This window comes from Bos taurus, chromosome 13, assembly GCF_002263795.3.
Source record: "Bos taurus isolate L1 Dominette 01449 registration number 42190680 breed Hereford chromosome 13, ARS-UCD2.0, whole genome shotgun sequence".
Classification (NCBI taxonomy): Eukaryota; Metazoa; Chordata; class Mammalia; order Artiodactyla; family Bovidae; genus Bos; species Bos taurus.
The window spans coordinates 18,087,522-18,321,012 of NC_037340.1; the positions used below are offsets into that span (position 1 = coordinate 18,087,522).

General features: G+C 43.5%; 3 protein-coding genes across 29 annotated transcripts; 1 reads left to right on the plus strand and 2 right to left on the minus strand.

Annotated features, from left to right (window-relative positions):
* Nucleotides 1-1,728: 1,728 nt before the first annotated feature.
* CCNY (cyclin Y) lies at nt 1,729-122,204 on the minus strand. 7 transcript variants are annotated; one of them, XM_025000802.2, is made up of 11 exons: nt 111,531-111,616; nt 110,908-111,056; nt 39,630-39,704; nt 35,980-36,014; nt 28,846-28,946; nt 15,253-15,288; nt 13,341-13,398; nt 13,129-13,248; nt 8,609-8,775; nt 5,017-5,179; nt 1,729-4,387 (listed from the first exon to the last, which is right to left on the minus strand). In XM_025000802.2, exons 2-11 carry the CDS (start codon nt 110,960-110,962, stop codon nt 4,271-4,273), a joined length of 927 nt encoding a protein of 308 aa, XP_024856570.1. In that variant the 5' UTR covers nt 110,963-111,056; nt 111,531-111,616; the 3' UTR covers nt 1,729-4,270.
* LOC107133032 (endogenous retrovirus group V member 1 Env polyprotein) lies at nt 117,047-119,592 on the plus strand. Its single transcript, XM_025001350.2, has one exon. The coding sequence runs from the start codon at nt 117,261-117,263 to the stop codon at nt 118,287-118,289; it is 1,029 nt and encodes a 342-aa protein (XP_024857118.1). The 5' UTR covers nt 117,047-117,260; the 3' UTR covers nt 118,290-119,592.
* A 16,403-nt stretch (nt 122,205-138,607) lies between the features above and the next one.
* On the minus strand, nt 138,608-205,414 carry CREM (cAMP responsive element modulator). 21 transcript variants are annotated; one of them, NM_001034710.3, is given in 10 exon segments: nt 138,965-139,355; nt 143,549-143,705; nt 147,500-147,535; nt 157,022-157,210; nt 165,446-165,588; nt 165,730-165,827; nt 168,896-169,042; nt 188,157-188,280; nt 193,418-193,517; nt 205,213-205,309. In NM_001034710.3, coding segments are annotated over 9 exon segments (1,083 nt in total). In that variant the 5' UTR covers nt 193,462-193,517; nt 205,213-205,309; the 3' UTR covers nt 138,965-139,210.
* Nucleotides 205,415-233,491: the final 28,077 nt, after the last annotated feature.

Below are 233,491 nucleotides of genomic sequence, written 5' to 3' on the forward strand. Positions count from 1 at the left end.
TTTGGAATGCCATTCTTTTTTAATCCCGTGTTCTATTTAAACAAAGCTCTTTAAGGAAATAAAGCTCTCTACCCAGACCGAGTCCCTAAAGGACACAGGCTTCTCCACAATTCTTGCTGCAAAGACCTACGATGGGCATTGTGGGCACCAGGACCACCCAGTCTGACCCACGGCCCAGACTCACAGCGATGCAGACAAAGGCCTCCGATGATACTTTCAAATCAGAGATGAACGTTTCTAATGGAAAATGACACAACTGACCTTGAGCAGCTCCAGACATGCAAACTTAGTGAGAAAACCTACCCGAAGTGGAAGGAAGCCGCTACCCCACTCTAGTCCGAGTCCAGCAGCTTGGTGGCCGCAAGCCCCTGCTCACCTCCCTACTGCGGACGGGGCCGCTGGCCCCTGCTCACCCCCCTACTGCGGACGGGGCCGCTGGCCCCTGCTCACCCCCCTACTGCGGACGGCGCCGCTGGCCCCTGCTCACCCCCCTACTGCGGACGGGGCCGCTGGCCCCTGCTCACCCCCCTACTGCGGACGGCGCCGCTGGCCCCTGCTCACCTCCCTACTGCGGACGGCGCCGCTGGCCCCTGCTCACCCCCCTACTGCGGACGGCGCCGCTGGCCCCTGCTCACCCCCCTACTGCGGACGGCGCCGCTGGCCCCTGCTCACCTCCCTACTGCGGACGGCGCCGCTGGCCCTGCGGGACGGTCTGTTCCCAGTGCAGTGGGGCTAGGAAGGCTTGGCGGTCAGGAAGCTCCAGTCATAAACCGAACACAGTTGTGTGCGGGGCCTTCCTTGTAATTCGCAGAGCTTAAAATAACGAGTCCCAAATTAATCCTTCAGTACCCTGTTCCTATTTTACTTGAGGGTATGTTCCCTACTTCTCTTTTTTTCATAAGGGCAGGGAAGGGCTCCTGTGGTTCAGAAGAGACCCGTGTTGCCACAGTCCACTCACTGGGAGTCTTGAGATGCTAATTCTAGTAAAGTCAAAGCGGATGGAGAAGATCCAGTCCTTCTGAGGATCACTTAACACCTACAGAACCCATAATACTCTCCACTGCTTTTCATCATGTAGAAAAGAACTGGTTCACTCAGCATCCTCAAAACCGGTTCAATTCTATCTCAATGTCATATTCAAAAAATGCAGCAGGAAGGCAAGCACTATTTGGTCTCTGTGTTTATTTAACACTTAATAAGTACCTACAATGAACCAGGAATTGTATCTTATTGTTTAAAAATGTCAAAGCTGTAAAATATGGCCCCAGGTGAGAGGTTACCAAAAGTAGCCTGGAAGGATCAAAATCACTTATGTAGCAAATTCTGCTCTGCAGCTCAGCCAAGCATCAAAACCCCTAGACCCAAAGGAAAGCCCAGGGCGGAGATGGTCTTGCCAAAGACCAAGAGGAGGAGCTTGGGGGGTGGTGCAGGTGGGCGACCCGGGAGAGGGGCCAGGTGACAGCCCCAGCGGGTGCATTTAAGGCACAGCAATGTCTGGCATCTTAGCAGGGCCTCCCATCTTGCGCTCCAGTTGGTTTTAAATCCGACTTTTTTGCCTCTCCCAGTTTAAAAGAAAAAACGTAAAACAAAAAGGGAAAATTCATTGGCATACTTATTCTCCCGAACGACTTTAAGTCAAATCTAAACTTAAAGGCAATAAATTGTGTGGTTTTCTTCACCCTTCATTAATGAAAACTGCCCGTTCAAAAACTACACTAAGACAATGTATTCCTAAATAGCAATCCGGCTTTAATTGTAGGGCATGAACCACCTTGCAAACAAATTACATCACGATGATTTATCAATAGGTACTGTACTGGGTGTTGTTGGGCTTTTTTTTTTTTTTTTTTTTGCAAACTTAGAACAAACCAGAGAATGTAATGTTTAAGTCTTCTTCATCATGTAGAAAAATAAACCCAACCTAAATTACCTTCATGTCAAGGGATCCATTCTGCAAAAGCAAAACTGAAATCTACACTTACAACAGAGTTTTAAAAATCCTCAGTGCAAGAAACATAACCAATTAATACAGATCAATGCTCAGGAATATGGAAAATTTTCCTATACAGAGGTAGAATCCAGTGCACAAGGCTAAAACAATATTCAATAGTCTAAGCAAGACTGAGTCAGGCTTTACGGAATCCACTGTAAGTCAGCAGACTGTAGGTACATACATACAATAAATAGACTATACAATTTTTTAAAGTACTTTAATAAACTCCACAAAATAATAGCAGATGCATGGAAATATTTACATAATTCAATTTTCAAATCTCTCATTCAAATAAAAGGGATAAAAATAAGATGTCTGCTTGAAAGGCAGCAAAACCTCTTTCCTGAAATGGATCGGTAAAGTAAGATACTCTACATGGGAGGAACTAATTTATTTGAGAGGTATTCATAGTCAGCTAAGAAAATATGTCCCTTTTTAAGCTATATAGTTTAGGGAATATAAAATGTTATTTTCTACATTTTTGGGGGGTCTCTATTTCATGTTCTAAATCCAAATCTTACTTGAAGAGAGCAGCTGATTTTGGAACCCATATGGAGTATACTGATACACAGTTACAATGGAAAGATAATTCACTTTCCATGTTCCACTTGTTTGCTTTTGAAAGTTTAAGCCAGAAAGAATCTAACAGTATTTCTGGCCCACACAGTTGGGTTTACACATGCTACAAACTTCAGGGCCATCTGAGTAGCACTGGCCTTTGTGTTCTTGGGCTGCTTGGCTGTTTCTGAGTCCCTCCCACTAACAAAGCATGTCTCCTCAGGGGCAGGCATGTCTGGGGAGCAGGTGTATGAGTTCAGGGCACAAGACAAATAACGTAAGATTCCAGAGTTTTCCAAGCTCACACAGGAGGGTGGTAAAACACAGATTTATCTACTGCCATTTGCCTCAAAGACCTGATGAAAGAAAAACTTAGAAACCTCTGTCATTGTGACCCGAGAAAATATGCAAACCCCAAAGCACTGTATGCTTCACTGACCCAGATTCTTAGACTTAACTGTGAGGTTCTGTCATTAACCCTTCAATTTTCCTTGCTACAAAAGCTCTCCATTTGGCCCATAAGGAAATGAAGAATAGTCAGAAATGAAAAAGGACGGTCATAATTAATGACATGTAAACCTTCACAGCTTTAGTTTCATATAACTTCACTAAGCACCCACAATGAAAATGCAAGTTGTTTTTTATTCAATCATTCTGTGAAAAATACCTCAGTAAATAGGAACATTTTGCCCTTCAGTGATCTTCCATGTGAATACCCACCCCACCCCCTTTTTTTTTAATTTTAGATTTTTAAAAAATTTTTATACAAATAGACTAACTTTGATTTGAAGTAAACATATAAAAGTTGAGAGGAATATTGCTTGCACAATGGACGTGGAAGTAGAGGAGGGGGGTGGGCGGGGCGAGGAAGGGGCTGCCCCTCGGGGCAGGCAGAGAGAGAGACCACCGCAGGATCAGAAGGCACAAGCACCCATGTGATCTAGAATGTTCCTGGGGGAGGAGCTGGGGGAAGGGAGTCGTCTGGTTCAGCACTACAGTCAAGCTGATTCCGCCACTGTGGAGAAAACCGGCTAGGATAAAGGTGCGCAGACACGGGACAAGTGCCCCCCTGGAGAGCAAGAAAGCTCAGAAGACAGCTCGCAGGAGTGGTGCAGAGAAACAGCCAGTGCTATTTATTTGGATGTCTGTGCCATGGTGGGTACAAACTATATTCTCTGCTCTGTGGGATCAAAACCAAAACAGAATAAAACAAACAAAAATCCCCCCCAAATCCCCGAGAAGCAGCAAGAAGGAATGCAAGAAGTCTTAACGGGACATACTGATCCGGGTGGGGTGGTGAACGCGGCGCGCGCCTTTAATGCGCATCCAACTTTGTCACCTATGCCGGGCTCTCCTATCAGGTTGGTTCGGCTACTGACCGACGGGGACTTAGGAACCAGGCCAAGCCGCTCCCTGCCTCTATGCGACTTCCCGTCCCTTCCCTGCCTCCTCCAGGGTTAGAGTCTTTTTCCTCCACGAAGGAAGCGCTGACCCGGGGCTGGGAAGGCGTGGACGGGATCCCATGGCACCGACTTCGCGTCCTCGGAGCCCTGCTGCGCGTGCGCGCAGCCCAGAGGCGCTCATCAAGGCAGCCTGGCGGAGCTATGAATTAAAAAGAAAAGGAGAGGGGAAACAAAACAAAACCACCCCACGTCTGTCTTTTCTCGAACTAAAGGAGAAACTGAGGGATGGCACGGCCTCCGGCAGGGACGCCCACGGTTAGGAGATGATGGCCGGGGACCACCTGGGCAGAGTCAGATTGTCAGCACTCGCTGACCGCTTCCTCGTGGGTCTTCTCAGGTCCTTGTACTTGTCCTCGCAGAGGCGGGAGATGGCCTGAAGGGCAGGAGAGAGACACTCAGATCAGCCCCGGGGCCGGCACCCTGCCCACACTCTCCATCCTTGCAGTGGGCCAGCACCATCCGCGACACTGAGGATGTGCGGGATGAAGGTGCTGAGGGCCCCGCACCTCCCCTGGAAGACGGCTCTGACCTGTGAGCCTTCTCCTCCCCACACCTGCAGCCGCCAAAGTCGGATGGGAAGAGGCCGGTGCAAGTGCAAAGCCGAGCTATACGTAAGACACAAGTGTCACACAGCTTCACAGTGACGGCCCTAAACCCAGGTCAAGACCAACAACAAGGCTGTGGAGAAAACAGCTTCAAAAAATGAAAAAAGCGGATTCAAACCTTTCTGGATTGCCAATCATAGGGTCATCTGGTATCTTTTCCCTTATAAAAGTGAATGCTGGTTTAAAACGGGTTTTAAAAAACTTATTTGATTTAAAAAACAGAATCAATGCACGTTAAATAAAAACCAGTACTGAGAAGGTTATTAAAAGTATGAGGTTGTACCAATGCAATCCAGGTCATCTGGTCCTTATTTTATGATGACCGGCAATGGCAGAACGAGCCTGAGCACAGAGCTCTGCCGCAGGAGTGTACCCGCGGGACGCTGGTGCCTCTTACCTCCAGCTTGTGGGCCCTCTCCCTGCTCAGGGGCTCCAAGGGGAAGCTCAGGTTGTTGGCTTCCGCCAGAGAACGAAGATCAAAATAATACTTGGCATAAACACTGGAAGGAACGTTGATGTTGAACTGGAGCAATTCAAGGAACTGTCGCTCTAGCTCGTTCCTGCAGAGTAAGACAGAAATGCACAGCTCAGCCGCTGTCCCCACCGCGGACAGCCCAGGCAGGCTGCCGGACACGGAGGCCACAAGACCGCACCCTCCAGGGAGAACAGCCATCTCACCGGCGGCCCGCTTGGACGCAGAGTTGCCATCTCACCACCAAACTGGTGATAAAAGCCAAGCCCATCTGACCCAGTGCCCAGAGGATGAGGCCTGATTAACTGGGATGATCAGCACCAGGAAGTGCTTCAGGGTGACCCCAACACTGAGACCAAGCACATGTGTGTGTGCACACACATACACATGCAGCGGGCTCTGGCCTCACCTCACCACATGAACCATCAGTTCAAACGGGGCAGAAGACACAGTTAGGAGCTGTCAAACAGAGTCCAGTGAGACTGGACGGCTGCCTAGAGGACAGGCCTCCGAGACCCAGAGGATCACCTTGCGGGGAGGGAAGGGTGGGGAAGCGATGAGCAGCTTCCTCAGGACCATGGGAGTGCAGGAAGGAGACCACCAGTCTCAGCATGCACCCACCCACCCCCCCAAACCCTAAGCCTAACCCATCACCTGCAGGGTCTGTGAGGACCCACAGCTGGGCCACCCATCTGATTTGACAGGTCTAGGTGGGCCCAAGAACATGCATCTCTAGTACGCTCCTGCTGCTGAGCCTTCCCTCCTGCCTTCCCTCCTGGATAACAGTGCCTGGTCCATAAAGGAGCCAATCCCCTTATAGCTGATGAAGGCTGGAACACATTGTATAACGCCCCCATTAGCAGGCCCACCTCTTGGTAGTCACTGCCGGGGGAAAAGCATCCTCAGGGACAGGTCTGTCTGTCAGCACTGGTCCTGGGCCAGATTCTCAGTTCTAGGCCACCCCCCGGGCAGCACCCTGGACTCACTTCTGTCCTTTAACACAGTCTCCCCTCCTCCTCTCCTCCGAGACAGAAACCGTGACATCTGACTGCAGCCTGGCCCCAGCACAGCACCTGACACACAGGTGGTGCTCAATAATTAGTTATTAATTATTGAATGGAGTGGACCAAGCGTAGCCTGGGTGGAGGGATCAGGGAAAGCTTCCTGGAAGTGACAGCTGAGCTAAGTCTGGGAGGCGGTAGTGGCTGGTTCCCTGACAGCAGCTCCTAGGCAAAAGATAACTGAGGAACCTCAGCAAGTTGTTATCGAAGGCCTGAGAGCTTTGGAGGGAAAGATCAAGACATCGAATTCAGTTCATCTAATCAGAAGGGCTGCTTCCATGCAGCTTTGAGGAAGAAGTTAAGCCCCAAATGTATATGTGATGTCAAAATTTACACTTCTAATGACTTTTATTTATGCCTGCTTTAAGTCAGACTTAGGAGATCATCCTGTGAAATAACAAGAATCCAGGTAAGATCTTAACAAGACTTGGGAGCTGCCTGTGGACACACTGCCACCTAGTGGCCAAGTGGTGACACTGCAGCTCCCATTCTCCAATGCCAGGAAGAAAAACCAGTGAGAGAGCCAGGAAGCTATTCCCACCCCAGATGGTATCTAGACACCACTGCCTTTTGTTGAGGGTATAACCAGGATTAAAGTCGAGAGGAATCTGGTTTCTAACAAGGCGGCAGTTTCCCCAGGTTCCTTAAGGGAAAAACAGCCATTCTGAATATTTATTTTTTTAATGTTTCTGTTTATGTTGTGGGGGAAATAAAGATTTTAGAATGGCTGTGTTTTCAAACTAGGGCAATATTTAGAAAATAAAAATAATTCCCCAAATTTGAATTTCCAAACAATAGCAGTACCTCCTCCAGGGATACCTGACAGCTTGTTACATGATAAATCATCAGAAAACTAAGTGATGCAGAGGGAATGGGCTTGATGGATTTGCTACTCTCAAGGGTGTGTGTGTGTGTGTGTGTGCATTTAGTTGCTCAGTCGTGTCTGACTCTGCATCCCCATCAACTTTAGCCCGCCTGGCTCCTTGTCTATGGGATTCTCCAGATAAGAATACTAGAGTGGGTTGCCATTTCCTTCTCCAGGGAATCTTCCCCAGGACATCGAACCTGAGTCTCTTTCGTCTCCTGCACTGGCAGGTGGATTCTTTACCATTAGCACCACCTGGGAAGCCTAATTACCAGTAAATAGTTCTGATGTAAAAATTTATAATAAATAAATTCAAGTGAATAAACCAAAACATTTCCGAAGTATTTGTTGCATTAGGTCATCACTGTAAAGAAACCCAGTTGATTGATGCCACTTAGCAACTTTAGAATGGGGCTCTACAATGAAAGAAAGTTGTTTTCATCACCTCATGGCCTATCGACTTTTCTAGAAAAATGAGCCCACTTTAAAGACCAGCTATTAAGGGGTAATCCCACTCCTCGGCACAGACTCCAAAGAACAGAGAGTAGGGCCTCAGGGAGGAATTTGCACACTGATGTTCACGTTTACAGCAGAGTTACTCACAGCAGCCAAAAGGTGGAAGGGACCAACTTACGGTCTGTATGACAATTCTCTTAATAACTGTTTTCAGCTTGAAATAAAATCAAGACTTAAAAAATTTTTTTAATTTTCTAATTCTTGCTATCAAAGACTTCATATTTTTCTTACTTTTTAAGGATAAAGAATGACAGGTGCAGGAAAGAGTCTTACTGGTCTGTAGTAGGAAAAGGCTCTGTGGCAAAAGATGCAAGAACATAAACAAGTGTCCCCAGGGCAGCAAAAAGAGGGGGGATGCCCAGCCAGCCAGCAACCGGAGGAAGGGGCAGGTAGGGTCCAGGGACATGGATGGGGTCTGGGACACAGTGGAACCTCCTCTAGCAAGAAGAGGCTGTCCGGCTTGAGGAAGCCAGACAAACAAGATGAGAAACACGTCAGTAAGAACTGGGTCAGCAGTGCAGAAGTTCATCCTGATTGTTTCCAAAGCAGCTCCTTTCGTCCTGACCCCACTTCCTGTACATCCAGCCCCAGGGACCCCAGGCTTCGGGCTGCAGGTGAACCCAGAACGGTGCCCTGAGAGAGGAGTGGCCCAACCGGGAAGCACAGGAGGACCCTGAGGGACAGAAAGTTCATGTGAAGCCAAGTGAACTTGCAACACGTGTCAAAAAGCAGTGATAATCTTCTTTCTGAAACTGAACAGAGGCAGGGAGCATTTTAGCCTGTCTGCTGCCTGTCGTCAGTCTGCAGTGAGTACAGAGTGGGGATGAACCCCACCGCAGACGGGGAGCAGAAAGGTAAAGGAAGGTTCCCTGGAACATGGTTTCAGAGACTAGATTCATAAGCCAGAAAGCTTGTCCCAGTACCCATCTGGGACCCACAGGATGAGACGCACAGGTTTTTGTAAATCCTATCCGCAACCGTGTCCTTGCTCAGCCAGCTCACAATAGATGCACAGCCACGGTCACTCACTCCTCCCCGTGCACGTCCACACGGGGGCGCCCCCGCCCACACTCACATGTCCTCCACCGTGATGTCCTTCAGGATCTGGCAGTAGTCCACGTTCCACACCGCCTGGTCATCCCACACCTTGGAGGCCAGCAGGATGGCCCCCAGAACAATCCGCTTCCAGTTGGCCGGACAGATGTCAATCTCTGCGTATGTGAGAAGCCGTTCGAGGTACACCTGGAAGACACGGCCACACCAGCACCCTTCAGCCCTAAGCCACAGACAGAGGGAGGGTCAAGGGCTCCCTCCCAAGCCCGGCAGCCAGTCTGTGCGGCCTGTGGTCTGTGAACGGGGGCCAAGGTGGAGAAGCCCAGGGAAGCTGACCAGGGCCAGCACCTTGTCTGCCTCTGCCACTCAAACAGGAGCTCTCTGCCTCTGAGATGAGGGCTGGCCCTCAGCTGTCTGCTGAGTCAGTAAACAGACAAGTGATGATGGTTCTTTTGCTTAAAACATTTCGTTCTGCTTCCAGTGCTTTACTAATGAAAAGTCAGTTCCTTCCATCTTAAAAAGCAGGATTTTTATGGATGATCTCAGATACCAAGTACTCCTCAGACCGGATGAGGGGCACAGTATGAAAGACAAAATAAAAATCATGAGAAAGAAATTACTAATATAATCACAAAGACAAAACAGCCATACCCAATGAGCTGCCAAGAGGCCCTAAGTTTTCTGAGAGGTGATGAAACGGGAAGCCATCATGTCCACCTTACTGCCCCACCCTGGTCCAGTGACCCAGCCCTGCCACCGTTGGCTGCGTCTCTCCCCAGGCAGGGCAGCTGCCCTCCTCCGGTCTCTCCCCCGAGGAAGCCAAGTCCCCTGAGGACCACCCCCGGGCCTCACTCCCACCATGTGCCCAGCACTCAGCACGCCGCTGGTTCAGGGAGCGGCCCCCACGTGCTGGCCTCAGGGACACAGGGCCCTGCAGGAAGGACGCTCTGGATGTGGAATGCGGCTACAGGAGAGCAGGTCTAGGGAGGCCTGAGTGGATGAGATGACCACAGCAATGGCATTCAGGAAGGAGCCGCGGTCAGAAGCAGGCGGGAAACTCAGGCCCTGGATTTAGAGACAGGTGCGGGGGGAATGGGGGGTCAGAGGAGACCACTCAGGGAAGAGCCAGTCCCCTCTGCGGTGCTCAGCACTAAACATCTGAGAGGCCTTCAGAGAGGCCTCTGGGGTCACGACACGTGCCTGCCAACCGTGCTCTATGGACCTTCAGGGGCGCTTCCAACGTCCCTCAGGGACAGAACAGCACTGGGCTATGACAACCACTGGTGAAGAAACGTGGGTCACTCAGCAGAGGTCAGTCATCTTTTCCATTGTACAGATTTTAGTTTTTAATGGCATTTATTACATCAAGGAGCAGGAAGAGTAAGCTAATGTTTTAGATCATTATTTTTGTGTGAAAACTGAAATCCTTCAGCGAGAGATCCAGGCCAGGCTGAGGGGAAATTTAATTAGACACCGACCTCAGGAGCCCAGACTACATGTATGTTACAAAGGTTGATGACTAACTCTTCTTATTCCACCAAGAAAAGAATTTTTTAAATGTGCCACAAAACTGTACTAGGAGCAGAAAACTGAGGCTGGATCTAACTCCAGATCTTTTGAAGCAATCATTATGGACACTCTTCAACCAGATCCCTAAGATGCTACTCCTTTATATAAATGAGCTATGTAAACCTTTCCAAGCTCCCCAATGAAATAGCTTCTCACTGACTCAGTACAAAAAGGTTACTCAATTTTGTTCTTACTTAACCACAGTAGATATATATTAATAGGTACACTAGGTAACATTTAAAATAATGTTTGGAAAAAAACAAGCCATCTACCACATCTGATATTCCACTAAGATGACCTGGAGAAATTAGATATGATAACACAGTCCATTACCGAGGGGAAGCAGATGTTATGTTTGGGGAGAAAGAATTCATAAAAGCACCACATAATAGCATGCAATTTGGAAGAATCTGCCAAGAAAGCTATATTCAAGGATCAGCTGTAATTTCTTTAGTAAACTCCCACTTGGCTATTTTAATTTTCTGCCAAGTAAAATAATATACGATTGATTTTTTCTGAACACCATTCCCTACACCATTGCTAATAGGACACTGCTGCTCAATTAAATTTTCAGATTTAACTTCCTAAGAAGGACCATCCTGAGTCTCTAGAAAATACAGGTTAGTGACCGCTTACAGAGCATTCAGGTGACTGTACAAAATAAAACTGTTGGAAGGCATGGCGTGGGGGAGGAGAAGAGGGAGAAAGTGCACAGTCATGGAGTCCGGGATGCACGGGACCACACTTCTGAGGATGCTGGGCTTCCCTGTACATCACTCAGAGCAGCCCCGGGGGGCAGGGAGAAAGTGCACACTCACGGACTCCAGGGTGCACGGGACCACACTTCTGAGGATGTTGGGCTTCCCTGTCCATCACTCAGAGCAGCCCTGCCCACACTTCTGAGGATGCTGGGCTTCCCTGTCCATCACTCAGAGCAGCCCCGCCCACACTTCTGAGGATGCTGGGTTTCCCCGTCCATCACTCAGAGCAGCCCCACCCACACTTCTGAGGATGCTGGGCTTCCCTGTCCATCACTCAGAGCAGCCCCGGTCGGTGCACTGTAGGCCCTCACCCACAGCTCAGCTGACTGGGCCTCCCGAGCGCTTCCTATTTGCTAATATTTGAGGTAGCTGGATTCCTCACTGGACTTTATCTGAACAGCACTTTTGACCTCGGTAGAAACCACTAATGTGCCCTAAAAAGGGGGGTCTCTGGGGTCAGAATGGATAGATTCCACAGGTGGCCTCTTCACCAGAGCACCGGCCTCCGAGAGGCACTTTGGGGCCAAGTGACAGCCCTCAGGGCTGCCGGGGGGGACCCAGCTGAGCTGGCATGCCTGGTGCTCCTGGACACACGCAGCAGCAAGTGGCTGAAGGCTCTGGAAGCGTCTCCCATAGGCAGCGGGGCAGAGCTAACTGTGGTCCTCCCTGCCTCCTCTGGGCAACGGGCCAGGCCACCAAGGGAAGGCCCAGGAGAAAGGCAGAGAGGGACGCAGCCCGCCAGCCCCAGCCCAGGCCTGCTGTGAAGGGTTGTTGTGAGCCTGGAATGACGGGTGGGACCATCACACGCCGGGCTCGATCGCAACACAGAGTTGGCTGCCTGGGCCAACCAAGCAGACCCCGGAGACTCAGTCTGCAGAGCTGTGCCTGTTGTGAGGGCCCCTGACGCTGCCCACCTGTCAGCTATAGCCAGAGACGCTCATCTCCTGCTAAGCCGCCAGCTGATGTCCCAGGACAAGGGAGGATTTCAGCAGCTCCCACAACTGACCCACTCCCACAGCACTCCCAAGACAAACTAACCACCCACGTCTGCTTGGAGACAGGGGAACAAACTACATGTTCTCAACAGAAGTCTCTGCAGAAACTATGTCTTTCACAGGACACAAAGCTTCTTCACGCTGATAAATCCAAACTGGAAGGTGCTACAGGGCAAAGTCAGGTCACCATTTTCTTCAGAACAGAAGGCAAAAAACCCCACCACATCTTGAAACAGGAGCTTCAATAAATCTTTCTTCAGGGCGTCAAATAAGTACTCATTATCTGATTTTCTTCCTCTTCTTCCCCCTTTGTCACAATCTCCCTTCATTAAAATGTCAACCCTGCTGCCTGGAGGGGGTTTTTTGAGGTCTTGACATCCTTTGGAGGAACAAAGCTGAGCCATAAATATGCTTCTCAGTCATGACCTCAGGGTTTATCAGCAGGCCACATCACCAGAGGAAGACTTGCTGGATGTCTGTTCACCTGTCAGGGGGCAAGTTCCACAAGAGAAGGAATTCACAAGCAAACCGGTCACTGTGCCATGAGCTGAGAACAAGGGGCTCTCAGTGTGGCGGAGATGTGGATGGTCCTTACACTCGTCGTCATACCACAGGGTCTCTTCTCAGGGAACTGCATGGGCCCACGGGACAGCCCACGCACTGGCAAGCCCGTTTCTTATCTGAGTGGTGCACAGTGGGAAAGGTCAGTGACAGCGGGCTCCGCTGTCAAAGCTGCTTCCCCAATGAGATCGGAGCTAAATCAACCGTCCCTAAGGTTTTAAGAATCTAAGGAAGGTTATAGGTTTTTAACTTGAGTCAATGTGCAGATTATGTCCACGCTGTCTCTGAATGTCTCATGAATGTCTCATCTTACAGACACGTATTTACACAAAAATCACAGAGGAGAAGGCAGCAATTACAGCAGTCCTCGCGACGTAGGGAACCAACACCAGAAACCTGGACATCAGTGAGGTGGCCCTGGTCCTTCTCAGCACTGTGGACCCTGCATGGGTCGTTTCAGCTTTCCTGCTTCTGAGTGTGATCTGACAAGGGGCTTTAGGTGGGACTGCGGAACAGACCGCATGCTCTCTTTTGGGAGATTCAGTTGCTATTCTGGATAAAAGACAACCCTGAGGTGGCGTTGGGGTTCCCAGGTCTGCAGTGGACACTCCCACCTGCACCCCACTCGATGGCCATGTCATCCTGCGGGCACTCACCAGGGTGACGATGGCACATTCTGCAGTCAGCTGAGCAGCACTGAACAGTGTCCGAACAAACCGGTAAATCTGCTTCTGCTCTGGGTTGTGTTTGTCATAATCTGGTGGCACTTCGGATTTCTGGGGAGGGAGACATTCTCCATGAGTAGCCCCCCCACAGGAGCCACAGAGACATGACTGGACCATACCCTGGGACCCAAGGGGAGGGTTACCGAAAGAGGGTGAAGGTTTTCATCGAAAATATCCAAGAGCATCCTTCCATCTGGGTCCCTGGGGAGGAAAGTAACAGAAAACGGAGTTTCCCTTCTGTAGCAGAGTGCCAGTCAAAATGAAAACAAAATGTATTTTGATTCAACTGTTATTTCAAGAAACAGAGGCAGTACTGTTAAGAGATGCTATTGATTATTCATGAATTATAATTTGCTTTTCTTGGGGACATTACTTAATCACCTTTGAATAGTCCATAAAATAAAGGTTATGAATCCCATTTAGTAAAGTAAAAATCAAAGATTTTCATTTCTTGAGTTTTCAAATGCACCAAATCTAAATTTCTTTAACATCTTATTTCTGAGCAAAGTTTGATGGATCTGTTTAAACTATCACTACGTTGTCAACACAAAAGAAGTCTGAGGGTGAGAATGAACACGCAGCGTGTCCTGGAGATTAGTCTGAAATTCTCACAGCATGCAGCTTAACCACTTCACTAATGAGGGGCCTCACGACTGTATTTTTAAAAAATAATTTAATGTATGTATTTATTTTTGGCCGTGCTGGGTCTTCGCTGAGGCATGGGCTTTTCTCTAGCTGCTGCGCAGGCTTCTCGTTGCGGAGCACAGGCTCTAGGCACGTGGCCGGCAGCAGTTACCGCACGTGTGCTCAGCGGTGGTGGCTCCTGGGCTCCATGGCACAGGCTCAGTAGTTGTGGTGCATGGGCTTAGCCGCGCTGCAGCACTCGAAATCGTCCTGAATCAGGGATCCAACTTGTGTCTCCTGCACTGGCAGGTGGATTCTTTACCACTGTGAGCCATCAGGAAAGCCCCACGACTCAATTTTGAAAAACAACAGGGGCCATGTAGAAAAGTGCACCTGGCTGTTACCAGCCGGTACCCACACAGACCCACTTAAAGGGGCGGCTCTCTCCGTGAACGCGGGCAGAGGGGGTGGTGGGCTCTGGGGGGGCCACGGCCATGTAGAAACGTGCACCTGGCTGTTACCAGCCGGTACCCACACAGACCCACTTAAAGGGGCGGCTCTCTCCGTGAACGCGGGCAGAGGGGGCGCTGGGCTCTGGGGGGGCCACGGCCATGTAAAAACGTGCACCTGGCTGTTACCAGCCAGTACCCACACAGACCCACTTAAAGGGGCGGCTCTCTCCATGAACGCGGGCAGAGGGGGCGCTGGGCTTGGGGGGGACCACACCCTGCTAGTGACGGCTCTGCTTCCACCTGACTTATGTCATTTGAGTGTTGCCTAAAAAATTTTCTTTGGAAACTGCTGCTTTGGTAACAGCAAGTAACGTTCCAATGTCAGTTAGGCTCGCGATTATCAGAAGCTGCAGATGTGCCTCTGCCATGCACCCCCATGGGACACACCAGTTTCTGCTCTATGACTTACTGTCTGCAAAAAGACGAAAGAGAGCTCGGCTGAACAGCTAACTTCTTATATGATTTTTCCATGATTCACTTCTAAAATTAACTGAACTATCTCCAGACTCCCATCAGAAAGGATTGCTACCACCTTAAAAGAGTTTACGACTAACTTTACAACAAAACTGTTTCTATGAACTTCTTTTTCATGTGAAAGCTGTGCACAGAAACTTGTTACAATATTTTATAAAAGACAGAATGTTTAAGTGAATGACACAGAAAATAAAGTCAAGAGGAGGCTGAATACTGTCAAGAAACTCTGTTCTCTTTTGCTGACTTCATTTGGTTTCCTCTGACTCAGAAGCAGTTCAGTACTTCTCTGGGAGGTGTGGGTAAACTGTGTTACCTTTACAGATTCTATGAAAGTGAGATAAGAATACAAAACTCAAAGGCTGAGGCAACTAGAACGCAATAGGAAAAATGTCATTGCAGATAAAATGTGATGTTTTCAGCACAAAATTAAACAAAATCCACATACCTGTTTTTGATGTGGTAATATATTGCGAGAGCTACACTGTAAAATAAAATGCAGGAGTTCAGTGTTTAATAAGCATATTCAAGATGTTGCATTTTCTCTGGCATTAGTCTGATCATAAGTATTTAGAACTTAAGTAAAACGATCCATCTGAACAGCCCCCATTTAATTCAGAATGCTAAGAATATGCACTCTTCAAAGTAAATCAATCAGATATTTATATCCAGCAGTTATTAAATCTTTTCCAGAAACACCAAAACTTTGTGATAGTCAGAAATAAATTTCTCTATCTGAAATTTTAAGCTTTCCTCACTGTATAATATAGTCATTATGCAAAAATTAAGTGATTAAATTAAACTCCTCTAGAGGTCTCCCAATTCAGCACCTGCTATTTTAGGCAATCAGTGGTTTCTTTATAACTGCCAGAAAAATGTGAATATTACCCACAGTGGTTTATCATTTTTTCTCTTAAAATCAATAACCTATTGGCAATCTGCCTAACTTATTCATTCATCTGCTGAAATGGTACTTACCTCTTATTTGTAATACCTTATAGTTTAATACCTTAAAATTTCATTTTACATTTTAAAAGAATTTAATGAAGACATTCCCATCCCCTGAATTTTCAAGTACTGTTTCTCTGATTATAAAATGAGATATATTCATATTGTAGAAATTTTTGGAAAATAAAGTATACAGAAAATAATTCCTCTGCCCAAAGATGATTACTACCAGCTTGAGATATAGAGACATCTATTCCTAGTTACCTATAAATTATGTGTGTAAGCAAGCAGGCTGGCATCCCACTTTCATCCTCATTAACAAGTTTCTTACCATTAAAATGTTACTCAAAAATACAACTTTAAATGGCCGACTATATTCCATATTCCACCATACTTTATTAACCATTTCCCTGTTCTTGAACATTTAAGTTGTTTATAGTATTTTGCAATTATGATTAACACCATAATATTCCCACAAATAAACATTTTGTGACCTATTTCCACAAAACATCCTGTAATTGGAAACAGGAGGTTTCTAAGGTTGTTAATAATCGTAAGGCTCCCCCAAACATACCTCCCAAAATCTTTGCAGAAAAGCTGTACCAGTGTACACTTCCTCACCAGTGTCTGTCTCACTTCACCTTCACCAACGCTCACCTTGAATGTTTTGAAAAAATGTTCTCCAGCTGGATAGAGTAAAAAGGGTAACTGCTTTCCTGAGTTTCTCTGATCACCTATCAAGTGGGCAGGGTTATTCAGGTTGAACTGCCCAATCTTTTTATTACTTCCTCCTTTGTAACCTGTCTAGATCCTTCCACAATTTTAAAATTTGAAGAGGCCAATTTTTTTTTTTTAAGCTTCTAAGAACATAGCTAACTGGCTGCATCAGATTGTGCTCTGGTCTCTGAGCCCAGGAACTGCCAGCCAGGGCCCCAACATGGAGCAAGCAGACTGAGCCCCAGACACCTCTTCTCACTCAGTGGTGCCCACTTAGAGCCCGGGCGTGCACACTGGACTCCAAAAGGCCCAGACATTCACCCACGACCTGACAACAGCTCATTTCACTCTGCCGAAAGAGAGCACGTTCTCCCAAATCTCTCTTTCCAGATCTATGAATTCAAGAGATTTTAGATAAGTGTGAAAAGTATTCCTGAGCAAGTGTAATATATTATAGTTCTCCTAAAATCCTAAAAAGCATCTAAGCTGATGAAGGAATTGTAATTGGGGTGAAGGGACTTCAAAAGTTTAAAAAATAATGGTACAGTTTTCCAAGTACCTTCCAAGTACCTAAAAAGCCCTGCCATGGGAAATAATAAATGTTACTGTTTCTATTTTATAAATGAGAAAATTCATGTAAAGATATCAGATGTCAGGATTTCTGACTTATATAATGGTTTTGTGCACTTTCATTCTATAATGCTGGCCTCTGGAAAAAAGGAAGAGATACTGTTTTATTCATTTAAAAGTCACGCTGTGATGATTAAATTGAATGTTTCATATGATTGGGTTTGGTAAAGTGATTACTTTAACTGCTTTAGGAAAAAATACGGTCCCTGTGCTCCCTGTGAGGAAACATGTCATAGGAAAAACATCACTGGACTGAAGTCAGACCAGCTGGGCTCAAAACCTGGCTCCTTCATCAGTTAAGAGTTCATCCACCCCTCAGAGCCTTCACTTCACATTCAGACAATTCAACCTGCATTGCAGAGTGGTTATTACAATCAAACGAAGTAAATAAAAGCATGATCTCAAATATAAAGTTCTCAAATGAAAGTTACTATTATTACTGCTGTTGTTGCCTAATGAATGATTCCATCTCTGGAGGTCTTCCAGCCTCTGTGGAGGGAAAGTCTCAGGGCCCCAGGTTACTACTATCTCCCGTATCTCTAGAACCCAAAGCCAGGTTGGACGTTATCATGACTCACACCCCCGTGAAACACAGGGATGCTCGGAAGGCCAATGTCCACTCAAGGTCAAACCCCGAAAGTGGGAAAACCAAGCTGAGGATGCACGTGTGGTCTAGCTCTACTGGCCAGTTCAGCAGGTCACGGTGAAAGCAGCAAGCAACTCTTGAGGGCAAAGCCTGGCCAGCTGGAAATGGAATCAACCCCAGGCTTCACTCCCAATGGCCAGCTTGGGAGGCCTGGCCAGTCTGCCACATCCTCAGAACTGGCGAGGTCTCCAAGGACAGGCCAACCAGAGGGCTAGAGCAACTGCCCTAGTTGCAGAACCAGGAGGAAAGGGGAGCCTGGAAGGAAAAGAAGCTATTTTCTTGCCCAGGAAAACAAACCCCATTTCTGACAGCTAGCACCACCCTTGCCTCACTTCTGACCTAGAGCTAGGTCAGAGGTGCCGGGTTCTGGAAGGTGTACGAAGCTGCTCTGATCCTGAGGCCAGGGGCCATGGATGGTGCTGCTGCTGCTGCTGCTGCTGCTGCTGCTAAGTCACTTCAGTCGTGTCGGACTCCATGCAACCCCATAGACGGCAGCCCACCAGGCTCCCCCGTCCCTGGGATTCTCCAGGCAAGAACACTGGAGTGGGTTGCCATTTCCTTCTCCAGTGCGTGAAAGTGAAAAGTGAAAGTGAAGTCGCTCAGTCGTCTCCGACTGTGTGCGACCCCATGGATTGTGTAGCCCACCAGGCTCCTCCATCCATGGCATTTTCCAGGCAAAAGTACTGGAGTAGGGTGCCACTGCCTTCTCTGATGGATGGTGTGGGCAGCTGCAAACAGCTCCTCACCACCTGCACCCATCCTCTGAGCACCAGCCCCATGCTTGTACACAACTGGGGGCCTGGGGTGGTTACAGGGGCACCAGGGTGGATGGCAAACTCTGAATTCATACCACAGCTATCAGCATTCAGGGGAAAAATCAAGTTCTCAGGGAAGATATCATGCCTGTGAAAAAAAAGGAACACAGAATTGTGTGCAAACCTGTCACACATCTGCTTCTTTGACCTTTCAACCCTCCACCCATTCCCTAACCAGAATGTGCAAATATGTTTGCTCTTTGGGCAATCCCCAATTTACACAAGAGTTTTCTTTTTTTTTTTTAATACGAATTTTATTTCACAGTACCTTTCAGTTCCTGGATTTCCAATTGGGTCTTTTTGTAATTTTATTCTTTTTTCTGGCTGCACCGACTAGGTATTGAACCCAGGCCACAGCCATGAAAAGCCCAGAATCCTGACCACTAGGCCACCAGGGAACTTCCCAGAGGGTTTTCTTCTAAAATTAGCTTACAAAGCACTTGTAAGAACCCAGAGCTTTTCTCAAAGGTCAAACGTGGTTAACAGAAGATGAGTTCAGCCCACAAATGCCCCTGCCCCGCTCTGCCCACAGGAAGCTGAATGACTGATTAGTGAGTTTGTATCAATTTTGACATCTTGGGGGAGGAGACCACAGGGGCCTTGGCAGGTGGCAAAATTTCAGAACAGGAGAGCATTCAGACGTCGCACACCCTGCCCTTCATGACATGCATTCCCCTTGTGCAGGCAAAGGCCCTGGCTGAAGTCTCCCAGGCCTGCTAACACCTCAAAATGACCATCACCAAGTCACGTGTGACATACAAGATTTACAGGGAAGGATTCTGATGGTATGTCTACAGTTAGGGTCCACCCTGCCAAGCTCTCAGATCCAAAATGGACATTTGTAAAAACAGGGCACGTTTTAAACAAATAAGCTATTGCCTGAAGGCATCTCAGATCTGGGTGGTGCCCAGGGAAGCCACAGCGTCCACACTGGACTCTTCCTCTGGACACTCAACCCTCACCACTGCCCTAGCTTTCCAGCTTCTCTTCTTTTTTTTTTTTTAACATTTATTTATTTTTTATTGAAGGATAATTGCTTTACAGAATTTTCCTGTTTTCTGTCAAACCTCAACATGAATCAGCCATAGGTATACATATATCCCCTCCCTTTTGAACCTCCCTCCCATCTCCCTCCCCATCCCACCCCTCTAGGATGATACAGAGCCCCTGTTTGAGTTTCCTGAGCCATACAGCAATTCCCATTGGCTATCTATTTTACATATGGTAATGTAAGTTTCCATGTTATTCTTTCCATACATACATTCTCTCCTCCCCTCTCCCCAAGTCCATAAGTCTGTTCTCTATGTTGGTTTCTCCACTGCTGCTCTGTAAGTAAATTCTTCAGTACCATTTTTCTAGATTCCATATATATGCGTTAAAATATGATATTTATCTTTCTCTGACTTACTTCACTCTTTAATAGGTTCTAGGTTCATCTACCTCATTGGAACTGACTCAAAGGCGTTCCTTCTTATAGCTGAGTAATGTTTCGTTGTGTATCTGTACCACATCTTCTTTATCTATTCATCTGTCAATGGACATCTAGGTTGCTCCCATGTTCTAGCTATTGTAAATAGTGTTGCAATGAATAATGGGATACATGTGTCTTTAAATTTTGGTTTCCTCAGGGTATATGCCGGGGTCATATGGTCGTTTTATTTCTAGTTTTTTAAGGAATCTCCATACCGTCTTCCATAGTGGCTGAATCAATTTACATTCCCACCAACAGTGCAAGAGGTTACCTTTTCTCCACACCCTTCTCCAGCATTTACTGTTTGTAGACTTTTTACTGATGGCTATTCTGACCGGTGTGAGGTGATATCTTATTGTAGTTTTGATTTGCATTTCTCTAATAAAGAGTGATGTTGAGCATCTTTTCATGTTTGTTAGCCATCTATATGTCTTCTTTGGAGAAATGTCTGTTTAGGTCTTTTTCCCACTTTTTGATTGGGTTGTTTGTTTTTCTGGTATTGAGTTATATGAGCTGCTTATATATTTCATAAAGCAATCTTTTGTCAGTTGTTTCATTTGCTATTATTTTCTTCAGACAACATTCTGAGGGTTGTCTTTTCAGCCTGCTTAGTGTTTCCTTTGCTGTGCAAAAGCTTTTAAGTTTAGTCAGGTCCCACTTGTTTACTTTTGCTTTTATTTCTATTACTCTAGGAGGTGGGTCACATAGGATCTTGCTTTGATTTATGTCATCTAGTGTTCTGCCTATGTTTTCATCTAAGGGTTTTTATAGTTCTGGTCTTGTATTTAGGTCTTTAATACATTTTGAGTTTATCTTTGTGTATGGTGTTAGGAAGTGTTTTAATTTCATTCTTTTACACGTAGTTCTCCAGTTTTTCCAGCACCATTTACTGAAGAGGCTGTCTTTGCCCCATTGTATATTCTCGCCTCCTTAGTGAAAAATAAAGTACCCATAGGTGCATGGGTTTATTTCTGGGCTTTCTATCTTGTTCCACTGGTGTATATTTCTGTTTTTGTGCCAGTACCATACTGTCTTGATGACTGAAGCTTTGTAGTATAATCTGAAGTCAGGAAGGTTGAGTCCTCCAGCTCCATTCTTCTTTCTCAAGACTACTTTGGCTATTTGGGGTCTTTTGTGTTTCCATATGAATTGTGAAATCTTTTGTTCTAGTTGTGTGAAAAATGTCATTGGTAATTTGATAGGGGTCAGAGTGAATCTGTAGACTGCGTTTGGTAGTATAGTCATTTTCACAGTATTGATTCTTCCTACCCAGGAACATGGAATATCTCGCCATCTGTTTAATGTCATCTTTGATTTATTTCATTAGTGTCTTATAATTTTTTGTGTACAGTTCTTTTGTCTCCTTCAGTTCAGTTGCTCAGTTGTGTCTGACTCCTTGTGACCCCATGGACTGCAGCATGCCAGGCCTCCCTGTCCATCACCAACTCCTGGAGTTTACTCAAACTCATGTCCATTGAATCGGTGATGCCATCCAACCATCTCATCCTCTGTCATCCCCTTCTCCTCCTGCCTTCAATCCTTCCCAGCATCAGGGTCTTTTCAAATGAGTTGGTTCTTTGCATCAGATGGCCAAAGTATCGGAGCTTCAGCTTCAACATCAGTCCTTCCAATGAATATTCAGGACTGATTGATTTCCTTTAGGATGGACTGGTTGGATCTCCTTGCAGTCCAAGGGACTCTTAAGAGTCTTCTCCAACACAACAGTTCAAAAGCATCCATTCATCAGCGCTCAGCTTTCTTCACAGTCTAACTCTCACATCCATATGTGATGACAGGAAAAACCATAGCCTTGACTGCTGCTGCTGCTGCAAAGTCACTTCAGTCGTGTCCGACTCTGTGTGACCCCACAGACGGCAGCCCACCAGGCTCCCCCGTCCCTGGGATTCTCCAGGCAAGAACACTGGAGTGGGCTGCCATTTCCTTCTCCAATGCATGAAAGGACTGGATGGACCTTTGTTGGCAAAGTAATGTCTCAGCTTTTTAATATGCTGTCTAGGTTGGTCATAACTTTCCTTCCAAGGAGTAAGCATCTTTTAATTTCATGGCTGCAATCACCATCTGCAGTGATTCTGGAGCCCCAAAAAATAAACTCTGCCACTGTTTCATTGTTTCCCCAACTATTTGCCATGAAGTGATGGGACCGGATGCCATGATCTTAGTTTTCTGAATGTTGAGCTTTAAGCCAACTTTTTCACTCCTCTTTGACTTCATCAAGAGGCTCTTTAGTTCTTCGTTTTCTGTGGTAAGGATGGTGTCATCTGCATATCTGAGGTTATTGATATTTCTCCGGGCAATCTTGATTCCAGCTTGTGCTTCTTCCAGCCCAGCGTGTCTCATGATGTGCTCTGCATATAAGTTAAATAAGCAGGGTGACAATATACAGCCTTCATGTACTCCTTTTCCTATTTGGAACCAGTCTGTTGTTCCATGTCCAGTTCTAACTGTTGCTTCCTGACCTGCATACAGATTTCTCTGTATGCAGAGGCAGGTCAGGTGGTCTGGTATTCCCATCTCTTTCAGAATTTTCAACAGTTTGTTGTGATCCACACAGTCAAAGGCTTTGGCACAGTCAATAAAGCAGAAATAGATGTTTTTCTGGAACTCTCTCACTTTTTCAGTGATCCAACAGATGTTGGCAATTTGATCTCTGGTTCTTCTGCCTTTTCTAAAACCAGCTTGAATATCTGGAAGTTCACAGTTCACGTATTGCTGAAGCCTGGCTTGGAGAATTTTGAGCATGACTTTACTAGCATGTGAGATGAGTGCAATTGTGCAGCAGTTTGAGCATTCTTTGGCATTGCCTTTCTTTGGGATTAGAATGAAAACTGACCTTTTCCAGTCCTGTGGCCACTGCTGAGTTTTCCAAGTTTGCTGGCATATTGAGTGCAGCACTTTACAGCATCATCTTTTAGGATTTGAAGTAGCTTAACTGGAATTCCATCACCTCCACTAGCTTTGGTCATAGTGATGCTTCCTAAGGCCCACTTGACTTCACATTCCAGGATGTCTGGCTCTAGGTGAGTGAGTGATCACACCATCATGATAATCTGGGTCTTGAAGATCTTTTTAGTATAGTTCTTCTGTGTATTCTCGCCACCTCTTCTTAGTATCTTCTGCTTCTGTTAGGTCCATACCATTTTGTCCTTTTGTCCTTTGCATGAACTGTTCCCTTGGTATCTCTAATATTCTTGAAGAGATCTCTAGTCTTTCCCGTTCTATTGTTTTTCTCTATTTCCTTGCATTGATCACTGAGGAAAGCTTTCTTATCTCTCCTTGCTATTCCTTGGAACTCTGCATTCAAGTGGGTATATCTTTACTTTCCTCCTCTGCTTTTCGCTTCTCTTCTTTTCACATCTATTTGTAAGGCCTCCTCAGACAACCATTTTGCCTGTTTGCATTTCTTTTTCTTGGGGGTGGTATTGATCAATGCCTCCTGTACAATATCAAGAACCTCCGTCCATAGTTCATCAGGCACTCTATCAGATCTAATCCCTTTAATCTATTTGTCACTTCCACTGTATAATTGTAAGGGATTTGATTTAGGTCATACCTGAATGGTCTAGTGGTTTTCCTTACTTTCTTCAATTTAAGTCTGAATTTGGCAATAAGGTTTTCTGTGTTGTCTTTATCTCGTTTTGGTTATCAGGGTGATGGTGGCCTTGTAGAATAAGTTTGGAAGTATTCCTTCCTCTGCAATTTTTTGAAAGAATTTTAGAAGGATAGGCATTAGCTCTTCTCTAAATGTTTGAAAGAATTCTCCTGTGAAGCCATCTGGTCCTAGGCTTTTGTTTTTGGGGAGACTTTTGATCACAGCTTCAATTTCAGTGCTTATAATTGGGTTGTTCATAATTTCTATTTCTTCCTGGAAGATTAAACTTTTCTAAGAATCTGTCCATTTCTTCCAGGCTATCCATTTTATTGCCATATAGTTGTTCACAATAGTCTCTTATCTTATAATCCTTTGTATTTTTGCATTGTCTGTTGTAATCTCTTTTTTCATTTCTAATTTTGTTGATTTGATTCTCCTCTTTTCTTGATGAGTCTGGCTAAAGGTTTGTCAAGTTTATCTTCTTAAAAGAACCAGATTTTAGTTTTATTAATCTTTACTATTCTTTCATTTTTTTTTCATTTATCTCTGCTCGGATCTTTATGATTGCTCTCCTTCTACTAATTTTGGGGGGGTTTTGTTCTTCTTTTTCCAGTTGTTTTAGGTGTAAAGTTAGGTTGTCTATTCGAGGTTTCTCTTGTTTCTTGATGTAGGATTGTATTACTATAAACTTCCCTCTTAGAACTGCTTTTGCTGCACGCCATAGGTTTTGAGTTGTCATGTTTTCATTGTTGTTTCTAGAAATTTTTTGATTTTCCTTTTGATTTCTTCAGTCACCTGTTGGTTATTTAGAAACATAGTGTTTAATCTCCATGTGTTTGTGTTTCTTACAGTTTTTTTTCTTATAATTGATATCTAGTCTCATAGCGTTGTGCTCAGAGAAGATGCTTGATACAATTTCAATTTTCTTAAATTTACTGAGGTTTGATTTGTGACCCAAGATGTGGTCTATCCTGGAGAATGTTCCATGTGCACTTGAGAAGGTGTATTCTTCTGCATTTAATGTCCTGAAGATATCAATGAGACCCATCTCATCTAATGTATCATTTAAGACTTGTGTTTCCTTATTAGTTTTCTGTTTTGATGATCTGTCCAATGGTATGAGTGGGGTCTCCTACTATTATTGTGTTACTGTCAATTTCTCCTTTTATGTCTGTTAGCGTTTGTCTTCGGAGACGGCAATGGCACCCCACTCCAGTATTCCTGCCTGGAAAATCCCATGGATGGAGGAGCTTGGTAGGCTGTAGTTCATGGGGTCTCTAAGAGTTGGACACGACTGAGCAACTTCACTTTCACTTTTCACTTTCCTGCATTGGAGAAGGAAGTAGCAACCCACTCCAGTGTTCTTGTCTGGAGAGTCCCAGGGACAGGGGAGCCTGGTGGGCTGCCGTTTATGGGGTCGCACAGAGTCAGACACGACTGAAGTGACAGCAGCAGCAGTGTTTGTCTTATGTATTGAGGTGCTCCTATGTTGGGTGCATAGATATTTACAATTGTTATGTCGTCCTCTTAGATTGATCCCCTGATCATTATGTAGTGTCCTTCCTTATCTCTTCTGATATTCTTTATTTTCAGGTCTATTTTGTCTGATATGAGGATTGCTACTCCAGCTTTCTTTTCCTTCCCATTTGCATGGAATATATTTTGCCATCCTCTCACTTTCAGTCTATATGTGTCCTGGGGTCTGAAGTGGGTTTCTTGTAGACAGCATATATATGGGTCTTGTTTTTGTATACATTCAGCCAGTCTGTGTCTTTTGGTTGGAGCATTTAATCCATTTACATTTAAAGTAATAATTGATATATATGTTCCTATTGCCATTTTCTTAATTGTTTGGGGTTGATTTTGAAGATCTTGTTCCTTCTCTTGCATTTCTTGACTATATAAGTCCCTTTAACATTTGTTGTAAAGCTGGTTTCATGGTATGAGTTCTCTTAACTTTTGCTTGTCTAAAAAGCTTTTTATTTCTCCATCAATTTTGAATGAGATCCTTGCCGGGTACAGTAATCTTGGTTGTAGATTTTTCCCTTTCAGTACTTTAAATATATCCTGCCATTCCCTTCTGGCCTGCAGAGTTTCTGCTGAAAGATCAGCTGTTAAACGTATGGTGTTTCCCTTGTATGTTACTTGTTGCTTTTCCCTTGCTGCTTTTAATATTGTTTAGTCTTTGTTAGTTTGATTAGTATGTGTCTTAGCATGTTTCTCCTTGGGTTTATCCTGTATGGGACTCTCTGTGCCTCTTGGACTTGATGTGACAATTTCCTTTTCCATGTTGGGGAAATTTCAACTATAATCTCTTCAAAATTTTTCTCATAGCCTTCCTTTTTCTCTTCTTCTTCTGGGACCCCTATAATTCGAATGTTTGTGCGTTTGCTATTGTCTCAGAGGTCTCTGAGACTATCCTAAGTTCTTTTCATTCTTTTTACTTTATTTGCTCTCCAGAAGTTATTTCCACCATTTTATCTTCCAGCTCACTGATTTGTTCTGCTTCAGATTCCTTCCAGAGTATTTTTAATTTCAGTAATTGTGTTGTCTCTGTGTGTTTATTCTTTAATTCTTCTAGGTCTTTGTTAATTGATTCTTGCATTTTGCCCAGTTTGATTTCAAGGTTTTTGATCATCTTTACTATCATTATTCTGAATTCTTTTTCGGGTAGTTTGCCTATTTCCTCTTCATTTATTTGGACTTCTGTGTTTCTAATTTGGTCCTTCATTTGTATAGTATTTCTGTGCCTTTTCATTATTTTTTTTTTTTAAACTTATAGTGTTTGAGGTCTCATTTTCCCTGGCTTCAAGGTTGAATTCTTTCTTCCTTTTGGTTTCTGCCCTCCTAAGGCTGGTCCAATGGTTTGTGTAAGCTTTGTATAGGGTGAGATTTGTGATGAGTTTTTTGTTTGTTTTTCACTCAGCCTTGATGGGCAAGGCTGAGTGAGGTGATAATCCTGTCTGCTGATCACTGAGTTTGTATTTTTGTTTTGTTTGTTGTTTAGATGGGGCGTCCTGCAAAGGGTGCTACTGGTGGTTGCATGATGCTGGATCCTGTATTCAAGTGGTTTCCTTTGTGTGAGTTCTCACTATTTGATACTCCCTAGGGTTAGTTCTCTGGTAGTCGAGGGTCTTAGAGTCAGTGCTCCCACTCTAAAGGCTCAGGGCTTGACCTCTTCATGTCCTTCTTCATCAGAGTCCTTGAGTAGTTTCATTGCTTGTTTCAACAAGAAGAAAACCCACCAACAGGGAACTATGAGCACCTCAGTAAGAGGGTGTTAGAGTGTAGAGCACAGGGAACTGCACCTAGTGCTCTCTGGTGACCACTTTAGGCATGTAGTCAACATCACAACATCACAGTGATGAGACAAACGGATACCATAGACCAGTTGTCAGTGTTTACAACGAGAGACCAAGTCGATGTGATGTTTTCTAGAAGAGTCCAGCATCTGTGGTAGTTCTTAAAACAGGTTAAGTTTTCATTTTTTTTGCAGATACAAGTCACGACCTGATGAGACTGAGGGTGTCAGGTTGGACGTTCCACCCTTTGCGTGGGAGACCCTTTTCTTTGTCTTGGTATTAACCATAGGTGACACCTTCGAGAGAATTGGAAGGCAGAGGTCCACAGATGTCTGGGGTCCTCAGCTTTGGCTACCCATGAAACCCTCCTGGAGGGGCTGACAATCCAGATCCTGGATGTGTGGGGCCAGACACATCTCATGGAGCCCTTAAGCCCCTGCGGGGGCCTTGCAGGTGCAGTATGGCTAAAACTGCTGATGCACAAACCACACACACGACTTTGGAGCTGGCACCTCTCAGACTCAATACTGAAGTATCCAACTGTCACCCAGATATCCTGCTGGGCCCCCGACTGTCTGTGTCACAATCAGGGGCAGTGTGAAGTCATCCCTGGAGGAAGTTCTGAGCAACAGAGTCGGAGGCCCAGGAAACCGACTGGCCCCGAAAACGGGTCTCAGACCCCAGGGAGGCTGAGCTCCAGGGCTGGAGTGGGTGCTAGCTACCAGGTCTCCAGGCTCCCACCCCCCAGCACCTCTCGTTCCTGGCATGAAGCTCCCAGGGCAGAGTGGCTTGACCAAGGGCCTAACAGGGGTGAGGGCACACATGGTCCCCTAGCTGTGAGTGTCCACCATGGGGTGATGCCCACTGGTCACCACCACACCCTCCATCACCAATGGAACAAAGGAAGAAGCTACATTCCCATTTAGGTCTTAGAGACATGCAACTCACCCAACTCTCCAGGTGGGCCCACCTCCCACCTTCCCCCTGGAGGGGACACTGTCCACAGAAGACTATCCCAGTCTCCACTGCCCAGCAGGCCTAACTCACTGTCACATATGGGCATGTGCAGGAAAGGGTTTCTAGACCTGAAGGCCTGGCCCAATGGAACAGAAAGCATCTTATTTAGAAAGCAAACACTCACTGCACACGATGGCACAGAGAGCTGTTAAACATGGATTCTCCTTAAATGAGTACAGAGGCAAAATATCCCAGGTTTTTCACAGTGAAGCCTAGACTAGATCCCGAGCAAGTGGGTCTCTATAACCTCAGTCAAGGCTTCCTACTACAATGCTGGGGGGCACACTTCAGGGAAAACCAGTGCTCCAACCCTCCCATTTCCCACTTTAAAATAAGGGAGCTGAAGCCCAAAGGTCAAGATTTTAATCCAAAGACTCCCCTTCCTCCCTTAAACCCCACTTTACAGCAGAAGCCCAAAGTGAAGGGTCTTCACTCCCACCCTCCCCGCTGGGGAGGGAGCCAAGGTCAGAAGCCTGCTGTCCTTGCTCCAGACAAGCACCCTTCCACGGTGCCAGGCCTGCTCTCTACTGCAGCCCCAAGTCAAAGTGGGACCCATCACATTCTGACAGTAAAATTCAAGCAGAGTTAGGCTGGGATGGAGTCCATACAAAGTGGGAAGGTAGAAAGCATCCACAAAAACAAAACTATGCTTAACTTACAATTTCAAGTCATTGAAAATTTTGGTCTTTTTTGTAAATAGTAATATACATAAATATTTTGAACATCTCTACATTTTAACTCCCCAAATCACATTTTTAAAAGACTCCCTGAGTATCAATGTCCTCCCCCTACCCAATCCTACCACTCACAGATCCCACAACCAGTTAGCCAGCAGGTTAAGGAACAGAAAAGACATTCAGTTAAGGAAAAAATGTGTATACCCACCATTTAATTGTATACTTGAGGTTTGGTTGACTGACTGTGCTATCATCTAGGAAAATAGTCGAGCAGGAGCTGTATTTCCTCGCTATTTGTCCTGGAGGATGCTACAAAAACAATGGCAACAAGACAAGAACAATTAAAAAGGGGCTCAAAATTCTTCCAAGGAACATCATCCCCTTCACCTTGAGACCAGCCTATAGAGGAAAAGTGTCTTACCGAGAAATGTTAATACTACCAGCAAGTACAGCACAAAACTCACTTTCTTCCTACCATGGAATTCCATGTTCTTCCATATAAAAAAGTCACCACCACCACTCCCGGTCCCAAACCTCCATCAGCTCAGCACACTCCCAAAATCGAGCATCAAAGGGTGTGCTGCAGAGTCCATAAAAATCACTGAGAAACAAGAAGCATGCACTCTTCTCACCAGCAGAAGCCCATGCTTCGGGGGCAACCCCGTGTGAGGTGCCAGAATCAAGACAGGAGTCCACAGAACCCATTTTTTCCTACCCCTGAGGTACAGTCGATTTGGGGACCATGGAAGAGACAGCCACTGTTAATTTAGAATCTCCTACTCCTGAATTGAAGACAATTTCAGGAGGTGAAGATGTAAAGAAAAAAATACTCCTTCTTTAAGGGGAAAATACATTTTAAAGGTGCAAGTTATCTGATGCTTTTGAAAATATGACCAGTGGATGAGTTTCAGGTGGGTGCCTGTGGCAGCTGTGCACCTGGTTCTCTCAGGCTGTGTAAATTTTGAGCTCTTTGGAAAACTTTAGAACTGAGAACTATAGTTTTAGAACTATATTCTAAAACATACTGCTAAGGAAAAAGAATTTAAATTATACGCAGCTGACATCTAACTGAATAGTAAGTAGATTTCTGGCAATTATGTGGGCAATGTGATTAGTAGATATCAATCTGGATCATTCTTGCTCAAAGTATGCTAAAAAAAAAAAAAAATCATCCAAACGAGTTTCGACTGGCCTGGTGCTATGTTGACAATCAAAAGTTGTCATTTTCAGCAACCAAAACAATTAATTCCTTAAGGATAATAACACTGCCCTAACTCACCTGCCCACCCCCAGGGAAGCCCTTAGTACCCATGGTTTATGAACATGAAGGGAGCCTTAAAGCTCATCAGAGACCAAATGCCCTGTTTAACATTTACTTCTTATTTAGTAAGGTTTCCCGTGTAATAGGGCTTCCCTGGTGGGCTCAGACGGTAAAGCTTCCGCCCGAAATGCGGGAGACCCGGGTTCGTTTCCTGGGTTGGGAAGATCCCCTGGAGAAGGAAATGGCAATCCACTCCAGCATTCTTGCCTGGAAAATCCCATGGACTGAGAAGCCTCATAGGCTACAGTCCATGGGGTTGCAAAGAGTCGGACACGACTGAGCGACTTCACTTTCCCGTGTAATAAGGGCTTCCCTTGTGGCTCAGCTGGTAAACAATCCATCTGCAATGCAAGAGACCTGGGTTCAATCCCTGGGTTGGGAAGATCCCCTAGAGAAGGGAACGGCTACCTACTCCAGTATTCTGGCCTGGAGAATTCCATGGACTGTATAGTCCATGGGGTGCAAAAAGTCAGACACAACTAAGGGACTTTCACTTTCACATGTGATAAAATTACAGAAATATGCAACAGCCTGAGAAACAGAAGACAGTGTTATAAACAATCTCCCCTCTTGCTGATCATCACTCCTTGGGGCATACAGTTCCTAAAATCCCCACCAGAGGGCACTGCACCACTGAATCACTACAACCCTCTGGAGCACTGCTTTTGCGAAGGGCATGTGGGTCAGGAGGAAATAACCAGAGTCAGGGAATTCAAAAGATAAGGCTTGTTCTTGGCCAATGTGTTTAGGCACACATTGTTCTGTGCCTGTGTAAGATAATACGCACAGTCGTGTCTGACTCTTTGTGATTCCATGGACTGTAGTCCGCCAAGTCCTCTGGTCCATGGGATTTTCCAGGCAAGAGTACTGGAGTAGGTTGCCATTCCCTTCTCCAGGGGATCTTTCCTTCCCAGGGATCGAACCTGGGTCTCCTGCATTGCAGGCAGATTCTTCACCAACTGAGCTACTAGGGAAGCCCTGTGTAAGATAAGGACACCAAAAAGCCTGTCAAGTTCAAGTTTCTTGAGTGCAATTTTAACATGGCATTTTTCACGTCTATCAGATTAATCACAACAGTTTCATTAAGACAAGCCAGAGACATTAAAAACCATTTTGATCTCTTTTGTAGGTCAGGTAGCAATCACACTTAAGTCACAGACAAAAACTTGCAATCTAATAATAGATTATTAACGTGTGGCAAGTTTTAAAGAAAATTCTTATGAAATTTTCCCTACCAATGGAAAATCTACTATAAACAGAAACCTCAACAGATATACTTAACTCAAAAATTCAGTAATTAGTTGATATATTAAAGGATCTTTAGAGATACAAGAGAATTATTATTTAGGAATAATCACAACAGTGAGGCAAAGGACAGCAATGACTGACTTCTATTTATGAGGTTTCCACTGTTTCCTCTGACACAAATTTCCTAAGATGAAAACATGATGGGCACAGCCAAGAGTAAGTGGTTTCCCTAAGAAAACATGAGCACTAGACTTAAGGAGAGGAGGTCAGTGATATACCAGGTCACAGAGTGGGCACTTCCTCATCCTCCTTTCAGGAGTAGCAGTACCCTTTGGGTTCACAGGGTTAACTGGAAACCAGCATCCCCAGGGGCCGGTCCTGGCCTGAGGATCCCCCAGCTGTTAGTCTGAGCCCTCTATCACTAAGGGCTGGTGTGCCAAAGGGGGATGCCAACTTAGCTTTCTGACTCTTTGCAACCCCATGGACTGTAGCCCACCAGGCTCCTCTGTCCATGGAATTCTCCAGGCAAGAATACTGGAGTGGGTAGCCATTCCCTTCTCCAGGGGGTCTTCCCGACCCAGGGATGGAACCTGGGTCTCCTACAGTGCAGGCAGATTCGTTACCATCTAAGCCATCGGGGAAGCCCCCTTCAAACTATTTAGTAATTTCTAAATTGAATAGAACTCCTTGGCATTGTTATAATGGGGTTATGTATGAAACCTTATTTGGGCATTAAGTCATTTGCTGGATAGAAGGGCTACAAGGTTCACAGAATGTATACTTCTCTTGATCTGACATCCACCCCCCACCCCCCCCCCCAAAAAAAAAAGCTGAGAGAACAAGGATCCCTCCACAGAAAGGCTCCTGAGCTCAGTCAGGGCAGCGCCCCTGCCTGGTTCCTGGTTTGAGCTCTTTTGTGTGGCAGAGGCAGGCAGGGACTGTGCTCAATAAATTTGTGTTCTATTAGGAGCAAAGCTCCCAAAGAGACAAAAGCAAAGTTTACAATTTTTAAAATTTCAATTCCTGGATCACATTCACTTCATTCCTTAAGTTCTATGGCTTAATACTTATGAAAAAACTATATCCGTACTCAAAATACCAGAAAGACTTTGATCAGTTTTGCTACTGAACTTGGAAAAGTAACAAAATTTACTTACAAATCTAATGAGCAATAACAAAAATAACATCAACATACTCAGATGGTGCTAAAATCACCTTCTGTTCAGTCCACTAGGTAAACAGGCGGACCAGGAGTCATTCTACGAGATCAGACAACTATGACTTCAAGACTTTTTCAAGGTCCCCCTGTATCAGCTGGTAGATTTAGGGCTTGAACAAAATTCTTTTGGCTCCAAGTCCAGCTACAAATGTGGCTCCTGCTAAACTGATAAAGAACGCTCTATATTCCTTCACAAAGTTTTTACAGCTACCACCTGTCTCAATATTAAGACAAATAACTGTGATTATTTTGCCGAGGGTAAAGAAGGCTGGCCATTCAACTCCTGACTCACTCTGTTTTAATTTTTTCTTTAACTTAGAATGATCAATTCCCTTCAGGTACGCTGTCATCAAGGGGAGGAGAATGTCATGGAAAAATTAGGCTAAAGCAAAAGATCTGCGTTTTCCTTAAGTTTCAGGAGAGAGATTCCAGATTCTCAGCCACTGACAATGCCACCCACAATTTATAATCAGAGACTACCGCATTTTAATTAAAAGATTCATTAAAACAGCTAGCTCAAACTTCAGCAAATTTTAAGCTGCTGCTGCTGCTGCTAAGTCGCTTCAGTCGTGTCCAACTGTGTGCGACCCCATAGACAGCAGCCCACCAGGCTCCCCCGTCCCTGGGATTCTCCAGGCAAGAACACTGGAGTGGGTTGCCATTTCCTTCTCCCATGCATGAAAGTGAAAAGTGAAAGTGAAGTCGCTCAGTCGTGTCCGACTCTTAGCGACCCCATGGACTGTAGCCCACCAGGCTCCTCCATCCATGGGATTTTCCAGGCAAGAGTACTGGAGTGGGGTGCTACGAACTTTAAATAAAGCCCTTTACACAATCTTTACTAAAATACCTAAGTGTCTCTATTATAATGTATTAAATTTTCCTCTAACTGTTGATCTGATAATTACATCTAAAACATAGCGCTGATTAGAATATTAATCTTTATAATTTGCCCTGGTTTAACTTACTGTTAAAACTCCCCCAAAGGGTTTATCCTCAAATAGCTTCAAGATTTAAAACCTATAATAATTCTTTTAGAAGAAGCTCCTTTTACTTTGTAAGTCTCTCTTGGCAGTTCTCAGCCAGTGAGCAGTGCCCTCTTTACCAGCCAGGGGTTCCTTCTTTTGGCCCCTTCCCTGGAGGCTGTATCCAAAGTCAGCTTCCATCACTTGCTAGACTGTGTTACTGTCCTGGAGCCAGAAAAGGCCTTGTTTCTCTCCACCTGGTGGAAGCTATTTCCCTGTTGTGACCATCACCCCTCACCTTTCCTCACACGGCTGACCTACGTCCACTGCTTTTTCTTAAATAGCAGCCTCTTTACTGTCTTAGCAGCATGTACTAATAAGCAGGTTCTTCAGAAACTTGAAGGGTAAATTAAGAAACAACATCCCTCACAATAAAGCAAATAAAAAACACAACGGATTTTATAAACAAGGGCAAATAATAATGGTCATTCCAGAGTTCAACAAAAGAAACTACAAATGTTAGTTGGGGCCCCGATTCAGAAAACAGTGTTCTCTGTCTTCAGATGAAAAGCTAAACAACTTGTGTCCGGGTGGCGCTTGGTATGACCGTCTGAGGACTGAATGGCCCGGGCCAGCCCCCTGGGCCCCAGGCTGGCTCTACTGCTCGGATGGCTGACTCTTTGTGCCTCACTTTCCCCACATGGAAGGCTGGAGTGACACGCAGTTCTTCCTGGGCAGAGTTACCCAGCACATTAGACTACAGAACAGCGTCTGGCACAAACACGGTATAAAACGTGCACCAGACTGTACTGACGATTACTATTACCACTTCCCGTCTCCTTATTGCCCTAACTTATGACACTCGAGGGTCTCAAAACTTGAAAAGCACAGCTGGTTTATTAGCCTAATTGAACCTGCAGGTCCTTCCACTCCAATTCTACTTCAGTTGGTTGAAACAGCACATTCCAGTGGCTTCTCCCAGCGTGCGCAGAGCTGAGATGCCACTGTGCAATGTGGTCTGGAGGGCACGCTGTTAGCCGGGCATCTGTTACGTAGCACAGAGATTTCTTCTATCGGCACGAGCACATCTGAGCACATTCCAACAACTGTGCTTCCGCTCTTGGTGTCGGGGGGCAAGAGGGCTGGCAGGGGTGAGAGGACACGCTGGGTCAGGGGCACAGCGCAGGGCAGGTGCCAGGATGGTGCGCCGCAGAGCGTGAGGCCGTGGGGCACAGGGGAGATGTGGGGCGTGCAGCTGGCACAAGGGCAGGCCTCCCCTCCAGCCACTTGAATGGGGCTGCAGTGACCAGCAGAGGTGGTCTACAGGCTCCTGGGCAGACGTGCTGACTGGGGGGCAGTGTTCCAGTGCCCCTGGCATGTGAAGAGGCGGGAGTGAGACTTACAGAATGGGGTCAAACCTCTCATCTCTCCAGGTCCAGGCAGACACAGCTTTCAAAAAAATCAAAAAGGGCATAGCAGTTTTCCACATATTTTCCTTAAGACACAGATCGTAATTTCACAGATGCTTCACACTGCTGTGGCAGAACTGGAGAGGGCCAGGAAAAGGCCGTGAATTGCTGTAAGAATCTGATAAAAACTACAGGGCGTCTCTCCAACCCTGAGACCACTGCCTACGAAGGACTCACCAACCTCCTATGGGCCGAGTGTGGAGCCCTTTGGGTGCAAAGGTCCGGCTATGAGTTTCCTTTCAACTGCATTTTGCCCAGATTTTCAAAGAGCAGAAGAGGCAATACTATGGCTTTAAGTCTGTTTAGCACAAAGCTCCAGTGCCTAGTACTTCAAGATCTACAAATACTTAAATGCAGACAGTTTAGAAATCCTGAGAAAAAACCCTGAGAAATCAAACACATAATTCTCGTTTTGGATATGAGAATTGATGGCATATACTTATTTGGTAACACACCTGCTTCATCAAGAGGCCTAAGTTTAGAGGATTAGGATGTGTGGCCATAGTTCTGGTGGCTGGGCACCACAGTCCTGGGGGGGCAGCTTGAGATCACCCCCGGGCAGGGTGGAGGGAGGCTGGCTGCACCCACTGATTAAAGGAGAAAAGATCAAATATCTTTATGCCTGGCCAGCAGGGCAGGGAGATGCTGCTCAGAATGGCTGAAAGACTAGAGCTGGGTTTTTTTTTAATTCATTTTAAAATTCAAGTGTTGTTAAGTTCATCCTTTCTTAGAGCATCGAAGGAAAATGCAGACTCTACTGCACCTATAAACAACAAGGGGGAAGAAAACATGTGTTTGCTTATTCAAATGGGACCGAGTTAGGAGACAGTCACTCGGGGGAAGGGAGGCAGGAAAGGACCTGTGGGATCTGCTGCCACCCTGTCCACGCACACCAATCCGGGAGCAGCAGCAGCCCGGGGCTTCAGGTCACACAATGGCCCTGGCGATAAATGCCAAGCCGTGCCCGTCCAGCCACAGGCCAAACAGAGCCTGAGTGCCCTGCAGCCTTCTTCACACTCTTCCACGTGCAGACAAGATTCACGGGCCACTTCCCCACTGCACACACAGTGTGGTGGTCTCTGGACAGTTATTATGAAGAACACAGGGGAACAGCTCCACTTACATGGTTAATGAAGAGACTCTTGCGCTTTTCTCTCACTGTGAAAACAAAAGATGCAACAGAAACGTTACACGCCTGCGTGCGAACCCCTGGCAGGTTGCTGAGGATGGGCCTCTGTGTCAAGGTCCGTCCTTCCACCAACCAACATATCCAGCTGCTTGATTATGACTTAAGAAATGTGACCTGCTCACATGCAGATGTGACCTCTGCTAAGAGAGCAGAACATGAAACCACGTACATCACAGCACCCAACAAAACCACTGCACCATAGTTAACTGAGTGGTAACGGCTTCCCAACTAAAGAAAACAGTAACTAGTAAAGTTCATAAAATTCTGCATGCGTCCACTAATTAAGATGGTCAACAAAAAGCAGGACTATTTATTTCTAACCAAAACAGACCCATAAAGGTCCATACTACTAGGGTGAAATAAGACACGACATAGTGACTAGACAACAAATGATAACAATACTATCCATAACTGGATTGAAATACAGAACACTGGACGTCGGAAGCATCACTGGAAACCAGTTACTCTCCGCGCTGGTGCTGGGGGCCTCCCAGAGCATCCTGCCCCGCAGGGAGGCCGAGCAAACTCACAACAAAAGCACCCCTTTTCAGAGGCTGTTCTCACGCTGCTGGCTGTGTGGCAGGGTCAGCACCCCACCTTCGTTTCCCAGACCTCAGTGTTTCTCAAAATGGGGGCCTCTCAACCTCAAAGATGTAGAAGGGGGAGATAGGGAACCCAGAGGAGATTTTTAACAACCTAGTATCACTGAGTTTTGCATTTTCTTTCCTGAAAACTCCCTTTTGAGAGTATATAGAGTGAGAGTTCAGTCAGGATGATCCCCTGGAGAAGGGATAGGCTACCCACTCCAGTATCCTGGAGCTCCCCTGGTGGCTCAGACGGTAAAGAATCCGCCTGCAATGCATGAGACCCAGGTTCGATCCCTGGGTCAGGAAGATTCCCGGGAGAAGGGAATGGCAACCCACTCCAGTATTCTTGTCTGGGAAATCCCATGGACAGATGAGCCTGGTGGGCTACAGTCCATGGGGTCACAAAGAGTCAGACACGACTGAATGACTGTGCACAGCACAGAGTAATAGTTGGACCATAAAGGAGGCTGAGTGCTAAAGAGGTGATACTTTCAAACTGTGGTGCTGGAGAAGACTTCTGAGAGTCGCTTGGACTGCAAGGAGATCAAACCAGTCCATCCTAGGGGAAATCAACTCTGAACATTCATTGGAAGGACTGATGCTGAAGCTGGAGTGCCAACACTTTGGCCACCTGATGTGAAGAGCTTACTCACTAGACAAGACCCTGATGCTGGTAAAGACTGAAGGCAGGAGGAGGACGACAGAGGATGAGAAGGTTGGATGGCATCACTAACTCAATGGTCATGAGTTTGAGCAAACTTGGGGAGACAGTGAAGGACAGCAAAGCCTAGCACGCTGCAGTCCATGGGCGTCGCAGAGTCGGACGGGACTTAGTGACTGAACAACAACACAGTAATCAATCAACACAGTTAACAAGCAGGTCACTGGAGAGGACAGAGATATATTTAAACCAAAAGGAACATCAGCTGAAAGGAAAAGCGCAGGTGAGGCTCTTTGACTGAGTGTGGATGTGAGGTCCTTGTCTGGGAGGTGCTGTGCCTGGCGTGGAGAAGAGACCCGCGGCTGCTCCAGAGGGCATGCAGATGCTGCAGACCCCTTGTCCACTTTCTGCAGGCTCCTGAGTGTGTCAGGTCAGCCCGGGTGCCACCAAATGGCAAGAGCACTGGACACGAGTGACAGTCATTCACAGGCTTTAGGGTGTACTTTCCAGAAACTCCTTACTTTTAAGGAGCTCCCACAACCAGGTGAGAAACTCTTAGAATTAAGTGGATTCTAATTCCTGTCAACAGAACTGAAGGAGAATAAGACTGAACTGCAGCGATTAGGAGGGATTCTGGATGATAAATCCCTTGGAGATTCTGACACATACACCAAGTAGCGTAGAACCTATGGATTCTTCAGTGTTTCACTGCAACACATCCCCTGAGTGGGGATGGTGGGAGGAAGAGCCTAGCGGGCAAGCGGAGGGAAAGAGGAGGAGGAGGAGGTACAGGAGTGTTCGCTCCGCAACCTGGGAGACAGGACACCGCACAGAGATGGGTGTCGGTTCCTCTTCCTTGTTTTTAACCTGTGAGACTCAGGTAGATCCTCTACACTCAAAGGGAAGACCCAGCATTTGAGGAATGAAGGAAAAACAGAAGGACGAGAGTTGCCAACACACCAGTGATCGGTGGAGGAGGGGAGGGTGAGAGGGAAGGGGTAGATGCGCGCCCCTGACGCACACCCGGGGATCCTGTGAGGTCGGAGGACCCTGCCATCCGTTTCCCCATGACAACCAAGCCACGTGTCATCCACTTAAGAGGCTCTAATGCCATTCCATGTGAATCTAGGTAAAAAGCTTCTGGCTGATGTTGGTCTGTGCCCTGAATTCACAGGAAGCGAGAACCGAATCTGAAAGTGTGCCAGCTTCGTGCGACTTGTTTTCACAGTACTGTATTAAGTGCAAAGACCTGCTTTTGACTCTCATTTTTCATTGTCCCAAACCTTCACCCCACCAGCACTTTCCTGCCTGGCAATAACCTCCCCTCTCCATGGGCTCCCACTTCACCAGGTGAAGAAAAAAATGTCCTGCTTAGCTTCCACCCAAAACATTCAAAACTTATCTCACAAGTATTTGATGCCTACAGTGGTTTCTTCTTATACACTTAAAAAAAAAAAAAATGCACCAAATTCTCTCAGATCTCATCACTGGCCTGCTTAAATCAAGATCACCAATATTATATCAGCATTATGCTACATCAAAGTTGTCACCTAGCCATAACTGAGGAGTTATCAGTTCTTAAAATGAACTGTCTTAAGTATGTTTGATTACTTTTCTAGTCAACTTAGGATCTCCTCAAAATGAGAGCTTAGCAATTTGACAAGAGTCACGGCTAGAACCCCCAGGACCTCAGCACTGTCAGTACAGCATCATATAACAGATTCCTCCACTGCTCTTTTCTGCAGGAACAGGCTGTGTCCACTGTATTGTGTCTTTTATCTCTCCTTTGTAGCCAAGAGCCAGGGAACAGTGACATAAGTCAAGGGCTGGAAAGAGGGGAAAATCCCCCAGAAGAAATTCCACGCCACAGAACAAGCAGCTGAACACAAGTATGACAGAAGGAAAACATCTACCCCTAGTGTACAGGTCAATCTGGCTCTCAAATGACACAACTGAGATAATGGTGTTTTTATTTAGAGTTGTATTATGATTTCTTTTTATATACTATCCAATACTTCTGATCTTTAGAGAATTTATGCAAATAATAAATTTTTAAAGGAAAGTCTCTGATTCTCAGGGTACAAACTGCCTTGAACTATCCCAACTGATTGGCAAAATGAGGACAGTTGCTTCAAATAGTAAATTCTAAAAATATGACTTACTATAGAGAAACCCCAAAGGGTAACCACCCAAACATCCTTCGTGGTCACTAAGGATGACCACTAGGATTCTATCTTTATCCTGAGAATCACAGTGACTGGAAAATCAAGACAGGCTAGTTACCAGCATAAGTCTTACAAAAAAAAAAAGAAAGAAAGAAAGAAGAAAGAACCTACCGTCTGTTTGAGATTTACTGAGGAATATCGTGCTGGCCCGAGGATGGTCTGAGGGATTGAATTCCATGTTCAAATCTTTAAAGAAAGAAAAAGAAGATATATGAAAACCCACCAGATAACTAAAGGGCATCAAGATTTTCAATTTTTTAAACCTTAGATTACTAAGACATTCAAGGATTCCGGAAGAAACCAACAGTTACTGTGTTAATAGATTTTTCCAGGTTCCACTTTGAACACTTGACTATTCAGAAACTTGATAAAGTCATACATTAAAAATTAGACACCTGGCTGGAGATCTATTAGCCGAAAACTCCATTTTCTTTGTAAAAGTCTGTTCTGCACCAGTATAACTACAAAATAGCAGGACAACGTCCTAACACGTAACTAAGGAGAGGTACGTGCTAAAACTGACTCATCTAAATCCACAGTTAATTGAGTGGTATTTCCTCGTTAAATGTGATCAAAATAGGATATATCTCAGCCAAATTGGTATCTACACACTCTGCTTAATTAAGACGGTTATTTTCTGAAAAGGCAAAATTAATTCTTTAGAGCAAAAGCTCACATTGCCCATCTGTGGGCATAATCGGGGCCACAGATGTGTTTTGTCTGATTCATTCATTTTCTTTCTTTTTTAATAAATTTGAACCCATGCATAATTTCTGTATTTCAAACACATATCACAAAGGGAAAAAAACTTATTTCCAGCTTCTCTTGAGAAATCAGATCATTTAGCAACACCAGGACCCACCCCAATGGTAGCAACTGGCAGGACCTAAGACCCCAGTGCCCAGTCCTCACCCTCTGCCCCACCACCCACTCCTTGGGGCCGTTCCTCAGTTCCTCCCGGCTACTGGCATATGCCTTTGTAATCCTGCCTTAGAACAGTCTCCAAGGGCTACAGGCTTGTCCAGTATAAACAATCAGAATCCCATCACAGGGGAGTTTTTTCAATTAAAAAAAAAAATTCCATACGGAAAGAATGGTTAAGCAAAACAAAAGAATAAAGATACAGAAGAGAAGAGAGAGGACCAAAATTAATGGAAACTCAGAATGGTCTTCAAATCAGCTTCTAACATCACAGTGAAAACTTCTGAGTTCCATCATTTCAATAAATTTGCAAAGAAATCTAATCAACACCAACAAAAAACACAAAGTATCTTATCCTTAGCTTTAATAGCTCATCTAGTCAAAGATAAAAGCAAAGAAAAAACAAGGATGGTCACACGTTGTTGCTGTTGTTGTTGTTGGGGGCATCCAGGGCCCTTGCAAAGTAGCTCGCTGGGCTCAGGGCAGCCTCAGCTCTGGAGGGTGTTGGCGTGTCTGTGCTTGTGAGTTTTCTCTGGAGCCTGCCTTGAGGGAGAGAATGACTGTGTCTCAGCCTGAAGTGCCACCTGCATTAAGGTGTAGCAGCTCATGACCTGGTGAAAGGTGGGCATTTGTGACTTGCTGGTGGAAAGAAAGAGAATCAGATCAGGAGAGCCCTCATGGTGCCTGTGGCTCATGTTGGCTGGGGCCCTGACTCCTTGTTTGTTTTTGTGTTCTATCGCTTCATTTTAAAAATACATATTGTATTTATTATTTATTTATTGGGTTGCCTCAGATCTCAGCTGTGGCAGGTGGGATCAAGTTCCCTGACCAGTGATCCAACCTGGGGAGCACAGAGTCTTGGCCCCTGGACCACCAGGGAAGTTGCTCTTTGCTCATTTTAACTTGAGGATCATATCCCCTGAGGAGATAAGTATCTACCTGCCAATCAGGAGAGAACATAGGGGAAATGGCTTCAGAGTCCATTCAGAGTGGCAGGTTAAAGCCTAGGGCTTGCTCTAAGCCAGTGGTCCCCAACCTTTTTGGCACCAGGGACCAGCTTTGTGGAAGATAGTTTTTCTACAGATTTGGGTGGGGAGGATGGTTTTGGGGTGATCCAAGTGCATTACTTTTATTGTGCACTTTATTATTCTTTGTTGTTGTTCAGCTACTAAGTCATGTCTGACTCTTTGTGACCCCATGCACTACAGCATGCCAGGCTTCCCTGTCCTTCACCATCGCCCAAAGTGTGTCCAAATTCAAGTCCATTGCATCGGTGATGCCATCCAGCCTTCTCATCCTCTGATGCCCTCTCCTCCTCCTACCCTCAATCTTTCCCAGCATCAGTGATTTTTCCAATAAGTCAGCTGTTCACATTAGGTGACCAAAATACAAGAGCTTCAGCTACAGCATCAGTCCTTCCAATGAGTATTCAGGGTTGATTTCCTTAAGATTGACTGGTTTGATCTCCTTGCTGTCCAAGGGACTCTCAGGAGTCTTCTCCAGCACCACAGTTGGAAGGCATCACTACTTTGGCTCTGTGCCTTGTACCCTGGAGGCAACACCTGATGGCTGTCACAGAGACCCCTTTGAGGTGACTGCCTCAGAGAGAAAAGGCAACTTTAGGAGATGTCGAGTCCCTGGAGTTGACTTCAACCCAATGCTTCTTTATGATGATGATACTTATTAAGCTTTCCAGGTGGCTCAGCAGTAAAGAATCCAATGAGGAGACGCAGATTCAATCCCTAGATTGGGAAGATCCCCTGGAGAAGGAAATGGCTGCCCACTCCAGTATTCTTGCCTGGGAAATCCCAGGGACAGAGGAGCCTGGCAGGCTACAGTCCACAGGATCACAAAGAGTCAGACATGACTGAGCACCTCACACTAATAGAACATTATAAGAGTCTACAGCCAGACTTTCAGGTGAAAACAGAAATACTTGGTCACAATGCTTTCAGTCCACGTTTAGGCCGAGTACAAGGCATGACAGGATCCCTTTATTCAGAACTGAAAAGAAACTGACAGAATTTAATACAGCAATGCTGTGAGCCTTCCATGTCTGTGGGAACTGCACCTGTGGGTTCAATCAACCTTTGGTCAAAAATAATGCATTTGCCACACATGGGCATCTATTTAAATAACATTCGTATTGCATATCTACAACTCTGTATATAAAATTTACATAGCATTAGGTATTACAAGTAACCTAGAGATGACTTAAGGTGTACAGGGAGATGTGGTAGGTTATATGCAAATCCATGCCATTTTATATGAGGGACTTGGGCATCCACGGATTTTGGAACCAATCCCTGGTGGTTACTGAGGAATGACTATATTCTCCCATGCCACGTAGCCTAGTTTTTTTCTATCCTTTCCACAGATGTCATAGCCTTGTTCATCTCAGCTTTTAAACTAGCATCAATGCTATAAGGATCCCTGTGATGGTGCCTAAGAGAAGTGAGAGTCATAATCCATGACTGACGGTCTGGAAAACCAGAAAAAGAAAAACACGACGGTGCAGCAAGGCCTAAACAGTGCTGGGTCTAATTAGGATAGATGAGGAGACATAAAAGACGAGCTGCAAAAACCAGAAACTTTCACCTCCCACCCACTTTCTCCACACTGCCTGGCCTCAGGTTGGTGGTGTTCCAGTGACTCATCCAAGAGATGAGCTTGACAGCACCAGTGAGTAGAGGCCGAAGGACTCAAGGACCCTCTGAGCACTTGGTAGTGTTTTAAGACCAACTGTGGTCAGCTAACCACCCCAACCCAACCTCAGATGACTCCATCAGGTCTGTTTCCTATCTTTAGACAAATGTATTTGACATGATCATAATCTTAAACTTCTAATTTCAATTTTAGGTTGTCACATTGCTAACTGTGATTAGGATCTGCAAAGCAATGATGGAAAATCAACAAATAAAGCCTGTTAATTTTAAATCAGTTTGGTTTACTTTTATTTTTAGTCACTACTGACCCACTGCCTGAAGATCAGCGACTCTCTCCATTCATTAGTGCTCCATTCATCAGAACCTGACCCCATTGGTTTGCTCCATTGGTTGCCACCGGGCCAGCCCCAATCCCTGCATCCCGCATCAGCACCCCTATTTATAAACCCTGCTGCTGTTGCTGTGGCAGCAAACTGCTGCTACCACAATTCCGACTGATTCCAAAGCCATCTTTTGTACCCCCGCTGACTTCATGGTTTTTTTTCACAATTATTCTAATGCGCTCACATTTGGTCATTTTCTGTTCTCACTCTCCTGGGGGCACACCTATGCATGGTGGGCCTCCAGCCTAGGTCTGTGCACACATCTGACTCACACTCATGTGCTCTGTCTCTCCATCCACCTCCTTCCAAACTGCCTATCTCTCAGTCTCCTACTCACTCTTGTTCTCTTCCTGTATCTGTCTCCTCTTTCCCTCCCGCACCCTCTCTCCAGTTTCACCACTGCCCCTTTCAAATATTTTTTGTTAAGATGAATCAAAGGAGAGAAAAGATCCTAATGTTTAAGGCTAAACAGAGACTGTTCTGCCAATACAGCAACTAGATAACCTATAAGCTCTCACACTACAAGCACCTAGAAATCTGAGATAAAATACAAGACATGAATTTAAAAGCCTAGATAGTGAGGCAAGGGAAATGGCTTGAGCCTCTAACCGAAGAGTGGAGTGGAGTCTTCTGGCAGAGTAAAGGCTGTCTGGCTATGTGCCCTGGGTCTCGGGTTTCAACCAAGGTGACCACATGTCTTGGTTCACACCGATTATTCTGGCACAACAGCCAATTCTATCCTCTTTACTTATAATGTCCTGATTAGGAAGTTAGCTTATTTTAGAAAGAAAAACACCAATACAGTATACTAACGCATATATATGGAATTTAGAAAGATGGTAACAATAACCCTGTGTATGAGACAGCAAAAGAGACACTGATGTATAGATCAGTCTTACGGACTCTGTGGGAGAGGGAGAGGGTGGGGAGATTTGGGAGAATGGCATTGAAACATGTATAATATCATGTACGAAACGAGTCGCCAGTCCAGGTTCGATGCACAATACTGGATGCTTGGGGCTGGTGCACTGGGACGACCCAGAGGGAGGGTATGGGGAGGGAGGAGGGAGGAGGGTTCAGGATGGGGAACACAGGTATACCTGTGGCGGATTCATTTCGATATTTGGCAAAACTAATACAATATTGTAAAGTTTAATAGTAAAGTAAAATTAAAAAAAAAAAAGGAAGTTAGCTTATTTTAATGTCCTGCAGGGTAGGATATAAGCCAGTATAGGGGATACAAGTTAGAACAGATGCTTGTATATGTGTCTGAAACCCTCAAAGAGATACAACTGCAACAAAAACTGAATTAGAAAACAAAGTTATCTATAAACCCAAATGAAAAAGGAGCTGGGCCTCAGAAGGGGAAACATCTCCCAAGGCCCCCTCCCCTGCCCACAGTGACTGGTACCCACTGGTCTGTCCGAATCTCCAGCATGGTTCTGGAGTTCCACTCTACTCTGCACATATAGTCCAGGGAACCCTGTGACAAGACTTTTACACCAAATTGGTCACATGCCAGTGAGACCCCTGTGTGCCTGGCAGAAGTAACTGCAAACCACTGCCTCTCTGAGCCCCTCCAAAGACAGGCTCCCCATCCCAAATGACATGACTCAGAGGAAATGATCCACTAGAAGTGAGAATCAAGAGACACAACAAATGATGAGACTAGAACCTGGATAACAGAGCTGGTGAGAGACGGCAAAATAAGCACGGGCTGAGGTACTTAAAGTCCGGGAGAGAAAAAGATTAAAATGTACAACTGAAAATGACAAGACTGAATTCTGGCTTCTCCTCGGCCACGTGAGCAAATCACTTAAAGATGATGGTGACACTCTGACAGGCCACCAGACCCTGTGATGATCAGAGACACTGCTGCTTAAAGCTAGTGGGATTCGGGGGCCCCGTGGAAAAGCTGAGTGGGGCCCTCAGCCCCACAGATCAGCACTGAGGACAGAGACCACATGTACAAAGTCCAAATGCTCAACAATAATCAACAAACAAGCTGAATAATGGAAATACATAAGAGAATGATCAAGTGAAGCAGCTCTTCTCAGCTTTTCTTTTTTTTTCTTTAAAGAAAAACTGGCAAGAACCAACCATTAACTCACATGTAGATTAATTCAAAGAGAAAGAACCCCCAGCAACCAGCCTCTCCTGAGGCCTGAATCAATGCTATTACCAAACAGGAAAACCACCACTTGGAACACTGATATTTTAATATCAGGCAAATAACTAGGTCTAGTATGGGCAATATTGGTAAAATTGGCCATTGCAGACAACTAAAAAGTGTCTGAAGTGACACACTGAAAGTCAGCAGAGACACTTGAGTCCCAATTATTACTTTATTCAATGGTCAATAAATATTTACTCAGAATCAACTTGATGCAGGCGTTGCATGCAAGAAATACAAAGTGAAAATCCCGTGGCCCCAGGAATGCTGAGGCCTGGAGGCAGGGAAGCAGTCAGGGCGGGGCGGTGCCACAGAACCCAGGAGAGAGCTGAGGCTGCTGTGAATTGAGTCACACTGCACGCTGAGTGAGGGGAGAGGGATGTGGGGGTGCTGGGGATAAAAACAAACGCACCAAGAACACTCAGTCCACAAAAAGATTCACCTCTGATTTTAGAGGCAGGTGGGACTGAGTAGCATCCGGGACAAATGAAGTCAGTGATACTGAGATTTCCCAATAACAGATCCGACAGTATTTCCACTTTCAAACACAAAACCACCAAAAGGCACAGGTGCCGTAAGGAACACAGAGCACAAGCAAGAGGTGGCAAGAGACTCTCTGATCAATTGTCAGCGAGCGATCCGAAGCATTCCCCAGGCACCCCACACATGCAAATGAGGGCCACATCTACAGCAGCAGCAGAAAGCGCTAGAAACAGAGACTATGGTTATATAAATCAGGAATTATCTGAAAGCACTTTAAAGAGAGGAAATAAACCAAAGAAAAAATGAAAATAAGATTACAAAAGGATATCACGTCAAAGACAGGAAAACAGAAGATATAACTCGGGGCAAGTGCAGTGTAACCTATGTGTGAGGAGAGCTGTTGGGTGAGAGACACCAGAATGTGGGCACCGAGGTGCAACGCCCCAGAACCGTCTGAGGGGAAGAAAGACCTGGCTCCTACTCAACGCCAACAACACGGGAATAAATGACAGGAAAGGAACCAGTCTGCCTCTCTTACAGCAATTCTATTCCACAGACTCTGAAGACTGTTCTGTCAGTTCCAATATGTCAGCCGAGAGCACGTCTACAATTCCAAGAGGTCAAACTCACTCTGCAAATGAGATCATCACCCTTCAGTATAGACCTGATCTATATCTTATATTCTAAGAAGAAAGTTAAATTCAGAATTCACCTCCTACTTCAGTCTATAACTTCAACCTGCCAATTCTGGAGAAATACATAGAAGGGAATACTGTGGCCCTCTGAGAGTCCTACTTGACTCAGACACAAGGAAATGGGATGCATAACTAATAATAAAACCTGAGAGGCAACTGCCAGGGCCGAGCCGTTCTGTATTTAATGGGGTCTGTCGAGCTTCAGAGGGAAAGAAAACAGGCAGCCAGCCGGACAAGACGTGCATTCAGAGGAGCCACACCGGAAGATCAAAGTAAATAAATGTGCCTCCGAACCTGCCATCACAGACCTGCTGCTCGGTTCACCAGCACCGAACTGAAACAATCACATTTCGTTTTTGAAGCTGAGTCAGCACCAAGTCCAGCAGGAGAGAAGCGCGGTGCAGGCTCTGCTGTCCCATCTGAGGGCTCAGCACTGGGCGCGCCAGGCTCCAGTTCCAGCGGCATCGAGGCGCCGCCAGGTTTGGTGAAAATGCATTTTTTTGTCCTCCCTGCACAACCATCTGGCCAACGGTGGATGCAACTGAACAACTCTCAGCACACATGAGTGCAAGCACACACGCCAGCACACGTGACACCCCTCAGTCCTCTGCAAAACCGGAGACACTGAGACAGGGAGGACAGGCAGCCAAGTGCCCAGCCAGCTACTAAAACAGCCATTGCGACGGCAGAAGAAAACAAAGGCACATTTGACTGGGGCAGGTCACTTGGGGTCCCTGGTTTGTTAGCCTAGTAAACAGTGTTCGACCAGTACGCCAGAACCAGGGGCTCAGCACCCGTCCTGTTCCTCTCCTGTCTAGATCTGGTGAGAGATCAGGCACCAAGCCTGCTCGTGTCCCCAGGCCCGAGCGGGACAGCCAGGGTGTCGGGCATCTTCTCTGTGCTGGCAGCATGGTGGCGACCTCAGGGGGAGCAGAATAGGAGCAGGCCCTCTGGTAGGTTTCTTGTGACGGAGAAGAGGAGGGGGGAAGGCCACATTTATTACATTTTTCCTACCACAATCTTCCAGGTTTGGTGAAAATGGATTTTTAAGGCAAAATTTTTCTCAGCATTCCAAGAAATCCATGATCAACCACATACCCTGGTGACTATGTTCAAAATAGGAAATGTCACTTGTTTGCATGATACAATGAACTGCCCTTTGAGAAGAGGAAAACACTAGCAGGGATTAGCTTTGATTTTCTTCCATAATTAGAATGTCCTAGAGCATTCACTGAAAGGTCATCCTGCCATGGTTACCGCGCCCAATGGAAGGGGACAGTTCCAGCGACATCAGGCCCTCGGAAACCCTCGGGTACTATGGTCACTGCATCATGCTTCTTGGGAGTCGGACTGGTGAGAGGTTCTGAGTCACTGACAGCCTCCTCCTCAAAGCACCCAGCGGCCACCTCTGATCCAAGCAGGGATCATACTGCTTCATGGGAGTTTGTGAACAGAAAACACAGATTTGGACAGGTCACAATCGAAAAATTGATAAGGGCCACAAGTACATCAGTAAAACGCCAATATTATTATTACTAGAGAGCATGCACAACTGCAAAAAGCTTTAAATATACCAGATCTTCTTTTACCTGATTAAACTCTTTTAAAAAGTCTAGTCACTGGAGAGAGAAAAAGTAATTAAAAAGAATTAAAATAAGCTACGCCTGCTCAATTTAGACATCCAACGAGTAGCTTTTGCTAGTTACATTAAATATTAGTATTACGTACTTTCTCACATTGTAATTTCAGACTGCAATCTGAAACTATGAGTCATTCATTTAGTTTTGGGACTCTATCCTAGTGATATGATCTCACATGCAGACAAGGCTTTAATAAGCCCAAAGATGTTCATTACTGCATTATTTATAATAGGAAAAACAAAATTATAAATAATCTAAATGTTCACTAATAAGAGACTGAATAAAGCAGGTGGCAAATTTACAACATTTAAATTTGTAGCTATTACAAATAATAAGTGTTTATAAAATGCATAATGCGTTTATAATTGGGGAAATGCTTCTATATATCATGCTAAATGAAAATGAAAATAAAAAATTTGTACACAGTGTCACCACAATTATATGTCACCCAGGTTTGGATTTTATTGCTTTGGTGGTAGTGGTTTTAAGTAAATCTAGCTTTTAAAAGTACTAAAAGAAACTACACAAAAAAATGTTCACAGTACTTCTTTTGTATAAGGCAAGCATAGGAACTTTTTCTCTTTTCATTTTCTTTCTACTTTATTTTTTTAATTGAAAGATAACTGTTTTACAGAATTATGCTATTTGCTGTCAAACATCAACGAGAATCAGCCCAAGGTACACCCATATCCCCTCCCTCCCAAACCCCTCTCCCATCTCCCTCCCCATCCCACCCCTCTAGGTTGATACAGAGCCCCTGTTTGAATTCCCTGAGTCATACAGCAAATTCCCATTGGCTATCTATTTTACATAGGGTAAAGTAAGTTTCCATGTTACTCTCTCCAGACATCCCACTCTCTCCTCACCTCTCCCCGCGTCCCTAAGTCTGTTCTCTATGTCTGTATCTCCACTGCTGCCCTGCAAATAAATTCATCAGTACCATCTTTGTAGATTCCATATATATGCATTAGTATACGATATTTATATTTCTCTTTCTGACTCACTTTGCTCTGTAAATAGGCTCTAGGTTTGTCCACCTCATTAAAAGGGTGTGGAAAAAAGGGAACCTTCTTGCATTGCTGGTGGGAAAGTAAACTGATACAGCCACTATGGAAGACGGTATGGAGATTCCATTAAAAACTAGGAATAAAACCACCGTACGACCCAGCAACCCCACTCCTAGGCATATACCCTGAGGAAGCCAAAATTGAAAAAGACACATGTATACCATTGTTCATTGCAGGACTATTTACAATAGCTAGAACATGGAAGCAACCTAGATGTCCATCGACAGATGAATGGATAAAGAAACTGTGGTACATATACACAATGGAATATTAGTCATAAAAAAGAACACATTTGAGTCTTTTTTAAAAAAAAAAAAAAAGCTTTTCTATATGTTCCAGTTTTTCTCTGTGGACATATTTTGCACATTCAAAATGAAGAGAAAGTTAGAGCTGCCCTTTATATCATGCTACAGAGCGTTAAATCTTACCATTAAATTTTCAGCATCAACAAAGACAAAAAAATTTACTCTAAAATGGTGGAAACTTCCATAGTCACTTAGATGAAAAACAAAGAGTTGGTAGTAATTTCATATATTAGATGGGAAGTTAAACATTACAAATTAAACAAGGTTAAATTTATTTACTGCTGAACAGGAATATTGTTTCATTCCAGATAAGCAAGGTTATGATTGGTTTAAAGACCAATACCACTGTTGAGCTGATATAAACTAAAAGGCTATTTTGATATCTGAATAGGAGGTGTGCATGAAAAGTGTGCATGTCATTTCTTATTTCAGCAGCATTTAACCTAAAGGTATATGCAGAGATGGGGCTTCTCCTGTCGCTCAGCTGGTAGCTCAGCTGGTAAAGAATCCACCTACAAGGCAGGGGACCCTGGTTCGATTCCTGGGTTGGGAAGATCCCCTGGAGGAAGGCTAGGCTACCCACTCCAGTATTCTTGCTTGGAGAATCCCCCAGGAGCCTGGTGGGCTACAGTCCATGGGTTTGCAAAGAGTCAGACATGACTGAGCAACTAAGCACATATGCAGAGACAAAGTCTCACAGAAGAGTGGGAAGCCAAGCAGAGCACCCAGGGGCACCCTGAGTAGCTCAGTGCCCCAAAGAAATCCCAGGATAGACCTACACATTTGGGCTAAAAGCTTATTAATTGTTTCCTGCCTGTTACTTCCTTATCCAATTATCTGTGGTCCCAAATCACAGACACAGCACAAATAGCCAACTTTGGCTAAAAAGACTGAGCAAAACCAGTGAACAGAAATCACATGAAGCCTGCCAACGCCCCAGCGTCAGACACACTATTTCTGGCATTTCATGGTAGACACACTACATTTGGATTATTATTTATAAAGCTTTTAAGCTACTGAAACAACACTGCTACTAAATAGCAGTGTTAGATATCTTAGAAATTAAAATTTTATATTACTTCCAGTCTTGCCATATTTTTTCTTTTTTTAGGATTCAGAGTTAATTTTGGGGGGGCCACACCATGCAGCTCCCACCAGGGATCGAACCTGGGCCATGGCAATGAAAGTGCCGAGTCCAAACCACTAGACCACCAGGGAACACCCTTGTCATATTTCTTAAGAAACATGAATGTACAGTGTTAGAAATAACTGAGATGTAGACAACGATGATGATGGTGATCAATCATCGTCACCACCATCTTCGTTATCATCATCACCATCTCAGGCCCAGAGTGCTGGCTTTTATCCTCTGCTTTTAAATATAAATGAAAACCAACCTGCTTCTTCCCCTCTAACCAGCAGAGCAGGGAATCATAAACAGCCCTGGGGAAACATCATGGGCAGGGGGGTGGGGGTGGGTGGTCATCAGCTTCACAGATCCCACAAGGGGCAGAGCAAGGACAGAAGGCTGTCTCTCCTCACCACCAAACAAAGATCCTGGCAAAGAGGGGAAGCTGCTCGAGAAAGACGATCTGACACAATTTTATGATAATTCCTGTTTCTGAGTTTTGTGTTCCAAATATATACTATCTGTGGCAAATATACACCACCCATTTTCACTCAAAGCAGGGAAGGAAAGGGAATGACTTCCTGCACACAAACATGGTCCAGAGGGCAGCAGATTTAGGACAGTTAAGTACTATTTAAACGAACTAAAATCTTCTGTATTTGGAGGGGATGGAACAAACTCACATTTTCCACTGGGCGTATATATTTGTCCAATGTTGAAGGGGACAATGCTTTAGAGATTGATTTGACACGTAAGTATTTTGAAGGGAAGACTTTTGAACCTCACTAATCTATCTCATGCCAAAGAATGCTCAAACTACCGCACAATTGCACTCATCTCACATGCTAGTAAAGTCATGCTCAAAATTCTCCAAGCCAGGCTTCAGCAATACGTGAACCGTGAACTTCCAGATGTTCAAGCTGGTTTTCGAAAAGGCAGAGGAACCAGAGATCAAATTGCCAACATCCACTGGATCATGGAAAAAGCAAGAGAGTTCCAGAAAAACATCTATTTCTGCTTTACTGACTATGCCAAAGCCTTTGACTGTGTGGATCACGCTAAACTGGGGAACATTCTGAAAGAGATGGGAATACCAGACGACCTGACCCGCCTCTTGAGAAACCTATACGGAGGTCAGGAAGCAACAGTCAGGACTGGACATGGAACAACAGACTGCTTCCAAATGGGAAAAGGAGTACGTCAAGGCTGGATATTGTCACCCTGCTTATTTAACTTATATGCAGAGTACATCATGAGAAACGCTGGGCTGGAAGAAGCACAAGCTGGAATCAAGATTGCCTGGAGAAATATCAATAACCTCAGACAGGCAGATGACACCACCCTTATGGCAGAAAGTGAAGAGGAACTAAAAAGCCGCTTGATGAAAGTGAAAATGGAGAGTGAAAAAGTTGGCTTAAAGCTCAACATTCAGAAAACGAAGATCATGGCATCCGGTCTCATCAATTCATAGGAGATAGATGGGGACAGTGGAAACAGTGTCAGACTTTATTTTGGGGGGCTCCAAAATCACTGCAGATGGTGACTTCAGCCATGAAATTAAAAGACGCTTACTCCTTGGAAGGAAAGTTATGACCAACCTAGATAGCATATTCAAAAGCAGAGACATTACTTTGCCAACAAAGGTCCGTCTAGTCAAGGCTATGGTTTTTCCTGTGGTCATGTATGGATATGAGAGTTGGACTGTGAAGAAGGCTGAGCACTGAAGAATTGATGCTTTTGAACTGTGATGTTAGGGAAGACTCTTGAGAGTCCCTTGGACTGCAAGGAGATCCAACCAGTCCATTCTGAAGATCAGCCCTGGGATTTCTTTGGAAGGAATGATGCTAAAGCTGAAACTCCAGTACTGTGGCCACCTCATGCGAAGAGTTGACTCATTGGAAAAGACTCTGATGCTGGGAGGGATTGGGGGCAGGAGGAGAAGGGGATGACAGAGGATGAGATGGCTGGATGGCATCACCGACTCGACGGACGTGAGTCTGAGTGAACTCCGGGAGTTGGTGATGGACAGGGAGGCCTGGCGTGCTGCGATTCACGGGGTCACAAAGAGTCGGACACGACTGAGTGACTGAACTGAACTGAATCTATCACACTTCTCAATTAATAAAATTAATAAATAACACAGTGTTACACTGTGGAATCAAACATTTACTATTTTTTGAAAAAGGTCCAAATAGCCATCATGTTCCTCTACCTTTTCTGCTGATTGGTTACCAGTCAAGAAAAATCAATATCTAAAAGAATATTTTTTATTTCAGAACTTTATAATATAGTCCAAGTCCCACACTTTGGAGGAGTGGCTTAAGCCTCCCATCAGACAAATAACCATAAAATATTTTAGGAGATGGTAGGGTGTCCTAATTATTTTCCAACAGAGTGTCTCAAAAGCCTTTTCTTATGAGAGTAAAGGGTATTAAACAGATTATATAACAAATGTGAGAGTTCTTAAAACATGAACTATTTAGAAGTAAAAGTACCTAATGTCTGCAACTTATTTTCATATGGTTCAGGAAAAAAAAAGTATGTAAGAAAGAAAAAATAATAAAGCGATTGTGGCAAAATGTTAACTACATTTTGTGGTAACGTTAGTACTATTCCAACTTTTCTGTAAGTCTGAAACTGTTTACAAATAAAACATGAAGGAACATGTATCAGCAGGTTTAGTACACAAAAGAAGAGTTACTTAGGTTATGAACTCTTTCCTACAGACTCTCTACCTTTCCTCATTTCTGGTTCTCATCCAACCCTCCCTAGTCAGACTTGTAGGAAGGCAGGCTCTCTCGCCCCACTCCCGGCTCCAAGCCAACTCCAAACACGGCTTCTGTTTCTTCTCACCTGAATCCTTTCTCACCAAAGTCATCAATGACTCTCATTCCCAACACACTAGCTCTAAGCAGACTCCAGCTTTTCTGGTAGAGATGTGACTCCAACTACTGCTCTGCTGTTGTCTCTCCACGAAATTTTCTTCCTCTGACTCTTAAGACTTCCCTTAGACTTCAAATACAATGTACTTTTTGCCCAACTCCTGTCAATTCCCAGTGCTCTGCCCTGGGAAGGATCCTGAGGCTCCACTGTAAACCCACGCAGGGCAACGGGCCCTGAATTCACAGTTTGCCAAAGTGCAACCTCAGCACGTGACCTTACACAACAGGGGCGACACCGATGCGCTCTGCTGGGCACGTAACTGGTCATTTAGTGCTGGTCATGGAGACAAGCTGACCTTTCCAGCCCTTGGGTTATGCCCAGGGACACTTTTCATATTGCTTTACTCAGACTTTTAAACTGTTGTTTAAAACCTTTCTCTATAACTGTTTCACTGTTTAAATTTTTTTCTATCTAAAACTATAAATGGAAACTTTCCCTTTCATAGATTTTCTTATAAGGTTGGGTATTCTCAGTATCTTCAACTCTGAAGCCAAGTTTATTTCCTGAGAAAGACATTTTCTTTCTCTTCTAATTTTACAGTGAGTCATTAACCAAAATTAACTTTATATAAAAGGCATCTCCACTGTCAAATGAGACACAACAGATAAACTCTTACCAAATGTATAAGAATAACCTCCTGCTTTTTCCATTTAATAGTCTAATTTCTGGGTACAGTCTATTTATAGACCATGAAGATAAAGAAAACAAGCAGCGCACATACGGCTGATGCGCAGAAGCAGCACTCTATGAAACCACCCAGGGCCACACACACACAACATCTGGGAAAGCTCTGGCTCTTCCTGTCACCGTCCCTTCCACAGTGAAAGTCATTTCAAACAAGACTGTTGCTGCTTCTACGCTGACAATAGTCTAAAAGCCAACTTGTTCCACACTCACAATGGCGCCTTTCTGTGAGACGGTGGAACGGGCTGTGTTCTGAAGGAGGGGGCCCGACACCTGTCGGAGCTGAAGAACCCGCAGCCCAGCCCAGCCCAGCCCATGACGCGCTCCACAGGACTGCCGGGAGCACAGAGCCATCTTTCAAAGCATGGAACATTACACAACAGTGCTCTTCTCAGATTGTTGTATAATTGCAGCACTTGGGACTCAGAATTAAGTTCCTATATTATATTTCTACTGCTACATTTTATGTCCCTTTAGTATGAGGAGAACTTTTATGAAGTTGACATTTTGGGAAACTTTACACTTCAAGCAATTTCAGCCTGATCTGTAAAACATGACTTTCCTTAATAAAAAAAAAAAAGGCGGGGGGGGGGGGGGGGGGGGGAGAGGGGGATTTCCCTTCTTGTCATGAACATTTATCATCTTTTCTTTTCTACTACAGGCCTTGTTGTTATTGAACTGCTAAGTCGTGTCCAACTCTTTGGGACCCCATGGACTGCAGTTCACCAGGCTCCTCTGTCCATGGGATTCTTCAGGCAAGAATACTGGAGTGGGTTGCCACCCTCTTCTCCAAGGAATCCTCCTGACCCAGGGATTGAACCTGAGTCTTCCCCTTGGCAGGTGGATTCTTTACCACTGGGTCACCAGGAAAGCCCATATTATAAGCCTAATCTCAAGTAAATAATCTAATGCATGTTATTCATTTCAGTCTGGCTTCTTAAGAGACTCTGCCTTTAAATTTCCAGCAAACGGGGTCTTGTCAGGGAGGTGCTAATAATATAGCATGAACTCTGGATTAGCAACCACAATACTCTAACTGGAGAAATAGCACAGCTTTCTGCAATGTCTCAGGCCACAGCTATACAACAGAAATAAGAGCACCCATCCTTAAAAAACATCATAGAAGCACAAGCCAAAATGATGTGTAAAAAGAGATGTTTTGACTCAGCGACACTATGAGCAAATGCAGACATGGTTCAGCTGAGTTGGATGACTTCTGTGGGTAGCATCACTAAACACGCTGTGAACAAGCAAACAAGTGTTGTGTCATGTCTACCGCAAGTGCAGCTCACTAGAGACTGGTCCCAGTGTGCTTCAGTGTGTGTCAAAAGCCCCCAGTCAGACACCCCAAAGAAGCTTCTGGGAGTGTTGGAGAAACAGCCGTAGGAGGCATGGGAAACAAGAAGGGTCTGCAGCAGGGGGACCTGCTCATGTGCAGCTTGTCTGCGGCTGTTTCTGCAGCTCTTTGGCGGAGCTGAGTAGGTGAGACGCAGACCATGTGGCCTTTTCAGAAACGTCAGCTGACCTCTGGTCTAAAGCTAAGGAAAAAGACCAAGGCTGGAAATACATGTGAGGGAATCTCTGGATAGGGGCATAGAGGTGTCACTCCCCAGGAGAACAAGAATGTCTAAGTCAACTGACGGTTAAGTAGTGGGTAGGACAAGGAAGCTTCTAGACCAGTCCCACCTGGTCCTTACTCTTGATCCCCCGACAGCATACACTCTGCTAAGTAAAAAGTACATGTGCAAAAGTACATGTGTTAGTTCTCGTAAACAAGTGACAAGACACACCACAAAAAACAAAGAATTATTATGCTTAGCTTTTTGAAAATGGTGGTTTCTTTTTATCCATGTAAGGAATACAGGGACGTACCATTTATTCAAGTCTCTTACCCTTCAATGTTAATTATCAGTATCTCAAAAAAAAGTCAAACACTCTTAAGTGTTTGAAAGGCATTTATATAACCCAAATTATGCTTCAAAAGATGCATGCACTCTGCTGACACGAGAACCTGCTCTGCCCCACCAACCTGCCTTCCTCTGCCCACTGTTGCACCACCACAGACACAGAGTGGGTTGAGCAGGTTATGCACGGTACAAGTTAACAGTCTTAATGTAGTTAGTTAAAGCAACCCTATAAACATGGTCTTTTAATTCCTATCTTACAAATGAAAACTGAGGCTGGTGCGTGCGTGCTAAGTCGTTTCAGTCATGTCTGACTCTTTGCGACCCTATGGACCGTGGCCCGCCAGGCTCCTCTGGTCCATGGGATTCTCCAGGCAAGAATACTGGAGTGGGCTGCGATATCCTCCTCCAGGGGATCTTCCCAATCCAGACATCTAACCTGCGCCACTTACATCTCCAGCACTGGCAGGCAGGTTCTTTATCATGAGCATAACCTGGGAAGCCCAAACTGAGGCTGAGAGAGAACTAAATAACTGCCCTAGTGTCTCAAAGCTATAAACTGGCAGACCCGATACCCAAACCTAGCTCACCTGACCCCACAGTCTATAAAGCATTTTCATCTCCTGCAGATGTAAATCGTATGTGAACTCAGCACACCAGGGAAACATAAAGCTACTTCCCTGTAGAGCTGCCCCTAGGGAGCAGTGGATAAGGACAGCTGCCCCAGATTCTTTCTCTCCATAGCCTAAGACAATCCAGGGAAATGCAATCGTAGTCAGGAGCGGAGCTGGCAGTTTCCTCAGTCCACGTTGCCAATCCCTAAATCTGCCTCTGCAAAGGCCAGGCGAATGCTGCTTCATTGAGGCTCTGGCTACCCGCTACCCTATGGCAGATTCCATTCCCCTCCAGGAGACACTCGTGTTCATTTCAACAGTCAACTGTCCTTATTTGGATTGAAGAAAAGGACAGAAGGTCCAGATGCATTCAAAACGCTCTCCTCCAGGGTTCCCTGAGTTTGCGGAAGCACCGCGCAGTGGCTCAAACCAGTGGTTCCCTCCCCTCATGCATCCAGCACGTGCTGCCAATGTCAACACCTTAACCTTATCTCCATGACCTCTCTCTCACCTGCACAACTCCCCACTACATCGCCTCTCTAGGTTGTTCTTGTCTATTCTCCAACCCTGACAAGTGTTCCACCCGCCCTCCCTCTCTTCTCACACCCCATCACTGGCTTCTCACTGCTCAATGTAAACACAGAGAGGATTGCCACAGCCTGCTTGCTGTGTTTCACGCTTCCGGGCCCACCCTCCACCACCCCCCTCCCTCTCATGCTCCTGTTCTGGCCACGTGGGTTTCCTGCAGCTGCTGTGGCGGGCAGCGATCCACACGCTTACCTCTCCACTCAAAAGTCCTCGCATCACCACTGGTCCCTGCCGAGCCCTAGGGTCTCAGACGCGCCCCGGCCCCGTGGTGCAGCTTCTCCCTGCAGGCTCTCCTGAACGCCCCCAGCATCCATCGTAGAGCGCCACCTCTCCCTCCTGACTGTCAACCACTGGCAGCAGTGGCGACATCTGCTTTGCTCACCATTTTAACCCAAAGCTCGGCATAGATTAAGAACATAATAGACAGCTGTCAGATAAATAAAAGCCAACATATAATCAGAACGTGCTGATACACGCCCAGAAAGAACGAGCCGATTTACACTCTCACAGGGTGTGAAAGTGACTTTCCCCACCTTCGTCACCAGGTACTAGGGAAGTTTCCATGTCCTGGCTAAGTGGTAGCTGCCAGGCCCAGGAGGGGCAGTGGTGAAGGACACAGCAGCGTGTGGCGCCCTCACAGCTGGCATCCATCAGCGCTTGGCTGGTTGCTGCTTCTTAAATCTCAATGAAGGATGTAATTTGAGACTGGGTTTCAGCCTCTTTTACGAAGACCTCTGACAGACTCCCGCTGACACTACACATATTTGCTCCTGGCAAATCCAAGACACTGATCTCTACTCCCTTGCAATCTATGTTCTTTATTTACACATATGCTTCCATGGGTTGTAACAAATTTATCTCATATATATACATGGAGAATGTATGTACCAGTAAGTATTAAAATATTCACACAGATACACATATTCATTAACATTTATGGAACACTTATTATGTGCCAGGCACAATAACAAAGGTTTTAGATGCATTATTTCAGTTACTTACTAGAAGGCTTTCAAGAACATTCTATGATCATATCCATTTTAAAATGAGGAAACTGAAGGTTAGAAGGCTGTATAGCTGGCCCAAGGCTACATAAAGAAGGATGAGCCCCGAAGAACTGATGTTTTTGAACTGTGGTGCTGGAGGAGACTCTTGAGAGTTCCCTGGACAGCAAGGAGATCAAACCAGTCAATGCTAAAGGAAATCAACCCTTAATATTGGAAGAACTGATGCTGAAGCTGAAGCTCCAATACTTTGGGCATCTGATGTGAAGAGCCGACTTATGGGAAAAGATCCTGAAGCTGGGAAAGACTGAAGGCCGGAGGAGAATGGGGCGACAGAGGAAGAGACAGTTGGATGGCATCACTGATTCAATGGACATGAGTTTCCTGAAGCTGGGAAAGACTGAAGGCCGGAGGAGAAGGGGGCGACAGAGGAAGAGACAGTTGGATGGCATCACTGATTCAATGGACATGAGTTTGAGCAAACTCTGGGAGATAGTGAAGGACAGGGAAGCCAGGTGTGCTGCAGTCCATGGGGTCGCAGAGAGTCGGACACGACTGAGTGACTGAACAACCACAGGGGAGAGGCAGAGCAGGCGTCTGTCTGCTCCAGACCCGCCATCCCTTCCCCCAAGCTCCCTAGGCTTCTGCCAAACTACAGCTAACCAGCAGGAGCTTGGAAAGAAAAACGTTTTGGCTTTTTTAAGAGAAGAAAATACCACCCTTAGCTTAATGAGTCTTTCCATGCCACGGCAGGCCCTGACCACACACAGAGCTACAACAGTGGGTTTATTCGGAGATCCATCTCCCCCACAGAATGGATTCTCAGGCCAGATGGAAGCACATACAATCACACGCATCAGAGAAAGGCGGGGAAACTACCAAGGGTAATACCACTTACTTAGTACATTTCTTAAAACTGGCTCTTTTGATTCCACCCTTGCTGGCCTGGATGGAAAACTACAACATGCCCTTAGGAAGCATATATTTTAACTACAGAGAAAATGACCACGTCCCTCCCTGGAAGAACACCCATGACGTACAAACCCTGAGAACAGCAATGCCAGGGCCCTCCGCTCGCACTGCTGCTCCTCACCCACCTTTTTTCTTGTCCACTTTTTAAAAATAAACTTTATGGAGGTGATCTACAGGGAATTAAACATACACCCATTTTGAATGTACATCTCAGGGCGTTTTGACAAATTTATACACTGTATGACCACCATCACAGTCAAGACACAGAGTATTTTTGTAACTTCAGATCTGCTCCTGTGCCCCTTCCCAGAACGCACCCTACCCACAGCAGGCCCTGATCCCTGGTCACTCACAGTGACCTGGAGGCGTCTTCTCTAGACTTGCACACAAACAGGTGCACGGAGTATGACCCTTGCCCACCCCTGACTTAAATCTTCTCCACAGTGCACTGTTTCATACATCCTGTATTTACTGAATTCCAGCTGTGCTGTCTGATGCTCTGTTCAATGAGACACAGTGTGGAGAGGCAAGTTCATGCCACACTGACGCACCCAGAAGTGTGCATGCAAGCAGCTGAGCCCCGGCACAGTGCCCTACCTCTCAGCACCCCAGGCAGGCTCAAGGCATGGAGCCTGGGAAGCCCTGGTTTCCTGTGAACCCCAGGAAGAGTCTCCTGTGACTCTGGCTGCTGCAAAATGAGCCCCTGGCTCACAGCAGGTCCTCAGGCTCTCTGGAATTGTGTTCAGCATCACTTCTGTTTCATCTTATGCTTCCATCACAGTTTTCCTTTTTCTTTCCTTCCCTTTTAAACTTATAGTATTTTCCTGCGTGTGTAGGTGTCACAGACAAGGTGGAGCTGGTTCCCTGACTGGACGTGAGGGCAGGACTGGGAGAGACAGGTAACCACCTCCTTTTCCCTCGAAGGAGAGATCCTCTCCTCCCACTGATCCATCCCAAGCAATCATGCTCACCTGGCTTCAGGTGAGACTCACCTGGGAAGTTCACAAAATACTGATGCCTGGATCAAATCCCTTATGATTATACAGTGGAAGTGAGAAATAGATTTAAGGAATTAGATCTGACAGACAAAGAGCCTGATGAACTATGGACAGAGGTTCGTGACATTGTACAGGAGACAGGGATCAAGACCATCAAGACCATCAGAGCCTGATGAACTATGGATGGAGGTTCGTGACATTGTACAGGAGACAGGGATCAAGACCATCCCCCAAGAAATGCAAAAAAGCAAAATAGCTGTCTGAGGAGGCCTTACAAATAGTTGTGAAAAGAAGAGAAGCTAAAAGCAAAGGAGAAAAGGAAAGATATAAGCATCTGAATGCAGAGTTCCGAAGAATAGCAAGGAGAGATAAGAAAGCCTTCTTCAGCAATCAATGCAAAGAAATAGAGGAAAACAACAGAATGGGAAAGACTAGAGATGTCTTCAAGAAAATTAGAGATACCAAAGGAACATTTCATGCAAAGATGGGCTCAATAAAGGACAGAAACGGTATGGACCTAACAGAAGCAGAAGATATTAAGAAGAGGTGGCAAGAATACAAAGAACTGTACAAAAAAGATCTTCACGACCAAGTTAATCATGATGGTGTGATCACTCACCTAGAGCCAGACATCCTGGAATGTGAAGTCAAGTGGGCCTTAGAAAGCTAGTGGAGGTGATGGCATTCCAGTCGAGCTATTTAAAATCCTGAAAGACGATCCTGTCAAAGTGCTGCACTCAATATGCCAGCAAACTTGGAAATCTCAGCAGTGGCCACAGGACTGGAAAAGGTCCATTTTCATTCCAATCCCAAAGAAAGGCAATGCCAAAGAATGCTCAAATTACTCCACAATTGCACTCATTTCACACGCTAGTTAAGTAATGCTCAAAATTCTCCAAGCCAGGCTTCAGCAGTATGTGAACCGTGAACTTCCAGATGTTCAAGCTGGTTTTCGAAAAGGCAGAGGAACCAGAGATCAAATTGCCAACATCCACTGGATCTTCGAAAAAGCAAGAGAGTTCCAGAAAAACATCTATTTCTGCTTTATTAACTATGCCAAAGCCTTTGACTGTGTGGATCACAATAAACTGTGGTAAATTCTGAAAGAGATGGGAATACCAGACGACCTGACCCGCCTCTTGAGAAACCTATCTGCAGGTCAGAAAGCAACAATTAGAACTGGACATGGAACAACAGACTGGTTCCAAATGGGAAAAGGAGTACGTCAAGGCTGGATATTGTCACCCTGCTTATTTAACTTCTATGCAGAGGACATCATGAGAAACGCTGGGCTGGAAGAAGCACAAGCTGGAATCAAGATTGCCTGGAGAAATATCAATAACCTCAGACAGGCAGATGACACCACCCTTATGGCAGAAAGTGAAGAGGAACTAAAGAGCCTCTTGATGAAAGTGAAAGAGAAGAGTGAAAAAGTTGGCTTAAAGCTCAACATTCAGAAAACGAAGATCATGGCATCTGGTCCCATCACTTGATGGGAAATAGATGAGGAAACAGTGGAAACAGTGTCAGACTTTATTTTGGGGGGCTCCAAAATCACTGCAGATGGTGATGGCAGCCATTAAATGAAAAGACGCTTACTCCTTGGAAGGAAAGTTATGACCAACCTAGATAGCATATTCAAAAGCAGAGACATTACTTTGCCAACAAAGGTCCGTCTAGTCAAAGCTATGGTTTTTCCACTGGTGATGTCTGGATGTGAGAGTTGGACTGTGAAGAAGGCTGAGTGCCGAAGAATTGATGCTTTTGAACTGTGGTGTTGGAGAAGACTCTTGAGAGTCCCTTAAACTGCAAGGAGATCCAAGCAGTCCATCCTAAAGGAGATCAGTCCTGGGTGTTCATTGGAAGGACTGATGCTGAAGCTGAAACTCCAATACTTTAGCCACCTCATGCGAAGAGTTGATTCATTGGAAAAAGACTCTGATGCTGGGAGGGATTGGGGGCAGGAGGAGAAGGGGATGACAGAGGATGAGATGGTTGGATGGCATCACCGACTCGATGGACATGAGTTTGAGTAAACTCCAGGAGTTGGTGATGGAAAGGGAGGCCTGGCATGCTGCGATTCATGGGGTCGCAAAGAGTCGGACATGACTGAGTGACTGAACTGATACCTCGATCCACCCCAATAGCTCCTAATTCCACAGGTCTGGGATGGGCTCAGGCCAGGCGTATCTCAGAGTTGGTTGGGGAGACCGCGGGGTAGCCGGAGGGAGGGGTGGGGTCCTGGACCAACCTCCCTCCGGCAGCATGCCACCCCCAGCCCCCCACTACGAAAAAGACCCATAAGGCACCCGAGTTCTTCACTCCAAGGCTTTAATGCCTTAGTCCATCCAGGTACCAACTACGTCCCTGACAAAATTCATGTTGCGTGTCCTGGTGTGCAGCTTGAGCAGTGGATTTCTGTGATGCTTAATAAATCTGTGATAGGGGTCACTGCATTTAATTACTAACATAAAGCCCAAGATATTAAAGGGATCTTTTTTCTGCTCTGCTCAAGACACCAATATACTTTTTAAGAGTGCACAATGGATCTTAGAAATGGTTTCTTCCACTGTGGCTACATCTGTCTGGGTCGAGACAGGAAGCCTCAGGGGCACAATGGCTTCTCCTCATTACAAATTCGATCGAACAGTAATGAAGGGACCACAAAGCCTATTGTGACACACAGACGGGTAGAAATCTGACTTCTTCCTCAGAACAAAATATCGAAGTCTTTTCTGTCAGAGTGCTTGTCCACGTAGAAATGATAATTCAGCATACTCTAATACTCTACCAGGGTGGAAGGGTTGCTAGAAAGATTTCTGGCCTCAATTTAACATTTTATTTTTGAGACAAAGAGTTCCAGGGAGATGGATATTGTCTTTAAAAGTCAGTGAAACCACTGGTTCAGCATCACAGAATTTCCAGGTAACTGACACTGTATTATACCATGCTGTTAAAGAAATTCTAAGAGTGTTTTAAAAATGTACTGCATACCCTCCTGCCTTCCTAATCAGAGTATCTGAGACCGCATCTTGCCTGTTCTCAATGCCTGCCCCAAGTCATCTATCAGGATAAATCCTCAGGGACAACACTTGAAGAGGCTACTGAGGATGCTGGGGTCTTTGCACCAATGTGGAGTTTGACTTGGGGTGTTTTTTGAGGTCTTGGTTTATTTCTCTATAGTTCTGCTGTCTCCTTCCTCACTATCATACCTTCCTAATAACTTGCTTCCAACTGGGAAAGCAGGCAACACAGCATGTCTGTAGAGAAGATTTCAGAGCAAAGGCTTAAGTGCTGCTCACTGTGTGTGCAAGTGTGTAAGAATGGGTGTGGGTGTGTGCGCACGGGTGTGTGCTGGGGTAGTGGAGCGGGGAGGAGGAAACAGGGTTTTAACTGAATGAAAGAAAAAAAGTGATGTCGCTCAGTCGTGTCCGACTCTTTGCAATCCGATGGACTACAGCCTATCAGGCTCCTCCGTCCATGGGATTTTCCAGGCAAGAGTACTGGAGTGGGTTGTCATTTCCTTCTCCAGAGGTCCTTCAATAAATAGTTACTATGAATAATGCTGTGATGAACGCCCGAAAGGTGGTAGTCGCTCAGTCATATCCAACTCTGAGACTCCATGGATTTTAGCCAGCCATGCTCCTCTGTCCGTGGGACTTCCTAGGCAAGAATATTGGAGTGGGTCGCCACTTCTTTCTCCAGGGGATCTACCAGACCCAGGGACTGAACCCAGGTCTCCTGCATTGCAGGCGAATTCTTTACCATCTGAGCCACCAGGGAAGCCCAGATGAACACCCTAGACCTTTGCAAATGCATACTAGTAATAAATGCCTTTAAATGGAAATTTCTTGGTCATAGGGTTCAAGTAAATTTAAACAGATATTGCCCAGTCACCTTCCCAACAGGTGTGACAATTCACAGAACTTTTAATCTCATACCAATGCAATCATCGCTAGGCCTTTCCAAGGTCCCTGCCCCTAATAGGAGAAAACAGTAAAGAGTAAGTCAAATACATGGGAACTGCGATCCCAAAGCCCATGCTACTTGGAAGGAGCCCCTCTTACAGCAGTGCTTTCCTGCTGACTCAGCAGTAAAGAATCTGCCTGCCAATGCAGGAGACAAGAGTTCGATCCCTGGGTTGGGAAAATCCCTTGGAGAAGAAAATGATAACCCACTCTAGTATCCCTGCCTGGGAAATCCCATGGAGAGAGGAGCCTGGCAGGCTACAGTCCATGGGGTCACAAAGAGTCGGGCATGACTGAGTGACTGAACCACCACCACCACCACCTTTCGGGGCAGCCTGCCATCTCCGGAGAAGAGGACTGCCATACCTTCTCAGGGCCCAGGCTGCACACCTGGCTGTGTATGTGACTGTACACATGTGGAGTGAAAGCAGGGCACTCACGTCACACCTGGAACACAGCATACAGCATCAGGACTTCTGCAGAACCAGAGAAAACCCCGGCCAGTTTATGGTGTTGAGAAGAAACCACAGTTCTACTTGTTTTAGAACCAATCCTGTACCTGACGTTTTTACTTGCACTTTCCAAGCTCATGTAGCTGGAGGACAATGCAGATTAGACATTTCTCTAGACTGTGCCTGAGAGCAGATTATATTCTCAGCAAAGGGAATTTCTACAATCACACAAGGCATGAGTTTCAAAGCATGAATTCTATAAACTATACATGTCTCCTCAGACACATGGTGGAACACCCACCTTCGTTCTCAACACTGGACAGCTGCAGAGCCAGCCTCTGCTCACGCCCCTTGAACACAAGGTCCAGTGTCACTGACAGCAGACAACCCTTTCTGAGAAGATGCTGTGAACCTCAGATGAGAGAATGTGTGAGGCAACACTCTGTAAGCCACTAAGCACTGCAGAAACGCAAAGGGTTATTTACCACAATCAGAAGAACTAACATCTGAGAGCGTACAGTGGGCTCTGCATGCATTAACTCGTCCCACCCTCACAGCTGCTCTGAAGGAGGGGCTCCTACCCGCGCTGGGCAGCTCGGGACGTGGAGAAGCCCAGGCAGTCTGACTGCAGGGCCCGTCCTTGCTCTCTGCTCTGCCCCCTTGTTCTGGGCACATTACTGCCCCGGTTTCCTCATCTCCATACTGAAGGGGGACTTGGGGGCCATCTGAAGGGCTCTTTTCCAACCAGCACGTTCCACTGCGTGAATTCTGTTAGGTGACCAGAAAAGCAACCTTTGGATACGTGCAGCCTCGCTGGAGTTTCGAAACAGCAAAAATGTGAGAATTTTCAAAGGAGGACGTCTGTCAAAGAGGTCTGCTGTTTTTAATCATTTGCCTGATCTGGCCACGGCAGGAATTTCTGCCCAAGGAATTCAAGCAGGCCGAAGTTCTTGGATAGAAGGTTTCCTTGCAGGATCTCCAAGAGGTCTCAGGTGTCGAAACCAAACTGACGCATCTGCCGCCGTCCAGCACATGGGGGAGAAAGCTTCTTCCCAAAACAAGAGTTTCTACCAAAATAACCCACTGCTGCAGTCAACCCCTCAGTATGCACGTCCCCTTCCCCAAAAGCCTCTTTCAGTAGAAAATGATTAAATAAATGAAAGAAGACTATCTATAGAAAACCGAACTGAATTAAAGGCAAGCATCATGCTGACGAAGCAGCACCCAAGGAGGGCCTGTCTTATTTTAGGAGACTGAGGGAGATGGGGGTTTGGTGGCTCAAAATAGAGGTTCATAAATCAAGGGGGTTTTCCTCCCCATTAATTCGAGCACTAAACTGTGGATGACTTAGTGCCATCTAACAACATTTGGAGTCAGTTTCAAAGGCTGCAATTAGATGAAAGCAGAGACTATTTTATTGTGCTTTTAGAGAAAATTTTTATAAGGGCCTTTACCCTAGCTATAGACATTAAATGAGTCAATATTTTTTAAGAGAGAAAGTAAATGGGAAAAAAGTATGCAAAATATAAATCAGTATCTTCAGACTTAACTATATGTGAAAAGTTCTCTCCTATCCCTTCAGCTCTTAACTGGAAAAAACAACAACAAAAAAAGCCTTTTTGTCCCAAACTGAATGTAAACTGCAAAGTCTTTTCTGGGTCCCATCCATCATAAACCTGAACTAACTGCAAACATTGAACTAGCGTCTTTCTCAAGTTAGTAACAGTTCACCGCTTTTTCATAAAGGACATAATATCTACCATTTTCTGAATATCTAGTATTGTGCCAGGAACCTTGCTACTTACTCACATTTAATCTTCCCAAATGCTCGTGAGTTAGAGGAGGAAACAGATCAGGGAGGTTAGGAACCTTGTCCGAAGTTACACAATTAGGTGAGTGTTGGAGCCAGGACCCCAGATCTAATCCAAAGCCCAAGGCTGTTTTCAAAACACCACACCCGCCTGTGTTACAGGGTGGCTGAGGACGTAAGAATGAGCTGACCCATCTGGGACCACTGGGCCAGATGGAAAGAAGATTTCAGAGAATGGAGGAACCAAGACCTGCAAGCAGAATAAAGCAGTGGTATGAGATCTGGCCACAGAGACAGAGGTCTAAGTTCAAATCCCGCTTCCCCGACTTAGCAGTCTTGACAACCCGGGGCAGTGACCTACCTTCTTTGCGCCTCTGTCGCCCCACCTGCAAAGCAGGGATAATGCACCTGGTAGTGATGAGGAATGGGGTAAATGTGCCCCAAACTGAGAACCATGTCTGGCTACAGCGAGCACTGAGCTAGGGCTGCTGCTGTGAAGGGAGATGTCTGGAGGCAGGGTTACCCCACGGACAAGGACAGAGCACAGAAGAGAAGACAGAGCAGACAGGAAGACACAGCTCCTGCAGGATGACGAGCAACTGTGCTCAGGGACACAGCGTGGGCTGCCCAGACCCAGCGGTAAGGGTCACTCAGACTCTCGGAGAACGGGGTCCAGCCGGGAAGACACGGCAGCATCTGTGTAAGGCTAGCAGGGTGGTTTTGGAGGAAAACAAAGCCACGGGGGCATGAAACTGAGTCTCTGACATGAAGAGCTTGACTCTCTGAAATACCAAGGGAGTCAAAAGCCCTTGGCTGCAGGCTGCAGACAGGACACCGAAGGCACACTAGCAAGTTCTGGGCCGTCAAGGTCGGGGGCCAGAATCAGAGGGGAGGGCTCCTGGGCAGGGCTGCACGGCACCGGCCCTGCAAACCTGAGCAACGGGAGACAAGCGTCGGGATCTACTGAAGTAGAGGGACAGCAGCATGAAGCCCCACACTGTCTGCCCAGTAACTCCCAGAGAAGTCAAAGTAAAGACATGTCCGTGAAGCCAGGACTGCCAACCTAAAGAAGAAATGCCCTCTCCTTACACTTGGCCTTCCAAAGATCACCCGAGCAGGGCACAGGCATGGGCTCCTGGACACCTGTGTGGCTGCTCCATGTCCTCAGCCAGGTTCCCTGGGTCCCGTACCCAAGGCCCAGCCCCCGAGCCGAGCAGGCCTCAGCACAGCCTGACTTAGATGACAGGCCTGTCAACCCAGCTGGCTGCGCTATTAAGAAATAAATGGAAACAGGCACATTTACATTTGATGAAGACAGGCTCAGATTTGGCTTAAAATGCTACAGGGTATGACTCTGAATTAGTAACACAATGACACATTTTTCACCGTGGTCGGCCAAGTTAGATTTTGAAATGAGAATTCAGACTCATTTTCATACAGACTCCAACAAATTAATACTGAAATAGTTAAGAATTATTCTCCACTCACACTCAGCCTAGGCAAGCACCTGCTTTTGCAGCATGGCAGCTAGTTGTCTCATTTTAGAGTTGACTTAGCATTCAGTTTCTGTTTTTTAGGTGAGACTTTGTTTTTACTTTCAAATGAGATTTTGAGGTAAAGTAGTGATTTTCCTTATGATTCGATTATCAGGGACCAGATAGGCTATCCTGGGTCCCACACTCCACTCCCTAGGGCCTCCACCCGCAGGTATGGGTCTTTACCTCATTCCAGTCGCACTCCACACATTTTAATCTTTTTTTAACCTCAAATTGAAGATACGCTGGAGGAGTAGGTGTAAACTCACCAAAAAGCTACCTGTGCCAAGTCAGAGGCATAAAAATATCATCACAACAGCTTCACATCTTCTTGAGAAATAACAGGCCACCAGTGAGAAAGACCCAGAATATTCAGGCGGACCCAGATTCCCAAGCTAGCTCCCTCCTCCCCATTAGGAAGGACCACTGGGGCCAGATCCCAGCAGCCCACTCCACCGTACACAAGGCGAACAATACCAGAACCTTCTCGCCCAGAGCAGGACATGCATCACTCAGGCACGGCTCTACACACTCCCACACACAGACAAAAGATGAAGCAGGATGCACATTTCTCTAGGGAGTAAAGTGGTTCAAAGGAAATTTTCTGCAATTTATATACATGACAACACTCCCACTATTTTAGCTAGGAAAGAGAGACAGTACAGGAAGAATCAGGCGAGTACAGGCCTAGGACCTCAACTAAGAAAAAAGAGAAGATTAGGAACAGGGGGCACCAAACTTTTCCTACAGAGAAAAACTGAATAAGGAAGAAATCATTTGCAGGACCAAATAATGACAGCCATATTTCTTATTTCTTTTAATTAGAAAATTTATCTAGGAATTGATAATCAGTCAACCTACGTCCTACGTTCAGAAGAGTGAAGATGACCACGATGATGGGAAAGTATCAAAACCGAAAACACCATGTATACACCTATAATTCACATATATATGAAATCCACACACACATAGGAATGACTAAGGATCAAAGTACAGCGAGTGCTGTGTCTATGGGGACCTAGTTTTGGACAGTCTCCAATTGAGCTACTCAATCAGTCTCTCGACCTCCAATTTATCACCTGATACACACTGCAAAGAAAGGGAAAGGACCAATGCACCCCAGCTCCCTTTATGTCTCCACGGATACCACCCAGGTGCACGCCTGAGGCACACCTGCATTCATTATTTCATGAGGTTTCCAGTGAAACCTCAGGTCCATCATGGATGACTCTGCCAGTGTTCCAACATCTCCGAAACATTTCTCCGTGCCATTGCTTTGCTTAATTTTTTAAAGACTTACAGGACAAAGTCCAACTTATTTAGCATGAAATCACTTTCAAGGTGCCTCACAATTAACCTCAATCTACCTTTTATTAACTTTCCTTCGAGAATTCCCAAGTAATAGAAATAACACAACAGAGCACTGGAGGTATGCTGAGTTTGTAGTGATTTGTCACACCGCAATAAACAACACAGAAGGGACAGGTGAAAAAGGGAGAACTTGGACTGAAAGATCGGGAACTTGAGAGGTCAAGTTCACCGCCACTGGCTCCACATCTCCCCAAGAAAGCGGGGTGAGGGTGGAGGGGTGCCTCTGTCCTGAGCGTCACATCTCCCCATGTCTACTCTCATTCTCAGCCCAGCTCTGCCCGGCTGAGCAAGCAGAGCAAGGGGAAGCAGGAGAGAACCGGACTGCTTGTTTCGTGTCATCTTCCATGCAGGGAGCCTGTCTCTAGGATGGTCGTGCTCAAGGCATAAGACCATTTTCACTGTTCTGTCTCTAGCTTTTGTGAAAGCCTCTGCTTATTTTGGGTTTTGACACTGTTCTGAAAAGTCAGTGCCTCTCCTGTATCTACGGTTATCTCTTTCTAAGGGAACAGGTCAAGGCTGATTTTTTTGGTTCCTTTGTGTTTCCGTACCATCCAAGACGTATGTAAGAATCACAGACAACTTCATCACACGGGGGCAGAGTATCTCTTATCTGTAACATTTTAGTATTAATTTCAATTTTATTTTAACATGACTTCTTCAAGGTGTTCCCTATACTGTGTCTTTATTCCCTAGGAATCATCTATGCTGTGCTGTGCTTAGTCGCTCAGTTGTGTTCAACTCTTTGCAACCCCATGAACTGTAGCCTGCCAGGCTCCATGGGGATTCTTCAGGCAAGAATACTGGAGTAGGTTGCCGTGCCCTCCTCCAGGGGATCTTCCTGACCCAGGGATTGAACTGGGGTATCCTGCATTGCAGGCAGATTCTTTACCAGCTGAGCTACCAGGGAAGCCCAGGAATCATCTGTACGTCTGTTTAAATTAAAGCAATTTCTCTTTGCACTTTAGAATTACAGTACATTTTCTGTTCCCGGCTGTTTCTCTTCTCTTCTCACTCTGGCCCAGCCTCTGGAGGGCAGGAGACCAGCTGGTCCTCTGTTCACAGCAGCCGTTACCTTCCGGCTGCTGGCAGTGACTTCAGTGACTCTCGGAGCGTGTGGCCTGGCCACCCTGGATACAGCTGCCCCGCTTCAGATGCCCGGACAGCAGCTGCAGCCAGGCCCCCTCAGCCAGCGGGCTCTCCCAGCACAGGAGCTCCAGAAAAGGCAGCAAGGGCGCTGGAGCCATCACTGCAGTGCCCCGGGGACACCACAGCTGTGGGGCTTGGGGGTCACCATGGCAGGTGCGGGGCTTGCCCCCACGAAGGCACCTGGCTACACAGCATCACGGCTCCCGACCTGCACTTGGGCTAGAAGCCTGGCGACTCCTGGTCACAATACACAGCCAGGCAAGTCCGTGAGGGAAAGACAGTCCTCTCAACACAGTTTGCTTCTCATAATGAGCTACGATGTAGGGTCACTGATTTCTGCTTTCATCTCTGTGCCTGGGTTCAGGGAAAAGAATAATTATTTTTTGTTTTTCTCCTGGAAAATAAGAACAAGTTGTTAAGCAGGGTGGCGGATGGCAAGAACATAAGCTGAGCCATTCACGATGAAACAATACAGTTTGCTGGCCTGTGTTCATCAATTTCTCATGTCAGGTCCTGAATTTTCACTTATTTTGAGAAAAAACACTTCAGAGACAGAAAAGCAGGTGCCACTCCCTCCCCCTCCCCTGCAAAAAATTTAGAATCGTGCTGGCTTCTGGCAAAACAAATTTCTGCTATAGCTGTCTGAGGAGAGGACTGGCAGGCAATCGTTCAATCCAGGAGCGTGGAGCTGGAAGGGGAAGTACTCTGTGGTCCTCCGGTAGCACCAGGGTTTCGTTATCACCTCCCAGGCAATGAGGGGGTCACAGAGGAACACGCCGCAACCCCCTCGGGAGTACATGCTCTTCTTCACAGGCCTGCCCTCAGCCCTGCTTCCACTCCTCTCTCCACAGCTGCGATGGAGCAATCACAGGGCAGCCGGGGGCCAGGGATGCGAAGAGGCACATGCCTCTCACAACAGAACCCCCCCAGACACGAACCCCCCAAACACAAGAACCGCCCACAGGGGCCTGCCAGCCCCGCACCTTCCCTGCCAGTCCCGCGTGCCCTTCAGAGCACAGCTCACTGCAGTCCGTTTTCTAGAAAGTACACGTGCAAAAGTCTCTTTTCTTCACCATTTTCTCCTTGTCCCAAAAGAAAGTGCCGATTAAAAACAACAGATCACTGCCACAGCATGCCTACTAAAAGAAAACACAATAGTCTGGAAATCCATGCAGAGGTTGCCACAGCAACAGTTCCACAGCCCAACTCGCAGCATCCAGCTTTCAGTGCCTCCATGCTGCAAAGATTCCCAGGGCAGGGAGGGCTCCCTTGTTCTGTGATCGGAATTCTCTCCACTGAAAACACTGTTTGGGCACCCACTGCACCATTCATACTCCTGCTCCCAGTCATCTAACCCACAGCTGATGACTCTGGAGACATCTCCTGATAGTTCTTTCAGCTGGAGGACTGGGAGATGTCAGCCAGGAAAATCTCTTTCAGTTCTTAGAACAGAAAACATACTTTCTCAATAAGGCTTATTCTTAACCAAGCACACAAGGTTACTTCAAGTAATCCAATCAAGCTGGCAACTATAAGGCTCCAGACTCTGATGCCAAGTGCCCCCCTCCCTCCAAGAGACCCACTGAAGTGCCCTGAACGTGCATTCCCAAAGCAGGAGGATGGGGTGAGAAGGTAACTGTTCAGCTTCTCCTCCCAGAATAAAACCCCAGCACCGTACCAGGGAGATTCTGAATAAAATGACTATTCATTGCATGACAAGGATGACTTATTAGTGTCTCACAAAGGCTACCAGACTTCCTCTGCAAAACTACCCACATCAAATACATGTTGCTGGAAGGGAATCCAAATAGAAAGGAAAGTTATCCACGTGGCTGGAATCAGGCGAGAGAGAGTATCCAAGAGGCGCTGGTGAGCGAGTCTCTGGTTGCACGTGTTTTCTGAGAGCCCCTATAAATAGGAGAACACATGCCTGGCCTGCTGTCCCAATAAAGCCCGATCTTCAGCCAAGGCTACCATTTACTGAGAGCAGCCAGACCCCAGGCTCCTGATAAGCATAATCTCATCTTGTCCTTACAACCACCGCGTGGGGTGGGGGGCACCACTGGGGTGGTGGTGGTGGTGAAGGGGGAAGGTACAGCTATCATTCCCACTTTAAAGATGACAAAACTGAAAACCAGGGCGACCTGCCTGAAGCACACGTCTAGTAAGTGATGGAGTCTGTGCTCTCTCTACTCCACTACCGCTTTCTCGAGGGGGTACTGTGTTACCAGCGAGCTCCTCAGACACTTGGCCTCAGTCCCCACACTGAGCAGGGAAGGCCCTGGCCCCCTTCAGTGTCACCTGAGCAGTTCCACCTGTACCCATTTTCTGTATCTTCAGGATGTAAGAGAACATTAACAACAACAACAACAACAAAAAAAAACAGGAGTTCTCAGTGCTTCAAAAAATAAACAGCAGTTTGAAAACCACTTTCCTTTGCCATAGTGCCAACTACATGGGCCCTGAGGGGCTGAGACGTATTTGGCAGGTATGCTGGGCAAGTGACACGGGGGGAGGAAGGGGCGTGTGCTGGAAACAGAAATGAGGTGGAACGTGAGGGCCAGGAAGTTCCAGAGGACCTGGAGCAGGACAGAGGTGAAGGAGCCTCTAGGGGTGACAACCATCCACACCAAAACCAAATGTGCAGGTCACTCTCAAAGCAATAACGTTTAATACAAACTTCAGAGAGCCTGCTGTTCTGGCATAGCCAGTTCTGATTTAAAAACTCAAATACCAAGACAAATGAAACAGATGTGTAACTCTATTTTAAGATCAACTGAATGTGTGCCAATCTTGCAAAAGAAAGTGAGCTTTCTCAGCATTCCTGCTCCTGGGGCAGTCTCACTAGGTATTCTGGGCAAGTTTTGGGGGGTGTTACTCTATCCAAGGTGTGCCTCCTACAAATTAATCACTAAAAAGGTGGCACAAAGGGCATTCAGACAAAGTCAAAATTAATGGACAAGAATTTATCTATACTCACCTGTAATATAAAGAAAGATCAAATCATGCTTTTTTGCTAACTTATATGATACATTTAATACAAAAATAATCTGAAGTCCTCACAGTTTTACAATATTATCCTTAAGAGCAAGGCAATAATGAATGTGTGGTTTGAGATTTTCCACTTTCCATGATTTATTACAAAGCGATACTCAGTTTAGCAAAGAGCAGTCTTCAAATAGACAAGCAGTAATTCATTTTGCACAGTTGGTTTCACACTCATGACCAGCATCAGATGATGCGTTCCTGAGACATGGCTACAATAATGAATTCTACTGCACAGGTAGGTTGTCTGAGCCTTACACTCAATGGTTTTCCAGAAGTCAAGAGACAAAGGGGTTTTGAATTCTTACTGCTTTGCTATAAAAGTTACAATTCTCTAGCTATTATGTTTGTTCTTAAAATCTGGGCCAGGGTGGGGTGGGGGTGTTGAAACAGTTCTGTTTAGCTTGGCAAACACTTACTGAGCACCCTATATTGAGTGCCAGGTGCTGTGGAAATGCTGGGAATTCAAAGGTGATACAGACAACGTGGTGGCCCTAGAGGAGTCTGGGAAATTTAGTAGGAATGAAATATATGTAAACAGAGAACTTCCATACGACTTAGTACAGATCAGGGTACTATGGAAATACAGAAAGCAGAAAAAGCCTGTGGTGGGTAGAATAATGGCTCCAGAGATGTCCACACCCTAACACAGGAACCTATAAACACGGAGAACAGAAGACATGCAATGAGAGAAGCAAGTCAAGAGATGTGAGGCTGCTGTCTCTGAAGACAGAGGGGACCACAAGCCAAGGGATGCAGCTGGAGAAGGCAGGGAGAGAGGGAGCTCTCAGAGCCGCACACAGGGCTGCATGATGTCAGCCTGGTGATGCATGCGCACTTCTGAACCAGAGATAATAAATATGTCTGTAGCATTTCAAACCACTAAGTGTGCAGTAATTTAAGGTAGCAACAGAAAGTTAATCAAGAGCCCTTCAGTGGGAAGATACTATTTACATGTGAACGAGAACACTCACTCTTACTTCATCAGCTTCATCAGCCAGGCTCAGCAAGGAGAGAGAGGCTGTTCAACCTTGACGTTCCACCCAGAAGCACAAATGGTCAAGCTCCACAGTTCATGCTGCTACAGTAGGTCTCCGGGGCCTGCTCTTGAAACACCCTTCACTCGTTCACCAGCCAGAGAACTGTCATTTGGGAGACAAACTACTTGACAAATTACAAGGCCACAACCATTGGGCTGGCACCACCACTCTGAACATGTGCATGCCACGCATCTGACGCAGGTCTTCTGAGGTGCTTGCTAGCTGAGTCTACTTTGCAGCAGCCTTGGTCAACAGAGACTATGCTGCTGCTGCTGCTAAGTTGCTTCAGTCGTGTCCGACTCTGTGCGACCCCATAGACGGCAGCCCACCTGACTCCCCCGTCCCTGGGGTTCTCCAGGCAAGAACACCTTCTCCAATGCATAAAAGTGAAAAGTGAAAGTGAAGTCGCTCAGCCATGTCCGACTCTTATCGATCCCATGGACTGCAGCCTACCAGGTTCCTCCGTCCATGGGATTTTCCAGGCAAGAGTACTGGAGTGAGGTGCCATTGCCTTCTCCGAACAGATACTACAAATGTTGCTTATTATGGAGCACAGTATTTAAATGTGATGCCACAAAAAGCTACAGAATCAGGGGCCACAGAGTCTGCTTCTCTGAAACTGCTCTGTGAAGGAAACAGGACCCAAGTCTCCTGCCAGGCTGGACGTGAATGTGGACAAGCACAAGGCGACAGCTTCCCCTGGGTCCCAGCCTGGAGTGTGTGTGTGCCTCAAGATGACTCTGGGGAGCACGGTCTCAGGAGGACCGAGGCCAAAGAGGAAGGGCCATGCCTCAGCGGGTATTTTCAGGAAAGTCAGGCTTCAGTATGAAATCCCATAGCTGTCCAGAATCCATCAACGATCTGTGACTTAAAAATTATTCTGTGGATGCTGGCAGCAAGTTGCATTCAATGTGCTGTATATTAACCACTAAATTTATTACACTGTCCAAAATTTTGTCTTAGTTTTTTGCACTTAGAATACTTCCCATAGTAAATTTTTAAAAACAAGTGAACTGTGTGAATACAGTCCTTTTAAGAATATGTGCATCCTCCCCTCCGCTCATGTCTAGAGTTCTTTCTTTTTCCTGATCTCCTCATAGCTTCTCAGAGGTACCACCCAGTGTCCAACTTTGCATACGTGGTCAGCAGGCTGATTAAAGCTGCTTCCCATCCCACCACCCTGTCCCACATCTGCACCAGATGGGACACTGAGCAGATAGCAATGCAAATTATCCTATTAAAGGCTCAGCAGAGGGCTATACGAAAGATGTCTGCTTTACTCTAAACGATGAGCTTCCCTAGTAGCTCAGACGGTAAAAGCATCCTCCTGCAATGCAGGAGACCTGGGTTCAATCACTGGGTCAGCAAGATCCCATGGAGAAGGAAATGGCAACCCACTCCAGTATTCTTGCCTGGAAAATTCCATGAACAGAGGAGCCTGGCAGGCTACAGTCCATGGGGTTGCAAAGAATTGGACACGACTGAGTGACTAACACACACACATTACTCTAAACCACGGTTTTCCAAACTCACTGACAAAGGATCTTTTCCGCCCTTAAAAGGACTATTCCCCAAATTTGCTTGATCTTAAGACTCACCGAGGACCACTGTTGAAACTGAGGATTCCCATCACATGACTACAACCCTGGTCCCTTCTTCTAACCTCTGAGTCTTCGAGGGGAGGATTTTGTCATGTAACAAGCAACCCAGATGGCTTATCATCAGACCAGTTCAGGAAAAGACTGACAAGCCAGCATTTGGCCAGAAACACTGCTTCCTGTTCAAATGTTTCTAAGTGATTTCCAGTTCAATTTCCTAATTTAAAGGCAAGATCTTGGGAACTTCCTGGGGATCCAATGGTTACAACTTGGCTCAGTGGCCTGGGTTCAACCCCTGATCAGGGGACTGAGATCCCACAAGCTGCACAGTGCAGCCCAAAATGAATAAGTATCTAAGGCTGGATCCTAAGCATCATCACCCGTGGACAGCACCTAGCATGCAGAGTGGAGCGTTTCTACTGCACCTGAGCCTTCACAGCAACAGGTTTCCATCCTACATGTCTCCCCACCAAATTAACCATCATTGTTATTTATGCCACCCAAAATTGGCCTCTTCAAGGTATCATTTTCCACAGTTTGCCACAAAATCACTATGAGAAAAGCACTAATTCTTTCCCATTTCAAGGAAATGAAACAGGCTAGGGAATTTTACTTTATTTGCCCTAAGTCAAAGTTTCTCAGCACCGTGGACGTTCTGGGCAGACAGTTCTTTGCCGTGGGGGTGGAGAGGCTGCTTCGTGCCCTGGAGGATGCTGAGCTGCATAACCCGCCTCTACACACAAGATGCCAAGGTCAGATCCCCTCCAGCTGTGACCATGAATGTCCAGTCCTCACCACACACCCCTGGGCACACAATCAGGTAGGGACCACTGCCCTGAGTGATGCTCCAGGTCAGAGCAGAGGTCTCCACCAGCCCACCACCTGGGCGGGAGCAGCCTTGATGCCATCCTTTTCGGCTCCATCCAGCTGGCCCTGTAGGAGCCCTCAGTGCTCGGCCTCACAGGCTGCAGGCCCGGGAGAAGTTCGCAGAGGGACAGAGTGAGATAAAGGTACAGCGCGTGCCCGCAGTGATTTCTGGCACAGACTCCTCCCGCAGTGGAGTCCTGAGTCTTTCTTCCTGTCCTGCCAAAGGCTCAGAAAAAGAATTCTGCCTGCCAGGATATACCTCGTGTATTCAACAGCCAGGAAGGACCATTTTTAAAAACACCCCCTTCATATGAAAACACTACTTTCAGTAATAATTATGTAAAAATCAACTATTTTCATGATTTGTTCTTCAGTATCAGAACCACCCATTTTAAAATAATACATTTCAACTTTATTGACATTAAGCAAATTTAGTAAAACAGTTCATGTATGACCTAAAATTTGAACTTACCAAAGAAAAAATATTACACCTCCAGATCTGCTTTAATTTTTAAACAGAAATAAAAACTCCACATGGTCACACAGAATGACAGAATTACTCAATAATACCACTATTGTTCACTTCAAATCTACTGTTTAAATACAGAAATACATAGTACCACAGGGGTTAAGTAGGGGAAGAAGGTCTGAAGCAAGCTGGAACAATTCCAAACTCTTGAAAATCTCTCGAAATGAATGCACATAGCTGAGTCCCTCACCACATGTTAGCAGCTAACTGTATAATTAGCAGTCTCTGATTTAACTTTCATGCAGTCTACGATGTCTACTAAAGGCTAAGTAATCAAAAAGTACTCGTTTGAGGCTTACACATATATTGTTAAAACTCAAGTTACCATAGCAATTATGCAGAACACACACCAACAAATTTTTGCTGGAGGAGTATGCCATCACTGACATTCACAATTACATGCACAATTCTAGACTTTAGGATTTTGCAGACAAACTTTTGGATGGTTTTATTAAACTGTATCAGAAAAGCTAAGAAGCGTTCCCAAGCAGTGCAGTTGAGAGAGTCCACACACAGGCTGCCAAGGCTAGCTGCTGCTGTGTGACCCTGGGTAAGTTACTTCCTATCTCTGGGCCTGTCAGTTTTCTCATCATCAAGATGGAAATAAATAATACCTGCCCCATGGGGCTGTTGTAAGGTAATAAAAGCAGAGTTAAGTGCTCTAGACATAACGGGCAGCTGTACCCAGGAAATACCTTGAAATTACTGAATCTGGGGGATGAATCTATAGGGATACATCATACTATTCCATTTCGGCATCCTACACATACTCGCCTCAATAACTGGATGTCGGACTGACTCCAGGCTTTCATTACAAAATACAAACCCAAATGGGACCAGCACTTTCAGATCCAAGCCCCCGATGACCCAAGACTGGTGCCTGAATCTTCCTGTTCTTCATAGACCAGAGCACAGCAAAGGACACAATGATGGGGGCTGTTGCTGGAGGAAGGAAATACCCCCTCAAAAGACTGACTGAGCTGAAGGCAATACTACACCACAAATGACTCTAAGCCTTTCTGGGGGTGAGCTGGGAAGAAAGCTGGGGACCCCTTTTAGCACTCGCAGGACTTTCAAACCAAGGAAGCCCTCAGTCAAGCTCACCCTTGAAACACAAAACCATGCCATGTCCTTCCCCTGCTCTCCTAAGACACCCCTCAGTATGCCTGAGAGCCCGCTCGGTGCTCCCCATAAAGCTTCAGATATGACAACACGCCCTGTGTGTGTGTGGCTTCGTGAGCCCCTGACCTCTGAACCAAGCTCAAGCAGGAGCCACCCTACTCCCACATGTCTCCAGGTGCTCCTTCCAACTTTGGCCCGTCTTTTCCATGGTCGCCACTCGGTATGCCAACTCTGTGGTCACAAACCTACAGGCGTCCACAGGAACAGAAGGCCTGAGGACCAGGGCCCACTCCACCCTCGACTACCTAAGAGTTGTGACTGGCAGGTGTGAGTCTCACTTTCACATTTATAAAACATGGCTGGCCATCCTGCCTGCCCTTTGATGATGCTGAGGAGCAGAAGGGGTGGATGGCACGCTGCAAGCTGCGGTGCTACACACTCAGTGGCTCCCCGAGGTGATGACCCCCCCCGCCCCAGCACCTGCTCTGCTCTCTGCCCTCCTCCGCTCCCTTGGGCTCTGCTCTAAAGGCTTAGATCACTGAACACAAACAACAAAACCCCCAGCTCTCCTCCTACCCGAGCAGTAACGGAGGACTTCCAGGGAGTCATCCATGTAAACAGGCTAACACCAGGCACAATCTCTCATACTGCCAAACACTGAATATCACACGTCTTATCACAGCCCCCAAGGCCAACAGCAGGGGTTCCCTCTTAACTTCTGAGCCCCTTGGAGGAAGGGAGTATGTTGATCACACCACAGAGACTCACTGAAAAAGAAAAGCCACTTCTCCCACTGACGACAACTGGTAATAAGGAAGAGCTCAGAAGTCAAGCAGATGTCGATTTTGAAAAATCTAAATATAACAAGTCACCTCCAGGTTAATTATCCAAGTTTCAGTGTTAGGATAAAGAATACCAAAACCTCTTTAAGGCAATGGCTCCCATACTCAGAAACTTTTCGTCATCAAATTGAAAACAAAAACAAGAAACAAAACAAACAAAAACTGCTCAAAGTGCTGAGAAAGCAGGTCTTAATGCAGAAATGGATCCAGGTGGAACTCAGCCTCCTGTGGCCCCGCTGCCCCCTCCCTGCAGTGGCACGGGCGTTCCCCGTGCACGTCCAAATGGACACTGGGGCCAATTCCTCCAAAGGGGTGACGGCTGGAAATCACACGTCTATCGCCTGCCTGAAACATCTTCTTAAGCTCAAACATCACCACAGAGACTCCCGAGATGGATGTCTCAGCCAAACGTCAAATATCAAAATCTGCAATTATCTGGTACCCTTGGGGAAAACATCACTCACCATCAAAGTTATCAAGAAAGCACCAAAAGATGAACTACTTGTCCCGGAAAGCAGCCTCCTTCCCTTCTGCATCCGGCACAGCAGGCAGCTGCTGAACGCGACCTCCTCCAATACCAACCCGCAGGAGTTCATGCGCTAATCCCAGGTTCATCAGTGCCCTGCTCTCTCTGGGGCACTGTGCCCAACACTGGAGATGGAGCGATGAGAGCCTAGATCAAAGAAGATAGAGCTATGAAGAATTATAACATGAGACCACAGTAGTTGATGTATACACTTAACATCTACTATGTGCTACTCCAACGGACCTCAAAATGGGATCCCTGCAAAGAAGAAAATCCTGCCTTTTGCTACAGCACAGACACACCACAAGGGCATTATGCTATCTTTATTGTATCTCAGAAACTCTGAAGAGTGGCTTTTGAATCCACCTCTCCAAGTCTGTGCTGCAACAGGTGCTCAGAGAGGGGCACAAGCACAGCGCTGTCTGCCTGCTGGTGCCTGTCACGGGCCATCTTTTATGGGAATCCAAGAAGTACAGCAGATGAGAGAAGAGAGACACTTGGGATGAAAGTGAAGGAGAGACGAGTGTGGAGAGGTGGACAGGAACCCAGAAAGCGAAGAGAGACCAGCCCCACACTTGGTATTGAACACAAGGTCATCACTGGGGACTGGCTTCTTCCACTCAGCCCAGTACTCTGGAGATGCCCCCAGGGAGCTACATGTCTAGGTGGTATGTTTCTTCTGATTGTTGTGTAGAGTTCCATGGAGTACTCACTGACCTGTTTAAGGACATCTGTGTGGTCTCTGGTTTCTAACTATTCCAAATAAAGTTGCTGCAAACGCTGGGAGGGCAGATAGGGATGGGTGGAGTGAGGAAGGAAGGGGCTCGGACCTACCCATGCTCTTTCCCTGGAGCTTGTCAATGTCCTTTCTTACAATGGGAACCCTCATCGTAACCCTTATTTCTTATCTGTCGAATGACAAACATCAGAGTACCTGCTCAGCACCACTTCATCACAAGTACTGACAATACGCTTTTGTCTCCTTTGCATTCTGGTTTTAACAATCCAAATCTCTTCTGTGGGCAATGACTTCATTTCCCCCACCCTTTCTGTCAGGGTTCACTTTGGCATATTTACCTATTTTCCAGAGATCCACGTGTTAGACCTCCAGTTAGACCTCTAGTATGCTATGAATATAAACTGTTTCAGAATGCCCATCTTAAAAACCAAAAAACACTTCACAAAGGTCAAGGATGCATCAGCATTCAGTGAGACACTTCCCACTGGCTCATTTGTGAACCACCACCCCATTTGCACCTGCAAAACATCTCAACACAATCTCTTGGTTGGAAGTGTCATTTGTCACCAGCCTCCATGTCAGGAGACAGATTTTCAGCACTAAAAATTAATGTGCACTCATTTATCATGAAGATGGATGAGAGATAAAACCTGGTGTGACTGGCTATGGAGAGGAACAGAATACTCTTAAAATATTTATATTGGTTTATCGAGTTCTCATAGAGCAAGCTTCTTTTCCTTTCTCTGTTAGGAAACATTTGTATTCCTACTGAGAAAATGGAAGGATCAGCTACCCACAACCATGTCAAATACATCAAAAATTTATAGGAAAAAACGAACCCTGTGGTAGTATTTCTTCTCTGGTTTCATAAGCGATATGGTATGTACACTTTATACAGCTGCCCTACTATACATCTAAGCCTCAGCATTTGTTCTGAAAAGGAGAGGGCCAAAAACCAAATCATTTCAACACGCCCAGAGTTCTGTGGGCAAAGGAAAAACAGAGCAACTTCAATGGGGAAACTAACTTTCCATAAATGCCATAAATGTTATAAATGTCGAATTGTGTGATACTCCTAAATAGCTGCCAATCAAATCTTTTTTAAAAAGTACAAATTGATGCTATTGACTGCAGTGTACACTGCTTTCCCAGAATAAATATGCGCTTCCTTCTATGCAATCACCAGCAGAGACAAATTAAACCGCTATTAGCATAGGACGCTCTAGGAAACAAGGGAGCACAGTCATGAAGAACATCCACCGGCTCTTTATGACATGTGTCACCCGATGCGCACAGACACAGGAAAGGAGGTTCAGAAGGGCAGAATCGCGCACGCCTTCCCCCGCCATCCTGATGAGGAGCAGGGGGCTCCCTCACCCACTCTCCTCTACCTCGTCATCCCCGCCCCCCGAGGCGCAGCCAGATGTTGTTGGGGTGTAGACTACTGAGTACTTAGTGTGTGCCAGGCCTGGGCCCCACATTGCTAAAAGGTCAGCTGCATGATCCCCACTTTGTAGGTTAATAAGGTGACAGGATGTAACCACCCCAAACCACACCAAGGGAGAAGCAGAGCCTGGATTCAAACTGAAGTCAGCCCAGTTAGGGCTTGTCCTCTGATACTGACATGCATGTTCTCACTACATTTTATTAACATTAAAATTATTCCTGGATTTAAAAATCCTTTCAGTCACAACCTAGCAGAGGAAATAAAAGCATGACTAAAAATAACCATAGTTTTAAGGAATGAGTTTCCATTCTCTATGGAGTGAGATCTACAGTTAACTGACCCACAGCACAGTGGAGGAAAGGGAGCAGGAAAGGCTGATTCCGGCCAAGGCCTGAGCCTGTGTGAGTGAAGGCACGTCGGCAAACAGCCGGGTGTGTTAGGGGAACAACACTCGCAACAGAGAGGCTGGGCAGGCAGACAGGCAATGGCCTGGCCACCACAGAAGTCGCCCGGGCTCACGCCAGCAACAGGGAATCACCTAAGCTTTGTGAAGAGAAAAGGATGACACAAGACAGACCTTTGCCAGACTAATCTGTGCAGGCTCACCTCAGGCTGCCCCAAGTGGGCGGCTAACAGAGAGACTCCTCTCCTCCCAACAGCAAAAGGGACAGAGCTGGACGGAGTGCCTCCGCCTGCCTCGCGCCCTTCTCCTCCTTCCTGACTGCCCCAGGGGAACCCGGTCCCTTCCCCCATCCTCCACGACAGCTCTTTATTCTGAATCTTCTCCTCTATACCAGCTCCACCTTCTGAGCCTTCAATACACCTAAGAATCTGCCATTTGGGGAAAAAAAAAATAAAACCTGTCTTTTCATTTTTAAATCTCACAAAAGTGTGTGTGGTCTGGCTCCTCCCTGCTGCAATTTAACCTCTGTTCCTGTTGAAGCGCTTTCAGAGCACACCAGACTGTCATCATTCACTCATTAAATGCAATGGAACTCCCTCAGTCTTCGCCCACTTGCCTGAACATGCAATACTCTCAATTATCCTCTTTACCTGGAAATTCTTTCTTCCCTGGACTTACTGGCTGCCTCTCCTGGTTCCTGTCTCAACTCTGACCACCCTTTTCCACTTGACTTCTGAACCGGAGCTGTAGCCCCACGTCGCGTTCTGGGCCCACAGCCTATGCCAGGAGAACACTTCCACCACCTCGGCCCTGTCCTGACCCTGCTCAGCATGAGCCCTACATTTAAAACTGGGGAGGATGAAAAAGCCGATCCCAGCTGGTACAGACTTGCACTGAGGAGGGACGGACTCAGTCAAAGCAGTGTTCACACATCAGCCTGGCAGGTAGGCGAAGATGGGTCTTGACCACAGAGGAGGAGGCCAAGGAGGCCACCGAGTCCAGCCTTAGGAGATGAGGGCAGGAGCGAGTGTGGCAACAGAAAGGAAGGTCTCACCAGTCAACATCACTAACTCAGCACCGTGTTCCTCCTGCTTCCCCCTGTTGCTGTTACCAACACCATCCATATACAGTCCCTGCTGAGCAGGCTAGGCAGGGAGGAAGGGAAAGAAATCCAGCCTTTTTTAAAAAAACCTCACAGCACAAAAAGTGAAATAAGCTACCTAAGAGGCAATCAACGAGGAAAAGAGTCTAAGAGTTTCTTCCAAGATGAGACCAGAAACAGGTGAGCAGAAGAAGAAAAGCAGTGACATGACCTGGCCAAGTCTCCGGATGATCAGCAATGGAAACAGAGCAGAAGATCGCTGTTTATGGGCAATGTAACTCGCTAAGTCAGAACAACGTTCAATTCAGGCTTCATAACCAGAACACCTACCTCCAGGCACACAGCAAATACATGTCAATGCCCAGAGAATATGGCCTGGGTGACAGACAGGATTCACCTCCCCTCTTTGAGCATATGCCCTCACCAGTGAAATCATGGGGATGCTGTGAGTCTTGGAGGAGCTAAGGCTTTAGGACAAATCACCTGGGCAATTTCCTAAAAACACATATTCTGCAACTCCATTCCTGCAAATTCTGATTTAGAAATCTGTATTTTCAAACAGCCACCCAGGGAATTCTGATCCAGAATAATGTACAGTCACCCTTTTCAATATTCTCAAAAGTGGTCTGCCAAGTCTACAGCAACACAGGGCAGAATTCAAATACGCTTTATATTTGGCCACCTCTAATCTAATGAAGATATTGATTTCTCTGGGGTCCAACTGACGAAATACACACAAATGGGAAGTAGAAAAATACTCCATTACACACTATTAGGCTTAATCTCAGAAATATATTTCAACTGCAAATTTTTATATACATTTAGCTCACCTAAGTTGGTTCAGTCCAGTGAGAAAAATGCTATGAAAATCTCGAGCAAGATAAATTTAATAGAGGATGGCCTGATGGAGCAGTTTTCTCAAAGGGTATATAAAGCTATAAAACAAAGAATGCTGCCCGCATTCCAGTTCCACCTACAGTATATCACGAAAGGAATTCAGGGCAAAGATCAGGAATGAGGCACTTCAAGCTTCACACAGGTATTTTTAGGAGAAAATGTCATGAACCCAGTTCCTGGCATCTTCCCATACTTAGAAAAACACTAATATCATTAACTGAGATATCTGTTCCTCGTGACGAGCAGCAACCTTCTACCAAGAGGTGTGCCTGATCACATGTTGCTGTCTGTTGTTTAGTCTCTGAGTCCTGCCCAATTCTTTGTGACCCCACGGACTGTAGCCCACCAGGCTCCTCTGTCCCTGGGATTCTCCAGGCAAGAATCCTGGAGTAGGCTGACATTTCCTCCTCCAGGGGATCTTCTTGACCCAGGGATCAAACCCACGTCTCCTGCATTGGCAGGGGATTTTTTACCACTGAGCCACTAGGGAAGCCCTAATTACACATATTACCCTTCACCAGAATCACACACATGATTCTGTCTGTGGAGCAGTTCCTCAGAGCTATCTGAGAGGCTGTCTCCCAGGCTGAAGTCCTTAGTAAAACCACCGCCGTCCCCAAATCAAACTGAAACTCACAGCTCTAACATTGTGCTTTTTTTCCAAGTCAACAAAGCCAAGAATTTATTCTTTTAATTTACATTTTCATAATTATTTCCCATAAAGAACTGACTGGAATTTGTTCTGTGTTTTCTGACAGCAAGAATCCAAGTTTTCAGGGATTACAGAAATGGTTCTGTTTAGGACTTGCCAGAGATCACAACCTCCCTGAACTCTGCTGAGCCTTTCATCCTCAGCTTGGCAAATGTGATTAACAACAACTTTACCCCTGAAACCAAACAATGTTCATACCCTAACAGTTTAGCTGATGCCTCTGGTGGGATGAGATACAGTGCTAATGAGTCCAAGGTCACGGGCAGGACCTCTGTCAAGATTAATCTGTCCTGCTCTGTCCCTCTATCCGCTGACACCCGCAGGGGGACATCAGTTCCCACAGTCACCAGCACCTTCGTTAAGATAATCTTAACTAATCTTGTCCATGACACAGTGCAAGGCCATTTGTACCTGATGATGAATTAGTCCAGAACGCTATTTGTATGTCTGGCACTGAACCACTTCTACAAAGCAAGCTGGGCGGTGTCCATGATGTCAGACCAGCAGGAAGTTCCACAGGATAAAAGGCAGGCTACTGCTGCTCTTTCCTACACACGAGAAAGTGGCAAACACCAAAGAGTTTCTCAATAGAATGATAAGTTCTCAGAATTCAGTAGTGGAAAGTACACTGGCCTGGAGTCTGGAGAGCTGCTTGCCCAGCCCACTGAGCAGACTTTTAGCATCCTTGTGAGTTGGGACAACTCTGAGCCTTAGTTAAGGAGATAGTAAGATGTTCTGTGAGGCCCCTCTGAGGATCTAAAATCTAGGATTTTATGACTCTTTACTCCAAACATCATCTGTAATCCCACTGGGAAGGGCCTGTGCAGGGCAGTGAGTGCCCCAGGGTAGCCCCCGATCTCTGGGCAGGGGTACAGATGGCTCCATGGCAAATTGGGAATGGTCTCACCCATACAGACTATGCCTCTGACAGCCTACGAGAGGATATGATGATGACCACATTTGTGAACAGAACAAGCACATATATTATCTATGAATGCTTGATACAGGTGAAAAGAAGCAAAAGAGTATAAGATGGGGGCTTCCTGGTGGTCCAGTGGATAGACTCTGTGTTCCCACTGCAGAGGGCTCAGGTTCGATCCCTGGGCCTGAACCAAAAAAAAAAAAAAAAAAAAGAAGTATAAGACAATTTTATATAAGAAAACTCAGAACAAAGAAAAGCTTATCAATGCAATTTTAAAAGCTTTCTTTTTTTCCTTTTTGCAAATTAGGAAAAGACTATGATTTTTCCATTTTTTGTGGCAGCGCAGTTTCTGCAAATGAAAGACACTAGGACATGGCCTACAGATGGATCCTAAAGATGAAGGTTAAGCACCTGAAGCCCAGAAAACTCACAGGACTCGCCCAAGGCCATGCAGCTAAGAGCGGCTGGGTGAACATTAGGGCAGGTCTCCTGATTTCTGGCTGCAGAGCTGCTTCCCAATGGAGCAGCTCTCACCTTGGTTGTAAGGCCCCCCAGGCAAGACTGTGCAGCCTCTAACCTTTCTTACTTTTAAGAGTTTCCTTAGCACATGCACCTAAATCACTCTTCTGATAATTTTACCCATTTCCCTGTGCTGATTATAAAAGAAAAAAAAAAGCTAGTGGCCTTCCATCTAGGTAGTAACCAAACTCTTTAAACCAGCACCTACACTCTGAAGCTTTACAGAGGAGTGGGAAGGCAGAACTTGTGTGTGTAACTATTCTCTGTACCCCATTACTCAGGAGACTAGGCAGAATGAGAAGTCCCCAAGAGTAGGTTTTATCTTCAACTTCTGGTCATTCAGACACGCCTTGTTCTAGTTTGTTCCTTGTTCCTAGTTGTTCTAGGAAAATCAGTTTCAAACCACAGACTTGTGAAAAAAATATAGGCCCAGAGGTGCCGTGATGACCCTGCCCACCTCCACCATTCGGCTCTGAGGGGAAGGTGCCCTCTCACAAACCACATGACTCCCCCAGAAGAGGCTGCCCGCCCACCCGGGAAACCAGCCTCTTGGAGAGCAGCATTCTAGAGATGCCGGACTAGCTGGTTCCAAGGTATAATGGTCAGCACTTGGGACTCAGAATCCAGAGATGCCTAACCTGTCCCAAGTTTTCTGGTGTTTGTCTTATTCTATTAAGATTCATGACATTTGAGCCCATGTCATTTCACAAGAAACAACCTTTACCTAGTAATATAATTAATAACAATTAGTATTTGTTGACTCCTTACTTTGTACCAAACAAAGCAAGTGATCTTGATTCTTTTTTTTCCCATGCGAGCCCCAAACACTTTCTGAGGTAGGTATTTTTATTATCCCATTTAGCAGAAGAGGAAAATGAGGCTGAGGGACATGAAGTAACAGGCCCAGATAATCACAGCAGGTGCTCCATGAATGTTAACCCATTTGCCTCTTTCACTTTCTTTCGATCTAATAAAGCCTTCTTGTTTTGTGACTTTTCCTTGTATATCTTATCTCCCACATCACTCTGCTCTCCGATAAGCAAGGGCTGTTATTCCCACCCACATACAGTCCGTTAAAGAAAAAGCTTTCCACCATCCATTCTAAAGTTCAGAGATTTCATCTCTGTGCTAGTGATCCTGCATTTCCCCAGGTTTAATTCTAGCAGAGGTCAGTTCTTACCACAATTTTAAAATTATCACTTTTTCTAAAATGCAGGCAAATAAGCACATGTCATCAGGGAAATGTAAATTAAAATGAGAGACCACCACAGTCCTATAAGAATGGCCCAAATCTGAACACCAACACCACCAAATGCTGGTGAGACGTGGAGCATCAAGGACTCTCATTCATTACTGGTGGGGATGCAAAATGGTACAACTACTGCAGAAGAGGGTTTGGCAATTTCCTACAAAACTAAAGGTACAACTACATGACATTCTGGAGGAGGAACTATGGCAACAGTAAAAAAGATCAGTGGTTGCCAGGAGCTGGGAGGAGGGAGGGATGAACAGGTGGAGCAGAGAGGATTTTCAGGGCAGTGAGGATACCATGTATGATACTATAATGATGGATCCGTGTCATTATATATTTGTCCAAACCCAAAGAATGTACAGCACCAAGAGCGAACCTTAACGTAAACATGAATGGTGGGTGATAACGAGTAGGTCCAGCAACTATAACAAGCCCCATTCTGGGAGGGGACGTTGGCAGTGGGGCAGACTCTGCAGCTGTGGGGGAAGGACATGTATGAGAAACTGCTCTGCTTTCCTCTCAATTTTGCAGTGAACCTTAACTGCTCTTTTAAAAGTTGTCTTTAAAAATAAGAATGAGCCAGGCTACTTCCTTTCAACAAGTCTCTGAACTTGAGGCCTTTTTCAAAAGGAAGATAAGACAGAATCGTGAAAGAAAACGGTCCCCTTTTGTCCCAAATGTCAAATAACACCTGTTTTCAGCACTGGACTGGCGGCACTGACCTGACCTGTCTCAGCTAACTTGGTCCAGAGAGAGACATGCCAGCCATGAACGCGGCATCACCGCTCAGCCGGGGCTTCCATCCTGGGGCAGCAGCGCCGAGGAGAGAGAGCTGAAGGATCCAGGCCCACTGCTGTCCAGGAAACGGCTTCTCTACGGGGATACCCGACAGGCAGCGAGAGCCATGGCAAAAGCTCCCCATAGACCCACCAGACGAGCCCCAACCCTGCTCCCCAGGAGGTGCCGCTGAGCCACCACCCTGAGGTCAACCAGAAAGCCAAGTATCTAACACGACACCATGTTCAGGGTCATGGCATCTCTGCCCTGAACACGGTAGAAAGAAGAGACGAAGATTCAGGCAAGTGCAGATGTCACCTCAAAGCCGCCTTTATTTCAACACATGACACCTAAAATGTGTCTCACTCAGATGAACCTTCCACAAATGCCAGTTTACAGAGTAAACTGGCCCAGCCTTGAGGGACAGGGATGACAGCAGGGGCACTTTGGCAATAAATACCAAACCAACCTAATATACCCAAGCTTTGACTATGAAACTGTAATCCTAGGAATTTCCTGAGGAACAAAGTGAAGATGTATCCCCTTCCAAAGTGAATGTACATAATTAATCTCCTAAGAATTGCATGTAACATAAAAATTGTAATATTTTAAAAGAATAAATAGGTGCCAAGTAAATGATGACAGTGCCATAAAATAGAACACTACAACAGTGATTAACAACAATGAGTGTTATGTTTACTGACCTGGGAAAAAAGTTTGTGAAAAAATAATTATATTTTAAAATGGTACCCAAGGGGAATTCCCTGGAGGTCCAGTGGTTAGGACTCTACACTTTCACTGCTAGGCCCAGGTTCAATCCTTGGTCAGGAAACTAAGATCCCACAAGACATGTGGCATGTGATCCCCTCCCAAAAAAGATAGGTACCCAAAAGGTGACTTTCACTAAGGTACCCCTAAAGCAACAGAAGAGAGTCAACATGGTAACATCATTGCTATGTGCTTTAATGGAGATTTTATATCAAAAATGGAGAACTGAATGTCTGTGTCTTTTCTTTTATACTTAAATTGGCATTCAAAGTGGACCACTTAATGAACGAGCACTTGCAGCCACTAGCTACATTTCTTTTCTTTTCTAGCTGAGTATCAAATTTATGTTACTCTTGCTTTCAAATGTCCCACAGAGAAGAAGATAACCTATCTTATTTATACTCCAGAAACCTCACCAGCTCAACAAACATTACTCAGTAAGTGTGAGATAGAACTGACTTTAAGGTATGAAACTCAATGATAAAAATCTTTCACATGCACTTGGAATTTTCCACCTTCCAAAGCACTAATGTTCAAAGTTCAACATGTTACAAAACACATTTGTTTAAATTGACTGATTGTTAAACATATGCTAATTGGCTAGCTTCAAAAGCATAAACAAGGTAGTCTTGAACTTAAATGAGCACTAGAAGAACTCAAAACATCCACATTTTGACAGCTAGTGCCCAATTCTAACTAGGGACGGTTCCCCAAATCAGATTTATACAGCCTTTGCTTTGGCAAAGACCTCAATCTGTAAAAGAAGGTGGCTTTAAAAAAAAAAAAAAAAAAAGTGGCTTTTAGAAGTTCAAAAGTTGTAACAGTTAACAGGCAAATCTGTAAAGAAACCAGTTTAGAAAAAACACAATCAGATGGAAAAAATGAAGTATAAAAACATACAATTCACAGAGGTGAAATGTCTAATAAGCACATCAATGTAGGTAATGTTCCTTTTAAAGCTGACTTTCACATAAGAATTCAGAACTCTTCAGAAGTATGCTGTCTCTTGATATTTTATACCACTATGAACACAAATTCAAAGATCATCCTAATGTGTGGAAGAAAGGAAACCCTTGGACACTGTTGATGGGAATGTAAATTGGTGCAGCCACTATGAGAAACAGTATGGAGGTTCCTCGAAAAATTAAAAATAGAACTACCACATGATCCAGCAATTCTACCTCTAGGTACATATCCAGAGAAAACAAAAACACTATGTCTATCTGCACCTCCATATTCACAGCAGTATTATTTACAATAGCTAAGACAAGGAAACAATCTGTGTGTCCATCAACAGACGAGTGGATAAAGAAGATGGGGCATACTAATAAAACAGAGTGTTAGCCATAAAGAATGAACTCTTGCCATTTGTGACAACATGGATGGACCCGAGGGGATTCTGCTAAGTGAAATGAGTCAGAGAAAGGCAAATACCATAGGATTTCACTTATGCATGTGTGTTCAGTCATGTCTGACTCTTTGTGACTCCATGGACTGTAGCCCTCCAGACAACTCTGACCATAGAATTTTCCAGGCAAGAATACTGGAGTGGGTTGCCATTTCCCACTCCAGGGGACCTTCCCTACCCAGGGATTGAACCCGAATCTCTCATGACTCCAGCAATGGCAGGCGGATTCTTTGTCAACTGCGCCACCTGGGAAGGCGGACACATAAAGCAAAAAAAAAACAACGAACACAAACAACAAAACAGAAACAGACTCATAAAGAGAATAAACAAGTGATTGCCAGAAGAGAGGGGCGTGGGGTGATGAGTGAAATAGGTGAGAGAGCTTAAGAAATACAAACTTTCAGTTATAAGTCGTAAGGATGTAATGTACAGCAAAGAAAATATACTCAATATTATTTTAATAACTTTGAATGCTAATAGATGGTAACTAAACTTATTGCAGTGATTGTTTTGTAATGTATAGAAATACTGAATCATTATGTTGCACACCTGAAAGTAATATAATATTGTAAACCAATTATATTTTAATACTCAATATTCTACAATGGTCTATATGGAAAAAGAATCTAAAAGAAGAGTGGATTTAAAGTATTTAACAGACTCATTTTGCTGTACACCTCAAACTAATACAATACTGTCAATCTATTATACCCCGATAAATTTTGTTTTAATAAAATTAAAAAATCATCCTAATGGTACTTCTGACCATTCCACCACATCGTATTTTTAAATTAGTTAAACGCATAACATTATATTGAATCAACTTAAAAACTATGTCTGGGGGTCAGAAAGCAATCTTTTGGTATATTTAATTACAAGTGAGACAAACAGGACATAAAAGTCAACTTTGTATCATGCTAGCTTGAATACCTTAAAGGAATAATCAAAAGAACCTTTAGTTAAATCTGAATACTTGAATTTCACCCCTACTTGCCTCTTCTCTTGTTTTGAATTATGGGCGAAGGGCTACAGGACCCGAAGTTCCATGAGAAATGAGATCAAAGGATTCCAAACCACCAAGAGCTGCTATAAACACACACCTTCATCAAGTGAAATGACTATAAATCTTGATCCGTTCATCATCCCTTTGATACCAATCTGAGGACAAGAACATTCAGATCTTAGAAAATTACATTCTTAACAGGAATATATGAAAATGAACTGTGAAAACTGATTATCACTGAACACTGAGAGAGACTGTATGAAACCTGTCTCTGCCCCAAAGCTTGCCCCCTCCTTCCTCAAAGCCAACTCCTCCTCTCCTGCAGTTTCCACTCACTAGCGCAGCATCCTCCCATCTCCAAGGACCCAGGGGCAGCTCTGAATCGTCACTCAGGCACTAAACTCCAAGACTGCTCCATTCATTCTCAACAAAGCTGGTCGAGTGAGCGATGCAGGTGTTCTAATGGACTCAGTCTGCATGGAGCTGGGGGTTGTGGCAGGAGGGCACTTCCACAACTTTCAAGACCACTATCCCACCTCAGACTTTCCACGTGAACCCATGGGCTCCAGTCATTTCCTATTAGCAACTTCTCTGGCTCCACAGCTCCAACATACTCATCTTCCTGAACGACTCTGACCAGCTGAGCCTGCTGCCCAAAACCAGATGCTCCTGAACAATGGCATTCAGGACAGCCTGACCTGGCGTTCTCAAACAAATGCCACTCATGAGTTTAGACTGGATCTAAAGAGTAGAGTAGACAGGAAAAAAAAAAAGCCCCAAGAACAGCCTGATACATATGAGAGCCAATCACAGAACAGATGTGTAGCCAGGTGGATCAGGACTGGGGGAAGTGGAACAACCAAGTAAGCGATAATCAGAGGTCCCATGACTATCTCCATGTGGCGATATCAACCGTATTGCAAAGTGAAAAAGTGCAGAAGGATGGCTCCGCCGCGATGCCCCAGCGACCCTGCACTCATCTACACAGTCCCGGAGGCAGAACCGCAGCTGACCTGTCCTGGAGGAACACCTTGTGCCCATCCCGGGACATGAGAGGAGGGGGCCTAAGCAGTGCCTGGAGCCTGCCTTAGTCTGCTCTGGTTGCAGATACAAACAGCCTGGATGGCTTGTAAACACCAGAAACTGGTTTCTCACAGTTCTGGTGTCTGGAAGTCCAAGGATGGGGTGCCAGCACGGTGGGGTGAGGGCCCTCTTCGGGAGTGCAGACTTCTGACTGTACCCTCTCCTAGTAGAAGGGGCAAGGGAGCGCACTGAAATCTCTTTCATGAGGTGCTAGTCCAACTCATGAGGGCTCCACCCTCACAACTTAAGCACTCCCAAAGGCCCCAGTTGAATACAAACACAATGGGAGTGAGGATTCCAATATATGAATTCTGGGGAACATACACTCTCAGACACAGCAGAGGCCACTTCTCACCGGCTGCCCCTGCTCTCTGGCAGCTGCCATGAGACAGCTCTCTCTGTCCCCGGGGTTCTGGTGAAGTGGGGGCCTTCTGCACACCTCGCTCTGCCCCGAGCAGACGTCCAGAACATAAACCCACTGACGTGTGGCTTCATGGCAGCAGGGTTCTGCGAGTCACACAATCATGGGTCCCTTTTATTTCAGTGCACCCCTGCTGGTGTGCGGGACAAGGATTATGCGACACCGGCTCCTTTGTCTATATAAGTAATCAACCATCTAAATCTGAAGGTGACTGGCCATATATTTATAGTCAAAGGTCAGGCCCTGGCCTTGCCTTGTCCTGTGTGTGTGAGCAGGTAAAGAGGACTGTTCATTACCAAAGTCCAACTTTCTGATCTCACTCATTCTTCAGCGCAGTCTCATCTTCCTCCACTCAACCATCCATCCCAGGGAGCAGAGCCGGCAACTGTCTTCAATTTTTTCAGCTCCAGATAGAAGGCTTCACACACTGGCTTGTGTGCGCGCTCAACTGTGTCTGACTCTGAGAATTCATGGACTGTAGTCCGCCAGGCTCCTCAGTCCATCGGATTTTTCCAGACAAGGATACTGGAGTAGGTTGCCATTTCTTCCTCCAGGGGATCTTTCCAACCCAGGGATCGAACCCACATCTCCTGTGTCTCCTGCACTGGCAGGCAGATTCTTTACCACTGAGCCACTGGCAGTACTCAATAAACACTGTCAACATCTCACTGAACTCTCTACTCTGTGAGCTACCAGCAGATAAGCTGCCTCTCTTTGATTTCTCAGGCCCAGCAAGCAAAATTGTGTGAGTTTACAAGCGACTGGCTTCTAGTCACATTCTCAGGCAAAATGATTGGCTACTGATGTTACTGTGATGTTCTGGAAAGGAAAATATTGCATCTGTATTTCTTAAGGGGGAAAGCTTTTTCCAAACTAAGAGAAAAATTACTTCTAAAAGGCAAATAACCTGCTGGAAATTAAGGAAGTGTTCAAGGAATGAGGAAGACATAGCAAAATGACACAGCTTGTAAAGAAACAGTCTGCAGTTTGAAGAGGCTTCCACCAACCAAATCTGGGACAACTTGAGCAACAACAACGACAAAAGAAGAAGACAAGGGTACTGCAACTCACTGAATAAAAAAAGAATCTATGACTCCACACTGGCAAATATATAAGTGAGAAGGAAGAGCTCACTCCAACAATAGATGCCTACCCCAAACATGGAAGGGGCTAAGTCACCAATGGACACTGCAGCTCGCAGAAAAAAAACTCATCAGAAACAGAGTGTCAACACAGTCTCAATCTCCCCACAAATCACTTATTACTATTAACTACAGCTAGAGTGCTGAAGAAACCTGGATGACATCATCCCTTAACCAAGGGTGAATGAAGTCAACATCAGCAGCACTAGGATGAACAAGACACATGTGCCCCTGGGTGTGATGTGCCAGTCAAAGCAGGCTAATACATAGTGAATACTTAAGCCTGTACATCTTAGGTGCTCTGTTGGTTAAAAATTGAAACTGGCAGAATGATTTCTGGGAATGCTAAGCCCTCACAGGTCCCTGGGTGGGGGAGCTGGCACCGGTGGGTACCCAGAGGGTATTTGGAGTGTTTCAGGGTCCACTGATTTCTGCAAGGTTTGCTGGCTGGTGCTCCTCTGGAAAAGTCTCCTCGCTCTATTTACTCTAATATATTCCTCATACAATACTCCATTACTGCAGTTGGTGTGTGTGTGTGTTTGGTCACTCAGTCATGACTCCTGGCGACCCCATGAACTGTAACTCTCCAGGCTCCTCTGTCCATGGGATTTTCCTAGCAAGAATACTAGAGTGGGTTGCCATCCCCTCCTCCAGGGGATCTTCCCAACCCAGGGATTGAACCTGGCTCTCCTGCATTGAAGGCAGATTCTTTACCACTGAGCCACTGGGGAACCCCTTTTGCAGATATAGATTTGGTAATAATGCTGCTATTTCCTGTTAGAATCTAGAAAAAGCCCTGCTGCTACTACTGGGGCCATTCAAATCAAACTCTGAGAAAACTCAAAACCCACCAACCAACTTGTCTACAAAGCCAAAAAAAAAAAAAAACACCAAAAAACCTCTGGGAGAGGCTTTCAGTTCCCATCTTACAATAAAAATTTTTTTACAGCTAAGTCAAAGTGTACGTAATTTTAAAATGTTGTGAAAGTAAGTAAACAAGCATGCAAAAATGTGGATAAGAACCTTCTGTGCATTTTTATAATTTATTGAAATCAATTAAAGCCCAAAACATAGTGTTATGAAGACACTTAAGTGGGCAGTTTTAGAACAGAACAAAAATGCTTATTTCAATTCAAGTTACATAAACTCCTAAAAAAAAAATCTAAGATAGGAAAGCTGACAGATGTTCACAGTCTAAGAACATTTTTTTTAAGTGGATAAACCTGGAATTTATAAGGGGCAAGCTCAGAAAGAGTGAGAAAGAGAAACAGTAATTTTAGTAACCAATAGATTTTCCAGCTTTCAAATTAACAAAAGCCTCAAAGAAATTTTTAATTTGTTTCTTAATAGAGATAACCATGCTTTTCTGCTAAGGTCCCTCTTTTCAAAACTATTTGCAAACTTATCCTTAGCTTGAGTTTTACCCAAATCAATTTATTTTAGGTCTACTAGGGAATTTCTTTTCCTACTAAGAAAAACTGAAATATGGATTAAAAAAATATACCTATCTGAAAAAATTATTTCCAAATGCCCTTCTCTGAAATGTGCTTCCCCCAACCATTCACCAGCCCCTGCATCCTCATCCTTTTATCTGTTTCCACAACTACAGAGATAATGCTTCTATAGTCATGTCCAGATTCTCATCTCGACCTTCACACACCATAGCTGACTGCACGCCTTTCACAGGGGAGCCACCCCATTAATTGGGCTGAGTGAATGCAGTCCTTTCTCCTGGGAAGCCAGAACACTGAGATCCTAGTCAGTCGGTGGGGGTCTTAGAACTGAGGGAGGGAAGGAGGAAGGAAGGAAAGAAGAAATTTTATAGAGAATAAAATTTGACACAAAAGTAAATCTGAGACATGGAGAAGGATAAGACCAACTAAGCTTGACAAGAAAATTTGATAGTAAAATACTGAAGAGAAAGGCACACCTGTCCCAACAGGGAGTCCAACTCCCAACTCCAGTTCCCTGTGAGACTCAGGGTGCTCCTGGCCTCGCTTTCCATGAAATATCCTCCCATACTTGCAACAGCTCTTCCCTCTCGCACTCCCCACCCACCTTGCTCTCATGGTCTCAGTGGACTTCTGTTACATACAAGCAAGAGAATCTGGTCTAACGTTCATGGTAAGCCGCCTCCAATACAGCCCCCCAAATACCTCCAGAGATTCGCACTCCTGTGGATCACAGGCTCCTTGGGTGTGGGCCAGCCTTGAGCAATGATGAAATGCCATTTTTAACTTAGGTACAGAAAGGCTGTGGCTTTTACCCTAGGGGTCTCTCTTGCCCTCCCAGACCACTGGTTCCAGGGAAGGCAGCTGCCAGTGTGAACTGCCCTGGAGAGGCCCGCAAGGCAAGGAAATGATATCTACAGCCAGCACCTGAGGCCCAGGGAAGAGATTCGATTCCCCTGGTTGAGCCCTAAGAGGATGGAGGCCCCAGCTGACAGCTGGAGTACAATGCCACCAGAGGCCCTGGGCTAAGCTAGGTCTGAGTCCCGACCCACAGACACTGAGGATAATGAATGCTGTTGTTACTAAACTTGAGGGTAGCTTGTTACACAGCCTGATGACTAACACAATTCTCTAAGACACAACTCTCAATCAGACTAACATCATGTAAAGAAGGAATATTAAGATGGGTCAAGATTCATCTCCTCCGGGGAAATCTTTAACCTGGTGGCGAGAACCAGGGTGAAAGGCTCTGACCCCGTCAGGAGACAGCTCCCGCCTGCACACCACCCAGCAGGAATCGTGGAGTGCTGGGGAGGAGCAGCCCTCCCAGCAAGCCTAGAGGCCTAGAGCTCAAGGATCTCGGTGGTCCCTGATGGTACAAACATCCTGTGATTCTATGAAGGTTAACTTCAACAAGCTCAACAAAAACAGTTCTCAAGACATTATTCTGTCTTCCACATTACAACTTTGAGTCATCATTTTCCAGAATCCAGAGTATGTGCAAAATACACAAGACACTGCTCCCCAATGAATATCCATCCATTAGGAAATCTTTTAGAACAAACATCCCCCTAACAAGCATAATCCATTAAATGAGATGTCTGGGGACTAAGCCACCAAGTCCAACATCATCTACTGACTTCACACCATCCCGTGACCAATTCGTGTGCGATCTTTCTAAAGCAGTTTCCCTGCCCACTTCCTGCCTCTTCCCCACTCCCACTCCTCTTCCCTCGCCACCCAGGATGCCTTGCCAAAGCATCCCCTGACCACATCCCCTCACCACCCAGGTCAGAGGTCACCACTAGCCTCCCTTCTACCTCAGCATAAGGTACTGCAATCATTTATCTGCATACCTGTCTCCCTTAAAGGATCATCAGGTCCTTAAAGGCCAAGTCTGAGCTACACTGTTCTTTGTAGCCAGGGCTACAATGTAGCCAGTAGCCAGGGCTCTGAGCTGGCACCACGAATTCCCCGGTAAGTGGACCAGACATCTCTCAGCCAACACGTGCTACTGAATTCCACGTTCTCTCCAATTCTGTGGCTGAAGAGAACACATTCTAGAAATACTTTCTCACAAGGAATTTACCACTTGCTAGACATATTAGTTTAAGAGAGAAAGAAGCTCCCTGACTTCTCAACATTAGCATTTTGCTCACATGGCCTGCTTTGTCTATAGAGAGAATTCCAAACTGTCACCACAGTGCTGAACTCTGGGGAAAAAAAAAAAAAGATTTGTGACCAGCTTTGTGATGGGATCGCTGATCCCATTATCAACAGTAACAATCATTTCAAATAAAAATGGTACCAAAAGTTGTGTATTCTAGGTAGACTTTAGGGAAATGAAGACTAAAATGCCACACACCAAGTGTCTTCTAATAATACCTGAAAATTAGGTAAATTACCTGCACCCCAGGGAGCAAACCAAACAACATGGCCAACACAGATCTCAGTGACAGCGCCCAGCTGGCTGCTATGTTAAACCACCAACAGGTAAAAGGAAAAATAGTCCCACGAACTGTTGGGCTGTAGACACTTGCTAGGCACACTGCTCTTTACCGAGGGAACAGGATGAAAGTTCATACTGGACACCCCTTTATATCCTGGTCACCCCTTTATATCCTGGTCACCTGCTCACTGAAAGAGTCTTGTGAGGGCACCTAATAAGAAGCTCTTCTGGTCATACTGCCCCACGGTTTTGTTTATATGCCAAAAATAAAAATACTTAAAATCCTCTATAACCACAATCTTCTGTCTCAGAGTTCCCACACATTGCTAAGCACCACTCTGTAAGTGGTGCAGGATGCGTTTTGCTGCTTCTTCTTGTGCAAAGAGACTCGATAGCCGGCCTGCTCGTGAAAGGAGCTTCAAGAACTATGACACACTTCGCCTGGGAAAGGCTAGACCTTCCCTTCCTGAGAGATCTCTTATTTCATGCACACAGGCATGTGCTGGGCTTAGTTAAACTTAGGAGTCACTCTGAAAACAATACTGAAGGTCACTTTGGGGGACTTTAGAATACAGAAAGAACTGAGAGAAAATGACCAAGCTCTGGCTGCTTCCGAGGCTCATCTCTGCATCACGTCCAGATGTGTTCTCCAAACAGTGCTGCTAAATGGCACACTGCGTGTGCGCAGAGAGGCAGCCCCAGACGCAGTCCCAGCCTCAAGGCCTCGGTCTTCCCATCTTTCTGCTGGGATCCTTTTCAATCCTGCAGTCAAGGTCCAGGCAGCCGGCTTCCCTCCTAGCTCTGTAACAAGGGTGCTGACCACCATCCCTCTAACCAGCAGCTGCACCCTGACCACAAGGATGCTTCCTAACCAGTGATCTGTGCTATGTGGGCACTGACCATACACCTTCAACCCCCAGGCTCTGGGAGGACACCTCTAACGTCAGGAACCAATACATACATACAGACACATACTTCGTTTGTATCTTTATAAGGACTTTTACAATGGAGGGACTGACAGCTTGGGTTCAAATATTCATATAAGCAAGGTTTAATTGTCAGGAATACAGCATCACCATATTTTAGGGGGTTTTCTTCACCTAGGCAAGCTACAAATCAAGACCTCAATTTCTAAACTTCCACCTCAAGAAACCCAAACTCCACTTCCTCATTCCAGCAGTGGTGTGCTTGGGTAAAGAAACTTCCTGAAATCAAATGACTTAAGTGGGTTCATCTCTCAACTTTTTTCCTTCAGAGTGTAACAGTGCAACAGAGATCCACGCCCTGAGGGTTCCCCCTCAAGTTTTCCACTGAGCATGACCTGAACACCAGACCCTGAATCAAACACCCACCCAGTTCACCCAGATTGTCCAGCTGCAGAGATGAGATTTGATAAGGTCCACAAAAATACAAAACTGCACTGAGCACTCAAACCAAGCCAGAATGAAGCAGAAAACACAGATCAGAGCTTTACCAACTTGAACAATCTTTACATTTCTCTTCAAAACAGAGTCTCAGAGGAGAGTCCACTGTAAGTATTGATAAAATATGAAAAACCCACACAAAAAACTAGCTGATTTTGAAGTTGAAGTAAAAAATAAAACTGCTGGCTAAAAGAAGAAAAATGTACCACGCCTCTCAGTATATTGCATTAAAAAGGGAAAAAAGAAGTAAAAAAGGAAAAGGCACAGAGAAGAAAAACACATGACCTTTAATCTGAGTAAAGGAATCACACACCATTCAGTGCACCCAGAATGCCACGGCACCATCAGAGTCAAAGGCACAGATTTCTGTCCATAGCACCACAAGGAGCCCCAGCTCAGAGCCTGGGCCAGTTCCACAGAGTCCACATGAGTGCAGAAAGCAGTCCTGTGAGGGAACAGTGGCATGGTCCACACGGTGCCCCAGGAGGCCCGCACTGCAGCCTCTGGTGTGCACAGAACCACCACCATGTCAGTTTCTCTGTCACTTTGACTCGCGGAGCCTGGCAGCTCAGTGGTTCTCAAAAGGGACAGAGGGGAGCTGCCCTCTGGGGAAATGAGATTTAGCAAAGTCTGGAGACATGTCTGACTGTCCTGAGCAGTGGGTAGAGGAAGGGGCGCTGCTAAGCATGCTACCATGGACAGGCAGCAGCAGCACCACCACCAAGGAAGGATCCTGCCCAAAATGTCAATGACGCCAAGGCTGAGAGACCCAGTGGGCCTTCGCTGAGGACGCCTGCTTTACTGAACGTGACCCTGATCTTCACCCCAAGAGGCCAGGCTCCATAAATATCCCCTCACACATGAATACAGCTCATCAAGACAGAAACCCATTTATGAAAATCAGCTTGAGGTCCTTCTTGGCTGGATCTCAGCACTACGTTCCGGACCCAGAAGGCGGGGGACAGCACTCACCCGGTGCCCCGGCTACCACCCTTCTGCATCCAATGTGAAGACACAGATCGAGCCTGAGGCCCCTGGGGGCTGGGTGGCCAGGACGAGGGTGACTCAGCCTGGCCTCAGTGGCTGGGGCCCACGCTTATTCGTTCCGCCCTCTCTTGTCCTCACACTCTGTCCACAGCTCCTTCTGTCCTTACCTCTGAGCCATCACAGCACCATTTTATCCCAGACACAGGAATAACTTTTGTTTTCAAAAAACCCGACTCTAGATTCCACAAGGGCTCCTCCCAGAACATTCTTGGTTAAATGAGAGAAGACAATGTGGTCCAGCCATCCAGTCTCCTGGTTCCACGCCAGAAGCCCACAGGGTCCCAGTAGACCATCCCCACCAACTGAAAACCACGGCCACACTCGCCATCCAGCCCCAGCCATTCTCAAAGGCTCAGAGACACCCAATGTGACCCAGGAGCAAAGCCACTGACTACTCCTGGGCCACCGTGGGGGCTGTGCTTGTCTGGGGGTCTTGTGCTAGGTCTCCTCCCCCATTCTCGAGGCCACTGCAGCTCCTTCACACACACTCTGCTCACATCCTGCACTCCCATCACCCAGGGGCCAGTGACAGCTGCAAAGCCTGCAACAAAGCCACACCACTCTCGCTGCAAAGGAGCAGGCCCTGCAGCCGGGCCAGGGCTCCGAACAACCAGCCTCTGGGAAGAGAGCGGCGTGCAAAGCAAGGACAGGTCCTCTCCTCCTCCAGTTCCGGGCTGTGTGGTTAAAACCTAAACTCACACTTCTGAAGGCCAGCTCTGCTATGCTTCCTCCAGATGTCTGACAAAATGCAAGAAACAGAAAATTAGACATTAGATTTATCTTAAGAGTCAAATGTATGTTAACATTACAGTGAATGAACGAGTCCCCATTGCAGCTTGCAGAAGACAGAAGGCATTCTCCAACACTGCAGAAACTCTGCTTACTAATGCCTTTCAAGCAAAGGAGTAACAAGGACTATACATTAAAATAACCACCCATCACTTACAGCTTGAGGGGAAAAAAGATTGTCTGCATAAAACTGGCAAAAGCAATGTTAACTGTAAATGAAGGTACTGCTTGATTGTTTTGGGAATTCAAAATTTTTGAAGCTGAATTCAAACACAGCATCATGACTTCGACTCTTGTCCTAGATTTTGGCAGGACGCATGGGGAGCCCTAAAACCTGGACTGACAAGCAACTCTACAAAATCTAGATCCACATCTAAAAACAAGAGCGTGTTTAAAAGACAATGACGATTACACTTAACAGAACAGCTGTCATCAACTGGTATCCTGAGTCAGAGGTTCATTAATGGATAAAATTCTAAGTGTGGAGCAAAGTCTTCTCTTGAAGTACAGGCCTCTCAACCTATCAATCCATGCGCCAATTCCCCAGGTTAATGGTCAGTTTGCAGAGTGAGACAAGATTCCCCAAATATAATCAGAATATTTTTCATAGCTTTTCTTTCCCCACCAAGGAGCAGAATCACCCAGCCACAAGAAAGAACTTGCTTTCAGAATGTTTCAAGCGCTACACTCATGGCTATACTACATATCAACCAACTCCCATGCAGAGTGTTTCCTATTCACCCTCCTCAGAGTCACAAGGTCTATAATCAGAGGCATCCAAAATAGAAGTGACTTGCATTTCACCATCCAACGAAGATTTCTGCAAAGCTCATGGAGCACACTGGCAACGATGTGACTGCAGTGGCTAACAATTATCTTTAGTGTACTCCAGCTGTATTCCTCTCGGTACCAGGAGCCAGCTGACATGTCTGTGGAGGCTGGTACATCTCTGCTGGGCACGGCACTCATTTGTCACACCCAATGAGCTCCCACTATACAGCCCGAGTAGGGGACAAAGACCGCAGAAAATGACCCAGAAATTAAAATCACACGTGCCAGGTGATGTATCTATAGAATAATGAAACCAGGTTGAATTTTTTTTTTTAATCCAAGCAGTATAACCAAGGGAGACTAGACACTTAGCCCAGAGGTGTCGCCATTGCTGGAACATTTTAGAACTTCCTTTTTGGACTCTTTTCAGTCCAACTTTTGATCCATATGAAAAAACAAATAATGAAAACAAAAATCTCTTTACAGAGTCTAAACCAATGTATAGAATGTTAGTATTCTGACAAAGGTGAAGAATAAAGGATTTCAAGGCTTTCCACTCCAGTATTTACATGTTAAGTAACCTCCCAGCAAAGCAGCAGAGAAGCCAGCACGCTGCTGATTGGGATCAACCGTCCCTGAGATGACCTCTCTTCTAAGAGCCACCAACTGACTTTCTAGGCAGAATCTTGCCAACTGAGGAGCCTGCCAAGTTGTCTGCTGTTGGGCCGACCACTCAATTTTAACTTCAGCACATCCCTCTCTCCAAGCTGGCAGAGAGCAACAGAAGCCTCAAAAAGAAGCCAAGGAAGGGACCACAGGTCTCCTCTGACCTCTGCAGCTGTAGAGCCAGCGGGTCAGACTTTTCCGTGAAAGAAATGGACACAAACCATCCCCCAAATTTACTCAGGGCTGCCTGTGCTTATTTTTCAGCCCATCAACTCCTATTTAGTTAGAGCAGTACTTTAATAATATAAAACATCTGTATGCAGGCCTCTAAACCTTATTCTTTGAAGAATTTTTTTGTTTTTTAAATCTCTGGCCTCACCCTCTCTGTCAGGGCACAAGCTGATGTTCCAAGGATGAGAGTGGATGCCGGCTGGGTGGGCCCGGCACCCACGGGAGAATTGCCTCAAACACTCATCCCACCCTCTCTGAGCGGCATTATGGTGTGACTGTACAGAGATGCAACCTAGAAGGGCAATAAATGCCAAGAAGAGGAGGATTTGCAGTCCAAATTCTACTGCCAGCAAGTATCCACTCAAGTCACAGAGTTCTATTTAACCTCATCCCACCCAGCTCTCAAATTCCACTTATCTTTCCAGGACTGCCTTGAACCCTCGATGTGTGTGCAAGACAAGCCCTCTGGCTTCTGGCTTCTCTGGCTACAGCGAGTTCACACACAGGCTCCTGTAGCTCTTACCACCCACTGCATATTTAATTCAAGAAAATCAACCTGAATGCTACGTTCATTATGACATATATCCATCTAGCACCTCTGGTTTATTAACCATCTTAGTCTAATTTCAGGTTCCTTGGGTCACATGTCAAGGCAGTATGTTTAAGCAGAGATCCAGTGAGGCTCAGTAGGACAGACGATCCATAGCCAAGGCGGGGTCATGGCCAGACTTCAGACTCCTGACTTCTGGGCTCTTCACCCTCCACCCACTTCACATAGCCAGAGGCATATTTTGAAAAATATTCAGGGAAGAGCCCTCCCTCTTCTTCGGGAAAGGTAGGACAGGCTAACAGTGAGTCTCAGAGCACACAGAGGAAACGATCTCCTACCCAAGACTTGCAGCCACAAACTCAACATTTCACAATGATGCAAAGGCTGCAGAGAGTGAGCTCTCTCTTTCCTTCTAGCTCTCTGCTGAAAACGATGCTGAAAGCATGAGAGGCCCTGACATCAACTGCTGGTGCCATGCACTAACCCTGGGCGCCCAGATGTTGAATCATTAAGGGATTTGTACTTTGAAGTATGACAAGTGTAACACTGTCAATAGCTCTCTTTTGAAAAATACCAAACACTGCTTCCTTACAGACAAGTCCAACACTATACACTTGGAGCTACATCTCTGACCCTGCATGATTAAAACAGGATTTCAAAACTGCTCACGTGGCTTGTCTCCCATATTTTTCCTTTTGGTTCTGCCCTTTCCTGGGTAGGAATGGATTTCATCTTTGTGTTATTAAGTTTCATCTAGCCAGAAATGTGAAAGCAATTCATCTAAAGATGATAGAGACAATCAGCTTTGTAGAAGAGGGTGAGAAAATCTATTCAATACTATTTCACAAAATTATTTAATATGCACTCCTCTCAAAAAGAAGCAGAAAAGTAAAACTCCTCATCACAAATACTGCTAGCCAAAAGTGCACAGGCAACAACTTAATCTCCAAAAACAAGGCAAGTGTGGGCCAGGCACAGACAACCCCCCACCTCAAACTAGCAGTCACAGCGCAGCTGAGGTGGGATCCTCTACCAAGTGAGGACAGGCTGGACTCCAACTCTGCCACTAACCAGCTGCGGAAACACGAGCAAATATCTTAACCTTTAAGACTCGATTACCTCTCCTGGAAAATGAAGACAAAGACATGAAGAGATTCACTGCCCTTGTCCAGGATCTGCAAGACCAGGGTAAGAGACTGCACCTTTCCAAGATTCAGTTTCCTCATGCATAGCATGAGGGGATGGGAGCAAAAGACCCCCTACTCTAAATCAGAGAGGAAAATTAAGTGAGCCGGGCGGTGGTCAGGGAGCCACCCATATGCAGTCAGCCCACACTTGGTCAGAGCATCTTCACAACCTTGCAGGCAGCACTGCTAATAAATTTTAGTTTGTAAGCAAAGTCTACAGGCATAGTTTTGCCCATCAAGCTGGAAAGGTTAAAGTGGGTTAAAGCCTGAGAAAAAGAATGCGTAAGAGATGAATTTCCATAGGCTGCAGACAGCGTGGAAATGGACTGCAGGAGTCCAAGCTAATATGCCCCAACAGGCACTGCGGTCCCTGGAGTTTAAACACTGGACTTTGCTGTGCACCTCCCGTGCCCGAGATGAGCCCTTCAGATATCAGTGCTGTACAGCCCAGAACACACTTCACATTAAATACATGAAAATCACCGTGAGTGGCTATGTCCCTAATCAAAAATGTTTATATAGTACTTTTTGGTGTGTTAAGCATTTGAGACTCTTTTTGATCCTCAAAGACGTGAGACAGCTAAAGTCATTCATCTAAAAAGACAAGGAAAGAAGACTGAACAGTATCATGTTGTTAAAAAGATTGCCACTAGCCACGGTTTCCTTTCAGTTTCGTTTGGGTGTTTTTTCTTTCGCTATATGCTTTGAAATCTTTCTTAAGTTTCATTTTCAGGACATGACCCTATCTGCTTACTTCTCAGGTAGAAACGCACACCAACCAAAAAGTTTCCTATCCCAATCTGCTTTCATTACTGCAAGTCTTACACATTCTCTACTTCCTCTCAATAAACACACACGCTGATGCTCTGACTAATGTCCTTCAGTGGGTAGCGTCACTCGTTCATTCAATAAATAGAGCATGTCTGCAAGGTATCAGACAACCCAGTATTGTAAGCATGTGGGTTACATCAATGACTAAAGAGTTCTAGAACTTACATGCTAAAGTAAGTAGAAATAATTATGGTTACAGTTGTATATATGTACAAAAAGGGGCTTCGCAAGCGGTGCAGTGGTAAAAGTCTATATACAATGCACTATAGCTGACATGCAATAAAGAAAAATGGTGGTGCACAGAAGGCATGTTAGGTTTGCTGATGGGATGACAAGAGGGGTGTCTGGGAAGGATTCACTGAAAAGTGAGGCCTGAATTGAGACTGAACGTGGTGAGGAAGCTAGCCAAGAGCACACATGGAGTAGAGAACTCCAGGCAGAGTGACAGAGGTCCTGGGGCAACTGCATGTCTGATGTGTTCAAGAAACAGCACTGAAGGGGCCAGTGTGGCTGCAAAGAGCAAGTGACTGAGGCAGGTAGGAAGACTGCAAAGGACCCTGGGGTCCCCTGGAAGGCCTGCGTTGTCAAATTCACTGTAAGGCTTTTATTCTATGTGACAGAAGGAGTCACTGCAGTTTTCTGAGCAGAGGAGTGATGTGTTAAAGTTCTCAGAAGGATCTCAGTGCAGCAGCAGTGCTGAAAACAGACTGCGGTGGGTAAGCCTGGAGAGAGGCAGGGAGACCAGTCGGGCTCATTACATGGCAACAGCAGGAGAGGTTTTAAAGTGGTCGGATTCTGCACCAGGTCTTGGTTGTGGCACATGGAACCTTTGATCTTCATTGTTGTATGTGGGATCTGGTTCCCTGGCGACTGATCAAACCTGATCCCTTGCACTGGGAGTCTTAGCCACTGGACCACTAGGGGAATCCCTCTGGATGTGCTTTGAAGGCAGAGAGTCATGCCTTCCTAGCAGATCGAACAGGAGATGAGGAAGTGATAGGGTGGTCCAGGATGACAGCTAGTCCCTGGATGAAGTGGCTCTCAATCATTTTAAGATTTCAGTTTGTCAACCCAAACTGACATGCCAGGTGCAGGTATTATAATTATCCTGATTTATTTGGCCTCACTGAATTTTAAATTCTCTTTAGTCTGTTCCTCCTCTTCTTCCATAAAAAATGATCCAATCAGTTAAGACCAGTTGTTACAGATGGAAGAAGAGAAACCACAGACATGACCCAGTGACCCACAGCCTACCCAAAGCGGCAACCCCAGCCTAGTTATTATCTGATGGCTAGTCAAGCAATACTGGAAAGTTTCCACTCGTAATTTAATGGCTCCATGGCTTTGGGCAAGTCATTTCTCCTCTCTGCCTTGTATCTGGTCGTAAAGTAAGGATGATATTGTCCCCAGGGTTACTGTGACTAAATGTTACTAAATGAATGAATTACTAAATGAAATAAATGTTACTGTCACTAAATGTGACTAAATGTTACTAAATGAATGAGCTGATGTCAAGCAACATGTAAGTGCTGTACTTTATTATCACTGTTGCTAAGTGTTTTTGTTACTTCTTAATCTCAAATAACTTTATCAAAAGTAGCATCTATTTCAGTTCAGTCCCTCAGTCCGGCTGACTCTTTGCCACCCCATGAACTGCAGCACACCAGGCCTCCCTGTCCATCACCAACTCCTGGAGTTCACCCAAACTCATGTCCATCGAGTCAGTGATGCCATCCAGCCATCTCATCCTCTGTCGTCCCCTTCTCCTCCTGCCCCCAAACCCTCCCAGCATCAGAGTCTTTTCCAATGAGTCAACTCTTTGCATGAGGTGGCCAAAGTATTGGAGTTTCAGCTTTAGCATCAGTCCTTCTAAAGAACACCCAGGAGTGATCTCCTTTAGAGTGGACTGTTTGATCTCCTTGCAGTCCAAGGGACTCTCAAACATTTACTTAGTGACATTTATTTCATTTAGTAACTCATTCTCTTACCTAATGAGTCTAACATAAATTTCTAAGACAGGAATAACCTAACATTGGGTGTCAACTGCTCAATCATGTTCGACTCTTTGCAACCCCATGGACTGTCCTCTAGGCTCCTCTGTCCATGGGATTCTCCAGGCAAGAATACTGGAGTGGGTAGCCATTCCCTCCTACAGGGGATAGCGTACACTAAAAATAAAAGGAGACAAGTTCCCTTTGGGCATCATAGAAGCCTAATACAATCACTGAAATTCTACGGACAAACATAACCTGCCGTATTTGGGTGTGGAAAATATGAACCTAGTATCCTTGGTGCTCTAAAGAAACTAACCTAACCAAGCTCTATGAATTTCTCTGACTCTTCCAAGTCTAACTATCTGGAAGGTCTTTCAGGACAGAAGAAATACGGTACTTAGGCACTTCAGCTTTTGTTATGTACTAAAATTAAGAACTCTTGAGACACAGTTTTTAAAAGTTTAATCGTCTAACAATCAGAAGTTAAAATACAAATATATATACACACACCTATACACTACAACTTAAATCTATTCTCTTCTGCCAGCTTCTGACACAATGAGTTCCCATGGAAAATGCGTCCGAACAACAATGACAATTCCAAGACTCATCCCAGCCAGTGATTTTCAAACCAGCAGCAACTCAGAATCACCTGGAGAGCTTTACGCATACTCATGCCAAAGCCCAGTCCTAGATTTCTGGTCTAACTGAAATCATTGAGAACAGCTGAATAGGTAAATACTACAAGTATTATTGACTGAATGTGGTAGACAGAGAGAACACTATTTAAATAGTGAACGAGGACTTCTAGGTTTAAATTAGCATCATAACCAGTGGGTTCTGGGGCGAGAAGACATTACAGCCCAGATGAGAAATCCTCTTAACCTGCTCTGCTAGTCTCTCAAACCAAAGCTCCAAAAGAAGAACTAATGATCTTCCAAATGTTTCCTCAAAAACAAATGATGACCAAAACTTAAGACTCCTTCCAAATGAAAGAACACACAACATCATTCTACATTTTTCTGGCAAAATCCTTCTACACCTTATTGCCAAATAGCTGATTACAGTTACTTTTATTTTCCCCTTTCCTTATTATAGTCATAACAGCACGCAGCCTGGGTCTAAGAAACGTGAGTCTTCCTTTTCTTTGTATTACTTTAATCCATTATTTAAAACAATGTCTCTACCCAATATTAGGGCACAACACAAGGGAGAAGTTATTTCCAATGTTCCAACAATGTATATGAGTAACGATATTCTACAACAAAGTCATTCATTCCTTTATAATACCAGTTATTCAGTCTTTATTACATTCTGGACACTTCTTTCAGGTGCTTGGGACCACAGACGTGATCAGGACAAGTGGGACTTAATATCTTTCTGCTGTGCATGTGTGCTAAGTCGCGTCATTCATGTCCCACTCTTTTCGATCCCATGGACGACAGCCCACTATGTTCCTCTGTCCATGGGATTTCCCAGGCAAGAATACTGGAGTCAGTTGTCATTTCCTTCTCCAGGGGATCTTCCCCACCCAGGGATTCTTTACCACCGAGCTACCAGGGAGGGCTTCCCAGGTGGCGCTGCTGCTGCTAAGTCACTTCAGTCGTGTCCAACTCTGTGCGACCCCATAGACAGCAGGTAAAGAACCCGACTGCCAATGCAGGAGACTCAAGAAATGCAGGTTTGCGCCCTGGGTCAGGAAAATCCCCGGGAGAAGGAAATGGTAACCCACTCCAAATATTCTTGCCTGGACAATCCCATGGACAGAGGAGCCTGGCTGGCTACACTCCATGGGGTCAAAAAGAGTCAGCCAGGACTGAAGCGACTTAGCACCCATGCACCCAGACCACCAGGGAAGCCCAGGCTAACATAATGGAAGTTAAAATAACACCATTAGAAATGTCATACTGAACCCTAACTTACTGTCTACTATAAACCAGATATTAGTCTCTCTTTACATAGGGTACCCATTTAATAAAGTTGTTCTAAATAGATGAATTTACTATTTACAAGAAATTAAATGACGCCAAACAATGAAAAAATTCTTCCCCGTGGCAGAGTTTAAATTTGGCTTTGCATACTAGATGGAATGCGCCATTCTAAAAGTGACAAGAATGAATTATGACAGAGTTGTGCCAATTCATTCACACAAGAAATTTTTTTCAAATTAGTTCAACCACATCAACTGTGAAAAGAATCCGTGGTTTAAAAAAAGTCAAGATTTCATAAAAATATATTTCCAATTTCAAATTTTTTTAAGTTGAAAATTACATAAATTGTTTGATGCATAAACTACCCATTTATTAGATACTAAATCACATAAGCTTATTGATAAAACAGTACTAATAAAATACTGTAAGACCAATAAAATAAACAATCATTACTAGGAGCAGCGATCAGTCTTTTAACTTCCTTTACAAATCCTAGTCCAGAAGTCATTGAAATCACTCAGAAATTCACAGGACTGTAATTCAACCTCAAGCAAAAACAAGAGGACTTATTCCAAAGCTGTCTGCAAATCACTGCGACAATACTGTAAAGAAAAAAAAATGTTAAAGAATTCAGGTGACGTTATTTGACTGCAATCTCTCAACATTCCCCCACCCAAAATCCTTTTGCGAGAGGGCTGTGGGGGGTTTTTTTTTGTTTTTTTAAAGAAATGGGGTCACGGCCAGCAAGTGGGCTCAATTCGCGAGTTTCCGGGGAGCCGGCCCAGGCGTTCAGTCCTCGGCCGTGCCCAGGGTCCCCATCTCCTTCGCCTCTCGGGATACAAACAGGCTCACCCTTTCGCGCGCAACTCGACAGGCAGCTCCGCCGGACAGACAGCCGGAGCCCGGCCTGGACCCCGCCCCGGCCCGCTCTTCGGGGCGAAGACCCCGGTCCGCTCGCGGTAACCGGTCGAGAGCAACGGCCGCCGGGCGGGGCGCGGGGCGCGGGGTGCGGGGCGCGCGCGCAGGAGGCTCGGGGCGTCGGAGGAATCAGAGGGACCCCCGCCCGCCCGCCTCACCGTCGATGTTCTCCCGGTCGCTGATGTGCTGCAGGTTGCAGCCCGTGTCCTCGCGGCTCAGGTCGGCGTCGGGCCGGCAGGACTCCAGCCGCGAGTGGGCATTCCTGCGGAGCTTGGGGCTGGACGACACGCAGCACGAGGCGGTGTTCCCCATGGCTGGCGCCCCGGCCCCGGCGCGGCCCCGGGTCAGCAGCGGCGGCGGCGGCGCGGCCTCGCCATGGGCGGCCCGGCTCCCCTCGCCCGGCCCGGCGGCCTGTCCGCGGCGGAGGAGCGCCCGCGCCCGCGCGACTGCGGCCGCCCGGCCCGGCTCACCCCGCCGCCGCCATGGCGGGCGCCGCACAACCGCCTCCGCTTCCCGATCGGCCCGGCTCTGCGCCGGCGGCCGCAAGCGGTTCCGGTTCAGGGGGCGCGGCCGTTCGGGATGCGGAGACGCGGGGGCGAAAGCAGGCGGCGGGGACGCGAGAGGCCGTGGGCGACGGGAACGCGGGCGGCGGGAACGCGGGCGGCGGGGAGGCGCGGCGCTGGGCCCGGGCGTGGGCGGCCCGGGGGACGCTGGGGCCCGGCCCCGCCCTCCGCGCCCTCCGCGCCCTCCGCGCCCCCCGGCGCCCCGCCCACCCGCGGGCCCGGTCCCGCCCCGCGCCCCGCCCACCCGCGGGCCGCCCCGCCCACCCGGCCTCGCCCCGCCCACCCGGCCTCGCCCCGCCCACCCGGCCTCGCCCCGCCCTCTGCCCTGGAAGCGGATGCGGAGGAGGGGGCGGCCTTCCGCCCGCTCGCGCCGGCGGTGCAGTGGTGTCGCGAGGAACCGGCGCAGGGAAGAGAGGTGCGTGCGGCGCCTGGGCCACTGGCAGCGGCGGATGGGAGTCGGGGTGGAGGGTGGGAATTTTTTTTTTTTTCTCCTTTAAACTCTCAGAGGTCAGAGTTAATGGGCAGGGTTGGGGCGCTCTCCCGTCCTCAGCCGCCCGTCGTCAGCCCAGAATGTACCTTGGGCCGGGGCCGCGCCGCGCTCTCAGCAGGTTTATCGTCAGGTGCGCCAGGCTCTCCTGTTCACCCCACCACGCAGTCGGCTGTGGGTGCGAGAACTTTGCAGGGTGGTCCCCATCCTGCCACACACACACAAACTGCCGGGTGGTCCGCATACACACACACACACACACACTCTGCAGGGTGGTCCCCATCTTGCCACACACACACAAACTGCCGGGTGGTCCGCATACACACACACACACACACACACACACACACACACACACACACACTCTGCAGGGTGGTCCCCATCTTGCCACACACACACAAACTGCCGGGTGGTCCGCATCCACACACACACACACACACACACACACACACCCACACCCACACTGCAGGGTGGTCCCCATCCTCACACACACACACACTGCAGGGTGGTCCCCATCCTCACACACACACACACACACACACACACACACACTGCAGGGTGGTCCCCTCGCCTCTCGGAAGGACAAAATAAGGCAGCTGAAACAACCCATCCCCCCCTTTCCAAATGGCCGGGGAAGGCATCCTGAGACCGGGGACAGAATGCTTTAGCGGGTGGAACCTGGCGTGACCCCATTCTCCATACAAGGAAACTGAGGCCCAGAAACACGACGTGTCCACGCAGGTGCTAACTGGTAACAAAAGGGAGCAAATGCTCGGCATCCGCAATGTGTACAGCTTGCCAGAGGCACTGTAAACATGGTATTGTCTAATTCTGGACGAGTTTATTCTTTTTTAAACTTGTGCTTTCCCTTCTGTCTTTTTGTTACTCCGTATTTTAAAAGCTCCATGTCTGAAGTGTATTGTTGCCGTTTATTGGAATAAGTGGTCGGTGTCCTTGTTCTGACTTGCCCGGCTGTGCTGTCCCCAGCCCACCCGCGTCTCTAACGCGACTGTACTAACTGGGGATTAATGGGCGGCCAAACGTAAAATGATTTACACCCCCTCCCCTTTACCTGTGAGTTTGCAGCTGGTGTCATCTCATCTCTCATTCTTTTTTGTATATGCCTGAGTGGCCTCGTCCCCGCCTCAGAAGAAATTTGCTAAATAAACTGGGAGTTAGTATACTCTTAGAACCAGGTAAGAGCCAAGAAGACAGAAAATCAGAACAGAGAATGCATTTGTTAGTAGCCCCAGATGCCCCACCCATTAGTCATGAAAATATTCCCCAAGAAATTAGGGAACAGGTGGATCCTGTGGTTTGGAACTATATCTGTTCCAGAAAAGGCAAAGCTTGTTCCCTGGATGGAGATAGAGGTCAAGCCTGTGGGAAGATACCCCTGGTAGAGGCACTATCTTTTAAAGCCTGAGACCTTGTCAGGGAGGAGGGGTCGCAGATCAAACTGCTGCTTTGCTCACCAAATTCCTAAAACACAGGCCCACTGACCCCAGTCAGTCCTATTACAGCACTCGAATTCTCCCATCCAAAAAGCCTCACAGGGATATGTTTTGGCCCCGGTTTGTACAAGACTTATGGGTCATCCACCCCATTCACCCGTTAGTGCCAAACCCATACATACACCCAACTCACCTAAATGCCAGGGGTGCTCAGTACTTCTCTCTCCTAGACCTCAAGGATGCATGTTCTTTGTCCCCCTTCATCCAGACTCTCACACCTTTCTGCCTTTGAATGGAGGGAACTTGATACCCTGGAAGCACTTGGACAGTGCTTCCCTGGGGCTTTCTCTAGAGCCCCCATCTCTTTGGAAATGCATTAGCAAAAGAACTGATGGAACTGGGCCTGTAATGTGGAAGGCTGTGTTCCAGTATGTTGATGACCTATTAATTGTTGTTCAGTCACTAAATCATGTCCGACTCTTTGTGTCCCCATGGACTGCAGCACACCAGGCTCCCTGTCCTTCACTGTCTCCCAGAGTTTGCTGAAACTCATGTCTGACCATTAATAAGTTGTGAGATAAGGCAAGATTCAGATCAGAATACTGTTAAGGTCCCAAGTTTCCTGGCAGAAAGGGGATATAAAGTCTCCTCAACAAAGCCTGATCTTTTACAACAGGTTCAATGTTTAGGGTTTGTTTTGACCCCCTGGCCATAGATCAGAAAACAGCAGTTCGTGCATTACCACCTCCAGCCACAGAGAGACAACTCCGAGGCTTTCTCGGAATGTCTGGGTTCTGCCGTATCTGGATTCCAAGCATGGCCTTATGTATGAAGCTCTGAAGGGAGAAAGGGAACCCTTTCAGTGGAGTAGGGAGCACCAATAGCACTTTGAGACTCAAGACTGAGTTGAGCAAAACACCAGCACTGGGGCTTCCAAATTTAGACAAACCCTTCACCCTATCCATGAGAGGGCAGGGATAGCACTAGGAGTCCTGACCCCAAAATTGGGAGCAGATCAACGGCCAGTGGCTTACTTCTCAGAACAGTTCTACTCAGTAGCCTTGGGATGCCCCAGCTGCCTTCAGGCGTTAGCAGCATGGCCCTACTGGTCAGTGAGGCTTGCAAGCTCACCCTGGGACAACATCTAGATAAATTAACCCTTCATCAGGTGCAATCTGTGTTAGAAGCCAAAGGATACCATTGGTGAACCAGAGGGAGGTTAGCAAAATACCAGGTTCTTCTAATGGATGCCCCTGATATTACTTTAAAGGTGTGCCAAGCCTTAAACCCAGCACTTCTCCCAGCTATTGAAAATGGAAATTTATTGCATCAGTGTACAGAGACAGTAAAACAAACTTATTCTGTCAGATCCAGTCTTCTGGATGAACCTCATGACAACCCTGAGGCTGAACGGTTCATTGACAGGAGTAGTTTATAGAGATGGGAATCCAAATGGCAGGCTGCTATAGTTAGGGCTTCCCTGGTGGCTCAGATGGTAAAGAATCCACCTGCAATACTGGAGACCTGGGTTCAATCCCTGGGTTGGGAAGATCCCCTGGAGGAAGGCAAGACAACCCACTCTAGTATTCTTGCCTAGATATCCCCATGGACAGAGGAGCCTGGCAGGCTACAGTCCATGTGGTCGTCATGGGTCGGACACGACTTTGAGACTAAGCACAGCACACATAGTTAGCTTATATAAAATCAGCGAAGCCAAGGCCCCACCACCCAGACTTCAGCCCAGAAAAATATTTTTACTGATTCTAAATATGGATTCCATATGATATGTACATGCTCATGCTGCCATTTGGAGAGAGACAGGAATGTTAACTGCTAGAGATTCTGCCATCAAACATGAAGATTTAATCTTAGCTCTTTTAGAAGCAGTGCAGTTCCTGACCCAGGCGCCAGTAATTCCCTGTAAGGGCCTTCGGAAGGACAGGTCTTTTATAACCCAAAGAAAGAACAAAGCTGAGCAAGTCCCTAAACACACAGTGCAGGTGCAGAGCATCACCAAATCATGGCCCTAGTGATTGTCTCCCCACCCTGAATGGCCTGCCTTCCCCAGTATTCCCCACAGGAACAAGAGGATGCTGAAAAATGGAGCTATAAGAAGGCTGGAACAAGCTGGTATAGAAAGGATGACAACTTTCTTATCCCTGGAGCCTAACAATGAAGGTTCATTAGGGTTCATATGATGCCACCACCTATGGGAGGAGTGCACTATGGGACTTGATACTAAGGACTTTTTCAGGAAAGGGGCTTAAAGGAACAATAAAACAAGTGACCCTTGTTTGTGATTTGTATCCCCGTAATAATCTGCAAGGCCATGCAATCCCTGGTTCGTTACTCAAGCCAGTTCAACACCAATGGATAGACCTGGGGGAAGACTGGCAATTGAACTTCACCCAGATCCCCCCACAGTCAGGATAAAAGTATCTTCCTGTGTCCATCAATACTTTTGCAGGATGGTTGGAAGTCTTCCCCATTCAATCTGAAAAGGCCACTGAAGTCTGTGAGTCTTTCTTAAAGGAGACAGACAGTTGCTTGGTTTAGACTTCTAAAATCCCTCCAGAGCCATAATGGGCCCTCCTTCATAGCAAAGGAAGGCCTAACGAACACCTTGGGGATTAGCTATAATCTACACACCTCTTGGCACCTCCAATCTTCAGGAAAAAGTAGGGGAAAATGAACCATACGTTAAAGAAAACCTTAACAAAACTTTGCCAAGAGACTCATGAGCCCTGGTTCCTCTTGCACTCCTTGGGGTACACATTGCTTGGGGTACACACAGGGTATCCTGAAGTTTAGCCTATTTGACATGACCTAGCAGAGGCCCGCCCTTACCACTGGTGTGAGGAATTGAGCCAGTGCCTACAAATGTACTGTTAACCTGGAACAGGATCACGAAGCAGCCTTGGCTAGTGCCAACAAGGCACCACCAGCGCCCACTAGGGATACAACAGAGGGGCAGCTTCTTTATGACTTAAGTTTGGGGACCAAGTTCTTAAAACTTGGAAGGAGGGAATCCCCTGAAGATCAGCTACCAAAATGGAAGGGCCTCTAAGGAGTAACTTTAGCTACCCTCACTGCCAGTGAACTACAAGGAATACCTAGTTAGTTACATTTAACTAGATTAAATCTCTTGCCTCCAAAAACCCCACAGGCTACAACGGAAGAACACACCTGTGAGCCAGTTGAAGACCTGAGATTCTTATGCAGAAGAAAAGCACCACCAACTGATGAGTAAAAAGTGATGCATTAGGCTGGACTTCTGGTTGCTAATTTTGTCATTGCATTTTCGGTCACATATTCCTGGTTTGCTCAGCCACCCCCCCCCAGATAAGCAGTTTTGGACCCTCAGAGCCTAGAAGACCAGAACCAATGACAGGATGGGAAACATGGACTCTTCTCCTGGCCCTTCTCCTAAGGAGGGGTTGGGGACAAAACAACGAGGAGAGGGGAACCTGGAGAGAGAACTCAGTCGTCAACTTCTCCAGCATTTTGGCCTCAGGAAATAATCTCTCCAGTTGTTGGACCTGTCATCCCCACCCACAAGAGGGGATTCCTCAGCTCCAAATTGTGCCGGTAGATGAGGATGTCAATCTCACCCTGACTTCTGAACCGGTTAGGAACACACTGCTTCTAATAGTGGATCTTGAAGATCACGAGGAAATGGGGTGTGTAGAGCTTACAGACCCTTGGAACCAAACGGGTCTCTGGATCAAGCGGCCCTTTCTCTGCACAGGGCAAGGAAAACCCTGTTGCCCCTGCCAGACAGATGCCTGCCTTATTGATGCAGGAAGCTCACTGTCTATTTATCCAATGTCATTTTCCACGTTAAGCTCCTCCTGCACCCCTAACCAGACTCACTGGTGTGTGGACTCATCTCTGCTCTCCCCAGGCACCCAGCCCAACACATCTTGTACGCATTGGAGAGGAACAGCAGCCCCGGCCTGGAGGCTCACCTATCAGACCCCCTCTGCTTTCAGTGATGAGGAGGAAATAGAGGAAAACTCAGAACTAGATGGGGGACTGCTAGAAGGAGGGCCTTTGTCCCCCAGGTGCAGTAATGCCCCTCGTTGGGGTGCCCTTTTACGTCGATGGTTTAATTCTACTTCACCCCGCCAAGCTTGTACCCCTGCCGGATATCTATTCCTCTGTGGTCCACCGCAGAATAAACTACCCTTTGAAGGGAGCCCAAATTCCTCCTTCTCCTGGCCTCTCCGAGCAATGGCCTACCCATGCTTAGACAATGTTCACTTCCGAGGAGAATGCACTTTGGGCCGATTGGGCGCTAAAGGACAAAGCACCACTGCATATAATAATGCCACCTCTCAAAACAGACATAACTGGGCACTCAGACTAGTCCTGGCAGGAATTTGGGCGGCCATAGGTCTGGCTGCCCCTTGAGGGGTTTTGCCTATCACGAAACAATCTTAAACCTCACACAGGCCATAGAAAACCTGGTCTCAAAAAACGGTGATGGGAATTCCCCGGTGGTCCAGTGGTCAGGACTCCATGCTTTCACTGCCAAGGGTGCAGGTTCAGTCCCTGGTCAGGGAGCGAAGATCCTGCAAGATATGCCTGGTGCAGCCAAAAAAACAACTGGTGATGCCTTTAAGGCGTCTCCAAGAGTCCCCAGATCCTTAGCCAATGTTGTGTTTGACAATAACCCTGGATCATCTTCTGGATGAACAAGGGGGTGTCTATGCAGTGATTAACAAAACTTGTAGAACATGCATCAACAACTCAGCGGAAGTTGAAGTAAATACTCAGGAAATTCATGAACAAGTTAAATGGCTATGTGGGTTCAGCTACCCCACTGCCCAAACTATATGGGACTCAGTCAAAGGCTTCATCGTGTTACATTCCTTGGTTCTTGCCTCTCCTGGGCCCTCTAGTGGTAGTAGTTCTTTTGCTATTATTCAGAGCCTGCCTGTTTAATCTTTAGTTAGATTTGTGTCTTCCATGCTTCAACAGTTCCAAGTGAGGCTCCTGATGGCCCAAGGATTTAAACCCATTCCTAGAAGGTGACCCTGGTCCCTGTAGGTCTTTGGAACAGTCAGCGAGGGACTTCTGCACCTCTCAGCTAGGCTAGGGTCTCGGCAGGAAGAAGCTCCAGTAGAAGAGACATTCGGCTCCTTGACCCTTAAGAACAAAGGGTGTAGAACCCCTCAAAGGAAAATGAGATCAGCTGGGATCTTGGGTCATCTGCCAGGACACTTGCCCCTGGACAGCGCCTCCTTGAACAACAGGAAGCTGGCATCCGTAGACTGACCAAGGGGTGAAGCTTCCTTAAACAACATGGTGCTGAAGGCGATAAGTTAACTGCAAGTGATTAAAAACAACCTCCCGCCTATGCAGTAGGCCGATGTTGACCACTACACACCCTTCCCAGTGGCGGTAGTCGGCAAGTCTGCCATTTTGAAGTGCTAATGCAGAAAGCAAAAAACTGCACAATTTATTCATATGGCACTGCCAAGGAGGAGGGACAGACCATCTGAGCCATGCCCCCTGCCTGGACTGCAGATCCATTCTCACCGTCACCCCATGTAAAGACCCAGGGAGCTCTTTGTGAAGGAGCAGATAGGCAAGGACACCTGATCCTTGCCTTTCTTCCCTTGTGCTGCAGTGTGAGCTGCCAAAAAACCTTGTCAGAAATTCTCATCTGGTCTCATGTCAATGTCTGTTGATTAAAGAGTTCAAGGGCCCAGGTCAGTAGTACTGGGAAAATGAGTGACAGCAAAGTGCTAATGCCAAGATGAGGAAGGAAAGTTCTAAAGAACTGCAGTCACATAGAGGTGTGGAGGTAGCAACAGGATGAAATGACTTCTCTTTATTAAGGCAGTTCCGACCCTTTTGCTTCCCAGGCAAGTTTGACTGGAATGTAACTGCAAGTCAGTGAATATTCAGATTTTCAGGGCTGCGGTGCATGGTTACTGTGTGATCTGTTCCAGTTGCTGTTTTGTGATGTGGGTGCTGTGTGAAAGGAAGCATGCAGTCATTCGACCCTATGTGTGCGGCATGTCCACGCAGACACATGAACTTTTTATTTAATCATAACAGTTAACAGATTTATATTAGTGATGTGGGCTGAAGGGCTTACAAGGAGACACAGAATGGCACATAGGAGACAGCATGACTTCTGCAAGCTTTCCGTGCTGAAGGGTCATTGGCAGAAGAGAATGGCATTGTCAACTGAGAACACCATCTGGGGGAGGGCGCAGACATGACCAGGGGGCAAGGCAGCCACAGGCTGTTGCCCAGTGATGGATGGCTGCTGGTCTACAGCGACTTTTGTGCACTACCCGCCCCCATCCCACCTCTTCCTCTAATGTTCCTGCCATATTCCCCTTAGCAATGTGTCTGCAGGGCTTATTCAGAATATGACTTTGGGTCCGCAGGCCTGGAAAGGAAAGATAAGTACGAAGGCCTCATCAGTAATTTTCCAGAGTGCCAACCCCCTCCCACCAAAACATCACACGCACATGAAAATCCTCAAGGCAAAAATGACTCCTGCTTGATACCTGGTGAGGGTTCCAGGAAAGGCCACAGAAGCAGTGTGATGCCAAGATGATGATGAAAGGCATCTCTTACTGAACACCTGGTGCATGCTAAGTTGGTTGTTTATATATATGTATATATACATATATATGTAAAACCAAGCCTATGCTTTTATTCTCCATTTTACAGAGAAATGGTGCCAATATGATGGTGAAAGGTGTCATTTATTGAACTCCTGCTGGATTCTAAGTTTTTTTGTTTGTTTTTACTACCAAGCCTATGCTTCTATCCTCCATTTTACAAATAAAGACACTAATTCTGATCATTAAATCTGTGGAAGGTCACACTACTGAGAAATGGCCAAAGTGGGGATCTTGTCTGCAAGATCACCCTCCTGCCCCACCTCCAGGAATCACTGAACAGGAGCTCAGGAAAGCAGATTGGAATAACGAGAGAGGATTCTGCAGATGTTTTGAGTGGAAAAGAGACACATTCTAGTGAGCCTTGCTTCTCTCCTTTCCTCTTTTTGAAGTGGTTTGGGAGTGACTGCTTAGGATTAGTTCTAGACTTGAAGAGAGGGGAGCCTTGTTATTTCTGTGGAACTCAGCCCTCCCAACCAAAGGCAGCAAGGTTGAGAAGCGTTATTCAGGAAAAACCCATGCCTTTAGCCCAGCATCTCCTGTGATGTAGCCCTTGGAAGTCTGAATGCAGGGGCACTTTCTCACATGGATCTGGCCCAGGCGTGGGGCTGGAGGGGGCGAGGGGAGGTAAGCAGTGCAGCCTGAGACCCTGTCCTTGAACACTCAGCCTTCTTAGAAAGCTTCCAGCTGGATCAGCTAACCCCACCCTGCTCTCAGCATACAGAAGTACTTGGGAATTTTTTTTTCCTTCATCTCCATAATCACTTTTGAAGGTTTTGGTTGTTGTAGAGAAGTAAATATGAAACTTGGGGGGATGGCTTATTACTGCTCTTCAAACTTTTTAACTACAGAAGCTGGATATTTTTAAGCAGAATTTTTAAGGGAATCACAGTATTGAAAACATGAGCAATATCACTGTCAGCTCAAACAATTTATAAATATCTGCTTATATAAAGAAACCACCTCAACTGAATCAGGGAGCCATAATTACACAAACCAGTCATTTGCACAACTCCCTGAATCACCTCCTAGAAGACACAAAACACTGAGCCAAGTTAACCCAGGACGTGGACCTTTGTTCAAAAGAAGGAAAATGGCCCCAAGCTCAGGCTAAATACCTGCTCCGAGTGTGTGTGCTCCACCCACCCGGTGGCCCATTTCCATGGCAGCCGCTGGCGTTTGTAAGGCCGCTGTGGGGTAACCAAGACTCTTTGTTGTGCCACCAGTGCTCTTCTGTCACTTTATTTTCCAGTGACCCCTCCCTCTCCAAAACAGGCCCCTGGAAAATCTACAGGGGAAGTATTGACTCTGATAGCAACTTGACCTGGACCAAGGTAAAATGCTTCATTTATCCGTAGAACATAGCTCCAAGGTTATTTTCTCTACCATTGAGGTGAGTTAGGAAGTAAGGGAGCCCACTCCACCTTGCGATTAATTGTAAGTATACATCCTAAACTGCACTTGTTTGCAGAACATTCTAGAATACTTTAATGCCTTGAACTGTTTGTAATCAACGAGTGGTAACTTAGGTTTAAAGATACAACTAGTGAATAAGGGAACTTAGAGTTGAAAAAGAAAATGTGGCCAAGATTCATTCCCTACCAATCCAGTTAATTTTTTAAAAGCCTTAAATAACATAAGCAATCTCAGTAGTCTTACATTTGAGTGATTTTCTGAAATATTCACTGAAGTGTCAGATGTACATGCAAAAGCCATTGCTTCATTGCCTGTAAAACAGATGAATACCTTCACCTAGATAGAAATCAGGGAGAAGGCAGTGGCACCCCACTCCAGTACTCTTGCCTGGAAAATCCCATGGATGGAGCAGCATGGTAGGCTGCAGTCCATGGGGTCGCTAGGAGTCGGACACGACTGAGCGACTTCACTTTCACTTTCCATTTTCATGCATTGGAGAAGGAAATGGTGACCCACTCCAGTGTTCTTGCCTGGAGAATCCCATGGACAGAGAAGCCTAGTAGGCTGCAGTCCATGGGGTTGCACAGAGTCGGAAACAACTGAAGCGACTTAGTAGTAGATAGAAATCATCAGTCCAGCCAAGGATTATTGGCTAGTATGGAATCTGTACTGAATAGAAGTCTCAGTGCCAGCCACCAAAAATCTAGTGTCTCTAAAAAAGACTTTTCAAAAACCAAGTCACCTTAGTTTCAGGCCACCTCCTAACATTGCTGAGGAAACCAGGGTACTAACCTGCAAGTTTGAGTTTGCTACCCTCCAGGCTTCACAGCCCACATAGTGGGCAGTGTCTTAGAAACAAAAAGCTTTTTTTTTATTAGAAACAAAAGCTTTTTCTAGGAAGGAGAAGATGTTTAGCACTGGAAAATAACAGGACCAAGGCTCACCTGGTGGCAGAAAGCTCCAGGGCAGGGAGTTCCAGTCCCAGTTCAGCTCCTGACATGATGTGACTGAAGAGACGTCGGGCTCACCGCCCAGTTTCCTCACCGTGACCCTAAAATGACAACACAGCCGACTTCACAAAGGGGCCAGGATGTGGGGCAAACAAAGGACAGCAGCACTTTCCCCATTTCAAGATGGGAAAACATTAAAAAAAAATGGGCACGCACAACCTCATTATGTGAGATGTCCCCACACGCCTCTGCCGTTTTAACTATCAGGGCACCGTGTTCAGTCATGTCCAACTGTGCGAGTCCGTGGACTATAGCCCGCCAGGCTCCTCTGCCCGTGGAATTTTCCAGGCAAGAATACTGGAGTGGGTTGCCATTTCCTACTCCAGGGGATCTTCCCAACCCGGGGTCAAACCCGCATCTCCTACATCACCTGCTTTGGCAGGTGGGTTCTTTTACCACTGTGCCACCTGGAAGCCCATTAACCATCAGTGACTTATGTAGTCTCAGTCACAATACCTTCTGTTCGGGTTACTCTGGATTCCCTAATCTTGACTTTGATCTCTGATGGTGAGCCCTGAGTAAGCTTTCCAACAACCATTTCATCTGCCTCCCAGCTCACCGTGCATCTCCAGGACCCCAGGCCTGGCTTGCCCGGGATAAAGGGCACACCTCTCTGACCACCCCCTCTTCCCACGTGCAGCCCACACACTGTAATAATGTCCCTTGTGTATCATAACTAGGTCATGACCCTTCTCAGGCCGTATGTCACCTCCTCACTTCTCTCAGACTCCTAGTGCTCTGTACATAAGACAGTTCAATATACACCCCCAAATGGTAATTATCTGTTAGACCTGTTGTTCTCCAATGGTTTGGAGAATGTTTTCCCAACTCAACGGATTAGTGCTTTCCTTAATTAATAAACATTTCACTACCATACAAACACGGTTACCTGAAAATATCATTCTGGCATAGTGTATGTCCTTATTACATCATGGTTTAAGTTTGAAAAGGCCCCTGTATGATCATTATACATGGAAACAGCAATGTCTCACTGATGTGGCATTATAGGAAGAGGTCCAGACCATTTAAGTAAACTCCTGGGTAAATGAAAAGACCTCCTTAAAGGACCCTTGGAAAAGTTTCACCATTTTTGATAGCACTCTTCGTTTCAGAAATAATATAACCAGACGTTTCAGTACTTACATATTTATCAGTGGCTGTTTTCTAAAATGTGTATAGATGTCTGCCTCCTTGTGAATGGGAAATCAGACATAATTTAAGGTTTTCATTACATTCCAAAGCATCGTTAAGTATACATTATTGAATATTGTAATAATCCAAAGTGCTAGTTTTGCTTCTTAGAATTCTTGTTTCTCAGCCACATGACACTATTATTTCACCTGCTGGTCCCTTCTAATTCACTGCTTCTGATCTACTCCACAGGCTTCCCAGGTGGCTCAGTGGTAGAGAATCCACCTGCCAGTGCAGGAGATATGGGTTTAATCCCTGGGTCAAGGAGATCCCCGGAGGAGGAATGGCAACCCACTCAGTATTCTTGCCCCAGAATCCCATGCACAGAGGAGCCTGGCAGGCTATAGTTCAGAGGGTCGCAAAAGAGTCAGACACAACTAAGTGACCAAATAAGCAATCTACTCCAGACCAGCACACCAGGAAATCAAACTTAGGAGTAAGAAACGTGTTTGTGCACTGCTGGTAGGAATGTAAACTGGTGCAGCTGCTATATAAACTAGTATGGTGGTGGTGGTTTAGTCGCTAAGTTGTGTCCGACTCTTGCAACCTCATGGGCTGTAGCCTGCCAGGCTCCTCTGTCCATGGGATTCTCCAAGCAAGGATACTGGAGTGGGTTGCCATTTTCTTCTCCAGAGGAATTCCCCCAACATAAAAATAAAATTATTGTGTGATTCAGCAATCCCACTTCTGAGTGTACTCCCCCCAAAAATTTGAAGGCAGGGTTTCAAAAAGATTTTTGTACATTCCTGTTCACAGCAGCAGCATCTACAGTAGCCAAAAGGTGGAAGCAACCTAAGGGTCCATCGACAAATGAGTGGATAAACAAAATGTGGTGTGGAAAATGGAATATTTTCCAGCCTTACAAAGGCTGAATTTCCCCTTGAGAATCCCTATGTTGTCCTGGGCCTGGTGAGTTTACTTCCCTCTCAGGCTTTCCCTGCCAGGCCATGACCTCTGCATGTCATGACTGACAGCTCACCCTGGTCCCTCCCTCTCTCAGTTCCTAGGAGGGTCAAAAGAAGAGAAAGGAAATTGAGTAGGGGGAGATGGGGTACAAGGGAAAACCATCTTGAGGGGACTAGCAGGGGAGACCTAACAGCCCCTCATCCCCTCTTTTGTGCTAGGCAGTGGGCACATGAACAGGTATATATTATGACCCAATCTTACAAATGAGGGAAATTGAGGCCTGTTTCCAAAAGGTGAAATTAAGAGAAATAAGGGCACTGCTGTGAGTTCATTATTCTCAGATTAAATCTTCGCTAATTTTTCTCAGGGAGCAGCAGGTGGAGGGGGGGGCTGTTAAAAAAAGGAAGAAAGGAAATTCTGACATATGCTATATATGAACCAACCTGGACATTGTGCCAAGTGAAATAAGCCAGTCACAAAAAGACACATATTTTAAGATTCCACTTATATATGTGAGGCACCTGGGAAATCAAATCATAGATAAAGTGGAAGCACAGAGTCCTAACCTTAGGACCACCAGGAATTCACATTATGATTAAAATTTTAATTTTTATCTCTCATCAACATCTGAGTGTATCTGCTTAGTTTTTTTTTTTTCTGTTACAGATTAAGGAATGGAATGGGAGAGACTGAATGTACAGAAACCCAATGGCCAGACCATCAGAGCAATAGGTTGACCCATGACCTGCAGCCACCTACCCCAGAGACCAACCGCTTATCCATAGTAACCAGCCCAAGAAGCCAGCCTCCTTGAAATCAAACTTAGAGGAAGCAAGATTGCTGTCTCTAGCAACAAGCCAGGAAGCTAAATAGTAACTTCTGTAACAATTGGCCTCAGATGGCTAGGGCTTGATGAATAACGGACACACCTTCCTAATTTTGCCCCTGCTTCCAACTTAAAGCCAGCCAGAGGGAGTCAAATCTGACCCCCAACCAATCACGTAAGATCCCTGGTTCTAGGTTATCCACCCTCAGCTGCCCCCTGCCACCAGCCTCTGGTCAGGCACACCTGAAACCTCCCTTTCTCCATCTTACAAAGTTTTCCCAACTCCTTGCCCACCTTTGAGTCTCCACCGAAACACCAGTGACGGTGGCTGGCCCCCTTACTATTGCAAACTCAGAATAATGGCGTTTGCTTTTCTCATTTTGTTCGTTTCTCTTTCTGCAGATGTATAGTTTCTGCTGTGTAATGGCAAAACACTATTCAACTTTCTGCAACACTTAACTACCAAAACATAACTGTTACAACCCCAGTTTCCTAGCAAGTTCTTTATTACAGTGCTGAAATTTTTAACAGTGGGTAGTCATTTGGAAAAATTCTTTTAGAACAATTATTTTGCCACTTAGACTCTTCTATAATACTTCAGCCACTGAGAAACAGAGAACATCTGTTTGTTCTAGTGTTTGTGGATGGCTGGAGTGGCCCCAACAGATGACCTCCAAATAGCAGGGATATTTGTCCATCTCACTTGAAAATGTACATGTGTTAACTGAGTCCAAGCTTGTACTGCTCACTGCATGACAGACCAGTACGTCAAGAGATGAGTTGTTGGGGCGAGGAATAGCAACTTTAAGAGGAAAGCCAGAAGCCTGAAAAAAATAACGGATGTGTTCCAAATAAGCAGCTTGTCTGGAGTTAGCATTCAGGCTTCTTTTATACTAACAAGGGAGAGAGTAAAGTCAGACATTTCCTGTTTCCGGTCAGCCTTTGGAGGGGATGTGTTAATTTCTTTCTCCCTGAAGTCATTCACAGATGGGTCTGGTTAGGATGCTTCCTGGGAGCTAAACAAAGGTATTTTAGCATAATGCTCATTACCTGGGAGGCAGGGTTCCCAGAGATGGGCCATTATGTATGATTTAGGTTTATAGGCAATATCCCTTTAGTGATTAACTTGTAATAAAATTAAAGGTAGGATGTATTTCTGTTTGCTTGGATCTGAATAACTACTGGCTAAACATCAGGTGTTAGAAAGTACTTGATAAAGCTGGCTTCACTGTCATGCTGAAAAATCATAATGGATATTACTTTTTAATTAGGTGATGTCCTTCTCTCCCTGTACCTCCATGTACATGACCTCCCTATGCCCTGTTGGTAGCATCTATTTGTCTCAGGCAGAATTACGATTCTTCTAGAATACAAAGAAAAACATGTTTGTGCAGTCTAGCCTTTGCTATCGAGAATTTTTAAGATCACAAACTTGCAAATCAGGCTTTCAAAAGAGACAGGACTTTCTAAATTCCAAATGCTCTTTGTATTTCCAGGGGCAAACCCAGGCTGGCTGGTACATTATTACAAGAGCTTGATTTTTAACACTAATGATCTTGTGGGGAAATGCAAGGGTAAAACAGAAGTTTACTTTAAACCAGAGTGCCAGGGAGTCCCTTGAAACAGGAAAGGAAAATAGAAAAATCCCATCTCTTCCAGGTCTGGGGAGAGGAAGCAACAGCAAAATGAGTTGGTTCGCCCTCTAGTCAGAGGACTGCCGGGAAGGTAACATCCCACTGGTGGAGAGAATGGAGCTTGGCGATTTCCTACACTGTTTTCCTGGTATTTGATTCTGATTTGCAGTTTTAGGTTCAGTGCATTACATCGTCAGTCTTAGGGCTTGTTACCTGGGTATTTCCTGTGACTTTGTACCTTCTCCCTTCTCCTCCCCATCTCCATTCAAGGCAAATGGGAAATGTTTAACGCAAAGCATACTCTTGTTGAAAAGCATATGTTGTCTGATACCTTTTTTAGACATTGGATACGTTAATTATGTTATTTTGAGGAAGTTAAAAACCCATCTCTTTCAGAACAGTGATTCTCAAATAGGGTTCATTTTGACATGCCATTGAGACTAAGCAGACCCGGGGATGGGCTGTTATTTCTGTTTAACAATTTGGCTCCATCTAGTGGACTGCAAGGAGATCCAACCAGTCCATTCTAAAGGAGAGCAGTCCTGGGTGTTCTTTGGAAGGACTGATGCTAAAGCTGAAACTCCAGTACTTTGGCCACCTCATGTGAAGAGTTGACTCATTGGAAAAGACTCTGATGCTGGGAGGGATTGGGGGCAGGAGGAGAAGGGGACGACAGAGGATGAGATGGCTGGATGGCATCACTGACTCAACGGACGTGAGTCTGAGTGAACTCTGGGAGTTGGTGATGGACAGGGAGGGCTGGTGTGCTGCGATTCATGGGGTCGCAAAGAGTCGGACACGACTAAGCGACTGAACTAAACTGAACTGAGTGGTCAGTTTTGGAATTTTCATAGGCTCTCATCTGTTCTTTAATAATAATATGCAGTAGTGTGTGCTTTCCTGTCTTGACTCTGCAATCCCATGGACTGTAGCCCGCCGGATCCTCTGTCCATGGGATTTCCCAGGCAAGAATACTGGCGTGGGTTGCCATTTCCTCCTCCAGAGGATCATCCCGACCCAGGGATCAAACCCGTCTCTTGTGTCCCCTGCACTGGCAGGCTGATTCTTTAGCACTCGTGCCACCTTTAAAACTCCTCTTCAAACATAGTCATTTTTCCTAGGACGGTTTGTGGGGGTGGATAACTGACTAAGAGAATATATGCATTTTTAGCAAATACGACAGTCATGTTTTGAAGAATGACTAAGGTTTTTTTTCAAGTGGATAAGGAATCTTTTCCATTTTAAACCTTTTGTTTTATATTGAAGTACAGCCACTCAACAATGTTGTGGTGGTTTCGGGTGCACAGCAAAGGGCCTCGGCCACACACACACATGCTATCTATTCTCCCCTAGACTTCCCTTCTATCCAGACTGCCACATAACATTTTTTGAAGAATGACTAAGGTTTGTATATATGGTTGGCAGGTTTAGCAAATAAAAATACAGGGTACTCAATACAATTTAAATTTCAGATTAAAAATAATTTTAGTATAAAATTTAGTAAAATTTTTTTAGTATAAGTATGCTCCAAATACATTAATCTGGCAATTTATGTGTTTCTATCATATTTTGCATCTCATTTGACAAATGAGAATTCTAAGGATCAAAGGCTCAAAAAAATAGTAAGTATTTTTCCCATTTTACTATGGCCTGTCCTTTTTTCTTTAGAAATTTTCCTCTAAGTTTCCAGAAGAAATCAGATCAGAGTCTGATCAGATAACACTTCAGTTTAAGCTCCAAGTATCCTGAGACATCTTTGTTTTAACTTGACCAGGTGAAATGATCACTATGCAAGTTCCCAGGGGACCCTCAACCTCTCCCTGAAGCTTCCCTACCTGGCCCCTGGGGCTCACCTGTGGGTTCCAGTCATTTGTGAGGACACAGCTACTACATGAGGGCAATCTTTATAATGAAACTCAGCCCAACGATAGGCTGCCTCAGGTTCTCTCCTGCAACTCCAGACTGTCATCGTAAAATACATGGGGACTTCCCTGGTGGTCCAATGATTAAAACTCTGTGCTTCCACTTTCCACAGCAAGGGGCATGGGTTTGGTCCCTGGTCAGGGAACTAAGATCCAAGAAAGTGTGTGATGCAGCCAAAAAAAAAAAAATTATCTCCTGGTTTTGATGAAATCCCAAATTACAAATGATATCTTCAGTTCAGTTCAGTCGCTCAGTCATGTCCAACTCTTTGCGACCCCATGAATCGCAGCACGCCAGGCCTCCCTGTCTATCACCAACTCCCGGAGTTCACCCAGACCCACGTCCATCGAGTCAGTGATGCTATCCAGCCATCTCATCCTCTGTTGTCCCCTTCTCCTCCTGCCCCCAATCCCTCCCAGCATCAGAGTCCTTTCCAATGAGTCAACTCTTCGCATGAGGTGGCCAAAGTACTGGAGTTTCAGCTTCAGGATCATTCCCTCCAAAGAAATCCCAGGGCTGATCTCCTTCAGAATGGACTGGTTAGATCTCCTTGCAGTCCAAGGGACTCTCAAGAGTCTTCTCCAACACCACAGTTCAAAAGCATCAATTCTTTGGTGCTCAGCTTTCTTCACAGTCCACCTCTCACATCCATACATGACCACTGGAAAAACCATAGCCTTGACTAGACAGACCTTTGTTGGCAAAGTAATGTCTCTGCTTTTGAATATGCTATCTAGGTTGGTCATAACTTTCCTTCCAAGGAGTAAGCGTCTTTTAATTTCATGACTGCAGTCACCATCTGCAGTGATTTTGGAGCCCCAAAAAATAAAGTCTGACACTGTTTCCCCATCTATTTCCCATGAAGTGATGGGACCAGATGCCATGATCTTCGTTTTCTGAATGTTGAGCTTTAAGCTGACTTTTTCACTCTCCACTTTCACTTTCATCAAGAGGCTTTTTAGTTCCTCTTCACTTTCTGCCATAAGGGTGGTGTCATCTGCATATCTGAGGTTATTGAGATTTCTCCCGGCAATCTTGATTCCAGTTAGTGCTTCTTCCAGCCCAGCATTTCTCATGATGTACTCTGCATAGAAGTTAAATAAGCAGGGTGACAATATCCAGCCTTGATATACTCCTTTTCCTATTTGGAACCAGTCTGTTGTTCCATGTCCAGTTCTAACTGTTGCTTCCTGACCTGCATATAGGTTTCTCAAGAGGAAGGTCAGATAGTCTGGTATTCCCATCTCTTTCAGAATTTTCCACAGTTTATTGTGATCCACACAGTCAAAGGCTTTGGCACAGTCAATAAAGCAGAAATAGATGTTTTTCTGGAACTCTCTTGCTTTTCGAAGATCCAGCAGATGTTGGCAATTTGATCTCTGGTTCCTCTGCCTTTTCTAAAACCAGCTTGAACATCTGGAATTTCACAGTTCACATATTGCTGAAGCATGGCTTGGAGAATTTTGAGCATTACTTTGCTAGCGTGTGAGATGAGTGCAATTGTGCGGTAGTTTGAGCATTCTTTGGCATTGCCTTTCTTTGGGATTGGAATGAAAACGGACCTTTTCCAGTCCTGTGGCCACTGCTGAGTTTTCCAAATTTGCTGGCATATTGAGTGCAGCACTTTCACAGCATCATCTTTCAGGATTTGAAATAGCTCAACTGGAATTCCATCACCTCCACTAGCTTTCTTCGTAGTGATGCTTTCTAAGGCCTACTTGACTTCACATTCCAGGATGTCTGGCTCTAGGTGAGTGATCACACCATCATGATTATCTGGGTCGTGAAGATCTTTTTTGTACAGTTCTTCTGTGTATTCTTGCCACCTCTTCTTAATATCTTCTGCTTCTGTTAGGTGCATACCATTTCTGTCCTTTATCGAGCCCATCTTTTCATGAAAAGTTTCCTTGGTATCTCTAATTTTCTTGAAGAGATCTCTAGTCTTCCCCATTCTGTTGTTTTCCTCTATTTCTTTGCACTGATCGCTGAGGAAGGCTTTCTTATCTCTTCTTGCTATTCTTTGGAACTCTGTATTCAGATGCTTATATCTTTCCTTTTCTCCTTTACTTTTCGCTTCTCTTCTTTTCACAGCTATTTTTAAGGCCTCCTCAGACAGCCATTTTGATTTTTGGATTTCTTACCATTCTTTATATCACAGGAAGCAAAATAAAAGCAAGTTAGTTCACTATAAATGGGCATGAACCATCTTAGTGGAGTGGTGGCAATGCTCTAACTTCTAGATTGTGGTGATGATTACACAGCTAAAAGTCACTGAACTGTACACTTGAACTAGATGAATTGCAGCATGTGAATTATATCTCAATAAAGTTACTCCCACACGCCAAATTCATTGCAGTACACTATATGACCACAGAGTGTCAGCCAAGACAAACATGAAGGATTTTCCCATAAACCTATCTCCAAAGATCTCCATCAAACCTATCTCCATCACCAACCACGCTGACTGTGGCTGCCTCTCACCACAGAAATTCCTGTGTCCTGGGCCTCAGGGGTTTGAAGTTACCAAGCACCAAAGTCAGGTAGCAGGAATAAGGAAATTTTTTCAAATATTTGCTTATGCACATCTACAGTGATCATAGCTATCAAATCATTTAACTGATGATATTTGCTGAAGCTGAAACTATACCTGATATGAAGAACTGACTCATTGGTAAATACCCTGATGCTGGGAAAGATTAAAGGCAGGAGGAGAAGGGAACAACAGAAGATGAGATGGTTGGATGGCATCACCGACTCAATGGACATGAGTTTGAGCAAGCTCCAGGGGTTGGTGAAGGACAGGGAAGCCTGGTGTGCTGAAATCCATGGGATTGCAAAAAGTCGGACATGACTGAGCAACTGAACTGAACTGATATGCAAGTAAAAAAAAAACAAAAAACCCTCACACCACAATAATCTTCAATAAGAAAACTAGAAATTTAGTCCTATTGGAAATATTCAGTTCAGTTCAGTTGCTCAGTCGTGTCCAACTCTTTGCGACCCCAGCACACCAGGCCTCCATGTCCATCACCAACTCCTGGAGTTCACTCAGACTCATGTCCATCAAGTCAGTGATGCCATCCAGCCATCTCATCCTCTGTCGTCCCCTTCCCCTCCTGCCCCCAATCCCTCCCAGCATCAGAGTCTTTTCCAATGAGTCAACTCTTCGCATGAGGTGGCCAAAGTACTGGAGTTTCAGCTTTAGCATCATTCCTTCCAAATATTAAAGTCCTTTAAAACTGGTTTTGGACTAGTTATATGTTCTGTTATATAAACTTTAATTTGTATAGTTATTATACATTAAAACTGTAAATTTAAAAGAATTTTTAAAATGTCCATCTAATTATATAAAAATAATAAAACTATTAAAATAACAAATTTGATTTAAAAAATCAGATAAAATAATCAATAAAACTTTTCAAATAACTAGTTAACATGGAGAGAAATCTTCTAAAAGGAGTATAGTCTCTCTTATTTATGACTAATTTAGTCCTTTGAAGAAGTAAAATCAATAAGTCGGGTTATGGGAAGGTAAATCTTCTAAGGCATTGAAAACCACAGTGGTTTCTGGGCTGGCAATACTTCCTTTTACTCAGTGCAGCCATGTTAAGATTGAGCAAGGCAGAGACTTGTGAGCTGGAAAATTTTCAGTCACATTTTGAGCATATTCATAAATAACTGTAAGTAAAGTAACATTTGTCTAAATAAAGTCTTCAGGTGTCAAAATCTTAACCTACATGATCCGGATCAAAGTAGACACCCCTTCCTTCATTAAGGCCAGTTTCAGTCTAAGGGCATTTTGCTCATGAATTCTGTACCACGTCAGAGATGGATGGATCCAGCAAGGTCCAGCAGCCTCCCACTGTTTCACGGGTCACAACGGCAAATGGTTTCTCAGAAAACTATGCTTTCACCAAAAGCTGGTAAAAAATCCAGTTTATAAAAAAAGAGAGGCATTGTGGTAATGGAGTTAAGAGTTCTGAGTATTTCTAATCTCACCATTCCCAGTAACTATCAACATTTAAATAAGTCAACCTGAAATCTGGTTTCCTTGTCTATAAAATGAAAGCAGTAAGTTACACCTTTATCACCTCTTTTTAGCTTGGGGATTCTATTCCAATGTGTAAGTCTGCAGCTTTGATATCCCAACATCTAATCCTCAATCTGTAGTACCATTTTCTCCTGACTGGCTTCATGGATTTTAAACACCAGAGAGAAATGGATGCATGCTCTCAGACGGATAACCAGCAAGGGCCTCCTGTCTAGCACAGGGAACTCGGCTCAGTGTTGTATGGCAGCCTGGATGGGAGGGGAGTTTGGGGGAGAGTGGATACATGTCCATGTATGGCTGAGTCCCTTTGCTGTGCACATGAAGCTATCACAACAATGTTAATTGGCTACATTCCAATATAAAAGAAAAGGTTTTAAAAAGAAATGGATGCATGCTCTTGTTCATTACAACAGGAAGGGTTCAGGCGTTCTTAAGTCTACCCAGTGGGGCCACAGAGTGTCTCCAGCCACCACCCACCTGGCCAGCACGCATGCCCTCCGGCCACCTTCTTGCTTTGGGTCCTGGCTCCCTTGCTCGCTGCCAGGTTTGCTCTCGGCCCTGAGCTCTAGCAGTTGTGTGACCTTGGGCAAGTCACTTACCCTCTCCAAGTCTACTTCCTCGTCTGCAAGATGGGGGTGATGGTAAAAGCACCAATACTGATGAGAATTAGGTGCGATAAGCCCGTGTGGCATGCAGTTTGGTGCTGGGCACAGGGACAGCACTCAGTGAATGGCAGCCATTGCTTTGGATAACAGCTGTGTGGTTGGAGCCTCCACAGGACTCGGGATGTAACAGAAGAGTCCATGAAGTGCCAGTGTTGCCACGGGCCCTGACCCTCTCTCCTTCCAGACCCTTTCTCACTTGTAGCGATGAACATCCTGCCTGACCCCGCAGGTCTCTTTCCAGAAACCTCTCATCACAGTCCTGAATACGGCACAGCGACCTAAGGAAACAGGAGGCATCATCCATGAATCTCTTTCCCAAAAAAGAAACTGGTGACGGGAGCCAGGGATGGGAAGCAGACTTTGCACTCTACACCTTTGTATCCTTTGAATTTTCAACCTCAAATATGTCTTACCTATATTAAAAACTAAAGTTGATTTCTGAAAAGTAAAAGGATACAATTTATTTTTTAAAGGTGACACCTTCCCTCCGGACAGTCGGGGAGCTGAAAGTCGAGCCTCACAGGCTTCCTCATCCCCCGCCCCAGACCTCAGGGTTGTGGGCAGAAGCCATGGGGGCACAGAGGGGAGGAGAAAGGGTGTTAAGTTCAGACTCTGACTCTTTCTGCACAAAGATCCAAGGAATTCATAGATTCGGAGCAAGGCTTTATCTCCAAATCTGATCAATGGCCCAGGAAAGGTAAAGATCTGGATTAAAAGCAAGAACATGGACTCCCTGGTGGTTCAGTGGTTAAGACTCCACATTCCCAAAGCAAGAGTCACTGGTTCAATCCCTGGTCGGGGAACTAAGATCCCTCGGCCAAACAATAAAAAAAAAAGTAAAAACAAATGGTAATGAAGTGTGTGCAGTGCAACCCACACTGAGCTTTGGTACTATTTACAAACAAGCAGACATTTTTTTTTTTAATAAGGAAATCTGAAAAAACAAAAACCTCTATCTTCCTGAAAACTAAGACTGGCTTAGAAATAAGAAGGGTTGCATTTTATTTAAGCACATACAACCTACTGTAACAGAATGCAAGGTTACTTTTGTTTTATTAGTTTTCCATCTTTGATGAGCTTCCCTCGTGGCTCAGATGGTGAAAGCATCTGCTTGCAATGCGGGAGACCTGGGTTCAATCCCTGGGTGAGGAAGATCTCCTGGAGAAGGAAATGGCAACCCACTCCAGTACTCTTGCCTGGAAAATTCCATGGATGGAGGAGCCTCATAGGCTACAGTCCATGGGGTCGCAAAGAGTTGGACTGAGCGATTTTACATCTTTGATGGAATTATGTGTGAAGAGACTTATCTTAAATCTCGTCATAAGTCATCACACAGTATCCTGTGGCAAAATAAATCTTTGAAGTACAAACACTGTGTTAACAATGGTTTGTGTTTTAAAAAAATACATTTGTAATTCTTGTAATTCTGAAATGTAGGAATATGAAATGTGCTTAGGAGAAAATGGATTTATAGAGAAGCTTACCCACAAAGCATAAAGATTAAACTGTGCCATGCTTGAGTAGCTGGCGTGGGGTTGGGTGTCTCTAGGACCACCTCAGATGCGGCACCTCAGATCTGGCACCTCAGCTGCCGAGAAGCTTGTGAAGTGCTGATAACTCAGCAGGGCTGGCTGAGTCTCAGGGGCAGCCTGTGCCGCACATGTGCCCAAATCACGCCATGATTTTTGGTTGAGGACTAGAGAAGCAGTGTGTTGGTCTCAAGAGTCCTCATACTTTAAAAATGTACTTTAGGCACAAAGGCACAGCCTTACTGGACATAAGAAGAGCTGATGAAGGAAGCAGAGAGGCGAGGCTGCTGATACAAATGGTGCTACTTCGGGTAAGTGCAGAGCTCCTGGCCACACACCCAGCAATGTCCTCCCTCTATGCTTCCATTTTGAGCAATTTCAAGTCACAAGCCACCTAGTTAAATCTGACAAGGTGGTGTAATCCTCCAACCTAGGGTCAATAATTTCTATTTCAAATAGTCCAGGTGCAGAAACTCTTAGGATTAAAAGAATAAAGTCACAGACACAGTGACAGTTCTGGATTCCATGCAGCACTGCTGCATGAGACAAACGATGTTCACACAGCTTCCAACTTACCTCTGGCTCCATCTACCAGGAGGCTGCAGGCAGTATCTGCTAATGCTGGGTGGAGAGCTAGCACATTGTGCTAATCTAGCAGCAAAAGATGAGGTTCCAAGGTACAAATCAGATAAGCCAGAATCTGGGGAAGTCCTGTGCGACTCCAGCCTCAAGTCCCACCAAGGTCCCCAACCCCTGGCCAGCTGCAGCCTCACACATCACCAATACGGGAGACCCCATTAGCTGCCCACACCTGGCTCTTCTGGAATCCAGTTCTATTCAACACCAATTGGCCATATGCTTCACAGAAGCTGGCCGCCCTCCCAGCCCCAGAGGTTGCATCCTCACTAGGAATCCAAAGCTTTTAACTCCACTCTCCAGGCCAGTGAGCAGCTGCGGAAGGGGGTGACGAGCGTCTGGCAGGTGAGACTCAGCTGGTGAGACCTGCAGAAGGTCTTCTGTGCAGGTTTTCTTTGCTCTGAAGACAGGACAACCAGAAGAGGTGCTGCCGGCTGCCCTCTGGTGCTTGTATCCAGGCAACGATACCAGGATTGGGAGGCTAGCCTATACAGGGAGCTGATGAGCGTGAGGCCGTGTTGAGCCACTGAATCTCCCACTGAATCTCTGGGCCTGGTGTCTCATGAGATGATAACATTTCCTCATGTTTAAACTACTGGGGAAAAGGGGGGGGGGCATTGGCTATCTGGGGGTCCCAAGTAGTCAGATGCAATCTCCTTCCCCTGAAATGACAGAGTGGGGTACACATGTATACGCACAGCTGCTGTCGAACCAAATGGACTCCCCCTCCATGAGTCCTAATTTCACCTCCTCCATCTCCTTGACTCTTCTCCTAGGAGGGGGTCTGCTCCGTACCCCATCTAGATACACACATCCTCACCGCTGCATTTCCAGTCACTCCCAAGTCTGCCTCCTTCAGGAAGACCCCGTCTGGCTCCGCCCACATCTGCCTCCCCTTCTGACCTACTGCATCTCCTGCATCCACTTGTTTACGCCCTGTCTGCCAATCCCTGGGTCACCCCCTCAGTGTCCACACTTCTGAACATACATCTCATTTACACAGACTCTGAGCAACTGAATGAAAGGTTGAGTGATGGAGTGAATGGTAACTGCATGAGTACCAAGCACCCTTCTCCTTCACTTGAAACCTGGGGTTTTCCTTTTCTCTTTTCTTTCTTATCTTCCTTCCTCATCTTACTTCTCTGTAGAATGAAAGACAAACATTGAGATAAAAGAGATTCAGAGCTCAGGCTCTGTTGGGTGGATTAAGTATTTCTAGAGAAAGCCGAAAACGGTGCACCTGGCCTCCTGGGAGTTACAGATAAGGGATGATGACGTGGGGTGGCACTAAGATGCCACACAGCGGCCTCCTATCTTGCACCCCACACTGCACACAGAAGCCAGCTCCACTGCTGAAACTGGGGGAGGGGCAGCCTTCACAGGTCGGGAGTTACAGCAGAAACTAAGCTGAGTCCAGCCCACAGGAGGCCTTCAGCAGATGTCCCATGAGTGAGTGAGGTGACAGAGTATCTTGCGGTCAGGGCTTTGGGCTTACACGTCTTCGAGGTTTTTTATTATAAAAGTAGGATGAGATGTGACTACCAGTAATAACCCATTCGACGTAATGAACTTCATCTGAAAGTGCTGACTCAAAAGTATTTGATCTAACAAGTAGCTATCTCAAAGTGAAAAATAAACTCTTGAGTTGTCTTAGATTTTCCTTTCAAATTCCTATGGTGGGACTTCCCTGGTGGTCCAGTGGTTAAGAATCTGCCTTGCAATGCAAGGGGCTTGGATGGGATCCCTGATTGGGGAACTGAGATCCCACAGTCTGTGGGGCAACTTAGCCCATTTGCTACAACTAGAGAGTCCATGAAGCAGCAAAACATCCGGTGTGTCGCAACTAAGCCCTGACGCAGCCAAACAAAGAAATATTTTAAAAAAACAACAAAAAACCAAACCCTCCCATGGTTGTTAGCCACAACTCACAATAGAGGGTCACCAGCAGGAGATTTCCAGACCATGTGCAGAGAGGCCTAGTCCATCACACCAGCTGAATCTCTCAGAGCTACTCCGCTGTATACAGCTAAGCCCTGGGGCTGGGTTTCTGAGACGATGGCAGAAAGAACACATGGCAGAAAACACGGCCCACTGTGGAAATGGGCAGTGGAGCCCGTGAAGGTCTGCAAATACAATTTGAACTTGTAACTCGGCACAGGTATTAAAATATGTGTCACCTTTCATCACCTTAAGAGCAAACCAACACTAAAAGCTTCTGCAAGATCTTTTATATTACACCGTAGAGTAAAAACTGTAGTCAATGTTCGGATAGTTGAAAGAGCACAAACACTACAAAGTGTAACCAACATGGTTCTATTAAAAACTGTTGTCAACTCTGGCATTCAAGGACAGCAATACAATATTTTCTTTACAAAGCAACCAATATAAAAATCTGCAAATGCCATAAATTCATTTATAGGCTATTATTTTCACATAAGCATGTCACTCGATTCTTTCCATTCCTTCTTTCTTTCCATTCTCTCCTGAGGTATTTTTTTGTGGTTTATTTTTATTGTACTGCTGGATGCATTTATCTTTGATCACCCTTTCCTAAAATGATTTTTAAAGATCTGCAAAAAGTTTTTATTGCATAGGACACTATTCATGACACCGAGATTGGGAACTGCAAATATGTGGCATTGGAACAAGTCTTAGAAATACTGCATTTTAAGAATCTGTTACAGACTTTTTTTTACAGTTTGTCTCTTTTAAGAAAAAACTGAAGTTACAGCTAAGAGTTAACTACGTACAGTGAAGCAGTTTGGGAATGTTAGAGATTAGAAAATACGCTGAATGATACAAAGGAGGAAAAAAAAGCCGTAATTCTTGCTGGCTATATATTGTATTGCCTTCAAAAGCAACTGTACAGGTTGTAATCAGTTCATAGTTAAATATTTCTACTAATCTGTTTTGGGAGAGCAAATGTCTTTCAAGGTTTCCAGTTCCTCTATAAGCTTCTTGTTTTGAACTTCCAGCACCGCGACTCGACTCTCCAGACACTTGACATATTCTTTCTTTCGACGTCGACATTCTTTAGCAGCTTCCCTGAAAGAAAATAGAAAGCAAAAGGGCAAACAAAACATTTTTTCGCATGCACGCTACTGACAAGGAGGCTGAAGGAGGCTTGGGAAGTGTGATCATGGTTGCATTCCCCATCCTGGGACAAGAGGTCTCGTTCAATTTCAAACACTAAAGCCAAACTGGGTTCTCAAGGGTCACCGGGGTCCCTTCCACAAGTCATTCCACATGGCAATTAGTAGCATGGCTGCACCTCCTGCCTTGATTAGAGTTCAGAGCAAACAAGGTCCGAGTCAAAGACAGTTACTCTGCTTTATGGCAATAAAGATCTTTGAGGGCCTTGAGTTCCTCAATGAGGGTCTTGTTTTGGTTTTCAAGCACAGCCACGCGGTTTTCAAGACACTTGACATATTCTTTCTTCTTCCTGCGACACTCCCGGGCAGCTTCCCTGGAACCAACACAAGGCAAGTGACAAGGGGAACAATCTCTCAGCGCAGTCCAGAGCGGCCCCCCGGGCTCAACCACCAGGCGGTCCTCGGTCAGGTATGGAGAGAGCCACACGACAGCTGTGACCAAGCACGTGCCTGGGCATGTGGTCACCCTCAGCCAGCAGGAGCGATGGCAGAGCGACAACAACTGGCCCGGCATCTGTGGTACCAGGTGTTTCCTTAGGGCACATGGCCCATGGTCACAGGGACCAGAGAGGTTTTCAGTAACCAAAATGATAGGAACACATCCCCACATGAATTTCTACCAAAAAAAAAAAATTACAGATCTGTTCAATTCTCTTAACTATCTTTGTCCACCAAAAGCTACATGTTCCATCACGAGTTAACTTGGATCAAAAATGATTAAAAAAATTAATCCTCAGCAACCTTAAACCTCAGTATGGGAGGTTATTATTCTTCAAGACTAAATCTCAGTTAAGACAAGATCAACTGGGACGGCAAGCAATAATTTATTGGCTGGAAAAACAACACAGATAAGAATAACAGGTCATGCACATTCTCATAAACCAAAATTAAAGGGACTCAGCTTTTGAAAATTAAAGGAGAGAAGACAGGGTACAGAATACAACCCTCAGTAATTCAGACAACTTAAACCTGGACATGTGAGAATGCCATGACAGAAATCATGGAAAGGACATGAGACATACCTCTGCAAACCAGGACTGCAAGCAGTGCAGACACGCCCAGAGGAAGGCCAGACCAGCAGCCAAAGCAACACACACAGATGAATCCACGAGCCGAGTCAGCTACTTTCACGCGTAACCCCACCAAAAAACAATGGACACAGCCAGCATTTTCTCTCCTCCTCTTTTTTTTTCAAGGAGGGAGAAGGTGGCAACCACATCATTTAACTCCTCTGCAGAAGATACCCTTTGATCACAGCTTTATTTTGGAGCATTCCTTTGAGAAGAACTGCCTTTCGGGTACTCATTGTATCAAAAAGCCTACGTTGAAACAGATAATTCAAATATATAAACAAAAGTTGTGTCGAATGTCTAATTACCAACTACGGTAATGCCAGTTACCTCTGCTGCAATCCTGAACTAGGATTGACATATGCAACACACTTGGCCGATTCTGTTTTATGTTTGGGGATAGTTGATGCTCACTAACAACTGGTTATCTGTGTTTTCTCTGTGGGAATTAAGGGTCAGCAGAAGAGAGACCTTGAAATCCCAATGAACTGCAGGAAAAGATCAAGCCTTACTGCCTAGCTGGGAACAATGCCGTCACCCTGTGAATTTAAGATGTTCTCAGACTTCTCAACCAGTTAACAGAAAAATTAAGTGTAAAAGTGAGCCCAATCTGATAAACACAGATTAAGTTAATCTAAATGATTCACATGGCAAAGTCAAGAGTAACTCCAATCACACTTGGCAGTTTGGGAGCATAATTCAACTCTTTCACAAAGAAATGAAAATATATTTCTGAATACCAAGCTTTTCATGATTAAATCATCATATGGAATTCTAGATCTGGAAGGAAGATAGTCATTTTATAAAACAAGTTACCATGAAAGGAAATTTTAAATATTGAAGAGCAGTGTCGTGGGATGTCTAATTTTTCAAGTTTTATTTACCAAGGTCAACTATTTCTAGTGAAATGTCCATACTTCGTGTTTCATGTGTCTGCCTGCATGTTACCAGAGTCAAAATGTTCTAGGCACAGGACTATTTCTAGTGAAATATTCATACTTCACGTTTTGTGCGTCTGCATGCATGTTACCAGAGTCAAATGTTCTAGGCACAAAGCTCTGGATGGTCATACCAGTAGGTGGTACATTCCTAAGTTGTCTCAGCTACGGAAAACACCTGTTTCTTCTATTAATAGTTAGCTCAGCTTTCAGGTCTTGCATTTGTCTGAAGATACCCTTGGCGTGGAGAAGAAATACACAGCAAAGAGGAAACGCTGACAAGCTTGTTAAAAAAATAAAAACCGTCGTGGGATTGGTAGAAATACAATTAAGTATCTATTATGAATGCCAGCCAAAGAATTTAGTCTTTTTAGAGAGAGAATGTGTAACAGGTCTTTTACATGAATAAGTCAGTCCTACGTGTCTCTACATGGTGGGGCTATGGGTAATTTTAATTCTTTCTGTAAGGCCATACAACTAAATGTGCAGCTGACACCAAGGTCTCTTGCAGGTGACCTCAGTGTTAGTGCTGTGTGGGCTCTGGGTAAAGACAACCTGAACGCACTTCCAGGTTCTGGGCAGTTTGGGCTGTGTGATTTTAGCCAGCTTGTTACCTGACCTCTCTGAACCTCAGCTACTCATCTGTAAAGTAAGGAGAATGTGTATGTGTGTATGCTCAGTCATGTCTGACTCTTTGCAACCCCATGGACTGTAGCCCACTAGGCTCCTCTGTCCATGGGATCTCCCAGGCATGAATACTGGAGTGGGTAACCATTCTCTTCTCAGAGTATCTTCCCGACCCAGGGATCGAACCTAGGTCTCCTGCATTGCAGGCAGATTCTTTATGGTCTGAGCCACCAGGGAAGCCCATGAAAAGTAAGGAGAATAACTAGACCTATTCTCATGTGAAAGCTGTGTGCCTGCGAGTTAAAGAAATGGTAAAAACAAGCATTGAAAACTTGCTCAAAGCATTTGTCATCTGCTTTTCTCTTGTCCTGCTCTGAAACTGAAATCTCAAAGCTAAAATAGACCCTTCTCAGAATTCCTCGCACCTAGAGACTGTCTCAGTTATTTCAAGCCCAGAAAATATGCAAGAACATGTGAGAAAATGAGAGAGGGAACTAGAAGTATATGTACTACAGGAGGTATCTCTACGTGGTGGGGCTGTGGGTAATTTTAATTCTTCCTCTTGCTTTGTCCCTGCACTCAGCGAGAATTTTTCAGAATAGACTGTACTTTGGTATAATAGAGAAAAAACGAAGTTACAAAATGGATAGAAAACTACATGTAAAAGACTTAGAAAATTCTGAACTCATACTCAAATTTATTTTGCTCATAAAGAAGCTTTTTTTTTTTTTTTTTTTTTTTACAGGATCTTTAACAAGTCAGAGGGGTGGGATGGGGTGGGATGGGGTGGGAGGTGGGAAGAAGGTTCAAGAGGAACGGGACATATGTATGCGTATGGCTGATTCATGCTGATGTATGGCAGAAACCAACACAATCTTGTAAAACAATTATTCTCCAATTAAAAAATAAATAAAAAACAAGTCAGGCAATCGTTTTATTTCAGTCTTTTTGTATAAAGTATAGAAGTACTTCATTATCATCATCGAACCATTTTCTAAGGTTTTCATTGTATCTGAATGTCTTATTTCATAATAATGATAATTATATTGACCATACTAATTGACAAATTAAATAATGATAATTTTTTAAAATATTGATTATTTTAATTTTTATTGAGTATAGTTGCTAAGAAGCTTAAAATTACTTATCACCTATTTCACAAAGTAAATACCAAGTATAAAATGAATCTTTATTTGTAATAAAGTCCTTCTGTTGTCATTAAAAAAATTTAATGTTTCATTTAGATATTACCCTACAACACAGGGGGATGTACCTCGGCTGATGAAAGAGTTTCACGGCTGGAACTCTGATTAGAAAACTTACCTATGAGCACAAGCAGAGCAGGAGTCTACACAGAATGCCACAAAACATGTAACATGGGAGAAATAGCTGAGGACTGTAGGAAATGACAGGTCCCCTACATGGCCGCAGTCCCTGATGGGACGCCTTACCTGTTTTTCATTAGCCTCAGCTCCCGTTTGCGTGTCGCTTCCTCTGCTAGCTGCTGGGGACTGTGCAGGCTTCCAGGGGAGGCAGCCATCACCACTCCCTGTGGCAAAGCAGTAGTCGGAGCTCGGATCTGGTAAGTCGGCATGTCGCCAGTGGCAGCTGCAAGGAAACAAAATGGCACAAGTCATAAACAATTTCCCACTTGATATATTTTATATAAAGTTTACCTGGAAATAACCACCTTCTTTTTACAAGTTGTGAGAGGTGATCTTGCTAATGTTTAAGATGACTGTTCAGGGCATTATAGAAATCTTAGGTATGAAAGATCTCATGAGCATTTGGAACAATGATACTCAGGATGGTCTATACATTTAATAGAAAAATGCCCTAACACTTTTTAGAAAGTTTTTTTTTTTTAAATCAAAGGCTAAAGTAGGGAGACTTTTGAATTAATAGTTCATTTAGCCTAAAATCAGTGGTGTGCTGATACATATTTAACCGCAAGCTCTCCAGGAGGGAAAAAAAGCCCTGGTCTGTAGTGTTTATCGAATCCCAGGATGTGAACACTTTCACCATGGCCAGTTTCAAGCTACCAGTGTGACTTCACTAGATGTAGAGGAGGAAAGACATACTACAGTAAGGGGCACACCATGGAGACAAAACAGATATAAATAACCTCAAGATCATGGATATAATTATTAGAAAGGATGAGTTTTAAGTGTTTATTAATGTAATTTATTTGTTAAGTTTATGTGTATTATCAATACATCTAATTTTTACTGATAACTGTTTTTGCAGTCAGTTCATAAAAATCCTGAAAATGTAATCATCAGTACCAGCAAACCAGTGGGAGCTGCTCCTTGCACATCACTGCAAGAATGTTATTTAAGCAGAACATCTGTATCCTCTGAATAGCCCAGTGAAGAGATTTTCCCATAGCCTACATCACACCTGAAACAGTTCCTGAAAATCTTTAAGTGCAAGTGTTATTAACAGATGATGACTAACTGGGCTGCTGGAAGGAAAATACTCGCTTACTGTATTTTCCGCTTAAAAACAAGAACAAAATAAGAAACAGGAAAGCTCTACTTAAAACTGGTTTCTCTGCAGAATAATAATTTTTGTCTTTCCTAGGTTCCTTGGAATAATAACACATTTCTAAGCAATCATTTTTTAAAAACACATTTTCTAATTATAATATAATCATAGCTAAGTGATAAATTTAAATATTTAGTATTCAGACTGAATACTAAAAGTCCTCAAAGTGTCCTGATTTCAAAGTTTGTCTATCCACTGCCATAAACACAGCTTCCTAGAAAGGACAGATGGATTTAAGTCATGAAACATTTTTTTACCACCAACTTTTCAACTTTGAGAATGAATGATCCATAGTTAATCTGACATTCATTTTGATGAGATATTGCAAAATGCATGCTCTCTCTAAGTTAAATGCAAGAAAGGTTTAAAAAGTTATCAAATTCTATAAAAATTGGTCTGAACCTAGTGCCAATCAAAATATGAAAGGCATCATCACTATGTGTCATTGAAATGTATTATACCCATTGAGTAAGAAACAAAACTTTACCCGAAAGGGAGACAAAGACTTTCTCACTAAAGTGGAATATTATTACTGAAAATAGCCAACCAGTTTAAAAGGTTCATCAAAAATGATCTATGTGCTTCTTTTGGATATATACCAGGGTTTTTTTTCCCTCTAGGGCTTGAGAATTAAGTGAAAGAATAAAAATATGGCTTTGAGTGAAGATAACAAGATCTTTGTAAAATTAACAAAACCACTTATAAATTTCTCCCTTCTGTATATAGTTTAATAAACAATCATGATAAACAGGAACTGTGATAGATATAACAATCAGTAGCAAAATTCAATATTAGTAAACTTGGGAAAAATCCTAAATTTATTTTTGTGACTATTTAAAACACTGTATACACAGATGTCTTATTATATGTCGCAGAAAATTTTGAAATATTTTGAAATTATTTAAGAAGATATTTAAAAAAATCAGTTGTAAACTGTTAACTTCCTTAAGATTTTTAAGAAAAACTTCAAATCATATTGCCAGGGGAACTAGAACGGTGCACAGAACACCACAGTGGTCTCCTTTCTCTGTACTCACATCAGGGGAAGGTGGTTGAGGGTTAATAAAGGTTAAACAATAGAACAGCTGGAGGCGACAGAGGCTTTCTAAAATTGGAACAATGGCCTGTGACGAATGAGAAGTTCTTGTGTCGTCCCTGTGCTGACATTTGCAGGCGGCAAGGATGCAGACCTTGGTCTAGGGTTGCTCTGGCCAAACACTGCTCACAAAGAGTGCAATAAAAATTAGCAGCAAGGCCCAGAGGGGTTCAGGATGCTTGCTCTAGTTTTGTATATATCTGCTATTTTTGGTACTGTAAGTTAGAGCAGACTGGTTATGTGATATACAAAAGTTAAAGAGCATCCATTTTTTAAAAAAGGAAAAGGAGTAGGGGGAGGAATATTTTGCAGGTGAAAAAATAAAGTTCATTCACTGGTCTTAAAGCCAGAAATGTTTCTAAACTTGTGCCTGTTTCCAAAAGCTGAAACTACCCTCCAAGGGCCAAACTTGGCACCGTGAAGAAGAGCGGCACTTTTTAAAGAAGTATTCTTAAAACATTTTGAGCAACAGCTCTGGAAAAAATACAGCTATAAAATGATATCTTGGAAAGGAATGTTGTATTTGGATGTATCAGTTGTAGATTATTCGCTAACAAAACTAAGTTTTATTATACTTTTTCAGACCTAGAATATATTCATTCTATCTCCTTCAACAAAAAATCACCCTGCAGTGCATTAGTTCAAGCCACAGATAGGAATTAATGTAAATTAGTAAGAATTAGCATCAATTCCTATAATATCCCCAATAATTTATGTGATGGTGCTATTCTAATGTCTAATGGTTACTGAATAAGGATCAAAGATGAATTCCATATATTGAAAATATGATCTTATTAGTAAGCATGTTAGTAAGATATGGGCAAAGAGAATCTTTTGTTTTAAGGAAATTCAAATGTCAAAAAGTTTTGTTTTTGAAACAAGTTATCAAAAAGTTTTTGTCTTAGCTTTACTTTTCAGCGAAGTGATTCAGTGGTAATAAAGCAGGTCAGATGTTGAGGATCACAGTTCAAAGAAACCTATTAGATTCTTCGGTGTCACACTCTGATCCATGGATTCTTACAAAGGCCAATTCCTATTCCTTCTAACTACTAAAAGTGCCCAAATTATTTTTCATTCCAGAATTTCACTGTACACATTATTTCTGAAAATAAGTAGACCATGTGTGGGGGCTTTAACCTCATGATCAACGAAAAACAAGGAAAAGATATTGATACACTAATTTTATTCTAAGGCTGCAAACTTTAAAGACAAGTCAGGGACATCTTTTTTACCTTGGTATCCCCTAGAATCTAGCTCGGTCTTTGATACTGTAAGTGCCTAGTGAGTTTACATGTGTACCACACGGAGTAAAATGTAAACTTCCTGGGGTTTTGCAAAAGTCCACTGTCATTTAGAATGTCTAACATAAGCAATATTAATTATAAGACCATAATGAGCTATTGTTATTATAGCTAAGTCTTTAACACTAAGCCATGGAAAGCCCGATAAGGTGCCATGTGTTGATTCAGACTTCTTGATAAAAGGCACTATTTCTTCAGTCTTCCCTTAGGTAGTGGTCATCTAACCTGGCATTTTAGAAGGAGAGAAGTTCTATTTATAGTGCGATTCCAACCATCTAACTCCTGACATGAAAAAAAGAAATGTTTAGGTTTAGTATCAATATTTCATGAGAAAGAAAATTCCTAGAACTCTCACTTCTGGTCAGTAACTTCATACCTCTCTTCGCAAGCTTTAAACACGGTACAGCAGAAAAAGCATGGGGCTTGGAGTTGGGGTTCTAGTCAGCTCTGCCACTTACCAGCCATGTGACTTGGGGCAAGTTCAGTTTCCTCATCTGTAAAATGGGGATACATGGTCTCATTTAATACTCACAATAAACCCTGTAATGTATGTCAAAGTGTCTAGCACAGTGCCTGGCACATGGTAGGTTTTCAGCAAATGTTAGTTCCCTTCCTCTTCCCTTCCTTAAGTTCTGAAAGACAATATTCCAGATTATGCTTATACTGTATATTAGTTCAAAGGCATATAACAACCATAAATATATTTCCCCCTGGAGTTTCCCTTCTAACAAACCTGGGTAATAGAAATGGTTGAAATGTGTGGCTCTTATTCCTTATTGTGCTTTTTAAAAAATATGCCTCTTAAAAAACTTATAAAATTTCTACTATAAAAATTTATACTATATATTCTATCCCCTTAGAGAATAAATTATTAAGCAATAATAGAAAACATCCTTCTTAAGGTGTATAGTCATTTAAAAGAGAACCTCAAAGGTGGAGAATCACAAATAAACAGATGGTACAATCTTATCAGCCTAGTGATGAGAAAACTGTCGAAGATGCTTGTTTATTTCTAACAAAGAAAAGAGGAAACCCAGCCAAATGCCTAGCTTGATAACTTCCAGAGTGAAACGATTTACCAACACCCCTATTGATGGTGATATCATTTGCTTATTTATTGAGTTCTCTGAGCACATTAACTGAATAAAGATCTCTTTTTCTACACAGAGCTCCTACCTTCATGTGTCACGTTGCTCTATGTGCCCAATCCCAAACACACTGGAGAAATGCAAGCAATGGAGGTGACTTAGCAGTCATACTGGTTAGCACGGGTTGCTTGCCCTGGCTCCAGCAAAGCAACAGCATCCTCATTTTCCTTTTCTGGTCCTCTTCCTCCCTGCCACCACACCAGGACTCAAAATGTCCAGACCAGGCGTGTCCTCGCCTGCTGTCTCACACCACCCAAAACCTCCCCTCCTCCACTGCCCCCCACTTTTCCCAGGTAAATGAAGTCCTATGTAAATGTAACTAAATACTGAACACTTTCAAATTTGTTATAATTCCTGTAACACATAGACCCCATAGAATTGAGCCAGTACTATTTTTCATTAAGTTATCCATAAGGGACCTTCCTGAATTGTTTATTAAGTAAAATTCTTCAAGTGAAAAAAAAAGTCCATGTAAAAGATGAAATTATGAATATTAAAATTTAAAGTTCTATACAATAGCAAATATATACTCTATCATCCTAGGAGAGTAAGAATAAATATTCTAGAAAAAAACAACATGATATGGTGTGAACAGGACCCAACAAGGAGTCTGAAAATCCAAAAGAGTTCATCGCTTGCTAACTCTGTGAGCTAGAAGGGCTTCACCCACTCTCATCCCTGTTCAGTTAGATGCAAATAAGGGTAACATCATCCGCAGTCAGTACCTCAATGACAAAGCATGGAAAGTGCTTCTCCTCTCACCTATCTAAACATGGTTTCCTCAGTGGGGACTTTCCCGATCCCTTAACCCTGTTAGCTGCTTCTTGTGGTCTCTCATGCTCTGCCAGCTTTCTTATAGCACTCGCCACATTTGTATTTATTTGTAACAGTAACTTACAGATTGTTTTTAAGTTTACATAAATGCAAAGTATCATCATAATTATTTTATTAGGCAACATATTCATATAGGCATATAAAACTGGGCAAAGTGAAACAAGCATCCAAAATTGTATTTCATTAAAATGTTTTTTCAAAAATAGTGGGAAAATAACACAATGGCAATTTCTATATACTTTCCATGCAGTTACAGCCTGATCCAAAACATTTTTTCATGTGAAAATCTCCAAACAAAAACCTTTTCCAGCAGCCCCTTTTCACAAAGGTGAAATATATCCTTATTCTCATGCATCAAATATTAATTAAGATACTATTTTCCAAATTTGAATAAGTTGTAACTTTTTAACAATTCAGAAATCCAGGCTGAATACCATGACAAAAACTATTTCTGATAAAAATTTAAAGTATAACCAACAGAATCAATCATATAATTCTATAAACCATGGATATTCACTCTCACATTCAATTCCATGATCCTCCTAAAACCTTTTCCAGGCCAATCATTATTCTGGAGCCTGATTCTGGTCTAGATAAGCTTTTCAAACTATAAGTTGTAGACCATAAGTAATTCATTAGTTTCATGGGTCAAGAATGGCATTAAAAAAAAGAATACACAAGTATATCACAGAGCGTAAGCACTATTTTTGAAACTGTTTTATATAAAGGTACTTGTTTTATATAAACACACACACACACAAAGTCTACTGCAGCATGATGTCAAATGTGCATCATGGTCAAACCGGGTGGGGATGATCCCCTGGAGAAAGGAACAGCAACCCACTCCAGTATTCTTGCCTGGAGAATCCCATGGACAGAGAAGCTTGGTGTTTACAGTAACCCTGTCTTAAGAATTTCGGCTGCAAGTTTAGTATGGGTCTGGCACTCAACTGCAAGTCACTGAATCACAAGCATTACCTGTAACTGAGAGCATCAACCCCGGGAAGAAGTGAAGGCGGGGGTGGGGTAGGTGGGGGGCGGCCAATCAAAGACTTGCACTCCCCGGGCCAAGCACGAGCGGGCGCTCGGTCCCCAGGCACCTGCGCAGGCTGCTTGGCCCCGCCGGGCACACACTTACCTGCGGCGCAACGTGATGGCAAGGCTCACGGGACCTGCTGGGAGCTAAGGGCGCCGTCGGGGAGGGTGGCCGCCCCCACCTGCGCGCGGCCGAGCGGAAAGAACTGAGTCAATTACGGCGTGACTCGGACTGACGTCAGCGTGCAGCTCGCCTGCAGTTTAACTTTCCACTCCCCGCTGCACCGATTCCAGGAAATGTAATGACGTAGGCCCTCTGAACCCGGTGAGCTGAGCAGCAGACCGTTTTCCACAGGACGGAAGGAACGGCAGGCTCACCAACACCCTTGACGCACTGGGTTCCTTATTCTGTTTTGCAGCTACATTTGAACACAGCGTGAAAAAAATCGGAAGCTGACTTTGACTTTTTTTTTTTTAACAACTTGAACAGAATGTGTGTTTCACTCGCAGCTGCATTGGATCTGCAACAGGTTGCAGATGAATCAACAGCTTATTTTAGTAGAGCAAATGGAGAGAGAGAGAGGGGCGTGGGGTGGGGGCTGGGGGGCGGCGGATTACCGCTTTGGCTAAGGAAGCAGCTCAGTACTGAGGAAAGAAGCAACTACACTCGGATGCCTTCACAGGGTGCCGAGCAGATACGGTTACAGATTAGAAGAAACATCTTACTTCTCAGCTACTAGAAAGTTGATACTTTGGGAAACACTTAAGAGGTCCCTAAATAATTTTTCTAAACTTTAAAAACAATTCTGCGGAATGTAAACCCCTCTTTAAAATTCTTACCTGTTTCATCCCCAGTTACAGCCATGATGGGCTTCTGCATACAGCACCGCCTGGCTTCCCCTACCGCGGGTCCACATAAAGTGTTCCAAACCAGCAAGCTCGTGCGGTGTGAGTAGGAGTACTGACATCACAATGACATCACTAGCCTATCACTGCCATCAATTTGCTTTGTCACACACGAGCTCACTGAAACCAAACCCTATTAAAACCCTTCCTGTAATAAATCATCTCAGTGTTCTAGTTCCTCATTTTACATAAAAATCGAGTTGGGCTCTGGCAAAAAAAAAAAAAAAACAACCATTTTATTAGCATTAAAAGTTACCTGGTTGTTTTTTATGGGGCTACTTTTAATTATTGTTATGTCCAATGTTTCTAAGTAAGCAAAGTAGGCATAAACCTTAAATATTTTTCTTAACTCATAGATAAAAAGCACTTAACAGATTAAAAAAAAAATTGACAATCAGCCCAGAAAAATGCTGTGAAATACACAGAAGTGTATTTCGTTGACGCTTCTAAACTCACCAGGTAAGGAATACCCAGCCACCTTAGTTGACTTAATAAATTTTTATTTGCTACAATACCATAAAATCCAGCTGTTCCTAGGATGACAGAGAATTTGCTAATTTCACTTGAAGGAAATGCATACTGAAATTTTAAAAATTCACTCTGCCAAAAGTATTATATAAATTCCTCCAGAAAAATTAGATTGAATCATATGAATTAGCTGATAATTAACCTTTTTGGCCCATAAAATAGCAATTTCATGTGGCTCAATCTAATATGCTATTTTGCTCAATTAAAATCCCTTGAAAAGAATTTTGTGGCTTATAAAGCTCATAAATAAATCACAATTACTATTCATACATTTAAAAAAATACATCCAGTTTTATTTGGATCACTTAGTAAAGGTTCAGCATATGAAGAGCTGGATCATTGCTGGAAATTTAACAATTACAAAGTTAGACAAAAGACTGGCACATGTTCAACAGAAAAACAGACTACAGCCCTGGGGAAGAAAATCATCTACATCTCTCCTGCACAAAAATAAGTGATCTGTCACTGATCTTCTACCCTTATCAGTGGGCTTACAAAGTCCATTCCCTGTAGGACTAGGATTCAATTCAATGTTACCTCAGTGAAAGGGTATTCATTCCACTACCTCCTTCTTGCTTTATTCAATGAAGTACTTCTAGTAAGGCAGAGACTTCACATTCAGACACTTGGGAGGCAAAACATGATGAAGGATCCATGGTTCTAGTAATTTTCCGAAGCACATAAACTAAAGACATCCTGACGAAGTAAGAAAGTCTGGAGACCAATGGAGAGTCCATGAGGGACTCTTTTCCATCCCAGCCATGACTGAGGGCTTGGGTTCAGGACTGTTGATCAACTTTTATTTCAAATTTGAGAAAGTTCACATTGATTTTAATCTCAACATATCTTTAAATTGGCACTTGGTTGCTCAAACCTATCTGTGTAAAAAAAAAGTGTGTGTGGGGGGTACATCCCTGGTGGTCCAGTGGCTAAGACTCCCAATACAGGGGGCTTAGGTTTGATCCCTGGTCAGGGAACTAGATCCTGCATGCCGCAGCTAAGACTCAGAGGAGCCAAGTAAATAAATAGAAATATATTTTTTAAAAAGAGTAGAGGAAGGAAAGGAAGAAGAGGGGTTGGTTACTTGGCTGACTACTGCTATTGGTACAGTTTTAATAAATCCCCTGGACTAGATAAACTTGGTTAATCAGCACATGGAACTAGTTAGTAACATTTTTACAGAGAGAGACTATTTCACTTTCGTTCAATAAATGGTTATCGAACATTACACGTCAGGGGTCCCAGCAGCCAAATGTAGAAGGTTGAGGAAGGCTGCCTAGGAAAGTGTTTCTCAGCATGAAGTGATGGGGGAAGTGCTCCTGTCAGGGTGAACGGCTTGAGGTGAGGCCCCTAGCGGGGAGAGGGCACATGGCACAGGACAGGAAAGGAAAGGAACTCTGCACAGAAGAGGGACAAGTGTAGGGAGAAGTCCAGTGAGGAAGGAAAGCCTGGATCAAGCAGAGGCTTGGGCTTTGTCAGGGACTCTGACTCTAACAAGTAACAGGGTTACTTGTAACACAAGGGTTTTGAGCAGAAGAGGTTGACGTGCTTACACACTTGAAAATTTTACAAACACTACTCTGAACTGCAGAAGGGAGAGCAGAATGGGAAAGAGGAAATGCTGGAGACACAGACTTTTGTTCCTAAGAAACATTAGTAGCTCCCAAAATCACTGGGAAGGATGAGTAAAGGGAGCCTAGCTAAACTTTCAGGAGCAATCCAAAACACCAGGTCAACAAGGGAGCTGCTGCTTCTGGCATGAGGAAGAAAATCAGGGTGCTGCTCCATAGCCGCCAGCTTCAGGGCAGCCACTGGGCAGTGGCCAGGGATCGCCAAGGTCCGGAAAGAGGACTGTGTCAGTGGATGTGGGGAGGAATGAAGAGATGGGCTCTTTAGCAAGGAGGAGGGATGAAGACGGGGCGAGAGAGTGACAGGTGACACCCAGGATTCCGCATGAAGTAACAGGATGGACAGTTACTGAATGAAATAGGGTAACAAGGGGAGGTGGGGTGGGAAAAATTAATGTGGGGTTTTGGACTTTAGGCACCAAGAGATGTGAGCCAGGAGCAGGGATGAGGTAATCCGGAGAGAGCACTCAAGCCAGGCGGAAGAGGGCCCAGGATGCAGCCTGAGCACCACCACAACCACCAGCACCTGGGAGCTGGGCGGAGGGGACCGGAAGAGGGGCAGGGCTACCCAGGAAGTGAAAGAAGCAGAGGTCAGCAGTGCTAAATACTGCAGAGGGAGGGGGTCATCGAGATGACGCCAAAGACAATAAAACTAGTACTATTCCTATCTAACTCAAGCAAAGTAAAAAAGTACAGGTAATCAGCATAATTACAGGACCATAGGTGTAGCTTATTCAGATGATCCAGAATGCCTTTGTATTATTATTAAATTTTCATCTAAACGGTTTAGAAATAAAAGTATGAAACACTGCCAGACCCCTGGGATCTAGAAAGCTGTTTAAGAAGTAGTCATTTATAAACTTCTGTTGTATAGGAACACTTTGCATTCAAAAGCATTATGTGGCATACTGTGGGAAAAAAAAAAAAGATGAGGACAGAGACTCACAGGGAAACTGCTGTGACCTTTCAAGGGGCTGACAGGGTGGAAGGTGGACAGAGAGTAAGACAAGAACGCCCACAGACCCTGCTATGTTTAAGGAAGAAGTAGAACCCCTGGCCACCATTATTTTTCAGATGAAGAAGGAGAAGATAAAAGTAAAGGCAAGGAGAAAGAACAAGAGGAAAATTTATTTTTATCTTATTTGTGTTTGATATAAACATTCATGTAGGATCACAGGGAGATTCACCAAGAGTCAGAATATTATTAGCAGTAGAAGTAATTAGAGTTTTAGCAAGGTTCATAGATAAAAGATAAACTTAAAAAAAAAAAACACAATTATTTCTCTATACCAGCAACCAGAAAATGTAACAAAGAGCTACCACTCTTAATAACAAAAACAAAAACCCAACCCCACCAAGTATTTTAAGAATTGAACACTGTTCAGAGTATGAGAGGACCCCGCCCCCATGGAGAAAATTTTAAACTGTTACAAGAAGTTAAGATCTGAATAAGTTATGCTCTGTTTGGTGGGAATATAAATTGGTGCAGCCACTATGGAGAACACTATGGAGGGTCCTCAAAAAATGAAGAATCAAACTACCCTATGATCCAGCAATCCTACTTCTGGGTATTTATCTGAAGAAAATAAAAATACTATCTCAAAAAGATATCTACACCCTCATGTTCACTGCAGCAATAATTACAATAGCCAAAACATGGAAACAATCTAAGTGTCTATCGACAGATAAATAATTAAATAAGATGTGGTATATGTGTATATATATATATTTTTTTTTTCAGTCAACTGTAAAAAAGAAGGAAATTCTGCCATTTGTGATAGCACAGATGGACCCTGAGAAGAGCATTATGCTAAGTAAAATCAGTCAGACAGAGAAAGACAAATGCTGGATGATACCACTTATATGTGAAATTTAAACAAACAAAACTCAGACTCAAAGACAAAGAGAGCAGACTGGTGGATGCCAAAGGTGGGGCATGGGGGAGAGCAAAAAAGGGTGAAGGGGATGTCAAAAGGTACAAATTCTAGTTATAAAATAAGTCCCAGGAATGTAAAGTACAAATTGGTGACTAGAGTTACTAACATTGTGTTGTATGTTTGGAAGGTACTAAGAGTAAGTCTTAAAGGTCCTCAGCACACACACACACAAAAGTCTGTAACTATACACGGTTAAGTATGTTATAATAAATAGCCTTAACATAGCGATCACTAGCTGTGACTGTACAAATGTAGGATCATTATCTTGTATACCTGAAATTAACAAAAATGTTATGTGTCAGGTATACCTCAATAAAAAAAAAGACTTCAGTTCTCCCTAAGTCAATTGATAAATTAAGTGTAATCTCATCATTGGTTTTCTTAATGTATTATACTATTAATATTTAGAAATTCAACCTTATTCCCAATGCATATGAGAGAACTATAGTTCACAAAAGCAAAAATAGCACTACAAACAGAAAGTTAAAAAGACAAAAAAGGGGTGCTTGTTCTGTGACAACAAAAGCAGTGTAGTGCTGGCATGCAGCAGCGAGAGTGCTGAGACATTTCACGACTGCACAAGGCCTACTTGCTGCACAGTTAAGACGGCGCGTAACTGGCTGCGTATGCGGAGAGAAAAAAATAAAAACAGGTTTTCACCCAACGCTACACACAGAGGTGGATCACAGGTAGATTAACAACGTAATGTGAAAGGTACCATAAAGCTGACAGAATCAATGCAGAAAAATATCCTTTGTGACTTATTGAAGAAAAAGACTTGTTAACACACCCCCCCCCTAAATATAAGACTTATGTGTGTATTATTGATGCACAACACAAAACATTTTAAAAAAACTCTCCTTCTTAAAGTAGCAAGTTTTCAGTAGATTTTCCATATTAAAAAAAGATAAAAGGAAAAGAAATGAGAGCATTCTTTATGATTTTTCATTTAGGTATAAAGGATTTATGAGTATCAGATAAATAGAATGGGTGCTTTAATTTTATATTTAAAAGAAAACATTAAAGCACTGGGTAAATACTACTGATTTTTTTAACTCCATAAATATCACCAGTTTAGCTTTTCATACACTTTTATTATACTCCATACAGTGCCCCAAATACTTCAGAGTAAATCTAAATTATCAAAAGACTCATCGATTGTAATCTTCTGTTTTCTATACTTGCAAAACTTTCAAACTAAAAGAACTGATGTTACTCCCCACCCTTAAAATTAGTGCAAATAGACCAAGGGGAGTTTTTTGAAAGTTGCATTGAACACATTATAGTTATTTGAGCACAACTGAATGAAATAAAAAATACTGTATACTCAATTTTCATTGAAATCTTAGGTTACCCTAAAAACTTAAGGGTATATATCACATACCCTTAAGTGAATGAAGAGTGCATTAAGAATACCCTTAATGAAGAGTGCTTCATTTCACTCCTCTTAGCTTTAACGAGAGAGAGAATAGGTACCTCAGAATTCAAATGTACTAAAAATGCTCGAAAGAAAGCACAAAATCAGCATTTGTTTTTGAAATAAGATGTCTAGAAAGTAGGCTTGAGTGTAACAACCGGGGAAAAACCCAAATTCAGTGCATTGTGGACTGAATACTTAAGTCTTCCTAAGACTAGGTACTAAAAACATATTCGGTACATTTCTAATACCCAGAGGAAGAATATTTACTTAAAAACTTCATGTTTCCAACTTCTTTTTTTCCACTGTTACTCTGAATTTAACTTTAGAGCCAATAAAATCTGCTAAAAATTGAAAACTGTATAGTTTATTTAACTTTTGGTTTAGTATGCTAAAATACTTCTCCAAGCCTTTTTAAGTCCTCTCTACCCCCACTCCCTCCCCAAATCTACATCCTGTATGTTTCAGAGAACTATGAAATCACCACCAAATGGCGTGCTCTAGTAACCCACAGGTATTCTAAATGTATTAGATGAATGACATATACCTTGAACCACCACCTGGCTGCCTGGGACAAAGAACTGCTGTGTGCCATCTGCTGACTGTGCTGCGTACTGCACAATTGTAGCACCTGGTGGAGGAGCTCCTGAATTTGTCATTGTTAATGCCTGCAGTCCCTGAACACCATCAGATCCTGGGTTAGAAATCTGGATTGTTCCACCTTGGGCTATAGCAACTTAACAGAAAAAGAAAAGAAGTATTAGAGAATTTCAAGATTTGTTCTTAACAACTCCATATTGGAAGAATATATACTCTGGACCTATATATGACCAAAGCTTCTCATTCTTAAATTACCCTTAATTCTCTATGCTAGATTGATCAAGGGACCCTCCTTCATAGGACTACACACTGGAAAAGCTCAAAACACTTGAAAATGTCTTATATTCAGAATTGCCTGAAATACACAGAACTCAAGGAGTTCTTCCTCCTCCCTGGCACCCATATATATATATATATATAGTATTTAAGAGGAAGAATGGAGATGCTGGCAGGGATAAAGTCCAGGTTTTGACTTTCTCCTTTCTTTCTCATATATTATTAGTTATAAACAACATTCTTCTAAGATTTAAGAAATGGTCAGTTAAATTCCATCAAGCATCATAATTACAATAAAGTTGTACCTTCAGCTAACTACTTGTCTAATTTATCATCAAAAGTACCTTTTAATGGAATATATATTTAATATATAGCTTTAAAGCCTATATGTATTTATTAAAATATATGTGTAATTATATATTTAATAAAACATATGTGTGTGTATATACATTTAGACATGAGGTTTTAAAGTGCAAGTCTATAAAACTGTAACTTTTTACCATTTTGATTATGTCAGGAGAATCCTGAGATATAAAATGCTAAGTCGGAAAGAACCTTAAAAGGTAACTGTATGGAAAGAATTTGTGCTACAGTATTTACCTCTACAAAATATCTTAAATAACTGTAGCTATGGCAAAAGATATGAGGTAGACTTCCCTTAAATATAGAGGCTTACCAACCATGTTTAAAAGCTGACATATTAACAGAAAGTTTCAAAAGAATAACTGATCAAATGTTATGTTTTAAAATTTTACTCTAATAGACAAAGAAGTACTATTGAAAATATCTGAGAGCTCTATATACTTTAATATAAAGATGACTCCGTGTTTTAGTTTAGACACTAGAGGTTAAGTGGAACAAGGGCTAGTCTTTAAAAAAAAAAAAAATCACATATAAACCAGCTAACTAGACTTTACAATGAAGATAGAAGTTAACACATAATCAGAGTAACATGACCCTTATAATTTAATGTAAGTGCCCTTCAGGAATGCTGTGGTAGTGTCTAAGGTAGATTCTGAATATTTCAGAGTCATTTTCTAACTCTGTTATGGCATCTAAGCAAAGGTGACAATCTGATCGGATAAACCTGTCAGAACTATTAGAAACAATAACCACCACCACCACCACCACATCTTCAGTTCTTTGACCTAAAGTTCTAGGGCCAACATAGAAAGATGAGTTAACATTTTTAAAAAAGATTTCAACACAGAGGCACTATCTGGTTTTAGCTCACTGGCAGGCTACCACAAGATTGATAGAAACTGAAGAATCAGTTACCAAAATGTCAATAGTTGAGAAACTCTGAAGCAATCTCACTTTATTTGTCTCGTTCATCTACAGCATTATATTTTGTACACATTTTCAAAACAACATTTCACCATGACTGTCCAAAGATTTCAAGGGTCTCAGGACTCACTCTTAATAATAAAAGGGTTTGAGAGAAATCTAAAAAAGAAGAGATATCGCCTCCTTGGATCTTCATGGCTGGACATGAATGAATGTCATATGTTGTTATATATTTGAGTGCATATTTTCAGTTGATAGTTGGATGTCAAAGAAACAGTGCTTTATAAAGAACAGGCATGGGCAGTGTACCCACCATGTTAAGAAGCACAGAGCCTAGCACACAGCACGCACTCAATAAATATGATTGATGAGTGAATGGCTATCATTTCCTCAAGACAGGACAGATTAAAAACTTAAGCCACATGTGAGTGTCGAAGAGTTAAAGTATGGTTTCAAATTGTAATTATAGAACTTAATTTTCCATATTGACAATATTATCAAGCTTTTCAACTAGTAACAGATCTGAGTTGTTACTTCCAAGGATAAGAACCATGAAATAGGTAGATAAAGATCCTTTCTTTCTTCTTTATACTTCCTTTTTTTTACTCTTTTAGTTTTCAATGTTTTCCCAATAGATCTAACCAAATTTCTTTGCTTTCACGCTGTGAAAAACTGAATCTGTTCTTATCATTTTATTTTTCTGATCATCATATAATTAGACATGAAAAACAAAAAGACAAGGAGGCACACAGAAGCTGGCTCTAGAGAGAAAATGTTTCTACTGATGAGTCTTGTCCTTTAGCCTTTTATTTTTTTATATCAAAGGCACTCTTGAGTTTGGCATAAGCAAATGACAGAGGGCTTTCCCATTTAAAAATATTATCTCTCAACTGACAATATCCCCAATGCTGAAAGATTTCTCAGTGCTTCAGGATACCAGAAATAGGCTTTGTGAGCATGTGTGTTTATATTCAAAAGATGTGAGGAGGATACTTTTTAGGTTACAGAAATTTTCAAGGATAGCATAAGATGTTTTCAATAAACACATCAATATAAATTAAGTAGTAGGAAAAACAAAAATGAAATTAACTGAGTGAGTTTAGTCATATCTTAGCTAATTATTAACTTTATAAACTTATGGAAATTTTTTAGTGAACATAAAAGGTAAAAGAATTTTGTGTCAGTTATTTGCCCTACCCGCTTATTCCAAACTTTTTTTTGTGGGGGGGTGGGGAGGTCTGGAGTATTTTAAAACCAATCTCAGACATCAGGTCTGGCAAATCATTTTAAAATAAAATCACTGGCCCATATCAAGGCCATTAGGAACCAATGAAAATAAAATAGCTTTGTATTTCCTACTGATTCCTAGGTCCTTGGGGACCTAGGTTTTACTGATGCTCTTTTGGACTGAAAGGGCTGCCCTGGTGGCTCAGACAGTAAAGAATCCACTTGCAATGCAGGAGACTTAGGTTTGATCCCTGGGTCAGGAAGATCCCCTGGAGAAGGGAATGGCTACCCATTAAGTATTCTTGCCTGGAGAATTCCATGAACAGAGCAGCCTGGTGGGCATGCAACTGTGGCATAAAAACTTATACTTATGGCCACTTTATTGTTCGTAATGGAGAGCCTACACGGGCCTGTGTATAGTGGTTAGGATGCAAGCAGAGGTAAAGTAGTGTGTTATTTTAGGCCACTTAACACATGTACACTTATTTTCCTCTTCTAAGTAAGCCTTAATAACATTACGATTTGATGAAATAATCTCAACTGAAGGAAAACCGAATGGTTAGATTCCATGATCAGTTAAATTCTGCGTCACTGTCCTTTCTGAGCTGACTCAAGCCTGATGTATACTACCCACTTATAGTCGTGGCGGCAGAGGTTAAGCTCTGGTGTTCCAGTTGCTCTGGGATACGCCTAACTTTCTGTCCCCTAAAGTCTCAGGTGAACTTCACCCCATAATTAAGTAGGTCACTCTACTCTACACCCACAGACTGAATGTTGAACACACTGACCTTACATTAAAAAAAAAAAGTTTGTCTACAGAGAGTTTAATTCATTAGTTAAGAAGTGTTTTTCCACTAAGTCAGTTTTAGTGGTTACACTGATGTCTTCATATACATTCTGACATAGCCATGATATTTAGTTTCAAATCAGAATTAACAAGTATGGTCTCCCTAACTCCAACTTACCATATCCCATGGTAACCAGGATGATACCATACCAACTAGTCTAGGCAATGAATTCTTTAAAAATTCTTGGTATAAAAAACTGTTTAAAAAAATCTGCTACTTCTACTATTCACTGCCATGGCACACTTCTTTTCTTAGAGGAAGTAGTATCACTGAAGCAAGGAAAACACTACTTATAGGATGAAAATTCAAGAACTTTGGTAAAAAAAATTTAATTAAAAAATAAAATTTTAAAGGCGTATATAATCAATAAAGGAGGAAGAGAAAAATAAGGATGGAAACTGAAAAAAAAATTCATGACCAAATGAGGAAGAAGCAAAATTTAAGATTTCATCTGACCTCTTTTCACATGATACATCTTTTTAAATCTAAATCTGTATATATGAGCTAATTCAAACTACAGGATCTTCCTTATAGCTCAGACGGTAAAGAATCTGCCTGCAATGAAGAAGACCCAGGTTTGATCCCTGGGTCGGAAAGATCCTCTGGAGAAGGGAATGGCAACCCACTCCAGTATTCTTGCCTGGAGAATCCCATGGACAGAGGAGTCTGGCGAGCCAGTCCATGGGGTCGCAAAGAGTCGGACACAACCAAGCAACTAACACTACCACTACTACTATATATGAGCTAATTCAAACACATAAACATGTAAATGTTTAATTACTTACAATTTACAATTTAAAACCATCTTTATTCCAACTGCATTGAAAGGATTCATAAATAAAACCTCATTGAATGAACTTTAAAAAGGAATAGCCAAAAAAAAAGAAAGAACAGGCCTTATTCCAGTGAATTCTCAGAATGAAATTCAAAAAGTGAGCACAACACAGAAACTGTGAGTACCTGAAAGACTAAAACAGCTGGGTGCTACAAGAACAGCAACACCAAAGTTAAAGAACCAGATTTACACTAAGCAGATACCATCCAAAGTCTGCTTTGCAACGTACCTTGGGAGCACAGAAGCAAAGTCATTCCTAACAGTAATAAATGCAACTGCATTTACTTTGGAATGCACAAGCCGATCATGCCAATTCCTCTATGAAGAAATGGAATGGGTGTTTATTCATTCGAGCTTCCTGAGAATTCTGAATTCTTCAAGCAGGCCACAAAGGTCACAGAAACCTTTCTTCATAATGGTGGATTCAGGATGGACTTACTTACCGTTAGCATACAGATGAGTTAATAGAGACTCACTCTAACAAGATTCCTAGGAAAACAAAGTAGGAGCAAGAAAAGAGACAGAGATATTTAGGAAAAAATAATCTGAAGTCTTGGATGATAGCCCTTAACTGGTAAGGGAAGAAGTAGGGTTAGCTCGACAATGGATTAAAAAAAAAAATTGTCTTTAGAGAAAATTTAATGAAGAAACTTCAAACATTTAAATTTCTTTACCTGCAACAGCACAAATAGAATAACCACAACTTCTGTTCATGAATTCATTCCCACTCAATGCATGTCACGCAGCAAGTAACATTCTTTGCTAATTCTAAGACAGTCTGAACCACCATTGTTCAGAAATAGGCTCTTGAGACAAATCACAGTTTCTTTGACCAGAATGACTTAATTGGCATACAGCAAACCTGTGACTAACATCAGTACTTCCAGTAAAGTTTCGAAAGTGTAGCTCACTTTCTTGCTGTTGCAATAATGAATCCCTGCCTATTTTAAGTTATTTTCCCTACTCCTGGAAATAGCCTATTCTACCTTTCACTTCTTGCTTTTGTCATTTAAAAAATAAGGTGAAATAATAAGGCCAACTTCTATAAATATCTCACTTTCAACTACTAAAAATGCAACTGCTTGTATATGAGAAAACTTAAGCACACTTCATTTTTTTATTTTTTATTTTATTTCCTCAACTTTTACACTTCCTTTGTTTTTAACACCAACGAACTCACTGTATCAAATTAAAATAAATAATTAGTATAATAAATAATAATTATAATTTATATATAATAATTTTTGAAGTTTTTTTATCCATGGATAAAAGTTGAAGAAAGAATTAAACTCTTTTTATAATAAAAGTTTATAAAACAATCTCAAAACTAGGTACATATAAATACACAGAAAAATCTCCAGAAATTCTAGTAAAATAAACTCTAATCTAAAAACCAAAGGACACCAGTAACTCTATTTCTAGATATTTAAGAACATTTAATCATTAATTTCTGTTAAGCTACTGCTAGTAAGAAATGGTTGAGGAAAATGGATCTTGTATAAATATACATTTAAAGCAAGGTCTTCTAAAGAAAAACTTAAATATTAGTATTCACTTGTCAAATGAAAGAATTATCAACATAAACAAGTGTCACTAAGTATCTAAGAAATTCGTTTTTAACATAGGCAATATCCCTTTTTTGAGAACCGATAAAATGGCAGTTTTTAACCTGCAGACAACACATATTGGACAAACACAACTTTTTATTAAAATAACTGCCAGGATCATACTGTATGGGTCCAAATTAAGAAAACTAAGTAACAAACTGTCCATGACATCTTATGGAGAAACTATATGGTAAACAGTAAATAAATATGCCTGAACTTCTATGCTAAGGAAAAAAAAAATTGTCCATGACTTCTAATGTGGCAAATAAATATATACCCTAATTTCTAAACATTTGATTTTCTAGTTCTCAACCAGAACCCTGACTCCACTCCCCCACACCCACATACTCCACACACAAGGTAGTGACAGCAATACTGAAGCCCAGCTCTGAGCGCACGCTAAGAGCACAAGAAATGCTGCTGGAGAGGACAGTTTAATGACTGAGTGAGACACTGCCACAGCTGGCTTACCTTTCTCTGTTTCATGTCAAAAGCAGTATGTCTCTTCTGACATGCAGAGTCAAAAGATTTTACCCCCACAGGTAAAATCTGTTGTCTCCTTTTGTTCTCACATTAACCCTGAGCTTGGAAATTAAGTGTTAGTCACACTTCAAAGACTAAAAACCTGAGATGTGAAATTATACCAGGCAGTGACTGGCAGGACCATGTACCACCACCTTCCCCATATCATCGCCAGCCTCAACATCCTCTCAACCCAACATGTTCTCACAACTCCAAATTCTCAGCTAATAATCTAGGCAAATTCACCCACAGCACCCTTGCCATGTCACTTAGAAACAGATCAATTACTGAGCAGAGTCAAGATATGTCAGAGAGATTTGTAAGATGCCAGCATCTTAATCACCCTTCAAACTTTAAGATATCTTAGCATAATTTCAGCAGTAATTTCCAACATTTTCCCTGTCAAGACACAAAAGAGACATGATAAGATGGTAACAGCCCACTGCTCAAGGCCAGAGCTGACTAGCTAGGAGGTTTCAGCATCTCCAAGCCCCACCCAGTCACACTGGTTCTAAATTCCCACCATCTACTCCCATGGGTCAGACAGAAAAAGGCACATAAATCAGAGAAGTGATAAAAGAGAAATGAAGGGGAAAACCTCAAGGTCTAATTCTTACAGACCGTGGAGAGTTCTCTTTTCCTGACATTGACTTTGGACATGTCCAATCAGCGCTCTGTACAGGATGTGGACAAATTATATTATAGCCCAGTTCTGCCTAGATTCAGGGTAGGAGTTACCCAAAGAACCAGAATCACCAAAGCAGAATTTGCTTAATACTGCAGATCTACCACCACTAAAAGAAAAAAACTCATGACTGTGTAAGGCTTTCCCACAGATTACAGCAGCCAGGTCTTAAGTTAAGACTTGAGATTTTTTTGTAGGTATTATTACTTTTTAAAGGGAAAACAGAAAATATATCTAAAATATTAACACTGTACTTGGATCAACACAGTCATTAACATCACACATATTTCTGTACCTAACTAGCTTTTTTTAAAAAACTTTTTTCCTGCCCTTTTCTCCCTTTTCCTCCCCACTTTTCCTTCTTTTTTTACTAAAGTATTTTTTATATCAAATGTTCTTGATTTAGGGAAAGACTAGTGCTTTAACTGGAGCACAAAGCACAGAACTAACAGCCCATTAAAATGCACAAGACTAAATTTGAATGTATCTGTTTATTTACAGCTTTTGGTGCTTAAAATTTCAAATAAAATGATCTGTCCAATTGCATTAGTTTAAAAAATAAGTCATTTTTCCATTCTCTTCTAGAAAAAGCTGCAGCACAAATCAACACAGTAGAGAGTAGTGAAAACAGAATTACATTTAAAACATAGTTTAGAAAACATAAGCACCTCTTTTAGATTAGTAAGTATAAGATGTAATTGTTGGTGACAAAGGTCAAGAACGAAATACAGACATTTATATCTTATTGTGTTCACATGCATCATAGAGACAAAAACAGTAAGTTTTAAGTGTTTACTAGATGTGAATACAAACATATAAATTAGAAAAACCTTCCCTTTATTTTGACCCCAAAGTTTTCTTCATTTAGTAAACAAATTTTTTTTGTTATTTTTCAAAAGTATACGACAACTGTCAGTACAAATCTCTCACTTCTTTAACATGTACTTTTCACACTGTGATACACAATTTAGGTATTATGATGCAGTTTTTAAATGGAACAGTTTAGTGCCAAAACCCAAGCTGCTTCAGGGAAACAAGAGCCTGAAAACTAGCACTACGTCATATGGAATCGCCGCATACATACTGTATTGCCCCGTGCTAGTCTGATATATGCTAGTCGGCACTGCCATAGCAGCGATGTTAGGTGGTGTTCCCTCTTCCTCTGATTTTTCTTCTTCAATCTTGGGTACACCAGGCACATCAGAGGAAAGTTCATTCAGTATTTTTCTAAAATATAATTCAACAATACAAAGAATTAAGATACATGAGTGAGATTTAAAACAGAAAAGCTATCACAGGAGAATCTGAGCTATCTTTATTTCTCCCTTTTTGGAAAAACTTTTCATGACTGTAGGAAACTTAACTTACCTGTAAGAGGGTCTTCGTGAAAGGATTTCTCTACGTTTATGAGAATCAATTACACCTTCTGATTCTGCAGACTCATCTGTTTCTGCAATGGTTGCTACCTATAACACAAGAATTCCTGAGATGCATCATAAAACCCATGGTATCTCCTTCATTCACAACCCGGTGTCTGAAGGGGCTCTGCGTGCAGCACAAAGCCGGCACTGCCAACAGAGCTCACTGAGCCAGGCTAGCCGTGCTCACAACCTGGCTCAGGACAGGAAGTGCAGACACTGACACTTGGCTGTAAACCAGCCTGTCTGCCAAGGATGACACAGACGACATGTGCTACAGAAACGCACAGTGCCAGACAGGCTTCAGGAAAACACTGAATGTAAGACACACAAGGCCTAAGCCCCAGCCCTGAAAATGTCTCACAAATCCAGCAGAGGGTGAGCTAGCAAGTGACAGAGGAGCAAACACCACTGCTGACTTAGGCTGGGTCTTCAAATTACACATTAGATAGACCCAGAGAAGAAAGAATATTAAGTAGGTAAACACTTGTGTTAACAAGCCTGGTTAAAGTTATGATTTATATTACAACAAGTAGGTTGGGCTTGATGTCAGTAGGTCTTGTCAAAATAAGGAATTACTCCTTAAAAGAAAGAGCAGTTTTAAATACAATTTCATTTTTTGAAGGAATAGTATAATAACATGAGTATTAAAGAAAGGAAACTAAAATAATAAATCTCTCCACAACATGACTGTTCTCAATATATTCAGCCATCTATCACAGGTTCTGAGTTTACAAAACTACCTATTAATATCATCTATCATCTAGTTCTGAGCTTACAAAACTCCTCCAATGAATATGATAAGGACATGGGATTTGATCTGGGTATAATCAAAAAATCATATTAAAATACCAACAATGTAAGCAGGAACATATACTTCCCAAGGTACATGGATGTGCATGTATGTTTGCCCACACGTATGATCATGCATCTTTGGTCACGGATGCCTTATACATAAGCACACTCAGGCATGAAGAGAATCTTTAGAGAAACTATTGTTGCAGTCAGACAACCACACATCATCACCAACTATTTATCACTTTCCATTGGGCTTTCACACATCTCTTGTATAATCATAACCACCCCTTTGTGTAAGGTAGGCTATTACTGTAGAAAGTGAAAACTGAAGTTCATCACTCACCAGGTTGGAATTCTAAGACAAGATCCACAGGCCCCTACCTCTATAAAGATAATTAAGTCACCCATTTAACAAAATCCAAAACAGCCTATTGAAAATGAGATAATACTCTCTCTTCCAGTGCCACCAAGGTTAAAGCTAAGTAGAAATATCTGCATCCTAATAAAAGTCACAAAAAGGAGAGTGGAAAGTCTTGTTTTATAATCAGAGTCAGAAAGAGTCAGAAGCTCCTAGAATTAAGGTCCTCACAAGAAAGGAAAAAAAAAAAAAGACACTACTGAGAATCACTCAAACTTTTGAACAACTCGGAAGAGACATCTGTGCCACAAAAATAAACAGACTTTTATTGCACATGGATTTATTACTTCAAGTATCATGGTGCAACCCTTATCCTTATTTTGCAACAAACTGGATTCAAATACACAGGAAAAGGACAAGACCAATTAAGTATAAGCAACTACATTTTCTTCACAGATCTTTTTGTCATCAGATAGGTTCAAATAATTTCAATATTTAAAGGATAAAGACAAACTGATCTTAAAAAGGAACAGAAATAAATTTAGTAAAAGAGAAAAGTATGCTTTAAAAATGCATACTTAATAATTTATATCTGTTGATGCAAAAAAGAATGTTTTTGCTTAAGAAATGTTAAGAATTTATGACCAACTTTGGTGACAATAAATAACAAAACACATCTCTGGATTACAACCGCAACACTAACCACATCTAAAAAAAACAAGGTTTAATCTGATGTATAAATGCAACAGCAATTAACAATGATATCATGGCACACATACTGAATGAACAATAAATCTAAATTTCTACACTTTACTGTGAGTATTGGTGAAAAGTGTTAGTACTAGAATATTTACATTACAATGTTTATCAGACATCTCCAAAGAAGCCTCAAAGTACTTTTAAGCATTTTTGGAGAGCTTTGCTAAATGAATCTCAGTTTGAGCAAAGAGAAACCTTATTTAAAGGAGACTGACTGGGCCTGCAAATTAGGAGCTGACAACGAAACTGCAGCCCGAGTCAATCTCTGTATCCAACAGGGCACCAAGCACTTCACAAAGAAAAAGGAATCTGCCTGCAATGTGGGAGACCTGGGTTCAAAGCCTGGGGTGGGAAGATCCCCTGGAGAAGGGAACAGCTACCCACTCCAGTATTCTGGCCTGAATTCATGGATAGAGGAGCCTGGTGTGCTACAGTCCATGGGGTAGCAAAGAGTCAGACATGACTGAGGGACTTTCAAAAAAAAAAACTTCTACAGGAATAAAAAGGAAATTCTTACAAATGTTTAATAACAAGAGTTGAGCATCACTCTTTTCCATGCCCACCAGTTCAACCACTTAGAATTTATCCTAAAGAAATTTTTAGGCAAATGCACAAATATAGCTTATGCACATATATTTAGATAAACACAGGATGTGTATAAATAACATTTCTCAAGGTATTAAAAACTTAAAAATACTTTAAAATATGGAAATTGTTACGTTATATTGAATTATATTAAAATAATTTATATTGGGTCATCTATGACTAAAAAAAGACACTACATATAATTGGTAACATTACTACATTATACTTTGGTAATAATATAGTACATATAAATAATAGAATATTAGCATGCCATTAAAATATGTTTATGTATGCACATAGAAAACATATATGGAAGACTTTCAACCAAATGTTAACAGTACTTATATCTGAGTGCTGAGATTATTTTTACTTTCTTCTTTTCTGTATTTTATAATTTTTCTCTCAATGAACATAGGCAAATGTGCAATTTCAAATTAAATAAAGAAGCCAGTGTTGACATAACAAAAAGAAATTACCACCATACTAATAGATTGCTCCTTATGTGGTTAAAAAAAAAAAGAGAGAGAGCATCAAATCTACAGGAAAAAAAAATGATAAATGAATTAGTAAAAAGCTCAAGAAAGTCAAAGAGAAGTCATTGAGGAAGGAGGCTAACCTGAACAGTTTGTATTTGTGGTGACTGAATAACGGATGGCTGTGGTGTCTGAATTACTCCCTGGACATGGACGGTCTGGCCGGAAGGTAACTGTACTAGAGTTACAGCTGGGGAGCCTCTTCCGGTGCTGGATCCAGCTACAGAAACCTGCAAAAAACAGCATCATTGAGGATTAAGGCTGAACGTTTTTTTTTTCTCCCACTGTTACAATCTGCCTATTTTCCCTGCTTTTAAGAAATGACCAGCAAGCCAAGGTACTCACCATTAGGAGATGGTTACTGTGCTGGAATAGTCATTCTCTGATGTGACAGATATTAAAGAACCCATGCGTCTCACTTTCAGTTCCCATGCTTCAGTGGCTAAGAATGTTCCAAGCACAAAGTTCTAAAGCAGTTAAACTACCTCACTACGACCTCAAGACTAACAGTGAAGCCTTCTTTAGGCCAGAGTATAAACCACTCTCTCTAACTTAAGAGCAATCGGAGACAGAACTTAAATATGGTAAATTATTTTTTCAATAAGTGCAACTTCTGACATGTGATATTAGAGTATTACTCCAGATACAAGCTAATGCCTTGTCTCTATAATGATGAAAATTGCAGTTACTTTTATGCCCCAATAGTCATAAAAAAAGGCATAGGTCAAAGAAATCCCAGGACCTCTCAGGCCCTTAGCATCTCCAAACCAGAGAAAGTTCATTCCCTGGAGACTGTGTGGTCCTTGCACACTCCCCTCCCCACAGCTTGAGCATGCAGAACCATCACTTGGATTGCACAGAAAGGAGATACAGCTGTTTCCCACCACCTTGGGTGCTTGCAACAAAGAGCCCTGCCAGCAAAACACATTAAAACCTGTTTTGTTTTGTTCACTTCTCTGGACTCAAAACCTGCCAAGTTTCTAATTGGTAAACAACTCAGTCCTAAGAGCCAGCATAATCTTACAAACTCTGCCTCACTTTACTAAGTTTCACTATTGATTATGACTTCCTTGGAACAGACAGAGACTTTGGACGTGAAAGAACCTGCTAGTTTCTATCATGAGCGGTGGCAGACCACAGAATCTAAAAAAAATTTTGAAGAAAGCCTCTGTGGGCCCTCAATTGAAGGAAAACCAATCATTTCCAACCAACTTACACAAATACTTTTAAAGAATTACTAAGAACCAGGTTTATAACAAATAATCAGATGTGTTTACATCATTCCCTTGGAAGGCAAACTTCTTTGGCAACCTAGAAGTAAAGTCTTCTATCCATGCAAGAGAACCTACATGGAGAGCACTGAACTAGGTGCACCGGGGTGGAAAGCAGAATTGGTAAAACCAACACCTCAGAAACAACAGCACACACACAGTAGAGGACTAATTGCTCCATTGTCCAGGTCATGAAAACCACAGGAGTACAAAACAGACAGATCAGCAGGAGTCTGAACAAGCGGAGGTGTTGTGTAGAAGCTGCCCCTTGAGCCGGGCCTCATTATGGTCTGCATAACAGCTGGACAGAAAAGTGAGAAACCGGGGCAGAGACCACCGATATGGAGCCCCATGGGCAAATTCAGCCCATCTGCCCTTGGAGTGTTATTGCCAACTTTAGATTTCAGGGGAAAGAAAAAGGGCATCCCATAATGGAGCCCTCAGATTTAACATCCAGAAGTTTAAAAGCCACTAGATTTATTCTACAAATGTTCCCTGCATGAACTATATAAAGGGATCCTTCTCTTTGTGAACCAGTTGCCCTCCCCCCCAAAAAGGTATTCCTCTGCCAAATGACTAAGGCTCAGACTTTTTAGTCTCAGGACACCTTTACTGAAAATGACTGATGACCTCAGTTTTGTTTATGTTATATCCAGCAGGATCCTGTAAATGTACAGCCAGCTCCTGGGAAGGGAAAATGCTATGGGTAACTTTTGCAGATTTCTGTAATGAAAATACTCCTACTATGCAGATTTTAAGTTGCCAATGGGTGACACTGAAGACAAAGCTGGAAAAAGATGTGTGCGACTGGCTATGACAAGCCTCTCAGCTCTTATATATATAAGCTGTTATATGTTTTTATATATATAATATTGATATTTACTAAATAGAAATTAAAACAGAAAATTTTAAAAATACTTAGTAATTAATTTAAAAACAATAATTCTATCATATGCTAACATAAATAGCATTTTCTGAAGACTGTTTTCAAAGACATAATAATTAGTGACAAGAATGTCAATGTTTTACATTTTTACAAATTCTTTTAATGTCTGGTTTAACTTAAAACAAGCTGGATTTTCATACCTATTTCTGCACTGAATCTATTGTAATAAGTTATTTTAATTGGTATATGAATATGCCTTATACAGATATATGATTAGAAAAGGTGGAGTGTATCAATAGCTTTTTCATAAAAATGTGGGTATTCTTCTGGATACTACCCCAAAACTCAGCTAGTGGTTGTTTTTCTCAAAGGTTAGTGGCCACGTGGAATCTGAAAACTTAGTTACGTTAAAATCGATTGATCTGGGACTTCCCTGGGGGTCCAATGGCTAACACAACGCACTCCCAGTGCAGGGAACCCAGGTTCAATCCCTGGTCAGGGAACTGGATCCCACACACTGCAACTAAAGATCCTGCGTGCTACAACTAAGACCTGATGCAGCCGAATAAATAAATGCTAAAAAAAAAAAAAAAATCTATTGCTCTGTCTTATACTTCAGATGGTTCTTTAGCCAGGCATGATTTTGTAATGTCATGTAGTAGCTACTTGGAAAATACTGAGTTATTGAATTAAGTAGATCTCCCAAATGCTGATAAATTTCATGATACTCTATCAGAAAACTACATTCATTAAAATCAAGATCAACATCATCAGAAAACTATAAAATATTGGCATGTTATCAAGCTCAAAATGGCAGATGAAGAATTTCCACAATTTGAAACTTCTGCTAAAAGCCTGAATTTTATCATCAGCAATAAACACTGTTAACGTTTTCCTTGATGTGACAAGCTTACTTCATTTGCGTTTGAGAAAAGTTTTCAAATACTCAAGTTTGAACAGACATAGATATAATTTAGTTACTTGCCACTGCTTTAAGAAAAATTATATCCTGTGGCAGGGGCGGGTGTGTGTGTGTGTGTGCATGCAGCTAGTTCATCTTGTCCCTCAGACAATAACTTTTTTTTTTTCTCAAAATCACCACTGCTCTTCAGTAAGTGGCAGAAATGCTTTCAATGAATGTTCCACTTCCAGAACACAGAATATTAAAACAACATGTACTTGAGGGTCAAGATTTAATATAATTGGTAATGTTTACTGCTTCATCAGGGACCATCTTAAGTGGAACAGACTTTTTTTAAAAAACTGCAAGTGAATGCAGTGAAGACTGTAATGACCACTAACAAAGTTTGGCACCACTTACGTGACTGGGATGAGGCACCAACACTTTTAAACCCCCACTGTTTTTGTGCCATCAGGGCAAATGCCAATCCGGAGGAAAAAAAAAATACATCTTAGTATTATTATGAAAATAGGTTTGTCCTCCAAAACCTCCAGGCATGATTGTGTAACATCATGTAGTAGTTATTTGGAAAATACTGGGTCCTTGGAGTCTCCTCCAGGGTTCCCTGAATCACACTTTGAAAACTGCTGCTCTGTCCTCATGCAGCCTCTGGGCCCTGCTCACAGCTCAAAGCGCAGAGTGCTGAAACAGGCTGCAATTTTAGCTCCACCACAGCAGGATGGTCAAAATCACCACCCACAGTAATTTTGATAGAACATTCATATGTCAGAGACTGAGCAAAACAGAAGGTACATTATACCCAAGAGCATCACCAGTATTCCTACAGATGAGACCTGTGGCTTGAGATGCAGTTAGTGCTACACACACTTTCATGGAAATGACCTGCTGGAGAAAAATTAGATATTCTGGAGAACAACTCAAGAAAGATTCATGGGGGTTTTGATAAGTATAAATCATGCTTAGAGTAACTCTAAATGTTTTTCAAGTGTAATTTTCAGGACTTTACATTATTAAACAATGCTGCATCAAAATGGCTTAGTGAGAAGAAACTCTGCTATAGAAAACAGAGCTATACCTACTAGAACAGAACTCAATTCCCAGAATTCTGGAGATGAGTTACATGAATCTGTATCTGCAGTGAAAACTCAATGTCCAAACTCTGGGCAGTGAAGGTCATGTGTGCATGCGCTCAGTTGTATCCAACTCTTTGTGACCTCATGGACTGTAATCCACCAGACTCCTCTATCCTAGAATTCTCTAGGCAAGAATACTGGAGTCAGTTGCCATTTCCTCCTCCAGGGGATCTTCCCAAACCAGGGTTCGAACCCAAGTCTCCTGTGTCTCCTGCATTGCAGGTGGAGTCTTTGCCCATTGAGGCACCTGGGAAGCCCCATTTTTCTTATAAACATCATATATTCATTCCAAGAATTTTTAATAAGTCAATCTCACAGAAACAAGTCATACTTAAAAATTAACTCATTCTTTTGTTCCCTCAACAAATGTTGGAAGCCTGCCTTGTGGACCAGTCTAGACAGCAGAGATAAGGCAGTAAACAAGAAAAGTCTGCTCTCCTAAATCAGGAGATAGAAAACAGATGAAGAGACTAAAACATAATTTGGGAGAGGTACCAAATTCTTAAAAGAAAAATAAAGAAGGGGAACTAGTGAGGTGGGCTTCCCTGGTGTCTCAGGGATAAAGAATCCACCTGCCAATGCAGGAGACATGAGTTTGATTCCTGGGTCAGGAAGATCCCCGGGAGAAGGAAATGGCAACCTACTCCGGTATTCTTGCCTGGGAAAATCCCACAGACAGAGGAAACTGGTGGGCTACAGTCCATGGGGAATTGGACACAACTAAGAGACTAATCAACAACAGCTAATGAGGTAGAGGGAGGATGGAAGGAAGCTACATTAAGGTATACCTTCTGTGGGAAGCTTCTCAGAGGAGGGAACTTCTGTGCAAAAAAAAAAGTCTAAAAGAAAAGTAGGAAAGAAGGTCAAGGGAGGATCTATCAATACACTTATCACATTCCATCAATCAAGCAGGCAACTGCCCAAAAAACAAACACATAAAATGGGTGTGTTTTATATTTTATAATTTTACACCTCTATTTATGAGGCTCTAAAAAGTGTAAAAATGAACTCATGCCAGACAGTTTACCTTTTTTTCCAGATCCCCTGAAGAATAATCCTCTTCTATAGGATGCCTGAAACATAGATTATGCTGAGGCCACCACATCCACCAAAAACCCCACTAGAGACAGGAATTAACGTGATGAAATAAATGAAGATGATGCAGTTGACAGCCTAACTTGGCTTTGCAATTAAAAAAAAATCTAATAATGACACTTATAACTGGTAAAACCTCACAATGTTGTCACACAGCATTTGATTAGCACCTAGTGGACTGGCACCAATGTGTAGCTAGGTTCCCTTATGATGGGGTTTATGAGGTCACAGTGCAGCTGAACGTGTCACACAGTCACTGAGCCCGCATTCCAGACAGTTAATAAAGGATGAGAAGAGGTGAATGCATGGTCTAGCAGACTTCACTATCAATTCTGCTGCCTGAAAAATCAAATCTATACATTATCTATTTTAATTCCAAGGACTCCAATGAAAACCCAGTAACACCCTATGGGAGAAGCTGGAAAAATATCTTGATTTCTGTGTATTAAGACAAGATTCTCAAAAAGAGTCTGTTGATTCTACAGCGAAAAAAGAAGTATTTAAAGAATAAGGCTGAAAACAGGCAAATAATATTATAAATACTTTAAAATAGACATAAACTATTTCACTTCACTTTTTAAAAAGTTGTACTTAGGGACTCCCCTGGTGGTGCAGTGGCTAAGACTCCATGCTCCCAATGTAGGGGGCTCAGGTTTGATCTCTGGTCAGGGAACTAAATCTCACATGCCACTACTAAGACCTGGTGCAGCCAAATAAATAAATAAATAAAAATGTTTTTAAAAGTTGTTTTTAATCACATTAAATGAAGACAAACACAACATGAAAAATACAGAATTGGTATCACTGTAGTGTCTTTACTGTTTTTCTTTCCCATATTGAGGTTCTGGTTTTTTTAAACAATGTGACTAACAAATTGCAAAAATCAATGGAGTTAAATTTTACCTTGTAAATATCAACTGAAAGCACTGATAACAGAGTTGGACACATGAGACTGATATTTTTATATCTATGTTAAAATTATAAGGAGAACTACAACATGATCTTTGAATCCTTTCTGTGTATAGGGAATAAACAAAAACTATCTAAAATTTATAATCTGAATTTAAAAAGGAAGTAATTCGAAATGGCCAAATATGTCTCTCTTAAAAAATTCCCCTTTTGAAAGCAAAGCAAATATCAGAATCAAGTCATTCTTAATTATATAGTCTATTCTGATAATACTTCCAATAAACAGTGGTGATCACTGTGGCGACTGGTGATGACAAAATTAGGGTTTCTTTATGCTTTGAAAAACAACGCTCTAGCGGACTTTTTTCTCTAGCTGATCCTTATCATTTCCTATTAACAGTACTTGGAGCATCATTTTATATTCTAATATGATATGTGTTTTACTTATATAAAGACTGACTATGAACATGATCTTTAGGGAAGTCAAAATTCTTTTAGCTCTAGACTTTTAAAAATCAATCTTATATATTGATTTCAATAAGACTGAAACTAAAACTGATCATAATTTTCTAGCCAACTCCATTATAAAGTAATAAATGCACGTGGTGAAGTAGGTTGCTATGAGATCCTGAGCCCAAAATGACATTTACCCAACAGATGGCTTATATGGGCAAACAGTGGATATTAAAACTACTCTTAACAATGATATAGATTAGATTCATTTTAATACTGAGGAAGAAATGTACATGCCAAAAGCCTGAAGCTACAGAATGAATGCCTAAAACCACTTACCTTTATTTCTGACCAGTATCAACTTATTGGGATCTTCTCTCATAGCTCAGTGGGTAAAGAATCTGCCTGAAAGGCAGGAGACCTGGGTTCGATTCCTGGATCAGGAAGATCCCTTGGAGAAGGAAATGGCAATCCACTCCAGTATTCTTGCCTGGAGAATTCCATGGACAGAGGAGCCTGGCAGGCTATAGTCCATGAGGGTGCAAGAATCGGAAACGACTTAGCAACCAAACTACCACCACAGTCTCAACTCATAGGAATGCCTATGAAGGAAACTTCAATTCACTTGAACTATTCTACATTAATTTTTCTACCAATCATTTGGTATATAAGCCCTAAAGATTACTGACTTAACAAAAACAACTTTAAAAAACAGTAATAATAAACAAAATGTGGTGTGTACATACAGAGAGGAAGGAATTCCTATCACATACAATACAGATAAACCTTCAGGACATTATGTGAAGTGTAATAAGCCAATCACAAAAAGACAAGGAAAAGAAATGCAAAAAGTCAAAATGGTTGTCTGAGGAGGCCTTAGAAACAGCTGTGCAAGAAGAGAAGTGAAAGGTAAGGAGAAAAGGAAAGACAGGCCCATGTGAAGGCAGAGTTCCAAAGAACAGCAAGGAGATAAGAAAGCCTTCCTCAGTGATCAGTGCAAAGAAATAGAGGAAAACAATAGAATGGGAAAGTCTAGATATCTCGTCAAGAAAATTAGAGATACCAAGGGAACATTTCATGCAAAGATGGGCTCAATAAAGGACAGAAATGGTATGGATCTAACAGAAGCAGAAGATACTAAGAGGTGGCAAGAATACATAGAAGAACTATACAAAAAAGATCTTCATGATCCAGATAATCACGATGGTGTGATCACCAACCTAGAGCCAGACATCCTGGAATGTGAAGTCAATTGGGCCTTAGGAAGCATCACTATGAACAAAGCTAGCGAAGGTGATGGAATTCCAGTTGAGCTATTTCAAATCCTAAAAGATGATGCTATGAAAGTGCTGCACTCAATATGCCAGCAAATTTGGAAAACTCAGCAGTGGCCACAGGACTGGAAAAGGTCCGTTTTCATTCCAATCCCAAAGAAAGGCAATGCCAAAGAATGCTCAAACTACCGCACAATTGCACTCATCTCGCATGCTAGTAAAGTAATGCTCAAAATTCTCCAAGCCAGGCTTCAACAGAATGTGAATCACGAACTGTTCCAGACGTTCAAGCTGGATTTAGAAAAGGCAGAGGAACCAGAGATCAAATTGCCAACATCCGTTGGATCATCAAAAAAGCAAGAGAGTTCCAGAAAAATATCCATTTCTGCTTTATTGACTATGCCAAAGTGTCCGACTGTGTGGACCACAACAAACTCTGGAAAATTCTTAAAGAGATGGGAATACCAGACTATCTGACCTTCCTCTTGAGAAATCTGTATGCAGGTCAGGAAGCAACAGTTAGAACTGGACATGGAACAATACACCGGTTCCAAATAGGGGAAGGAGTACATCAAGGCTGTATATTGTCACCCTGCTTATTTAACTTATATGCAGAGTACATCATCAGAAATGCTGGGCTGGAGGAAGCACAAGATGGAATCAAGATTGCCAGGAGAAATGTCAATAACCTCAGATGTGCAGATGACACAACCCTTACGGCAGAAAGTGAAGAAGAAGTGAAAGAGGAGAGTGAAAAAGTTGGCGTAAATCTCAACATTCAGAAAACTAAGATTGTGGCATCCAGTCCCACCACTTCATGGCAAATAGATGGGGAAACAGTGGAAGCAGTGACAGACTTTATTTTTGGGGGGGCTCCAGAATCACTGCAGATGATGACTGCAGCCATGAAATTAAAAGATGCTTACTCCTTGGAAGTAAAGTTATGACCAACCTAGACAGCATATTAAAAAGCAGAGACATTACTTTACCAGCAAAGATCTGTCTAGTCAAAGCTATGGTTTTTCGAGTAGTCATGTATGGATGTGAGAGTTGGACTATCAAGAAAGCTGAGTGCTAAAGAATTGATGCTTTTGAACTGTGGTGTTGGAGAAGACTCTTGAGAGTCCCTTGGATTGCAAGGAGATCCAACCAGTCCATCCTAAAGGAGATCAGTCCTGAATATTCACTGGAAGGACTGATGCTGAAGCTGAAACTCCATTACTTTGGCCACCTGATATGAAGAGCTGACTTATTTGAAAATACCCTGATGCTGGGAAAGATTGAGGGCAGGGGGAGAAGGGAATGACAGAGGATGAGATGGTTGGATGGCATCACCAACTCAATGGACATGAGTTTGGTTGAACTCCGGGAGTTGGTGATGGACAGGGAGGCCTGGCGTGCTGCAGTCCACAAGGTTGCAAAGAGTCGGACGACTGAGTGAACTGAACTGAAAAGACAAATGTTGATGATTCCTCTTATATGAGGTATCCAAAAGTAGGCAAATTCATAGAAACCAAACATAGAATGGTAGTTACAGGAGGTTGGGGGGGTGTGTAAAAAGGAGTTGTTGTTTAATAGGTACACAGTGTTAGATCTGCAAGATGAAAAAGATCTGGAGATCTGTGTCACAACAATGCGAGTACATTACAGCAAACACTACTGAACTATAAACTTGAACTTAAGACTGAGGATTTTATGTCTTTTCTTTAACCATATACAAAAATAGCAATAACGAATTGCCCCACATTTGCTGTAGATGATAATTAGCTGGCTCATTGCCAAGAAGATAATCAATCTGTTGATTTTACCAAAGGCAATGAGACTGACTTCCCCATCATTTTATAAAACATAATTCTAAAGCTGTGGGCGCTCTCGTGCTCCTGACCCCAGAGTTACTGCTTAATAGTTAGATTGGTTATTGGTGCCAGGATTTATATGGACCAGTTACTAATACATCAAAATGGATAAAGTTTAAATCTTCTACGCTCTTCATTTACCCAAGACCAGAAGCTGAACTGGGACATAAACATGAAACTATCTTGAAAGTGAAAAGTGTTAGTTGCTCATTCTGTTGTCCAACTCTTCGACCCCATGGACTGTAGCCTGCTAGGCTCTTCTGTCAATAGAATTCTCCAGGAAAGAATACTGGAGTGGGTAGCCATTCCCTTCTCCAGGGGATCTTCTTGACTCAGAGACTGAACTTGGGTTTCCTGCACAGGAGGCAGATTCTTTACCATCTGAGCCACCAGGGAAGCCCCAAAATACTGGAGTGGGTAGCCTATCCCTTCTCCAGTGGAACTTCCCAACCCAGGAATCAAACCAGGGTCTCCTGAATTGTAGGCGGGTTCTTTACCAGCTAAGCCACCAGGGAAGCCCCATAGTAACTATATGTAGCATACAATTATGATTACTCTTTGCTGATCATGCATGTTCCCAGGTAATGTCCTCTGAAATAATCTGGTTCAACACTGAGTACCTATGTATTATCACAGAAGTAATAGAAATATTTAATGCTATCTAAAGCCAGGTTTCCTGGGCTCTGCCTTTTACTAGCTATGTGACTTGTGACAAGTTACTCAGCCTCTCTGTACCAAATTTTCCTCAACTGCAAAAGATAATGAAAACAGTACCTTTCTACAGAGTTGTTGTGAGAACTGAGCTATGTGTAAAACACTTAATTCAAACTGAATATTGGTGTAAGTTAGGGCTCTTTTTCCTTATACCAAGTACAAAGCAGGAAATAAGCCCCTAGAAAAGGTAAAACTAGAAAGTTCTGAGGAACTGGGAGGCCAACTTATACTGGCAGTACCTATCATGGTAACATATCTGATATCAAATAAATTACCATTAGTTTTCAAAAGGTATTTAAAAAGAGGTCTACTGCTGTATAGAACTTACCTACTTAAAGGCAAGTGCTTTTCCTGAACTATTTCTGCTTGCACTATTTTCACCTGATATTGTCTTTACTTAGCATTGGGTTTTGCCGTAAAACCTGAACAAACTTTTTTGGCCAACCCCGTATTTTTGACCTCACAAGCAGGCTTTTCTCTCCTACGCCTTTTTGGAGAACCACACGTCGTACCTCTGGGGGTGGGGGAAGGCTCAGAAAGCTCACAATTCTGAAGATCATTACTAAGATGCTGTCATCACAATTAATCAATGAGTGAAAATTTCCCAAAGCCTCTGTGCTTCCCAGTGTAATTCCTTTAATAGTTTGGGGCTTACAGAGGTTGTAGCAGCAAAAACTGAAGTGAGGCAAAGTAAACAAACTGAATCTTACTCAAGGAAGAAACTATAAAAATTAACATTTCTAATATTAAAAAATTTCAGTGTCTAGTCTATTTTTGTTTTTGCTGTTCTTTTATTGTGGTAAAAAAATACATAATATAAAATTAATCATCTTAACCACTTTTAAGTGTACTGTTCATCATATTCATACTTTTGTAAAAGATCTCCAGAACATTTTTATCCTTCAAATCGGAATCTATAGCCCTTTATCAACAGCACCTCCTGTATTCCCTCCCCACAACCTACTCGTTAACTAGGAAAAATCAGAGAAAGCGTAAAAAAAGTAACTGTTTATACTCAGTTATTTTTCCATTACTGTTAGTGACAAACTACCTGCTACTAAAACTAAGACTTGAGCATCAAAAAGTACCTAAAATCATTACAAATGACAGAATATCTCTAACCATCTCTTAAACACTAAAACAGATTTGTATTTTTTTTTCTGATTATAAGAAGTGAAAAAACAAAATCTTATTCTGAAATTTGACTTTGCTTTATACCTGCTGAAATTATCTTTGAAACATCAATTTTCTTATTTTTAAAAAAATATTTATTTGGCTGCATCAGGTCTTAGTTGTGTGGCACATGAGCTAAGTTGCTCCTCGGTCTGTGGGATCTTAGTTCCCTGACCAGGGATCAAATCTGCATCCCCTAAACTAGAAAGTGGATTCTTAATCACTGGGGCACCAGGGAAGTTCCTGAAACATCAATTTTCATTCAAAGCAAAGTATTATCACATGTAATACACTGGGATGAAAATACAGAGTGCGTTTTAAAGCCAAAAATTAACCTTTAAAGAAGCAGAAGGTGAAGAAGAACTAAAGAGCCTCTTGATGAAAGTGAAATAGGAAAGTGAAAAAGTTGGCTTAAAGCTCAACATTCAGAAAACTAAGATCATGGCATACTGTCCCATCAGTTCATGGCAAATAGATGGGGAAACAATGGAAACAGTGGCAGACTTTATTTTTTGGGGCTCCAAAATCACTGCAGATGATGATTGCAGCCATGAAATTAAAAGACATTTACTCCTTGGAAGGAAAGTTATGACCAACCTAGACAGCATATTAAAAAAGCAGAGACATTACTTTGTTGACAAAGGTCCATCTAGTCAAGGCTATGTTTTTTCCAGTGGTCATGTATGGATGTGAGAGTTGGACTATAAAGAAAGCTGAGTGCCAAAGAACTGATGCTTTTGAACTGTGGTGTTGGAGAAGACTCTTGAGAGTCCCTTGGACTGCAAGGAGCTCCAACCAGTCCATCCTAAAGGAGATCAGTCCTGACTGTTCATTGGAAGGAATGATGTTGAAGCTGAAAGTCCAATACTTTGGCCACCTGATGCAAAGAGCTGACTCATTTGAAAAGACCCTGATGCTGGGAAAGATTGAGGGCAGGAAGAGAAGGGGACAACAGAGGATGAGATGGTTGGTTGGCATCACCGACTCAATTGACATGAGTTTGGTTGGACTCCAGGAGTTGGTGATGGACAAGGAAGCCTGGTGTGCTGCAGTTCATGGGGTTGCAAAGAGTCAGACATGAACTGAGCAACTGAACTTAACTGAAAGAAATATACTAGCAAAATATACTAGCTATTATTATTAGGAAAGAAGGGGGCGACAGAGGATGAGATGGTTGGATGGCATCACCAACTCAATGGACAAGAATTTGAGCAAACTCTGGGAGATACTGGAGGACAGGGAAGCCTGGCATGCTTCAGTCCCTGGGGTTGCAAAGAGTCAGACCTGACTTAGAGACTGAACAACAATACAACTAGCTATTATATACAAAGTTATCAAAATATGAGTACAGATTATATAAAAAATTATTATTCAAATCAAACAAAATGGTCACTAATATTAATAGTTCACAAATTATTTTTACTTATGTCCCTTAAACCCTAAATTACCTTCAAGAATGAGTTACATGTCAAAGTAGTATATTTTCTTGAATTAGTTAAGAAACAATGAAGATTTAGCATTTACTGAAAAAAAAAATCAGTGTTCTATTTTCTCCTCCTAATTTATGTTAATTTTTAGAGCTAAATGAATACAAGTATTATGATCAAAAAAATTAAATTATGGCACTTAAAAATAACCAGGAGAAAGAATACATAAAATTAAAGAGCAATAGAAAGAAAGTCAACAATAAAATGAAACTTTTTATTTTACAATCTTAAGAGGAATATTTCCTCCAGTAAGAGCCTCTCAAGTCACGGAATCAGCTTCAGTTCAGTTCAGTCGCTCAGTCGTGTCCGACTCTGCGACCCCATGAATTGCAGCACGCCAGGCCTCCCTGTCCATTACCAACTCCTGGAGTTCACCCAGACTCACGTCCATCGAGTCGGTGATGCCATCCAGCCATCTCATCCTCTGTTGTCCCCTTCTCCTCCTGCCCCCAATCCCTCCCAGCATCAGAGTCTTTTCCAATGAGTCAACTCTTCGCATGAGGTGGCCAAAGTACTGGAGTTTCAGCTTTAGCATCATTCCTTCCAAAGAAATCCTAGGGCTGATCTCCTTCAGAATGCACTGGTTGGATCTCCTTGCAAGTCCAAGGGACTCTCAAGAGTCTTCTCCAACACCACAGTTCAAAAGCATCAATTCTTCGGCACTCAGCTTTCTTCACAGTCCAACTCTCACATCCATACATGACCACTGGAAAAACCATAGCCTTGACTAGACGGACCTTTGTTGGCAAAGTAATGTCTCTGCTTTTCAATATGCTATATAGGTTGGTCATAACTTTTCTTCCAAGGAGTAAGCATCTTTTAATTTCATCATACTGAGGTTTAAAAAATAAGATTCAATTAAACACTGAGCTTGAGCTAGATGTACTCAGCCAATAATAAATATAACAAATCAACCTAACATGATGCAAATCATCATATACAAATATGATGTTGCTGGCCAATTAGCAATAACAAACATTGCTTGTTTTGTTTTCTGACAGCTATTCATATTATTCCTGGTCCTACTTAGGACAGAGGAGATAGACTTTAGGCACAGCTGGCAAAACAATGAGAAATGCCATCCCAATTTTCCACCAGTTTGAAAAAGCAAACATGTAAGTCATACACTGAAACCTATCCCTTGTTAAATCAATCGTTCCTACTCCAATCCCTCACTGCAAGCCAGGCCTGCTTTTCTCTAAGGCGCTTCTTTAGCACGCCGTTGGCATCTACAGCAGACAAGATAAGGAAGGAATGAGCAGACTGCAATCCCTGAACACTCCCTAGTGGCTTCCTCTGCTCCACAGAGTCCTCTTGCTCCAAAACTACAGAGGGTGTCAGAAAGGTGGAATTTTATATTAGAACTAAGTCTCTCAAGGCACTATGCTGACCTTGATGCTCTCGAGTTTCCTTCCAGCTCTATGATCCCTGTGGTTCTGCTCCTTGCATCTTTCCTTCCTAATCTTTGCTGAAACTTTGAGAATTGGTCATTTACACAGCAGAGTTATTGAGCCTTCGGAGTCAGGCCTTGGGCTGCACCAGGAGCTGTAAGGCATGAAACCCCAGACAGCACACCCTCTCCCAGAGCTCCATCCGGGTTCCCTCACTCAGCCAAGAGCTTCGTGGCAGCATTATCAATTCCCAAGAGACATGGGATAAAGAAAGGGCAGGGGGCCATCACTGCTGCTTTCAGAGCATATTACACATTGTGAGATAAATGGGAAAACATGAGTATGGTGAGCATATTATGCCAAGGAATTATGCTCAATTTTATTAGGTATGATCATGACATGTGGTTATTTTAGACAATATGTATAAGTGTTGCATACCCAGAAGAAAGGAGGAATGAGATGACGTGATGTCTGAGATCTGTAGAGCTGCTTAAAATTCTTCCACAAAAAGGGAAAAAGAAAAATTTTTTTAATATAAATTTTGTAGCAAGTGCTACAAAATCTTAATTTTAGGTTTCTATAAATGTCAGTCTTATTCTACTCTTACATATGTCTAAAATCTTTCATCACAAAAGAAATGATAAGTTCCCATTACCCATTTAAGGATTATATTACTTCCAAAGGCTGTATGTTTAACTTTTAAGACTACCTGTATATACAGTAATTTTGCTTGTCACTATTTTGGCTTTGGGAAAGGGTTTTCTCCTGGCTTGGTGATATAAAATAGACTCTCTTAATTTATCACCAACAGTTTTTCCAGGGGGAGAGGAGAGTAGACTCTAGTCTTATATACGTATCAACATATACACTTAGACAAGACTCCAGCTTCAATTAAAAAAAAAAATCAACATAAAAAGTAATTCAAAGCAAGAAAACACACAAATCACAGTACTCAAACCTCAACGATCTTCCATGCCAGCCGCTAGCCCTTGGGTACTGTTACCACATGACCTCTATTTGCTTTTGGATACAGACAGAGGGGGCAGGCTCCACTGATACCTGGGAAGTTATAAAACAGAAAAACTGCAAATGAGAACTCTAGCCTCCCTCCATCAGTCAGCAGAGCAGAGGTGTGAGGGCCAAGAGCAAGCTCAAGTTTTCACATCTTTATAAATGGGATGATTTGCAGCGTTAACTTGATTAGCAGAAGCCCTGGATAGGCAGAACTACTATCGAATGACCAGAGGCAAAGGATCAGACCCACTGAAACTTTGGGTTATATCTTTTGTTCTCACACTATTTAATGATAAATAGACCATGTGAAAAGGAAAGTATGTGTCATAAATTCCATTTTATACAAGACTGAATTTAAGTCTAAAACGTCTTGGAATTCACAATCCTCTAGTTTAAAATAAGTGGCAAGAATGTACAAAATATCAGGAATTATTCAGAAGAGTCAGTCACATTTAGCATACATTATAGGCTTAATGAATGAAGATTTCAGCTTGATTTCCTAATCCTTCTATCATATAATATTGCATAATAATGAATACTCAAATGAACTGCTTCAGGCATCACAAGAATCTAAATTGATAATAATGTTTAGAAAATTTTGACTCTTAAGAACTGTGTCCTAATTCTACAAAACATCATGATCCATAAAAGATTATGGCCTCACATCCATGGAGGACAACTCTTATTTAATCAAAAGAATCAATGAATCAGCATACAGATTTCTTCTTAATCTCTTAACATTCCTAGTATGTGAAAGATAAACACGGTGATATATTTTTTGATCAAGTATTTTAAATATATGGAAAACAGAATAAGATAGCAGGTCTATGAACTTGCTAGCCAGATGTAATGACTATCAACATTTGATGTACTTGAGATTTTTAAGGAAGTAAACATTATGAATGTAAACCACAGCCTTTTCCTTGCTCTGTGGTTCCGTCTTCTCACAAGTCTCTATCTCTGAGCCCTTCTGTTCTATTTAACTCTTCAAACTTCCCCACACTCCTATTTAACACATCAAACTTACCCCAGCTCACACTCCTTTGTCTCCCAGACCCATCTTTCTCTTTCACAGGAAAATTTCTTGAAGAATCTATACTTCCAATTTCTACTTTCTCTCTTAATTATTCTGTAACCTACAAAAGCCTGGTTTCTGTTAACTGGACTCCTATGAGATTTCAAAACCCTCATTAATCCGAGGTTATTTTTCAGACTCTACATTACTTGACCTCTTCAGCAACTTTTGACCAAGGCTCACAGAGCTGGGTGTCACCCAGGCTGAAGACTGGAGGAAAAGGCACGTGTAGAGGACAGGGAAGCAGTACCTACAGGGAGAGAAGCAGGCGCAGGAAGAAGAGTTGCTCTCAACTAGCATTTCAGCAAAAGGTGAACTACAGATCTGGAATCACAGTTATAAAAACTCTAGTTGCCATTTTTGTCTTTTCTGAAATTTTGTCACCAAGGAAGGCAGGACTGGACTTCCCTGGTAGCTCAAACAGTAAAGAATCTGCCTGCAATGCAGGAGACCCAGATTCAATCCCTAGATTGGGAAGATCCCCTGGAGAAGGAAATGGCAACCCACTCCAGTGTTCTCGCCCAGAGAATCCCATAGACAGAAGAGCCTGGCGGGCTACAGTCCATGGGGTCGCATAGTCAGACATGACTAGGTGACTAACAACACACTTGAGACTTTGAAATGGTAAATATTTGTGATGTGTGAAAAAGCATGATACATAACTGTATGACCTTAATTACATAAAAATGGACGCTTGGTTGTGTAAATACACAAATGAGACCTAAAAGGATGCATCAGATGGTAAAGTGCTTATGATTCTGGATGACTTTGGTTTTTGTTTTGGTTTCCTATTATGCACAAGTTAACTTTTAAGAAATAAATGTGATTTTAAAAACCTTAAAAGAAAACTCTAGAAGACCCCAGATTAATCAAAAGATATATGTATACTCTATTAATATTCTTTTTGCAGACAAAAAGACAATAGGATAAACATCAAGATGCTAACAACAATTAAATTTCTGCATGTAAAGACTACAGGTGGCTTTAATTTTCTTCTTCATTTAATAATACACATTTTGCCAATTTTCTACAATGAACCTTTTTTTTTTTAATGAGAAAAAGGCTGCTTTCTTGAAAATAGCATGGTCTGCATGCCTGTTTTCCAGGGTAACAAAGAAGGGTGTTGCCAGGGAGATGCAGCTCCACAGAGCACTTGTTAGGAGGAAACCCCAGGGAGCAAGTGGGTGTTGAGAGCCTGAAAGAGGAAAGAAGGGCAGGCTGAGTGCAGGGCGTTTTGGAAAAGTCCAGACCATGCAGGAACCAGGCTGGCTGGAGACAACCCAGGAATTGCCTGGCACTGCTGAGGGCTTTCCAGGCAGCCATCAGTCCTTCCTAGTCTCTCTTCCAGATACTGCAAAGTCTCTCTACTGCTCAAACTCACGTCACTGTGATGCCACCCACTCCCGGCTTGCTCATGTCCCACCCAACACCACCTGGCCACAGGTATCCTGCTTTGGTTAACACTTAGAACATGGGATGGTCCACTCTCTCAGATGCATACCACCCTCCACTTAACCCTGACCAGCTCCACTTCCCAGCCCAGACACAGCGCCACTTGTCCTCAACATCAGCAGTTCCTGCCCCCATCCTCTGCCTTCTGTATACTTTTCCCTGGCCTAGAGAATAGGATTCTCTCTCCTTATATACCCAGTGACCTCTACTCACCCTTCATAATAAAACCCTCTACAGAGCACTCCGAATATTCAGGAAATCAACCCTGAATATTCACTGGAAGGACTGATGCTCAAGCCGAAGCTCCAATACTTTGGCCCTTGATAGCGAAGAACTGATTCACTGGAAAAGACCTTGATGCTGGGAAAGATAGAAGGCAGGAGGAGAAGGGGACAACAGAAGATGAGACGGTTGGATGGCATCACCGACTCAATGGACATGAGTCTGAACAAGCTCTGGGAGATGGTGAAGGACAGGGAAGCCTGGTGTGTTGCAGTCCATGGTGTCACAAAGAGTCGAACACGACTGAGCGACTGAACAACAGAGTGCTCCTGGTCACCAGGCTGCTTCCCCTCTGCACAGCTCTGTCATTTCTATGTAACATCTTACAGCACTTCTTACGTGGCGAGACTTATCCCTTAAACACCCCTCCCCACTAAACCGTGAGATGGCAAGTCCAGGAAATCCACAGCCTCATGCATCCAAAACACCACCCAGATATGGAAGGGGCTCAGTAAGTGGTTGATGAGCTAAACAAATATATCTGTTTTTACTATATATTTTTATAGATATTTCAGAAATGAGGTTTAAGAGCTGAGAAACAGCTAACTGATATTGGTACTCTCTAAACGAAACCAATTCAAAGTTTAAGGCCTAAGTAAAGATTAAACCAAGTATATACTGGGCAAATGGCAAGATTTCTGTCATCTTTAGAGCTGAGAATATAAAACTACATCAATCTGGAATTACCAACCGTACCAAATAGTAATCTGAGGACTACACACGATGCAGGGGGTTTTGTTTCTCCTTTACATAGTGTCTGTTACAAAAGTAATTCAAACACATATCTTCTCTTTGAAGGCAAATCAGTAAGAATGGCTGATACCCAGGCAACAGGGGAAACTTATGATCAATGGCAAGAAAACAGAATCTGCGTGTAATTCTCATACTGCGTGTAATTCTCACTTCCACACAGGCTGACTTTCATGGGTGCCTGCCTGATGCCTACGTTGAGTTTACCTGAGCTAAAGTGGGGATTGAATTTTGACCAGTCTGCGTCTGCATGTGAGCAGATTCGCTCTCTGCCACAGAATCTGGTAAACTTCCATCCTGCTGAGAGTCAATTGTTTCCATGGTCATTTGTCTGAAAAGACAATAAAAAGGAAGAAGAATTAAGGCCCTATCTGAAATACCTGTTTTCACCTGGCTTTCTGGTTGATATTCATTTCTATCATCCAATTATTCTACCTTGTTTTTCAAGAAATAGATTCAGTGGCAAAGCTCTAACTATCCAAATGTAAAGGCACCTTCTCTGCTCACTGGATATGAACACTATACCAAGGGAGCAATGTCCCATGGGAATTAGTTTATTTGAAAATTTTTAAATCTTACAATAAAGTCTCCTTGATAATTATTTTAAGCTCTCTATCATAAATTAGTGATAAAGTTAGGTTTTGTATTTTACATGAAGTTTAAATATCCTACGACTCTCATGGCCTAATAAACCTGCTTTATACTATGATTTAGTATGAAAGAATTTCCACATTACCTACATTAAATGTGTTAGGATATAAAGATGTGTCTGGCTTTGTCAGCACTAAATAGTTTCTGATTTAAAAAAACCTGTCAAATTGAATCACTGAGTGGACCACTTGTCCTGCAGCTCCTCCTTCACTTAAAGTGGAGAATCTAACTTTTCCAGGAAAAACTTGTAAATTTTTATCTTATAATTTCAACTTAAGTTAATGATTTCTATATAGGCTCTTCCTAGACAGAAGGTAAGCCACATTATAATGTTAGCCTACTACGAGAACATATAAAATGCAAACAAAATCAACAACAAAAAATTTTAAAAACTTATAGGAACTACTCCCTGCAATTGTGTATCTTTTCGATCGTTAATAATATAGTGTGTTTTTTTCACCTCAGTGGCCTAAATATATATCCCGAAAGTCTGCAGGCAACTTAGAACTTTAAATTGAAATGTCCAGACGTTTTTTCCAGATTGAATTCTTCTGCATTTCAAGAGGCGTCACCTGAATCCAAGCCTTCTGTTCTCAAAGCTGTCTGCTGTAGCCTGCACTACACCTCGAATTACTTCTCTCCATTCAGACAGTTGAATACTTAGAACTGACCGTGACAGTTTAGGGCAATTATGAAAATCTAGAGTCTACTATGAAAAGACGTCTTTCCCTCAACGTTCTCCAATTCTTTTATCTCTTACCATTTCCCAGCATGGACTTTCTAATTCTAGGTAAGCAGAGGCCATCCCCCTGCAAAAACTGCCAATTCCTGAGGTTCCACTTTTGCTTGTAAGCAGTTTCCAAGGAGAATACCTAGAACATTTGATTCTGCAGGATATGAAAAGGTATTATCTGGGCAAAGAGTGTAAGAGGAAAAACGCTTGGTCAAAGTTTAAAATATCTGGGATTAAAAGGGTTTCTTGGCCGCAGAACTTTCTCTGAAGCTTGACTATTCCAGTTTGACTTGGGAAGGATGATGCAGATCCAGTCAATAGCATTTTCCAAAAGAACCATTCCAAACCCTTTTCCCACAAAGCGAGTCCTAGCAGAAATGGTTTGGAAAGAGTGTGAGAAATGTTGTCTTATGCTACTTATACCTTTATTAAAAGCTCTCCAGGTTTTGTCAAGAACTTGAGTTTCCACTCAAAACATTATCCTCTGAAAGGCCTTCCCCCTTTCAGAAACATTCCTTTAGCACCATCTACATGACAGACCCTGAGAATACAAAAGTCACAATCCTTGCTCTCAAGGACACTGTTCTCCACTTGGGCCTTAGTTTCTCCAAGAGTCCTCGGACAACCTGTCTTAGAATTGACACACACACTTGTAAAGGAAAAAAAAGCAGATTCCCAGGCTCGACCCTAAACCTACTGATTCAAACTTTCTAAGGGGTCTAATTTTTATAGCTAAGAGATTCTGATAGCTATTAAAATTTGAGAACAACTTAGCTTATTGGTAAATGCTATTGGTTAGACCCGTAATGAACACAAATTGTGGGAAGGGTGCTATGTATGAAATGCTAGGGGAAACACAGGAAAACTGAAATAGGCCTGAGGATGGGGCCATATGAGTTGTATGCTGAAGGAGAGGGTAGAAAAGATCAGGACAACCAAGAGAGGAAGGAAAATACAGAGCATGTTTGGAAGACAGAGTAGCTGACTGGAGCAGACAATCTGGTGAGGCATGCAGGAGCCTGCTAGTTTTCATCCTTAACAACTTCTAAAGGGCAATATAGTTAGTTCTTCTTATAGAGGTGAGGGAAAGGAGACATAAAGAGGTTTAGAATCTGATTTTCAACAAAGGGATTGAGTGGCAAAGCCAAGTTTTGAACCAAGGTCTTTTCCCAAAGCATATTCTCAATGACCACACCAAACCGCCATTCAATCTCTCTCACAACATGAGCTCACTTTGTCTTCACAGCCTAATCTCCAGTCACTCCATTCCTTCCCACATTCTGCAATCCAGCCTCCTTACAAGCCATGTCTTTGGTCAAATACACATCTTAGTTCCCCAATTCTAATTTTCTATACCTGTACTTCTCTCTTCCTCGGATGCCCTTCAGTCTTTCTTTGTCCAAAGGGCACATTTCTACTCATTCTTCAAAGTCTGGATCAAGGACACCATCTTTAAAAAGTCTATTCTGATAGCCTTGGGCAGAATGATTCTGTCCTGAGTTCCCAAAGCATCTTGTGCAATCCCTCCATTTCAGCACTTGTCTAGCATATTCATCTGTCCACAAAGTTCTAGCAATAGTGTGAGGAACAGACACAACATCTTAGATTTCAATGTATTCCCAGTGCCTAGAATAGAATCTACCATAATCATTAAGTGAGGGAATTAATTAACCAACTATTCCAGAAGACTATAGGACTGTTAGGTGTTACTAAGATAATAAGAAGATGGTTCAGAGAGGTTTGGTGTCTTTCTCCAGGGCTCACAGAAGACTGCATGATGGGGGTGAACAGGAGGTCCGGTGTTTGTGACTCCAGGGTTCCTCCCACAGCTGGTACCCTGAGCAGTATTCCCGTCTAGACACGTCTTACAAAAACGGTGTGCTTCTCAGTATGCTGTCACAGTCTTCACTCAGATGGGATGTACAGACTCTAATTTTATCCCATGTTATTCTCCTGGAGTGCCTTGTACAGGGCCCGGTACATGTCATTCAGTCCAAGTTTGTTACTAAATCAATTTATTTGAAAGTAAAAATCTACAGAAGAGCAGGTCAGTACTACCAATTTACACAGCCTGTCATCTTCAAATAAGTTCATTCTGCTGATCTATATCCAACTCCTCTCCAGTACAACCTCCTAAACCCACTAAAAGCCAACCCCAGACCAAGACTCGGGGCAGAAGATTCAACTAACATTGGAGTGCTCAACGTGGATCAGGCACTGTACTGGGCATTTTCAGACACTAACCCAGCAGGAAATAAAGGGCCCAGACCTCAGATGGAAATGACACATATCAACACTAATATCTGTAAATCAGTCTCAGCTAGTTCCAAAGGAATTTGTTTACCAAGTGTAAGAGATAGACCCATTTAAATCTTGCACTGTTCACTTACCTACTTTACAGCAAAAATTGAAGAGGTGAATCATACAATATTTTCCCCCAAATCTCACTTTCTATACCAAATTTTAAACACAGTTGTACTAGTATTAATAATCTGTATATTAATTAATTATATAATATTTCAATCTTAAATACAAATGAGAAAAAGACCAATTAGGAAATAGAAATTACAGAATATTTAAAAATAAACACATACAAAATGATAAAAACAAAAAGTTAAAAGTCCATTAAGCATTATAATCTACAAGTAAGCAAAATACTGGCAAACATTTGGTTCTACGATTCTAAAGAACAGATAAGGATTTGCTAACACAGGCATATTTAAACTTATAAATGATTAATGGTAGTAGCAACATGCTTATGAAAGTTAAATATTTCTTCTGAAATCTTTATTTATTAGCAAACCATTCTCTTCTCCAGTAGAAAAGTAAATGTTATCCCAACATGTTTTGAAAAATTGGGACTCATTTTAATAAATGTTAACATAATCATTGTTTTAAAAGAACAGGATCCACTCAGTTGCACAATTTTCAAAGTCTTCTAGGGTGAACTGCCTTTAGTGGGGGTAGCATTGTATTTGTGGATTACTCTGTTATTTTCTAGGTTTTAATAGAACATCTATGTCATATTTCAAAAACTCCCCAAAATACTAAACTACAGCAAACAGTACAGTACAGTTTATATATGTTTTATATAACACACTTTGAAGAAATGAATACAAAGCAGTATATTTGTAAAAATTATGTTTTTACAATTATAGAAATATTGAGATAATTAATGACCAAAGTTATCTTGGCACACCTATGTACCAAGCACACACAAGATATTTAAAAAGAAGGAAAAATGAGAAGAAAAAGGAAAAGAAGTTTTGAAAAATTCTATCCTAGGTACCCAAGAAGATATTCTTAAAAGAAAGGATGAAAAAAAAAAAGAAACAAAGAAAAGACATACAAGCCAAAAATATCTACATGAAAAACAAAAGTAGTTTCCTAGTTATAATTAAAGTGTACAATTAATAACTTTGAAAATCTTAGTTGTATCCAATTTGCAAAGACAAATTATACAGTGGAGCAACTATATTTATCCATGCAAAAGTTTTTCACCTGCTTAAAAAACAGAATCCAGCAACAAAAGGAAAAATGATTAAAGTTGTTTTTATTATCTCTTTTTAAATAGTTCTATTGAAACTGTCATGAAAAATTCATTTTCTTTTTGCTGCTAGACCCCACTGATGAACCAGAATGTCTCTGAAAATCACTAAAAGAGAATCTGAAAAATAATATTTGGATTTCCAGAAAACATTGGTAGAGATGTGCTGTTTTATAACTTTAGGTACAGGTGTTGAAAATGAAAACTCTTCTCCACTTTCATATATATCATCTCCTTTCTAACTGAAAAGGCCAGCACTTAGAACAAGCTGACCATGAAAGACCACTCAACTCCTACGTTGCCTAGCACAACTCATGGGAGAAGACAAACTCCCTAATTGAACAGCTGAGCAATTTGGGTACATACTATTACAGTTTTATTTTAAAATGTATACATATATATACATACATATATACACACACACCCATATACATATACAAACACATATACATATATACACACACCATTAATTTATCCATTTTAACTTTAAGCTGAGTAGAACTTTCTAAAGAATAGAAAAATAACATATCCACCTACCTTAGATTTGTCTTCATATATTTTTTCCTGCCACATTTGCTCATTATTAAGACATTTATAATCAATGCTTTGCTCCTTCTTGTTTTCTTCTTTATTTATCCTGCAGTCAAATTATAATGTTGAATTGGGGGATCATAAGATTTTATTTAAAAAAAATTAAAATCTCTCACAACTACAGCAAAACACCCTAGTTTCATAAAACTAAAAAAAAAAAAAAGCATAGAAAGCTGAAAATGATTGTATTTTTTTTTCAAACTTATTCCTACCCAATTTCTTATCTTTGGAGGGAAAAAAATTTTCAGAAAAATTAAATTGTATGCTATTTACCAGATGATTTTCTATTGAACAGAGCAGTGCTGATTGAAACATTTAATACACACTGCAACGTGCTTCTATCAGCTCTATTTTACAATGATAATAAACATTTAATAAACTGAATGAATTATTGTTTTCTCAAATTTCATTTCACTGAAACAAATTTGTCAACTGTTTTTCATATACCTTAATTTCAAAACTGGGTTTTGTTAAAAAAAATTTTAACTCCAAAAAGAATAGTAATTTTTCCTTTAAAATCTCCTCTGACAGCCTTCAATCTATTTTAAAAAGCTGTCTTAGACACTGTAGAAATTAAACTCCATTTATTTTTTTAACTAATATCTCTTTAAAATGTACATTTGACATGCTGCTGCTGCTGGGCTGTGTGTGCTCAGTTATGTGTCTGACTTTTTGTAACCCCATGGACTGTAGCCTGCCAGGCTCCTCTGTCCATGGAATGCTCCAGGCAAAAATACTAGAGTAGGTTGCCATTTCCTCCTCCAGGGGATCTTCCTCACTCAGGGATCGAACCTGCATCTTTTGTGTCTCCTGCACTGGCAGGTGGATTCTCTACCACTGTGCCACCAGGGAAGCCCTCGACATGCTGAATAAAATAAAATCGACAAAGAAAAAGACCAAAGGAGAGCAGTGAGCTCTCAATTTATTTTAGATTTGAAAGGACAAACACTGGCATTCCAAAGTTTCTTCCGGGCGTCTATGCCAGCAATGGGTGCTCTGCCACAAACAGCCTATCTTCAGGGCTCCCTCATAATGGCCCCTTTATAATGATGTTACACCGTCTCACCCAATTTGGAAACTGAGTTGGCAGTCAGGTGTGCTACCCCTCACTAGGGGCACTAGGACGATGATTGTTGTTGCCACCTGCCCCCAATCTACAATAGGGATGAGAAAAGGTAGGGCATTTGAATCAAACCCCCCACACCCGCCTCCGCCCTGACCCCAACCAGGCTTCCCTGGTGGCTCAGTTGGTAAAAAATCCACCTGCAGTGCAGGAGATTGCCGGCAATACAGAAAACCAAGGTTCGATCCCTGGGTCAGGAAGATCCTCCTGGAGAAGGAAATGGCAACCCACTTCAGCACTTTTATTTTTTAATTTATTTTTTAATTGAAGGATAATTGCTTTACAGAATTCTGTCGTTTTCTGTCAAACCTCAACATGAATCAGCCATCAGTTCAGTTCAGTTGCTCAGTCATGTCCGACTCTTTGCGACCCCATGAATTGCAGCACACCAGGCCTCCCTGTCCATCACCAACTCCTGGAGTTCACCCAAACTCTTGTCCATCGAGTCGGTGATGCCATCCAGCTATCTCATCTTCTGTCATCCCCTTCTCCTCCTGACCCCAATCCCTCCCAGCATCAGTCTTTTCCAATGAGTCAACTCTTCCCATGAGGTGGCCAAAGTATTGGAGTTTCAGCTTTAGCATCAGTCCTTCCAAAGAACACCCAGGACTGATCTCCTTTAGAATGGACCGATTGGATCTCCTTGCAGTCCAAGGGACTCTCAAGAGCTCAAAAGCATCAATTCTTCGGCACTCAGCTTTCTTCACAGTCCAACTCTCACATCCATACATGACCACTGGAAAAACCATAGCCTTGACTAGATGGACCTTTGTTGGCAAAGTAATGTCTCTGCTTTTCAATATGCTATCTAGGTTGGTCATAACTTTCCTTCCAAGGAGTAAGTGTCTTTTAATTTCATGGCTGCAATCACCATCTGCAGTGATTTTGGAGCCCCCCCAAAAAAAGTCTGACACTGTTTCCACTGTTTCCCCATCTATTTCCCATGAAGTGATGGGACCAGATGCCATGATCTTCGTTTTCTGAATGTTGAGCTTTAAGCCAACTTTTTCACTCTCCTCTTTGACTTTCATCAAGAGGCTTTTTAGTTCCTCTTCACTTTCTGCCATAAGGGTGGTGTCATCTGCATATCTGAGGTTACTGATATTTCTCCCGGCAATCTTGATTCCAGCTTGTGCTTCTTCCAGCCCAGCGTTTCTCATGATGTCCTCTGCATAGAAGTTAAATAAGCAGGGTGACAATATCCAGCCTTGACGTACTCCTTTTCCTCTTTGCAACCAGTCTGTTGTTCCATGTCCAGTCCTAACTGTTGCTTCCTGACCTGCATATAGGTTTCTCAAGAGGCAGGTCAGGTGGTCTGGTATTCCCATCTCTTTCAGAATTTTCCACAGTTTATTGTGATCCATACAGTCAAAGGCTTTGGCATAGTCAATAAAGCAGAAATAGATTATATAAAACCCATTCTCCTTATTGATCAATTGAAGCAGTGTAGCAAGAAGCAAGCACTGTATGGACTCACCTTGTTTCCCAGGAGTTTGTAGAGGAGCTACCCCATGTCCGAGGTCAGGGGCGGGGGCCGAGAGGAGCTACCCCCTCTCCTCATCCGAGGTCAGGGGCGGCGGCCGAGAGGAGCTGCCCCACACCCGAGGTCAGGGGCGACGGCCGGGAGGAGCTACCCCACGCCCGAGGCCAGGGGCGGCGGCCGGGAGGAGCAACTCCACGTGCAAGGAGCAGTGGCTGCGCGGGCGCAGGAGGGCTGAGAGGAGCTACTCCACGTTCAAGTTCAGGAGGGGCGGCTGCCAGAGGCGTCAGAGGGCAGACACACAAACCATAATCACAGAAAACTAGTCAATCTAATCACACGGACCACAGCCTTGTCTAACTCAATGAAACTAAGCCATGCCGTGTGGGGCCACCCAAGTCGGGCGGGTCATGGTGGAGAGGTCTGACAGAATGTGGTCCACTGGAGAAGAGAATGGCAAACCACTTCAGTATTCTTGCCCTGATAACCCCATAAACAGTATGAATCAGCCATAGATACACATATATCCCCTCCCTTTTGAACCTCCCTCCCATCTCTGTCCCCATCCCACACCTCTAGGTTGATACAGGGCCCCTGTTTGAGTTTCCTGAGCCATAAAGCAAATTCCGGTTGGCTATCTATTTTACATATGGTAATATAAATTTCCATGTTACTCTTTCCCTACATCTCACCCTCTCCTCCCCTCTCCCCACTCCAGCATTCTTGCCTGGAAAATCCCATGGACAGAAAAGCCTGGTGGGCTACAGTCCATAGGGTTGCAAAGAGTCAGATATGACTGAAGCGGCTTAGCACAATAAGTAAATTGGCACCCAAGGTACACCAGCCCTTGTGCTAGGCACCCAGGCACAGATAATAAGATGTCTCTGATCTCTAGGAACTTGGATTCTAATGAGAAAGACAGACATTTAAACAAGGAGTAATTATAATATTATCTGAATAATGATGATGGGCATGACACCATCCAGTAGTACTTGGGCCACCTGATGTGAAGAGCCGATTCATTGGAAAAGACCCTGATGGTGGGAAAGATTGAGGACTGGAGGAGAAGGGGATGATAGAGGATGAGATGGTTGGATGGCATCACCAACTCAATGGACATGAGTTTGAGCAAACTCTGGGAGATAGTGAAGTAGAGGGAAGCCTGGCGTGCTGCAGTCCATGACGTTGCAAAGAGTCAGACACGACTGAGCGACTGAACAATAACATGACACCATCTAAGAGGGGAGAAGTAACTCCCAATTTCTCTTGGAAATACCATTTTCTTGAGTTTAATTTCTGAGTAAGTAATACATTATCATTTGAATCTCAAGTACAAAAAGGCATTTGATCAAGTCCCAGGACCAGCCACCCATTTCCTCTTCCCAGCTTCCTGCCACCCCTGCCACCAGACATCAAGAGAGAAAATGATTAACCTCACAACAGAACAGTGACCATCAGTTAAACCTGATCCTGACTCAGGCTAATCAAAGAATTATTTCATTCCCAAATACTCTCTAAGAAGTCATCACTGATTGCCTGCTTGCAACATCTAAAGCAAGATGGAGAAGGAAATGGCAACCCACTCCAGTGTTCTTGCCTGGAGAATCCCAGGGACGGGGAAGCCTGGTGGGCTGCCGTCTATGGGGTCGCACAGAGTTGGACACGACTGAAGTGACTTAGCAGCAGCAACATCTAAAGCAATGATTTTTAGTCTCTATCTTCCTTAATACACCTACAGCATTTCCTACTCGCTACACTTTGTCCTCCTTGAACTCTTCAGGGCACCACATTCAAGCTTCCCTTCCAAGTTATCCAGTCCTTTGCCCCAGTCTCCTTTGGCCCACTCTTTAAGGGTTGGTGTTTCCATGCTCCCAGTCACAAAAACCACAACACTCTCCCTCAAGACTGCTTCATCCCTGTTAGATGAGTCTCAAATCTCACCTCCAGCCTGACCCCTCTCTGGTCGAATGCTCAGGAGTATCCGACTCTTTTGCAACACCATGGAAGTTCCTCTGTGCATGGGATTTCCCAGGCAAGAATCCTGGAGAGGGTAGCTATTTCCTCCCCCAGGGGAATCGTTCTGACCCAGGGATCAAACCTTTGTCTCTTGTATTGGCAGTACCACCAGCACCATCTGGGCCTATGTGTATCTGCCTATTTGACATCTCTCAACAGTTTGTTCACAGATCCTCAAGCCTGAAATATTTAAAACTAACCTCAACTCCTTTGCTCTACATCTCCCTTCCTGCTATATTTTTTATCTCAGTCGGAGACTGACGTCACCATGGCCTCAGGCACCGTATCTGGGTACTCTCTGCCTTTACTCCCGCTTCCTTTGTCTGTCCCCAGTTCCTGAGGAGGCAGTGCGGTCTAATGGTCTTACGTAGCAGCACAGTGTGCAATATACACAGCACAGCACTGCAGGCTGATCTGGGTGTCAACTTGAGTTCTAGTCCTTATTGGACTATGGTTTTTGCAAGAAAGACAAAACTGAAGTCCCACTACAATCAGCATGGTCAAAATGAAAAGAATGTGGAATAAAGGGCAGTGCACCTCTAATGGAAATTTCTACAATGATTCATTCATTAGTGTATAGCCTAGGCTACTGTGCCACTGTCAATGCACGAATCATTATATCTATAAATGAAACAAAATTTCTTTTCATATTATCTTTTCATTTTTGATGTCTAGTGTTAGGAATACATATAACAGCTACAGTGTTTTATATCATCTAAGATGGTATTGATGTACTGACAAATGATTCATCTTGTCAATTTATAGTACTGATAAATACAGTACAGTCCTATAAATGTTTCTCTTCATTATGGTTTTCTTAATAACATTTTCTTTTCTCTAGCTTCTTTATTGTAAGAATATAGTAGATAATACAAAACACATTTCAATTGACTGTTTATGTTATTGGTGAGGTTTCTGGTCAATAATAGGCTATTAGCAGTTAAGTTTCGGAGAAGGCTGTGGCACCCCACTCCAGTACTCTTGCCTGGCAAATCACATGGATGGAGGAGCTTGGTGGGCTGCAGTCCATGGGGTCGCTAAGAGTTGGACACGACTGAGCGACTTCACTTTTCACTTTCATGCATTGGAGAAGGAAATGGCAACCCACTCCAGTGTTCTTGCCTGGAGAATCCTAGGGACGGGGGAGCCTGGTGGGCTGCCATCTATGGGGTCGCACAGAGTCGGACACGACTGAAGCGACTTAGCAGCAGCAGCAGCAGCAGCAGTTAAGTTTTAGGGGAGTCAAAAAGTATATTGGGATATATAGGTGTTGGCGCCTCTAACCCCCATGTTGTTCAAGTCAACTTCAATTACCAAAAGCCATATATGTGAAGTTGACAGGGATGAGCCTATGATTATTATGTATTTTTAGGTAAAGATGAGTATAGGAAAAACAAAACATACAGTAGTAACAGGAAGTCATGCCACTTTTAACTTTTTGTAGTCTTTGTGAAGCAAAACTAGAATAACTTTCAAATAATTTTTACACTTCTCTGTAAAAATACAAGTGGTCAGGAAAAGTTTTTGTAAATAACTATTTGAAACTTGCAAATACTGTCTTTACTATTTTGAACATGAATCACCCAGAAAATCAAGCAGCATTCTAATACAGATTCAAGACCACCCAGTTTAATTGCTTCAGATACCTATTAAGCGTGTATGCATGCTCAGTCACTCAGCTGTGTCAGACTCTGCGATCCCATGGGCTGCAGGCTGCCAGGCTCCCCTTCTCCATGGAATTTCCCAGGCAAGGATACTGGAGTAGGTTGCCATTTCCTCCTCCAGGGGATCTTCTCAACCCAGGGACTGAACCCATGTCTCCTGCATCTCCTGCATCGGCAGGCAGATTCTTTACCACTGAGCCACCTCAGATACCTATTATTATTTAAGAAATATTAACTCTTTACTAAAATCACCAAAGGATTAAAAATTATTCAAGCATCTCACTCTCATTCATTCCCCCCTGGTGCCTGCTTTTGTCTATTTCAGTCAATGAACAGCAGAATCTGCTGCTAAGGAGGAAATGAAAAATGAAATTCAAATAATCATGGCCTATCTCCTCGTCTCCAAGTCCCCCTTCCCTGCCCCAGCCCCAATTCATGAAAGGAAACAAAACTTTCAGTCTTTGGGGGTGTTATTGCTTGACTAACAATCACTGTAGGGTTTTTCAACAGCATGCTCCGTTGCTGCACTTTAGGTGTATTTCAGAAACCCTTACCTACATGTAAAGTACAACTGCACTGATCACTAATTAGTAAATCTGGGAAAGAGTAGGTAAGACACTAGAATTAGCTAAAGTTTATAGAAATGAATTTCAACGTTGTGATACTCAGGTTGGTCCTATCTTGCGTATACAAACAAAATTAGTGTCCAAGTGCAGACACATGTCTAAATACGTTAAACTTCACTCCTCCGATAATTTTAAGAAATGCAAAAGCATCCCAAGTGTGTATGTGTGATACATAGTTGTCCCAATGCCAGAGCTGGAAACTTTCATGATAATCAATGCTATGCTATAAATTACTAAATTATTAAATAATTTTTGTGCTACCAGTGGAAAAAAATCGAAGCTGTTTGAGACTGTGAACAAAACTCTATGACATTTGACATTCTGAATTAGGATGTTCTAATTTTAAGTCTGCTGAGTTTAAAAACAAAAACAAAAACATTCATTAAGATAACTTTGAAGAAACTGAGTTTACTTTCAGGAATCCTCAAAAGTAAAAATATTAGAATCACATGAACCCCACTGTTAAAATTTAGCAGGATTTCATTTTGACATTTGATTGGTCTGTTCACTGTTCAGAAAGTGTGCATGAAGCTGCTTCTCATTTGGGGAGAGAGACTTCAGGAGAGCCTCACAAAAAGTTGCTAGTAAGGTTTTCTTGGAGGCAAGCCTCCTTCCTCACCAGTGAGACAATTATTTGAAACAGTTCCAAATAACCTTACCAGCCCATGCTTCTTTTCAAAACTGTTTTGCATGCACCTTGCCAGTAATTTCCTGTAATACTCCTGGGATGGTCAGTCAAGAGATTTGCAAAGTAGGTATTTTTAAAATTTGCTATAATTGAATTATACCGTAAGAGACTCAACTTGTCTTCATGAGTAATATTAAGATAAATCCCCAGTAATGTCATCCTTAGGTTATTCTCCTCATTCTCTCTTACTTTCTACTGGATATCCTATAGCATCATTAAAAGAAAACCCATGAAGGAAAGATTTAAAAACAGGGCACTGTTTATTGTGCAATTCTCATGGTAAAAAGTATTTTACATACTTTGTGTGCTTTAAAAGGGAATTAACAAAATGATTTAAAATGTATATCTCAGTTTCTTCAAAGTTATCTACATGTGTATAATGGATGAGAAACACTTCCCCTGAAATCTATATTTTTACAATGTATATACCTGTACTGATAATATTGAAACTAGATTCAATGTAGGATCCTAACTGTTCTCAAAGTTGACTTTTACATGGGTCAACAGCAATCCCATTAAGTAGAAAATTAACAGGATTCAATGACATTTCAGGTTTCTTTCCTTAATGACCAATACTGATTGCCTGTCAAAACATCAATGGTGCAGTTGTTAAGTGTTTGCATTGTTCAGTTTTATTTTTCAAAGTTTATCTAAATAGGCCAAGACATTTAAGTACATTCCCCAGTTGAACTAGCCCAATATTAACTTGTAGAGAACACGAGGGTGGAGAAAACAGGATCAGGAATATATGTCTGTACTGATAAAAGATTCAGTCAGGATTCCTTTTGTATGTTAACCTGAAACTCTTACCTACTATTCATGAAATGTCCATAATTCTAAACATGATTTCATATTTTAAACATACAATGATTTGCCTCAGTAGGAAACTAGTCTATGGAGTCTGGAATTTGTTAAATTCACCAGATTTCAGGAAAGCTTCTGGGGCAAAAGGGAAACAGAAAGACTAAAGCATTCTTCTTTGTTTACACATTCAATAAAAATTTATTCATACACTCTTACAAAATGTGTACACAAAACATCCATATAATTACAACTTCACACTCACCAAAGGAACTCCAGGTTGAAGAGCAAGTCATTGTGTAAGCATTAGCTTACTCTTAACTATTTTACAGATGCACCAAAAATGTCTGTGTCATTACCATCACTTAACATGACAGTTTTCATTCCAATCCCAAAGAAAGGCAATGCCAAAGAATGCTGAGACTACCGCACAATTGCACTCATCTCACACACTAGTAAAGTAATGCTCAAAATTCTCCAAGCCAGGCTTCAACAATACATGAACTGTTAACTTGAAGATGTTCAAGCTGGATTTAGAAAAAGCAGAGGAACCAGAGGTCAAATTGCCAACGTCCACTGGATCATGGAAAAAGCAAGAGAGTTCCAGAAAAACATCTATTTCTGCTTTATTGACTACGCCAAAGCCTTTGACTGTGTGGATCACAATAAACTATGCAAAATTCTGAAAGAGATGGGAATACCAGACCACCTGACCTGCCTCTTGAGAAACCTATATGCAGGTCAGGAAGCAACAGTTAGAACTGGACATGGAACAACAGACTGGTTGCAAAGAGGAAAAGGAGTACGTCAAGGCTGGATATTGTCACCCTGCTTATTTAACTTCTATGCAGAGGACATCATGAGAAACACTGGGCTGGAAGAAGCACAAGCTGGAATCAAGATTGCCGGGAGAAATATCAGTAACCTCAGATATGCAGATGACACCACCCTTATGGCAGAAAGTGAAGAGGAACTAAAAAGCCTCTTGATGAAAGTCAAAGAGGAGAGTGAAAAAGTTGGCTTAAAGCTCAACATTCAGAAAACGAAGATCATGGCATCTGGTCCCATCACTTGATGGGAAATAGATGAGGAAACAGTGGAAACAGTGTCAGACTTTTTGGGGGGGGGCTCCAAAATCACTGCAGATGGTGACTGCAGCCATGAAATTAAAAGACGCTTACTCCTTGGAATAAAAGTTATGACCAACCTAGATAGCATATTCAAAAGCAGAGACGTTACTTTGCCAACAAAGGTCCGTCTAGTCAAGGCTATGGTTTTTCCTGTGGTCATGTATGGATGTGAGAGTTGGACTGTGAAGAAAGCTGAGCCCTGAAGAATTGATGCTTTTGAACTGTGGTGTTGGAGAAGATTCTTGAGAGTCCCTTGGACTGCAAGGAGATCCAACCAGTCCATCCTAAAGGAGATGAGTCCTGGGTGTTCTTTGGAAGGACTGATGCTAAAGCTGAAACTCCAATACTTTGGCCACCTCATGCAAAGAGTTGACTCATTGGAGAAAACGCTGATGCTGGGAGGATTGGGGGCAGGAGGAGAAGGATGACAGAGGATAAGATGGCTTGATGGCATCACCGACTCGATGGATATGAGTTTGGGTGAACTCTGGGAGTTGGTGATGGACAGGGAGGCCTGGTGTGCTGCGATTCGTGGGGTTGCAAAGAGTCCGACACGACTGAGCAACTGAACTGAACATGACAGTGGTCTCAATGTTTACTTATCCAGGATCAAACCCATTGAAATATGTTCTCAAAAACTATGTCTGGATCACCAAGTAGCTCTTTAGACATCAGTATTTTTACTGCTGCTGCTGCTAAGTCGCTTCAGTCGTGTCCGACTCTGTGCGACCCCATAGACAGCAGCCCATCAGGCTCCCCCATCCCTGAGATTTTCCAGGCAAGAGAATCCAACCACTGGAGTGGGTTGCCATTTCCTTCTCCAATGCATGAAAGTGAAAAGTGAAAGTGAAGTCGTTCAGTCATGTCGGACTCTTAGCGACCCTGTGGACTGCAGCCCACCAGGCTCCTCCGTCCATGGGATTTTCCAGGCAAGAGTACTGGAGTGGGGTGCCATTGCCTTCTCCGAGTTTTTTTTTTTTTTTTTTTTTAACTACTTCTTATAAAAAGGCCAAAACACATTGTTTGCAGATTGCCTTTCTTTAGTGGAAAGCTGAGCACTGAAGAACTGACGCTTTTGAAATGTGGTGTTGGAGAAGACTCTTCAGAGTCCCTTGCAAGGAGATCCAACCAGTCCATCCTAAAGAAAATCAACCCTGAATATTCACTGGAAGGACTGAAGCTGAAACTGAAACTACAATACTTTGACCACCTGATGCGAAGAACTGACTCACTGGAAAAGACCCTAATGCTGGGGAAGATTGAACGCGGGAGGACAAGGGGACGACAGAGGATGAGATGGTTGGATGGCATCACCGACTCAATGGACATGAGTTTGAGTAGGCTCCAGGAGTTGGTGATGGACAGGGAAGCTTGGCGTGCTGCAGTCCATGGGGTTGCAAAGAGTAGGACACGACTGAGCGACTGAACTGAAGTGAACTGAGTGGGGAAAAGTTCCTTTTAAGTTCAAAGATTCAAAGACTGTGACTTATGAGGGGAAAGCAGCTTGTTATTTAAAAGTAGCATGGCGACTAGGCCAAAGATGTGGTACCCACAGAGGAACAACCAGAGAACACGACCTTCCTGTCTTCTAACACAGTCTTCACCTTGGACCTCCAGCCTTGCGCATCTCGGTTTGTGTTTATTTCCAGGGAGGGTGGCTGCACTCCCAGGAGCCCGGCGAATGAGGCGGGGAAGCCAGAGGTGTTCGGAAGCCGCTTGGTGAGCCGCTCGGTTACGGGGCCTCCGTTGTGGGCCGGGCAGCATCGCTCATCCCGGGCCGGCCGGCCGCCGCTGCCCGAGCCGCGCAGGGAGGGAAGCGGCTTACACTAGGGATCCGGGTCCGGCGGAGGGAGCAGTGAAGACGCCCGAGGACGCTCGTCCCTCTGAGTCGGCGGTCTGGACCGCGGTCGCCTGGCTGGCTGGTCCCGGCGCCAGCGGGGCACGGGAAGGAAGGTGGCGCGCCTTCCAGAAGCACCGCTCGGTCTGTCTAGGGTTGCGAGGATCGGGGACCGCGGCTCCGGAGAGCGAGCGAAGCCGACCGACCCGCGTCGCCCGCCGGCCCTCGCCTCCCAGGAGCCGGAGCGGCGGCCCCTCAGAAAAAGCCCTCGAGGTGCGCTGGGCAAACGGCCCCCGGCTACCCGCTCCGCCCCGCCCCCAGCTCCGGCGCCGCCGCCTCAGGCCCCGCGGGTCCCGCCGGCCGGCGCGCCACTTACCCGCAGCGAAGCGATTTACGTAGCGGACCTCGTCACTGCTTACGGACGCGAGGAGGTGGGACGACGAGCCCCACTGGGACCGCCGCCGGCCCACGTTGCCCCACGTCAGTGCTGATGCGGCCGCGGCCTCCCAGCCGAGCGCGATCCAACGCGGCGTCGCAGCCGCCCGCCCGCTCGCGGCCTGGAGTCCGCGCGTCCACCCGCCCGCCCCGCTCCGCGCCTGTCCCTGCCCAGTGGACGCCGAGGAAATCCACGCTCGAACCCCGCCCCCTGCCGGCCGCCGGTGGGAGTGCGGCGCCGACAATCCAACAATTGAATGGAACGAGGCGGGGGGGGGGAGGGGGATGAGGGGCGGGGCCTGAGGGCGGGCTGGAAGGAGGGGTCTGAGGTGGGGAGGAGGGGCCAGGGGCGGGGCCTGGAGAAGGAAGTAGGCTGGGCGGGGAAGAGGACCGCGTTGCAGACGGGTTCTGAAGCGGTGCGGAAGAAACCAGAAGTGGCCTTGTGGCACCTGCTCTAGGAAGTCAATCCTTAGAAAACTGCTAACCCAGGCCGTCCCGTTGTGTGTGCCGAAGTGGCTTCCCTTTGGATTTCCCCCGCTGCCAGGCAAGGCCCGGGAGCGCATCCTACCGACACCACCCCGCCGCCGCCGGCCACGAGCCCCGGAGACCCCGCCTGCCGCCGATCCTCGGCGACCTTGCCAGGGTACCGGGGTCCCCATTTGGTGATTTCACGGAGGACAGGAAGGCTTTTTGGTAACAACCAAAACCGTCGCCTGGAAGAGGGGAGAGTTTCGTTTTCGTCTAGCTGGAAACCCGGGGTTTTCTAGTAATAGGGGCGGTCCCGGCCGATAAAACGGTCACCTGGTGTGTACCAGGAACCCTGTTATAACGGTGACCCAACGTCCGACCTTAGGTTCTCAGTAGTGGGTCACACCGAAAACTGCCGTCAGGGACACTGTTTGAAAAGTTGCTGAGTAAAGAAAATAAGAGCGTAAGTCACGTAGTGCAGGTGGAGAAGGGCAGCTTTGAGAAATAGTAGCATCCCAGTGCGGTTCTCCCAGAAGGGGAGAATCCTGAACTGTTCAGTGCTAGATTGTTGCCATTCCGACGTACTGTCAGCAGTAAATGCTTGCTAGCAGAGATGAGAGGGTAATAACCTGGTCGGTTCACGTCCTCCTTTCCACATTAGCAGAGCTTTGAAATTCTTCCTGGACAATAGTCGATGCCTGTCTCCTCCTCCTGTTAAAAATGAGGGACATTACAAAGCTAATAAAAAAGTTAACCAAATCCTTTTTCTGTGTGTGCTGAGGTAAGACTGGCACAGGATATTTATTCATAAGTAATCAATGAAGCTCATTTTAGTTCAGAAAAAAAGAGAGAGCGAGAGAGCCATTAGAAGGAATGAGAAGGAAAGAAAGACCAGAATGCTAAACCTGAAAAGTCATAACCTTTGTTTTGGTCAAGGTTGACCATGTGCTGGAAGAGTAGATTTTTAGCTTCCAGTGATTTATGGGGAATTGTGATCACTCTCCTTCCCAAAACATTGTTCTCCACCTACTTGTTTATCACTAAATTTTTTTAAACAAAGTGTACATTCTTTGTAGATAGAATCCATCAGACAGAGGACTTCAAATGCAAATATGAGTCAGAGGGGGCCGAAAAGAATTTGCAGCCCGTGCCAGTGACAACTCAAGACAGAGAGCCTGTATCCCTGTTGTTGTTCATTTGCTAAGTCGTGACCAACTCTTTGGGATCTCGTGGACTCTGCAACTGTGGCACTTCAGGCTCTTCTGTCTTCCACTATCTCCCGGAATTTGCTCAAATTCATGTCCAATAAGTAGATAATGCTATCCAGCCATCTAATCCTCTGCTGCTCCTTTCTCCTTTTGCCTTCAGTCTTTCCCGGCATCAGGGTCTTTTCCAGTGAGTTGGCTCTTTGAATCAAGTGGCCAAAGTATGGGAGTTTCAGCTTCTTCAGCCTCAGTCCTTCCAGTGAATATTCAGCGTTGATTTCCTTTGGGATTGACTGGTTTGATCTCCTTCCAGTCCAGAGGACTCCAGCACCTCAGTCCAAAAGCATCTATTCTTGTATCCTTAGGAGCTTTCACAAGCACCACTTAACCATGCCCAAATAGATCCAAGTGACCCAATCCTGCCTTCTGGCTTTTTGTAATTGATCACTTTCCTGACTCTTCTCAGCCCCATTCAGCCCCTCCCTGTTCTTCCATTCTCCTTTAAAACACTCCATTGCCTTTCTAAAGTTGATGTTGAATTCAGTTCATGCTAGACTCTTTTTCTCTATTGCTATAGTAGATAGGGGGCTTCCCTGGTGGCTGAGTGGTAAAGAATCTGCCTGCCAATGTTAGGGGGCTTCCCTGGTGGCTGAGTGGTAAAGAATCTGCCTGCCAATGTTGGAGACGTAAGAGACACAGTTTCGATCCCTGGATCAGGAAGATCCCCTGGAAGAGAACATGGCAACCCACTCCAGTATTCTTGCCTGGAGAATCCCACGAACACAGGAGCCTGGCAGGCTACAGTCGATAGAGTCACAATGCGTTGGGCACAACTGAAGCAACTTAGCACACAGGTGCATAGTAGATAGGTGATTAAAACCACTTTCACTAGTGTTAGCTTTATCTGACAAGTCACAGGAAGCCATTAAATCATTAAATATCCAATATCCTTGCAGTCAAGGATGCAAGGATATTTCCCACCCATGAAGGCAGAAAACGGTGATTGCCCTTCCTTTCCTTCTCTGACTTTCTTCATTAGAGAGATTTTTTTTATACCTGCCACACTCCCTTTCCCAACAGTTAGGTCCACCGTGGGTACAGTGTTCTCCCTCTGTCATGCTGTGCTTTCCTCATAAATCCCACATGTATGCCATACACCCCTACATCTCTGCCTTCCTCTTGCACCCCACACCTATGGCTTCCTGTTATTCCTCCTACCCCCACATCTTTGCCCATACTCTCTTTAGTTTCTCCTTTTTTCCTTTTTGACTACCATTTAGTTGCCACAGGAGAAAATCAAAAGCACCTTTTTTTCCTTACTTTCTCTGATTCTATTTCATTTAGAAAGCCAGAACACATAATCATGTTCATTATGGATTTTTGCATTAAATATTCTTTTTAAGTATTACATTCAAATGTCATTTATTTTGATTACTGAGTTCTTGTGCCATCATAAATTCTGTGCCCAAGATGGGTGGCTCTCTCCTATCATGGTAACCCAGGCTTGATCTGTGACTTATATTCAAATTTTATCAATTTTCCCAGTGTTATTCTCAGTAACTGTCTTCTCCCATCCATGATCCCATTGGAGTCATGCATTGCACTTACCTGTTTATATCTCTTTATTCTGGAACTATTCTTCAACCTTTTTTTTCCCCTTAACCTTGATATTTTAAATAGAATAGTCCAGTTATTTTGTAAAAGGGCAATTAAAAAAAAACTATTTATGGAGAACAGAGTTCAAGGAGAACAGTCAATAGAAATTACCTTATAGGTTAAGTAGGCTTCATGGTACTATTGTTTCTACTATTTTGGGCATGGGAAAGTATTTTTCCTTCTAAACAATTTCTCATCAAACTTTTAGAATATAATTCATCTATAAATTTGATGTTATGTTCAAATTCAGAAATTAATGAATTGGTGATAAAATGTCCCTAACTGACTCTTGACTGATGATAATCAAGATAGGATGTATTTTTTTTCATGCTCTTAATTCCTGGAACAGGCCACTACAGGCCCTTTGCACATGCCCATTCCCTCTGACTGTTAGCTTTTCCCTTTTCTCTTTTCCTGGTTAATGTCTATTCATCCTTCAGAGCTTAGCTCACTGTGTCTTGTTCAATGAAGCTTCCCTTTACTTGGCAGACTGAATTCAGCCCCTTTAACCATTTATGTATCCTCATTTTATCCTCTAATATCCTCTAATATCATTTTATTAGATTTATCTTTTGTAGCACTTATCATAAGTTTAATTAAGTAATTATGTCATCATGTATTTAAAGCCCATCTCCCTTGCCAGAATGTAAACTCCATGATGACATCTGTCTTATCCAATGCAGTTTGCCTGATAACTTCTGAGTTATTCCTTAATTCAATAATAGGGAGAAACTATGACATTATGGGTAACATCAATACAGTTGCATCCTCGTATTAGGCTCTTACATAGCTGTTCACCTGCTTTTGTTCTACTTATCCAGTTCAGGGCCATGTGCTAGAGATGATTAATAACTGTTTTCTAAAAAGATGAGGAATAAGATTATGTTATCAAATGAACCATGTGAAAAATGAACTTGAAAGATTAGCCAGTGCCTCTCTGTAAAACACAAGGGAAATGATACCCATATTATTTTGCATATAAAATGCCTTATTTTTAAAAACATATCTATTTAATTGACTGAGTTGGCTCTTAGTTGTGGCACGGGGAAATTTTGGTTTCCCTCAGGGCTCTCTGGCTCAGTAGTTATGGCATGCAGCTTTAGTTACTCTGAGGCATGTGGGATCTTAGTTCCCCAACTAGGGATGGTTGGAAGGCATATTCTTAACCACTGGACCACCAGGGAAGTCTCTAAAATGCCTTATATATATATATGCATTCTCCATCAATAATAAGTATTTTAACTAGAATTTAAAATTTAAAAATGTAAGGCCATGACAAACCTAGACAGTTTATTAAAATACAGAGACATTACTTTGCTGAAAAATGTCTGTATAGATCGGAGAAGGCGATGGCACCCCACTCCAGTACTCTTCCCTTGAAAATCCCATGGACGGAGAAGCCTGGTAGGCTGCAGTCCATGGAGGCGCGAAGAGTCGGACATGACTGAGCAACTTCCCTTTCACTTTTCACTTTCATGCACTGGAGAAGGAAATGGCAACCCACTCCAGTATTCTTGCCTGGAGAATCCCAGGGACGGGGGAGCCTGGTGGGCTGCCGACTATGGGGTCGCACAGAGTCGGACACGACTGAAGTGACTTAGCAGCAGCAGCAGCAGCAGTCTGTATAGGCAAAGCTATGGTTTTTCTGGTATTCATGTATGGATGTGAAAGTTGGACGTAAAGAAGGCTGAGCACCAGAGAATTGATGTTTTTGAATTGTTATACTGGAGAGGACTCTTGAGGGTCCCTTGGACTGCAAGGAGATCAGACCAGTCAATTTTAAAGGAAATCAATCCTGACTATTCATTGGAAGGACTGATGCTGAAGCTGAAGCTCTAATACTTTGGCCACCTGATGCAAAGAGCCAACTCATTAGAAAAGACCCTGATGTTGGGAAAGATTGAGGGCAGGAAGAGAAGAGGAGACAGAGAATGAGATGGTTGGGTGGCATCACTGATTCAGTGGACATAAATTTGAGCAAACTCCGGGAGATAGTGAGGGATAGGGAAGCCTGCTGTGCTGCAGTCCATGGGGTCACAGAGGTAGGACACGACTTAGCAACTAAACAACAACAACTAGAATTTACCAGGTCCTCGCTGCTACTGACAAGTACTAAGTTGTGTCTGACACTTTTGCACCCCATGTACTACAACCTGCCAGGCTCCTCTGTCCATGGGATTTTTCCAGGCACGCAAGCATACTGGAGTGGGTTGCCATTTCCTTCTCTAGGAGATCTTCCTGACCCAGGAATCAAACCCAGGTCTCTTGGTCTGCTGCATTGGCAGGCAGATTCTTTACGACTAATGCCACCTGGGAAGCCCTTGATCTTCATAAACTGACAGCCTCTTATTTTGTAGGTTGTAGTGCCATCATGTGGATACTTGATTTTCCTAAGATAAAATGTAACATTTTTGTCATAGAGACTAGAACACTATGACTGAAAACCCGGCCATCCCACACCCAGGCACTACTTATAATCCATACTAGTTACCATGTCTGGCTGAGTGAAGGTTCATTTGGGGACTTCTGAATCTTCATTGTAAGCATGCAGAATTTGGAAACATTCATTTAAATGATAAAAGAAACCTTACAAAATACAATAGCTTGAAGATGCCCGCAATCCCTATGATCATCAGGTTATTTTGTGTGTCTAAGAATCCACCTGCCAATGCAGGAGACGTGGGTTCGATCTCTGATCCGGGAGGATCCCACATGCCTCAGAGCAGCTGGGCTCGGGAGCCACAACTACTGAACCTGTGATCTAGAGCCTGGGAGCTGCAAGTACAGAAGCCTACAAAGCCTAGACCCTGTGCTCCACAGCAAGTGAAGCCACCGTAGTGAGAAGCCGGCACACTACAACTAGCGATAGCCCCCACTCACCGCAACTAGAGGAGAGCCCTCACAGCAGTGAAGACATAGCACAGCCATAACTAAATAAACTTTAAAAATTAAAAAAAACAATAAAGCATACAGATGATTAGCTAGATGAAGAGCCACATAGGTCTGGAAGGGTTCCAGTGCACGAGCTTCTTCTGTCCCTTGGAGTTGGGGTATGCCAGAATGAAGCAGGGCAAAGGCTAATAGAGTTTTGCCAAGAGAACTCACTGGTCATAGCAAACACCCTCTTCCAACAACACAAGAGAAGGCTCTACACATGGACATCACCAGATAGCCAACACCGAAATCAGATTTATTATATTCTTTGCAGCCAAAGATGGAGAAGCTCTAGACAGGTCAGCAAAAACAAGACCGGGAGCTGGCTGTGGCTCAGATCATGAACTTCTTATTGCCAAATTCAGACTTAAATTGAAGAAAGTGGGGAAAACCACTAGACCATTCAGGTATAACTGAAATCAAATCCCTTATGATTATACAGTGGAAGTGAGAAATAGATTTAAGGGACTAGATCTGATAGAATGCCTGAAGAACTATGGATGGAGGTTCGTGACATTGTACAGGAAACAGGGATCAAGACCATCTGCAAGAAAAAAAAAAATGCAAAAAGGCAAAACGCCTAAGGAGGCCTTACAAATAGCTGTGAAAAAAAGAGAAATGAAGAGCAAAAGAGAAAAGGAAAGATATACCCATTTGAATACAGAGTTCCAAAGAATAGCAAGGAAAGATAAAGCCTTCCTCAGTGATCAATGCAAAGAAATAGAGGAAAACAATAGAGTGGGAAAGACTAGTGATCTCTTCAAGAAAATTTAGAGATACCAAGGGAACATTTCATGCAAAGATGGGCTCGATAAAGGACAGAAATGGTATGGATCTAACAGAAGCAGAAGATATTAAGAAGAGGTGGCAAGAATACACAGAAGAACTGTACAAAAAAGATCTTTACAACCCAGATAATCACGATGGTTTGTGTGATCAATCACCTAGAGCCAGACACCCTGGAATGTGAAGTCAATTGGGCCTTAGGAAGCATTACTACGAAGAAAGCTAGTGGAGGTGATGGAATTCCATTTGAGCTATTTCAAATCCTGAAAGAGGATGCTGTGAAAGTGCTACACTCAATATGCCAGCAAATTTGGAAAACTCAGCCGTGGCCACGAGACTGGAAAAGGTCAGTTTTCATTCCAATCCCAAAGAAAGACAATTCCAAAGAATGCTCAAACTACTGCACAATTGCAGTCATCTCACACACTAGTAAAGTAATGCTCAAAATTCTCCAAGCCAGGCTTCAGTAATACGTGAACCGTGAACTTGAAGATGTTCAAGCTGGATTTAGAAAAAGCAGAGGAACCAGAGATCAAATTGCCAACATCCGCTGGATCATGGAAAAAGCAAGAGAGTTCCAGAAAAACATCTATTTCTGCTTTATTGACTATGCCAAACCTTTGACTGTGTGGATCACAATAAACTGAAAAATTCTGAAAGAGATGGGAATACCAGACCACCTGACCTGCCTCTTGAGAAACCTATATGCAGGTCAGGAAGCAACAGTTAGAACTGGACATGGAACAACAGACTGGTTGCAAAGAGGAAAAGGAGTACGTCAAGGCTGGATATCGTCACCCTGCTTATTTAACTTCTATGCAGAGGACATTATGAGGAACGCTGGGCTGGAAGAAGCACAAGCTGGAATCAAGATTGCTGGGAAAGATATCAATAGCCTCAGATATGCAGATGACACCACCCTTATGGCAGAAAGCGAAGAACTAAAGAGCCTTTTGATGAAAGAGGAGAGTGAAAAAGTTGGCTTAAAGCTCAACATTCAGAAAACGAAGATCATGGCATCTGGTCCCATCACTTCATGAGAAATAGATGGGGAAACAGTGGACACAGTGTCAGACTTTATTTTGGGGGGCTCCAAAATCACTGCAGATGGTGATTACAGCCATGAAATTAAAAGTTGCCTACTCCTTGGAAGGAAAGTTATGACCAACCTAGATAGCATATTAGAAAGCAGAGAAATTACTTTGTCAACAAAGGTCCGTCTAGTCACGGCTATGGTTTTTCCAGTAGTCATGTATGGATGTGAGAGTTGGACTATAAAGAAAGCTGAGCGCTGAAGAATTGATGCTTTTGAGCTGTGGTGTTGGAGAAGACTCTTGAGAGTCCTTTGGACTGCAAGGAGATCCAACCAGTCCATTCTAAAGGAGATCAGTCCTGGGTGTTCATTGGAAGGACTGATATTGAAGCTGAAACTTCAGTATTTTGGCCACCTCATGCGAAGAGCTGACTCATTTGAAAAGACCCTGATACTGGGAAAGATTGAGGGCAGGAGAAGGGGACGACAGAGGATGAGATGGCTGGATGGCATAAGTGACTCAATGGACATGAGTTTGAGTACACTCGGGGAATTGGTGATGGACAGGGAAGCCTGGTGTGCTTCAGTTCATGGGGTTGCAAAGAGTCAGATACGACTGGGCAACTGAACTGAACCACCCCACCAGGCCCAACCTGGTGTTTACCAACCTGGAAACTCTCAGAATCTCACAGTTTAAAGGTTTTTATGGAGACTGCATCATGCAGGTGAACGCCAGCTCCCTTCCCTCACTGTAAGCTTAAAGTTCCAAGCTTCAAATCCTGGCTTGGTCTTCCTGGAGACCAGCCTCCATCCTGAAGCTATCCAGAGGCCACCAAAGATGCTTCTGTCACTCAGGAAATTCCAAGGGACCCATGAACTTTGTGTCAGGAACCAAGGGCAGTGACCAAATGTATATTTCTTCCGTTTTTTTTTTTTCTTTTTTGACTGTGCCATGCAGCATGAAGTATCTTAGTTTCCCAACTAGGGATGGAACCTATGCCCCTTCCAGTGGAAGCATGGAGTCTTAACCACTGGATTGCCAAGGAAGTCCCTGAATACACATTTCTTATTATGTCACAATTAGCCATTCAGCAGTTGTGCAGAGGTATCTCATCATTTTAATTTGCAACTTCTCTAGTGACTAAGGATGTTAAGTTGAGTAACTTTTCATGTGCTCATTTTCCCTCTCTATATCATAGGTGAAGGGCCTTTGTTTATTTAAAAAAATTTTGTATAACATTGGTCTATGAGAATTACTTACACATTCCAATAAAAGTCCTTATTATGTACATGCTTTGCAAGTATTTCCTCCCTGTCTCAGCTTGTCTCTCTACATTCCTAATAATGGACTTTGAAGAGAAGTTTTAAACTTTGATGAAGAAATCCAGTCAATTAATTTGTTATTTTTTAAATCAAGCCTTCAGTGTCATACCTAGGAAATCTTTGCCTGGAGAACAAAGATTTTTCTCGTGGGTTTTTTTCCAGAAGAATAATAATTTCAGATTTTACCGACCCGGCTGTTAAAATTTTATTTATGGTTAGGAGACTGTGAAAAAGAAATCAAGGTCCAAAGTATTTTTTTGCCATGTTCTAGGTATTCTTGCCTCAAAAATCCCATGGACAGAGGAGCCTGGTCAGTTACTATCTACCCTTTTTAATGTAAATGGACTCACCTCAACCTGGCTCAGGAGAGCAATAGAGTCTAAGGAAAAGAATCTTCTTTATCTCAGCACACTCAGCCTTATTGCTCAGACCAAAAATCTGATAATAATCTCTGAATCTTTTCTTTCTCTCACTTAGAAATGGCAAACTTGGGAATTTCCTGGTATCTATGGATAAGACTCTGCACTTCCACTACGGGTTGGGGAGGGTGCCTGGGTTTGACCTTAGTCTGGGAACTGCAAGCTGTGGTCAAAAAAAAAAAAAGTGGCAAATCCATTCATGCTACCTCTAAAATAATTCCCTAATCCATCCACTTCTATCTTCTATACTCAAAACCCTAATCCAAAACACTAGTATCTTCTGCTGAAATGCTGCAGTAATATCCTAACTGGTCTCTATTTCCATTCTTCACCATGTTACAGAACGAACTGGGTCTCCCCACTCAAATTTCCTATGTCCTCATAACATCTGAATGTAATCCTATTTGGAGCTAAGGTCTTCAAAGAGGTGATTAAGTTAAAATGAGGCCATTAGCGTGGGGACCTAATCCCATATGACTGGTGTTCTCATAAGAAGAGAAAGAGATCTCAGCAGTGTGCGCACAGAGGGGTGGACATGTGGAGAGAAAGGAAGTCATCTGCAAGTCAAAGAGAGGGCCCTGGGACAGTTCCTCCTCTTATGGCCCTCAGAGGAAACCAACCCCCTGGCTCCTTGATCTTGGACTTCCGGCCTCTGAAACTGTGAGGAAACAAACTTCTGTTGTTTAAGGGAACCCAGCGCATTGTGTTTTTGTTGTGGCGGCCCTAGAAAACCAATACATCCTCCTATGCTGCTGCTAAGTCGCTTCAGTCATGTCCAACTCTGTGCGACCCCATAGACGGCAGCCCACCAGGCTCCCCCGTCCCTGGGATTCTCCAGGCAAGAACACTGGAGTGGGTCGCCATTTCCTTCTCCAGTGCATGAAAGTGAAAAGTGAAAGGGAAGTTGCTCAGTCGTGTCCGACTCTGTGCCACCCCATGGACTGTAGCCCACCAGGCTCCTCCATCCATGGGATTTTCAACGCAAGAGTACTGGAGTGGGGTGCCATTGCCTTCTCCGATAGCCCACGAATTTTCATTTGCTTATTGTTACCTATGTGTGTGTGTGCTAAGTCGCTTCATTGTGTCTGTCTCTTTGTGACTCTATGTATCACATCCTCCTAGCTCCTCTGTCCATGGCATTTTCCAGGCAAGAATACTGGAGTTGGTTGCCATGTCCTCCAGGGGATCTTCCTGACTCAGGGATCAAACCTGCATCTCTTAAGTATCCTGCATCGGCAAGCAGGTTCTTTTCCACTAGCGCCACCTGGGAAGCCCTTAGCTTAAAAACCTCCAAGGATTTCCCACATGGTTAGGATGAACTCTAAACTTCTCATCATGGTATACAGAGTCCTGCTGCTGCTGCTGCTGCTGCTAAGTCACTTCAGTCGTGTTCAACTCTTGGCGACCCCATGGACTGCAGCCTACCAGGCTCCTCCATCCATGGGATTTTCCAGGCAAGAGTACTGGAGTGGGGTGCCATTGCCTTCTCCAATACAGAGTCCTACCCACACATTTTTTGATTTAGCCTCCAGTCTTCTAACTATTAATTCTTTGTTTCAGTAATTGTTGAGGATATTTTTTTTGTCTCATCTTTCATAACCCTCTTTATATTTTACAAACTAAAATTTTAATTTTTTATAACTTTATATTTCATAACTCTGTCTTTGTATTAATTGTTGAGGATATTTTTTTTGTCTCATCTTTCATAACCCTCTTTATATTTTACAAACTAAAATTTTAATTTTTTATAACTTTATATTTCATAACTCTGTCTTTGTATTTTACATATAAAATAGATTGTCACATTTTCTTTGCGTGAAATTTTTTTCTTATAGTGTTTATTGATTTTTTTTTTTTAATTTAAGGAGGCTGCTTCTTTCAGGAGCCAGATTCACTGCTTTTCATTAAATGTGTAACTGACATTAACTGTACTCCCTTTATTGTACATAATTATTTAATTTGGGGGGGAACCCAAATCCAGGCCACGACATTTAACCCTTGCTGAATGTCATGCTATTTGTTTCCTTTCTGGACCTTGAATATGTCTTTAAGTATCTTTATTCTGCATTGACCTATAAATTTTTTTCCCCAGAGATTTTGATTTATTTAATCTGAGTTGCGATCTGGGAAGGATCTTTTAAAAGGTTCCCTAAGTGATTCTAGCTAAAACTGAACCACTGCAAGATCAACAAAGTAGACAGGGTTGGTAGAAGAATCTAGGCTCTCAGGTGATACAATTCTGATTACTTTCTTCTGTCCGTTGTGAGTTCCTTTATTTTTTTTTTAATTTGTTTATTTTAATTGGAGGCTAATTACTTTCAATATTGTAGCTGTTTTTGCCTTGACCTATAAAATGAACTGTTGTTGTTTAACCGCTAAGTCATGTCCAGCTCTTCTGGGACCCCATGGACTATAGTCTGCCAGCCGCCTCTGTCCATGGGATTTCCCAGGCAAGGATATTGGAATGGGTTGCCATTTCCTTCTGCAGGGGATCTTCCTGACCCAGGGATCAAACCCATGTCTCTTGCATCAGCAGGCAGATTCTTTACCACTGAGCTACCTGGGAAAGCCCATAAATTGAATTAACTGGACATTAATTGAGCACCTAGTATTTGCACATTACTATGCTTTCCTAAAATTTTATCTATCTTTAACACAACTAAGAACCAGAACAGCGGGCCAGCAGTCCCTTCTTCCCACCACGCCAAGTTTCTAGGCAACCAAGAAAAATGAGAAGTCAAAAAGACTGAGAAGGCAGAGGGCAGGAGAGAAAAGAGAAAAGAGACCAAAAGACAAGATGCTAAGCTCAATGGGAAAAGTAAAGAAATGTCTTGCACCATCTTCTGTATATGTGTGTGTGTATGTTGTTAAGTGTGTATGTGTCTCATAGTAACGTTTTTGTACAGCTAATACACTGTATTTGAACTCTTACAGATGTCAGAGAGAGAAATGATTCACCATAAAGTTAATGCAGCTTTAATTTCCTCTCCAAGGCACTCTGTGGAGTCCTAATATATTTATTTGTTATTTTATATTTTTTTTCTTAAGGACAACCTCTCAAATCCTGGATCTGGTGAGGTTACATTTTATTGCAAAAATTTAGATTAAATATAGAGGGGGAGGGATGAATGGAGGATAGAATATGAGGTCAATATTAGATCCAAGAAGCTTGAATGAACACATTTTGAGTCAAGTAGATTTTGGGTGAGACTACCTAGAAGGCTCATTGGTCTTTGGTTTAGAGGATTTGCAAAAATCCAACTGATTAGACTTCGAATGAAAAAAAATATCAAATTATAGAGCTTTCCCTACTGATTTTATAACTAGCTCTTTCCCTTTAAAGGTAGCATTATTCAGTTTAGGTTTTATGGAATTTCAACAATTTGGAATGGAAATAACATTGAAGATCACCTAGTTCAAGTTTCTTATTTTATCAAGGAGTCACAGATTTTTTTTTTTTAATTTTATTAGTTTGCTGCTGCTGCTAAGCCACTTCAGTCATGTCCAATTCTGTGCAACCCCATAGACGGCAGCTCACCAGTCTCCCCCGTCCCTGGGATTCTCCAGGCAAGAACACTGGAGTGGGTTGCCATTTTCTTCTCCAATGCATGAAAGTGAAAAGTGAAAGTGAAGTCGCTCAGTCATGTCCAACTCTTAGCGACCCCATGGACTGCAGCCTACCAGGCTCCTCTCCCCATGGGATTTTCCAGGCAAGAGTACTGGAGTGGGGTGCCATTGCCTTCTGCATTCTATTAGTTTATTTATTTATTTTTGGCTGTGCTGGGTCTTCACTGCTGTGCAGGCTTTTCTCTAGTTGCAGTGAGCAGGGGCTACTCTTCCTTGTGGTGCACTGGCTTCCCATTGCCATGGCTTCTCTTGTAGAGCACAGGCTCTAGGGTGCACAAGGTTCAGTAGTTGTGGCACACGGGCTTAGTTGCCCCACAGCATGTGGGATCGTAGTTCCCCAACCAGGGATTGAACCTGTGACCGCTGCATTGGCAAGCGGATGCTTAACCACTGGACTACCAGGGAAGTCCCGAGGCACAGACATTTAAATGACTTTAAATGTGAGGTTCGGAGAAGGCAATGGCACCCCACTCCAGTACTCTTCCCTGGAAAATCCCATGGATGGAGGAGCCTCGTAGGCTGCAGTCCATGGGGTCGCTAAGAGTTGGACACGACTGAGCAACTTCACTTTCCCTTTTCACTTTCATGCATTGGAGAAGGAAATAGCAACCCACTCCAGTGTTCTTGCTTGGAGAATCCCAGGGACGGGGGAGCCTGGTGGGCTGCCGTCTATGGGGTCCCACAGAGTCGGACACGACTGAAGCGACTTAGCAGCAGCAGCAAATGTGAGGTTACAGCTACAAAACGTATCTCCTGTTTCTTGTGCTCTATTGTGTCTACTCCCTCTGGTTAGAAACCATTCTGTTTGGTATGCTAGAATTAGAGCAATAAACTGAACACTAGCTCTGCTACTGCTGCTGCTGCTGCTAAGTCGCTTCAGTCGTGTCAGACTCTTCGAGACCCCATGGACTGCAGCCCACCAGGTTCCTCCGTCCATGGGATTTTCCAGGCAAGAGTACTGGAGTGGGGTGCCATCGCCTTCTCCGAGCTCTGCTACTACCAGTGTTAAAAGCAGCAGCTCTATTCAACATCCATTTATGATAGAAACTCTCCAGAGAGTGGGCACAGAGGGAACATATATCAACATAATAAAGGCCATATATGACAGACCCACAGCTAACATTATACTCAATGTTGAAAAGCTGAAAGCATTCCCGTAAGATCAGGAACAAGACAAGGATGCCCACTCTGACCACTTTTATTCAGCACGGCAAGTGTCTTTTAACTTCATGGCTGCAGTCACCATCCACAGTGATTACGGAGCCCAATAAAATAAAATAAAATCTGTCACTTTCCACTTTTTCCTTTTCTATTAGCCATGAAGTGGTGGGACTGGATGCCATAGTCCTAGTTTTTTGAATGTTGAGTTTTAAGCCAGCTTTTTCACTCTCCTCTTTCACCTTTATCAAGAGGCTCTTTAGTTACTCTTTGCTTTCTGCTGTTAGAGTGGTATCATCTGCAATATCTGAGGCTGTTAGTATTTCTCCTGGCAGTCTTGATTCCAGCGTGTGATTCATCCAGCCTGGCATTCCACCTGATGTACTCTGCACATAAAGCAGGGTGACGACATGTAGCCTTGTGCTACTCCTTTCCCAATTTTGATCCAGTCCATTGCTCCATGTCTGGTTCTAACTGTTGCTTCTAGACCTGCATACAGGTTTCTCAGGAGGCAGGTAAGGTGGTCTGGTATTCCCATCTTTTTAATGTATGTGTATATACATTTCAAACACATTTTAAACTGCTTGAAAAATGTCTTATTTTAAGATCAAGTGCTATAGTTTGTCTCTCTTTCCGACTATCAGTCATCACCTTTATAATTTATATATTCTTCCCTAGCACTGATAGGTAAAGCCTATACATAGAATTGTAAAATGTGGAACATGGAAGTAGACTTAGGATTCTGCTAGTCTAGTCTAGTCTTTTTGTGCTGGATTTAAGAATCTGCCTGCAATGAGGGAGACCTGGGTTCGATCCCTGGGTAGGGAAGATCCTCTGGAGAAGGGAAAGGCCACCCAGTCCAGTATTCTGGCCTGGAGAATTCCACCGACTGTATAGTCCATGGGGTCACAAACAGTCGGCCACGACTGAGCAACTTTCACTTCAGCACTAGCTCAGCGGTTAAAAATCCACCTGCAATGCAGGAGATGCAGGAGATGCAGGTTCAGTCCCTGAGTTGGGAAGATCCCCTGGAGAATGAAATAGCAACCCACTCCACTATTCTTGCCTGGAAATCCCATGGACAGAGAAGCCTGGTGGGCTATAGTCCCTGGGGTCACAAAGAGTTGGAACTGACTTAGTGACTGACACCACACACACACCACTAAAGGTGAAAAATAATTATCTTAATTAGTAAAAGGCATTAGGCTAGGGGACCTAGTATTTCAATTTTCTGTTTTTCTTCCCACAAATTTTTAAACAACTTGTGCTTTCAATTTTTAAAAATAGAATTGAGGAGGCAGTTCAACATGGTGGTGTAGGAAGATCCTGAACTCGCCTCCTCCCACAGACACACCAAACCCCCAGCTGCTTGTGGAACCATTCCCTCTGAAAAAGGTCTGGAAACTAGCTGAGCAGTTCCTGCACAACAAAGGATAAAAGGGCCACACTGAGATGGGGAGGAGAAAAGGTCTCGACAAATACTCCACCCACAGCATGGTGACCCACAGTCAGGGGGATCTCACAAATACGGAGCTTCTCCCTAAGAAGCAAGGGGTTCACACCCCACATCAGGCATCGCAGCCACTGGGACCAGTACCAAAGAGATGAGGCCCCAGAACATCTGGCTTTGAAAACCAATGGGGCTTCCCTCCAGGAGACCCAAAAGGCTGGAGGGAGCTGAAAGCCCCTCACTTAAACGGCTCAAGGGCAAACTTATTCACCTCAGGACCCAGTGCAAAAGTAGCAATGTGAAAAGTATCTAGACTCCATGAGAAGGAGATTCATTTGCTTATCATAAATCATCTGCCAGTGGGGCAAAGGCCTGTTGGGAGGTCTCTCGTGGTGGTCATGCTACCACCCCCAGGGCATGGTGCAGCAGCAGACTGAAAAGTGCCCACAGTCTTCTCATGAAAAAGGCCTATTTACTGGTCCTGTCTTTTATTATTTACTTCAGCCTGAGGGGCAGGCTTCAGGTTTACCGCATGTCTAGGGACTCCAGCGATGCTCTCAGGGGACAGAGGTCATCTGTGTGCGCTTCCTTGGCCTCCCTGCATCTCACCAATATCTTCCAGAAAGAAGTACATACATTCCTCTGGAGCCCCAAATTTTGCAACTTTACCATGGGGACACCTCAAGATCAGCTTGTCTGGAGGCCAGCAGGGTTTACATTGCAGTCCCACAAGACTGTATATATTTCTTTAAAAAAATTTTTTGACATGTGTACACAGCTATATTTACTTACCCACTCCAATATTCTTGCCTGGAGAATCCCATGGACAGAGCACCCTGGCCGGCTACAGTGCATAGGGTGGCAAAGCGTTGGACATGACTGAAGCGACTTAGCAAGGGTGTTTGCTCCATGGCATGTGGAATCTTCCTGGACCGGGGAACAAATAAGCATTGGTAGGTGGATTCCTATCCACTGTGCTAACAGGGAAGTCCACGTTGCTTTTGTGTTGGTTTTTGCTGTACATGAAGTGAATCAGCTATATGTGTACCTATGTCCCCTTCTTGAATATCTCTCCCATCCTTCGCCCATCTATCATGAGGTTGAATAGTGGGAAATATTTGTATTTCTTAAGTCAATTGCTTTGCTTCCCTGGTGGCTCAGTGGTGAAGAATTCTCCTGCCAATGCAGGAGATACGGGTTCAATCCCTGGGTTGGGAAGATCCCTCCAGTATTCTTGCCTGGGAAATCCCATGGATGAAGGAGCCTGGCAGGCTACAGTCCATTGGATCACAAAAGAGTCAGACAAGACTTTGAGACTAAGCAACAAAGTCAATAGTAGGTTCTTAGATGCAGTAACTGTAGGATTTTGTCTGGTATCTAAGATTCTAGAATAAGATCTAAGAAAAAATAGACTCTCTTGATACTTGTTTAGTTAAATTAATGAATAAATAACATATTTGTGAATAAAAAAGATGCTGCCTGTAGGTGACTTCCAATCAGCCCGAGGTGCTTCCACTGCAGGGGGTGTTGCTTCTATCCTGGTGAGGAGCTAAGATCTCTCAAGCCCCACAGTTCAGTCAATAAAAAAGTGATTATACTTAGCAGTTAATCCATAAGTATTTACGAACTTCCATAATGGGGCTTCCCTGATAGCTCAGTTGGTAAAGAATCCACCTGCAATGCAGGAGACCTGAGTTCGATTCCTGGGTTGGGAAGATCCCCTGGAGAAGGGAAAGGCTACCCATTCCAGTATCCTGGTCTGGAGAATTCCATGCAGTGTATAGTCCATGGGGTCACAAAGAGTTGGACACAACTGAACGACTTTCACTTTCATAATGACCTTAGAATTGTCCTGGCACTATGGCGAGTCTGTGACGATTCACCATCATTCTCCCGAGGATGCTCATCATTCAGATTCAGAAAACTGACCAATACAAACATTTGTGTTGTGTCGTACATCACAATCACAAAAGCTATGAAAGCTCATAGGTGAGGAGCTTCAATAGACCTAGAAGGGGAGACGTCCAAGAGGAGATGAGAATATTGCCGAGTCTCTGAAACCAAGCAGGACCCTGTGGAGTTCCCAAGGATTGGGGCCTTTCTGTCCCCCATTTCTTGTAGGCAAGACTCCTCCCCTGACTTCCAAAGAATGGATTGAAACAGTTGCTAATCAAGGAGGAGCAGCCATGAAATCACCCGAGGCATGATTAAAGGGACCAGAGAAGCTTATCAGGATTAGGAGAGGAACCACCTGAGATGAGATGAAGGGAGTGCAAGGAGACACTTTGGAACTGTGGTGCTGAAAACTCTTGAGAGTCCCTTGGACTGCAAGGAGATCAAACTAGTCAATCCTAAAAGAAGTCAACCCTGAATATTCACTGGAATAGACAGATGCTGAAGCCGAAACTCCAATACTTTGACTACCTGATGTGAAGAGCCGACTCATTGGAAAAGACCCTGATGCTGGGAAAGATTGAAGGAAGGAAGAGAAGGGGATGACAGAGGATGAGACGGTTGGATGGCATCAATGACTCAACGGACATGAATTTGAGCAAACTCTGGGAGATGGTAAAGGACAGGGAAGCCTGGCATGCTACAGTCCATGGGGTTGCAAAAACTGACATCACTGAACAACCAACAATAACAGAGGTCTGCTCACATCCTGATCTTGTCAGACCCTGCCTTTGGCCCACTGTTTTAAAAACCCTCATCAAATTCTTTAGGGTGGATATGCAGTTTTTTGAGGCTGAAGACCAGTGTGTCTTCCTTTGCCTGGCAAAGCTATGAAGTTGTCCTTTTCTACTTCACCCAAAATTCTATCTCTGGAATTTGATTCAGCACCAGTGTACAGAGAGGCTGAGCTTTTGGTAACATTTCCATGAGAAAGAAGGAAATCCTGCCATTCATGACAACTTGGATGAAACAAGTAAAATAATAGAGAAAGAAATACTGTGTATTCTCACTTAACATGTGGAATCTAAAAAGTCTGATAGTCAAGTGGTAGTTCCCAGGGACTATGGGGTGGGGAAATGGGGAGCTGTTGGTCAGAGGGTCATACTTCCAGTTATAAGATGAATATGTTCTGGGTATTGAATGCACAGCATGGTGATTATAGTTAACACAACTGTCCTATATATCAAAAGTTGCTAAGACAGTATATCTTAAACATTCTCACTACAAAAAGGAAATGGTAATTTTGTGAGTTGATGGAGGTGTTAGCCAAGCTAGGTGATAACCATTTCACAACACTTAAGTGTATCAAAGCGACAGGTTGTACACTTTAAACTCACATAAGGTTATATGTCATTTATCTTGACTTCCAGGTATTGTACCTCTCAAGTTTAACTTCTCCAACTCCTGGTTTTCGTGGATGAGAGACCTGAGACTTCCTTGAAGGTTATGAGAGCTGCTCAGATGGAAACCTGAACACTGTGTTGTAAATACATTCTCTGCTTCCCTACCACCCGAAAGACCTCTCCTCTCATTTTCTCCTCCTCTTCCTTCTGGGTCCTCCAGATACCCATTTACAAGACGGGCATTGTCCTGCTCCCCTGTTCTTTTATGGGATTGATTGGTCAGAAAAGACTAGGTAAATTGGAGGAAAACGTACATGAGAAAGAAACTTGGATGAGAACCCAGGATAACATGGAAAGAAGTAGGGTGATATAAATGAGTAGTGAGAGAGAGCTTGTCAGTGTGATGGAGCTCTTTTGAATCCCGTGGTGGTGGCGGTGCCACAGATCTAAACAGTGTTCAGGGACTTCCCTGGCCATTCAGTGGTTAAGACTTTGGCTTCCAGTGAAGGCTCAATCCCTGGTTGGGGAGCTAAGATCTCACGTGCCTTGGGAAAATCAAAACATAACAAAAAACAAAACATAAACAAAAGAAGCAGTATTGTAATAAATTCTACAAAGACTTTAAAAAATGTTCCACATCAAAAAAGTCTTTAAACAGTGTTCAAATTGGTAAAAAAAAAAAAAAAATGTATATCTCTCCCCTAATCAATGTTACTGCATGATAATTTAAAATTAAATGAAAAAAAAAAGAGAGGAAAAAAAAGAAAGAAAAAAAAATTAAATTAAATGAAAAAAAAAAAAACAAACCAGAAGCAGTATTGTAATAAATTCTACAAAGACTTTAAAAAATGTTCCACATCAAAAAAGTCTTTAAACAGTGTTCAAATTGGTAAAAAAAAAAAAAATGTATATCTCTCCCCTAATCAATGTTACTGCATGATAATTTAAAATTAAATGAAAAAAAAAAAGAAAGAAAAAAATTAAATGAAATGAAAAAAAAAAACAGAAGCAATATTGTAATAAATTCTACAAAGACTTTAAAAAATGTTCCACATCAAAAAAGTCTTTAAACAGTGTTCAAATTGGTAAAAAAAAAAAAAAAAAATGTATATCTCTCCCCTAATCAATGTTACTGCATGATAATTTAAAATTAAATGAAAAAAAAGTGTAAAACAGTGCAAAGAGTCAGGCTTCTCATCTTTCCTATCTTCCTAAATAGTCATAAGGGAAATGTGATGTGGATCCAGGTTACAAAGTGGCTCTTTGTTAGAAATAGTATAGGCTGCTGCTGCTGCTGCTAAGTCGCTTCAGTAGTGTCCGACAGCCCACCAAGCTCCCCTGTCCCTGGGATTCTCCAGGCAAGAATACTGGAGTGGGTTGCCATTTCCTTCTCCAATGCATGAAAGTGAAAAGTGAAAAGTGAAAGTGAAGTCACTCAGTTGTGTCCAACTCTTCGAGACCCCTATGCTAATTTCTAAGACTACTTACATATTGTATGATTATGTGAATGTCACTTTATCTCTCTTTTTTTTTTTTTACTAGCATAATACATCTTTTGGGATGCAAGCAGTTGCTGACTTTTTTTTACAGGTTGTTGTGATACATGAATATTTTTATTAAACATTAAACCATCGTGCAGTTCTTAGTATATTGGTCTTATTTGCTCATGCATAGAGATCTAGACAAGCAAACTTGAAGGTTAAAAGGGTCAAATTCTTTTTTTTGTTTTCTTACTTGACTTGCATTCTATTTACTGGCTCTTATCCTTGCCATGGGGTTCCCTGGTGGCTCAGACTGTAAAGAATTTGCCTGCAATGTGGGAGACTGGAGTTCAAACCTGGGAGGATTGGGAGGATCCCCTAGAGAAGGGAATGGCTACCCACTCCAGTATTCTTGCCTGGAGAATTCCATAGTCAGAAGACCTGGTGGGCTAGAGTCCATGGAGTCACAAAGAGCTGGACACGACCTTGCCATACCTATCGATAAATATGCTACTTTAGAAATCCAGTTGCATAATGGTGCACAGTTCTTATCCTCAACGTTGGTGTTGAGCAGATGAAGCACTTAGGACCCACTCTGCACAATTTGACTTTATTAATTGACCTCCTTCTTTTGCTCAGAGATTGTGTCTTTGCCATTTGTTGTGGTGGTTATTCAGTCGCTAAGTCATATCCGACTCTTTGCGACCCCATGGACTGCAGTGTGCCAGGCTCCTCTGTCCTCCACTATCTCCTGGAGTTTGCTCAAATTCATGTCCATTGAGTTGGTGATGCTTTGCCATTTACTCTTTTACAAAATTAGCTTCCTTCCTTCCTTCCAGTCTTGCCACATTTGATTTGCTCTGCTTCTTTAATCCCTTTCTCCTAGAATGGGATGGACATTTCTTATTTTCACTAAGTTACAAGTTTTCCCATCTTTTCTCATCACACTTCTCTGGGTGGATCATGATTCATTTCCACTCTAGTGACACACATATTTTTAATATGATATACCTGCTGAGAAAAATGTCATCTCTCTTTCTTTCATATATCACATATTATTTATTGTAATCCATTACTCAGAGTCACTCTTGACTCCCAATTCTGGGAAATCACCTTCTAAATGCATTATCTCAGACAGTGAACTTTATGGATATTTGATTTTTCTTTCTTGTTTAAAATTTTTTTATTGAATAGTTGATTTACAGTGCTATGGGTATATTTCTTTGAAATGAGCTCTCTTTTGACACAGCTTTGATTTTGTTAAATTACCTGTCTGAATGTGACTGCAAAGAAATATAAGGGATTCGGAGGTATTTTTTTTTTATTAAAGCAATTTTTTTTCTAATTTAAAAGAGGATACTTTTCCCTTTCTTTTTTAATAACTTTCAACCAGAATTATCTACATGTAAACTTGGTGTCTGGTTCCACTTCTCCATAGGGAAAAATCTTAGGTGCTCTTAGCTTTTCTGATTAGAGACCCTAGACTTTTTCTTTATTTAAGTGTACATTTAGATGAGGTTTTTATTTTTATTTTTAATTAACAGACTGTATTTTTTAGAATAGCTTTAGATTTACACAGAAACTGAGCACATAATAGTGCCCACCTCTTCTCTTCCCCCACCCCCGGTTTTCCCTATTAACATCTTACATTGAGATGGCACATTTGTTACAATTAGTGAATGTATTTTGATATATTATTATTAATATATGGTTGAAATTTTCCTTAGTTTTTACCTCATGTCTTTTTTGTGACCCAGGATCCTGTCCAGAAACCCCATTACATTCAGCAGTCATGTTTCCTCTTGGCTGTGACAGTTTCTCAGACTTATCTTGTTTCTGTTTTTGTTTTCTGTTCAGATTTATGGAGATACAACTTATCTTGTTTTTGATGACCTTGACAGTTTTGAGGTGTACTGGGCAGGTATTTTGTAGAATGTTCCTCCCTGTATTAGAATTTTTCTCGTGATTAGACTGAAATTTGGGGTTTGGGGTAGGATGATCACAGTAAAAGGGCCAGTCCCATCCCATCACATCAAGGAGACATAGGATGAGCAACGAGTTGTCATTATCAATGTTGACCATCATCTGGCTAATGTGACATTTGTCATGTTTCTCCACTATAAAGTTTCTCTTTTAAATTCCCTTTTTGCACTGTATTCTTTGGAAGGAAATCACTTTTCCTAGCCTATACTTAAGAAGCAGAGACTTACGGTTCCTTTATTATACCTGCATAATTTATGTGGCATTCTCCTGCCTGAGATTGTTTTTTTTCCCTCATATAAGGCTTATTCAGTCATTCCTTTATATTAGTATGGACCCATGGATACTTCAGGCTTCCCTTGTGGCTCAGCTGGTAAAGTATCTGCCTGCAATGCAGGAGACATGGGTTTTATCCCTGAGTTGGGCAGATCTCCTGGAGAAGGGAAAGGCTACCCACTCTAGTATTCTGGCCTTGAGAATTCCATGGACTATATAGTCCATGGGATCGCAAAGAGTAAGACATGACTAAGCAACTTTCACTCTCACTTCTCATGGATATTTACTTTCTACTTTGGGTTATCATCTTTGACTCGTTATTTTCTTGCTTACATTGTTCTAGTTCTGACTCATGGGAGCTTTTTCAGTTGGCTTCTGTGTCCTTTGACCTACTCCTATCAACGTGGATGTTTTTATTTTTGAGCACTTCCTTACTTTTTCACACTACAAGATGTTCCAGACTCATGTTGTGTATTTCCTGCCCTGGCCCTGCAGTTAGATGTTTCTCCAAAGAGGAGCCTTGTACTTTTATAAACATAAAACCACTCCTTAATCAGCTACTCCAAACATGAAAACAGTTCTTCAATCTCTGTTTTTCTGTTTTAGTTTCAGATCAGATCAAATCAGTCCCTCAGTCGTGTCCGACTCTTTGCGACCCCATGAATTGCAGCATGCCAGGCCTCCCTGTCCATCAACAACTCCAGAGTTCACTCAGACTCACGTCCATCGAGTCAGTGATGCCATCCAGCCATCTCATCCTCTGTCGTCCCCTTCTCCTCCTGCCCCCATCCCTCCCAGCATCAGAGTCTTTTCCAATGACTCAACTCTTCGCATGAGGTGGCCAAAGTACTGGAGTTTTAGCTTTAGTATCATTCCTTCCAAAGAAATCCCAGGGCTGATCTCCTTTAGAATGGACTGGTTGGATCTCCTTGCAGTCCAAGGGACTCTCAAGAGTCTTCTCCAACACCACAGTTCAAAAGCATCAATTCTTCGGTGCTCAGCCTTCTTCACACTCCAACTCTCACATCCATAAAAGATGGAAAATGTTTTAATAAATGATGTAACTATGAAATGCAAATTTACAGTAAAGGTTTAAGAAAAGATGATTCAATTTTAGTATATTATAAAAAGGATAAATTTATTTGAAATCATAAGTCTCAGAAAAATCAGGGCTCCTTGGGTTTCACGTCTATAAAGGATGCTTAGAAGCACAGAAAATGGTTCTGGTTGGGCTCCTTGAATGGTGAGTATTATATGTAGATTATGAAATGAAAAGAGAAAACTATGTACACTCTTAAGTGAAAAATGAATGGAAATAGATATACTTGGTTTACTGAGTTATGTAATGGCATTTTAATATATTCTATTTAAAATGTTTTTCATTAATTTACTTTAAATATAAATTTATAAATTACTATGCCTGTCTGATAATTACTTAAATATTCTCATAAAGACCAAAACCAGAAAGATTCAGAAGTAAAAATAGCTGGCTACAAAGTGGCAAATCTATAATATGTTCAGAGTTGTGTAAACGTATTTAATCATATTCATAGAAAAATCTTGAGGAATATTTATCAACCTAAACATGGTTATCTATTTCTGTAATATTGGTCTTTTTAAAAAATGTGTTTGCTTTTTTTTTAAAACAAAAAACATTTATTACTTTTGAAATTGGAAAAAAATAAAGGAATTCAATAAACATCACACAAAGCCAAAACACATTTTTAAGTAATATATGTAGCTTTTGCTAAGAAGTAAAACAAGAAGTAAAACTTTGGCCACCTTATGCGAAGAGTTGACTCATCGGAAAAGACTCTGATGCTGGGAGGGATTGGGGGCAAGAGGAGAAGGGGACAACAGAGGATGAGATGGCTGGATGGCATCACTGACTCGATGGACATGAGTCTGAGTGAACTCCGGGAGTTGGTGATGGACAGGGAGGCCTGGCGTGCTGCGATTCATGGGGTCACAAAGAGTCGGACACGACGGAGCAACTGATCTGATCTGATCTGATGTGAAAACAAGAAGAGGACTCAGAGATGAACTAGAGTTTAAGGTTTGGTTTGAAGGTAAAGACCAAATATTGCTTAAAGCAGTGGCTTGAAGGGTTGATTAGAAAGGATAACTTTGTTTTTCTAAAAACTCTATGATAGGGTGAATGATGACCTCTAAGAGGGCTCATGGTGTAGGACACTGCTACTGCCAGAGTCTGTGTCCCCACAGAGAGCTACTGTGGACCCAGGCCTCTGCAAGAGACCCTCCAACACTAGCAGGTAGGCCTGGTTCAGTCTCCTGTGGAGTCACTGCTCCTTTGCCCTGGGTCTTGGTATGTACAAGGTTTTGTCTGTGCCCTCCAAGAGTGGAGTCTCTGTTTGCTCCAGACCTGTGGAAGTCCTGCAGTCCAATCCCACTGGCCTTCAAAGTCAGATTCCCCAGGGATTTCCTGTCCCTTTGCCAGATCCCCAGGCTGGGAAGCCTGATGTGGGGCTCAGAATCTTCCCAACAGTGGGAGAATTTCTCTGATATTACTGTTGTCCAGATTGTGGGTTGTCCACCCAGTAGGTATGGGATTTGATTTTATCGTGATGGCCCCCTCCTACTGTCTTCTCGTGGCTTCTCCTTTGCTTTTGGATATGGAGTATCTTTTTTTGGTAGGTTCCATCTTCCTCCCGTTGATGGTTGTTCAACAGCTAGTTGTGATTTTGGTGCTCTCACAGGAGGAGATGAGTGTACCTCCTTCTACTCTGCCATCTTAAACCAACCTCTCATATTTCCAAAATAAAAAGGTTCTATGAGTTTTCATTTTTTTAGTGAGAAGTAAGGCATTGCTTTCTTTTTTTGTGTATCTCTTTAATATCTGGCTTAATAAAAGACAGCTAGATTCTCTGTGATTGAAGTATAGGAAGAAAATAGAAAGCCTTGGGTGGAGAATTCAATTGCCTTTTGGGGTGATTGTGGATATTCTTATCTGATACAGAAAATTTGACAGGTGGATGTTTCTTGAGGGTTAGTTGCAATGAAAATCTGCAACCATATCAGGTAATCTTTTGTACCCTGTGTTTTATGTGTATGTACACACACACACTCCGACACCTATCTATCCTCTGATCTTTCACTTTGAATTGATATTTTATCCATGGGTGATTTTAAAGTGGCCTGCATCAGTTATTTGGAAAATATTGGTTCACTGTGTCATGTAGATCTTCCATGTATTGAGATAGCTTATCATCCAATATCAAAAAATTACAATCATTAATAGCACTACAGTCTCATCAGAAAAGTCTTTAAGCTGTCAAGCTCATGGTGGTGATGGAAGACATTTTCACATCTGAAGTATGGTGAAGTCATTCTGGCTTGAACTTTAGGCTAACTGGAACAGTTTGTCTCATGGCTTATTGAAGGTACAGTATGTCTACTTTAACCCTTAAAAAAAGAATTATTTAAAAAATGAAAATGGAGAAATTGTGGTTCAGGCATTCAAAAGGGAGCCAGGTTGTCATTATGGATATAGTTTCACACTTGTTACTCCATCACTGAGAACTTGAATTTTCTGAATTCAAGGACAGCAGTTCTCAAACACAATTATCTGTTAGTAGCTGATGGCTGCAACCTTATGGTCTCAAGGTCTTCCCTTTTAACTATGCAACCATTTTGGATCCCAACCAATCCTTACCTAACAAGCATCCTTACTTTTTGCTATTTCTAATCCTAAGTCCTGACAACTTAGGTTAACTTTGTGGTTTTTGCCCATATAAGCCTCCCTCATTTTTGAGCCTGAATCTGTATCTCTCAGGCTATCATTCTCAGTTAGGCTGGAATAAAACTCTTTTCTATTCCTGTTATAGATTGTTCATTGATTATCTCAGTTGACAGTATTGACACAAATTTCCCACATTTTCAAATTTCACTTGCAAGCGAAATTTTATCATTGGCAACAAATACTGTCAGTTATTTTGCTTGAAGTGTTCGGCTCATGTTACTCATTTTGTAGAAATGTCCAAGACAGAGTAATGTTAACATTTCTATCAACTGTTCTTTCAAGGAAAAACGGCACTCCACGAAAAAATGGTTCAGCTGGCAACTCAGACACTCAAGTGTTTTTCTTCAAGACCAGTCCTACTGTGGTATTCAGCAAGAGTAGGCGTGTGCTTCCTGTTTCTTCCCTCACAATGTTAGAAGGCCTGTACTCAGGGTTGAAATTTATAAAATTAGTACTTCTTACTACTTCATCAAGGATATTCGTAATACAAAACAAGAACAAAGTACCAAACTGGGAGTGCATGGCATCAATGCAATGACCTACAGGACAGATTTGTGCCACTCTCTTTTTTTTTTTGGCCTTGCCAGGCAGCTTGTGGCATCTTAGTTTCCCCACCAGGAATCAAACCCAGGCCCAGGCAGTAAAAGTGCAGAGGCCTAACCACTGGTTGGCTAGGGAATGTCTCTTGCCACCCTCTTGATTCTGCCTGAGGAGATGTCAGCCGGGTTTTGTGAACCCAGAAAAAATAACAAAGAACGTGCTATTTGCAAAGAAGATTTTTTTGGGGCGGGGGGGGGGCGTTGATAGAGGATGGTTTATTTTCTGGGTGGATTGGTGGCTCAGGCGCGTGGCTGTCTTCTGTGCTACACTGGGCGCCTGGAGGCCTTCTCAGGAGCGCTTCCGTGGGGGGTGGCTGCGCCCCCTCAGCCCACCTGGGCCCACGTGAGGAAGGCCGGGATGTCCCGCACAGGCACATTCCTGGTCAGCGCCTTCACACGCAGGTTCCTGTCGTCTGTCAACAGCACCACCTCCCTCAGCAGCCGGATGGGCTCCTCTTTGTTGGTGGGCATGAAGTCCTTGGCCTTGTCTTTACAGTAGTGGAGGCAGCAGGAGAGTTCCAGGTGTTGCTGCAGCACAGCCCCTCTCCTATTGGAAGTAAGAAGATTGTTTTTAACATAGGGACCCCTGAAAAGATTTCAGATTTCCAGAGGTCTGAGGGCCATACTTTGAAAATTGCTGGATTAAAAGAAAGAGACCATGTGAGAAAACAGGTCATATAGTGGGATTGATTTTAACATATGATAGCTTTCTTAAAATAAGTACTGCAGACTTCAAGTGCTGTGAGAGGCAGATTAGAAGAGGAGAAAG

Excerpts from the sequence above, each read along its gene's own strand:
- CCNY (XM_005214274.3), bottom strand. The coding sequence starts at position 111,684 with ATGGGGAACACCGCCTCGTGCTGCGTGTCGTCCAGCCCCAAGCTCCGC. Across the intron at positions 36,015-39,629 it reads CAGTAAATCTCAAACAGACG|TGAGAGAAAAGCGCAAGAGT; the intron begins GTAGGTTCTTTC and ends TTGTTTTCACAG. Across the intron at positions 13,249-13,340 it reads AAAACCTTCACCCTCTTTCG|AAATCCGAAGTGCCACCAGA; the intron begins GTAACCCTCCCC and ends CTCCCTCCCCAG.
- CREM (XM_025000783.2), bottom strand. The coding sequence starts at position 193,461 with ATGAGCAAATGTGGCAGGAAAAAATATATGAAGACAAATCTAAG. Across the intron at positions 188,281-193,417 it reads TATATGAAGACAAATCTAAG|ACAAATGACCATGGAAACAA; the intron begins GTAGGTGGATAT and ends TTGTCTTTTCAG. Across the intron at positions 143,706-147,499 it reads TGCCCCAAGTCACATGGCTG|CTGCCACTGGCGACATGCCG; the intron begins GTAAGTGGCAGA and ends GTTTCCTTGCAG.
- LOC107133032 (XM_025001350.2), top strand. The coding sequence starts at position 117,261 with ATGACAGGATGGGAAACATGGACTCTTCTCCTGGCCCTTCTCCTAAGG.